This window comes from Mastigoproctus giganteus, chromosome 14 (genome assembly GCF_048544385.1).
Source record: "Mastigoproctus giganteus isolate SK-2022 chromosome 14, ASM4854438v1, whole genome shotgun sequence".
In the NCBI taxonomy this organism is placed as follows: domain Eukaryota; kingdom Metazoa; phylum Arthropoda; class Arachnida; order Uropygi; family Thelyphonidae; genus Mastigoproctus; species Mastigoproctus giganteus.
In genome coordinates this window covers 98,042,776-98,313,750 of record NC_143588.1, presented here as the reverse complement: position 1 = coordinate 98,313,750, position 270,975 = coordinate 98,042,776, and the positions used below count along the sequence as shown (strand labels likewise).

The 270,975-nt window shown below is 37.2% G+C and overlaps 1 protein-coding gene across 3 annotated transcripts; it reads right to left on the bottom strand.

The window, feature by feature from the left end:
• Window positions 1-68,749: 68,749 nt before the first annotated feature.
• On the bottom strand, window positions 68,750-263,943 carry LOC150075423 (serine/threonine-protein kinase Doa-like). Of its 3 annotated transcripts, none has more exons than XM_090389233.1 (14): window positions 263,830-263,943; window positions 251,639-251,775; window positions 232,289-232,547; window positions 162,961-163,054; window positions 162,053-162,119; window positions 156,858-156,971; window positions 137,800-137,890; window positions 109,413-109,488; window positions 104,966-105,060; window positions 93,317-93,455; window positions 88,522-88,604; window positions 78,267-78,346; window positions 76,933-77,020; window positions 68,750-69,285 (listed from the first exon to the last, which is right to left on the bottom strand). In XM_090389233.1, the coding sequence occupies exons 2-14, from the start codon at window positions 251,773-251,775 to the stop codon at window positions 69,076-69,078; spliced, it is 1,533 nt and encodes a 510-aa protein (XP_090245359.1). In that variant the 5' UTR covers window positions 263,830-263,943; the 3' UTR covers window positions 68,750-69,075. The 3 variants fall into 3 exon arrangements, with proteins under 3 accessions (XP_090245359.1, XP_090245360.1, XP_090245362.1); XM_090389234.1 differs by having other exon boundaries at window positions 93,317-93,452; XM_090389236.1 differs by lacking the exons at window positions 232,289-232,547; window positions 251,639-251,775; window positions 263,830-263,943 and adding an exon at window positions 173,958-174,220.
• Between the last annotated feature and the right edge of the window lie 7,032 nt (window positions 263,944-270,975).

The window sequence follows — 270,975 nt, the reverse complement described above, 5'->3', positions numbered from 1 at the left end:
GAAAAATAGTACAGAGAAATAGAGTGGGCTAGTAAATAAGAATGTCTTATAATGGGGGATTTTAACTTCCCAGATATTGACTGGAACTTGTGGGAACTCACACACTAGTCAGACTTTTGTGGATTTATTGGATGATTGTTTTCTGCAGCAGCATGTTCGAGAGGCAACCAGAGAGAGTAATACTCTTGATCTGGTTATCAGCAGTGATCATTCATGTATTAAGAATGTGCAGATAAAGGAACCACTAGGTGGCAGTGATCACAGTGTGCTGAAGTGGGATTTACTCAAAGAGGTAACTACCGTCAGGGGTAAAGGAAAGGGTTTTTGCTTCCGTAAAGGGGAGTACAGTGGTCTCAGACAGTTTTTAAATTCTGTACAGTGGGATCACCTGACGATATTACAAACAGTAAATTCTAAGTGGGAAGCATTCAAGGAATTAATCGTGGAAGCTACTAAAAGTTTCATACCTATTAAGAAATATTGTTCAAGGTTTAGGACTAAATGGTTATCAAATGAACTAATGAGACTCCTAACAGATAAGAAAAATGCATGGGATGCATATAAATTATCAAGCGACTCAGAAGCCTATGCAAGATATAAGCTAGTCTGTAATCAGGTCACAAAGGAGGTTCGGCAGGCGAAGGCGGATTACGAGAAATCTTTGGCAAAAGATGCTAAGAAAAATAGCAAGGATTTCTTTACTTATATAAACTCCAAAAGGAAGGGGATGAATCTGATTGGTCCAATTGACATCGACGGTTCGACTGTTGATGATCCTGCTCAGATAGCAAACAAATTGAATGAGTATTTTGCATCTACATTCACACATGAGGATTTATTAAGATTTAAAAATGGCACAAGGTTATCAAATTGTAGCAGGATACTTAATGATTTTGTAATAACTCAAAGCAAAGTGGACGGTAAATTGTTGAAGTTAAACATAAGAAAAGCACCTGGGGTGGATGGGATCTATCCAGTTATATTAAAGGAGGCGGCAAAGCAACTAAGCAAACCCTTAGCCATAATTATGAGAGCATCCTTGGATTCAGGGGAGGTCCCCACGGACTGGAGATGTGCAAATGTATCCCCAGTTCACAAAGGGGGATCGAAGGGTGACACGAGCAATTACAGACAAGTCAGTTTAACTTCTTTTCCGGGTAAAATAATGGAGTCACTGGTTAAAGATGCAATGCAGAATCATCTAGACAAGACTGCAGCAATAATTCAGACACAGCATGGGTTTGTTAAGGGAAAGTCTTGCTGACAAATTTGATAGGATATTATGATGTGGTTACAAAGGAACTGGATGCAAAAAATAATTTTGATATCATATATTTGGATTTCAGGAAAGCTTTTGACACTGTTGCGCATGGAAAACTATAGTACATATTGGAGCAGAATGGTATTAAGGGTAAGTTGTTACGATGGATAAAAGGATGGTTAAGTGGGAGAAGACAGAGGCTGGTTATCAATGGGTGCTGCTCTTCGTGGACTAATGTTATTAGTGGAGTCCCACAGGGTTCGGTGTTAGGTCCACTGTTGTTTTGTATATTTATCAATGATATTGATGAAGGTATATCAGGCTTAATGTCGAAGTTTGCAGATGGTACAAAGGTTGGCAGGGTTGTTAATGACAGTAATGCCAATGTGCTACTGCAGGAGGATCTAGATAATTTGGGCAGATGGGCTAAGAAGTGGCAACTGAAGTTTAACCTTGAAAAATGCAAAGTACTACATATGGGTAGAAGTAACTGCAGAGAAACGTACCAACTGTGTGATACTACTCTTAATTTTAGTATTAAATCAGCTCACACCAACCATAAGACTAAGTATTTACTGTAACTAAAATATTTATTTACATATTAAAATAAAATAAATATTTACAAAAACTGCTATTATATTAAATATACATGTAAAAACATTAAAACTGTGATAAAATCCTTGAGATAAAATACACTAAAATAAACCGGATTAAAAGCGATAAAAACGATAAAAATCTCTCTGGAGCTTTCGGAAGCTTGCGCTCCCTTCCTCAGCAGTAACAAAACTTCCTGCAGAACGTCCATATACAGGGTGTTTCAGTTAAACGTTTCAGAACTTCTAAGAGGGGTAGGGTACATCCTGGCAACTCGAAATCATATAGCAATGTGGGGTCGGAAATGCTTTCCTGAAGCGGTGTTGTACACAGAAGCACCATAAAGAAAAGAGACCGTAAGTGAGAAATCGTTTTAATAATACATGAAAAGAAGCAAAAGGTACATGGATTAAAGTAAGTGTTCGAAGTTTCTTCCACGGGCTACAATGCACGCCTCACATCTCCGACGCATGGACATCCGAACATTCTGGAATACTCCAGGCGAATTTCGAATTTCTTCGGCAGCTACTGCGATTCTTGCAACCAGCTCCTCAGCATTGTCAACAGGGGTGTCATAAACTAGCGATTTCATATGACCCCAGAAATAAAAATCAAGACACGATAGGTCGGGTGACCGAGCAGGCCAACGCACGGGACCACCACGTCCGATCCACTGTTGACCAAATGTGACATCCAGGTAGTTACGAACATCTCCGCTATAATGGGCAGGGGCTCCATCGTGTTGGAACCACATTGTCTGTTGCGTCGATGCAGAAATCTGTTCATCTCTCAAAAGTTGTGGCAATACTTGCTGCAGAAAGATCAAGTAGATAGGTCCGGTTAGACGACACGGTAACAGGTAAGGTCCGATGAGGTGATCTCCCATCGGCCCATACATTGACCGAAAATCGAATCTGTGCTGCACGACGTCGTATTGCATGCGGGTTCTCGACCGCCCAGATATGGTCGTTATGCGTGTTGAAAATTCCTTCCCTTGTGAAGGATGCCTCATCGGAAAACAACACTTCAGCAGGAAAAAGGGGATTTGTAGCACATTTTCCAAGGTACCACTGTGCGAAAGCAATACGAGATGCATAATCCTCCGGTTGCTGTGTCTGGACACGCTGCCTGGAGTATTCCAGAATGTTCGGATATCCATGCGTCGGAGATGTGAGGCGTGCATTGTAGCCCGTGGAAGAAACTTCGAACACTTACTTTAATCCATGTACCTTTTGCTTCTTTTCATGTATTATTAAAACGATTTCTCACTTACGGTCTCTTTTCTTTATGGTGCTTCTGTGTACAACACCACTTCAGGAAAGCATTTCCGACCCCACATTGCTATATGATTTCGAGTTGTCAGGATGTACCCTACCCCTCTTAGAAGTTCTGAAACGTTTAACTGAAACACCCTATATAACAGGCTCAAGGTACCTATACACGTGGTGCAGTCGGCGCATGGTCTGAACTGGAAGCGGAAATAGCTCGGGAACGTGTTACTTAGTCTTATATTTGGTGTTAGCTGATTTAATACTAAAGTATGAATTTTCCCAACCTCAGAGGCCTTTTTCAGGATATTGATACTACTCTTAAGGTGGTAGAAAATGAAAAAGACCTGGGAGCAATTGTGCAGTCAGATATGAAGTTTTCTGAGCAATGCAGACAGGCTGCCAGGGCAGGTCATGGGGTTTTGTCAATGATATATAGGAATTTTGCTAGCAGGGAGAAGAAGGTGATTATCCCTCTGTATAAGGCAATAGTCAGGCCAGGGATTGAGTACTGCGTACAGGTCTGGAGGCTTCATTTTACGAAGGATGTAGATTAACTTGAGCGTGTACAGAGAAGGGCAACAAGATTAGTGAGTGGAATGAAGAGATCCTCTTACCAAGAGAGGCTTAAGTTCTGCAAATTGCAGTGGCTGGAGACTAGGCATCTGCGCGATGATCTGATTGAGGTATATAAGGCCTTGAATGGGTTGAGCACGCTGGATTCTGGGATCCTTCCACTTGTTGGGATCCTTCCACTTGCTGGGATCCTTCCACTTGTTCAGATTACGAACCTAAGGGGGCATAAATTCAAATTAAGAAAGGACAGATGTAGAACAGATGTGCGGAAATTTGCCTTTAGCCAGCGGTTGGTTAATTGCTGGAACAAACTTCCATCTGTCGTTGTGGAAGTTGGCAGGTTAAATAAATTTAAGGAGGAACTGGACAGGCATTTAGAGGGAATGGTGTGATTTTTTTATTTTATTATTTTTTTATTTTATTATTTTTTTTTTTTTGGCTGATGCTGCATAAGCTCATACAGTAGCTTTCTTGCATCACATGGCACTACTACCACTACTACTACTACTACCAGCCACCCGCTGGCTAAAGGAAAATTTCCGCACGTCTCTCCTGCATCTGTCTTTCCTCAATTTGAATTTATGCCCTGTCAGGTGATTATTCTGAGCAAGAGGCAGAATCCCATCAGCATTGAGCATGCTCAAACCATTCAAAGCTTTATACACCTCTATCAGATCACCTCACTAGTGCCTAGTCTCCAGACACTGTAATTTCCCAAACTTAAGCCTTTCTTCGTAAGAGCACCCCTATGTTCCATTCACTAATCTTGTTTCCCTTCTCTGTACTCGTTCCAGCAGCTCTACATCCTTCTTGAAATGAGGCCTCCAGACCTGTATATAGCTCTAAGTGTGGCCTGACCATGGCCTTATACAAGGGAATAATCACCTCCCTATCGCTGCTAGAAATATTCCTATATATCATTGACAATACACCATGAGCTACTCTTGCAGCCCGTCTGCACTGTCAGAGAACTTCATATCTGCCTGCACAACCACCCCCAGGTCCCTTTCTTTCTCTACCACTGTCAGTGTAGTACCACAGAGTTGATACGTTGCTCTGGGGTTGCTGTCATTTGTCAGTATTAAACTTCATTTGCCACCTCTCAGCCCTTCTCCTCAACCTTTCCAGATCCTGTTGCAGCAGCATAGTGTCAGTAGCGTCCTTGGCAACCCTGCCTACCTTCGTATCGTCTGCAAACTTGGACATTAAGCTTGACATACCATCATCAATATCATTTATAAATACAGAAAACAATAATGGACCCAACACTGAATCCTGAGGGACTCCACTGATAGCATTAGTCCACGATGAGCAGTGTCCATTGATTACCACTCTCTGTCTTCTCTCCCTCAACCACCCCTTTATCCATAGCAGCAATTTGCCTCCAATGCAACACTGCTCCAATTTGTGCAGCAGTCTTCCATGTGCAACAGTACCAAAAGCCTATCTAAGATCCAAGTATATAATATCAAAGTTATTCCCTGCATCCAGTTCACTCAAATTGCATCCACTCAAATTGGTCAGGCAAGACTTCCCCTTAACAAAACCATGCTGTGTCCGAGCTATAACTGAAGTCTTGTCTAGGTGATCCTGCAGTGCTTCTTTAACCAGTGCCTCCCAGTAGCGGATTAAAATCGGTTGAGGCCCCGGGCGCAGAAGAAAATATTGGGCCCCTTAAAAAAAAGAGAGAGACAGGGAAATTAAAAATATTTGCTAACCATTTTTTTAAATAAATAAAAAATATTATGTACTATTGTTTTATTTCCATTAAAATTTGAATATAATATATGTATAATATAATTAATAATAGCATAATTATAATCATAAAGTTTTGAACTAATAGTTGAGCATATCAGTTCAACTAATTTGTTGGGGTTTTGCGTATAAAATTGGTGTTTTAGGTGGGCCCTTCAGAAGTCGGGGCACAGGGCGCGCCCGGTGAGCCCTCCGTTAAATCCGCCTCTGGTGCCTCCATTAATTTTCCTGGAACAGACGTTAAACTCACAGGTCTATAATTACTTGTGTCAGCCTTTGATCCTGCTTTGTGAATTGGGGTTAAATTTGCACATCTCCAGTCTGTGGGTATCTCCCCTAAATCCTAGGCAGCTCTCATAATTATGGCTAAGGGTTTGCTTACTTCCTTTGCTGCCTCCTTTAATATAACTGGATAGATCCCATCCATCCCAGGTGCCTTTCTTGTCTTTATCTTCAACAATTTCTTCTCCACTTCGCTCAGTTATTACAAGATTCTCTAGCTTACTGCCAGAGTTGAATTAACCTCTGGCATTCCCCTCGCTGAATAACTCCTCATGTGTGAATGTCGATGCAAAATATTTCATTTAGTTTGTTAGCTACCTGAGCAGAATCATCAACAGTTGACCCATCGATATCAAGTGGACAAATCTGATTCATCTTCTTCTTCTAGAGTTTACAAAAGTAAAGAACTCTATGCTGTTTTTCTTTGCATCCCTTGCCAAAGATTTCTCGTAATCTGCCTACGCCTGCCTAACCTCCTTTGTAACTTGATTACAGATCAACTTGTATCTATCATAGTCTTCTGTGTCACGTGTTAATTTGTATGTATCCCATACATTTTTCTTCTGTGCCATATGCTTCATTAGTTCATCTGACATCCATTTAGGCCTAAACCTTGAACAATATTTCTTAGTTGGTATGTAAAGCCTAGTAGCTTCCGAGATAAGTTCTTTGAATGCTTCCCATTTTGAATTTGCTGTTGGTAACATCGTCAATTGGTCCCACTGTATAGAATTAAAATACTGTCTCAGTCGATCGTAGTCGCCTTTACGAAAGCTATAACCCTTCCCTTAACCCCTAATGGTAGTTTCCTCTTTGAGTAAATCCCACTTCAGCACACTGTGATCACTGCCACCTAGCGATTCATTTATCTGCAGATTCTTAATGCATGAGGAATCACTACTGATAATCAAATCAAGAATATTACTCCCTATAGTTGCCTCCCGAACATGCTGATGTGGAAAACAATCATCCAATAAATCCACAAAAGCCTTGCTAGTGTGTGAGTGACCAGCCCCCAAATTCCAGTCAATATGTGGGAAATTAAAATCCCCCATTATAAGACTTAAACTCATCAGAGTCATTAGGCCTATAGCACACTCCTACTCTCAGTTTTGATCTCCGAATGCTTATGTCACACCAAACTGACTCGACACTGCACTGTCCAGTTAAGTTGAATGGCTTCACTTCCTTGGATTTTATGTGTTTCTTAACTAATCCCTTCCTATCCTGTCTATCCTCTCTGTAGACATTGTACCCCCAAATTCCAGTTCTGCATTCCTTATATCTGTGTGACACCACGTCTCTGATATCTCAACAATATCCGCCTTTGATGTTTTGAGCAATACCTCAAATTCATCACGTTTATTTACTAAACTCCTAGCATTGGTGTACACGCAAGTATACATGCACCTGTTTCTATTCTTAGCTACCCTAACACAACCCATGTGTTTACTTGTACCGCAATGACTTCCAGCAGTCTCTGAAATATCCTGCAACTTGTTTTTAGGCTTCTGTTCATTCCAATAGAAGCAGTGCATGAATCTGTTTCACCTCTGTCAGTGGCTACTGTTAATCTTTTAGTCTTTGTCTCCCCCCCCAAGCTAGCAGTTTTCGGACCCACCTAACACTGCCTCGATAGCATCAGCAAATATTCTTGCACCCTTTCTATTTAAGTGTATCCCATCCCTATAGAAGCCTATATGACAGCTTGAAGGACAGGGTGGATGCCCTCGAAGGAACTAAATTGAGGGGCCCATCAAGCTCTCAGCTGCCCACATCAACGCCAGAGCTTGTACTTGGTCATCACGCAACACAGTGGCAACCACCAAAGCAGAATGCGCTGGTCCCGAAGGAACTAGTAGTTGTTGGTGACTCTATTGTCAGGGAAACGGGGAACATGCTTTGTAAAAAGGATAGGTGGAACATGACCAGACTATGTCTGTCAGGGGCAAAGGTCCATGACGTTGTAGAGCGGATATCATCTTTTAAGGACACAAAAGGTGATATAGTTGTACACGTTGGCACTAAGGATATCAAGAGTAGGAGACCGGCAGAATTACTTAACAAGTACAGGTCACAGTTGAAAAAAAGTCGTTATATGTACTTAGTTAAAAGTACAATTTAATTGACAACGAATTTCAACAAGTTTAATAGATTCTACGGATCAACTGACTATATTATAACCTATACAAACGCTATCTAGTTTGGTATATAACGTATCGTGTGACAAAGGTGGCAATTACGAACGGTAAATCTACGGACACTTAACTTTTCGGATACCCTTCACTTTATTGCTTTTGAGAGGGCATCAAAATGCATAAAATTTTCGATCGGGCGAATTCTGGTTTAGTCCACAAGTAAAATATGTTTTCAAGAAGAAGCAAAAACTCTTCAGAAAATGGAAAAACTGAACGCCCACCTGATTATATTCGATATAAAGAAGCTAGAGCACGGTTCATTCAAGTGAAACGTCAAGCTCACTATGACCGGGTGCGATCACATTTAAAGAAAGGAAGCAGAATATCTAATAAGAAAAGGAGTACGGATATAATGCGCGAGAACTTCTTCTCAGAATGGACCCAAGCCACCTTTGGAACTCCTCTGGCAGAAAATCAAGTTGGCAGTGAAGCCAACACAGAGGAAATCCGTGAAGTAATCAGCAAACTGAAGACAGAGATCTATCCTGAACTGTCTCAAAACAATATCGCTAGAGATGACATTAAAGCCGCTGTGAATAGCCTCAGGAATAAAGCCGGAACTGGGCCTAGCAGGTCCTACCACCTATTTTCCTAAGATTTCAGTGGCTAGGACCTAAAAAAAAAAAAAAAAAAGAATGTATATATATAAAATGAATAAATAAAAAATAATTAAAATAAAAATTCTTTTCTTTTGGGCATAGATGGTACATTATACGCTACTTAGAAGCGCTATAAGGGATAAGTGATATAATAGGTCGGGCATGAATTTTGGTGTTTTAAATTTGTATGTGTGGGGCAGGCGCTGTTGTAAGGAGAAAGAGATGAGAGGGGAGATGGAAGACTGGGGGGTTGTAAATTGGAAGTAAGGAGTCTATAGGGAAGATGACCCCTGTTGAAATAGTGGGTCATGCCCATGACCCACTATTTCAACAGGGGTCATCTTCCCTATAGACTCCTATTTCAACAGGGGTCATCTTCCCTGCTGCCACCCCTCTTTCTCCTCTTGTGGGTCATGGGCATGACCCACTAGAGGAGAAAGAGGGGTGGCAGGAGGGGGAGAAGACAGCAGGCCAACCCCTCCCCCCCTGCTAGGGAAAGAGGATTAAAAAGCAGGCTAGACAGAGCAGGGCCCTATATGGCTGTATGGCATCATAAGATGCAATCTTCAAGGTCCGAGTCCAAGTTGCAATCTTCGTCTTTGCATTGGTCCGGTGGAGGTCCAAGTCCAGAAGTCAGGTCCAGTTTGTTACGTTCATGTGTTGTTATCTGCTTCAGGTGGTCACTAGTTCAGAGTTTCGCAGTCATCTCATGTAGTTACGTTTTCATAGGTTAGTGATGATGTGGCAGGGATCTTTGCCTTTCAAAGAGTTCGCGGGCAAAGACGGTGAAAGCCCGGTATTTATCTTCTTCTTGCAATATTATTTCTTCTGGGTCTTTTAGCAAGGAGTTGATGCGTGAATATAGCTGACATCTGAGGTCCTCATAGTTGTTACAGTCATGGATAAGATGTTCCCAGGTTTCCTCCTGACCGCAGTTACAGCTCGGGTTGTCGGAAATTCCCAGCTCGTGGAGTTTCCCTCTGAAGAAGCCGTGTCCCGTAAGAAGGAAGGTGGTGTGCAAGCCAGGGGAAAACCAGGACGGGGAAAGAGGATACTGTATACCCTGCTGACATCGGGTATAAATTTTTTCGTGACTTGCCCTTATGTGATAAGATTCCATCTATTTTACCAGATAGATAGCAGGTGTTCCGTTAACCTCTTATTTTCTGAGGATTTGCTTTTCTGTGGATCTGTTCTGTAACCTAGAGAAGTTGTGGTTCTTCCTTTCGAATGTTGGTGTAGCAGCCCACAGCGCACAGAATTTAGAGTATTGGATGCTGAGATGGTTAAACAGGATCACTACGCATCGATTTACAATATCAAGAGCCATTTTATATGCCGACTTGGATGTCACGCCTTGGTCTCATATAATTGTCACCAAGACCATTCTCACGCTTGCAAAACTGCTGACCGGGAGACTCGACTCGCCGAAAACTGACTACCTGCTGATTCGGCCCCATATGACGCAAAGGTGAGCGAATAGGACACCATCCGCTCCACTCAGTAGCGTGCTCACACAGCTGGGAAGCCTTCAGCGATTTTTTCCTTTTAACACCATTAAGATCTACAACGATCTTCAAGCAGACCCAGAAAAGCTTTGCACAGAGAAGAAGTATAGGACTGAAATGTTTCAAAATGCATTACTCCACTTTTAAATGTTGAGTGAAGCCCACAGATGAAAACAAAACAGAATGCAGGAAATGAAGACTGAAATGGTCGGGACTGTTTATGCTCCTCTTATGTTTATATTGGACGTCTTATCTTTTTGCGAATTCGCTGTAAATAGTGGTGTAGATGTGAACATTCTCTAATTCCTTTTAAATTACAAATTATGCTCGTGCTCTCTTTCTATCTGCCTGTCATGTAAAAATAAGGCAATGATGTGTATAATATAATTAATTCGACAATGTATATTTTGTATAATTTATGAAGACAAAGATATATATAAATTATAAATGGATAATTATGTATATAACTTATATTTGTATATATGAATGTGCACTCACTGGTTAATAGCCGTAAGCCGGTGTCTCTTCGGAGAAAATAAAGATAATAATAATAATAATCACTTTGTTCTTGAGAGAGCCACGACAGCTGTTTCAGGCCAACATTTGCCTCACATCCTCATTTAGCATTAGCATTAGTAGAGACATTTGATGCAAGAAAACAAGCTTATGCAGCATCAGCCAAAAAAAAACTTCCACTTCACCCCTCTGTTCGTTCGAAATACCTGTCCAGCTGAGCCATAGACTTATTTAGGCTATCACTTTCCACAACAAGGTATGGAAGTCTGTTCCACCAACCAACCACCCGCTACCTAAAGGCAAATTTCCGCACGTCTATCCTACATCTGTCTTTCCTCAATTCGAATTTATGCCCTCTCAGGTGATTATTCTGAGCAAGAGGAAGAATCCCATCAGCATTGAGCATGCACAAACCATTCAAGGCTTTATACACCTCTATCAGATCACCTCGCTGATGCCTAGTGTCCAGACACTGTAATTTGCAAAACATAAGCCTTTCTCCGTAAGAGCAACCCTTTGTTCCATTCACTACTCTTGTTGCCCTTCTCTGTACTCGTTCCAGCAGCTCTACATCCTTCTTGAAATGAGGCCTCCAGACCTGTATACAGTACTCTAGGTGTGGCCTAACCATTACCTTATACAACGGAATAATCACCTCCTTATCCCTGCTAGAAAAATTCCTGTATATCATTGACAAGACACCATGAGCTACTCTTGCAGCTCATCTGCACTGCTCAGAGAACTTCATATCTGCCTGCACAATTACCCCCAGGTCCTTTTCATTCTCTACCACTGTCAGTGTAGTACCACAGCTATAACTGAAGTCTTGTCTAGATGATCCTGCAGTGCTTCTTTAACCAGTGCCTCCATTAATTTTCCTGGAACAGAAGTTAAAATCACAGGTCTATAATTACTTGTGTCAGCCTTTGATCCTCCTTTGAGAATTGGGGTCGCATTTGCACATGTCCAATAGAAGTAGTGCAAGAATCACTTTCACCTCTGTCAGTGGCTACTGTTATTCTATTAGTCCTTGTATCCCCCGAAGCTATCAGTTTTCCGACCCACCTAACACTGCTTCGATAGCATCAGCAAATATTCTTGCACCCTTTCTATTTAAGTGTATCCCATCCCTGTAGAAGCAGTCTCTCCTGTTAACAAGTACAGTCCTGGCTGAAAAAAATTCTACCCCTTGAGCCTTGCACAATCTTTCCAGGGGCGAATTGATCGGCAAGGCTCTCATCATATACTCCCTCCTATCGTGTCTTGGCAGAATTGCAGACACTTTCAAATTCAACCCTAAATCACGGCTTTTTTTCAACTGTGACCTGTACTTGTTAAGTAATTCTGCCGGTTTCCTACTCTTGATATCCTTAGTGCCAACGCGTACAACTATATCACCTTTTGTGCCCTTAAAAGATGATATCTGCTCTACAACGTCATCAACCTTTGCCCCTGGCAGACAAATCCCGTTTCTGTTCCACCAATCCTTTTTACAAAGCATGTTCCCCGTTTCCCTGACAATAGAGTCACCAAATGCTGTTTGAAGAAGAGCTTGATGTCGAGCTGCTACAATATCCACATCATTCTTCATCCAAAGCTGATCACACACGGAACAGAAATCATTATTCAGAAATGTACGTTTAAAGGTGGATACTTCTGTGTTTATTAAAACCCTGTTGCTGCTCTTCCTGTGTATTACGTGTTCAACGATTTGAGGGAGCACTTCTGGCACTGCGGTTTTCGCTTCTGCCGTTTTCGTTTACGACTGCGCTTCGAAGACTCTTCATCATTTTCATTTGCAGTAAATCTCCCATGACTCCTTCCAAATTCAATTCTAACTTTTTGGGGAGTTGATCTTCTCCGGTTTATTTTTTAACTCCATCGCAGGCTGTAAATTCTTCCGCTGTCGAAATATCTTATCTCTCTCCTTTGTACTCAATGGAGGTGGATTCAGTGGTCGCATTGCACGTAAACGTGCTCTTTACGCCGTACAACACTCACAGCTGTGGACACGTGCTTTACGATTGGTCACTATACAATCAAATAACTTTACGATGGACACGACAAAACACCGTTCTCTATTCGATACGTATTAAGCGCCAGTCATCGTGATCACGTTTGCGAATTGAATTTTAATTCTATTAACGGCGATTCTAAAAAGCGAGACTAGGAGGAATGTTATCCTCAGGCTATAAAAGTAAAGATATAAAGCACAGATTTACACTTTATTTACTAATTAACAAAATTAAATGGAAAGTGAAAATTGGAAGAATATTGTCCACAGATTTTCAAAAGAAACGAAAGCAAACAAAAGACAATTACAGAGAATATCCCCAGATAGTCACCTTCGAATTACAAAAATCAGTTTAACCTTGTTTAATTTCGGTGATTCCACAGGAACTGGGGCATTTAGCCTTGTACAATAGTTGGTTGTTCAGAGTACAAGGGGGATGTCTTTGTGTGTGCACGATGTAAGGAGTGCAAGGAAATCAGGCGACAACTCAGCGTTGTTATGGGCCTTTATGAGACCTTGAAGGACAGGGTGGATGCCCTCGAAGGAAATAAATTGAGGGGCCCATCAAGCTCTCAGCTGCCCACATCAACGCCAGAGCTTGCACTTGGTCATCAGGCAACACAGGGGCAGCCCCCTAGGCAGAATGCGCTGGTCCCACAGGAACTAGTAGTTATTGGTGACTCTATTGTCAGGGAAACGGGGAACATACTTTGTAAAAAGGATAGGTGGAATAGGACCAGGGTATGTCTGCCAGGGGCAAAGGTTGATGACGTTGTAGAGCGGATATCATCTTTTAAGGGCACAAAGGGTGATATAGTTGTACACGTTGGCACTAATGATATTAAGAGTAGGAGACCGGCGGAATTACTTAGCAAGTACAGGTCACTGTTGAAAAAAAGCTGTGAATTAGGGTTGAACTTGAAAGTGTCTGCAATTCTGCCCAGACACGATAGGAGGGAGTATATGATGAGAGCCTTGTCGATCAATTCGGCCCTGGAGGGATTGTGCAAGGCTCAAGGGGTAGAATTTTTTTCAGCCTGGACTGTACTTGTTAACAGGAGAGATTGCTTCTACAGGGATGGGATACACTTAAATAGAAAGGGTGCAAGAATTTTTGCTGATGCTGTCGAGGCAGTGTTAGGTGGGTCGGAAAACTGCTAGTTGGGGGGGATACAAGGACTAATAGATTAACAGTAGCCACTGGCAGAGGTGGAAGTGATTCTTGCACTGCTTCTATTCAAATGAGCAGAAGTCTGAAAAACAAGATGCAGGATATTTCAGAGACTGCTGGTAGTCATTGCGTTACAAGTAAACACATGGGTTGTGTTAGGGTAGCTAAGAATAGAAACAGGTGCATGTATACCTGCGTGTACACCAATGCTAGGAGTTTGGTAAATAAATTTGATGAATTTGAGGTATTGCTCAAAACATCAAAGGCAGATATTGTTGGGATATCAGAGACGTGGTCACACAGATATAAGTAATGCGGAACTGGAATTTGGGGAATACAATGTATATAGAAAGGATAGACAGGACAGGAGGGGAGGAGGGGTTATGATATTAATTAAGAAACACATAAAGTCAAAGGAAGTGAAGCCAGTTGACATCGATGGACAGGGCAGTGTCGAGTCAGTTTGGTGTGACATAAGCATAGGGAAATCAAAATTGAGAGTAGGAGTGTGCTATAGGCCTAATGACTCTGATGAGTATAATAATATATTGTACAGGGAAATAGAGTGGGCCAGTAAATCAGAGAGTCTTATAATGGGGGATTTTAATTTCCCAGATATTGACTGGAATTTGTGGGTTGGTCACTCGCACACTAGCAAGGCTTTTGTGGATTTATTGGATGATTGTTTTCTACATCAGCATGTTCGTGAGGCAACAAGAGGGAGCAATACTCTTGATCTGATTATCAGTAGTGATTCTTCATGCATTAAGAACCTGCAGATAAATGAACCACTAGGTGGCAGTGATCACAGTGTGTTGAAGTGGGATTTACTCAAGGAGGTAACTACCATCAGAGGTAAAGGGAAGGGCTGTTGCTTTCGTAAAGGCGACTATGATGGTCTGAGACAGTATTTAAATTCTATACAGTGGGACCAACTGATGATGTTACCAACAGCAAACTCAAAATGGGAAGCATTCAAGGAACTAATCTTGGTGGCTACCAGGCTTTACATACCAACTAAGAAATATTGTTCAAGGTTTAAGCCTAAATGGTTGTCAGATGGACTAATGAGACATGTGGCAGAGAAGAAAAATGCATGGGATACATACAAATTAATGGGTGACATGGAAGCCTATGATAGATATAAGTTGGTCTGTAACCAAGTCACAAAGGAGATTAGGCAGGCAAAGGCAGACTACGAAAAATCCTTGGCAAAGGATGCAAAGAAAAACAGAAAGGAGTTCTTTACATACTTGAACTCGAGAAGGAAAGGGATGAATCAGATTGGTCCACTGGATATTGATGGTTCAACAGTTGAGGATCCTGCTCAGGTGGCTAACAATCTAAACGAGTATTTTGCATCTACATTCACGCATGAGGAGTTATTCAGGAAGGAGAATGATGTAGGTAAAGTAAACATTGGCAGTGAGCTGGATGATTTTGTAATAACCGAGAGGAAAGTGGAGGAGAGATTGTTGAGGATAAACATAAAAAAGGCACCTGGGGTGGATGGGATCTATCCAGTTATATTAAAGGAGGCAGCAAAGGAAGTATGCAAACCCCTAGCCATAATTATGAGAACTTCTTTGGACTCAGGGGAGGTACCCATAGACTGGAGATGTGCAAATGTAACCCCAATTCACAAAGGAGGATCAAAGGCTGACACAAGTAATTATAGACCTGTTAGTTTAACTTCTGTTCCAGGTAAATTAATGGAGGCACTGGTTAAAGAAGCACTGCAGGATCATCTAGACAAGAATTCAGTTATAGCTCAGATGCAGCATGGTTTTGTTAAGGGCAGGTCTTGCCTGACCAATTTGATTGGATACTATGATGTAGTCACAAAAGAACTGGATGCAGGGAATAACTTTGATATTATATATTTGGATCTCAGAAAGGCTTTTGATACTGTTGCACATGGAAGACTGCTGCACAAATTGGAGCAGTGTGGCATTGGAGGCAAATTGCTGCTATGGATAAGGGGATGGTTGAGTGGCAGAAGACAGAGAGTGGTAATCAATGGACACTGCTCAACGTGGACTAATGTTATTAGTGGAGTTCCTCAAGGTTCAGTGTTGGGTCCATTGTTGTTTTCGGTGTTTATGAATGATATTGATGATGGGATATCAAGTTTAATGTCTAAGTTTGCAGATGATACAAAGGTTGGCAGGGTCGTTAAGGACACTACTGACGCTATGCTGCTGCAACAGGATCTGGAAAGGTTGAACAGATGGGCTGAGAGGTGGCAAATGAAGTTTAACATTGACAAATGTAAAGTACTACATATGGGTAACAGTAACCCCAGAGCAATGTATCAACTCTGCGGTACTACACTGACAGTGGTGGAGAATGAAAAGGACCTGGGGGTAATTGTGCAGGCAGATATGAAGTTCTCTGAGCAGTGCAGACGAGCTGCAAGAGTAGCTCATGGTGTCTTGTCAATGATATACAGGAATTTTTCTAGCAGGGATAAGGAGGTGATTATTCCCTTGTATAAGGCAATGGTTAGGCCACATCTTGAGTACTGTATACAGGTCTGGAGGCCTCATTTCAAGAAGGATGTAGAGCTGCTGGAACGGGTACAGAGAAGGGCAACAAGATTAGTTAATGGAACAAAGGGTTGCTCTTACGAAGAAAGGCTTAAGTTTTGCAAATTACAGAGTCTGGAGACTAGGCACCGGCGAGGTGATCTGATAGAGGTGTATAAGGCTTTGAATGGTTTGAGCATGCTCAATGCCAATGGGATTCTTCATCTTTCTCAGAATAATCACCTCAGAGGGCATAAATTCAAATTGAGGAAGGACGGATGTCGGATAGATGTGCGGAAATTTGCCTTTGGCCAGCGGGTGGTTGGTTGGTGGAACCGACTTCCATCACTTGTTGTTGAAGTTGATAGCCTAAACAAATTGAAAGCTCAACTGGACAGGTATTTCGACCGAACGGAGGGGTGAAATGGGAGAGGGTTTTTTTTTTTTTTTTTTTGGCTGATGCTGAATAAGCTTGCTTTCTTGCATCATATGCCTCTACTAATGCTAATGCTAATGCTAATGCTAATACCTATAATGCCTTTACTTATTTCAACGGTCGCAGTTTCCTTGTGTTTTTTTTTTTTTTTTTTTTATTTATTACACGAATGCAAGTTTCAAATCAAAAACAGCATTAACGTTCCTCGACGATTCATCGACGAATTTCGAAATGGATCTTCCACCAGGCGGGGAGAGGACGACCACGATACCACAGTGCTACCCACGAAAAGGAAAGAAAGTGCATTTTTTCATCATAGTAAAGATGTTTTGTTATTTTTGTGATCATGATGCTTTTCAGAACATATCTGCTAAGTATGGTCGCTGGGAATATTTTTTGTTAATTTTATGGAACTGTCCGTTTAACATTGGGAAATTCACTGTGAATTTGCAAACTGTTCTTCCGTGTTGTCTTTCACTCCTGGTTCTGGTTCTTCTTATTTCTTTTGAGTGTGTTTATTTCATCAGAATATTCGTCAAACATTAAACAAATCAAAAACATAAACTAGGATATAATTCAAAGATCATGTTCCCAACAATCTTAAAAAGTACGGAATGTATTCATCTGTCACGTTCATCTTCTTCCCACCCCGGAAAACTAACCACTTCCGATCTGTTTCTCTCAGCATACAGGGGCACTTTTATGTTGTTTGTTTTTCGGACGAAAATGCCAAGTTTTGCACTTACATTATCAACTTGTGCCCTTAACAGTAGCGCTCGCGTTAATTTTTCTGCATAGTTATATTCATTGAACTGTTTATTATTATTATTATTATTATTATTATTATTATTATTATTATTATTATTATTATTATTATTAAATCTGTTTATTCATAGCGAGTGATTGCTCTCACCCCTTTTTACACAGCCAACCGGCTAGAAGGGTGTACAAAAATACAAGAATGGCAATTTTTACAGTACCACATTTACAAAACATGTTTACAACATTTACAAAAAAAAAATGCGAATCATTTACAGTATTTCTCTCTAAAACGACTGACAGATGCGGAAGAGTGAAAAATGTTTATGAAATGGGGCCTTAAATTGTTTGTTTGTTCATTCACTGCGCGTGGTCAGCTTCTATTAATCTTTGGGTTTCGTTGTAAATCTCAAATATAGTTTTCAAACGACACGTTGCACATATTTATGAAAAAAGGAAAAAAGAACTGTGACACAATAATTCATTCCGAAATTTATTTTTACACACGGAAACATTACAGGGTTGGCAACCTGTGGAATATTTACAAAAGAAGGGTGAATTCACCCCCAGGAGTATTTACATACAGCACAAAGTGCACTTCTTCCTTAAATATTTTCTTGTTGTTAAACCACAAAAGTATTACAAACACAACTTTTATCCCTGTCTATATTTAGACATTTCTTAAAATCACAAGTCCTGCCCATAATAAACAAATTAAAGGAAGGGCTCCCTACAGAGGGAGCCCAATTAAAAAGGGCAGGACTAGAAAAGGCACCTTTGTCTTTGGGGTCATTTCCACAGTGGCAGCGACACTTCATTCTCGAAATTTCCTTCACACAAGTCCTGCCCATAATAAATAAATTAAAGGAAGGGCTCCCTACAGAGGGAGCCCAGTTAAAGAACAGTTTACGGAGGGCAGGACTAGAAAAGGTTTTTGTCTTTGGGGGTCATTTCCACACTGGCAGCGACACTTGATTTTCGAAGTTTCCTTTCGTGGAAATTGTCCAACACAGATCAGCATCGCAATGACAAAATCAGAAGATCCTCAAAGTTCCTCAGCCATCTCGGTGAGCGTCCATCTTGGTGAGCGACCATCTTGGTGGTCGTCCACAGCGCCCTGAATGAAAAGACTCCTGCCAGTTGAGGATTCCAGTTTTGAATTCTTACTGAATGTTTTTTCTGCATTCTTTCATTTTCTTTTTTTTTTCTTTTTTATGATTATTAATTTTTTTTTTTTTTACCTCTCTGCCCATCCTTCGGGATCTAATCGCATTCATCTCAATTTCGAATTTCAATTTTTTAAGATAATCGAAATTTTTTTTTTTTTAATTAACTCCTTCAGGTTTTTTTTTTTTTTTTTTTTTTTTTATTTGCTGCGATAGTCGTTTTCTCCCTTTGGAACGGACAACCAGACGAACCGAGTACACCTTCTGGGAACACAAAGTGGGTCGGTGTCCGTAATAAGACGGTACATGTTTTAATGGGTTGGGCCCATCTTCCAGTGATGAGAACGAAAACTCAGAATCGTCTCTTCAGAAGACTGCTCCTCCTTGGTAGCCAAGTGACCAAAACACAACAGAATACGCACAGACTCACAGAATCACATTTGTTGCCCTGTTAAGTTGATCCTGTTGTTCACATCGACACGAGGCGGAGTTGAGCAGACGTTCCGGTTGTCGTCCACTACACATACAAATTTAAACACCAATGATCAAGTGGTACAGCTTGAGTGACATCATTTTTCGGACTCATATAATATGATGCCATCATCTCCAGGGTAGCACCCATAGATCCATTCTCCACTCTGCAATCATCAGTGTTCAGCAATACACCAATTAGCAGAAATATTTTGGACAATAGCGACCAATGACGATCACTAACAGACGGAACTGTAGTTTAACAGCTATTCTCTCTTCATCTCCACAATGACAGCAACAGTACACATTCTCTACGATTTCGGGTGTGAAAATTCTCCTTTGCAGGTTGAAATAAACATATCCGTCCTTGATCAGGAAAGGTGGCACAGAGCAGATTCCCAGACACATGTATTTGCAGCAGTAACAATTCAATTCCACATTCTCCCATCATCTGCAGCAAGTAACAGGTTCATTGAGGAGTTCGTTGAGGTAGTAAAGGATGCCATCATTCCCAGAGTAGCAGATTTCCACGCACATGTATTGCAGCAGTAGCAGTTCAACTGTACTTTCTCTCATCACCTTCAGCAGGTAACAAGTTCATTGAGGCGTTCTTTGAGGTAGCAAAGGAAGCCATCATCTCCAGAGTAGCAGATTTCCACGCACATGTATTTGCAGCAGTAGCAGTAGCAGTTCAATTGCACATTCTCTCATCATATGCAACAAGTAAGAGGTTCATTGAGACGTTCGTTGAGGTAGCAAAGGATGCCATCATCTCCAGAGTAGCAGATTCCCACGCACATGTATTTGCAGCAGTAGCAGTAGCAGTTCAAATGTACATTCTCTCATCATAGGCAACAAGTATGAGGTTCATTGAGACGTTCGTTGAGGTAGCAAACGATGCCATAATCTCCAGAAGAGCAGATTCCCACGCACATGTATTTGCAGCAGTAACAGTTCAACTGCACCTTCTCTCATCACCTTCAGCAAGTAACAAGTTCATTGAGGCGTTCTTTGAGGTAGCAAAGGAAGCCATCATCTCCAGAGTAGCAGATTCCCACGCACATGTATTTGCAGCAGTAGCAGTAGCAGTTCATTTGCACATTCTCTCTTCGTATGCAACAAGTAAGGGGTTCATTGAGACGTTCGTTGAGGTAGCAAAGGAAGCCATCATTTCCAGAGTAGCAGATTCCCACGCACATGTATTTGCAGCAGTAGCAGTAGCAGTTCAAATGTACATTCTCTCATCATAGGCAACAAGTAAGAGGTTCATTGAGACGTTCGTTGAGGTAGCAAAGGAAGCCATCATCTCCAGAGTAGCAGATTTCCACGCACATGTATTTGCAGCAGTAGCAGTAGCAGTTCAATTGCACATTCTCTCATCATATGCAACAAGTAAGAGGTTCATTGAGACGTTCGTTGAGGTAGCAAAGGATGCCATCATTTCCAGAGTAGCAGATTCCCACGCACATGTATTTGCAGCAGTAACAGTTCAACTGCACCTTCTCTCATCACCTTCAGCAAGTAACAAGTTCATTGAGGCGTTCTTTGAGGTAGCAAAGGAAGCCATCATCTCCAGAGTAGGAGATTTCCACGCACAAGTATTTGCAGCAGTAGCAGTAGCAGTTCAATTGCACATTCTCTCATCATATGCAACAAGTAAGGGGTTCATTGAGACGTTCGTTGAGGTAGCAAAGGAAGCCATCATTTCCAGAGTAGCAGATTCCCACGCACATGTATTTGCAGCAGTAGCAGTAGCAGTTCAAATGTACATTCTCTCATCATAGGCAACAAGTAAGAGGTTCATTGAGACGTTCGTTGAGGTAGCAAAGAAAGCCATCATTTCCAGAGTAGCAGATTCCCACGCACATGTATTTGCAGCAGTAGCAGTAGCAGTTCAAATGTACAATCTCTCATCATATGCACCAAGTAAGAGGTTCATTGAGACGTTCGTTGAGGTAGCAAAGGATGCCATCATCTCCAGAAGAGCAGATTCCCACGCACATGTATTTTCAGCAGTAGGAGTTCAACTGCACGTTCTCTCATCATCTTCAGCAAGTAAGAAGTTCATTGAGGCGTTCTTTGAGGTAGCAAAGGATGCCATCATCTCCAGAGTAGCAGATTTCCACGCACATGTATTTGCAGCAGTAGCAGTAGCAGTTCAAATGCACATTCTCTCATCATAGGCAACAAGTAAGAGGTTCATTGAGACGTTCGTTGAGGTAGCAAAGGATGCCATCATCTCCAGAGTAGCAGATTTCCACGCACATGTATTTGCAGCAGTAGCAGTAGCAGTTCAATTGCACATTCTCTCATCATCTGCAGCAAGTAACAGATTCATTGAGGCGTTCGTTGAGGTAGCAAGTAATTCATTGAGGTATTCGTGAAGGTAAATATATTCGATTAGATATGATATAAATAAAAATAAGAACAATAGTCCATTGAATGATTGTTTATCTTGAGAATTTTGAAACAGATATATAGCTCTGCATAAAGAGTATAAAGTTCAGAGCACGCAGGAAAGATGCTCCATTGTATAAACACAATTTTGAGTAGCGTGCTCAAGCCGAAATCCCGAATCTGAAACTACACTATTTGAATATCTTCAGAATTCTCTGAGACATAAATCTTAGCCAGAATTTGGCACCACACTTTATTCTAAGCTGTTGAGCGAAACGTTCTGCAGCTTTGTACAGAGTTCGTACAACCCGATGATTCTCAGCTATTTCTTCAAGAAATGTGATCTTTATATCCTCGTATCTGTAATGGAAATTAGCACGATTAAGTTCGTTTGAATTTCATAAACAAAAACAAGAAAATACATTAGGGACAGGCGGTTAATAATTTATAGTGAAATGCCTCGTCACATGGTTCGAACAGCTACCATGTAAGATATAAAAATCTTTTGTATAAAATATTTTACTTGTAAGATTTTATATCTTACAATGCCCTATCCAGTCGTAGGCTACAGCCCCTTGAGAAACGAAAAGCCCCAAGATGAATGCCCTTGGCAAAAGATGATGACAGTCCCAAACAAGGAGCGGAAGGCCCCAAGACAGAGAAGTTCGGTTCTTAAAAATTAAGTAAGTGACTAGTTATATAATATTCTCCCCCCCACAAGTAAAGGACTGTAGGAAACCTAGCATCCAATTAACTAGAACGTTTAGAAAGATACTGTGAGATATATATATATATGTACAAGATATATACAGTACTTACCGTAGAGATAAGTTAGATAATAGTTGTAGTTTGACAGAGGTATAACTACATTAACATGTCCTGTACTTATTAGCAATAAAGAATTTATTTAAATTGAGAAAGGAACTAAAGGAGAGGAAACGGGTGCTTAATGATATTAGTATGTGCTTGAGTTTTGATCACTTTATCATGTTGTATATATATATATATATATATATATATATATATATATATATATATATGTAAATAAACTATGTTATTTATTAATTAGTGAGTTTGTTATTCTTGAACACTCAGCCTTTCCGAAGAGAATTTATACATAATTGAGAAGTTGCCTTGAATCTGGAATTCTTTTTCCATCTAAAAGTAGAATAATGGATGGTTCTTCGATAATTTCCTGATACATAAGGCTTTATGACGTTATCCAACTTATTAATGCAGACTGTTTCTTCAGTACCATCTACGTACTACGCTAATAAAGAGAACCCCCAGTTAAAAGTTCTCTTCTGACGGTCCACCGGGTCTGAATCACGCAGTGCATTTTTTGAGGATTCATTCCTGTACGTGAGTGCAGTTGTGAGGGCAGGGAACAAAATTTATTCTGAGCAAGATTCTTTAAGCAAGATCCTTAGCAATGCAAATCGCAGATGGTAAACCGCCAGATTTTAGTTGGAAATAAACGAAACGTACACGAAGTTGTTGTTATTTGATTCTGCAATTCGTACAGCAGTTGCTTTCAGTGAAATACTGCAGATGTTAGAGCAGCAGCCTGATTACTACTGTAGCTCAACAACTTTTGCTCTTATCCCCCCCTCTAAAAACCGCACTACACATTACATTCCATTTCCATACCTGTATCAAGGGTGGCTCCTAGGCCTTAGCCCATCTCCACCTTGCACGTCCGTGTTGGTGCAGAAACTCTGCAAAGCTTTTTAGAGCTTGTGTCCGTCCACCTTGCCACCAGGGTGCAGCCAACAACTAGGCAGCCGCTGCCCGCCCCTAGGCACAAGCAGCGAAGCCTGGGTCTACTATCACCTTTAGTGCCTTGTGCACAAATCCCGCACCCACAGGAGATAGTGTAATACCGGTGGGTGCCACCGTACTACACAGGTAGTCAGGTGTCATGAGTGCTGTTACCATCATCCGTTGCTGCTTGCAAATTTGACACTAGAGAAGACAAAGGTCGTTACCTCAACCGGGTGGAGTAATCTAGAAAGTTTTTCGAAGATTTAGAGAGCTATGGATATTTAGAAGATGTGTAATACACACTCCTTGTTATTTTTAATCTCTATGAAGTGATAACTAAAACAGATTTGAAAGAGGTGTTCGTTTTTTAGTTTTATTCTCTTTGGATTACGATTAAAATGTAACTTCTTTAAAGTCTCCTTGCAATTATTTCCTGAATTTCATTTTAAAAGCTCAAAGTAAACGAATTTAGTCAATACTTACCCATTGAGATGCGACAGATCGATGTCATCTCTATTCAGCCTTATAAGTCTGAAGTCTGAATCGACAGAAAGAACTTCATCTTGTTCTGTCCCAAAGTCCCCGTTGTTAAAATAAATTTGTTCTATAATGCTTGAACTTTCTGTGATTGCAGACTGAGTTTCATAGTCATCTCGGTTGTAACCAGAGGTTCCTGGGATTTCTTCCCGAGCTACATCCCCAAAAACAGCTTTATCAGATAACTGAGTCGGATCCTTTTGAATAGCGGAAACTTCCGTTTCAGACGCGTTCTTGTCCAGTGTTTTTAATAGGATTTGTTTCTCCACAGAAGGAGACTTTTCCAGTACTTCAATATCGGATCCGACGCTGTTGCTCAGGTCCTCATCTGACAGAGTGTATGACCCTCCGATACGATGGAAATCGGCATTAACGACGAAAGTAGTTTCAGGTTTAACTGGAACCGTAAGGGAGTACTCCACTTTGTCCAACCTACATGCACAGTCTTTCCCTTCGCTGTCTCCGTGTTCGTCGAACTCAAACTCTGGTTTTTGTAAATCTGCATCTAAGCAGCCACAAGCCCCTGTAAAAAACAATGAAGAAATATGTTTGGTAAAGAACAGTTTTAAGTGGGGCAGTTAAACAACAAACATCGATTGTTAAGAAGGGTTAATCAGTAAAACTCCTCGCAATTTAACTGCTGAAAAGAATTCTTGTTAATGAAAGGAAATTCGAGTAAATAAATGAAAGAATTATTATTATTTAAACCGGAAGGAACAATTCCGTTTATTTTTATTTTTTTAAAAAAGTACTTTTTGTTTCTTTATTAGAATGAGCCAATCATCTTTGCGTCATAAGAAATTATTGAAGAGAAATATAAGTAAAACGAAAACCATTCAAGGAGTTTCCGCGTAACCCACCTTTTGGGGTTATTCCTTTATTGTGGGGACAGAGTGGAGGACAGTATCGAGAACCTTCATCAACGTGTATCATCATAAGAAGGATTTTGATATGCTCGCGCTAGTCAGAGTTGCTGTAATCTCGGTCCTGCTCCTCCCACCTAAAGTTTGAACCACTTAAATGACGCTAGGAATTCGATTGAGTCTTTTTAGGATTGTAGTTGAGTTCGTTTCTCTCAGGCGATGGTAACAGTGGTTTCGTTCTCTAGAAATATCGGGTCCTTCGTTCAGAAACATACAGTCCACCACAGAACACACGCCATGTGCAGACATATTATATTCGGCGCAATATGGCTCTAAATTGCTTATGCGCGTAGACCCTTCGAAAAATAACCGACAGTAAATTAAATTAATTTTTAAATAAATTAATTATTAAATTCATCCTGAGATTCACCCTTCGCTGTCTCCGTGTTTTATGGGTGAATTAAATGCTGAATGGGTGAATTAAATTCACCCATTCAGCCTGAGATACAGGGAACATATATCCATTCCCAAGTGCTTTCGCTGCTGCAGATATGGCCACACCACTCATACTTGCACACAAAGAGAGCCGACCTGCGGCCACTGCTATGGCAAAGGGCATGAGTACAATACCTGCCCCAACAAAACCGACGCACCAACCTGCGCAAACTGCAAGAGTCTGAAACTGGAGCACTCACACTCCATCCGCGATACTGGGTGTCCGACATACCAAAAAATCAAGAGTTCCTACCAACAGAGAATAGATTATGGCCACACACCATAAACAATTCAACTCCAGCGTTCTCACATTCCACCAGCTCAATGCACAGCGTGCCAGAGCGGTGACGGAGCAAGTCCGACTAAAAGCTGACGAGGAAAATGCTGACATCCTCATAATATTGGAACCGTACACGCACCAAAAGCAAATACGGGGGTATCCTATTAAATACAAAATTGTGCAGTACACAGATGAAACCCCATGGGCAACTGTGATAATCAGGAACCCCCATATCACGGTCACAAAAATCCCACAATTCTGCACACCATGGGCAGCATGTGCCCACCTTGTCACCTCTCTGGGAAGTCTTTATGTGGTTGCTCTATACTGCAGGCCAGGGGCAGAAATCGACTATGCGATAACATACCTGGAGAATCTTCAAACTGCACTAAGCGGAAACAAGATAATAGTGGGGGCAGACGTCAACTGCAGATCCCCCCTCTGGCACAGTACCACGCCTGAAAGAAGAGGCTCAACAAATGGGCAAAGGCTCGAGGAGCACCTGGCCAACTCCATATTTGTTGTTAAAAACCAACCCTTCTGCCTCCCGACCTTCTGCAACACCTTATGGGAAGCAGAGATTGACATAACATTAGCCACAAGAAACATAGACACCCACATCACAAATTGGACGGTTAGAAATGCCTGGACGACCTCGGACCATCGTACAATAACTTTCACATTAGAAAGGAACTTGACAAGAACAGCTGCTGACAGGCATATGCTAAATAGATTTGCCCTCAGCAAAGCAAACTGGGACACCTTCCGAGAGACTCTACGGACAGCAGGCCAGCAATACCTGCACACACTGAGGGAGCAGGAATGCGGGAGCGAAAACCCGGAACGACTCCAGAAGGATTTAACAAAAATAATAACAGAAGCAGCAGAGAAAGCCATGAAGAGAAGAATCCCCATTGCAGGGGCCACGCCCTGGTGGACTCCAGAGCTCACACGAATGAGGAAAATAGTACAACACAGAAGGAAACAATTTCAGAGAGCTAGGAGGAATTGGCCGCAACAAGAAGTCACTGAACTCAGGAACCAATATAGAATCGCTAGAAATTGTTATACTGAACAGATAAAGAAAAATAAAAGAGAATCATGGGAGAGGTTGGTACAAGGGTCAGGAAACAGCAACCCCTGGGGGGTGGTATACAAAATTACCACTCACAAACTCCCCAGGGGGGAAGTCGTGACAGCCACCAAAACAGCACAAGGAAATTTAACCATAACCTGGGAGGAGTCGATTGGGAACATCCTGGACAATATCCTTCAAGAGCTCCCAACAACACTAACAGATGAGCAGCAGGCTATCTGCCAAGCAAACAATTCCTATAATAATGACCAAATAGAACCCCCCTTCACCTTAAAAGAAATTCAGGATGCAGCAAGCCGCGCAAAAAATAAGAAATGCCCTGGATTGGACCTAATTGAACCGGAGATGGCAAAAGAAGCAACGGAACATATACCTGAATTACTGCTAAAACTATTCAATTGCTGCCTGGAAGCAGGTAAATTTCCACTACAGTGGAAAAAAGCAAATTTAAAACTGATCCTAAAAAACCCAACAAAGCCACCAGAGACACCTAGTTCCTACAGACCCATAGCCCTGCTACCAACCCTCAGTAAAATATTCGAACGGCTGCTACATACAAGAATCACAAGGCATTATAATGAAGCAAATCCTAACATGACAAAGCAATATGGATTTACTCCTGGCAAATCCACTATCGAAGCAATACAGAACCTCCTCTCTAGAGTCGCCCATTGTAAAAGGAAATACTTCCTCGTCATCGCAGTGGATTTCGCTGGGGCGTTCGACACCCTCTGGTGGCCGAGCGTCTTGGCGAGACTCAGAGCTGCCAACCTTCCATTGAATCTTTATTATTGCATGAAGGATTACCTGGCTGATAGAGCAGTGCAAGTTACCACACCATATAAATGCCTCAGTCGCCCAGTCCGCAGGGGCTGCCCCCAGGGTTCTGTCCTGGGGCCGCTCCTGTGGAACTTTGTCCTGGACGAATTCCTCGCCATGGATCTGGGTGGTGTGGAGGCCCAGGCCTATGCAGATGACTTGATCTTGACCATCGAGGCTGACAGCAGATCCTCCTTAGAAATCCAAGCAAATGATGCCCTGCAAAAGCTGCTAGATTGGACGAAGCTACACTTGCTCAAACTAGCACCCGACAAGACAAATTCGGTGCTGCTAAAAGGTACGCTAGACTTAAGGAGACCACCACAAATTAAGATTGAGAACAAAACAGTTAAGCTGTGCGAACAGATTAAATACCTAGGAATAATCTTGGACAGAAAATTAAATTTCAAGCCACACCTAGAATATATTAAACAAAAGATAAGAAGATACGCGGCCCTCCTCGCTAGAGTCACTCGCAGGGACTGGGGACTCAGACGTACTACCCTGTCTTTGTACTACAAAGCTCTCTTCATCCCTGCCATCACATATGGCTCCCCTGTCTGGTACGCGAGGACGGCACTAGAAGTGAATAAACGGATCCTCGAAACCATTCAGAGGACCATCCTCCTTACCATGTCGAGAGCAACTAGAACGACTAGCACGGCTGCCCTCCAAGTCCTGGTAGGAGTTCTACCCCTGGATCTCGAAGCTACCCGCTGTGGTCTGCTCTATCATCTTGCCAGAAACACTTCGGCTACGATGTATGACCTCACCACTGACATCACTAATGACCGCAACTATGAGAAGAGAAGAATCACCGACCACCTCATCCAGATTTGGCAGAGGAGATGGAGCAACACAGAAAAAGGTGCAGTGACCAGAAGATTCCTCCCCACTGTCACCAAGCTGTACCCTAAGGCGCCAGTGTGGTTTCACCCTGGTCGAAATACCACCTTCCTCCTTACAGGACATGGCCCGTTTAAAGCTAAACTTCACCAACTTGGTATCATAAATAACGCGGACTGTCCCTGTGGCAACCCGGAGTCCTGGAGACACTTAATGTTTGAGTGCGATTTGTATGACGAACTGCGACTACAGCTAATAACGTCAATCCAATATATCCCAGACAACCAAGAACCCAGACTGCTAGACACTCAAGAGGACTACAAGGCACTCAGTCAATATGCCCAGGATCTATTTTCTAGAAGGAAAACAATGATAGAAATATACCAAAGGCAACCCAACTAGAAAGAATGCAGGAGATCAAACAAGTAAAAACACAAGCAAAAAACTCACCATACCACAGAAAGACAAGACTTTAGGATGATTTGAATGGCCTACTATCGACCCAAAACTGCACTCCCTTGTGCGGTTTTTTTTTTTTTTTTTTTTTTTTCGGGGAGGGGGAGGGGGTATTTGCTCTTCTCCCCTCCTCGCCTCCCCATATTTTCACTCTGGTGGGGCATGGGCATGCCCCACTGAAAATGGGGGGTCACCTCTCTATCCGACCCCTCTTCTTCCTATTTCATCCCCCCAGTCTTCACCCTCCCCTCCCAACACTTTCTCTTGTACAGCGACTGCCCCACATGTCCAAATTTAAATCACATCAAATTTTGCCCGACCTTTTAGGCTCTCTAGAAATAGTTCTTTCAGCGTAAAACCCCACGCAGCGCTTTCTAAATGCAATTTTACTTAAACCGATAACTCCAACTTAGCGATAACTCCAACCTTTATTTTAGGTCCTCGTCACCGAAATCCCAGGAAAGTAAGTGGCAGGACCTGCCAGAGTATAATTAGTCTCTTGGTACACCCGGCCGGCGTCCCCGTCGCTAGGTATGGTAACGCCGGGTCCCACTGGGGGCCCGGCGGCCAACAGGCCGGATGAACAATGGGCACAACAAACTACATACCACATGACCCATACATTATTTTTAAACCTCTGGCATAGACAGGGTACTGTCACTCGATACAAAGAACATACGCGGAGATGGGAGAAATCCCCGGAGCCGTCAGACCCTCAACATACCTATACCTATACCTATACCTATTAAATTCATCAATTATATCATTAATAAACTCAGCTTCGCAAAAGTTGGAGGACGATGATTACAAACTTTTGATATACTCAAAGGCGTCAGGATAAAGCGTTGTGTAGTTTGAAATGAGGCGATTCCTCCACAAGAAGCGTATAATTCGACTAACGAAAGATTCAAATGTAAGCTGGGAAAACCGTTTAAGGCACATTTGCAGAAATCCATTCCTAAACTGCAGGTTTAATTGGACAGCGAAACACTAAACGCGGATTATTGGGAAGAGTGAATGTGGGAACCCTCTCGCAATTCAACTGCTAAAAAGTATTATTTTAAACGAAAGAAAGAAGATTAACTAAACCAACAATTCATTTTCGGCCATTGATTGAATATCAATATTTATTCAGAGAAAATACTCACTTTGAAGAAATGCTTTAATTTTACCCATTATCTCCCGTTGTTCTAAAACAGATTTTATTATTTCTGGCACCTTTGACTTCGTAATATTTAATTCTGAAAACTATTCAATCTTCTACCGTTTAAGTGAAAGTAGTGTTAACACGTTCAGTTGAGCTGTGAGAGTGAGAAAGAGCGATTGTTGGCAGAGATGAACAAATGAATGGATTGAGGAATTGTTGTTATGGAACCCTAAGCAACACTTGTATTCATTTGGTCTGTAGTCCTAATAGTAGGTTACGTCATCATTATTGGAATGGGCCAATCACGTTTGTTTCACCAGGAAAAAATAAATAAAATGAAAAAAAAAAGTGAGATTTAATGACATAAAAATACCTGAAAATAAAATAATTGAGTGATATTCTGCTTAAATCCCCCTGTGGCGTTGATTCCGTTTGTGGGGAAACGGTTTCCATTGATAGCCTTGCTCTTAAATCGCCAATTCACACGATGTGCTAACAGAAACAAGAAACGTTTACTGCCCCTTCATCCATCTCGCGGTGTGTGCAGTTTTCTAAGCTTATTTAATTTTGTATCGGGAGATCTAACGCCCTGATGTCAGCTGCATAAGCGATAATTCGGACCAAACACTTTGGGTGAAGTGTACGGCTATTTTTGAATTTCCCTCTCCGATGAATTCTGTTAAAACGACACCCGTCTTCATTTGTGTATACTGAAATCTTCAATCATATGAAAACATAAATAAATTTTCATAATCTTCTCTTCATTAATTTTTGGAAGCTTCGTAAACTTGTTACTCCGCGCAAATCGTGTTAGTTGCAATTTGTGTGTGCCGTTAAAAATGCTTATTCGTGCAATCGTGAAATTTATAATTAAAAGAGAAGATTATGTTAGAAACAAATGGCCTCTTGAAACATTTCTGAAGAAGACGACTCCTTGTGCAACAAACCAATGAGTGCCGAGCCAATAATAAGTAATCTACGAGTGTGTAATATGCATTTAGTCGATGAGGATGGTGAGGAATAAACATTCTAAGTCGTAAATAATTTCTCTATTATTATAATTTGCTTAATTTTACAGGCTACGTTTTTATTTCTTCCGATAAATCAATCACTTTTTAAATATAAACTAATTGGCTAACTAATACGTTGTTGAGAACGTAACCCCCAATTTTACCTTATGTCTTTGGGGAAAAAAAATCGCGCTTTACGAGCACGCACTGCTTATTGAGTTGAATTCATTCCTAACATTTTATGTTATGTTTACATTTCTGTGTGTATGTACTTTGCTGAGGATGGGATGCGCAACCCCGAAAGCTTATTTTTACCGAATTAAAATTAATTTAGTTATCAAAACGTTATGGCCACCAGAGTGTTTTCCTGATCAGGGGGTGATTCACGTATTGCGGACACAACTGGTAAATGTGATCCTGCGTGTTGATTGTATTCCGTCCACACGAACTATTTGATCGAATCGACTCTGACAGATTTCGAAAAATGGATGATTGTCGTGGGTAACGGTGGAATGCTGGCAATATTTCATTTATACCATCTTTTGTGCGCTCTCTCTCAGGAACATCAGTTGAACTCCGTTTCGGTACACGGTGATGAATTCAAAACTTTGTCAAATGCAAAGAATGTTATATTTGTCCATGGTTATTTGCCATCAGGAAGACGACCACCGGAGAGATTCCCCGTGCCCGTTACACCACGAGGAAGTGGGCGATAACTAAGCGTGACTCGGTAGGGACCCGAAATATCTTGTACCGAGTATCCAAAGCGACTTTGGGAAAATTCAAAATAAAATAAATTAATGTTTAATAAAACTTAGTGTGTAGTCACCGATCATGCAAAGAAATTTATGAAACTCCACCAAAGACAATGGTTTATTTGAAAGTTTAAACATTGGAGGCTGGGAAGCATCAAGATCCCTTCAGCATCGTCATTGCAGTTTTGGTTCATGCTACAGACAACTTGATGATGGTACACTATTGAGGTAGATCAGTCATAATACCATATGCAACAGATTCAATTGAGGAAAGAGGAAAGAGAATCCTTTTACAAGCAGTGTGAGGTCATCGGCATATACCAGTTTAAAGCTAATATGAACAGTTCTAACGAGCTACTCATCCTGTACAAAGTTCCAGACGAGTGACCCTAACACTAAATGTCAACAAACCAATTTAAAATAAAAAAGTAAGCTGTACTTAACAAATTAATGTTCTTTATGTTATAAATAATAATAATAATAATAATTTATTTAATTATCCCTATTTTTTGTTACACTTTTTTGGGAGATAACAGCAAAACGGGAGGGAGAACACATAAGCCAATGGCTTTTTAGGGGGTGTTCCCTTAAAAAAACGACGAATATACAAAAATACAATTGAGAAATATATAGTTCTGAAATTGTACAGGTAATGTTCAACAGGAAAGACATAAATACATTGGAGTTTTTGGAAATTTTGTACTGGAATGTTTATGCCTTCGTGGTGCCCACTGAATCTCACATAAAATCGGACTCAAGGAAACTCCTTTTGTCATCGCAATTTCTATTATTTTAGTTTATTTCTATAATATATCAGTTTGTATAATTTAATATTTATGCTTCCAGCGAGGTTGTTCATAACAGCGAATAAATCAGCAATGTTGACTGAAAACGAAATGTTATTTCTCTTAAAAGACACTGTCATTATTAGGGAAGATCTCACCAAACACAGGGGGAGTTTTTCCCCTGCTGAAGACTTCGTCGGCAAGGCCTTGATTGGTAGACATGTGTTTTTGTAAAGGGCGGCTCCTAGAACGTGAGTTCATCTCCGCCTCATATCTCTGTGAAGAACAGTATCATTACAATGGTAGGAAAAATCTTTGTCTCCGCGCTTTGCAAGATGCTGCCCCGGTACCATTTTGGCGGTCTGGGTGCACAGTGTTCTCATTGTTTTGATCTAGCGTTTATTATAGTGATCTTAGTGCTTCCACAAGAGACTTCTTGTTTTACTGTGCAGTGACTACTGCTACCTGGTAGGAGGCCTTACTTCCACGCAGTCCGAGGTGGGCGGCCAGGCGAGTCCTGGTCGGCTTAGTAGGCCTTGATTGGCGGACTTGTCGGTCAAAAGTGATCAGTGTAGGGCGGGACTCTTGGGTACGAACATTGTGTTACCATAAACTGTTTATTTTGTGTTGCAAAATATCTAAAGAACTGACAGCAGCTCAGCCACGTGCTAAGCTAAGCCTGACTAAGTTATCTTGTGAGGAGATGAACGTTCCGGTGTGCGACGATCCAGTTTTAGACCGTGCATACTATATGGAAGAAGAATCTTCCAACGACTCGTCAGTTATCGAGCCGATGCAGAGAACTACCGCGAAGCGGCTCAGAGAGGACTCCTCCGATGAGGATGGAGATCCACAGGAAAACTTCAAGCAATTGAAGGAAGTAATACTCTTGATTTGATTATCAGTAGTGATTCTTCATGCATTAAGAATCTGCAGATAAACGAAACACTAGGTGGCAGTAATCACAGTGTGCTGAAGTGGGATTTACTCAAAGAGGTAACTACCATTAGAGGTAAAGGGAAGTTGTATTACTTTCGTAAAGGCGACTACGATGGACTGAGACAGTATTTAAATTCTATACAGTGGGACCAACTGATGATGTTACCACCAACAAATTCAAAATGGGAAGCATTCAAAGAACTTATTTTGGAAGCTACTAGGCTTTACATACCAACTAAGAAATATTGTTCAAGGTTTAGGCCTAAGTGGATGTCAGATGAACTAATGAGACATATGGCAGAGAAGAAAAATGCATGGGATACATACAAATTAACACGTGACACAGAAGTCTATGATAGGTACAAGTTGATCTGTAACCAAGTTACAAAGGAGGTTAGGCAGGCGTAGGCAGATTACGAGAAATCTTTGGCAAGGGATGCAAAGAAAAACAGCAAAGAGTTCTTTACTTATGTAAACTCTAGAAGGAAGGGGATGAATCAGATTGGTCCACTTGATACCGATGAGCCAAATGTTGATGATCCTGCTCAGGTAGCTAACAAACTAAATGAATATTTTGCATCGACATTCACACATGAGGAGTTATTCAGCGAGGGGAATGCCAGAGGTGTATCCAACTCTGCCAGTAAGCAGTAAGCTTGTAATAACTGAGAGTAAAGTGGAGGAGAAATTGTTGAAGATAAACACAAGAAAGGCACTTGGGGTGGATAGGATCTATCCAGTTATATTAAAGGAGGCAGCAAAGGAAGTAAGCACACCCTTAGCCATAATTATGAGAGCTTCCTTGGACTCAGGGGAGGTACCCATGGACTGGAGATTAGCATTAGCATTAGCATTAGTAGAGGCATTTGATGCAAGAAAGCAAGCTTATGCAGCATCAGCCAAAAAAAAAAAAAAAAAACCCCACTTCCACTTCACCCCTCTGTTCTTTCAAAATACCTGTCCAGCTGAGCCTTAAACTTATTTAGGCTATCAACCTCCACCACAAGGGATGGAAGTCTGTTCCACCAACCAACCACCCGTTGGCTAAAGGCAAATTTCCGCACGTCTATCCTACATCTGTCTTTCCTCAATTTGAATTTATGCCCTCTCAGGTGATTTTTCTGAGCTAGAGGAAGAATCCCATCAGCATTGAGCATGCTCAAACCATTCGAGGCTTTGTACACCTCTGTCAGATCACCTCGCTGGTGCCTAGTCTCCAGACACTGTAATTTACAAAACTTAAGCCTTTCTTCGTAAGAGCACCCCTTTGTTCCATTCACTAATCTTGTTGCCCTTCTCTGTACTCGTTCCAGCAGTTCTACATCCTTCTTGAAATGAGGCCTCCAGACCTGTATAGAGTACTCTAGGTGTGGCCTGACCATTGCCTTGTACAATGGAATAATCACCTCCTTATCCCTGCTGGAAACATTCCTGTATATCATTGACAATACTCCATGAGCTACTTTTGCAGCCCGTCTGCACTGCCCAGAGAACTTCATATCTGCCTGCACAACCACCCCCAAGTCCCTTTCATTCTCTATCACTGTCAGTGTAGTACCACAGAGTTGATACGTTGCTCTGAGGTTGCTGGTTCCCATGTGTAGTACTTTACATTTGTCAATGTTAAACTTCATTTGCCACCTCTCAGCCCATCTGCTCAACCTTTCCAGATCCTGTTGCAGCAGCATAGTGTCAATAGTGTCCTTGACAACCCAGCCAACCTTTGTATCGACTGCAAACTTGGACATTAAGCTTGATATACCATCATCAATATCATTTATAAATACAGAAAACAATAAAGGACCCAACACTGAGCCCTGAGGGACTCCACTAATAACATTAGTCCACGATGAGCAGTGTCCATTGATTACCACTCTCTGTCTTCTCCCCCTCAACCACCCCTTTATCCATAGCAGCAATTTGCCTCCAATGTCACACTGCTCCAATTTGTGTAGCAGTCTTCCATGTGCAACAGTATCAAAAGCCTTTCTAAGATCCAAATATATAATATCAAAGTTATTCCCTGCATCCAGTTCTTTTGTGACTGCATCATAGTATCCAATCAAGTTGGTCAGGCAAGACTTCCCCTTAACAAAACCATGCTGTGTCTGAGCTATAACTGAAATCTTGTATAAATGATCCTGCAGTGCTTCTTTAACCAGTGCCTCCATTAATTTTCCTGGAACAGAAGTTAAGCTCACAGGTCTATAATTACTTGTGTCAGCCTTTGATCCTCCTTTGTGAATTGGTTGCATATCAACTTGTATCTATCATAGGCTTCTGTGTCATGTGTTAATTTGTATGTATCCCATGCATTTTTCTTCTCTGCCATATGTCTCATTAGTTCATCTGACATCCATTTAGGCCTATACTTTGAACAATATTTCTTAGTTGGTATGTAAAGCCTAGTAGCTTCCAAGATAAGTTCTTTGAATGCTTCCCATTTTGAATTTGCTGTTGGTAACATCATCAGTTGGTCCCACTGTATAGAATTTAAATACTGTCTCAGTCCATCGTAGTCGCCTTTACGGAAGCAATAACCCTTCCCTTTACCCCTAATGGTAGTTACCTCTTTGAGTAAATCCCACTTCAGCACACTGTGATCACTGCTACCTAGTGGTTCATTTATCTGTAGATTCTTAATGCATGAAGAATCACTACTGATAATCAAATCAAGAGTATTACTCCCTCTAGTTGCCTCCCGAATATGCTGATGTAGAAAACAATCATCCAATAAATCCACAAAAGCCTTGCTAGTGTGTGATTGACCAACCCACAAATTCCAGTCAATATCTGGGAAATTAAAATTCCCCATTACAAGACTCTCTAATTTACTGGCCCACTCTATTTCCCTGTACAGTTTCTTATTATACTCATCAGAGTCATAAGGCCTATAGCACACTCCTACTCTCAAATTTGATCTCCCAATGCTTATGTCACACCAAACTGACTCAACACTGCACTGTCCAGCGATGTCGACTGGCTTCATTTCCTTGGATTTTATGTGTTTCTTAACTAATAGCATAACCCCTCCCCCCTTCCTATCCTGTCTATCCTTTCTGTAGACGTTGTACTCCCCAAATTGCAGTTCTGCATCCCTTATATCTGTGTGACACCACGTCTTTGATATCCCAACAATATCTGCCTTCGATGTTTTGAGCAATACCTCAAATTCATCAAATTTATTTACTAAACTCCTAGCATTGGTGTACACGCAAGTATACCTGCACCTGTTTCTATTCTTAGCTACCCTAACACAACCCATGTGTTTACTTGTACCGCAATGGCTCCCAGCAGTCTCTGAAATACCATGCATCTTGTTTTTCAGGCTTCTGCTCATTCTAATAGAAGCAGTGCAAGAATCTCTTTCACCTCTGCCAGTGGCTACTGTCAATATATTGGTCTTTGTCTCCCCCCAAGCTAGCAGTTTTCCGACCCACCTAACACTGCCTCGATAACATCAGCAAATATCCTTGCACCCTTTCCATTTAAGTGTATCAAAGAGTGCAAATGTGACCCCAATTCACAAAGGAGGATCAAAGGCTGACACAAGTAATTATAGACCTGTTAGTTTAACTTCTGTTCCTGGAAAATTAATGGAGGCACTGGTTAAAGAAGCACTGCAGGATCATTTAGACAAGACTTCAGTTATAGCTCGGACACAGCATGGTTTTGTTAAGGGGAAGGCTTGCCTGACCAATTTGATTGGATACTATGATGCAGTCACAAAAGAACTGGATGCAGGGAATAACTTTGATATTATATACTTGGATCTTAGAAAGGCTTTTGATACTGTTGCACATGGAAGACTGCTGCACAAATTGGAGCAGTGTGGCATTGGAGGCAAATTGCTGCTATGGATAAAGGGTGTGGTTGAGGGGGAGAAGACAGAGAGTGGTAAGCAATGGCCACTGCTCATCGTGGACTAATGTTATTAGTTGAGTCCCTCAGGGTTCAGTATTGGGTCCTTTATTGTTTTCTGTATTTATAAATGATATTGATGATGGTATATCAAACATAATGTCCACGTTTGCAGACGATACGAAGGTTGGCAGGGTTGTCAAGGACACTACTGACACTATGCTGCTGCAACAGGATCTGGAAAGGTTGAGCAGATGGGCTGAGAGGTGGCAAATGAAGTTTAACATTGACAAATGTAAAGTACTACATATGGGAAACAGCAACCCCAGAGCAACGTATCAACTCTGTGGTACTACGCTGACAGTGGTAGAGAATGAAAGGGACCTGGAGGTGGTTGTGCAGGCAGATATGAAGTTCTCTGAGCAGTGCAGACGGGCTGCAAGAGTAGCTCATGGTGTATTGTCAATGATATATAGGAATTTTTCTAGCAGGGATAAGGAGGTGATTATTCCCTTGTATAAGGCAATGGTCAGGCCACACCTAGAGTACTGTATACAGGCCTGGAGGCCTCATTTCAAGAAGGATGTGGAGCTGCTGGAACGAGTACAGAGAAGGGCAACAAGATTAGTGAACGGAACAAAGGGGTGCTCTTACGAAGAAAGGCTTAAGTTTTGCGAATTACAGTGTCTGGAGACTAGGCACCAGCGAGGTGATCTGATAGAGGTGTACAAAGCCTCGAATGGTTTGAGCATGCTCAATGCTGATGGGATTCTTCCTCTTGCTCAGAATAATCACCTGAGAGGGCATAAATTCAAATTGAGGAAAGACAGATGTAGGATAGATGTGCGGAAATTTGCCTTTAGCCAGCGGGTGGTGGTAGGTGGAACAGACTTCCATCCCTTGTCGTGGAAGTTGATAGCCTAAATAAGTTTAAGGCTCGGCTGGACAGGTATTTCGAACGAACAGAGGGGTGAAGTGGAAGTGGTTATTTTTTATTTATTTATTTTATTTATTTTTTTTTTTATTGGCTGATGCTGCATAAGCCTGCTTTCTTGCATCAAATGCCTCTACTAATGCTAATGCTAATTAACAGTTTCAGGATTCTGAAACTGTTAATGGGGACAAACTCTTGGAATGATCTGAATAAGAGAAGGCAATTTTTGTTAAAATACAAAATACTATATCCAATTCAAAAACTGAAGTTAAATTTATTCTTAACACTATTTATGAAGGGTTGAATCTTTAAAGGAATGTTTCACACAACTTCAGAAATCCAATAGCTGTTGTTGCAAAACAACTTCTCCCTAAATAGATTTGGAGATAGGCATGCAATGAACATATGAAATAACTTGTTGGCAAGCTTTGATTTCAGGCTCAGGAGAGGTTATGCAATCTCCAAATTAAATTCCTAGGAAGAAAATTTTTGATACTCAATGATACAGTAGAATATATTTTAAATGCGGATCAATCACTACCTCTGTTTACAGAGTGGAATGTACTATGTGTAATAACTTCATTGTCTTTTCTGTTGGCTAACAATTTTGTATGCAAAAACTGATTTAACTGATGAATTGCAACTTGTTGTCAAGAAATTTACTTTTCTTAACGAGTTCTTGTATTGTAAACAAATTCAAATGATAAATAAATTTGTATTGAATTATTATTATTATAAATCCCTAATGATAATAATAATAATAATTATTATTACTCTTATATTATTTCTACTTCATTGGGAGATTCCACTCCGTGACGGGTACTGCTACCAAGTACACAGGGTCGTTGTAATGTCTGGTGTTACTGTCGGTCAAGGAAATCTGACTATCCTACAGGTGTTCAGGATTGCGACTTTCTGGAGTTCCTTGTAGGTGTTCTCTGTGAGACCTATTGCTACTAGGCTGTTATGTAGAGTCTTTGGTACCATACCGGTGGTTGACACGATGATTAGGATGGTTGGTTCTTCTTCCATATGCCACATCTCCTTGATCTCATGTCTCAGATTCGTGTACTTCCTAATTTTTTCCACATGGGTTTTCTGGACATTGCTAGTGTTGGGCACTGCTATGTCAATCAGTTAGGTAGCCTTTTCCATCTTGTCCATAAGGGTTATGTCCGGTTTGTTGTGCGGGATAGTCTTATCCGTTATTATGGCGCGGTCCCAGTACAGCTTGTGGGTTCGAGTCTCTAGTACTGCTTGGGGTTCGTACTTGTAGTACCGTACACTTTCTTTGGTCAACTGGTATTTTCTCGCAGCTTCTGATGTATTATCCTGGCTACCTGGTCGTATCTATGAGTGCACGAAGTCTGGGTGATCACCTTGCAGCCCGCGGTGATTGTTGGATCGTTTTTGAGGCCAGGTGGCATTGTTGACATGTGTCATCTGACATTCCGTGCTCCTTTGCGATGTATTTTCTATAGTTTCTGGTGTTTATTAGCTGGTCTTGGATGGCCAGCATGAATCCTTCACTCTCGGGGAAGAGTGAGCCGCTTGTGGGCCATGCATTGGAAGCAATGTTATCGATATGATCTTGATGTAGATCATTGTAGTGTCTGCCATGGAGTGTCTTCTTTGCCCATCTTTCTAACTTCGTTTCTTGTGCTGTCTGGGTGTATGGGGGATACTCGCTTAGGTTGAGTGGGGTATACCACTTATCTATCTTCCTTATGCCCTTGTGTAGTGGTGCTGTGTTGTTCTCAAAGTAATCCTTCAGGTTAATTATCGCTGTTTTCTGTTGCTCTATCAGGTCCCTTCCTCCCCCTTTCCGAGCTATTGTTAGTCTCTCCACTACTGATTTCAGGTGGTGTTGGCGACTCTTGGACATCATTGTCCTTGTCTTTTGCATGATATCTTCTAGCTCGGTGTTAGTGCAATCTATGACCCCGAAGGTGTACGTTAGTACTGGAGCTGCATAGGTGTTTATGGCTTAAACAGTGTTCCCTCCGTTCAATTTTGCTTTCAGCAGGCTTCTGAGTCTCTGATGATATTTTTCAGACAGGCACTTCTTGATTTCCTTGTGCGTTAACTACTGAGTCTTCATCATCACTAGTTATTTGAGGTACGGAATCGAAGGCCTTGCGGTAATCAATGTAGGCCGTGTATAAGTTGCGGTGCTTCTTGTAGGCTTGCTACATTACTGCAGCATCTATGGTTAATTGCTCCTTGCATCCTTTAGTCCTCCGCTTCCATCCTTTCTGCTCTTCAGCCATTATGTTCTGACTCTCTAAGTTGTCTGATATCTACTTGGTTATGCAGCTGCTCAAGATCTTGTACATCGTTGGAGGAAGGTGATTGGCCTGTATTTCGCCGGGTTTCTTGTATCTTCGTCTTTAGGCTTCAGATATGTGACTCCTTCGGTGAGAAACTTCGGGATTGTCTCCGGGTGCCTTATCTTTCGAGTGAACTGCTCTGCTAGGTGGTTATGTGTGCAGGTGAGCTTCTTGTACCAGTAGTTGTGAATGTTATCAATTCCTGGGGTTCCCCAGTTGTGGGTGTTCTTCATCGACTGTTTTACTCCTTCTTTTGGAAAATTCCACTCTCTCATCTCTTGTATGTCCTTCGTTTTCTTCCGTTCTACTTCTATCCAGGGTGCTCTGCTGTTATGTCTTTCTGCACTGCTCCAGATATTTCCCCAGAACTCCTCGAACATCTTCTCAGGTGGTCCGTTTCCTGCTTTCCTTCAGCCAGTTTTTTGTAGAAGGCTCTTTGGTCCTCATCGAAGATTCGGTTGTTTATTTTCCTCTGGGAACTCTCTTTGTATCGGTGTAGTCTCTAGCTGAGTGCGAGGAGGTTCTGCTTCAGTGTGTCCAAGTATTCTCCTATTCTCTGATTTCTGGTCTCATGTTGGGTGTGGATGCTGTGTCTCTTGAGGATGCTCTTCACCTTTCCAATCAATTTTTACTTCTAGTACCCTGTTGGTACTGGGTCAACTGACCTAACTTGACTCTTAATTCTTCTATCTTCTGCTGAATTCGTCTTTCCCAAGCTGGCGGTTCCTTCTGTTTTCGGTTCTTCTGCTGCTTGTGTCTCGTTTCTTTTCCATTAATCCTAGTGGCTGCTATGGCAGCACAGTATACGGCTGTGTGGCTACCCTCCAGTGTTGCACCATTGTTGTCAAGGTAATGTGGCATTATGTTCCAATGGAGGTGGCCTGTTATTCTCCACAGGATTTTATTTGGCCTCTGCTTAGGTATCACGTGGGTTCTTGTGGGGGTACATTCCTTCGAATTCTGTTAGGGCCTTCTTCCACTCGTCTTCTATTCTGGATATCATGACTTCGTCTCTTTCCACTTCAGCTACTCTGGGTTGTATTTCCTCTTGCTGTTCCTCGTCTTTTTCCATGGTATGATGTTCCTCCTGTGGTTCCATATTGACCATATTCTTTGTGCTTTGTAGTTGATCGCTGACATCCTGCTTGATTTTTCCCAAGATGGTAGGAACTATTAGGTTAATAGCCTTAATACTCCAGGGGCTCACATCTTGTGTTTATCGGCTTGGCACACTCAGGGTCCTGAGCGGAATATCATCATTCTTCTCTTTCTTGGTGATTCTCTTCTAAATGGATAGATTGACGTATATAGCAGCCAAGGGTCTTGAACTCCGGTCTATTCAAATAGCATTTGCTAGTCCTGCTCCTGACCACTCCAAAATGCGCAGTTGTAAGTTAAATAACTTTTTTTTGTAATGCATTGCTATCTTCTATTGTAAACACTGCATATTTGTGAGGTTTATATAAGAATTTTCATATTTAGATTTCATATTATACCATTTTCATATTCCAATTTCCAAAAAAAAAAAAAAGATAAAGTTGACATAAACACCATAATAAGGGTGGACTCAGCATTGTTTATTATTATTTTTATTTTTTTTTTCTATTAAACACAAAATTGACCTTAGAACACACGTAATTTACAGACAATATACACGGAAGAATATGCCTTAGTCGCTAATGCTCCTAAAACCTACAACAACCGTGGTTAGTGGTACCTCAATTGATGATTTAATATTAGCATTAGCATTAGTAGAGGCATTTGATGCAAGAAAGCAAGCTTATGCAGCATCAGCCAAAAAAAAAAAAAAAACCCACTTCCACTTCACCCCTCTGTTCGTTCAAAATACCTGTCCAGCTGAGCCTTAAACTTATTTAGGCTATCAACCTCCACCACAAGGGATGGCATTATGGTTTTCTCCAGGCTTGTATGCCACGTATTTGCTTACTGGCCATGGTTCAATAAAGGCAAAACTAACAACCTTTGGCCTAGAAGAGGACTCAACATGCGCCTGTGGAGGAATTGAGGACTGGGATCACCTCATGCACGAGTGCCCCCTTTACGATGACCTCCGCTGCCAGCTTATCACAAAGTTGACTTATATACCAAAAGGCAAAGAAAACCACTTACTGGATACTAAGGAAGAGTATCAAGCTCTCACCAACTATGCACAGCAGCTTTTCTTGAGGAGAAGACAACTAATTGCAGCAACATGATAACCCTCTACTAAATGAACCCAGGGACCCTGATGGTACTGGAACCAGGCAGCTAAACTTAACCAGCATTACCATCATTGGTGTGAACTACTATACATTCTCCAAAATGTCACCCATCAAAGATAACTACCAAATAACTACCTTTGAATAGAGACAACCCACAAATTAAGACAATCTAAGAAAGACAAAAGGTTCTTATTCTTCTGGACTTGTCTCTCATGGATGTGACCAATAAGACAATCTCCTAGATAAAGACTGACAATGCCACCGGCATGCCATTGGATGTCAACTTCTTTTCTTGGCCAACTAGCATTCCGAACCATGTACCCTAACTTGGTTCACTTTAATACCCCCTCCCCTGGTAGGGAGAGGGAGGGGACGGGTTTCTGTCTCCTCCCCCTCCCTGCTACACCCTTTTTTTTTTTTCTCCTGGTGGGGCCAGTCTCCACTGACCTTTCTGGGGTTGCCTTCCCTATCATCCCCATATTTCTATCTGTTCCCCCCCTTCCTCAGTCTTCACCCCTATTCTAACTAAATATGCATTTTATTCTATTTTATTTTTATTTTATTATAATTTTTTTTTTATTTATTTATTATTATTATTATTACTTTTTTTTTTATTTATTTATTTATTTTATTTTTTTTATTTATTATTATTATTTTTTTATTTATTGATTTTTTTATTATTATTATTTTTATTTATTTTTTTTATTTATTTATTTATTATTATTATTATTTTTTTTTTTTTATTTTTTTTTTTTTATTTATTTATTTATTTATTTTTTTTTTTTTTTTTATTTATTATTATTTTTTATTTATTTATTTATTTTTTTTTTAGGCCCTTGCCACTGAAATCTTAGGAAATTAGGTGGCAGGGCCTGCCAGAGTAATTACTTCTAATGCAATCCCTCTATGCCTGACCTGCTTCCTCGGGGTTAAGTGTGGGCAACGGGGGGTCCCACTAGGGGCCCAACGGCTAAAAGGTCAGAGGAACAACACAACATGACACTACACAACATAAACATGTACCTTACACTTTTTAAAATCTCTGGCCTTCACAGTGTTCTGTGTTTCACAAACAGAGTACACAACACGGAGATGGGGGAAACCCCTTGGGCCGTTAGACAATGAACACTTTACACTTTTTTGTCAGTGTAGTACCACAGAGTTGATATGTTGCTCTGGGGTTGCTTTTTCCCATGTGTAGTACTTTACATTTGTCAATGTTAAACTTCATTCGCCACCTCTCAGCCCATCTGCTCAACCTTTCCAGATCCTGTTGCAGCAGCATAGTGTCAGTAGTGTCCTTGACAACCCTGCCAACCTTTGTATCATCTGCAAACTTGGACATTAAGCTTGATATACCATCATCAATATCATTTATAAATACAGAAAACAATAATGGACCCAACACTGAGCCCTGAGGGACTCCACTAATAACATTAGTCCACGATGAGCAGTGTCCATTGATTACCACTCTCTGTCTTCTCCCCCTCAACCACCCCTTTATCCATAGCAGCAATTTGCCTACAATGTCACACTGCTCCAATTTGTGTAGCAGTCTTCCATGTGCAACAGTATCAAAAGCCTTTCTAAGATCCAAGTATATAATATCAAAGTTATTCCCTGCATCCAGTTCTTTTGTGACTGCATCATAGTATCCAATCAAGTTGGTCAGGCAAGACTTCCCCTTAACAAAACCATGCTGTGTCTGAGCTATAACTGAAGTCTTGTCTAAATGATCCTGCAGTGCTTCTTTAACCAGTGCCTCCATTAATTTTCCTGGAACAGAAGTTAAGCTCACAGGTCTATAATTACTTGTGTCAGCCTTTGATCCTCCTTTGTGAATTGGGGTCACATTTGCACATTTCCAGTCTATGATTACCTCCCCTGAGTCCAAGGAAGCTCTCATAATTATGGCTAAGGGTTTGCTTACTTCCTTTGCTGCCTCCTTTAATATAACTGGATAGATCCCATCCACCCCGGGTGCCTTTCTTGTGTTTATCTTCAACAGTTTCTCCTCCACTTTACTCCCAGTTATTTCAAGATTCTGTAGCTTACTGCTAGAGTTGAATACACCTCTGGCATTCCCCTTGCTGAATAACTCCTCATGTGTGAATGTCGATGCAAAATATTCATTTAGTTTGTTAGCTACCTGAGCAGGATCATCAACACTTGACCCATCAATATCAAGTGGACCAATCTGATTCATCCCGTTCCTTCTAGAGTTTACATAAGTAAAGAACTCTTTGCTGTTTTTCTTTGCATCCCTTGCCAAGGATTTCTCGTAATCTGCCTTCGCCTGCCTAACCTCCTTTGTAACTTGGTTGCATATCAACTTGTATCTATCATAGGCTTCTGTGTCATGTGTTAATTTGTAAGTATCCCATGCATTTTTCTTCTCTGCCATATGCCTCATTAGTTCATCTGACATCCATTTTGGCCTAAACCTTGAACAATATTTCTTAGTTGGTATGTAAAGCCTAGTAGCTTCCAAGATAAGTTCTTTGAATGCTTCCCATTTTGAATTTGCTGTTGGTAACATCATCAGTTGGTCCCACTGGATAGAATTTAAATACTGTCTCAGTCCATCGTTGTCGCCTTTACGGAAGCAATAACCCTTCCCTTTACCCCTAATGGTAGTTACCTCTTTCAGTAAATCCCACTTCAGCACACTGTGATCACTGCCACCTAGTGGTTCATTTATGTGCAGATTCTTAATGCATGAAGAATCATTGCTGATAATCAAATCAAGAGTATTACTCCCTCTAGTTGCCTCCCGAACATGCTGATGTAGAAAACAATCATCCAATAAATCCACAAAAGCCCTGCTAGTGTGTGAGTAACCAGCCCCCAAATTCCAGTCAATATCTGGGAAATTAAAACCTCCCATTATAAGACTCTCTGATTTACTAGCCCACTCTAATTCCCTGTACAGTTTCTTATTATACTCATCAGAGTCATTAGGCCTATAGCACACTCCTACTCTCAATTTTGATCTCCCAATGCTTATGTCACACCAAAATGACTCAACACTGCACTGTCCAGCGATGTCGACTGGCTTCACTTCCTTGGTTTTTATGTGTTTCTTAACTAATAGCATAACCCCTCCCCCCTTCCTATCCTGTCTATCCTTTCTGTAGACGTTGTACTCCCCAAATTGCAGTTCTGCATCCCTTATATCTGTGTGACACCACGTCTCTGATATCCCAACAATATCTGCCTTTGATGTTTTGAGCAATACCTCAAATTCATCAAATTTATTTACTAAACTCCTAGCATTGGTGTACACGCAAGTATACCTGCACCTGTTTCTATTCTTAGCTACCCTAACACAACCCATGTGTTTACTTGTACCGCAATGGCTCCCAGCAGTCTCTGAAATACCATGCATCTTGTTTTTCAGGGTTCTGCTCATTCTAATAGAAGCAGTGCAAGAATCTCTTTCACCTCTGCCAGTGGCTACTGTCAATCTATTGGTCTTTGTCTCCCCCCAAGCAGTTTTCCGACCCACCTAACACTGCCTCGATAGCATCAGCAATACCAATAGAAATACCAATAATATACCAATAGAAACCCTAATACAAATTATGGTTGTAATTCTTCTTGATTTATAAATGCAGATCAGCTTTATGTTAAACGAGACAACGAAAATCCCACTTGCAACTTTTGATTTATCAATAGACAATTCATTCTATCAATTCCACATTCTGTCACGACTGAATGAATCTCAGTTTGATGATATCAACCAACCAACTATGTCAGTGTGTGGCTATAAATTGTGTATATTCTGGGGTCGATTTGCTGGGAAAAAAACCAGTTTCCAGGAGATAAAATCAGGCTACTCTCACCTGAGACCAACTAACTCAGCCACACTGTGCAAAAAACAAAAATTCCCATCATTAATGGGATCCAAACTCTGATCTTTTTCCACCCAGCTTGGGGAGGACTGTATTTATACCAATTGTGCTATCCACGAGGGCCAACCAGAATTATATATAATACTCAACATCTATACTCTACTGGACTGCTACCGACAAGGGCCCAATCACCAAGAAATTTATACCTGATGTGAATGCCGTATTTCCTAAATCTCCAACTTGGTTTTCTCCTGGTCTTCATACCACCTACCTCATCACTGGACACGGATCAATAAACCATAAATTAACATCCATGGGAATCATTGACAACCCCTACTGTGCATGTGGTGAAATAGAAGACTGGAACCATCTAGTATATACCTGCCAACACTATGAGGACCTCCGCAGCATCCTGTTTACTCGTATACAAGATAACCCTCAAGGAAACGAACACTTATTCATCACAGAAGAAAACTACTACTATGAGTTTACCAAGTTTGCACAAGCCCTCTTCACAAGACGGAGCACCCTATTGCCAACACAAAATAGGAACAACCCAAACATCTGATCCTAACCTAACTGGCCAACCGATCTTAACCTGGATAGGATCAACTGACGTATGGACCATCTGATTCCTCAGTGGCAACTTGCACACGGCTCTCTTGCTGTGTCTTATTTATCGTCCTTCCCGGGTTCCCCTTTCAACTGATGGTGCTTATTGCTCCATTGATAACCTGGAGGATACCTTCGCCTACATCCTCCATATTTCTAGCTATACCCTCCTTTCTTGCGTACACTCTGTACTTCCCCAACTCTACCTTTTTTTTTTTTTTTTTTTTGTCTCCGTCCAGGAAGCTCTGGCGACCCTGGCGGAGACAAGCCAGAGAATAATGGGCAGACTGGCTACCTCCTAGTGGTGTGTGCGGGCAACGTGGAGTCCCACTAGGGGCCCTGCGGCCAAATGCCAGGACACACAACAGAACCTAACGCAATATGTCATATACAACACACAACACTTTTCTGGCATTTACAGTAGTACTGTATTCCTTCACAGCGAACATATGGCGCAGATGTGGGAAACCACAGGTGGCGCCTGACCCTAATACTATGCACTATGCCACAACATCTAGTGTTGTGGCAGGGGATAGTTTGGATAAATTGAGGAAGAGAAGGAATGCTGAAATGAATTTGATAGAATTTAATTATTATTATTTATTTTTTTTTGGCTAAGAGTAGCTTTTATGCATTATTTTGTCAATACCAATAGTGGTTGGTTGAACGCACATTTTCGCATCTATTATACAACCATCCTTTTTCGTAGAAATTAATAAAAATATTTTATTTTTTTTTTGTCCTCGCCTTTTTCCCATTATATATATGAGGTCAGCGTTTTTACTGTTTTGGCATGAAAATTTTACGGCTGGATGCCCTTCCTGACGCCAACCCTCACCCTTTATCCGGGCTGGGGATTTGCGGTGGTCATTCCCTGACCTACCGCATCCTCCGTATTTGGTTGTCACGGGCTTGAACCTCAGTCTAATCAAGAACCGTGTGCTACGCACTGCTGCGCCTTCCCACCTGGCTACGGAGGCGCCTGAAATTAGTAAAAAAATATTACAATGCCAAATCTGTATGCAGAAGTGGCAGCTGGCCTGTACAGTACTATTGCATTATTGCACTTCGCCAGTAACACTGCAAAGGAAGAAAGGGGAGAGAGAAAAGTTGGTGGACTGAATACCTGAAGGATGACAAACAGCACTTCACACTGTTAATTTAATGCAAGTTTATTTCCACAAAGTATGAAATTTAGGCATGTCTGAGGAGGAAAAAAAGCCACGAGAAGCCGAATAAAATGTTATATTAATCAGATGTTTCATAAACACTAGAATATTTGGTTTACTTCCTCAGCCAAAAACTCTAGATACACCTTAGAAAAGATAAAATACAGTCAGTCCTCATATAACACGTGTTTACTTTACACGAATTCGATCATACACGATTTATAAGTAGGAGATCGATATCTTATATAACACGAACCGAAGCCTTTATGTTTTCAAGAAATGGCAGTCGAATGCAGAATTACCCCAACCGAACGCAACACGATAGGAATGAAGAGAAGATTCTGAAAATGTATTTGTTTTTTATATCAGTGAAGGGGGAAACACATTCACCATAATAACGTAAAAACCAACACAATTCCAGCTATCAGTATAATCGCAAATGCAATTAGATCGAGTTTACTACCAGTTTATAACAGATTCCATTAGCAGAAAGGCAACTGGAAATTGTTTTTATTGTTTTATGGTAGTAACCCCTAGAAATGTGCTTTAGTAAAATGTGAGGTGTTAATAGTGTGTCTTTACAGTGTTGTTGCTACACGCACGCGCAGCTTTGTTTATGTGTATCAAGCGTGCCTCTTCGTTTTGTAATTGTGCTTTATTCCCTAAAAATGAGTAAAATACTTAAAAGGTGTGAAAAGGAAGCGTCCTGATGAAGACACTGCAGATTCAGAGAGAAAAAGAAAAGCAATACTGTATTGATAAACAGAGGCGGACTGGGTCAAAAATTCTTACCCGTGAAAATTTATAGTGGCCTCATACTATGGTTTATGGCCAAAATCACACCAGCCTCCAGCCCACCGGGGTTTCCCCGGTAAGGCTTATGGCCAGTCTGCCTCTGTCAATAGAGAAAATATATGAAATGTGAAACGCTTTGAGCGAAATGAAAGCCCATGTGATATTGCACGTGCTACAGACCTAAATGAGGCAACCCCGAGAATTACAAAGAATGCAGAGAAAATAAAAACAACTTTCATAGCAGGAACAACTCAGTGAAATTAAAATCCATTAGATTAAGACACAAAGAATTGGAAGAGATCGAACGGCTGTCTTCTGTTTGGATAGAAAATAAAAAAAAAAAACGAGTTTGCTTAGGATAGAAGCAAAAGCATTAGCAACATTTTATTACGTAATAGTCATAATCAAATACGTATTTTATTCATAAAAAATACTTAAGTATTATTTATTATATTATAATAAAATATAATATAATAATAATAATATAAAAAATTATATTTTTATTACGTATTTTAATCATTATAAAATACGTAAGTAAGTATTTTATTACGATTATTTATTGTGTTTGGTAATGTTTTGGTTACCAATGTGTGTTCAATCTTGGGTGGTCGGCACCTAACCCTATTTTTCCCATAGGGCCTGTTGTTTATATTGCATGAGGGTTGCTAGGAACACAACTATCATGCTATACGAGGATTGACTGTAATCCTTAATAATCTGTTTGTCACCTAGAGCTACGGCAGGGGTAGACAACCTTTTTTGAGTGAAGAGCCATTTTTAATCTAATTAAAAAAAAAAAGACAATCCGAAGAGCCGCAACTTGGTTCAAGCTGAGGGGAAGGGGAAGTTTAAATAATGGAATAGAGTGGGAAGATGTTTTAATAAAAAATATATTTTGAAATATTTATTTATACTGAAAAAACGTAAGAAACACCCAATTAGGTACGAATTAATGACTTTTGCTGCTGAACTTATAATACAGCCAGTCTCCAACATCAGGCGAGTATGCTGTAATTTATCTTTCAACATGCTGAGCGACTCGCATTGTTCAGTTTCTTGATTTATTTTTAATATAGTTCATGTTAGAAAATTTTTGCCCGCAGAAATACGTCGAACCAAAAACTGAAAGAAGTCCAAATGCAAATATTTTCAAATTTACATGCTTGTCCGGTAAGCTACTCCACGCATTCAATACAATTTGGTCTTGCCTTTTCAACTCATTTATTGCTATCCATTTGTGTAGAACTGCAAGGGCAATTCTACACAAATGGAAAGTCTTTTGCCTTTCCAAATCCTCAGTTTCAGTTTTTAAGGCATTTTAGTCTTGCACTCCACATGTCCTTGATCTTTAAGTCCTCTAACCCCATTTCAAATTGTGCTTCATGTGGGATAAAATTTAAAGTCACAGTTGCACGTTCAAAGAGCTGCATGCGGCTTAGGAGCCACAGGTTGCCAATCCCTGGGCTATGGGAATAAAGGGCACATTGAGTATTTAATGATATTCTCAAGAAGTAAACCAATTATGTTACTTTACAAAAAATATTTATGAAACGTCTAATTAATAACTTATTAATTTCAGGAGTTTCCTCATAGTCTCCTGCATATCCTAATGCAAGTAGCACGAAATGCCTTTGATCATTGATTCCACTATGTAATACTGTCCAGTAAAAATGGAAAATGACCACTATGCAGTGGATCACTATTTATTGTCCACTTTAGAGTAGGATACAGAACAGATGGACAAGTCTATTGCAGTATTATTTCCAGAAGGAAGATGAACATAGGAAGGTAATTTATCATTTAGAAGAAAGTTGTCATCTAAACATTGTTCAATTAGTTTTCCACATTGATCAATGTGGTTGTTTTCCCATGGCTAGTGCGCGTGCACAGCTATGAAGACTGTTGTTCCACAGGTTTTCTTCTTCTGTTTTAGCGTGCCTGCCAATTAGCGTTCTCTGTGAATCACTCGGCTTCCGACAAGGCTGCACGCTAATGTGTTTCCAGAAGACCTGGGTTTAATATTACCATCTAGCAGTTACTTCAGGACAAAAAAATCTTGTGTTCTAAATTTACTCTGAGAAGTAAAGAGCAAATTGCAACATCAAGATGCATTGTGATTTTTCACCCAGAGGTACCTCTTAGATAAGGGGGTACCCGGAGTGACCGCGATCAATGGTTCTTTAAATAAGCTTATTCAGTGAATTATGTGCAACTAGGAAGAATGGTCAAGGGACAAAAAGGGTAAACAAACAAAACAGGATTTATTAAAAATACAAAATTATACAGCAGATTATTAAACAAAATATATCATGATTTGTGTGACACTTGTACCAGGCAGATTAGATACAAATAGACAGTAGGTTAAAACATTACTGCTGTTGGTATAGCTGGAAATAGTGTTCTTCGTGTCGGCTTTTTGCTTATCACTCCTACAGGTATCAAAATGATTGTTGTTTGTCATAACATACAACTGTTCTAATACTAGAACAGGAAACTATATTAACTTAATAGTGTAATTAGTATTTTGACAACTAGGTTGATAAGTCACATTACCTGTTAAAACTGAGTACTAAGAAAATGATACAATTGTCTGATAATCTATGAGGAAAGATGTCTTGTAAATGCATTAAAACGAGTGTAAAAGGGTAGATTCGACTTTGGGCAATTTAGTATAGTTTGTTCTTAAGCAACAAGGGTTGACTTACCCGAATAATTCTGCACTGACTCGGGAGTGAGAAGTTCTGGACCAAACGTTCATTGTGGCTCTTTTCACATATTTTCTTAGAGATTATTCTCCTTTGCTCACACACTCTCAAAAATCGGCCAAAAACTCCCACTGCTCACTCCTTTCTGTCAAGTCTCACCCAAAGTTAACTCTCTTCTTTCCCCCTTTCAAATTATATATATATATATATCTGCATTCCCCTAACTGAAATTTCCCATGACCTTTTACTGATCTCATGCATTAACAATGTGGGGAAAAGCATTACACTTGTGGCGGCCAACTCGTGGAATTTGACACTCTAAAAATGATGTATTAATGTGTTTATAGAGTTCTGATTACACAAGACGTGCTGTCTTGTTCTGCTAATTCTTCTCTTATAACAATAGTCGCCTTCTACGTACAACATTCTTGGGACATTACGAGTTCGAGGCTTGCCCGTTACACCGTAGAACGGCATGACGTCATCGACCGACTAAAAGTGGTGGAATATTTCAGCGGTCACGTCCCCTGGAGCGTTCAAAACGAAAGTAAAATGCACAAGCTCTGAAAGTTATGTTATTTCTTTTAGTTGTACGGGCAGTGGCAAAAGTATAGGGCACTATGATGAATGCTTCTAGAAAACAAGCGAAAGGGATAGAAATGAAAATATTTTTCATACTGTCTAATCTTGTGCTCCTCAAGTTTACAGTGATTTCATGTATTTATTTTGCGAGCTACACTAGTTTTTTTGTATAGTGACCTGCCTAGTGGTAATACTGTGCATCCTGTGGAAGATTATTACCCTAACATTTTAGACTATGTATATAAAGTGCTTAGCATCATAATACACAGCCATTTCTGAATAAACAGAAAATTTTTAAGGTGGCATCGTTCGCAGCTTGAGGCTCTAGCCCTAAATGCGCCTTAGTCTAAATACATCATACACCATCAGGCATCTCTCATATTGTGGAGTTATACTTCATAACTGTTTTTGCCATCATTGCATCACTTGGGTACCTACCCACTCACTGACGAAGGGCCAAATAGCCCTGAAACAGTGCTGTCTGGGTGGTGGTACCTATCTGAGAATAAGTAACACTAGTCTTCTCCTTAGGTGAAGCGTTACTTATTCCAAGTAGTGCAATATCATGGCAACTCGTTGTGAAGGTATTCACAATATGAGATATAACCTAAAACGATGCCACCTTAAAAATTTTCTGTTTATTCAGAAATGGCTGTGTATTATGATGCTAAGCACTTTATATACATAGTCTAAATTTGTTCGCAGCTTGAGGCTCTAGCCCTAAATGCGCCTTAGCCTAACATTTTAGGTAATTATGATTTTTGCATGATCTGTTTCTATCCATATATTCACATTTGCCAGTGTTGCTTGTCTACGAGGCCTGAATTGAAACTTTCCTTCTGTAGGCCTACTGTGCTGGCTAACCACTGTCCGCTTCGGGCTATATCACAAGGTGAAGCAGTTCCTCTGCGGTGGGAGTTTTCTGGCAGTTGACCGCTTATAAGGTGCGACTTTTATAACTCTGACCTACTTATGCATCTGTTTAGCTTAAGAGATTGCATGCTGACAGCGAGTTAGAAGGAACTTAGCTAACTAACTGACTATTTTTGTCTACTTCTGTCTAGCAATCAAGTATTCGATAGGATGACCGTTTTTGCTGAACCCCCTCATCAACAGGTCTCAGATGGCCCAGCTGCCCTTTCAAAACTTAATTTGTGCATCTCCGGAATTTAGCCTACACCTCAAACTAGTAAGCTGCCCAATTGCAGTAAGACTTTGTTGCTCCCTGCCTTTTCACCTACCCGATTACTGCCTTTCTCGATGTGCCATCCGCCCCCTTTTCCAGCTGAGATCCTTCGCTTATAATTCAACTGTATACAATGAAGGATAGAACTGGCATTCAGCAAAGGTCCTGTGCCGAATGTGGGTTCAAACCCGGGGCTCTGACATTACTTTGTGTTAGGTGCCGTAGAATCTTCTGTCGTGATTGCCAGCCACCTAAAGCTAAAAGGTTGAACAAACAACGGAGAAGAAAATGGACCTGCCACCTTTGAGCAAGTAACCCAAAAAGCGCGGCCATCTCGATGGAAGAGATATCCACTATCACTCTTGCAGAAGAAACCTCATCTGGCCTTGATGTGTGCAGTTTGATTAAAGGTAGTATTGTGTCGTCTGCGTTGAGAACACCTGGAGATTCAAGTTTATGCTTTGGGAAAGACGTTGCTTCTTCGGATAGGGAGTTTGATACTGCTGCTGCCGCCTCTACAAAGGACTTGCAGGTTAATAGCCCCTTTGATAGTTTGTCAATTAAAAGCGCTCTAAGCAACAACACGTTTATACTTAATGCCCTCCCTGAAAGATTTAAGATCACTTTCGGGGAGATTCTGTCCCCAATAATCGAATCTCTTGCCTGCCTCAATGACGAAAATAGAAAACTCAGAGCCCAAAATCTTTATAAGTGAATGCTGTTTTCCCTCTAGTCAGACATCAGTGATGGACCATCTGGAACCTCAGGAGCATTTGCAGGAAGCAGATGATGCACTACCAGGACCTCCAACTCAAATTGAGCGCGTCCAGTGAGGAAAAAGAGATCTCAAAAATCTGCAGTTCGCCTCTTTTTGCAGACAGAACTGAACAGATCGCAGCCCCAGCCGTGATGTTGAACCATTTGGGTACTCATCCTCCCTCGCACCGCTCTCCATCAGCACGATCTGACCTTCGAGGCTGACAGCTCTTTTATCCAGGACAAGTGTACAATTCCTGGTGAATCTAATCTGCACCAACCTTGCAAAAGACGTCAGGAGAAGCCTGGTGGCCAGGTTCATCACTGTTACAACAGGATGGAGATGAGAGAAACCCCACTCCAAAACAGGGAGGAGCAGATGCCTTCTGTCTCTCTGATCAATTTAACTGTCATGCGCAATTTCCCAGGCATAAACCGCAAATGGCTTGTGCCCCAAGTGTAAAATAATTTTGACTGGGACAACACAAGGTAACAGAATTCCATACGAGGAGCATATGTTGGTTCCTACTGAACCTACCTCGGTCCCTCTGTCGCGGAGACTTGAGGAGATATAATATATCAGCTGTCCAGACCCGAGAGAGATTTTTTGTTTCCAGACTGGGACCAGCAACAAAAGCGGAAAGTATCAGAGGGCTCTCTTTGCCCAAGAACATGGGGTCAACTTAGACACAAAAGCTATCAAAACTAGACACCCGACCTATTCTTCCTTTATCATCTCCTGCCCTACGAATGCAAAGCATATCGTCTTGGATTTTAGCTGCTGGCTGGTAGGCACCCTTATAAAGTCGTTCCAAGAGGGGGGGGGGGGGAAGATCGATTGGTTACAGCGGATCCAGGCGAGATAAACAGCTATAACTACAAAAGGATGACTTGCTACCAGGTTCACATGAAGGAGAGATTCTTTGGTTTATGCAGAATGTACGCAGCCTAAAAACCAAGCTTCATTGTCTCCACTCTCCTATTGCTTAATGAGTTTGATGTCATCTGCCTTACAGAAACATGGTTAATGGCGGATAGACAACTTGATCTTACCCATTTTAACACTCCTTACAAACACATTGGGAACCGAGGCGGAGGTGTTGAAATCCTGTTCAACGACCGATTCCAGCCAATAAGGACGAGTGAGCCAGTCAAACAACTTTGAGGCAGTCTCCCTTACGCTGAGGAGTCTTCTTCAAATCCAATCCTGCCTGGTTTACCTTCCTCCAGACCACAATAAAGACTCTAGAGCTGAGCTGCTCACGTGGTTAGCAATGAACTTAGTGCCTAAAATTCCAACTGTTGAAGCAGGTGATTTTAACTAGCCACTGCCCAAGCATGGGAATGCCCTTGAGGCCACTCTTCAGGCCTTTAACCTTACACAGTGACGCAACCAACTAGAGCGTGTCAAGCGCTGGACCTAATCTTCCACAACTTACAAGATATCAAACTCCTACCTAGCAACTTTCGATTCCAATCTGACCACTCGCCAATTGCATGTAAACTATCCTTACAGAGCGATTCCCTTGGGTTACCAGACAAGTACTCTGCTGAATTGCCTAGGATAGCCTTCTCTACCAAAAAACTGAAGCCAGAGATCATTCTCCAATGCTTGATTGGGTTTGACTGGGGGGCGTCTCTATTCTGAGCCATTGGAGGATGCCGTTATGCTCTTGTCGGAACAACTGAAGTTAATTGCACTACATGGTGCAGCTAGAATCACCAGGATTGGTAACGGGTCGAATCGAAGTTTCAATAAGGAAACTAAGATGGCTTTCATCAAGAAGCAGGCCTACCGGAAATGGCAGAAAACTCAACTTCCCTCAGACTGTTCCATCTTTAAGAAAGAAAGAGCTTGCTTCTTGAAAAAGAAAAGGCAGGTCCCTGACCAAGCTGTTCTCGATAGGTTGAAGAGCGGTAGAAGGATCCTTTTGCATCATCATCTAGCCATTGACAAAAAGCTTGTCCAGGAATGGGCACAGTTGAGCTTACTGCAGGCAGATTTTCCTGACCCTGATTCCTCTCTCGCAGGACTAGTTACCTAGGGCACTTGTCTGAAATAGAAATAACTAGAGACCCAAATTGATGTCATCAATAAACTACCCAACAAAGCTACTGTAGGTCTGGATGGTTTCCCACCCTCTATCAAAATTTGCAGCCCATATATAGTCGACCTTCTCCTTCACCTTTTCAGACAAATCCTGCAATCTGGAAAAGTTCCTTCAATTTGGAAAACCTACCATTTTAAGCCCATTCCAAAGATCAAGAAACCCAAATCTCCTAAAGACCTGCGACCAATATACATCAGTTCTTTACTCAAAATTTTTGAAAAAGTAATTCAGCCAACAATTGCCCAGCATTGCTTTGCACACAGGTCCGAGTACCTGCATACCGTTCTACAAAGATCGACAACTACTAATCTTCTTGATACCCTCCTCAGAATTCAGCACACCCTTAACAACAAATCACAGATTGATATCATATTCCTTGACATAAAATCGGCTTATCACACAATACACCTCCCAGCTCTTTTTACCATTCTGAAACTACTTCGGCCTGGCAGATACCTTACATCAAATTTTGAAGTCTATTTTACTCCCCAGACATCTGTCTGTGACCCACAATGACTTTCAAGTAACTACTGACGTCTCAAGAGGCATTCCACAAGAAAGCGTACTGTCAGCTATCCTGTTTGCAGCAGTTTTGGAGCCTTTCCTTGCTCAGAATTCGAACTTTGTCTCTTATGCCAATCATCTGAAGTTCTACATGAGCTCAGATCATAATCATCAGATTCATGATATCAACCAACAAGCTTCCAGGCAGATATTGAGCTTGGAAAGTTATCTTGCCACAACTGAGCCCTTCCAAATCAGCACAACTGACGATAGGCAAGAAGAAAGTTAAAAATGATATCCAAACCTTTGTTAGTGGGGAACCAGTGCAAAAGGTGACCTCTCATACTGATCTTGGCCTCACCTGGGATGTTGGGCTCATATTTCAGCCTCACTTTGCCAGGATGAAGCAGAAGACATACACCGCTCTTTGGGCAGTGCATCAAGAGCTCGTTGGTGTGCATCAGCCAGCGCTGCTTGTTCGGCACATCCTGAGGTGTATTACGCCGAATCCTCTCTATGCTTCAGAAATTTGGTCATCTGCTCCTGCCTCATACTTTCAGAAGTATCTCAGTTTATAGTACTGGTTGCTTAGATGGATGAACAGGGTGGTAGGCCACCCCCTATCTCCAGATCTATCCTACAAGCAAATCTGGGCACCACTCCCTGGAGTGGTGCCCAGATTTGCTTGTCTCTAGAGCAGAGTTTCCGGCATCTCTCTCTCTGCCCCCATACTTCTCCTTCAACCCATGCACGGTACTAAGTACTATAGGTTTTGATACCTGTCGTGTTTGGGGTTTTCATATTAAAAAAAAAAAAAAAACAGAGCCGTGCCGGGGTGACCCAAGGTTTCTTGGGAAATAAACTGATTTTAATAATAATAATAAAAGCGTGTGACCATTTTGTTGGAGGGTAAAACTGGGTGGAATGTGTACGGAGCAGATTGTAATATGGACATCAGCAGCTACACCATGTGCAGTATTTTGATTGGTTCTTTTCTAAAGATATTGTACTGAGACAGTTTTGGCATGTCTTTGGGTCTTAAACACGTCCCTTGAAGGCAGAGAAACATATTAGTGTGTATTTAGATGTGAGATCATACAGATCAATATTGGCACCGAATTATTTTTTTCTTGTTAGGGTTTCAGAACGTTTTCGTGTTGTTGAGAAAGATAGGCTTTCTTGTGTCAGTCTTCAACAAAAATTTCTAGGACAGCATCAGCAGATTTTTCATTATTATCCAATTCCTGTTGATGTCTGGAAGTTGTTTTTCTTTGCATTCTTGGTCTAGGGCAGTGGTTATAAACCAGGGTGCCTCAACAACATTCCAGGGGTGCGACATCATTTGGGTTTAAGTTACTTAAACTTATTTAATTTATATATTTATTTCACTATAAAAAGATGTAGTGTCTTTTGTGGTGATCTATAATTGATGTTTACAGTACCTCTATATAAAAATAAAATTATTATATATATATATATATATAATTTATATTATGAATTGTAATTTTGTTTAGTTATATTATTGTAATAACCAGCATCTAACTTTTTTTTTTAAATTAGACATATACAGAGAGAGAATCGGATCTAACAGGCAGAAAATTGAGCAGGGGTGCCGCAAAATAAAATAAGTTACTTAGGGGTGCTGTTATTAAAAAAAAAAAAAAAAAAGTTGAATACTGGTCTAGGGAATGGAGTTTTTTGTATATTGGTATATTGACTGCTTGAGTTTGAATTGTACTGTGCAGTTTTGAAGTAATTTGGGACTCTTTCGGGGGTACTGAGGTTTGCATCGTTGTTGGCGAGATAATTCACTTTGCTTCTTGATAGGACATTATGGTTTGCTTTATGGTGGTCTTTTCTACAATTTGGGCATATTGGTTGAAGGTTAGTACAGGCTTCACAGTCATGTTTTTTCGACACTTTGCACAAGTGGGGGTTCCCAACAAGCTGTCTGGGAATGTCCGTACTTCTGACATTGGAAAAAACGGAATGGATTTGGAATAGGGTCTAACATTGCATACAAGATATCCAGCCTTAATGGATATTGGATGACTAGGTGTATTAAATGTAAAGAATGCGTGTACTTGAATAACTCCTTGTTCTTCAAGTTCTAGCATCTCCTCTTCAGATATATCTAGTAAATCCCAGTCTGAGAACTCCTTTAGAGGTGTCACAGTTACATGTTCAAGTAACTCTGAATGTTTAGCATTACAGGTCCCAATGAGGATGTCTCCTGACCTGTCTTTTTACAGACTTGGGAGATCCAGCTTTTTCTAATTCCTTTTGTACTCTAAATGGTGAGATTTTGCCAATTGCATTTTCACCAGAGTGGATAATTAAGAAAGTTGGAATAGGATAGGTCATTGTCTCAGTTCTCTGGAGTTTGACAGTTCCTGCATTGGAACTTTGGCAGTCTAGATAAGTCATTTTGATTTACTCAAGATGTGTTCTTTTTGACCCTGGGAGAATGTCTTTTTCTCCCAGGTTACCAGCCCTGCCATGTAGAGGCACCACCACCACCACCAAGTAATCCAAGCAAAGAAGAGAGGGTTAGTATAAAAAGGGATTAAAGAAAGGTGATTTTCCTTTCTAGATTACCATATTTGGTAATCTAGAAAGGAAAATTACCGCATTTAATTATAACACTCAAAAGTTACCAGACTTAGGAAACCCAGGAGAAATGTATTTACAGTTAATTGTAACAGATAATCACTATGAAAGTTTCCAGACATCAAATTTTAAATAATAAGAGGAACTGATGAAAACAGCATGGGTACCTTATGTGACAAGGTTCTAGATATCATTTTAATAAAACTCCAGTTTACAAACAAAACAAAATTCTATAAACAAACTCAACATAAAATTGAGTTTGTTTATAAAAATTAAATTCAGTGGTAGCAGAATGATGAAAGGAAGCAAGCTTAAACATCATTAAAAAAAAAACTACCAATCCCCTCTAACAATGTCTAGTTTCCTTAAATCTATTCTCTCTAAACTACCCACTTCCACAACACAGATGGTAGTTTGTTTCAACCCATTACTTTTTTTGCCAAAAGCAGACATACCGTATCTATCCTGTAACCATCCTCTTACATGTGTTGTCTTCAAAAGAAGGATCCCCTCAATATTTAGTTTACTCAATCCAATTAAACCCTTAAGCTCTTTAATCAAGTTTAAAAGAAGGTGCCCAGTTTCCAAGTGCTGCAATTTGCACTAGTTTCACATCCTTAAAATGAAGCTTACATACCAATATGCAGTACTTAAAATGCAGCCTAAAATACTGCTTTATACAATGGGATAATCAATTTGTCCTTGCTTGCAAAATTTCTGTACAAGTACTCTCATATGTCATTGATTTTAAACCCATTAGTTGTCCCGGTACATTCTGCACTGCTAAGAAAACTTTGTTTTCTACTCCTAGATCTACCTCAATTCTCCACCACTTTCAGCACGGTACACCTAATTGGTATGTTGTTCTGGGATTATTGCTGCCTATTATAGTACCTTGCATTTCTTAATGTTAAACCTCAACTGCCACTTCTCAGCCTATCTGCTTAATATTTCTAGGTCATGTTGCAGTAGTATGCCTTGATTATTGTCATTAACCACCTTACCAACTTCTGTATCCTGCAAACTTAGACATTAAATGACATGTCTGCACCTATAATATTGAAAACATTAAGAGGCCAGCACTGAACTTTGAGGTACTCCATTAATAACAGCCACTCTGGCTTGTCACTCAATCATCCCTTTATCCACAGAAGTAACTTGCTTTCAATGCCGCACTGCTCCAGTTTGTACAGCAGCCATTCACAAGGAAAAGCAAAGCTTTACAGAAATGTAATGCCAAAATCATTTTGTACTAGTTCCTTTGTTTTGTCATAACAGCTGATCAGATTGGTCAGACAAGATCTCATACTTAAATCTGTGCAAGATTGCTATATAACAGCATTACTTTAATCACTTACTCTGGCATAGAGGTCAAACTTAAAGGTCTGTAATTAATCACTCTGCATTTTCACCCCCCCCCTTTATGACCAGGAGAGACATTCCATATCTCCAATCTGTAAGGACCTCAGCTGAATCCAGTGAAGTTCTCATAATTTTGATTAAAGGTCTGCTTTCATCTCTCCTGGTTCTTTTAATATAATTGGAGTTTCTCATCCCACATTCTTTATTTACTCTTAGTTCTGTTTCTTATTTCTCAGTTATCATAAAATCATTTAGTTCCGTTAGAATTAGGTATGCTTCTGATATTCCCACTCCTAAAAACGCCTTAACCAATACAGATAGAAAATATTTTTCTTCATTTGTCAGTATGATTTTAGATGTTGTAAGCTGATCCAAGACTATTATAGTCTGTTAGTCACACCATCTGTTGTCATCCTCCAATTTTCTTCCAGAATAGCAGTCTGTCCATTTATTGAGCTGTTGTGGTGTAAATTTAGGAACTGGTGCTAGTGCTTCTGCTAAACAATAAGCTAGGTTGGCTGGCCTGAGTGTATAGGGAGTAAGCTGCAAAAGCAATGAAAAATAAAATTGTGAACTATCACATGCATGAGGCTCAGTATCAGGTGTTTTTTATACCATGTGACACAGTTGTTCACAATTTTTTTTTTTTCATTGCTTTTGCAGCTTACTCCCTATACACTCAGGCCAGCCAACCTAGCTTATTGTTTAGCAGAAGCACTAGCACCAGTTCCTAAATTTACACCACAACAGCTCAATAAATTTAGATAATCAAAACCTCTTTTATTTATTCAACTTCATATTATTTTTACATTTAAGGAATATGAAAAACTGGACACAGCCATGTCTTATGCAGTGTTGAACAAATTCCTTCATAGCACATAAATACACCTGATAAAATAGCAAGTTATAGGCTTACCGTCAATGGCACCAAGACATGATTACACGAATGAGCCAAAACATTATGACCAGAGTCATTATGAAAATCGAAGGAACTGCAGGTGAATTACGGCACGTGTACGGGACATGGTATAAAAAACATCTGATACTGAGCTCTGGTAATGTGGTACTCTTGTTGTTCAGAAGAGAAAGGCAGCAGACCATATCCGAAATGGCATGGCTGGTGGGATGCTTACGGTCAACCGTGGTTAGTACCTACCAAAAGTGGTCTGAGGAGGGGAAACCCACAAACTGCCGGCGAGATGTTGGACAACCATGGCTCATCAATACTCGAGGTGAGCAAAGGCTCTCCTGGATGGTATGTGGTGACAGAAGGGCAACTGTGGCACAACTCGCCAGTAATTGGAATGCTGGTGATGGGAGTAATGTGTCACAACACACAGTACATCAAACCCTACTGAAAATGGGGCTGCTCTGAGTGACCATGCTAACCATGGTTCACTGGTGACATTGCTTACAATGGGCATGCGAGCATCGAAACAGGACCTTGAGTGATTGGAAGAAGGTTGTAAGGTCTAATGAATCAGACCCTACCATGTGGACGGCTGGGTACGTGTGCATCGTTTACCTGGGATAGTGATGGCGCCTGGATGCACCATGGGATGAAAACAAGTCAGTGGGAACAGTGTCATGCTTTGGGCAATGTTCTGCTGGGATACCCTGGGTCCAGTCATCTATGTGCCTTGCACTCTGACATCTACCACCAACCTAAACATCATTGCTGATCAGATACACCCTTTCATGGCAACGGTCTTTCCCTCTGGCGGTGCCATCTTTCAGCACCATGCCACACTGCCCGGATTGTTCGAGACTGGTTCACAGAACATGAGGAAGACTTCCAGGTATTGCCCTGGCCTCCAAATTCCACAGACATCAATCCCATCGAGCATCTGTGGTTTGTGTTAGAACAGCAACTCCGATCTATGGTGTCTCAACGAATCCATATCTCAACAAAGAATCTGCTGGTTCGTGTTGGTACTAAATACCACAAGACATTTACAAATCTTGTAGCATCCATGCGTCAGGTATGAACTGTTTTGGCTACACTTGGAGGACCAATATCATATTAGGTAGGTGTCAATGTTTTGGCTCATAGGTGTATATACGAATACAGATAACTATAGCTGCTTCTGAAGAGGGCACAATATTTATCCTGAACACTGAATTTCCAGTTGTTTGATATATAATAATGGAATCTGCATGCCTAGAACTACACATCAAACACAGGAATGAGATATCAAGCAAAATAATGCAATCTCAATAGCAATTCACTTTTTGCTGTAAGCATTAAGTTACTCATTACATAAACTAAGTAATACCATTTGCAATAACTGTACTTACAGAAACACGGCTTCAAAAGGTAACCTGTAGAGTGAAATATCCACAGCAGGCTTTTCCATGATCAGACATCAAATACATGCATCTTTCTTGCAGGGAGTACAATTCTGAGAACAGGAAGTTCAATATTCTTGCATACTTACCCCCTTTGGTACACCATGAAACATTACCATGTTTGAAAATAACATACAAGGTATTCAGCAGAAAAACAGTTAATCTCACAATTGAGAACTCATTTGTGGCAATCAGAAGTAAATCTTGAAAAGGCAAACTTTTGGCTAAAATACCTAGACAGTATTTTAGCCAAAAGTTTATGATCTTCCTTGCTGAAAGCTTATAAGTTAACGGGCTGTGATTATGCCATCAAAACATTTCTTCATTCCTACCTAATCAAAAATGTATGCCACCATTAAAAAACACTGGGAAAGATTCTAACAAGATATAAGCCATAAACACAATTTGATAATTTGTTTTATGTTCAAAATTGGTGGATGATATAGAATTTTAAATTCAAGAGATTCAAATTTATTAGAATCATATTTTCATTTTGGAAGGGGAAGGATAACGTTCAACATTTCACCCAAAATGAATTTCAACTGAAACCTTGACTGAGCAAAATAGCTATTCCTAACAAGAAATGGGTACAAAGAACCAAGATAAATCTTTATGAAATTGCTGCTTATTAAAATATTATTTTAACAAAAAATTAAGTTCTTGTTTACTGATATTTTCAAACTGCATAAATAACTATTGCTTAGCAGCATGGTAGTAAAAATTTCTATTACAAACTTGGTTATAACGAGCATGGAAATAATGAGATCACAGCTGTAATGAGCAAAAAGCCATGATTTTAATTTACTCATATTCCCATCCAATTCCAATTGCTCATTGTTATAACAAGCGTACTACACGGATATACTGAACAAATTTTGGTAACTATGAAACATTCTAATTACTCAGGTAGTCAAAAAAATCCAATTCTTGGAATAGAAGAAAATGAAAAGAGAGACTAAGCTTTATGACCACCTGCATAGGATTAGCAACTGGTTTATAACCTTGTCTTTCCCGGGACTTCTAAGAACTTTGTATGCATTTTGGGCTTCTAAGAACTGTATCCAGATCAATTTATCATTTTAAAGTAAAATCAGTTAGAAATAAACGAAATAAACCCTTCCTTTGGAAACATGTCTACTAACAAAATAAGAAGTCTTTTGATTCGCAGAAAAAAAAAAAAAAAAAAAAAAAAAGAGAGAAAGTCAAATTATTTGACACTGGCTTAAATTCAAGGGGGAGATATCGTGTGTGTGTGGGGGGGGGGGGAAATCAAATGCTCGCTTGACGGTGCTCACATGCGCAAATATGACAGGATCTGATTTAAAAAAAAAAAAAAAAAAACTGTTATTGGAAAATCGTTCAAACCTTGATATTTCAAAAACGTAGGGAAACTTCCTGTAGGTTACACTGCAAACAAGAAAGTTTGGATGACTTTGGATATTTTTCGGGAATACGTAAATGATTGGAATAAGGAGCTATTCAAAAAGAAGAAAAATATTTTGTTGTTAGTTGATAACTGTCCTGCACATTCCCAGATTCAAAATTTGTCCAATATTAAGCTGGTGTTTCTGCCTCCCAATGGACATAGGTGTAATCAAGAGTTTTAAAGGATTTCATAAAATATTTCCAGTTCTACATCTGATCAGTCAAAGATAACAGAAACTTATCAAGTCTATACTGATATTGGATGCTATAAATTTATTGAATGATGAGTGGAACATTACTTCGACAACCATATCAAATTGCTTCAAGAAATCAAAATTAAATTCAAATGAAATTTCAGTGGTGGATGAAGATGGAAATGAAGAAAACAACTTACCATTATCCAAATGGTTGCTACATAGCAACATTGTAGGTTTTAATACATATAACATCAATGAATTTGTATGAATCAATGACAATTTGTTAACTAGTCGTCCTCCTACAGAGAGTAACATTGTAGATGCTGTGCTCAACAAAGACAATGATGATATGACAAGTGAAACAAAATCAGTGCCGACAAACTCAAGGTGCAATGGACACAGTCAATTTTTTTGAAGGAACTGAGGCAAGTAATGACTTTTAACGTGTTTTAAGGGGAACTTAGGAAATATCAAAGTGAAATCTTTAAAACAAACAAATTTTAAGATTCATAAAGACTAATTGAAATAGTGTTTATTATTAAATAGTTCTGTTTTTAATTACAGAGAAATAAATTGCATTTAGTATTAAGTGTATTGTAGTTTATAGAAGCATATTAATACAAATAATATGTAGGTATATACTTAATATTTTTTTTCTCTAATATTTCTTTTGTTTTTTGAATATCTTTTTATCGAGTTAATGAGAATTGAAAAAAAATAGGAGGTAGATTTAACATCACTGGTATAAAGTGTTCATGTTTGAATGGCTAAAGGGGTTCCCCCATCTCCACAATCACTGATATAGCAAGTAATGGTTATAACAAGGAAATTTTCGCAGTCCCTTGATGCTGATACCAAAAATGGCCAGTCTCCTGTATTAAGCTCCTCTGATTTTTAATTTTTCAATAACACCAAGAATAGTAAACACAATTCAAACCATTACAGTCATTGTTAAAGTATTCCAGTATTTTATTTTAAGCTTGTAACATTTTGTGAAAAAAGATGATATATGGTGTGGTTTGATGTTCTATGTTTTTTAAAAACCTTGTCAGGTTTGATGCATTTTACTCAGTATACCCTTAATCCTCCTATTGTGTTCGGGTCAATATGACCCAGTCGCCTTATTTTAATGCCCATAAATCCTATAATTATTTAAATATTTTGTTGCTGCTCTATGACTTTTACTAATTTACCTTAATAACAGTGTACCTAGATTGACAAAAAAAATTTTAGTTAGTTTTTTTTTTTATAAATGTAATTGTTACACTTATTGTGCTCGGGTCAATATGACCTGATAATCAGTTTTGTTAGAATTTAAGGAACGAGAAGAGGATTATTATCATAAATGATCATATATTTTATTGGTTTAGTTTTATTTTCATAGAAATAACTTACATTACCACATTTCTTGAACAAGTTTAACGTGCTTTATGTGTGCGCGGTGAACAAGTTGATGCCTGTTGATGCTGGTGAGGGCTTGTTGGTGCCTTCTCACATATATCTGCCAGTGTGCACTTCTGTATCAGTTTCTTGGTAAACATCAAGCTTGGTGCTACTCTAAGAGACAACAGTAGGAAGAAATTGTTGACAGACAGTGAAATTCAGAATCTTTTGTATGCTTCTGATGGCAACGATAGTACTTCCGAAGTAAAGGACCATTTGTCTGAAGCAGAGGTGCATAGTGAATCAGATGATGAAGTGGAACCTACGATTTCAGACGAAGGTGTTGTGGCTAATTACGTAACCTCGAAAAATGGCAATATAGTGTGGAATTGCAACACACTTAATCAACAAGGTACGTATCTATAATATGATATCAAATCCTCCTACTGCTTATTTTTTATGCCAAAAATTGTAAGCTTAATTTTGAAGATGTCAAATTTAGAAGGAAAAGGAATTTATGGTGACCAGTTGCAAGAAGTAACAGTAGATGAATTAGAAGCATATTTCGGCCTACTGCTTTTAGCTGGAGGCTATAAATTTCATGGGGAGGCAACCTCCAGCCTATGGGATGGAAATGTAGGCCGCCCTATATTCAGGGCAATGATTCCATGTAATTTCGTGAATAATTCGCTTTGACGATAAAGGAACTCTATCACAACGGTGCCAGCTGATAAATTAACTGCCACACGGGACTTGTGGCATGAATGGGTTGCAATTCTACCTACAGTCTACAATGCTAATGAAAATGTAACAGTAGATGAGCAACTGGTACCTTTTAGAGGCCGTTGCCTGTTTAGACAGTATATAGCCAACAAGCCAGCCAAATAGAATCAAAATTTGGACTTTATGCGATTCTGTAAACGCTTACGCATATAACATGCAAGTATACCTCGGAAAAAACAGGTGAAACTCCAGAAAAAAGGCCAAGGTAAAAGTTGTGTTAGACCTTACTTATGGGCAAAACGTAATGTGTGATAATTTTTTTACATCTTACAAACTGGAGCAGATGCTATTGAAAAGAAATATTACCATGCTTGGCACTATTCGAAAAAACAAGCCTGAATTGATAACCGAATTGGTCTGCAACAGGAAGTCCTTTCTTCAAAGTTCTACTTCAGCAATAACACAATGACAGTTTCTTATCTTAAACGGAATAAAAATGTGACACTCATTAGCACCTTCCATCACCATTCCGGTGTGTGTGATAAAGATCATAAAAAGCCATTTATGATTTTAGATTACAATAAAACCAAAGGTGTTGTATATGGCCAATGGCTATCTTTTATATCATGGACGTTTCTGCTTACAACGCCTATGTTCTGTGGTGCGAAGTAAATCAAACCTGGAATGCTGGCAAACTTATAAAATGCCAACTATTTCTTGAAGAACTAGGTAATTCCTTGATCACTTCCTTACTGCAAGAAAGAAAACGCCTTCCTCGAAGTATTCCTGCTGCTGAAATGATTAGAAGGGCACAACCATGAACCAGCACTGCCAAAGCAAGGGAACAGCCGACCACAAATAAGCATAAAAGATGTAATTTTTGTCCCTCTTGAAAGGACAACAAAACCAATATACTATGTTGTAATTGCTCAAAATACATATGTAAAGTTCACGTATATTACTACTGCCAAGACTGTAAAAATCTAAATGTATCATATAACTATTATGTTTTTCAGAAGATGGTCAGAAATGGTCAATAAATGCTACATATATTCATATTTCTTTTATTATTTAGTAAACACATTACTGCCACATTAATTTAACACCAATAAACTGACACCCATAGATGGTCGGGTCATACTGACCCGAACACAATAAGTGTAACCAAAATGTGTACACAATAGGAGGGTTAATTTTGGCATCATTCTCAAAAAATAAATTTAGTGGTTCTCAAACATCCAATTTTTGATTTCTACCCAAAGAGTATCATGTATAGAATTACAATTGCTACATCTGCATTGATTCTTTCTCTTTGAGTGATGGTCATATAAATTTTCTTAGCAGAAGTTTTATAAACCTTGAAAAGAAAATTTTCAAAGCTGTGATGTTGACTACTTATAATCCATTTGTTAGGGAATTTTTGAAATACCACGAACATCTTGAGGCAGCTTACTCTTAGAAATGAATTGGAATTGCACTTTCCCTTTCAATATATATATATATATTTTTTTTTTTCATTGTCTAATATATATATATATATATATATATATATATACACACACATGCATGCAGAAAAGCAGGGCTAACTTGATAATTTAAAATATTAGAATTTTTTTTTCAGTAGCCACATTCTCATTTGTTATTTGGTAGTGCTGGGACCCCTCTCTCTCTCTCTCTCTCTCTCTCTCTCTCTCACTTGTTTTAGGAAAAAAGTTATTATCGCACTGTCAAAAATTAACTGTGTTATATTGTGTTAAATATAACTTCTAAACCAAAAGAACAAAAACATTATTAGAAAATAATTTATTTAATGATGATTATATACACTGAAAATAAAAAGTGTAGTGCTAATTAGGATTACGGGATTAAGGAAAGAATAGTTTAATAAGAATTCGGGGCTATAAAACATGAAAGTATATACATTTTTTGCACATGATATTTGAAAACAAATGAATAATTAACAAAATCATAAGTTACTACAAAGAGTCGCGAACAATACTTGTACCAACTTTTCAAATGTTGTCACAGTCTTCAGAAAATCCACGAGATACATAGAAATTTAATGATTTTATATACCTATATGTACTGTTCTTTAACGGGTAACAACACATATTTCACCTACTCAAGCTATGTGAACGTTCTCTACTGGTAGATTTCAGATCATCTTCAATTTTGTGTAATTTCAGTCCATTGGGAAGAGATGCAAAAAAAGGATGATTCAGGGCTTCGGCTAAAGTAATACGTTGAGAAGGCTCATACTGAAGCATTCGATTGATGAGGTCAAAGAGCTGACGGTGTTCCACAGTATCAGAAAGCATATATTTCTGAGGTAATAGAATAAAATAAATTTAATTGTAGATATCTGCATATAATTAACAGCAAAAATCACACTGCAAGGAATAATAAATAAGGTAGCAAAATTTGATCCCTATTTAAAAATAAATATTACATTTTAATTGGAAAGTTAACACACCTAACCTCCACTTAAAGTTAGTTTTTGCAATGTTTTCATATGGCAATTAACTTCTTAATACCAAAAATTCAGAAAACGGACTGTTTGAATTAATGCAGTTTAAATAAAATTAGAATATGAGTTTCCAGCTTGCAGTGCATGTAAGAAATGTTAGAGAATGGGTTCTTTGCTCATAAGCACATGCCCCTAACAAGAATTTTTTTTTTTGGGGGGGGGGGGACTGGTCAATAGCAAGTGCAAGCTATCCTCTTTGTCTGAGGGACTGAAAGAGTTGGCTAAAAGACCTTATGACATGAACAAGTATATGAACTACTTTTTTACACCAGGACTGAAACAAAAATTTTAAACTACACTCCGCTCTCCCATCTTTGTTCATACAACAAAGAGATTGATACAATAGATTCATATTACAATGTGTTTTTTCAGACTGCAAGGAAGCTTATGCTGCACCAGCCAAAAAAAAAATCTGAATTACCACAAAGAGAGGAGAACCATATTTATAATTACACTGCAGGATTTGCTGGTTAAACACCTTAAAAGTATGCTTGCTTCCTCAGCCACACAATTTCTCACACTGTCTGAAGAACACCTGAAAAGCAGTTTTTGCAATCATTAAAAACTGCTCCACCACATTTTGTGTTAAGGTTTTTGCAGCATCAGTCACATGGAACCATATCAGGTGGATATGGGAGATAATTCCCAGGCACTTCCAGGACATGTCTAGACAAAATACACCATGCAAGCCTTACTGAATTGACATGCATGTTTATACTGGTTAGCCCCAAAAGCTGAACTCTCATTCTCCTGGTTGTTTCTTCCAAATTGCACAATGAAGAAAATGTCTAAATCAGCCATGAACTTTTTTGCTGGTAGAGCATACTGAAATCATCAGGGACTCTCAGGCACATGCGTGTGCACACAAGTAAAAACAATATTTTATAGACAGGCAGACATACCGAAGATTTGAAACTGAAAAGAAAGTTTACTCCAGCAATATGCACTTAAGAGGGTCTAGCACTTATATTTTTAATTAAAATATAATTTTGAAACAGAGATGACATCTAACCACAACTGAAAAATACTAAGCCTTGAGCTCATTCTGAACATGTATTTTAAATATATACATATACAAGTAGAATGTGATTAAAAAGTTCCTGAACAGTATTTAAATAATATATATTTAAGTATTCTATGCTGTCATACTTCTTGTAATCTCCCTTAAAACTTTATAGGTCAAATCCAGTCACTCTGCTGTTGTTTTGGAGTATTTTGAGGGACCATTTAGTGGTTGTCATAAAATACACCAGTGATTTTTTCTGGAGCTCTGAAGCATCACAAAATCTTGCCCTTTCATAAAAAACTCATAGGGAACTAAACCTGGAGAATATATAGGGACAAGCACGGCTATGCAACTCTCACACAGAAATTGTCACATATTAACAAGCTTTAAAAATAAGAATGAAGAGAACATTCTGAAAATAATTTTTTTTATATGATTGATGATTCTATGGAAGGGTAAACACATTTCACCATAATGACCCACAGAATTCTAGCTATCAGCATTATTGCAAATTCAATAAGATCGAGTTTACTATCCGTTTATGATACGGATTGAACTAACAGAAAAGCCCACTAGACAGGTGACTGCTAATTGTTTTTGTTTTTTGGTTGTGGCCTCCAGAAATCTGACCGAACCACATGGTACGGTCGGAGACAATCATAGGGTAATCTCCAGTGCTGTGGCCTCCTGCCTGATTAAACAGCACGTTGTCCCAATTAAGCGAAGTAAACCCCGGTTATTTTCTTGATTGGGTTCTGTTTTTTAAGATTTGCCCCAAATAAACAGCTGACCCGATTAACCGGTGGCCCAAGTAACTGGAATCCACTGTAATTACATTTTATTTGACCCTGTGAGATCGATTTTGCAACTACTGGGTAAAGAGTTGCAAACTAACATTTTTTAAAGACAAAACAGGAAACTAAAAGAGCATTACCTGTTACAAAAATAATAAAATTCATTTGATTGTAAATTAATTTTTAATAGAAGGGGAACCAAATCATATACAACATGTGCAAAACTTGGCTCAGAAGTGTACTGAAAGGTGCAGAGCATCAGTTCTCATTCCACACATTACATGTCCATTTTGGTTAATTCTAAAAATAAACTAACATTGCTTTTGAAACTATGGCATGTTTCTTATTATCTGTTATTTGTTACAACACTATACCTCTTCCTTCTATGTTACAACCAATCATCAGTTCAGTAAAAGGTTAAATAATGTATACCAAACAACTTTTCTTCATTAGTTTGTTTCTCTATGGTTTTACATTTCAGATTAATAGTCAAATATTGTGGGCTATCAGTCACCCAACTACCAATTTTCTGACCAACCAATGTTCATTTTTTTTTTTTTTGGTCTATGTTTCTAATCAATCAATTAAATTATTTCCAAAGGCTGTATATTGCAATATATTAGAAACCTAGTCAATAATAAATTGATTATTCACAGATCTATCAGGAGTATACAGAGATATATATTCTTTTTGTTGCTTTAAACATGCATCCATTAATGTACAAACTATATTAATTTTATCAGGTAAGAGATGTATTGCCATCTATTATCTGTCTCCAACTAATTGGGAAGATAGCTCATAATAGAGAGGGCAAAAAAAAAAAAAAAAAAAAAAAAAATAGGATCATACCTGCAAAAGAAGAATATGGTAGAACCAGTGAATACGGTAACCAAATTAATTTTAATAAGGTAAAGAAGCTTTCGGGGAAACGAACCGCTTCCTCAGCAAGTAAACATAACATAAAACGTTAGGAATGGAACAAACTAAAATGAGCTGTGCATGCTCAGATTGTTGGGAGAGCACGCACATGAACGTGAGAATCTTCAATGACTTGCTCTGTCGGATTAGGTGATTGTTGCTGGTACCTGGCACGTATATGGGATGACTGCCCTGCCAGCATTTGTCATGCTTTAACACTACAGACTCAAAAATTGGGTGTAGTCTTGTACCTCTGCTGCTATTTAACACTTTGTGACAAAGTTTTACAAGACTACACCCAATTTTGGAGTCTGTAGTGTTAAAGCATGACAAACGCTGGCAGTCATCCCACATACGCACCGGGTACCAGCAACAAGTGATTGAACATGCTCACATTCATGTGTGCACTCTCCCAGCAAGCACTGCTTAGTTAGTTTATTCCATTCCTAATGTTTTATGTTATGTTTACTCATTGAGGAAGGGATTCTCTGCCCCGAAATCTTCTTTTGCATACTATGAAAAATAGTGACATAGCCCCATTCTCTTTTAAAATCATACTTATTAACCTCACTAATTTAGGAGTACAAAAGCATAAATCTACGAAACTCTAGAATTTAAATCACGATGTTGAATTGAATCATGTAATACACATCATAAATAGATGTAGATATGAGATATGACAATCAAATCAGGAAAGCTTTTGATACTGTTGCACACAGAAGACTACTGTACAAATTGGAGCTGTATGACATTAAGGGCAAGTTGCTACAACAGATAAAAGGATGGTTGAGTGGGAGAACATTGAGTGGTAATCAATGGACACTGCTCTTCATGGCCTAATATTATTAGTGGAGTCCCCCAGAGTTCGGTGTTGGGCCCATTGTTGTTTTGTATCTTTATCAATGATATTGATGAAGGTATATATGAGGTTTAATGTCCAAGTTTGCAGGGGTGTTAATAACAGTATGCGACTGCAACAGGATCTAGAAAAGTTGGGCAGAATGGGCTGAGAAGTTGCAACTGAAGGTTAACATTGACAAATGCAAAGTACTGCATATGGGTACCAGTAACCCCAGAGAAATGTACCGACTGTGGTTATTGCACTAAGGGTAGTGGTAAATGAAAAAGACCTGGGAGTAATTATGCAGTCAGATATGAAGTTTTCTGAGCAGTGCAGACAGGCTGCCGGAACAAGTCATGGGTTTTTTCAATGAACAGGAAATTTTGCTAGCAAGGAAAAGGAAGTGATTATCTCCTTGTATAAGGCAATGGTGAGGCCACACCATGATGGGTACTGCGTACAGGTCTGGAGGCCTCATTTTAGGAAGGTGCTAGTACAGAGAAGGGCAACAAGACTAGTGAGGGGAACAAATGGGTGCTCTTACCAAGAAATGATTAATTTCTGAAAATTGCAGTGTCTGGAGACTGCAAGGAGATCTGATTGAGGTGTATAAGGCCTTGAATGGTTTGAGCAGGCTCAATGCTGATGAAATTCTTTTTCTTGCTCAGTTACAAACCCGAGGGGAGCATAAGTTCAAATTGAGGAAAGACAGTTACAGAATACAGTGGCAAAGGATAACCATTATGTTAACTTGTCATTTCAGTTTGAATTTTTCAAATAATGTGTTTTGCACTGCATTGTGGGTTGCAGAAATGTTCAAAATGCATTTGTTAGATGAGATATATATCTCTGTGAATGAAATCCAATAAAAAGATTCCACCTGATATACCTCATTGCCATAAATATATTCCCAAAGGGCAAAATGAGTAATTAATGGAAATAGAAATGATGCAAATGGCAATCATGACAACCAAACAATTTTATTTCATTTACGTGTACAAACTGAAATGACAAGTTAACATAATAGTATTATGTACTGTAAATCAGCAAAGTAAGTCCTCAATATTTTGTTGTTCCTCCTCAGGCTACAATTACAGCCTTGCAATGATCTGGCATAGAGTTAATCAACTTCTGGATACACGGTTGCCCAATTTCATGGTAGCATACCCCTTACAATGCTCTCCTGCAACTGAATCTTACTTGTTGGCTTCTTCTGAGCAATTTTAGACAACATTATGTACCAGCAATTTTCAACAGGGTTCAAATCTGGACCAACACTGTAATGCCACCAAAGTCCAACACTTTCATGCCAGCATTTCTGAGGTATGACTGCACCTTAAGGGAGAAAAACGAAGGAAAACATTGGTGTATGTTTTAAGGCTTGTGACACAAGAAGACAAACTCATCATTAAATCTAAATAGCATAAATCTTACCAATTTTGCTGTGTGGCAAGGTGCTGAGTCCTGTTGAAAAATGCAGTTTTGGACGTCTGTGTGGTGATCCCTAATAATGGGTTTCAGGCACTCCTCCAAAATAGCAGTGTAGGTTTCTGCAGTCACTGTTCCGTTAAACTTAATTTGCCCTGCCCCTCTGCGTGTTATGCACCCCATACCATCTGACTAGCGGGGAACTTTATAGTCTGTGTTATGCAGCCAGGATGGTATGCCTCCGATTTTCATCTTCCGACATATCGCTTCTCATCTGAGCAGGTTGAATTTCGATTCATCAGAAAAGATGGTGTCCCATTGCTGTTTTGTCCATGAAACGTGTTTTAGCAAGTCGCTTCTTCCTCGTTTGTTGGGTCAACGAAGGCTTTTTCTTGGGCTGAGAGGCATGCAGACCACATTCCAAAAGCCACTTTGGATAGTTCGTGCGTGCACTTGTTTCAACACTAGAGGCCATCTCAAAGTCTAGTTTTAGATCAGGAGCACTAGCATGGCAATTAAAAAGGCATAGCCATTTCAAATATCAACCTTGGGAAGAGTTACTCTCTTATAGCCTGATCCAGGTCTTCTCTTCACATCACCAGTTTCAACTTTAATTTCAGCACCCAGGATACTGTTGACCGGTGGCAGCCTATTTTATCAGCGATAGCACACGTAGAAAGCTCTTGCTGGGATGGAGCAACAGCTACACTTTTTTTTTCTTGTTGTCAACTGAACATATGGAGCCATGCTTGCACCTCCACAAAACAGGATACTAATGAGCAAGTATACCATTCCAATGCCATATTTATAGAAACGGTTGATGCAATACCTTGCAATTACTGTCTGATGCAAGAGAAGTGTCATCTGATACAACACCTTTGCTTTACGACAAACAAAATGGCTGTAATCAAATAATATCTTATACATTTCACTACAAATGTCAATTTTTTTAAGGCAATGCAGTTTTTTGTCTACCACTGTTAATGTGCAGAAATTTGCCTTTAACTAGTGGTTGGTTGATTGCTGGAACAAACTTCCATTTGTCATTATGGAAGCTGATAGCTTAAATAAATTCAAGGAAGAAGTGGACAAAATTTGAGCAAATGGATAGGTGAAACGGGGAAGGTTTTTTTTTGCATCATATGCCTCTGCTAATCCTAAAATGCTAAATAGATTTTTTATATAGTTTATTTTAAATTTGTGATTTCATTTTGGAAAAAAATTGCACCCCATGTTGCACGATCAGTCAAATTAACAAATTAATATTTATAAGCATATACTAATCAAAATCCTATGGAAAAAAACTTTCCTCAGAGCCTAATGCTATCGGAAACTCAGTGCATTCAGTTCTGCTATAACGCAGTACATGTTATGTGTTCCTAAAAATTGCAGCATTATGGTATTTTGCACATTAAAAACAACAGGGCTTATGGGAAAATAGGGATGGGGCAGAGCACTTAAAAAAAGTTAGAAACCCAATAAAGTTGCTAACACAGGTTTAAACATCATTTCTAATAAATAAATAAATATTAGAGTAAATATAACACTTTACCTTGACAATATATGAAGTTAGTTTGATTAATATTTCTGTTTACTGACTTTTTTTTTAATTGTAAAATTTAAAACTGTAAAAAAGATAAGCAATCAATAATGACAAACACTGGACACAAATTGCACAAGTGAGATACAGAGTAACCAAGCTTAAAAAATAGGAATGAAGAGAAGATTCTCTTCACACTTCACCCTTCACACTTAAACATTTCACCACAATAACGTAAAAATCCACAGAATTCCAGCTATTCGTATTATTGCAAATGCAGTAAGATTGAGTTTACTACCCATTTATAATTAGATTGCACTAACTGAAAAGCCCAATAAACTGGGAACTGCAAATTGTTTTTTTTTTTTTTTGTTTTTTGGTAGTGACCTAAAAACGTGAGTAGGCCTACAATATCAAGTGTTACCTTGTAAATACAGCGAATGACAAGTGTCTCCAACCAATACAACTACAGTAAATGGGAAATATAGCTCTCACACATTTGGCATTTGATATTTTTTAAGCTTCGTAAACTTGTATGTATTGTTGCGCAGGTTCCTATGTTCAGCTTGGTGCCAGGTTTTGCATTCATCTTGTGCTACTTGCAGATGAAATAGTGTATGAACTGACGCAAAAATCGTATACATCAGTTCCCTAATATATCACTTCGCGTTGGAGCAAATTTGCATTGCGAAAATGCACGTTATAGCAGAATTGACTGGAACCCACATGCACAAACGTTCAAAAAGCACATTTGTGAAAGGGATAAGGCTGAAATTGTTACTCAACTTTCTAACTTCACTATTATAGATTAGAAATTTATATTTAGAGATTGACATTATTGGACTGCAACAGTAAAAACATTCTTAAATACAAAAAATATTAAATTAAATGAAATATAGTTAGTGGTTATTACCCACCTTTAACGGTTTGCAATTCTCTTTTACATAACGTCCAGACGATGACTTTTCATCCCAATTCAGACGTCCATGATAAAAGTACTTGGTTCTGAAAATTATTTGTTTTAGCTATGAATTGTATATAATCCTACGAATTAACTTTTATATCAGTTGAAGTAAAATATCTTTATCAATATTCACCATTTGATATATAATCCTACAAATCAACTTATTTCAATTGAAGTAAAATTTGTCTTTATCAACAATTATCTATTGATATTGAGCTCCCAGTATCTGGCAACTCCCATAATTTAGTATTTTTCTATTTCATTCTGACTGTGCAATACATTAGTATAGTTTATATTTTAAAAGTATTCATAGATATTGTCAAACTCAATACTTTAAGCCTCAGAAAGAAAATTCATAAAAACAATCATCAGAAAATTCATATGAATTTTCTGATGTTATGTGCACCAAAAATGTACTGAACTGTTTAAAATTTGAACCAAGGCAGCCAATGTCATGCAATGCCACATGGCCTTATTTGTTATGTGCACCAAAAATGTACTGAACTGTTTAAAATTTGAACCAAGGCAGCCAATGTCATGCAATGCCACATGGCCTTATTTGCCTTGGATCAACATATATCATGTTTGGAAATAGCACATTCTGCTGTTGGTTTATCTGTTTTGTGAGATGAAAAACCTTTCCACCTAGAGTTTCTGAATGGAAAGAACCATTAGTTTTCAATAAACTAACCTGCATGTTGTGTGTGCACGTGTACGCATGTACAAACAAACAGCGATGCATGCAGGAAAGTTTTTTCTTGCCCTTATAGAAAGCATTACTCAATTGCAGTTGGCAAAGAACAGCAATATGAAGAGCAAACCATTACACTAACTTTAGAAGACTAAAAAACTTCTGTGGTATTAAGGCTGTAGTAATACTGTATGTGATTTCATGCACAGTTCTGATCATACAAGCCTGTCAATGTCACTCAAATTTATTTAAAGTGGCGGCATTGTAAGTGATAGTTTGCTGTTTTTGGTGATTCAAAGATTCACTAAGTTGCAAATCAGTTTGAAAGATTAGCAATGCTTAGTTATGTCCAAGAAACTCTTTTGCCATAACTGGTTACATGTTATAAATGGTTTTACTGTTCATGCAAAGTGTGACAACATTGCATGATGAGAACTTAGCTTGAAATTGGGCACAGTAAAACTGCAGTCTAAGACAGATTACCATTATGCCAGAATTGTGCACCAATAATCAAAATGAGTGTTCAACTTCTGACAGGGGAATTTTCGTAAAATTGAATGTTAGTAGACAAAAATTTTAATCCTACAAACACTTACTTGCTTTTACGACTCATTCGGTGAGGAATAGGACCAATGATTTTTTCCATCATTGCTAAATGTTCCCTATTATCATGAGTCTGAAATAAAACATTTAATTCAAAATTTAGCACCAATTAAATAACTTCATCCTGATTAATTGCATAAAATTGTATCTGTCAGTGTAAACATTTATATGAAAGTATTCTATTTTCATTTTACTCTAAATTTTTCCACCAATTTCTGAATTTTATATACTGTGCTACAACATTTGTGATTTGTAGTTCAGTAAATTTTCCATTTAAATTACTGCTTATATGATTCATATAAGTAACAAATATATAGCTCTTGAGATTAAGGCATACAAACTGCAGAAACAGCAAAGCACTTAGGAAATCAATAATTAAAATGAATAACGGTGTGTCTGTTTGGGAGGCAGAGGAATAAGTATACACAGGTTTTACAAGTCTGTAGCCACAAGAAAATTTATTTACAGAGTAATACTTACATTTAAATTAGATGCCCAAACTGCATTCCTTATAATCTTAAACACAGTTCCAAGCTCTGATTCTTCCTAAAGTGCTGCTTACTAATTTACCTACACCATTTTGTGATGTTATCTTTCAAATTGATCAACCAGCCAAGGTCTGTTTTGGTATATAATAAACTGTATCATGGTAGAAAGAAAGAGTGTAAATTGGAGGTTCAAAGTGACCAATGAACTGCACTACGATTTTCTATCCATCTGCTGATATTCTTATGTAACCACTGTCTGACTGCATGACAAAGGAGACTTGTTAAAACTAAAATCACTCAAAATATTCAAAAGCAGTGATGTAATTTTCCAACATGCCTTGAGGTCTGATCAACCATTAGTGGATTAACAAAAAAATATGAAGCAATATGTCCACACTGTAATCCATGGAAATGTTTTAAGAATTCCATTTAAATGGAAGCACAGTCATTGCTGAAGATTCTGGAAAGAATAGTCTGGTTCTGAAACTGCACTGATGACATCCACTCACAATATTCAAAATTATACTTAATTTATTAGGATGAAATTATGTTTTCAGCACTTTATAAATAGTGCCCCTCACTTTTGAATGGCTTACTGAAAAGATTCACCAAGGTTACATACTAAATTTAGTTAAAATAACCAGTGAATAACATCTCACTAGGTTGTACAAGCTAGGTTTGTCCGCAATACTTCCAGTATCCTGAAAAAGTATTCCCAACAGAAATGTAGCTTGGCTTTGACTTTCGGGAACAGAGCTATGGAGTAGAATCACAGGAATCCTGTTAACAGCAAAACTACATAAAAATTGTCAAAAATAATTTCAACACTGTTTATCTGTATTTTTAGTAAAGAATCTGACTCAGTCCTGCACAAGAGGTTACGATATAAGCTGGAACATGTTGGGATCACAAGATACTTTGATCCCAGCCACCCCTATAACCCAAGGGAATACACTGAATGTATGGAATTAATGGTACTCTTCAGGTTGGATTACATTTAAAAGCAAGACCATTACTGTTTCTTATTTTTTCAAATGATACTGATGAGCAGATGCAGGATGTGATGTCAAAATCAGAAGAATAATTAATGACTAGTGGAAAGGTTTCAAAGGATGGGCAAAAAAAGTGCCATCTGTGTTTAATGCAGAAAAATGCATAGCCACACACTTGGAAAATAGCACCCCCATATAGGAACTGAATAAAAAATAATAAAGAAAAAAGGTATTTGGTAGTTACATATAGACAGTCATGAAATTCATGCAGCGTAGACAGATGTATGGTCCATAGTAATTATCGATGATTTACTGAACATTTGCTTAGAGAGAGAATTCCATTGTATCATAATGGTAATTAATTATAACACTACACCTTAAAAAAAAAAAAAAAAAGTACTCCCTGAAAAGGTTCAAAGGCAAGCAATGTACCTGGTAAGACCAACAAAAGGGAGACAACCATATAAAGACTTTGAATATTAGGCTGTTGTTGTTATTTGGTTTTTAGGAGCATTAGCAACTAAGGCCATATTGCTCCTCCAGGGATATGTAGTCATTCCCCCAACCTTTCCGCATCCTCCATATTTGGTGGTCACAGGCTCGAACCCCAGTCTAATCAAGAAGCATATGCTACGCACTGCAGCTCCTGCCCATCTGGCTACGGGGTGCCATTGAATATGTAGGCACTATGGAAGTTTGGTAAGTAACGTACCATGGGGGAGAAGAGGCATATCAGATTGAGTTCTAAAAGGTTCTGAGAGGGGATACTAAAATGAAGGTGAAATTTTCAGCTTTCGATGATGCTAGAACTAGGGGCTATCAATTCAAATTATGTGGGAGTGGGGGGGGGAGGCAGGTTACAGGCTGGATTGTAGGAAGTTTTCTTTTAGTTAGCACAGTGGCTCCCAAACTCCCTGTCCTGGCACATTGCTGTGCCACGACACTTTAAGTATGCCACAAGATTAGGATAAACACCATTCAGTTCAGTGGCAATTACTATTTAGGTGTGCTGTGAATATGCATCTTAACTTTAAGTGACTTGAGTGACAAAAGATAGAGAACCACTGAGTTAAGCAAGTTGTTAATTACTGGAATAAATTGTCTGCACAGCCAGTGGAGAATGGCAGCATGGGGAAATTCAAGTTTGTTGGATTGGTATTTACATTATCTTATGTGTTACATTCCTATACAAGGAGCAGAACACAATACATAAGTAGTTTTATTATTACAGTCAAAGCTCTTGATAGAATCCCCCCCCCCCAGAGGAATAATAAAAATAGTTATATCAACAGTTCATAAAATCAGCCAAAGAAAAAGGAAAGTTTGAACATTTAATGTTCTACTAATACAATATTAGACAAGAAAATGAAGACTGTACATTTCGCATGTGTACACATTTAAATACATATTTATATCAAGGCCTAACCATAGACAGGGGAATTTGCTTTCAGACTTCACAATAATCTGTCAAAATGTGCTGTCTCAGTGGCAGAGATAGTTTCTTTTGAAACTTAATTCTTTAGTGCAGGATAGCAGTAAATTCACTTTTGCAGTCAGATTGCACTTGAAAAAATAAAATAAATAAATAGAAACAAGAGAACTAGTTCTAATCCTCGATGAGTGCCTTTCAATGAAAAGGTCTTGCTTCCTCCTCTTCATGACTAAAAATTTCATGTTCCATTACAACTGCAAGGAGTCCATTTCTGCGTATCCTGAAACACACAATGTCTGCATCCACTTCAGCATAGCCTTCAAAATGTGTCCCTCTCAGATTAGGCAATGATGAACATGCTCAAAAATTTCTTCACTAATGCTGTTGACTGTTGATTGTGATTAATAGCTGAAGGATCTAATGCATCATTCAAGGTAACAAAATCCAGCATGTTTGAAGCAGTTGATCACTTTCTCATCAACTTCATCCAATGCTGAAATGTAAATACACTACGCCACATTGATTTTGTATTGTGTTTTTCTTTTGAGACACAGCATAATTTTGTTTAATAGCATTCTTTGATAGTTTTTCTTAAGGCACTGGATTATATCTTGATCAAGCAGCTGAAGAACTGATGTCATATTAGGTGGCAGTTATTCATTAGGGGGTGCAGCTATCCAGAAACAAGGGGTGCACCAGAAACAGCAAACTTTCTCTATTATCTCCACTCATCCTGTGGTTCAAGTGTATGATCTTTTTTTTTTTTTTTTTTTGATAACACACATGTCTTTTGTTTTACCCGTTTCAGCAGTCTTCAAACCTTTAGAGCACTGGGACTTCTGAGCTTCCCCAGAGATTCAAGAGAAAATTTTTGTTCCAGATATGTTTGCTGCTAGGAGAATGGCAAGTACAGTCAGTCCTCGTATAACACGTGTTTACACTACACGAATTCAATCATAAACGATTTATAAATAGGGGAACGATATCTTATATAACATGAACCGAATTCGCTTATGCATGATTCGCCTTTGTGTTTACAAGAAATGGCATTCGAATGCAGAATCACCCCAACCGAACGCAACACGATAGGAACAAAGAGAAGATTCTGAAAATGTATTTATGTTTTTTTATATTAGTGAAGGGGAAACACAATTCACCATAATAATGTAAAAACCAACACAATTCCAGCTATCGGTATAATCGCAAATGCAATTAGATCGAGTTTACTACCAGTTTATAACAGGTTCCACTAGCAGGAACGCAACTGGAAATTGTTTTTATTGTTTTATGGTAGCAACCCCTAGAAATGTGCTTTAGTAAAATGTGAGGTGTTAATAGTGTATCTCTGTCTTTACGGTGTTGTTTATTCAGTTGCTACGCGCGCGTGCAGCTTTGTTTATGTGTATCAAGCGTGCCTCCTCGTTTTGTAATTGTGCTTTATTCCCTAAAAATGAGTAAAATACTTAAAAGGTGTGAAAAGGAAGCATCCTGATGAAGACACTGCAGATTCAGAGAGAAAAAGAAAAGCAATATCAATAAACAGAGGACTGGGTCAAAAATTCTTACCCGGGAAAATTTATAGTGGCCTCATACTATGGTTTATGGCCAAAATCACACTGGCCTCCGGCCCACCGGGGTTTCCCCAGTAAGGCTTATGGCCAGTCCACCTCTGTCAATAGAGAAAAAATATGAAATGTGAAACACTTTGAGCGAAATGAAAGCCCATGTGATATTGCACGTGCTACAGACCTAAATGAGGCAACCCAGAGAATTACAAAGAATGCCGAGAAAATAAAAACAACTTTCATAGCAGGAAGAACTCAGTGTAATTAAAATCCATTAGATTAAGACACAAAGAATCGGAAGAGATGGAACGGCTGTCATCTGTTTGGATAGAAAATCAATCAAACAAAAGTTTGCTTACGATAGAAGCAAAAGCATTAGCAACATTTTATTACGTAATAGTTGTAATAAAATATATAAGTATTTTATTCATAAAAAATACTTACGTATTATTTATTATATTATAATAAAATAATATAATAATAATAAAAATATAAAAAATTATATTTTTTATTACGTATTTTAATCATTATAAAATACGTAAGTATTTTATTACGATTATTTATTGTGTTTGGTAATGTTTTGGTTACCAATGTGTGTTCAATCTTGGGTGGTCGGCACCTAACCCTATTTTTCCCATAGGGCTTGTTGTTTATATTGCACGATTTTGCATTGCACGAAGGTTTCTAGGAACACAACTATTGTGCTATACGAGGACTGACTGTAATTTGTTGTTTTGCCTTTTTTTCCTACCAACACATTTCTCACCTTTAAATCTAAGAGTTTTATCCAATTTTTTTTATTATTTTTTTGAGGGGGGAATAAAATAAAGTCATTCCACAAGCATTAAAGATGTCATTCTGGTATGACCAGAATAAAATATTTTTAAATAATGTGGCTGCACTTTGAGTGTAAGTTTTGAAAAGCAGTCCATGATAAAGTTTTATATTTGGAACCATCTATCAGACAACTTGACATCTTTACTCATCTGACACACAAATGATCCAGCCTTAGTTTTTCCATGATTTTCCAAGGGAAAATTAGCCATTAGAAGAATAACGTTTTAAGATATGGATACTTCACGTTTCATGCTCTGATCCTACCAGGAGCAGAAGATTTCTCTAAGTGGTGTACTCTTTGGGAATACCAAACAGTTTAATGATGCCAGTGTAAATTGCATGCCCTTATCTACAGCTTGTAAAATTTTAATTTTGTCTGCAACTGGCAAAGCTACTCACTTTGTAGGGACCATATTAATAAACAGTCTAGACACACAGTATAATGAAACAAACTTCTAATTGTAGTTTATTTCATTATGCCAACAAGTGCAGGTAATTGCCAATGGGTTTCAATTTAAAAAAAAAAAAATTATTAATTTATTTTATTTTTTGGTTAGTGCAGCAGCAAAGGCCACCCTGCACCATATGGATAATACTATTTATCTTTTCACTAAATTTAGCATTGCAGTTGGTAACAAACTAAGGTGATAAAACAGACTGGCTCAAACAGTCACTTTATAGAGTTTTGCACTTCTGAAATTTCTTCTATTTATCCTTCAGTACTTATTTCATTCACAAGTAGACTTTACTTCTTATCTCTTTAGAGTTGTTATTGCTCATTTTAATAATATCTGAGCTGTAAGACTGACTGTCTTGGTAGGCATTTCAGTTTTTCCCTACTGAAAAGCCTAAATTTTTTAAAGAACACTGATACCCAACCATGGGACCTCTATAACTTCATCTCAGTAGACATAATTGTCATTTCCAACCCTGTTATGTAAATCTCCAACAAGCTATTCTTTCATTGTCATTATTGATGCTTTGCACTATACTTATACATAGGCTATTCTTTCATTGTCATTAATTTCTACTTCTCTTTCTAGACTAATTAAAGAACTCTACCATTTCACCCACTGGAATGTATGCACAGAACTTTCAATCTCAAATTTTATCCACATAACTCTAGCGGATAATGCTTTCCAGCCAATTAAATTTTCTTCTAGAATACAGAATTACCAAAAATTTTCAGACTACCCTCTCTCTACAAATATTGCATACTGTGCAGAGTCCTAACATGAATAAACTCAGATGTCAGTAATTACATGGATCTAAGTGCAGCAGCAGTAGTATGTTAGAAGCTAGGTGGGTTATGGATCAAAACTTAGAATTGCAATGTGAGATGGTGGGTGGATGCCACAGCAATAACCTTTCTGTGTGAACAACTGTGCAACTTCCAAACCACCCAAAATCCATTTTGGCAGGTGTCAAAGAGGGATTGTGAGACCCAAATGAAAGAGGATCTGAGTGGTTTTAAATCTGCAGAACATGCTTGATGAATCATAAAGAGAATAGTTTAGTCCTGCCTGATGAAGCCACAGGAACATCTATAAGTACGTTGGCCACACGCAAAGAGCAGCTGCCCTCAAGCCAATAACCACAGTCACCAGTGCTAAATGGCACTGGAATAGTGTTGTTTCCCATTGTTTATAGACTATAAAAGCAGGGGTGCTATGAAGCACAAAATATCACTACACAATGTCTCTTTTTGATGGATGTGTTTAGTAGAGGCAGTCTAATGGGACTATTTCAGCTGATTTAGACTTGGCATGGCAGTGCATGAAACCAGAATCCACAACCCAATTAGAACTTTCTGGACAATTATGTGCTACTTACACTGGGGCAATATTATGGAAATGAGTGCTGTTGATATCACTGACATTGCTCCATCACACAGGACTAGTTTGTAGACTGTAATTCTGAAAAGTTGGAATGGTTGGCTCACAGTCCAGACTACAGCCCTCAGTTTCAAGTGTCACATTTTCATTTATTTTGTGTCCATTAAGTTCCTCTTCTCAAGATGTGTCCATGAACATCAATTTCGTGAAGATCGGCCAAGGTAATCGAAAGTTATGGTAATTTTTATTAGCGTTGATCTCGCCGGGTCACAACGTGCTTTTGCATTGTATATTGTTATATTGCCAATTTTGTTAAAGTGAATAGTACCACAAATAACTCCTAAATATTGATCATAGTAATTATCAGGAACAGTAATTGAACAGTTCTACAACCACATGTAACTTTCATGATGAATTTTGGATATTTTGCTAGTTTTCCTTGTTTGACTTTAGTATGCTGGTTAATAAACAAAGGCCTTTGTTCTCAGTGTACACCACGCGGTCAAGCCCTGTTTGAGTTGACTGTTAGCGTGAGTTGGTAGCTACGTACCTCAAGACATCTATATCCAGAATATTTATTGGTACTAAATTTATTCGGTTTATATGAATGCAAATAAAATGGAAATAAAAATTAAAATGAAATAGCTGTCATCAGATATGGGGGAACATATTTAGAAAATGGCCGAATATAGGTAATGCATATATGCATGATCTGATGTTAGCAGAAATAATTATTGATACATGATCAGGTATTTCATCAGTATTTCCCAATAAGTGATCGCCGAACTTGAGTGATTGGCTATATTGTAGATTGGAGTTTGTGTTTGCTGTTCGCAATAGTTTAGTGGCAAAGAAAGGGTTAAATTTACTGTGAAACACAGTTGCAACACGTATGGAAAGAGAACCAGTTGCAGTGGTAGGAATGAAGCATGGTTTATTTTCTCGTAAAATAGCTCAAATAGAAAATAGGTCATGTACTGTTTGGAAAATTTTGACCAGCTCTACCCAGAGAAATGTTAAAATCTAGGTACCCTCTTTATGTTATCGGTAAAAAGTTGATATCACTTCGTTGTTACCAAGATGGGCTGTGGGGGGGAAGCAAACTGAAAAACAGCCATAACACATCCAGAAGGAAAACTGGTTCTGAGCAGGAAGTTGCACAACAGACTAATGGTATGTTGTTATTGAGTTTTTGGTGCATCAGCAACTGTGGCTATAATGCAGTGTTCCTGACTAATATATCGTACTTGTTTGACAATGGTATGGTACCACAGGTTAAATGAATGAAACAGCAATAGATGTGCAGCACAAGGAGAACGAGCTCCAAGGGCAGATAAAATTCAAATCTTGCTGTAGTTTACTGAAGGCAGTAATTTCTTCAGCAAATAAAAATAAATATCACTTAATAAGCATACCAACCTATAAAATTACACAAAAAAAAAAAAATGGCAAATTTTCATTTTAGCTCTATTCAAAGCAATTTTTGGCCAAAAAGGAAAAAACTTCTAAGTAAAATTAATATTTAAAATGCAGACAGTATGTTCAAGAGACCTGCATCTCAAATAATCTGATACTGAATTAACAAGGATATAATTGTACAATATTCTAAATGTGGCCTTATAATTGTCTCACATGATGGAATGACACCCATTTCCATACTTGTAAATGTCTGATGTATCAACAGGATGACATATCTCCTCAGCAGACAGTTTATACTGAATGATAAACTCCTTATGACTTTTTTGAACTACTTTCAATTTTTTCCTCCTAGTCTAAGTTACTCTTAGTTTCTGTTCTCCAAGTGGAAAACCTTACATTTAGTAGAATTAAACCTCCTTAGCTGACATTTCTACCCAAATGAACCATATCTGTAATCAATCCAAATCACTTTGAAGCTATAAAAAGTTTGATTTTGGTCATTAAGCACCTTCCTAACCTTAAAATCATTGGCAAACTTTTACAGCCTCCCTCATCAATACTAATCCCAGGACACCACCTGCAATGTTAGTCCACTCAGAAGAATACCCACTTATAACCATCCCAAGCCTCTTTTTGCCTTTCACCAACTCCAAATCCACCTAAGGATATTTCATATAATCCCAGCTTATTCCAGCTGGGATATAAAATCATTAGTCTTCAAAGCATGAGAATGCATTTTTTATTTGAATTTAGAAAGTCTGAATTTATAAATTGGTTCACATTTTCTTAGCTTTCTCATTGAACTATGAATTTAGTACTGTTAAGATTTTATTTAAACTTGTCATGCTATGTAGCTATAATGCACAAACATTAGAATTAGTGACACTGCTCGCTGTAGTGTATGAAGAAGAAGATAGTGTTTCAGACATGCAATTTGTTTTCGAAGCTAGAGAGGATACATCATTCTGCATTTATAATTTTATAACTGGCATGTGAAAATAGAGGAGTGACAGTATAATAAATAAATAAATTTTTTGTTTATACTCCAGGACGACCAAATGGTCAGAGGAGTTTACAAGATACACAGAATACAAGAAACAGCACCGTATTCAGCAGTCACGGGCTTGAACACCGGTCACTCAAGGTATGTGTACTTATGCACCCACGCACCTGACCACTAGACTACAGCGGCCTTTTATGGTGCATTTGGATTGGAAATGTATGTGATTTGAGGTAGAAATCTGGGAGAGAAAAATAAAAACCTGAGAAGCTGAATAGTTAAGATAAAAGTGAAAAAAAGCTTGGTGTAAAGAGGGTATATAGACTGTAGAACTGAGATAAAAAATTTTAAAAATAAATAATAATAATGAAGTGAAATAAAGGCTTCACTAATTTCAATGAAATGAAAATAATTACAATTTAGTAGACAATCAATAATACCCATATAACTTACATTACCAATAACATTTTGCAATTAATTCATATGCCACTGGCCATAAAGAAGGGAATCAAAGTTAGAACAATAAAGCAGCTATTGGTATTTAAGTGATAAGTGATTTATGTGATAAAGATACTCAAGTGTGATAAGATATTTAAGTGGTATTTAAATTGAACTTTCTATCTGCATTTACAACACGTTTTTCCATTGAAATGTTTTAGGGACACAAAGCCAATACTCACTTGAAACAGTGTGATTCCAAGGTACAACTCAAAAAGAATACAACCAACGCTCCAAACATCACATGTTTGAGACCAACCAAGCTCTGCAAAATAAATATTAAATAGAATACACTGTTGGGCTTCACATAGTAATCACAATAAATATATTTGTTATTTTATGTTTTTATATTTGTCATGCAATTAAAACTAAATCTAAATCTATAAATGGGGGGGGGAGAAGAATATACAGTCGATTCCGGTTATTTGGAACTAGTGCATTTTGGCCCGATTAAGCGGCTGCCCCAATTATCCGAAGTTTCACGTAAATAGTTAAAAACACAATGGACCCCCGCTTTACAACTGGTTCATGTACAATCAAATCGCATTACGATGGACTCACCATAGTAAAGTACCGTTCACTATACGATGTGTAGTAAGCACCGGTCATTGTGATCACGTTTGTGAATTGAATTTTAATTCTATTAAACTAATTCTAATTAGCGAAAATAGGAGGAATATTATCCACAGGCTATAAAAGTAAAGATATATTAAGCACAAATTTACCCTTGTTACCTTACCAATTAAAAAATTAAATGATACGTGAAAATCGGAAGAATATACGTGATAATTGGAATAATTAATACGTACTGTAATATGCACATACTAACTAGTTGACATTTCTGTTCACTGACATTTGTGGGTGGGGGTTAAAATTTAAAACAGTAAAAAGATAAGCAATCAATAACAAAGAACACGGCACACAAACTGGAAGTAACACGATACGCGCAAGTGAGAATGGAGTAACAAGTTACAAAGCTTTAAAAATAGGAATGAAGAGAGAAGATTATGTATGAGGATAACAGATTTTTATCCCATACTATATTTCAAACGGTACCGTATGGGTGATGATATCCGCTGAGAATAAATTAACACATTTCACCATAATAGCCCACAGAATTCCAGCTGTCGGTATTATCACAAATTCAATAAGATTGAGTTTACCATCTGTTTATGATAGATTGCACTAACAGAAAAGCCCACTAGACAGGTGACTGCTAATTGTTTTTTGGTTGTGACCTCCAGAAATCTGACTGAACCACGTGGTTCGGTCTGAGACAATCGTAGGGTAATCTCCAATGCTGCGGTCTCCTGCCCAGATTAAACGGTATGTTGTCCCTGGCTATTTTCTTGATTGGGTTCTGTTTTTTTTAAGATTTTCCCCAAATAAACGGCTGCCCCGATTAACTGGTATTTTTAATTATAGAAGAAACTACACAAAAACAGTATTTGATGAAAAAGGAGGTATATTATTATTTAAAAGCTTGTTATAAAAAAACCTTGTTTTCTGAAAAGGATATGGTTACTGCATATGTTGGCTAATGCTCCCTTTTTTCATCAAATACTGTTTTTGTATAGTTTCTTCTATAATTAAAAATAAATTCAATTTTGATTTACTTGGCACCTGTCAGCGTTAAAGGTATTGTACAGTTGTATATTATTTGGTAGGATTTCCACTACTTAGTTAGTGGAAATCACTGTTCATGACTTCCGTTTAAGGTTCCTTTACTCTTTTAAGTTTTTTCACATATTTAGTTTGAATTCGTCCTCTCTTCTTTTTTGGAATCCTGTACATATGGCTTTTTTTCCCTGGACTTATTAAGTGTCTCTCTTCCTTGATTACAACCGCTAGGTTTGGCACTTTGCTTCCCTGACACCGGTCTCCAATCTACCGTCTGCATATAGCCCTGCATCATTTAACCAGGCCTTTTATTTGGTGAATAAATTTTATCATTGGATACGAAAATTCTTCAAGGTTTTTAATACCGTCAAATATGCAAGGAACTTATAGGCTTTTTTCACTCCATGGCCAAGTTAGTGGGTCTCACTCAGGCATAGATAGCAAGGTTTTTCCCCAGCAAAATAGGCAAATCGAACAGAGAACACACTATTTACAGACACAATACACATGGGTATATGAATCAACATTCCAGGTGCCCAATGTAATAGCTTGGATTATATCAAGTTTGTCACTGAGCTTTAACGCTGTTGTTCTTTTCTTCTCTGTATGAGGTTAATTAACTTTAGGAGCCATAGTGAGATCAAGGTATTATATCCACCTATAAAACTCATTACATCAGAAAATTGTTACAATACATTTTGAAAAAACATTTATTCTGAATCTATTGAAGTGATGGAGACAAACAATTTTCAATTGTGGACTGTATCAAAATCATACCTTTATCGATCAAAGAAGTGAAACCACCAACATTAAATGCACACTGTTCAGGAAACAAATCAGTGTGATAGTAGAACTTGCTAAGTTGGTAGGAGGAGGAGAAGGTTTTGATGATATGACTACTGAAGACATTCGAGATTTACTGGTAGAAAAAAGAGGCTGGAAAAGCAGATTTGGTGGAAATGGTATCGGAGGTAAACCAAATCAATTCAGAGGATGATAGTGCAGATGAAAATTCTGAAGTTATAAATTTTAATCTAAAAAGCATATGGGAAAGCATCAACTTAGCCGAGCAATTAGAATCTTATTTCTTAAATGCAAATCCTTCAACTGAAAGAGGCATGAAGTTCACAAAAGATATTCAAATATTTTTCCCAGATTATCGATTTTTCAAAGAGAGTAGTAGTAGTAGTAGTAGTAATAGTGGCACGTGATGCAAGAAAGCAAGCTTATGCAGCATCAGCCAAAAAAAAAAAAAAAAAAAACACATTCTGTTTGTGCTTAGCAGTTAACTTTAGAAGAGGAAGAAAATCAAGTGAATGTACATTATCTAACATAGATATCACAGTTTGCAAGACATTTGTTCAGTTATTACTATTTTTAATAAAAATTAAGTTTCCGACTTTAGAACAAATTTTATCGATAAAAAGGTAACTGGACACGGACTGGAAATGTGCAAATGTATTCCCATTTACACGAGTAATTACAGACCAGTTAGTTCTGTTCCACGTAAAATAATGGAGTCACTGGTTAAAGATGCATTGCAGGATCATCTAGACAAGACTGCAGCAATAATTCAGACACAGCATGGGTTTGTTAAGGGAAAGTCTTGTCTGATAAATTTGATAGGATATTATGATGTGGTTACAAAGGAACTGGATGCAAAAAATAATTTTGATATCATATACGTGGATTTCAGAAAAGCTTTTGACACTGTGGCACATGGAAGACTATTGTACAAATTGGAGCAGAATGGTATTAAGGGTAAGTTGCTACAATGGATAAAAGGATGGTTGAGTGGGAGAAGACAGAGGGTGGTAATCAATGAGAGCTGCTCTTCGTGGACTAATGTTATTAGCGGAGTCCCACGGGGTTCGGTGTTGGGTCCACTGTTGTTTTGTATATTTATCAATGATATTAATGAAGATATATCATGCTTAGTGTCGAAGTTTGCAGATGATACAAAGGTTGGCAGGGTAGTTAATGACAGTAATGGCAGCGTGATACTGCAACAGGATCTAGAAAATTTGGGAAGATGGGCTGAGAAGTGGCAACTAAAGTTTAACATTGACAAGTGCAAAGTACTGCATATGGGTAGAAGTAACCCCAGAGGAACGTACCAACTGTGTGGTACTACACTTAGGGTGGTAGAAAATGAAAAAGACCTGGGAGTAATTGTGCAGTCAGATATGAAGTTTTCTGAACAATGCAGACAGGTTGCAAAAGCAGTTCATGGGGTTTTGTCAATGACATACAGGAATTTGGCTGGCAAGGAATAGGAGGTGATTATCCCTTTGTATAAGGCGATGGTCAGGTCACGCCTTGAGCACTGCATACAGGTCTGGAGACCTCATTTTAGGACAGATGTAGATTTGCTTGAACGTGTACAGAGAAGGGCAACAAGATTGGTGAGGGGAATGAAGGAATCCTCTTACCAAGAGTGGCTTAAGTTCTGCAAATTGCAGGGGCTGGAGACCTGCACCTGCACGGTGATCTGATTGAGGTTTGTTTGTTATTTGGTTTTTAGGAGCATTAGCAACTAAGGCCATATTGCTCCGGGATATGCGGTGGTCATTCCCTGACCTTTCCGCATCTTCCGTATTTGGTGGTGACGGGCTCGAACCCCGGTCTAATCAAGAAGACTGTGCTATGCACTGCTGCTCCTTCCTGCCTGGCTACGGAGGCGCCTGATCTGATTGAGGTCTATAAGGCCTTGAATGGGTTGAGCATACTGAATTCTGATGGGATTCTTCCACTTGTTGAGATTACGAACTTAAGTGGGCATAAATTCAAATTGGGGAAAGAGTGCTGTAGAATAGATGTGAGGAAATTTGCCATTAGCCAGCAGGTGGTTAATTGCTGGAACGAACTTCCATTTGTCGTGGAAGTTGATAGGTTAAATAAATTTAAGGAGGAACTGGACAAACATTTAGAGGGAACTGGTTGTGTAAATTTTCTTTTTCTTTTTTTTTTTTTTCTTTTTTGGCTAATGCTACATAAGCTCATACGCCACGCTTATTATTACTATAAAGCTTTTGGAACATAAGCCACCTTTTTGTGCTGGTTCTTAGTTCCTTATAACATGGTTTTGCACGATGGTTACCTGTATTAAAAAAAAGAATCTCCGTGTAACTAAAACTAAAAAAATAACAATAATATCCAAAGAAAATTATGACTCTGTATATATAAAAATGTTTGAAGAGCTTGGGACCTGCCCTTCTCCATTTCCAACTTAGTTATTCGGGAACATCACTGAGAATATAACTCTTGGGGATGAACAAGTCCTAGTGCAGTCACATAAAAACAACTTAAAACTAACCAAATAAAAATTCGAAATGTCTAAGGAAAACATTTACTTACCAAGTATAACTTCAGGTGCTCTGTAATGTCGAGTAGACACAATTGTACTGTGATGCTCATGATCAAAGGTTGCAGATCCAAAATCAATTAACTTAATTTGTGTATTCCGTACATGTCGAACATGTAAATCTCTCTTCTGCTTTAAAAATATCAAAACATTAATTATAAGAACGTTGAGAATACAAAGCATAGCATATACATGATTATATCAAGGATGTTCTTTATATAGGAAAGTGATTACATTACAATATGCTAATAATGCAATAAACAAGTTTCCACAACACAATAAAAGTCAAGTGCCACATAAGTGTAATTGTTCTCTGAAAACCCTTAAGTGCCAAATAGTTTGAAAATACACAATATGTATTGGTTGAAATACATGACACATACATCAAAAATATTATCATGTTTGAACTTAACAGTTTTGGTAGAGTGGAAAGGAAGTAATAAGAAAATATTGATTTCTGGACTATGAAGTATACAAAACATTCTGTAAACACGTTTGGAAATGTTCCGTTACTCCAGCCAGAAAGTGTGCAAGAACAGAAGAAGTATTTTCTTGGAGAGGGAGGGACAAAAATTGCCATCCTGCCTTAATTGCTGCTCCCAAGTAGTTGCTACCTAACTATGAACAATCAACTTAACATGACAATTCTCCTTATTCACATTAATAAGTCCTTATTATACGACAATTCACTTTCTATTAAGATTGTGATATATGTTGGCTATATAGAATCTTTCTAAGATTCTATATAGTCAACATTTCAAAATTATTAAATGGACTTCCATAAAAGATGCCAGATCCAGCTATCTGAAACTTTAAATAGTACAATGACAGTTTTTTCAGCATTACATCACTCTAATAAACTACTGCATGGCATAGCAAACCTCTGATTAAACTGGAATTATGTAGCCATAAAAACTAGGTTTACATGGGCAGCATTTAATGTATAGTACTGTCAAGGTGAACTAGAAAATTGGAGAGTTTAAGAGCACACATCATTGGTCAGGAGCGAGAGTGCATAGCACGCGTTCCTTGAGTGGACCGGGGTTCAAGCCCGTGACTACTAAATGCGATAAATATTTGTATTGACGATTTATTGTAAACTCTACTGACTTGGTTGTCGTGCCGGAGTATAAACAGAAAATTTATTTATTTAAATGCTTATGTAAGTGATAAGAGATTAAGTACATTTTTAAAATGTTTTATAATTACCACTTTAATCTAGTAATAATATTCGTCATATAGTGCAAGGAAGCCATGCTTTCACTGCACTAACAAAAAAAAAAAAAAAGTAGACAAGAAAATGCAAATTATGCATATGCTTCCCTCCTCACACAGGTAACTATCCAGTAGATCTTTGAATTTATTCAAACTGTCAGTCATGACTACCTGCGAGGGCGACTTGTTCCAGCAGTCAGCAACTCGCTGGCTAAAAGAACACTTCCTATAATCTAAACTAAACCTCGACCCCTGTAATTTGAATTTACGACCCTTAGTTCTGGAATTCATTCATTTTACTAATCCCTCTCAGAGCCTTATAAACCTCATTGAAGTCACCTCTGAGGTGCCTGATTACCAAGCCCTGTAGCCCACATAATCGGAGTTTTTCCTCATAATCATCTTTCTGTTGATCTCACCCTTTCAAGCTCAGTATCTTTTTTCAGATGAGGTCTCCATACCTGAACACAGTATTCCAAATGTGGCCTTGCAATTGCCTTAAACAGTGGGATTATGACCTCCCTATCCCTACAGATAACATTCTATAAATTGATAGGACACCAAGAGCTTTCCTGGCTACCCATTTACACTGTTCAGAAAACTTCATGTCTGCACATATTGTAACTCCCAGATCAATTCCTCCTCCACTGTTTTTAATTCAACCCCTCCAAGTGTATAATTTATTTGTGGGTCGCTATTCCCCAAGTGTAAGACCTTGCATTTAGCAGCATTAAACCATAGCTGCCACTTCTCTGAAGTCTGTTCAAGTCATCCTGAAGAAGCACTGCTTGGCACTGATCATTAATGACTCAGCCAATCTGCAAATTTTAACGTCATGCCTTCTATCCATTTGTAGATGTCATTTAAGAGAAACAACTGTGGTCCAAGAGCCAATCTTTAAGATATCCACTCCTGACACTCTCTGAAGAATATACATTAATCACAACTTCTGCCCTGTATCCACCTAGCAATCCAGCTTAGAATCTTAACAGTAATCCCAACCTGTTCAAGCCTATACAGTAACCTCTCATGGGGGACCAAGTCAAGTGTTTTCCTAAAATCCAACTCATGAGTACCTGTCAAAATAACCTACTTTGTTAAGGTTAAATCATGCCTAATTGGCTTAGGGGGTAAATCATGCATGATTTACCCCCAACAAAACCATATTGTGTTTCAGAATGCAATATCTATCTAAATCTCCCTGGATTGTACTCTTAATAATTGCATCTAAGATTTTTCCTACCACTGAAGCCAGACTAACCAGTCTATAGTTACCAACTTCATACTTAGAACTGCTTTTATGTATTGGCAATACATCGGCATTTCTCCAATCAAGAGTAATCTTCTGAGTCCAAAGATGCCATCATAATTAACCTTTCAATGGTTCAATACACTCCCTTGTAGTCCCTTACAGCCAACTCTGGGATCCTTACTTGCCTTTATGCTCAAAAGTTTTTCTAATAAACAATCATCTACAATTACAACATCACTAATTTCATATGGCTCAGTCTCACTCACACAGCCTCTTCTCAGCACAAAGGGTCTTTTGTCAGTAAAGACCAATGCAAAGTACCTATTCAATTCATCTGCAACATCAGCTGGTTTATCTAACTTTCCCACACTTGGTGCACAAAGGTCCGATATGATTAGCTTTCTTCTTTGTATTCACATACATGAAAAATTCCTTGTCCTCATTCTTTGCTCCCTTAGCCAATGCTTTCTCATATGCAGTCTTGACCACTCTGACCTTATTTGTGACAATTACATATGTACTTGTTATAGACTTCAGTACTTTTCATTGCTCTCTAACTGTCACATGCCATCTTTTTCTGCTCTGTTTGACCAGCCAGCTCCGCAATCGCCCATTTTGGCTCCACCTCCTGCAATGTTTTCTTAATGCTATGCATGCATTTGTGGCTTCTGTGATTTTTGCTTTAAAAGTATTGCATAATTCAAATGTATGCACCATCCCTCAGCAATCTGCCCAATTCACAGATGCCATATAGCACCTTAAACTATTAAAGTCCCCTCTTCTGAAGTTAAAACCTATGGCTTTACCTTTAACTATTGCATCCTCTTTGTTCATCTTCCAACTGACGACTGCATGATCACTTCCTGATAATGGTTCCTGTACTTTAAACATTGAGATGTCATCCGATTCATTAGTAATAATGAGGTCAAGAATATTCTCACCAGAGTACTTTCTCCAACATGCTGGTACAAATAATAATCTAGTTTATTGAAAAATGTTTTTCCCCAGGGTGAGTTTCCCTTCCCACTTATTCCAATCAATCTGGGGCAAATTAAAGCCACCCGTAATAAGATATTCATGCTTGCTTGCCCATTTCATCTGCATGTAAAGACTCTCGTCATATTCTTCACAATCTTCTTGTCTGTAGATTACTCCCACTCTCATTGTTCTTTCTTCCAACTAACTCCAACCACACAGATTCCATGTTAGGAGATGTAACTTCAGACTTAGAAAACACTCTATTCACACTCAGACTGCTTTTGATAAGAAGCATAATCCCTCCATCCCCTTCTATCCTCCCCAAATACGTTATACATACCATAATGGAACTCACCATCACCAATTTCTGGGTGGCACCACATTTCTGTTAGCCCTATTATATCAGCATTAGTTGTCCTAATCAGGAGTTCAAATTCAGCCATTTTTTGACAACATTCATGACATTACTGTAGACACAGCTGAGTAAGTAATCTTTTATAGTTTACTACTCTAACACACCCCTTAAAGTTATTTTCATGTGTATCCCAAGCTTTATCTTTCCCCTCATTTGAAACGTTGCTACCCTTAGAACGTCTTATCAGCATCAACTGTTGTGTCAACAAACAAGAATTAATGAAGTGAGTGCAAGCATTACTTTGACCTATATTATCAGATAAAAACGCATCTAGATTACCCTTTTCCCACCCTAACTAGCAGTTTCCCTGAACCCTTAGGGTATCCTCAAATGATATACTGGCAAAAATCTTTGCACCACCTCTGTTCAAACAAATACCATTTCTAAAAACAGATTCCTTCCACCTTTAATCCATTAATATCATAGATATTAATGGATGCTGCCATTTTGTAATGCTAAAATGATTTTCCCTTGGAACAATAATGTACATTGTTCACATTAGCATGTGCCTGATGTAGCCGAATACATTGTAATCACCCTCACATGCTAAACAGTGATAAGTGGTAAAAAGTGTAACAAACTTAATTGTACAGCCATCTCTTGGTTGTGTTTCCCTAGCTCTGAAAATTGAAGATCATTACACTGCTGGCCACTGTCCAATTTTGTCTCCCAAGAAGCCAAAATTTTTGGAATCTGCATATCTGTGTAGAAAATTTATTGCTAATTTAACTACTGCTGCTATTTTTTTTTTTTTTTTTTTTTTAAGTTAAACAGTCGGGCACATGTATGTTCACCATTTTTGGTGTTCCCAAGACAACAGTCTGTCTTCACCAAAAATTCTGTGTGATATACAGAAATCTGTAAAATGGGCCTGACATGTGAATAAGTGTGTGTGTTTGTGTTATACATGGTCTGTGGTGTGTTGGTTATGTCAGGCCTCTACCACCAGGGAGCAGCTGAGGCCCATCCATCCACAGCACAAGGAGTCAGGCCTGTGTCCAGCACTGTCTTAACATCCACTGGTAGATTACCCAAACCAGTGAATGTTCTACCCCATACACTCAAGGTTGCCCACCAAGCCTGGGTAAAAAAAAACACACCTAGCACACTGCACTAAATACCATGTATAAGAAGTGCAATACTTATAGATTGCGGGAAGTGATCTTACAAGCTATTTAATAAGATGATTTGCCTTCTTTTATTAAAAACTTCATAGCAAAACTGTTGAAAAGCTGTAAAATATGTATTATTAGACACTAAAATACCTAAAGGAGTGTCATTATTTACAAGGACAGTATCAAACATCTTCATTCTTATATATGATAATTGACATTCCAAAAGTACATGATGCCATGTCTCCTCAGAACCACAAAAACATCTATTATCCCCAACTAAACCAACTTAGCATTTAAGGACCTTAAATGGGGTAAACATGGCCAGAAAAAACCAGCAACCTCTATTTTCCATTATAGTAAGTCTGACATCCAGTATAAAGTTTTTAATTACCTTTCCAGTATCACTGATATCCCAACAAGTTTGCCATATGTCATACACTTCATTTAGAATTCATGCATTTTTTAAACTTTATGATTTTGTAATTGGGTACAGTCAGGTATGGCTTAATTTAACTCCATACATGATAGTTCACTGTAGCAACTGATTCTCAATTATTTAAATTGTGCCATTTAAGCTATGGTAAATGCTGATCATTTTTGCTTATGAGGAAGACTAAAACACAGCAAAAGAGATTAAAAAATTTGCTCAATATACTGAAAGTTTTTTTCTTTTAAATATTATTTACTTCACTCACACAGGCAAAGAAAGATGTAATTTCGATATTGTTAGAAGACAAAAGGTATATGTTACATTGTTATTTCTGCTTGAAAAACTGCTAAAACATTTTAGGCCATTGTTGATTAATAAATAAAATTTGTTTATTCTTTAGACACCCAAGAACAAAAGAGTTTGCAAATTCATCATGACTGAGCGTGTGCACACACTGAATTAAGACAGCCAGATTTGCAGCATCAAGGCACAATGGGCTGCACTTTTTTTTTTTTTTTTTTGCAATGTACGGGCTTGAACCTGTGACCTCCTTATATGTAGCTGTGCATGCTAACCACCGGACCATGGTTAGCCCAATGAACTAAATTTCAATACTGCAAATTTAAGACTGCATTCTGGTGTGAATGCGCTGCCATGATAATTCAAAACCATATGCAAACTTTCATAATAAGGTTAAAATTCTCAAAACTGAGGGGAATAAAGTTATGAGACCACTAATGAAATGCTCAAATAATGCTTATATTAATATAAGCTTTTTAAATAGAAAAATCGGAAACCTTGGCAAGATGCACTTGATGAGAAAATGAACATTTTTAATATTTAAAAAAAGAAAATGTTTAATACTGATTATAAACTCTAATCTTCAATAACATCTCTGGAAGACACTTTCTACAAGATTTTCGTATGCAGAGACTAGAACCTTGCTCCACTCATGCTATAAGGTTATCGTTAATTCTTTGTTTGGGGGTCATTCCATGTCAGGTGGCCTAGGGGTCCCTGCTCAACCACCTTCAATTTTGTTGAAACTTGGTGGAGATGTTTAAAGAGGTTTCAAATGAAGCTATGCAAAATTTCAGTTCAAAATATAGTATACTTGAGGCACCAGCACCTTTTTTGTGGAGGTCACTTGTGTTATGTGGAATAAATCACAAAAAATTTTCATTCAAAGTTTCAAGTGTTACTGTTGCACAACGGTGAGAGGTATTGCACTGAAACTTGGTATACCTAGTTAACTTTTGGCAGAGAATGCAAAAAGAACTATATTCTCCTCTGCCATTATTGGACACCTTGCATGCAGGAGGCAGTATTTAATTTCAGAGGTTGCACAACAGGTAGGTGGCAGTTCCAGTTAAAAGTGTGGAATATAAAAGGCATATATATATATATATATATATATATATATATATATATATATATATGCCTTTTATATTCCACACTTTTAACTGGAAAAAGTTTTAACTATATTAAAACTTGGTGATAGGTATATGGAATAGAATGGGTTGAGAGAAGAGTTTGATCCTTTCAAACAGTTGGAATAGTAGGTTGCCACAGTTGGCATGCCCAGTTTACTTTTCAATTTATTCTCATCACAAGTCAGTCAAAAATAAAAAACTTTTAGCATTGAGACCCACTTGTCATGTTGTACACTGTCAGTTTGATCTTTGTGACGTGGATTATGATTCTCTCAAACAAGGTATCACACATAAAACGTTTGAAATAGGTGACCTGGACTGAATTAAGAATTGAGATATGATTTCATTCTGCATTTAGGTAAATGCATGTAACAAAAAATTTTTGTTTATTAAACAGCACTTTATTTTTTGCTTTATTATTATTATTTTATTTTTCACTTTATTACATGAGATTATTGCTAATAATTTTTATGGGTATTATGTAAAAAAATTGACTCTGTTCATACTTTGAACTAGAGGACTGCATTATTGCAGTCCTCTAGTTCATATTTGTACATCCTTATAGTGTTTTTTTTTTTTTTTTTAATGAGAACCCCAAACACGAGAGGTATTATAACCTATAGTACTTAGTACCGTGCTTGGGTTGTTTATGTAGTATACTTGTGATACCATTTGCTTTTCAAAATTATGTAAAGTAGGAGGACTCTCTTCCTCTTGTATTTTGTGAAAGCTCGGATATAAACAGTACATGCTCTTCTATATTCCACTAATCAAACAACTATAGCTACTAAATTATGAAAAGCAGAAATTTTTCACCCTCTCTTGTGTTTGTGGTAAGTAGAATTTAAACTGATTATTTAAACTTCATAAAATACAAGAGGAAGAGATTCCTCCTACTTTACATAATTTTGAAAAGCAAATGGTATCACAGATATACTACATAAACACTAAGGAAGTACAAATATAAGAAATACAGTAATGCAGTCCTCTAGTTCAAAGTATCAACAGAGTGAAATTTTTTTTTACATAATACCCATCAAAATTATTAGCAATAATCTCATGTAATAAAGTAAAAAAAACAAAAAAAAAACTTGAAAGTGGAAAGGTTGTGCATGATTATAATACTAGTACTAGTGGCCCCATATATCAAGGTTAGTTTGTTCCTTAACAATGTGTCAAGAACCCATGGTTGGCAAGATGTGACAGAGCTCATATAAATATAGTAGACTCTCGATTTACTGGGATTGGATTAACTGGGACACTTCAAGACAAAAAAAAAAAAAAAAAAAAAAAAATCATAAAATTAAAGTAATAACTAGAATAGGTATAAACAGATATTCGCAAGTCGTAAATAAGCGACAAGAAGGGGCGTTATAAATCTTCATTAGGAGATTAGTGTACCTATTATCTTGCAATCCCCGCTGTCTTAACACCAGCCGCTCAAAAAAAAAAAAAAAAACCAAATGTTTAGTTTCATTTAGTGCCTCGTGTCGATTATTGTGTTTGGTCAGACTGCAAAAGGACAAATTTTGTTTTGTTATTTATGTCAGAGATGTCAGAATTTTTTTTATATAGTAACTTTTTTTTTCCTTTTTTTTTTTTTGTTTAGAAATTGCAAAAATGATGGGCAAACGCAAGAGTTGTGCTTTCAATTAACAAAAACTTGAAATTATTCAAAATTCTGAAAACGGTGCATCCGTTAAATCTCTAAAGAACCCATATAATGTTGGTGACCAAACCATACACAACATTGTAAAAAATAAAGGGAAGCTATTAGATTTAAAATTTACATCGTAAAACATAAATGCATGTCCAATACGCAAGTAGTGCGTGGTAAGTTTTTTCATCTATCGCCTACATTTTATGTAGGTTAGCAAATGCAATAAGATCGAGTTTACTATCCGTTTATAATTGGTTACACTACAGACAAGCCCAATAATCCAGAAAGTGCAAGTTGTTTTTGTTTTTTGGAAGTGACCTCCAGAAATGTGCTTTAGTAAAATGTGAGCTAGCGTGGGGTGATAATAGTGAGTTTTCGCCCCCTGTAAAGTTCTTTTCAGAAAATTTAATTTTGACCGTTATTGTGGTGCCGACTAAGAGAATAAGTGACAGCGGTACTAGTAAATCTATCAAGAAAAGGAAAGCGATCAAGTCGGATTAGAAAATTAAAATAATGGTGTATGAAAATGGCAAACATTAACAAGTATCACGCGGAATTCCGATTTGCCAGTGGCAACAGTGAACACAATAAAGGAGAAAGAGAGAATACGAGAAGCGATCAGCACCAATGAAGGTCAACTATAATAACCAAGGCCACGAAATACATATCAGTTTTTACAGTACAATAACATGCATTTTTTCTTCCTTTTATGTTTTCTTTTCTTATGTGCTACTCTGGCTACTTCACCGCTGTCTCCAGATAAAGTTTTTAATTGAACTAATTAAAAATATACAACTATTTTTCTTCATTCTTCTGAGGACATTATGTGGTTTTTGTAATTTTGGCATATTAGGGATATAGCAGCAATATTTTATTAGTCATCCCAGAGTTACGTAAAACTCGACTTACGTAAGAAGTCCTGAAACTTATCTCTTACGTATGTCAGAGACTTACTGTATTTTTGGATTGACCGGGAAATCGATTATCCGGGAATTTCTTTTTACCATCGTTCCCGGAAAATCGAGAGTCTACTGTACGTCTTTATATTCTCTTCTGTGATCCACAATATATATGTGAGCTTTTCACATTTCGCCATCAAAAGAGTCAATAGGTCTTTTGACAGCAAATGTGAAAGCTTGGATATAAACGCTACATGCTCTTCTATATTCCACTAATCAAACAACTATAGCTACTAAATTATGAACAGCAGAAATTTTTCATCCTCTCTTGTGTTTGTGGTAAGCAGAATTTAAACTGATTATTTAAACTTCATAAAATACAAGAGGAAGAGAACCCTCCTACTTTACATAATTTTGAAAAGCAAATGGTATCACAGGTATTTATGATTTAAGTTCTACCCCACTAAATAACTATTTCATTTTTCTCAAAATAGCACCTACCAGTGGTGAGCTGTGAATATTTTAACAATGGGCTCGAACTTTTGCCGACCTTTTGATGTGAAACATCCCCTTGGGGGCGGGGAGATACCAGCCGAGTAAATCTGATCGGTCAAGGAAGTGACGTCACTTCCATGACCGATCAGATTTACTCGGCTGGTATCTCCCCCCATGACCGATCAGATCAGAGGAGTTCACAAGGGTAGAGAGAATACAAGAAACTGCACCATATTCAGCAGTCACGGTGCTTGAACCCGGGCCACTCAAGGCACGTATATTTATGCACTCTCTGCCTGACCACTGGGCTATGGCGGCCTCTGATTCAAAATGTTTGCACGATGCATGATAATTCCCTCAACTCACAAGCTACTCCTCGTAGCCTGAACGCACGACCGATCTTCGTAGTTTCCACATCAAGTTCTTTAGCAATCATCCTTAATTCACGGTAGTTTTTTGGAGATTGGTAATAGTTTTTTTTAAAAATTATTGCCTGTATGCCATTATATTTTAGAACATTTTCTACACAGCGAAAGGCTCGACAAAGTTTCAAAATCTGTCAACATTTCATCTTTGTAAAGTTTATATATCTTGGTTTCCTCAATCCCCCCCCCCATATGTTGCTGCTGTTACTAGTTCTTTGAATACTGCAAAATATGAAAAATCATTCAGATATTCAGCTACTGTGACCATGTAAACATAGACAGGAGAAATTTATTGGAAGGCATGGATCACTCACTTCTCCGAAAGACATACGCCCGTTTGTCGGAGTAAAGGGGAACCACAACACAGGTTGACCAGAGGCTATTATCCATGTCGGGTATCTTCTTAATCCTCTGACTGGCTATGGAAAGCATATTGACTAGCGCGACTTCTCAGAATGTGACTGCATAAGTTTTACGGATGCCACTAAAGTTGTGGAACAGTAATCCCTTTCACCCTTAATTCGCTCTTTCTAATTACCTCAAGGCCAGAGGTGAGAACAATGCATACAAAGTTGTCTCTCCTAATCTGTTCATTACATGGAAATAATTTTCGTTCTATGGAAACTACTGTATTTAAATGTAATTATCAAGGGGAATTTAAAAAATTCGGTATAAAGAAGTTGGTTAAACAGAGGTCAGACAGTAATTAAATCAAAAATTAAGCAATTTTAAAATACATAACCGATCGATTGCGCCATTAAAATGCTGGGAATGGGGCCCCATTCGGCCCACTGTAGTTTCGGCTCTGGATACTCAATATGTATCCAGAGCCGATTTAGTCAGAATAATTGCTCATTTAAGATTTCATTTGTAAAATAAATGATCGTCTGAACAATGGGCTCTCGCGAGCCCACTATAGCTCACCGCTGCCTCCTACCAAAACCATAACTTTACTACTCCATTGCACTCTCTATCTGTATGTTTTTTGACATTTTCTGCAAATGAATAAAGTGCCTATTATCTTCATCACATCCATCTGCTTGCACATATCAACTTAACTTCCAATGGATTTCATAAAATTTTATATTTGGGTTCTTTAGAAAGGTTTGTTGAGCCATCCCCAATTTCAATATCAGACCAACACAAATTTTGCAACCCTTCCTACTTTCTTAAAACTTAAAAAAAATGTGAGAAAGGAAAAATAGAGTATTTCTCCCCCTGCTAAAAATGTGTAATCGTAGAGGCAATATTTCAAGAGATAATCTGGATTAAAACAATACAATAGTTGGCTGCATTCAATTATACAATAAATTATAAATACTTACTTTCTTTGTGTTGTATGTTAAATCATAATCTGAATTCACAAAAAGAATATTTTCTGGCTTTAGGTCAGTGTGGGAGAGGTGATTGTCATGAAGAACTGTAAGAGAAATATCAGTTCAGAAAGATACATTTCACTAACTTAAAAAAATTTAAGTCAGCACAAGAATAAACTTTTCCATATCTCACTATGTATAGTGACTAGATTTTTTGAATTGATTATAATACAATATTCAGTGTATGCAATTGACTGTTTAAAGGTTGATTTACACAAAAGACAAACTCTCCATTAAGGGTTCAATAAAATTATTTTATTATGGCTATTTTTATTTATTTATTATTTTCCATGTTGTTAATGACAAGTCAGTGGCTTATATTCTATTACACTGTTATCGGTACAGATATGTAAAAAGGCTTCACTCAATGAATGGCAGTCAACCCTCAGACCTTTCAGTGCATTGAAAGGTCTGAGAGTAGACTGTCCATTAACTTTAATTTTGTGCATTACATTTACGAAAGCCACTGTGTGCTAATGTAATGTATCTACTGAATACCACTACCGAATAATGGCTGTTCTGTATATATTGCAGCTGGAATCACATAGCACTCACAGCAGCAGCTGCCTCTTTGTCAGAAACCTGTAGCACACAAAAAAGAAATAAGACAACTAATGCCATCTCTACTAAAAAGTGTATGAATAGGCAAACTGTTACAATTAAGGAAGTAAAACAGCAGTCGTGATGGCTGAAAAAATTCGCAACTTTCAAAACAATGGTTATACACTATCAAGGGTGCTTGCCATTGTGCAGGTTCATGTGTAGAGGTTAACAACTAAAGTCAGTCTGTAGCATGACGTCAAAAACAAAAACATGGCAAAAAAATGGCTCAACATGCTATACAAACCACCCAGGGATTGATTGCACAGGACATGTCTAAAGATCCTCCATACAATCTAAACTTTAACTTGTGCTTTTCATGTTTTTAGAAGATAAAAATATTCTGGAAAGATGTTCATTCCACATGGATTATGAAGTGAAGAAAGCCATCAAACAATGATGGCAACAACAACCAAAACTTGATGAACTGAGAATGAAAAATATGGTGTGCACATGAGGTAAGTAAATAAGGACCATAGTAAAGATTTTTTGAAAGCAAGTACCAGTTAGTAGTTATATATATGTATGACATTGTCTTATTTTGACTCACTTTAATACAAGAAATGAGCTTGCATCATTGAACACAGCTGTTACTTTATTTTAAGCTCAAAAGATTGTTTTAGGGCTTACAGTCGCTCAGCAGATACCAGGCAATACCATTTGTCTGAAAGCAGCAACTTGATGTGAAGGGAAAATTTGTCTACTATAAAATATGTCCACAATTTAAATCCTGCTGGCTGCAAAAACTCCCATAGCCCTTCCAACTTCACACAGTGAATAAAAATTCTTGCAACGTTGATAATAAGCATGGCAACCTACTGTGCAAGCTGTAAAAATTGTTTCGTGTTCAGGGAATGGGCAATGCTAGGAACCAGTACTGAGAAACAAAAGTTCTTTCATTGTTAATTATCAATATTGCTAATCTTCAAAAATCTCAAATATCAAGATATCAACATTTTCAACAGTATAATTATACACTGTAAATTGTGGGTTATGTATATTCACTTTCAAGCAGTCTCAGTATTGTAAGAATCTTTACAGTCTTGAGTGTTCAAAGGGAACACTCAAGGCTTCACACACTTTGTTCAAAGGGAAGGGACGGAACTAGAGAATCCGGCACTGCTGCAGCACCACGGATGTATAAATCCTATGGTACTGTAAATAAAATCAACATATTTTATACTCATTCACTTTATGCTCCAAAATTCAGAAAAAAATTAAAAGCATAAAACGAATGACCCCACAAAGGATGAGAATGCTCTCGCAATCAATTTATTAGAGGCTACAAAGGTGGCAATCTATATGTTGCTAATAAAAACAGCAACTGCAATTTGTTTTGGGTGATGGCTGAAATGCTGTTATTTTTGCCTTGGGCATAACTGAAACAGCTTCATTTTATGATTTCAAAAATGCTGACAGCAACAAATGATGCACAGATAGTTTCCTGGGTAATGTGCCTACTTCTAAGGAATAATTCATAAGCTGAATTTCTACTAACTCAGGTTTTCACCTCCCTTCAGCTTTGAGATGTCAAGTTTATTGTAATTGGGTATTTATTTCTTTGTAACCAAAAATTAAACTTTCTTTAACTTGGAAATTCTTTACTGTACACAAGTTCTATTAATTGATCCTTTCGTTTTTGGAGTACTAATTTTTGTATATCCTATTTGCATACCAGCTTGAGAATCCCCTGTTCTATAGCCACCATGTCTATTTGTAAGATAAAAAACATCACTACATGAGATTAATTACTCAACGAGTGCACAGGAGTGATTTCCATAAACACCAGAAATTCCTAACTGTTTGGTTGTTGAGAAAAGCATGCCATTGTAACTGGTAATAATAAATAACAAAAAGGACTGAGGCCATTTCATCACAATGAATTGTAGTATCATATATATAACTACTTATGAATAAAACAATGCATAATCTATTATAATTTCTGAATAACTATCAAATATGCTTTTTATGTAACTTGGTAGAAATTTTACATTTCACCGTTTTTATCTTAAAACTGAAATCAACTCAATTATAATACAATTCAAAAGGTTTTTACTAAGTTAGAAAGGTAATATATATAAATAGTAAAGATTAAAGGGAGAAGAAAGAGTATGAAAAAGGAATTCATTATGGACAATCAGAAAGGACCTAACAACCATAATAGCATAATAAGTAAATAAAAGTTGTAGAGCATTAGCAGAAGCTTATACAGCATCATCCAAAAAAAAAAAAAAAAAACCTTCCATTTCATCCATCCATTTGCTCCAAAAGTTTGTCCACTTCTTCCTTGAATTTATTTTTAAACTATCAACTTCCACAATGACAGATGAAAGTTTGTTTCAGCAATCAACTACTCACTGGCTAAAGGCAAATTTCCACACATCTATTCTACAACTGTTTTTCCTCATTTTCAGTTTATGACTGCTCAGGTTTGTAATCTGAGAAAGAATCCCATCAGCACTGAGTCTGCTAAAACCACTCAAGGCCTTATACACCTCAATCAGATGACCTCGCAGGTGCCCAGTCTCCAGATGCTGCAGTTTGCAGAACTTAAGCCTTTCTTCGTAAGAGCACCCCTTTGTTCCCCTCACCAGTCTTGTTGTCCTTTTCTGTATTCTTTCTAGCAACTCTATATCCTTCCTAAGATGAGGCCTCCAGACCTGTATGCAGTACTAAAGGTGTGGCCAAGAGAAGTAGTAAACAAAAATTATGGATATAAGAAGTAGGCAAAATGTGAGAAAGAAATTAAGAAAAGAAAGGTAAAAATACTTATATACAGATATTTGTCAATATTATATTGACATATCTGTGTGTGTGTGTGTGTGTGTGTGTGTGTGTGTGTGTGTGTGTGTGTGTGTGTGTGTGTGTGTGAAAGAGAGAGATTAAATTGTCATATATCGCACAATCCTGGTATCGTTTTCAAGTGGCAACCAACAGAATTGCCCAAACAAGGCAACAATATAGTGTCCTCTGTGTCTAACATAAAGTACATGTCATGGCAAAATATAATTACATCAAAATATAGTTGTGTGTGGGGGGGGGGGGGGGAAGGATATATGAAATAAAGTAAAATTAAACACATAAGGGAGGATGTATAGACAGCCAGCAAGTAATTTAAGGTTGGCACAACAGAGAACATGAAAATAATTATAAATATAAATGAACACTGAAACTAAAACAAAGCCCATTATTGAGAGTAGACAAAGGCTAATGACAAAAAAATTCATAGAAATATATATATAAAACTATTTTTATTGTGTTTATAAGCAATTGTATAGCATTTAGCTAACTGGAGGCAAAATTAGGTAGAGGTAGATAATTAGGATAGCCATAGACACTCCTGCCCTCATATTACACTAATAGCCCAGAGTGTGGAAATTTTGTTTTACTTTTAGGAAAGTGAACAGTATACAACTAAAGAATATAAAGTTGGAGCTCTGGTTATCCGAGAGCATGATTTATTGTCCGTGCTAATATGTCCAGGGCCGTTTGCTGTTGTTAAGTAAAATAACACTTAACAACAGCAAATTAGCTTATTGATATCTAAACAATGGTGTGTTAAAAGTTCCTATGTCTATTTTAGAATACTGTTATCAAATCAAACTGAATCAGTTCACTTTGCTCTTGTCTTGATAACATATCTTAGAAAGAATATAGGAAAACATATTTCCAACATTTAGATATCAATAAACTAATCTACTTATATGGATTTGAGTATTATTATCCTACCGTCTTTATTGTTAGTAAATTGCTACAATGCCTTTCACACAATTTATTCATAAAAGGTAATACTTACACTTTACTGAATAACAAAGCTGATAACCAATATGTTGTACTTGTTCAATGGGATATGGTAAATAATTATTGTCTTTCTGCAAATAAAAGAATTATATGAGAATCCAGTCATTTCACTAATACCTTCATAAGAGTACAATTATGACTTACATTAAATCAAAATATTAAACTCATATTAAATCAGCAAAATTAAATCATAGATAAAGCTGACCTGCTAACATTCTACTTTTCTTCTAACTCACCTAATGATTTTAATGCACCACCTCCCCATTCCATTCAATGCCTCTTGTAGTCTTCCATCAAAAGGATATCATTTTGAACAATTTTGATGTGAAGTTTTGATGAAGAAAGTGCCTATGTCCTGGTGATATTTCTTCACTTATTCTCAAAATGTGTGCTCTTGAGCTCATTCCTGTTTTTTTTTTTTTACACTTTCTCATTCAACCAGTGTTTTCCCCTTCTGCTTGGAAATTTGCTCACATCCAGCCAGTTCCTAAAAAGGGTGACAAATCCCTTCCATCCAATTATTGTCATACTGCCATTACTTCTACCCTTTCTAAAGTAATGAAATCTAACTGCCAACTCCTAAACTACCTAGAAACCTTCCACCTACTCAATGATTGCCAGTATAGATTCCATCAGTATCAATCCACTAGTGATATACTGGCTTATATTACCCATCTATGGAACAATTCATTTGAAAAGTATGGCAAAACTCAAGCACTTGCTCTTGACATTTCAAAGGCTTTTTATCATGTTGCTATACAGGTCTTCTAAAAAAGCTTCCATCTTATGGTATATGCCAACTATTTTTTGTAATTGGGTATCCAGTTTTCTCTTTGACCGCTCGCTGCAAGTAATGGTTGATGGCTCTCTTCTAGCATCTCCACTAATGCAGGTGTTCACCAAGGTTAAGTTATTCCTCCTACTTTTTTCCTCAGGTATATTAATGACCTTCTGTTGACTGGAAATCCTATCCACGGTTATGCTGATGATAGCACATTGCATTCCACCTTCCAGTTTGAGAAACCTTGCCCTGCACAAACAACTTCAACTTCTTGAATATCCATTACCAGTTACCTAAATGCTGATCTCCAGTGGTGAAAATATAAAAAAACTTAGTGACTTGTCATTCTAAAATTCGGTCCTATCTTACATCTCACAAAAAAGATTCTTCTGCTCCTATTCTTATCATCCCTGACACTCAGATTTCTAGACAAGATCACATACAGGAACTTCGTGACTTAGGTAATATGCTCTTTACATAAGTTTTTGCATCCCATAGGAATATTGTAAAAATATCACAATGTGAACCCAATAACACTGTTTTTTTGTTTTTTTTTTTTTTTGTAATTTGTTCTAAGACCTTGGAAGTTGAAATTTTCACTATATAACTAAGCTATTTATCTCTCTAAAAGGTTATTTTTATAATGGATATTTCACTACCCTTTCATCATTATCATGTTCCGTCATAAGAATCAATTTTTAATGCCTTTGTGATATTTTTCTGGAGGTCACCACCATAAAACAATAAAAACAATTTGCACTTTCCAATTTAATGGGCTTTTTCGTTAGCGCAATCTATTACAAATGGGTAGTAAAGTCGATCATATTGCATTTGCGATAATACCGATAACTGGAATTCTGTGGGTTCTACTATGGCATTATGGTGAAATGAGTTCCCCTTCACTGAAACCTTCAATCATATAAAACACACATGAATTTTCAGAATGTTCTGTTCATTCCTATTTACTTATTACAATGGTGAAGGGAAAGGGACCAACAGAAAGTGCAAGTGATGGCAGTCTTGGGAAACAAAACAAAACAAAACAAAACTGATTTAGAAACGAAGATGATTAATTAAGAAGTATCAAAAAGGACAAAGTTTGTCATCTACTACATGGAATCAGGTCTTGCTGCTTCAACAGTGAATACTATTTTAAGGGACAGTGCACGTATAAAAGAAACATGTTACAGGAACAATGCATTTAAGATTAACAGTGATCACAAAACAGCGTTCAGGTGCTATATCGAAGATGGAAAAACTATCAATATGGCTGGAAAATCAGATTCAGAAGCAAGTGCCCCCTAGTCCAATGGCCATTCAAGGAAAAGTAAGAAGTATTTAAGAAGATATTAAGGATAAGTATGCCGAACCACAAGCCAAGTTCATGGCAAGCAGCGGGTGGTTTAATAGGTTCAAGCATCGTGTTGGTTTCTAAAGCATTGTAATATACGGTGAAGTCAACAGTGCCGATTCAAAACCCCTCCTAAATCTCCACAGCCCTCAATTTCTGCAGCTGCTGGCTTATCAGTTGGAGAGTTAATTCTGGCAACAATGCTCGAAAGGTAAAACTTGCTGACGTTATATGCCTGTCTTCTCTCTCTTTTTGTAATTTTATAATTTTGAAATTTTGTAATTTTTCTGCTCACAAGATAAAAAAAATTGAATTCTATTTACATGTTCATCGAACATTTCTTTTTTGCTTCAATCAAATTCAGCACACAGTTGTGAGTGCTGCATAAGCATTTAGGGAAATTCCGACTTACGTAAAATTCGACTTGCATAGAGTTCCACGGAACACAAGTCGGGGAGTATCTCTATTAGTGATTACCCTGACTTCTAATCTGTCTTGGCATAATGAACAACTTGAGTACAATGAACAATTGTACAGAGAAATAGAGTGGGCTAGTAAATCAGAATGTCTTATAATTAGGGGAATTTTTTTAACTTCCCAGATATTGACTGGAACTTTTGGTTTGGTCACTCACACACTAGCAAGGCTTTTGTGGATTTATTGGATGATTGTTTTCTACAGCATGTTTGGGAGGCAACCAGAGAGGGTAATGCTCGATCTGAATTTGCAGATAAAGGAAACACTAGGTGGCAGTGATCAGTGTACTGATGTGGATTTAATTAAAGATATAATTACCATCAGGGTAAAGGAAAGGGTTTCTGCTTCTGTAAAGGTGACTACAGCGGTCTCAGACAGTTTTTAAATTCTGCACAGTGGGACAACTGAGGATATTACCAACAGCAAATTCTAAGTGGGAAGCATTCAAGGAATTAATCGTGGAAGCTACTAGACTTTTCATACCTATTAAGATATACTGTTCAAGGTTTAGGCCTAAATGGTTGTCAAATGAACTAACAAGACTCATGGTAGAGAAGAAAAAATGCATGGGATGTATATAAATTATCAATCGACACAGAAGCCTATGGCAGATATAAGCTAGTCTGTAATCAAGTCACAAAGGCGATTAGGCAAAGGCGGATGAGAAATCTTTGGCAAAGGATGCTAAGAAAAACAGCAAGGATTTCTTTACTTATATATAAACTCTAAAAGGAAGGGGATGAATCAGATTGGTCCGCTTGATATCAATGGTTCAAGTGTTGATGATTCTGCTCAGATAGAAAATAAACTGAATGAGTATTTTGCATCTACATTCACACTTGAGGAGTTAAGGAAGGAAAATGCCAGAAGTTTATCAAATTGTAACAGAGTGCTTAATGATTTTTTTAACTGAGAGCAAAGTGGAGAAGAAATTGTTGAAGTTAAACATAAGAAAGACACCTGGGGATGGATGGGATCTATCCAGCTATATTAAAGGAGGAGGCAAAGGAATTAAGCAAACCCTTAGCCATAATTATGAGAGCGTCCTCGGACTCAGGGGAAGTTTGCACGTACTGGAGATGTGCAAATGTATCTCCAATTCACAAAGGGGGGGAACAAAGGATGACAAAAATATTTACAGACAAGTTAGTTTAATTTCTGTTCCGGGTAAAATAATGGAGTCACTGGTTAAAGATGCATTGCAGGATCATCTAGACAAGGCTGCAGCAATAATTCAGACACAGCATGGGTTTGTTAAGGGAAAGTCTTGCCTGACAAATTTGATTGCATATTATGATGCAAAAAATAATTTTGATATCATAGACTTGGATTTCAGGAAAGCTTTTGACACCGTTGCACATGGAAGACTACTGTATAAATTGGAGCAGAATGGTATTAAGGGTAGTTGAGTGGAAGAAGACAGAGGGTGATAATCAATGGATGCTGCCCTTTGTGGATTAATGTTATTAGTGGAGTCCCCCAGTGTTCTGTGCTGGGCCCACTAATGTTTTGTGTATTTATCAATGATATCGATGAAGGTATATTAGGTTTAATGTCCAAGTTTGCAGATGATACAAAGTTTGGCAAGGTTGTTAATGCAGTATGCTACTGCAACAGGATCTAGAAAAGTTAGGCAGATGGGCTGAGAAGTGGCAACTGAAGTTTGACATTGACAAATGCAAAGTACTCCATATGGGTAGCAGTAACCCAAGAGAAATGTACCAACTGTGTGGTACTACACTCAGGGAGGTAGAGAATGAAAAAGACCTGGGGGTAATTGTGCAGTCAGGTATGTAGTTTTCTGAGCAATGCAGACAGGTTGCAAGAGCAGGTCACTGGGTTTTGTCAATGATATACAGGAATTTTGTTGGCAGGGAAAAGGAGGTGATTATCCCTTTGTATAAGGCAATGGCCTGTATGCAGTACTCAGAAGCCTTGAGTACTGCATACAGGTCTGGAGGCCTCATTTTAGGAAAGGATGTAGATTTGCTTGAGCATGTACGGAGAACGGCAACAAGATTGGTGAGGGGAATGAAGGGATCACCTTACTAAGAGAGGCTTAAGTTCTGCAAATTAGTGTCTGGAGACTAGGCACCTGCAAATTGATCTGACTGAGGTAAATAAGGCCTTGCATGGGTTGAGCACGCTGAATTCTGATGGGATTCTTCCACTTCCCCCACTCCCTTTGGTAGTTATTGGTGCATCGGCTTCTGTGGCCATAATGCACCTCCCAAGGTTTTTTGCAGTACTTTGATCCAAGCCTGAGGCGGGATTCGAACCCGCGACCTTTGGGTTGTCATGTCAGGCAGGCGCTTTACCCACCCGGCTAGCCCGGTTAGCATTCTTCCACTTGCTCAGATTACAAACCTAAGGGAGAATAAATTCAAATTGAGGAAAGACTGTTGTAGAATAGATGTGCAGAAATTTGTCTTTAGCCAGTGGGTGGTTAACTGCTGGAACAAACTTCCATCTGTCATTGTGGAAGTTGATATTTTAAATAAATTCAAAGAGGAACAGGACAAACTTTTAGAGGGAATGGCTGTGTAAATTTATTTTTTGGCTGAGGTTACATAAGCTCATACACTTGCTTTCTTGCATCACATGCTTCTATTACTATTAGCACATCACAAACATTGCTTCCTCTGCATCTAAAAATCTGAGTTTTTTTTTTTTTTTATTTTGCTCAGTATTACTTTTCTTCCAAACAGCTGTTGACTCTGTCCAAATCACAAATCCAACCAACCATGGAATATTGTTCCCACATTGGGAGTGTGCCCCCAAAACCTCTCTCAGGCATCTTAGAATCCATTCAAAAGATGGCAGTTAAATGAATGACCCATCTTAAACAAAATCTCTGTACTCTCCGTCTCTGCTTCATGCCTTTTCTACAGATACCTGGATGGGCACTGTCCTTCTGAGCTGGCTTTTATAATTCCCACTCTGTCTTCCAAACCAGTCCAAACATGTGCCCCGACAAATCAGAATCCTTTTACTGTCCAACTTCAAATGCACAGAACCAACTTTTCTTCTAACTCATTTATTCCTTCAACTTCTGTTTTCTAGAATAGCCTCCCTTCATACATATTTCCTGAAAATTACAATCTACAGAACTTCAAGTCTAATGTCAACAAGAATTTTCTTTCATCTTTTCAACCTTCAACCCACACATGGTACTAAGTACTACAGATTCTAATAACTCTTGTGCTTAAGATGTTCAAAAAAAAAAATAAATAAATAAAAAAAAAAATCTAAATCAGTATTTTTACTAAAAAAAAAAAATTGTCAATATATGTTTTCAGTGTATATATATACATTAACATCAAGTAGTCTGGACTTGCTCATAGCCAGGCTGGACAGACTTGTTGATACATTGCTCTGGGGTTGCTGTTTCCCACATGTAGTACTTTACATTTGTCAATGTTAAACTTCATTTGCCACCTCTCAGCCCATCTGCTCAACTTTTCTAGATCCTGTTGCAGCAGCGTACTGTCATTAGTGTCCTTAACAACCCTGCCAACCTTTGCATCATCTGCAAACTTGGACATTAAGCTTGATATACCATCATCAATATCATTTATAAATACAGAAAACAACAATGGACCCAACACTGAACCCTGAGGGACTCCATTAATAATATTAGTCAACGATGAGCAGTGTCCATTCATTACCACTCTCTGTCTTCTCCCACTCAACCATTCCTTTATTGATAGCAGCAATTTCCCTCCAATGCCACACTGCTCCAATTTGTTAAGCAGTCTTCCATGTGCAACAGTATCAAAAGCCTTTTTAAGATCCAAATATATGATATCTTAATATACAGTAATACCCCGACTTACGCGAACTCGGAGTTACGCGGTTCTTGATTTTTTCGTTTGGCAACGCTGCCGCCCACTATCTTCAAGGTCGTTTTTCATATGTTATCGATATACGGTGCGACGGCGGAGATTGAGAGCGAAAGATGAACAAAATTCAATTTTGCTGCTTTTATGTTTTTTATATCAGTGAAGGGGAAACACATTTCACCATAATAACGTAAAAACCAACACAATTCCAGCTATCGGTATAATCGCAAATGCAATTAGATGGAGTTTACTACCCGTTTATAACAGATTTCACTTGCAGAAACGCAACTGGATTTTTATTGTTTTATGGTAGTAACCCCTAGAAATGTGAGGTGTTAATGGTGTATCTCTGCCTTTATGGTGTTGTTTATTCAGTTGCTGCATGCGCGCAGCTTTGTTTATGCGTATCAAGGGTGCTCCTCGTTTTGTAATTGTGCTTTATTCCCTAAAAATTAGTAAAATTAAAAGGTGTGAAAAGGAAGCGTCCTGGTGAAGACACTGCAGATTCAGAGAGAAAAAGAAAAGCAATTATGGATAAACAGAGGCGGACTGGATCAAAAATTCTTACCCGGGAAAATTTGTAGTGGCCTCATACTATGGTTTATGGCCAAAATCACACTGGCCCACCGGGGTTTCCCCGGTAAGGCTTATGGCCAGTCCGCCTCTGTCGATAGAGAAAAAATATGAAATTGTGAAACGCTTTGAGCGAAATGAAAGACCATGTGATATTGCACGTGCTACAGGCCTAAATGAAGCAACGGTGAAAAGCACATGACAATTGCAAACTTGACAGGTTGAAAATTGAAAAGATCTCAATTGTTAAAGGGCTTAAAAATTTTAGAAAACATAGACTCCAACGAAGAACGCGTTATAGCTACAAAGCAAGGAATAAAAAAATTATTAGCTTGCTACGAAGAAATTCTGCGTGAAAAAAAGGAACGCGCTGTGTCGTCAGACGAATTTGTTAGATTTTATGAAGCCATCGACATCGAAATAACTTTTTAACGTAAGTCATTTGTTTTTTTAATACATATTTTGTATTAATATGTATAAAGAACTGCAATTTTATTAATATTTTTCTTCTAAACTAGTGTTTTTGTTAGTCCTTGGTCCCAATTAAGCAAAATTTATATGTATTTATATGCAAAGTTGTATCCCGACTTACGCGAATTCGACTTACGCGATTTTCGTCGGACCCACCTATCGCGTAACTTCGGGGTATTACTGTATATCCAAATATATATTAAGAGTAGGAGACCGGCAGAATTACTTAACAAGTACAGGTCACTGTTGAACAAAAGCCGAGAATTACGGTTGAATTTGAAAGTGTCTGCAATTCTGCCCAGACACGATAGGAGGGAGTATATGATGAGAGCCTTGTCGATCAATTCGGCCCTGGAAAGATTGTGCAAGGCTCAAGGGGTAGAATTTTTTTCAGCCTGGACTGTACTTGTTAACAGGAGAGATTGCTTCTACAGGGATGGGATACACTTAAATAGAAAGGGTGCAAGAATATTTGCTGATGCTATCGAGGCAGTGTTAGGTGGGTCGGAAAACTGCTAGCTTGGGGGGAGACAAAGACCAACAGATTGACAGTAGCCACTGGCAGAGGTGAAAGAGATTCTTGCACTGCTTCTATTAGAATGAGCAGAAGCCTGAAAAACAAGATGCATGGTATTTCAGAGACTGCTGGGAGCCATCGGTACAAGTAAACACATAGGTTGTGTTAGGGTAGCTAAGAATAGAAACAGGTGCAGGTATACTTGCGTGTACACCAATGCTAGGAGTTTAGTAAATAAAATTGATGAATTTGAGGTATTGCTCAAAACATCAAAGGCAGATATTGTTGGGATATCAGAGACGTGGTGTCACACAGATATAAGGGATGCAGAACTGCAATTTGGGGAGTACAACGTCTACAGAAAGGATAGACAGGATAGGAAGGGGGGAGGGGTTATGCTATTAGTTAAGACACACATAAAAACCAAGGAAGTGAAGCCAGTCGACATCGCTGGACAGTGCAGTGTTGAGTCAGTTTGGTGTGACATAAGCATTGGGAGATCAAAATTGAGAGTAGGAGTGTGCTATAGGCCTAATGACTCTGATGAGTATAATAAGGAACTGTACAGGGAAATAGAGTGGGCCAGTAAATCAGAGAGTCTTATAATGGGAGATTTTAATTTCCCAGATATTGACTGGAATTTGGGGGCTGGTTACTCACACACTAGCAGGGCTTTTGTGGATTTATTGGATGATTGTTTTCTACATCAGCATGTTCGGGAGGCAACTAAAGGGAGTAATACTCTTGATTTGATTATCAGCAGTGATTCTTCATGCATTAAGAATCTGCAGAATAATGAACCACTAGGTGGCAGTGATCACAGTGTGCTGAAGTGGGATTTACTGAAAGAGGTAACTACCATTAGGGGTAAAGGGAAGGGTTATTGCTTCCGTAAAGGCGACTACGATGGACTGAGACAGTATTTAAATTCTATACAGTGGGACCAACTGATGATGTTACCAACAGCAAATTCAAAATGGGAAGCATTCAAAGAACTTATCTTGGAAGCTACTAGGCTTTACATACCAACTAAGAAATATTGTTCAAGGTTTAGGCCAAAATGGATGTCAGATGAACTAATGAGGCATATGGCAGAGAAGAAAAATGCATGGGATACTTACAAATTAACACATGACACAGAAGCCTATGATAGATACAAGTTGATATGCAACCAAGTTACAAAGGAGGTTAGGCAGGCGAAGGCAGATTACGAGAAATCCTTGGCAAGGGATGCAAAGAAAAACAGCAAAGAGTTCTTTACTTATGTAAACTCTAGAAGGAAAGGGATGAATCAGATTGGTCCACTTTATATTGATGGGTCAACTGTTGATGATCCTGCTCAGGTAGCTAACAAACTAAATGAATATTTTGCATCGACATTCACACATGAGGAGTTATTCAGCGAGGGGAATGCCAGAGGTGTATTCAACTCTAGCAGTAACTACAGAATCTTGAAATAACTGGGAGTTTCTCCTCCACTTGAAATAAGTGGAGGAGAAACTGTTGAAGATAAACACAAGAAAGGCACCCGGGGTGGATGGGATCTATCCAGTTATATTAAAGGAGGCAGCAAAGGAAGTAAGCAAACCCTTAGCCATAATTATGAGAGCTTCCTTGGACTCAGGGGAGGTACCCATATACTGGAAATGTGCAAATGTGACACCAATTCACAAAGGAGGATCAAAGGCTGACACAAGTAATTATAGACCTGTGAGCTTAACTTCTGTTCCAGGAAAATTAATGGAGGCACTGGTTAAAGAAGCACTGCAGGATCATTTAGACAAGACTTCAGTTATAGCTCAGACACAGCATGGTTTTGTTAAGGGGAAGTCTTGCCTGACCAACTTGATTGGATACTATGATGCAGTCACAAAAGAACTGGATGCAGGGAATAACTTTGATATTATATACTTGGATCTTAGAAAGGCTTTTGATACTGTTGCACATGGAAGACTGCTACACAAATTGGAGCAGTGTGACATTGGAGGCAAATTGCTGCAATAGATAAAGGGGTGGTTGAGGGGGAGAAGACAGAGAGTGGTAATCAATGGACACTGCTCATCGTGGACTAATGTTATTAGTGGAGTCCCTCAGGGCTCAGTGTTGGGTCCATTATTCTTTTTTCTGTATTTATAAATGATATTGATGATGGTATATCAAGCTTAATGTCCAAGTTTGCAGATGATACAAAGGTTGGCAGGGTTGTCAAGGACACTACTGACACTATGCTGCTGCAACAGGATCTGGAAAGGTTGAGCAGATGGGCTGAGAGGTGGCAAATGAAGTTTAACATTGACAAATGTAAAGTACTACACATGGGAAACAGCAACCCCAGAGCAACGTATCAACTCTGTGGTACTACACTGACAGTGGTAGAGAATGAAAGGGACTTGGGGGTGATTGTGCAGGCAGATATGAAGTATTGTCAATGATATACAGGAATTTTTCCAGCAGGGATAAGGAGGTGATTATTCCATTGTATAAGGCAATGGTCAGGCCACACCCTCATTTCAAGAAGGATGTAGAGCTGCTGGAACGAGTACAGAGAAGGGCAACAAGATTAGTGAATGGAACAAAGGGGTGCTCTTACGAAGAAAGGCTTAAGTTTTGCAAATTACAGTGTCTGGAGACTAGGCACCAGCGAGGTGATCTGATAGAGGTGTATAAAGCCTTGAATGGTTTAAGCATGCTCAATGCTGATGGGATTCTTCCTCTTGCTCAGAAAAATCACCTGAGAGGGCATAAATTCAAATTGAGGAAAGACAGATGTAGGATAGATGTGCGGAAATTTGCCTTTAGCCAGCGGGTGGTTGGTTGGTGGAACAGACTGCCATCCCTTGTGGTGGAGGTTGATAGCCTAAATAAGTTTAAGGCTCAGCTGGACAGGTATTTTGAACGAACAGAGGGGTGAAGTGGAAGTGGTTTTTTTTTTTTTTTTTTTTGGCTGATGCTGCATAAGCTTGCTTTCTTGCATCAAATGCCTCTACTAATGCTAATGCTAATATCAAAGTTATTACTTGCATTCAGTTCCTTTGTGACCACATCATAGTATCCAATCAAATTGGTCAGGCAAGACTCCCTTAACAAAACCATGCTGTATCTGAGCTATAACTGACGTCTTGTCTAAATGATCTTGCAGTGCTTCTTTAACCAGTGCCTCCATTAATTTTCCTGGAACAGAAGTTAAACTAACAGGTCTATAATTACTTGTGTCGCCCTTTGATCCTCCTTTGTGAATAGGGGTCACATTTGCACATCTCCAGTCTGTAAGTCCTCCCTTGAGTCCAAGGAAGATCTCATAATTATGGCTGCCTCCTTTAATATAACTGGATAGATCCCAACCATCCTGGGTGCCTTTATGTTTATCTTCAACAATTTCTCCTCCGCTTTCCCTCTCAGTTATTACAAAATCATCTCGCTCACTGCCAGAGTTTACTTCACCTCTGGCATTCTTCTCCCTGAATAACTCCTCATGGGTGAATGAAGATGCAAAATACTCATTTAGTTTGTTAGCCTTAGCTAACAAACTAAATGAGTATTTTGCATCCTTTGCCAAGGATTTCTCATAATCTGCCTTTGCCTGCCTAATCTTCTTTGTGACTTGGTTACAGACCAGCTTATATCTATCATAAGCTTCCATGTCACCTATTAATTTATATGTATCCCATGCATTTTTCTTCTCTGCCATATGTCTCATTAGTTTATCTGACATCCATTTAGGCCTAAACCTTGAACAATATTTCTTAGTTGGTTTTTAAAGCCTAGTAGCTTCCAAGATTAATTCTTTGAATGCTTCCCATTTTGAATTTGCTGTTGGTATTGTTATGTTTGTTATTTGGATTTTAGGAGCATTAGCAACTAAGGCCATTTTGTTCCGGGATATGCGGTGGTCATTCCCTGACCTTTCCGCATCCTCCGTATTTGGTGGTGACATGCTCGAACCACGGTCTAATCAAGAAGCGTGTGCTACGCACTGCTGCTTCTTCCCACCTGGCTATGGAGGCACTTGCTGTTGGTAACATCATCAGTTGGTCCCACTGTATAGAATTTAAATACTGTCTCAGACCATCGCAGTCGCCTTTACGAAAGCAAAAACCCTTCCCTTTACCCCTAATGGTAGTTACCTCTTTGAGTAAATCCCACTTCAGCACACTGTGATCACTGCCACCTAGTGGTTCCATTATCTGCAGATTCTTAACGCATGAAGAATCACTACTGATAATCAGATCAAGAGTATTACTCCCTCTAGTTGCCTCCCGAACATGCTGATGTAGAAAACAATCATCCAATAAATCCACAAAAGCCTTGCTAGTGTGGGAGTGACCACCCACAAATTCCAGTAAATATCTGGGAAATTAAAATCTCCCATTATAAGACTCTGATTTACAGCCCACTATTTCTCTGTACAGTTTCTTATTAAACTCATCAGAGTCATTAGGCCTATAACACACTCCTACTCTCAATTTTGATCTCCCAATGCTTATGTCACACCAAACTGACTTGACACTGCACTGTCCAGCGATGTCGACTGGCTTCACTTCCTTCACATTGTACTCCCCAAATTCCAGTTCTGCATTCCTTATATCTGTGTGACACCACGTCTCTGAAATCCCAACAATATCTGCCTTTGATGTTTTGACCAACACCTCAAATTCATCAAATTTATTTACCAAGCTCCTATCATTGGTGTATATGCAAGTATACATGCACCTGTTCCTATTCTTAGCTACCTTAACACAACCCATGTGTTTACTTATACCGCAATGACTCCCAGCAGTCTCTGAAATCCCTGCATCTTGTTTTCCAGGCTGCTGCTCATTCCAATAGAAGCAGTGCAAGAATCACTTTCACCTCTGCCAGTGGCTACTATTAATCTATTAGTCCTTGTATCCCCCCAAGATAGCATCAGAAGCAGTCTCTCCTCTTAACAAGTACAAACCAGGCTGAAAAAAGTTCTACCCCTTGAGTCTTGCACAACCTTTCCATGGCCGAATTGATCGGCAAGGCTCTCATCATATACTCCCTCCTATCGTGCCTGGGCAGAATTGCAGACACTTTCAAATTCAACCCTAATTCACGGCTTTTTTTTCAACAGTGTACTTGTTAAGTAATATATTAATTACTTTATAATATATTATACTTTGTAATATATTATTATATAAATTAAGTAATTTATCATAAGATAGAGGTTGCACAAGTACTCATATGGAGAGAAGAACGACAAACAGACATGAAACTACTAGCAGTCACAATTATCAAAAATTGTTTAACCAGTTAAAAGGAGTAAAAGGCAATAAAATACAAAATTAAATTTGTCTATATACTAATATTAAGGATTTTGTAAATAAACTAACAGCTTCTGATTAGGTCAATACACTATGGGACTAAAAGACAGCATCCAGAGAGAGGATTAATAATTTCATTATGGTGAATACAATACATCCAAGAGAATAGGGAAACTATGCTTTTTATCAAAAACTCTCCAAAAGCAATCAGACTGTTCCCAGAATCAGATTAAGTTCTGAAAGACATTCAGTATGTGGTATAGAATGACCTGCAGTAATGAAAAAATGATGGGGTGTGTTGCAGGCCAAACAATAGACTAAGACAAAAATTTCTTTAAGAAACCTGAATGGGCAAGCAAGTGCAATTGCTTCATTATAGGTGCCTTCAACCTATATAATAAACTTCAAATACATCATGTGGAAATAGTTTTTTTGAGCCATCTGAACATTATTTATTCCAATATGTCAGAAAAAACATGCCATGGTAGAAAGTCCTTAATGTGGTTCAAAATTAACTTTCAAACCTGCAAGTTTGACTTCTATACCATGAGAGATAATGGAGTTAACCCAATGCAGGATGAGGATCAGAATAACACATGCAAAAATGAAATTAAAAGAATCACAGCATGGCTTGAAAAGGAATCCATGTTTGACTAATCTAATTAGCTGACACGAAGTCTTAAAAGAATCAAATGCAAAGAATAGTTTTACATTGTTTACTTAAATTTCAGTAAACCTTTTGATCTAGTACCACATGTACAATTGTTATAAAAACTGAAGCAATATGGAGTTAATTTCAACTGACTGATGAGGACAAAGGGATGGATAAGTGGTAGGAGATAGTGGCCACTGCTCTTCATTAACTAATGTTAGTAATGGTCTACAAGTTTCAGTGCTAGGCCACTTACCATTTATATTATTTATTAATTATACTGATATAGGTATTTCACATTTAATGTCCAAGTCTACTAATGATAAAAGGGTAATTAATAGCAGTAATCAGGGTATGCTATTTCAACATTCTATAAAATTATTCTGGAAGGCTGAGAAATGGCAGTTGGCATTTAACAGTGGAAAATGCACCTGAATAGTAGTAATCCTAGAATAACATTTCACATAGGTAGCACCAAACTCAAAATGGATGATAATCAAAAAGGACTTGGAACTATGAAATCTGATATGAATTTATGTGTAACAGGGTAGATAGGCTGATAGGACAGCTCATGAAGTTATGTAACTAATATGCTGAAACTTTGACAGGAAAGACAGAGGCGATTATTCCATTACAGAAAGAGTAAGCATAATGAGAGCCTCTATATGTAGATTGAATGGGCAAGCAAGTATGAATGCCTTCTCACTGACAGTTTCAATTTGAGTCTTTGTGAGTGGTAGAGGAAGTACGAGAGGAACTCAACGTAGAAAAGTTTTAAATCAACTAGTTCAGCATTCCCCAACCCCTGGTTTTTGGGGACTTGAAATATTTATTTTATCATCATTTTTTTTGGCAGGCAACAATCTCATTACTATTAATGAGAAACACAGCCCTGCCTATAAAAACCTAACATATTACATACGTTAAGTACGAGAAACATATAATTGTATTTTAAAAAATTATCTGCATATATAGTTTAATATTTTTTGTAGTTTGTGGCTTCTATATCAATATAAAGTGGTGTATCTCTAAAAAAGGTTGGGAAACACTGAACAAGACTGTTATTTACATAAGCATGTGAGGTAAAGTACCAGAGCACAAGAATATCCCAGACCTAATCAGCACTTGCAAACTATATAGTATCACAAGGCTGAACCAGTACAGAACCCTAGTTGATAACAGAGTTATAAGCTGGATGATTGGGGTGTGGGGGTCATAATTGTAAAGGCAAAGTCATAGGTTTTAATATCAGGAAAGAAGACTACAACAGTTTAACACGTTCACTGTCCCCATATATTACATTTGCGTGACCTGAGAAGTCCAGATATGAAACTATCAGATTAATCAAAGTGTACGTAAATATGTACATATAGCTATTTTGTATATTGTATGTAATGTTTTTTATGTGTTTTTTTTTTTACTATGCATCATATGTGATGCCTGGACTTGTGAATACAAATTTACTCCTCCACGTCCATGAATCACGTATGATTCACTTACAACTACCCGCCAATTTTATTACTTTTGAGGTTATATTGTTGACCTTGAAGTGTTTCGCCACGGTCACAAGTTATTAGTTACTTTCTAGTGTGAAAATGGGTAGTCGTGGACTTAGTGACGAGGAGTTGCAAAGAATATTGGAGGAAAGTGACTATGAGCCAATTTCTAGTGATAGCGACGACGATTACATACCAGAGACAGTTTCAGAGCCTGATATTGACAGTGGAAATGAAATGAAACAAATATTGACACAATTTACGGATATGGCAGGTACATCAAGGCAACATGAAGGTTCTGCTAGTGTTAGTAAAAGTCCTTGGACTTACATTTCTCCACCTCAGAAGGAAACTTTCATAGGTTCATCCGGTATCCAAAATATTGACAGTATAATGGAAAATGGTAAAGCTTCTATAACCAGCATTTATTATAAATTTATAAATGAAGACGTCATGAATCTTATGGTGAATCAGACAAATTTATATGCTCATCAGGTTATGAATAGTCAAGTAACAGCGAAAGGAAGAATGCAACGATGGAAAGATACTAATGAAAGTGAAATGAAAAAGTTTTTGGGATTCATCTTATTCTCAGGTATTGTTTCATATCCGAGATGGGAGTATTATTGGAAAACAGACCCTATGTACTATCATCCATTGTTACATAATTTTGGAATGACTTACAATCGTTTTACTAACCTACTAAGATGCTGGCATTTTGCAGATAACACAGCAGAACATTCTAATAGATTGTATAAAATTCAACCCCTTATTGATCTAGTAATTACAAATTTACGTAATTTATACTTTCCCGGGGATGTTGTTGTTATCGACGAATCTATGATACCGTTCAGAGGTCGGCTTCTATTCAGGCAATATAACCCTTCAAAAAGTAACAAATATGGATTGAAAGTATACAAGTTGTGTACAAAAGATGGTTACGTTTGGTCTTTCGATGTCTACAACGGTCAAACCCCGCAAACCCTGCCAGGAATCGATAAACCTGGATGTGTGGTTATAAAGCTATTAGACAGACTAATAAACCAAGGGCGACTTCTAGTTGCAGATAATTATTATATTAGCATACCTCTTGCAAATTACCTGAAATCAAATAAAACAGATTTGTGTGGTACACTTCGTAGTAATAGATTGGGAGTTCCTAAGGAAATAATCCAGAAGAAATTACACAGGGGTGAAAAAATAACAATGCAAAAAGATAATATTGTGATCACTAAGTGGCATGATAAGAGAGATGTTTTGATGTTGTCAACATGTTTTGGTGATGAAATGAAGAAGTGTGGAAGAAGAAATGAACAAGTAAAACCAGAAATGATAACTGAATACAATAAGGCAAAAAAGGGGATCGATGTATCAGACCAACTTTCAAGTTACCAGTCACCAATGAGAAAATCATTGATATGGTATAAAAAAAATTGCAACAGAATTAGTTTTTGGGACAGCAATTGTGAACACATTTATAATTTTCAATGAATTGCAGCAAGAGAAGAAAGACAAAATGTCTCTTTTAGAAGTGAGAGAGGCAATCACTAAAGAATTGATGGGAATCAAAAAGGAACCAACCTCTAGTACAACCATTTGTCAATCTTCATCTCAGCATTTTCTGTCGGAAATTCAGAGGCTTTCCCACGGTAAAATTCACAGGAAAAGGTGTCACGGATGCTCCGAAGAAGCAAAAATTGCTGGAAAAAATCCCAAATTGGCTGCCAAACAAGTTCATACTGAATGTAAATCATGTGAGAAGCCATATTGTATGAAATGTTTTGAAAATAAACATAAAAATTAGTCTTTTTTCAGTTTTTTGTACTTCTGAAATAAAATACACATTGATCATTTTTAAATCTGTTTTATTTACTCCTAACATTGCATGTAATTTGAAATATTTGATGTAGCTATGTGTAAAAACTAGGAAACTTTTATGCAGGTTCATTAACTTTTCTAAAAAAATATTTTCTTGTTAATAAGTCCACAAAAGATTAAAAACATAGGTCAGAAGTCCAATTTTTTAAAAATGTTTAAGCTGGCAAGACACTTGGGAATCACATATGATGCCTGAACTTATTACAAAAAACGATTGTGCATCACATGTGATTCCCTGGACAGTGAACTTATTACAAAAAACGATTGTGCATCACATGTGATTCCCTGGACAGTGAACGTGTTAAGATGCAACGTGGCCTTCATAAACTGGATAAATGTCATGGGAAGGGTGAATACAGGGGAATTATGGAATGACTTTAAAGCACTATTCAGATGTCACAAATGCATATTATACAAGAAAATATAGCAGCGGAAAATGCCAAGTTCATTGAATATGGAGACAATCAGTTTAATAGAACTGGGGAGAAAAAATATAAAATAAAAGCAACATGGGAATGTTGTGTTGCAATGGAAAGTAATTAATGAAGCCTACAACAACATTAAGTTGTTCAGTAATAGTATCATTGGTGAAGGTTGGTTATGATAAATCACTGGAGAGCAAAGAATAGGAACAAGGAGTTTTTCATATATGTGAACACAAAGAAAAAATAACAAATCAGAACTGTCTATTAGGTAATAGGTAAGAAAGTCTGATATGGCTGATGAAATGAATGGGTACTCCACATTGATCTTTACTAAAGAAGGATCTATTCTCACAAACAAAAACTGTGCAAGTGCAGCTGAATTAGCAATACTGTAATTATAGAAGACAGTTTATTAAAACAACTTTTGAGCTTAAAGGCAAATAAGATGTCTGGAACAGGTGGCATATATCCAGTAATTGTGAGGGAATGTACCAAACCATAAAGATTAATTAGGTGGGCATGTTCTAAACAGGAAGATTCCTTTGGATTGGAGATGCACCCGCACAAGTGGTATGGAAAATTATAGACAATGATTAAGAGTCCGATACAGGGGCATCTAGATAGAAATGGTATGCTGAATGAAACAGCACGGTTTTGTAGAGGGAAAATCTTGCTTAAGTAAAATGGCTAGCGATTTTCAAAGGTAGCTCACATGTTAGACACTTTATCAGCAATGCCATGCAAGAAAATTTACTGTATAAGTTGGAAATCAAGGGACAGCTGCAAGGTAGGTGGCAGAGGTTTGTGTTAATCTGCAGATTGGGCTAATGTCAGAAGTGGAGACCCCTTCCCCCAGAACCAGCATTGAGACTGCTGCTGTTTCCAATTTTCATAACCACTGACAAAGAGATAAGGGCATGATATCAAAATTTCCATATGACATTATGATTAATTTCAAACAGTGCTACTTCAGAAAATTTTGGACAGGCTTCAAATGTGCCAGCCAGAAAAGTGGCAGCTATATTTTAATGCAGCAAAATAAAAGGTTTTATACTTGGGAAAATAACCTCAAAGTAACTAGGAAGGTAATTAAAAATAGTAGAAGAGAAATCTGCATAATTCGAGCAGACATGAAGTTCTCCATTGCACAAAGAGGGGAAAGGAGAGCACATGGTGAAGTTTCAAACTTTTTTTGTAGAGTTGGAAGGAGGGTTGTAATCACACTGTATAAGGCAATAGTGAAATTTCATTTTGAATTAAAAAAATCAAACCCTTGACAATAGCAAATGGAAAGATTGATAAAAGATGGTTATATCAGCACTTACATGAAAAATAAAATACAAAAGGTGTTTTTTTTTTTTTTTTTTAATTATACGTGTAATGCCAATACTAAACCATTTAAAATATACTTAAATATATTTACACTTTTCAAGGTTGTTTCAAACAATGTCCATTTATGTTATGAACTGGCTCGAACTTCCAGTATGTTTCCCAGCGTGACTTGTGCTTGTTAAGAGGCGAGAATTGCTTCTACAAGGATGGGATACACTTAAATAGAAAGGGAATGTTAGGTGGGTTGGAAAACAGCTAGCTTGGGGGGGGGGTGATTCACAGACTAATAGATTAACAATACCCACAAGCACAGGTGGAAGTGATTCTTGCACTGCTTCTATTGGAATAAGCAGCAGCCTGGAAAGAAAGTTTCTGGGAATTTCAGGAACTGCTGAAAGACATCATGAAACAAGTACATGGGTGTGTTAGGGTAAATAAGAGTTAAGAACAGGTGCATCTACACTTGCATGTACACCAATTCTAGGAGTATAGTAAATAAATTTGATGAATCTGAAGTGCCTGTCAAGACATTAAAGGCAGATATTATTGAGATATCAGTTACTGTATAAGTTGGACATCAGAGGCATGATGTCCCACAGACATAAAAAGAATGCAGAATTGGAATTTGAGAAGTACAATGTGTAAAGAAAGGGGAGGAGGGGTTATGCTGTTAGTTAAGAAACAAAATCTAACAGCAAATCCAGTTGACATTGGTGGACAATCCATTGTTGAGTCAGTCAGTTTGGTAGTAAATAAGCACTGGGAAAGCAAAAATGAGGGTAGGAGTGTGTTACAGGACAATTGACTATGACGAGTACAATGAACAACTATACAGAGAAAGTGGGCCAGTAAATCAGAATGCCTTATAATGGGGGATTTAACTTCCCAGATATTGACAGGAACTTGTGGGTTGTCACTCGCACACTAACAAGACTTTTGTGGATTTCCTGGATGATTACTATCTACAGCAGCATGTTCGAGAGTCAACCAGAGGGAGTAATAATCTTGATCTAATTATCAGTAGTGATTATTCATGCATTAAGAATTTACAGATAAAGGAACCACTAGGTGGCAGTGATCACAGCGTACTGATGTGTGATTCACTTAAAGATGTAACTACCATCAGTGGTAAAGGGAAGGGTTTTTGCTTTCATAAAGGTGACTACAATGGTCTCAGAGATTTTTTTTAAAAATTCTATACAGTGGGACCAACTGATGATGTTACCAAGAGCAAATTCTAAATGGGAAGTATTCAAAGAATTAATCTTTAAAACTACTAGGCTATTCATACCAACTGAGAAATACTGTTCAAGGTTTATGCCTAAATGGAAGTCAGATGAACTAATGAGGCTTGTGGCAGAGAAGAAAAATGCATGGGATGCATATAAATTAGCAGGCGAGACAGAAGCCTATGGCAGATATAAGCTAGTCTGTAATCAAATCACAAAGGTTAGGAAAGCGAAGGCTGATTATGAGAAATCCTTAGCAAAGGATGCAAAGAAAAACAGACTTCTTTACTTATGTAAACTCTAGAAGGAAGGGGATGAATCAGATTGACCCACATGATATTGATGGTTTAACTGTTGATAATTCCACTCAGATAGCTGGCAGACAATGAATATTTTGTATCTACATTCACGAGGAATTTTGTAAGGAAGGGGAGCATACAAGTTTTTTTTTTTTTTTTATGTGAACCCCAAACATAAGAGGTATTAGAACCTATAGTACTTAGTACCGTGCTTGGGTTTGAGGTTAAGAAGACGAAAGAAGATATTTGTTGATACTGGACTTAAACTTCTGTAGATTGTAATTTTCAGGAAATACGTATGAAGGAAGGTTGTTCCAGAAAACGGCAGTTGAATGAATAAATGAGGAAGTTGAAAAGTTGGTTCTGTGGGTTTGAAGTTGGACAGTAAATGGATGTTGGCTAATGGCGGCGCGTGTTCGGACTGTTTTGAAAGAGAGAGCAGGAATTATAGAAGCCAATTCAGAAGAACAGTGGCCATGGAAGTATCTGTAGAAGAGGCATGCAGCAGAAACAGTGCGTCTATGAGAAAGCGAGTGGAGAGACTCTGTTAGAGATGAATCATTAATTAACCTAACTGCCCTCTTCTGAATGGAATCAAGAAGCCTGAGAGAGGTTTTGGGGGCACCACCCCAAATGTGGGAACAATATTCCATGGCAGGGCGGATTTGCGATTTATACAGAGTGAGCAGCTGTTTGGAAGAAAAGTAACGCCGAGAGCGAAAGAGAAAACCAAGTTTTTTAGATGCAGAGGAAGGAATATTTGTAATGTGCTTGTGCCAAGAGAGATTAGAAGTCAGGGTAATCCCCAAAAGAGATATATCATTTTGCCTAGAAATCGGAGTGTCATTAAAGATAAGCATAGGAGCAGAAGAATCCTTTTTGCGAGATATAAGACAAGACTGAGTTTTAGAAGGGTTGAAATCAACTAAGTTGTCTTTGCCCCACTGGAGAATTACCTGAAGATCGGCATTTAAGGAATTGATAGCAGATTTTCGAGAAGTTGAAGCTGATTGAGCAGGACAAGGTTTCTCAAAATGGAAAGTTGAATGCAATGTGCTATCATCGGCAAAACTATGGATAGGATTTCCAGTCAATGGAAGAAGGTCATTGATATACAAGAGGAAAAGAGTGGGGGAAAGAACTGAACCTTGGGGGACACCGGCATTAGTGAAGGAAGTTAGAAGACAGAGAGCCATCTACCATCACCCTCAGTGAGCGATCAGAAAGAAAACTGGATAATCAATTACTAAAAACAGTTGGCAAACCATAAGATGGAAGCTTGTTTAGAAGACCTTTATGCCAAACACGATCAAAAGCCTTTGAGATGTCAAGAGCAACTACTTGGGTTTCACCGAACCTTTCCATTGAATTAGTCCATAAATGGGTAACATAAGTCAGAATATCTCCAGTGGATCGACACTGACGGAATCCATACTGGTGATTGTTGATCAGACGGAAGATTTCTAGGTAGTTTAAGAGTTGGCGGTTAATTGATTTCTCCATTACTTTAGAAAGAGTAGAAGTAATTGCAATGGGACGATAATTGGATGGGAGGGATTTGTCACCCTTTTTAGGAACTGGCTGGATATGAGCAAATTTCCAAGCAGAAGGAAAAACACCTTTGGAATAAGAAAGTGAAAAAAGGCGGCAAAGAATAGGAGTAAGTTTAGGAGCACAGGTTTTGAGAACAAGTGGAGAAATACCATCAGGACCTGGAGCTTTCTTAGCATCAAGATTCATCAAAATCCTTCTGATATCCTTTTGACGGAAGACCGCAGGAGGCATTGAATGGAGCGTGTTGGGAATAGTGGGAGGTGTTTTACCAAGATCATTAATACATGAGCTGGAAGAAAAATGGGATGCTAGCAGGTCAGCTTTATCCTTGGCTGAAGTGGCAACAGAACCATCTGGTTTGGACAGAGGTGGGAGCAAAGATGGGCAAAAGTTGTGGCCAATAGCTTTGGCAAGAGACCAGAATTCTCGGCTACCATTAGGGCAAGAAGCAAGTTTTCTACTCTTAGCCTGTTCAAACTCTAGTTTGGACTGATTAATAACTGCTTTACAATTGTTGCGAGCTTTGGTGTAGGCAGAAAATGAAACTGAAGAATTAGAAACAAGCCAATTACGATATGCAACATTCTTCTCTTGGACAGCCTTAGCACATTTATTGGAAAACCAAGGTTTAGATAAAGGATGAGATTTTAAAGTGGAGTGTGGGATAAAGGATTCCATTCCTGCAAGAATAATTTCACTGACACTATCTGAGCAAACGTTGATATCAGAAGTTTTGAAACAGTAATCTGACCAAGGAAAAGAAGAAAAGAAGTCTCGCAGGTCATCCCATTTTGCATTCTTGTAATGCCAAACAACACGAGGTTGGGAATAGCCATGAGATAAAGGTTCCATTGGAGAAGAGACAATCACCAAGTTGTGATCTGAAGTGCCTAAAGGACCTCACACTTCACCCGTGTACTCAGAAGGGTTGTTTGTGAGAAAAACCAAGGCCAAGCGTATTGGCTGTATGATTAGGATTGTCCGGTATTCTTGTAGGTAAATGAACAATCTGTGCTAGGTCATTAGTAATTGCAAAAGCCTCAGCATCTCGACCTGCTGGGTCGGTGTGACTAGAAAACGGAAGCCAGCTGGAGTTGTGAACATTAAAATCACCAAGGAAAATTACTTCACTGTTAGGAAAGTTGGACTTGAGAAAGTCAAGTTGCAAAGAGAGGAAGTCAAAGAGCTCCAAGTGATTAGTGGAGTTGGGAGAACGGTAGAGACAACAGATGAATTTGATACAATGAGGTAGAGAGATTTTAACCCAGAGAAGATCAAAGAGAGGAGATTCCAAATTGCCAAGTCTCTGACCAGGAATATCAGAACGGACATATGCACAAGTACCACCTTTGAGGCGAAAGGAATCATACAGAGAATAATTTGGCAATCTGAGATGAGCAGTAGATGAATCAACCGATAACTGAGATTCTGTCAGAAAAAGTACATGAGGTTTGGCAGACTGCAAGTGGAAATGGACATCGTTGAGATTAGAATTGAGACCACGTATATTTGTGAAATGAATTAGGAAGTCCTTGGGAGGTTTAGATCTTTTTGCAGATAAGCTTGCTCTATTAGTTTGACAATTCATGGTGTATTCATAGTAAGAAAAAGTAGGTGGGACATGCTGTATGAAGTAATACCCAGATCCTTGACATAACGTGGCCTCGACAATGCTCCCCGCGTACACACTACTCGGACTCCCTCCAGTCACTATCTGGCAGAGTAGAGGTAGCAAGATTATACACTAGCTGATCCGGAAGCCTCCTAGAGAGTACCAATAGGTCCGCTCCGGTGTACTAACTAGCGGCCGGCCTGCGAACACCGTTTTAGAGCTGTACCCTCGAAATGTAAGGAATATTGGATCTCGCCACAACGTTCATCATAACCTCAAAAGTCATCAATCATACTGCATGATGGAAGAGATAGGGAAGGGTTGTTTACTAAACTCTAACAGGGAACTAAATAATTTTGTAATAATTGAGAGCAAAGTAGAGGAGAAATTGTTGAAGTGATTGATTGATTGATTTATTTAGATTTTATTGGCGCATTAGCAGCTTTGACTATAATGCGCCAAGACCAGAAATTGTTGAAGTTAAATATAAGAAAGACACATGGGGTGGATGGGATCTATCCAGTTATATTAATGGAGGCGGCAAAGGAAGTGTAAGCAAACTCTTAGCCATAATTAAGAGAGCATCGTTGGACTTCTGGGGAAAACAATGGAATCACTGGTTAAAGCAGCATTGCAGGATCATCTAGACATGACTGCAGTAATAATTTAGACATCATTGGTTTAAGGGGAGGTCTTTTCTGACCAATTTGATTGGATACTATGATGTGGTCACAAAGGAACTGGATGCAAAAAATAATTTTGTTATCATATACTTGGATTTCAGGAAAGGTTTTGATACTGTTGCACATGGAAGACTACTGTACAAATGGGAGCAGTATAGCATTAAGGGCAAGTTGCTACAATGGATAAAAGGATGGTTAAGTGGAAGAAGACAGAGTGGTAATCAGTGGACACTGCTCTTCACAGACTAATGTTATTAGTGGAGCTCCCCGGGGTTCAATTTTGGGCCCATTGTTGTTTTGTATATTTATCAATGATATTGACGAAGGTATATCAGGTTTAATGACCAAGTTTGCAGATGATACAAAGGTTGGCAGGGTAGTTAATAACTATGCTAATGCAACAGGAACTTTTCTATTTCTGCCAATTGTTATTGTGCTTGTTTTAATATACCACTAATCAAAAACTAAAGGGGTAAAAATACAAACATGAATACACTCATGGATACACAAAAGTAATGATCAAAATTATGCCATTTTCAAATATAATTTCTGAAATCCACTTATTTTAGAACTTCGTGCAATTTTAATTATACGTCTTGAACCGACTTCCAGGAGCTGCTGTGAATTAGTTTGTAACTAAACTTACTAATTAGCTTATTATTAAAATTTACCGTTAGTCAGCATCTTGGCTGAAAAAAAAAATAATGCTTATTTTTGGAATTAAACAACTTGCTAAATAAGTGTTATTCAGCTTATAATAAACTGCTTTATATAAAGCAGTTTATTATAAGTGCTTATAATAAACTGCTTATATAAAGCAGTTTATTATAAAATTCAGCTTATATAAACGAGAGAGGATAGATACTGTTTGCTTATTCATTAATGATAGAAAAATTACACATTTGTCACTTTCTTGCTTTACAAGTGCTAAGGAAGTAATTTTATTCTCACATTTCTTAACATAATAACAATAAAAACAGTAACACTAAAAATATTGATGATGAATTTGGGAAACACTGATAATTTTCAATTGTATCAACACATGCAAAAAACATTTCATAAAATTATTTTTAAAACAGAAGGCAATGTAATATATAGTTGGATAAATGATTATGTTAAAAATCATCATTTCCCGTTTAAAAAATAAATTTAAATTAAATATAAATCTCCCATTTGTACAGAGAACCGGAACTTAAAAAAGCTTAATAAAAAAAAAAAAAAAAATTGACTCTCTAAATTATTATATGAAGAAAAAGTGCAATGAAGTGCTTTTGAATGCAACAGAATGCATCCTTTCTACACTTTTAATTACTTTCCTATGTTATTATGCTTTGTAATACCTTACATATTATTGTTTATTTTATGAATACATTTATAGGAAACGTGAAATTGCACAGACATTTTTCTCAACCTTAAAAATAATTATTCACTTATATATTCCTAACAGACTAATTATATGAGAATGATGAATAAACAAACTCTGCTGCCATACTGTATTTGCTGCTTATACTTGAATAACTCTTCAAATGAATAATCTCTATTCTGGCCATGACCTGTAATCTAAAGGGTTTAAATATGAGCTTCCAAATAGGTTTGGTATTTAGTTTTTAGGAGCATTAGCAACTAAGGCCATATTGCTCTGGGATATGCGGTGGTCATTCCCTGACCTTTCCGCATCCTCCGTATTTGGTGGTCAAGGGCTCGAACCCCGGTCTAATCAAGAAGCGTGTGCTATGCACTGCTGCTCCTGCCCACCCGGCTACGGAGGCACCTCCCTTCCAAATAGGTACACAAAAATGTTAGCAGTACAAAAATGTTGATGGTAAACAGAAGCAAAATACTTATATATCCAGCACTATCCACTGAACTTCACAGGCTTTATAACTAACCTTGATGGTATAACTTTTCACAAAAATGTGGCACAATAAAGCTTGTCATAGATCCCCACCCAACACAAATGAGTCAGCATAGAGTTTGTAAACAACCTCAGCAGCTTCCTGAGAGTTGAGTACACATCTGATCATTTTATTTTAAATCATTCTTTATTATGGTGCCTGCTCTATTTATACCAGTAAAGCAGCTACTCTGCTCAGAAGCTTGAAATATTTAAGATTTCGTGCACAGTGATTTAACAAACTGTGACATGCTCCTGGTTACAATATCCATTTATTTAGCTGATATCTTCTACTTTCAAAGAGGACTTCACAGAATTCCAACAGCCCACAAAATCCAGATATTATGCAGATGACCATCACTTGAACAGTCTTGTATTCCTTGGATAGTTAGTTACAAGTTCCAATAAACAGGGTTACAACATTTTAAAATCATATTCTGCAGGTGTCATACTAATTTTATGGAGAACAATGACTTTGTACCTTGATATTAGCTTACAGTGAGTTGCAACTTGTCATTACATATTTGGTGGTACATCTAAACACAATAACACAAACAAATATTTGCAGTGTCTGAATTAGTGAATATTGAGCAGTAAATTTGTATCAAATTCCGCTTCAAATTAGGGAATAATGCAACAGACACCAAGAAATGTTAAAAACAGCATTCAGAGAAGATGCTATGCATCCAATACTTTTAAGTGATTCTAGAAATGTGAGGCTGCTTGTCAGTAAATCCTATGCTGGCTAACCTTCAACTTCAAAAACCAATGAGTCAATTGAGTGATTGACGTTTAACTACCCGTGATGCTAGCAAAATTAGTGCCTGTATTTCTTATGGGACATGTCAATCAACACAAGATTTGAGAATGCAGAACACTTTTCAGCCAAGTTCGTGCTGAACATCTTCGCTGATAATCATCACACAAGTTCTTGCAGGTCTTCTCTGATATGCTGCTGCTTATCTCATGCTCGGTTTTGTTCATCATTACTAGTAGCAAATCAAGGGAGTGTATGGCTGTGATCCAGAAACAAATGCCCCCTACTCTCAATGGAACATACCATCTTCGCTAGGGAGATGGGGGGAGGCAAGACAATCTTGATCAAATCTAAATATCATGCTTATTGCTTTTTGTTTTGCATGGTCAAACAGTAAACTTGGAATACTAGACAGTTCTACACAATTGTGCAATGCTGTTTGGAGAAAACAGCTGGAAAAGTAGTTATTGGCATCAGAACAATGCCCCTGAACACAACACTTTCTATTCAGTAATTTCTTGCAACACACTCCAATGTGGTTTCCATCTGCTATACTCACCAAATATGGCTCACTGTAACTTCCCCCCAAGCATAGAGCCCCCTTGAAAGATCACAGATTTGCAACAATGAGAAATTATTCAGAATGCAACATAGCAACTATCAGGAATACTTCCAAAAGTTGCAAATACATTGAAATTGTAGTATATAGTGACAAAAAGACTATTTTAAAGAAGATCCATCAGAACAGACAGCAAGACTCATTATTACCTAAATATATTTTTGATCACATCACCTACTATGTTTCCCTACATTCAACATACAAAGCTCAACTGGCTGTGTGTGCACATGCACACATGCAATGCCTACAAATCACTTGAATACTGAAATTATCATAACTGGTTTGTATTTGAACACCAGGCACATTATGTGACTATTAATTAAATACAAATCAGTTATTCATGTTGCTACTACATTTGCCTGCATTATAGCAACATAATCATGGCATTACTAGATAGAATACTTAAAAAAAATGTTCTTGTTTATACTCCGGCGTGACCACCAGGTCAATGGAGTTTACAATAAATCAATCAATCAATACAAATGTTAATTATATTTAGCAGTCATGGGCTTGAACCCTGATACACTCAAGAGTGTGTGCTACTGCACTTGTGCTCCTAACCACTTGGCTACGTCAGGCCTAAAGTTAAAATATGCAAGGAAACTCTGAATACAAATAAAAGTAATAATCAATCAAATATATAACTTATACTTACCAAGAAGTCAAATACACTGAGCCCCAACATTTCAAATGCAATGCACATGTGTCCATGGTAATCAAACCAATCTAACATTTTAACACAGAGGCTAAAACAAAAAAAAAAAAAAAAAAAAACTTCAGATACTGAGAATGTGAAGACATAATATTCAAAATGTTAAAATACCATAAAATGAATTTAATTTAACCTATATATATTTAACAGAACAGCAACAATGCAGGACTCTGAAGGCCTCACCTGAAAAATCTGTTGAAGGTGCTTGCCAGTTTGAGATTAGCAGTTTTACCTCTGCATAACTTCCCAAATACATAATGAGTTTCTACTTGAGTAGTTTGGAAGGGAAAAGTGCTGTTTACATGGATTTAAATGAAACTGGCAAAACACTGTAATATGTATGCATGCATGCACTAGTTTGAATTTTTGCATTTAAAAATTTAATGTATATTTAGTGCTTTCTCTTCCCCCCCCCCTCCAAAAGAATATTTATATTTTTTGAAATAGTTTCATTATTTAAATTCATCTAAAAAAAAAAAGTTAAGCACTGGTATAAAAATAACTTTTCAGAAATAAAATATAAACAAGTGGGACTGTAAGGCCCATACAATCATGTGTGTTACAACTGGTGGTACCATTGCTGCCAGGTTAAGAATATAAAGTTCCTTTACCAGTATTATAGTTCTAATACTGGTGCATGTCAGTTAATCTTACGATGCCACAATAAATGTTAAAAGGTTCCGTTTCAGTTTTTATATATTGTGAAATTCAGTATGTACACTTTAATGTAGGCTGGTATATAACTAGGCAGGTAGCGATGCTGAAAGAGAATGTGCTACGTTACGATATTTCACTTTCATATTATGGGAGTGTCCACACCTGTTTGGATTGAATTTTTCAAAAGCATAATTGGTGATAATAAAAAATAAGTATATGCATAAAATACAATATGGCCCAATATTTAGAATCCTAAAATCCATAAGATAAAATCAGAAAACGATACTGCTATAGTCACTTTCACTGTAATACATCCACCTGGCCATCACTTTTACATGTTGGAGTTTTGTCTTCACTGTTCATGAAATTTTAGCAGCAAAGAAATTATTTAAAGTTTGTTTTGGGCAACTTTTATTGAAAAATACAGTTCTGAATAAACAAAGGCTGAATTTATTAATCTGTGTATGCTCTTGGGCAATTGGTGATCGTGACATTCACCATACCAAACACCGACAAATTCGGCTGACTTTTGGATAAAAAGAGGCTTCTATTACAATTAATTTCACTTACAGCATAGAAATTTTTGTCCAACAGCACAAGAGTACACCCTCAAACAAAAAAAAAAAGTTAAAAGCTACATATCCTCTTATGCCACTGATAAGCAGAAATTGCCATGTGACAGCAATAACTTGGTTATATTGTCCAGTGGCAAGCATGCCCAACTATCATACATAAAATAGCTCTGAATGAAGTTTCACATAGCACTTGGAAATTTTATAACAATAGCCGAAAGGAATACTCTGCACTAGAGTGAAAAGTATTCCATCATACTAATGGTAAGCATCTGGCAGTGTTCAGTGCCTATCTATTGATTTGCCATTGTGAACAGGAACAGTGGCTGAAAAAAAGTTTTACAAGACACAAGTAGTAAGGTGGAGCATCTCAAATGGCAGACATGAAGCACTCGTAACTTTTGCACATGAAGCAGTTCCAATTTAAAGTAAAAAGTCACATATATGCTTTGAAATTTTTTTATAACAGTTCACAGGGATACTCTGTATAGATGACAACCAAAGTTAAAAACTAGGTATCTTTTTGTGCTGGTGGTAAAAGTTCAACAAGTGTTCACTGCATTACTCTGTAATAGTGTAATAGTTGTTCCACTAGCTGTGACAGTGTAACAACCAGTTGTTACACTGTCACAAAACACAGCAAAAGTGCCAATTTGGTGATCTGGTAGTTTCTGAAGCATATGGTCTTTAGGCTATTTTCTAAATTTCATAATTGTAGGTGAAGTGCTTTAACTTCGTGTACTCAAGATTATCTACATGATTTCTATTCCTCTTCTTTTCCATTGTTGGATTACTGTTTTAAATCTTTTGAACCTAGTATTTGCTCAACTTGTGTTGGAGAAATTATCCTTCCAGGCACAAACTTTTATTCCTAATTCCACCAAAACTCTCATTCCTTACCTAAAGCTTGGTTCCCTAAAAAATAGTAGAAAGCTTTTCAAAGATACAAACATGGCATATTGAATGGCATATATCTACATCTCCAGGACTTCATTGCTAAACTAAAGCAAAAAACAGTTGTAAATTAAGCTAAGCTATACATATGATCTAGTAATAACAGTTGTAGACAAGTCAATAATAAATCCAAACTTGATTTTCAAAAGGCAAAGAGTAGAAAACTCTCTTCTTGTCCAGATGGTAAATAAGCCTTCTGGGTCTCTGGCCAAAGCTACGCCACAATCTCTGTCAATTCATACTTCCACCTCTGTTACATCCAAAGATAGCTGACCTACTAATATCATACTTTTCCACTTAGACTTACATTAATGATTTTGATAATCTTCTTCCTACTATACCAAACAATACATTCCATGTCTCCCATGGTCATCTGATAGGACACTAGAAGTATCCTGAAAAATCTTGATGCCAGGTTCTGATAACCTTTCTCCACCCTTTTAACACTTATTTCACTGCCTTTTCCTTGCTGACTGAAAATTTCCAAGTCAGCTTATTACATAAATTTCCTAATTTCTCAAATAATGCTAATATTCATCAAGGTTCTGTTCTTTCTTTCACCCATTACCTCATTTCAGAAGATGGTAGCTTATGGCATCTTCTGAAAGACTCAATTTTTACGTGGTTGTTTGGACCAGATTAGGTCTTCTGAGGTTGGTTGCCCTCGGAGGTCTGCTCTCTGGAATTGGGTACTCGACAAGTACCTGATCCAGCGTGATATTGAGGGTACTGACATCATGGCTTATTCAGATGATTTGGCGTTCCCTGTTGGAGGTAACTCCCACAGGGAACTTGAGGCATGAGCGTCTGCATGCTCTCCTACTTAATATCATGGATATTAAGTACGAGAGAACGCAGCTTGCCGTGGCTCCCACTTTGTAGCTCATGCCAAAAATCTTAGAGCTAGAGTGAAGTGGATATACACAAGCTCCAGCATTTCACCTGTGTGGATTGAATTATAAGGGGGGGTGCCCTCCTCACCACCTCCTTTGTGACTTGTTTAGTCCCAGTCCTGACATACGTAGCTGAGGCTTGAGGAGGGCACGCTGAACACACTCGTGTCCACAGAGCTCTTCTGTCAGCTCAGCGTTTTCCTCTTCTAGGTAATTCTGTGTCCTAGCTGGTAAGTGTCCAGCAGACTTGCTGGTGGCCAGAGTTCGTTCGTTCGTTCTCTACAATAACGAAGCAGCAGCTGTTGCTCCCGATTTCCTATCTGAGCAGAGGAGAATTGATGAGAGTTGGATTCTATGCATCAGGTTTAAAGGACCAATTCTGAGAAGGGTTAGCATCTCTACACCTTTATGTCCTCCATTCATACTGGTGGCCAATGACAAAGACTGGCTGCAGTTTGGGGTTGCTTCTGCGGATGTCCTGACAGGACATGGCCTGAGGTCAAGGCTGTTTCAGCTGGCATTAGTGTCCTCAGATCTGTGCTCCTGTGGGGAGCCGAAAACTGGCCTTCATATCAGGCTTTCATATCCTTGTTATGGGGATTTGAAAGCTGGGTTGGAGTGAGGGATTCTCATTCTCTCTCTCTCTCTCTCTCTCTCTCTCTCTCTCTCTCTCTCTCTCTCTCTCTCTCTCTCTCTCTCTCTCCCCCAAGAATCCACGTTGGTGGAGTTGACAGATAGGAACACGTACGGCAAACAAGCTCTTCTTGCTAGAGTAGTGACCTACCTACTTGTGGTGGGACAGTAGTTTCTGCTGAGGGCAATGGCCTGCTCCCATTGCGAGGCCAAACGTTATGAGCTCAAATTACCAGTCATTGAGTTGGGGTATAGTTATCTATGTTACTGTTTGTTAAATATATATGATGTTTTAGTTGACAGGTCCTATAACACAGATCAGAACTATAGTGGAACTTCTCTATTACGAACTTCTATTTAACGAATTTCTCTATATTACAAATTTTTTTGAAAAACACTGCACCTTGAAACGAAATTACATGTAAAATTAACCCCATAGTCTCTCTATAACGAATTTTTAAAAAAAAATTTGCAAAAGCATTTTTGAAGAGTTTCAAGCATTTACTGCTAAACAGCCGCTCAAATATACTGCCTCCTTCCTTCCTTCCAAAATTGCACATTAGCATCTGGAATTAAATAATCATCCTTTTAGTGAACACTTGTGGCCATTGACACCCGTAGGAGGGTCTTTGTTTCATTTTTGTTACAGTTATTAAACCAAATGAGTTTTCTTAAAAGTGGTCGTAAACTTTACAATAAATAGGGTAGATTTGTAAATTGATGTTGGTTCAGGGGAAAACGAAATTCGCTGCAGTGGCTTGGATTTGGATTTATTGGCGCATTAGCTTCTATGGCTATAATGTGCCAAGAACAACTGCAGTGGCAATAAATAGAATGCTACCATAGTCTGTTTTTAGTAATGCCTACTGAGTGACATTCACTTCTCACCTCAACTGTACCACGTGACATTCCTGTCAATCATTATATGATATGTCCGTTCTCATCTAACTGGACTCCCAGTAGATGGTTTTCATGACTTTTTTTTTTTTTTTTTTTTAATTTCATTCATCATCAATCACATACGCTATATGCTCTTATATTTTTTTTCTCTGAAAAGCAACATACAGCATACATTAATCATAAATTTTCTTTCGGGTATATATGAATGAAAGCAGAATAAAAGAAATTCACAAAGTCGTATATTTCTTTAAAGTGATTGATGGGAAAGGTCACGTGATATTGTTGAATTGGCAAGCGAACGTCATTGAGTAGGCAGTACTAACAATTCACTATATGGCCAGCGCAGCGAAGTTTGCGATGTATGTATCAGCAAGAGCTGCAGTAGAGTAATTTTTACATTTGTGGAAACAATGTCGAAGAGAAAGTGTTTAAGTATTAATGATAAAGGAAAGATTTTTATGATATTGACCAGGGTTTTAAGAAAAAAGATGTTGTGGAGAAATGTGGCAAACCTGCAAGCAGTTTATCTATGATTTTAAAAAATTTAGAATCAATTTTAAATGCAATTGAAGGAGGAGCAGACAAGAAGCGAATTAAGTTGTGTATATACGAAGGTGTTGATAAAGCTGTTCTAAAATGTGCAAATAATACGTGAAAAGAATATACCAATATCAGGCCTAATAATTAAGCAACAAGCTCTGAAATCTGAAATCTGTCCTTTCGAATGAAATTCCAAGGGACTATGCAAATACAGAATTTAATGCGAGCACTGGGTGGCTAGATAAATTTAAGTAGCACCACAGAATTGTGGTAAAGGTTATTTGTGGAGAAAGTGTTAATGTACGCAAAGAAGATTGCAACAGTTAAAGGAACAATACCTTAAAGAAGATTTTGGAAGAATATGAGCGTAAGGATGTTTTTAATGCTGACGAAATGGGTTTATTCACGGAGTTCTATGGTGGATGATGATGAGAGAGATAGCAGCAGTAAAAGGCAAAGGAATAGGTTTTAATTTTAGAAAAGGAAATTACAATGCCTTAAGGTACTATATGGCCTCTATTAACTGGGTAGATATCGCAGAGAGAATGAATACATTTGAACTGTGATATGCTTTTAAAACATTAATCACAGATGCCTTGAATGCGTATTTACCTTAAAAAAAAAAAAAAAAAAAAAAAAAAAAAATACTCCACGAGGAGTGTTCCAAGTTGGATGAATAGTGAAGTTGCCACATTACTTGAGCAGAAAAAGATGGCATGGAAAGATTAGAGCAATAAAAAGTACTAAAGCCTATAACAGCTACAAGATGATCTGTAATACAGCCACAGAAAAGGTTCGACAGGCAAAGGCAGTTTATGAGAAATCACTAGCAAAGAGGGGGGGGGGGGGGGATAAGGAATTCTTCACATATATAAATGCCAAGAAGAGCAGCACAAACCAGATCGGACCTTTACGTAAGGGAAAGGGGATAGTATTAAATACACCAGCTGCCGTTGCAGATGAACTCAACAGTTATTTTGCATCGATATTTGTAAATATCGATGCAAAATAAACTTTTTGTGGCAATGAGAAATTGTGGGAGCGAAGTTAAAACACATGTAATTAATGATATTGAAATTTCGCAAGATTATTTAATGAAAAAACTTTCGGGCCTACAGACCAGTGAGGCTCCTGGAGTTGATGGAATATACCCTATAATCTTAAGGGAGGCGGCAAGCGAGTGCATTGAACCATTGAGAATAATAATGCGAGAAACACTAGACTCTGGGGAGATTCCCTTGGATTGGAAAAGTGCCAATGTATCTCCCATACAAAAGGGTGGCTCTAAAAGTGAAGTTGGAAATTATCGACCTGTCAGTCTGACTTCAGTAGTAGGGAAAATCATGGAGGCAATGATCAAGGGTGGAATTCAGGATCATTTGGATCGAATTGAAATTCTCAAGGATTCTCAGCTTGGTTTTGTAAAGGGAAAATCATGTTTAACAAATCTCATTCGCTATTTCGAAAGGGTCACTCACGAGCTGGATTTAGGGAATAATTTCGACATTGTTTATTTAGATTTCAGCAAAGCTTTTGACTCAGTCCCACATGAGCGGTTGCTTTATAAGCCGGAACAGGTTGGAATCACTGGGAAAATCCTTAGATGGATAGACGGATGGCTTCAGGGCAGGAGACAGAGGGTTGTGATAAATGGGTATTTCTCAGATTGGGTTGATGTAAGAAGTGGGGTTCCCCAAGGATCAGTATTAGGACCACTGTTGTTTTTTATTTTCATAAACGACATCGACGAAGGGATAGAGGGCATGATGTCTAAATTTGCAGATGATGTTAAAATTGGTAGAGTAGTTAATGATCAGCTTCTTCAGAGAGACCCAGATAGACTTCAGGAATGGTCAGAAAAATGGCAGCTATGCTTTAATCTAACAAAGTGTAAGGTATTACACCTGGGAAACAGTAATCCCAAAATAACTTATTCACTTGGTGGAGTTCAACTAAACCCAGTACTGGAGGAAAGGGACTTGGGTGTTACGATATGGTCAGACATGAAATTCTCTGAGCATTGTAAACAGGTTGCAAGGAAGGCCCATGGTGTCCTATCAATGATCTATCGAACTTTTGCAAGTAGAGATAGGGACGTGATAATCCCATTATATAAGGCTTTTGTTAGACCACACTTGGAATACTGTGTTCAAATATGGAGACCGCACCTAAAGAAAGACATCAAGCTTCTTGATAGGGTGCAAAGAAGTGGAAGTAACTTGCCTGGTGAGATCGGCAAAAGGGTGTCCTTATGAAGAAAGACTTCGAATATGTGGGTTGCAGAGTTTGGAAACTAGACACCTTAGAGGAGATTTGATCGAGGTGTTTAAGGCTCTGAGAGGCATCAGTAAAATGAATGAGGACGAAATTTTTAAGATTATAAATGATGCTAGAACTAGGGGACATAAATTCAAGTTACGGGGGGGGGGGGGGGGGGTAATGTTTAGATTGGACTGCAGAAAGTTTTATTTTAGCCAGTGAGTTATAAATTACTGGAATAAGTTGCCTACATGGGTGGTAGAGGCTGACAGTTTAGGGAAATTCAAAGGTCATCCAGATAGTGCCTTCGGGTCAGGGAAGCACATAGGATGATAGGTTTAATTTCCTTTTCTTTTATTAATTGTTATTATTTATTTTTTTTTTTTCTTTTTTTTCTTTTTTTTTTTTTTTTTTTTGGCTGGTGCAGCATAAGCCATAGGCTTTCTTGCACCATGCGGCCATTACCAATACTATTCTTTAAATGTTTACTGAATAGAACACTTGCTTTTAAGGATGATAAATGTTTTGGCGGAAAACAAAGCAAAGAAAGAATTACTGTGCTAGTTGGAACAAATATGACAGGAAGTGAAAAAATTAAGACTTTTAGTCATCAGAATATCAAAAAACCCAAGATGTTTTAGAGGCACAAAATCTTTGGAAGTTGACTAAACCTTTAATAAAAAAGCATGGATGACAAGTGATATTTTTGAAGAATGGATATTAAAACTAGACAAGCATATGCAAAAAAAAAGAAGGAAAATTGTGTTAGTAACTGACAACTGTCCATCACATCCTGCAAAACTTAAAAGTGCGAATTTGTTTTTACCACCAAACGTAATGTCAAAACTCCAGCCAATGGACCAAGGCATTATTAAAAATTTTAAATTTCGATATCGAAAGAGAATAATAATGAAGATTGTCAATGCGTTATCAGAAAATAGAAACTTGGAGGTTACAATTAACCTTAGAGATTGCATCTCTGAACTGGCAAAAGTTTGGACAAACAATGTCACTGAATACACTATTCAAAATTGTTTTTCGAAAGCGGGATTTGTATTGAATACTGAAGTTGAACGACTGGACGAAAAAGATGAACTGCCCCTTTCACAACTGAAAAATTTTGAACATTATTAGAATCGTCCGGAAACATTGAAAATGAAATAAAACTGGATAGTTATGTTTGTGTAGATCACAGCAGAACATCCAAATGAAGATGAAATACTGCTGAACAATGTTAGACGCGACCATGATCACGAAGAAATTAACAATGACGCTGAAGACACATCAGAACAACCCGTAGAAAAGCCAACTCGTGAAGAACTGATTAACGCTTTTTAAACGGTTCGTATAGGTCTACAGTTTTGTGAAAATGTCCCTGATAATGTTTTTAATGCTCTGAACAAATGTGAGGTTTTCTTTAAGAATCAGACAATTTTTTAATTGCACTGTGCAAACGAAAATTACAGATTTTTAAATTTGTGATACTTACAGGCAAAAATTGTGTAAACGTGATTTAAATAAGTATGTCTTTGAAATAAAATACATTAAAAATAAATGTAGATTTGTTTTAATTTTCTAATTAGATAATTTCTAATAAAAAAGATTTTATGTATAACGAAATTTCTCTATAACGAATTTTTTCACTGGATTTATCGAATTCATTATAGGGAAGTTCGACTGTATATGCATATGGGCAAAAGCCCAGGTAGGTGGATAGGTTGGCTATTCATTCAAATGACTCTTTACTTCATACATTAATGGTCTTCTTCAACTGACTGCAAATCCTGTCCAAAGTATTTCTGAAGACAGTACTATATTCCACTTTGCAATTTCATAAATCCCACTCTTCGCAAATTACATGCAAGATTTATGAAATTTTAAGCAGGTATAACAGAACAGATCTCTAGAATCCTGATATCACGTCTGCTGTGTGCAACTACCAGAGGAAGATTTCCATGGTGGTTTCACAGGTTAAATCTCTGGTTTCTGGAATAGTCAAGGAGTGGAGCTGTGCACAAGAAGTTGTGCAGCTACATCTGGAATATCCACCACGAACTCCTTAAATGCTGCTTCTAAGTAATTCTCTGACAGAACAAAGGAAACTAAGTCTGATGCTCATGTGCTAAAACATATCACATATATTTATTCTTCTACATAAAAAAAAAAAAGAAAGAAAAAAACAACACTCAAGCTTCCTCCCCTCCAAGTGTTACTTTTCTTCTACACAGCTACTGGCTGCACAAATCTGAAATCTGCTCTACTGTGGAACTGTTCCTAAATAATCTTCCTTATTTATATTTAAAAACAATATTGACAATAGAGCTGCAGCTCCACAGGTACTGCTATGAAAAGATTAAGTGAGTCTTTATATAAACTTTATATCCTTCCTAAATATAAACACACTTTTACTTGGTTGGTTTTGAAGCAATTTATAGTTTTTGCAGAGTAACTGTGTGAGGTGTAGTGTCACTTTTGGGTATAGTGCCACTTTTCAATAAATATATATAAAAAACATAAGTAGAATATGTAAATTAAGTTAATAAAATAAATGGCAAGCCATATAAGAAGCAAATACAAATAAATTATGTAAGGGAGGGTCCCCGGTATCTGAGTATTCATTATCCAAGTCCCCGCAGGATTTGAAATTAAAGAATTAAAGAAAATTCTCTTAATTAAAAGAATCAATTGACCAAGCACTTAAATATTTTTGTGAGAATTTGCTGCATGATATGAAAATCTGCTACACAATCATCTTCATGATCATGCAGCAAAAGTTAAGCGCGACATTAAAGACATTTTATGATAAACAAAAAGCATCATCAGCTTCTAAATCTATTCCTTTTAAATTAAATGATAATTTTGACAGATTTTCCTTATTTAAAAATTTTTATAGTTCCTCAGCCTTCAATGCCACCAATACTGAACTGCATAAAATATTTCTCTAAACTAAATCAATAGATAAGAAAAATTAATCACATTAATTGTGGTTGATTTTTCATTTTTATCTATGGTTACACTGCCTTTTTCTATCTTTTATTTTAATATCTGTAGTTTTGCCTATGTTTTGTGGCCAGTGCTAATGATGCCTGATTTGTTCAGATTTTCTGCTATAATCTTTGCTGTATCATTTCCCCCCCACCACAGATTAGTTCCAATTATTACAGTCTGGTTTACCATTGAACCCTGTAATATTTTACTTTTCAGTAATTATAGAAAATCTTTTCAGCAGCTTCTAAATCTATTCCTTTTAAATTAAATGATAATTTTGACAGATTTTCCTTATTTAAAAATTTTTATAGTTCCTCAGTTTACTACACTATTCCATTTTTATGTTATTTCCACCTTCTCTGCTATTATTATTGTTTATGGCACATTTAAATATATTTCCACTTCAATATTTATAAATATCCTGCAACCATCCTTTTACAATTTATGTCCTCTTATGTGCATCATCCAATAAAGAATAAAGATGCCATCAGCATTTAGTTTACTAAATTCATTTAAAGCCTTTAATGCTCTAATCGGGTCTTCTCAGAGTGCCTAGTTCTATGCAAATTGCAGTGTCCGGTAACAAGGTTTAGTTTTTCTGTAAATTGCAGTGCCAAGTAAAAGTACTCTTTTAAATCTTGCTGCTCTTTGCACTCATTCCAACAGAGCCACACTCTTCCTAAAATGATGCTTCCAGACTTTTATGTAATACTCATGATGCAGCCTATCACACAATGAACTAATCACCTCATTGTCTGTGCTGGCAAAAGTCCTGTGCATTGACAGGACCCAATGAGCTGACCTAGAAACCAATCTCCACTGCTCAGAGAACATCCTGTTGGACTGTTCAATTACTCCAAAATCTATTTTGTTCTCCAATACTTTGAGTGTGGTGCCATACAACTGGTATGCCATTCTGGGATTACTACTACTCACAGACAGTACCTTGAATTTATCAATGTTAAACCTCAATCGCAATGCACCTACTTAATTTCTCTAGGTATTGTTGTAGTAGCATACCCTACTTCCTGTAACTACCCTGCAACCTTTTTATCTTAGACAGATATTAAACTTGATATGCCTTTATTAATATCGTTAATAAATACTGAAAACAACAATAGGGGCCAGTGATGAACCCTGAGGGACTCCATTAATAACATAACTCCATGATGAGTGGCAGTCATTAATAGCCACCAACTTCTGCCACACAAACATTCCTATATCCACAGCAGTAACCTACCGTTAATGCCAAACTACTCCAATTTATACAGCAACCTTTCATGCAGTATGATTGATGACTTTTGAGGTTATGATGAACATCGTGGCGAGATCCAATATTCCTTACATTTCGAGGGTACAGCTCTAAAACGATGTTCACAGGCCGGCCACTAGTTAGTACACTGGATCGAACCTATTGGTAACTGTCTAGGAGGCTTCCGGATCAGCTGGTGTATAATCTTGCTACCTCTACTCTGCCAGATGGTGACTGGAGGGAGTCCGAGTAGTGTGTATGCAGTGAGCATTATCGAGGCCACGTTATGTCAAGGATCTGGGTATATTCTTACCGTGTGTACGCCATATCCAAAAATTTCATTACTTCATACAGCATGTCCCACCCACTTTTTCAGGCATCTCCGTAGCCAGGTGGGAAGGAGCAGCAGTGCGTAGCACACGCTTCTTGATTAGACCGGGGTTCGAGCCCGTCGCCACCAAATACGGAGGATGCGGAAAGGTCAGGGAATGACCACCGCATATCCCCGAGCAATATGGCCTTAGTTGCTAATGCTCCTAAAAAAAACCAAACCCACTTTTTCTTACTATTCAATACACCATGAATTGTCAAACTAATAGAGCAAGCTTATCTGCGAAAAGATCTAAACCTCCCAAGCACTTCCTAATTCATTTCACAAATATACGTGGCCTCAATTCTAATCTCAACGATGTCCATTTCCACTTGCAGTCTGCCAAACCCCATGTACTTTTTCTGACAGAATCTCAGTTATCAGTTGATTCAAATACTGCTCATCTCAGTTGCCCAAATTATTCGCTGTATGATTCCTTTCGCCTCAAAGGTGGTACTTGTGCATATGTCCGTTCTGATATTCCTGGTCAGAGACTTGGCAATTTGGAATCTCCTCTCTTTGATCTTCTCTGGCTTAAAATCTCTTTACCTCATTGTGTCAAATTCATCTGTTGTTTCTACCGTTCTACCAACTCCCCTAATCACTTGGAGCTCTTTGACTTCCTCTCTTTGCAACTTGACTTTCTCCAGTCAAACTTTCCTAACAGTGAGGTAATTTTCCTTGGTGATTTTAATGTTCACAACTCCAGCTGGCTTCCGTTTTCTAGTCATACCGACCCAGCTGGTCGAAATGCTGAGGATTTTGCAATTACTAATGACCTTGCACAGATTGTTCATTTACCTACAAAAATACCGGACAGTCCTAATCATACAGCCAATACGCTTGATCTTTTTCTCACAAACAACCCTTCTAAGTACACGGTCGATGTGAGAGGTCGTTTAGGCACTTCAGATCACAACTTGGTGATTGTCTCTTCCCCAATGGAACCTTTATCTCGTGGCTATTCCCAACCTCGTGTTGTTTGGCATTACAAGAATGCAAAATGGGATGACCTGCGGGACTTCTTTTCCTTGGTCGGATTACTGTTTCAAAACTTCTGATGTCAACGTTTGCTCAGATAGTGTCAGTGAAAATATCCTTGCAGGAATGGAATCCCTTATCCCACACTCCACTTTAAAATCTCACAAGCACATTACAAATATTGCTTCCTCTGCATCTAAAAAACTTGGTTTTCTCTTTCACTCTCGGCGTTACATTTCTTCCAAACAGCTGCTCACTCTGTATAAATCACAAATCAGCCCAGCCATGGAATATTGTTCCCACATCTGGGGTGGTGCCCCCAAAACCTCTCTCAGGCTTCTTGATTCCATTCAGAAGAGGGCAGTTAGGTTAATTAATGATTCATCTCTAACAGAGTCTCTCCACTCGCTGTCTCATAGACGCACTGTTTCTGCTGCATGCCTCTTCTACAGATACTGCCATGGGCACTGTTCTTCTGAATTAGCTTCTATAATTCCCGCTCTCTCTTTCAAAACAGTCCGAACACGTGCCGCCAACATCCATTTACTGTCCAACTTCAAACCCACAGAACCAACTTTTCATCTTCTTCGTTTATTCATTCAACTGCCGTTTTCTGGAACAACTTTCTTTCATACGTATTTCCTGAAAATTACAGTCTGCAGAAGTTCAAGTCCAATGTCAACAAATATCTTCTTTCATCTTCTCAAACTCCAACCCAAGCACGGTACTAAGTACTATAGGTTCTAATACCTCTCGTGTTTGGAGTTTACATTAAAAAAAAAAAAGAACGGTATCAAAAGCTTTACTGAAGTCTATGTATAAAATGTCAAAGTTATTTTTTGCATTCAGTTCAATGCAATGCAACTAACATCATAGTAGCTGGCTGAATTGGTCAGGCGTGATCTCCCTTTAACAAATTGAAGATGTGATTTCCATATAAATCCATTCCTGTCAAGATAATCCTGCAAGACTTCTTTAACCACTGATTATTTTCCATGGAACAGAAGTCAAACTTACAGCTCTATAATTACTCACGTCACTCACTGTTCCCCTTTGATCAGGAGACAAAATGCCCATCTCCAATCCAAAAGGACCTCCCCAGAATCCAAGGATGCTCTCATATTTATGGCTGAAGGTTTTGCTTACTTCTTTTGTTTTTCTTTTGTCATTATTCTTGCATAAATTCCATCAGCTCCAAATGCATTATTTACTTTTTGCTTCAATAATTTTCCTTCCACTTTCCTCTCAGTTATCACAAAATAAGTTAGCTCCTTTAGAATTAGGTATAATTCTGGTATCCCCTAAATACTACTTCACTCACAAATGTAAATGCAAAATATTTATTTCATTTGTCGGCAATGTGAACAAGATCAGTAATAGTATTATGCCATTCATATCTAAGCCCAAAGTGGTTTATTACTTTCCTACTAGCATTAATATAAACAAAGAATTATTTTCTGCTTTTCTTTACATTCTTAACCAGAAACTTCTCAATCTGCCTCAGCCTGCCTAACCCTTTTAGTGACTTGATTACAGACTAGTTGGTAGTTGAGGTTTCTGTTCCCCCTGATGATTTATACCCATCCCATACATTTTTCTTCTCTGCCACTAGTCCATCAGTTCATCTAACATCCATTTAGGTCTAAACCTTGAACAATATCTCTTGACTCGTATAGAAAGCTTAGTAACATCTATGACTACTTCCCTGAATGCTTGCCCATTTATAATTTGCAGTTGTTATCATCATTTGGTCCTGCTTGAAAAGAATTTAAAAACCATTGTATTTGCTTTTGTGAAAGCAAAATCTCCTTTCCTTTACACCTGACAGTGGTTATATCTTTAAAAAAACTGCACATATTTATGGCTGAAGGTTTTGCTTACTTCTTTTGTTTCCAACACTATAACCAATGCCACCTAGTAGTTCCTTCACCTGAAGATGCTTAATGCATGAAGAGTAACTGCTGATAATCAGATCTAGTATCATCCCTCTACTGTTGCCTCTCTTATTCACAGTGCAGAAAACAGTCATCCAATAAATTCAGAAATTATCTGCTACTGTTTGAGTGACCAACCCACAATTTGCAGTAAATATCAGAAATTTAAAATCTCCCATCGTAAGGCATTCTGATTGACTGGCCTACTCTATATTTCTCCAGCACAACTAACAGTGATTCGGCCCTGCATGCCTAACAGGGATTTGTGCTTCATCTACTCCATCCACACAGCTGAAACTTCAACTCCTAATACAAGGTGTGGCTATTAAATAATGAGACTGTGAACACGGCCACTACACACTAAATGCCACTTGTGAAACAAAGGCACAGCAGTTGACCTTGAATCTTTCCCTAGTTGTCTGCCAAGTCAAAGTTCAACAAGTTCATTCACTTTGCAGTGAGACAGGTTTTCATTACCCTGTATTTTTGCAGTTTTCCAGAAAAATGACAGCAAAAGAATCAAACAATGAATCAAGGTCAAATTTTTAACAAAACTAAAGAAAACACCAACTGAAAGTTGAGTTATGTCAAGTTTACACAGAAGATGCTTATGTCAAGTGCCCTGGGGTTTGAATTACAAAAGATTTTCTAGAAGGAAGAAAGAATGTGGAAGACTATGAACAATGAGGGTGCAAGTATCTAAGAAAACTGATGAAAATGTGGACTGGATAAAGACAGTAATTAGAAGTGATTGTCATTTAATCTTTAGAATGGTTTCATCAGAACTCAATATGGACAAAGAAACAGACAAATTTTAATTGAAAATTTAGGCATGAAAAAAAGTGTACGGAAAGATGGTGACAACAATTTTGAATGAAAATCAAAGAATGAGAAGACTCCAAGTTTGTCAAGATGTTTTTTAAAAACTTGATATGCTTTTATTTTCAAAAAGCAAAAAATATTAATTCTGCTGATCCTTGCAAAAAAAAAAAAAAAAAACACCACACCAGTCACCAGTACAATCCAGAAACTAAACGACAATCAATGTCATGGAAGACAAAACAATCTGCCAGGCTTAAAAGAATGTCAAAATCACAAATGAAAACCATGCTCCTTGTTTTCTTTGCTTTTAAAAGAATTTTTATGACCAAATAGATCCCACCAAATCAGACTGTCAATCAAACATAGCTTACTGAAGTTTGGACAAGGCTGCATGGAAAAATTCAAAAGGAGATTGGTTATTTATTGGTTATTTGTTTTTTTTTAGGAGCATTAGCAACTAAGGCCATATTGCTCCGGGATATGCGGTGGTCATTCCCTGACCTTTCCGCATCCTCCGTATTTGGTGGTGACGGGCTCGAACCCCGGTCTAATCAAGAAGCGTGTGCTACGCACTGCTGCTCCTTCCCACCTGGCTACGGAGGCGCCTCCAAAAGGAGAGACCTGAATTGTGGAAGAATGGTTGAATGCTCCTTCAAGACAACATTTCTTGGGATTTACTCGCCAGACCTAGCCCCTTGACTTTTATCTCTCTTCCCTAAACTGAAAAGTGTATTAAGGGAACCTATTTTCAGTCCATTGAAGACATTCGGGGGGGGGGGGGGGGAATGACCTACAGAAACATTTCTGTGCCTTATTTTTATTCTTCTTATATATTTATTCTTAAATTACTTTGAGGGGGATAAACTTGTAAGGCATGAAATAATTCATTACATTTATTTTATTGCATCAGTCAAATACAATAAAATAAATAATGAAACGCTAACCAATTCATTATTTAATAGCCACACCTTATATATGCTCTTTATTAAGCCAGACGTTGCGTTCCCCAAAATATAGCAAAAATCGTGGCAGGTCACCTGACAGGTACCGAACTTTAATTTCTTGGAAACATTTTCAGATTTTTGTGTTCTGTTTAAACAATATCATATTTCATCATTTCTTAATGAATTATATTATAGTACTTTACTTATTGTAGGTACTTTCTAAGCTTTAATAAAAAATAAAATTTCAGAACAGCATTTTATACCTTTTATTTTCAAAAAGCAAAAAATATTAATTCTGCTGATCCTTGCAAAAAAAAAAAAAAAAACACCACACCAGTCACCATTCTCTTCCATTTTTCAGTTTTAAAGACCATTAAGTGTGTGAAATTTCAAACATGTGCATATAATTACTGCTTATTAGATGTATAAATATTAATAAAAAGCATATCTGATATTATTAGTTACTTCTGTTTTCAGATTTAATTCAAAATTTATTTCAAATTTTGCATAGTTTAAAATCTCACATGCAAATTTTGCATGTGAGATTTCAAGAAAATCATTGTGTCTGGTATCACATTATTCTTCAAGCAAAAAACCAAATACAGTCGATTTCGGTTAATTGGGATGCATCGGGACTAGTGCATTTTGGCCTGATTAAGCGGCTGCCCCAATTATCCGAAGTTCCACGTAAAAAAAGTTAAAAATACAATGAACCCCCCGCTTTACAACTGGTTCACTGTACAATCAAATCATGTTACAATAAAGTACCGTTCACTGTACAATGTGTAGTAAGCGCCGGACAATTGTGATCACGTTTGTGAATTGAATTTTAATTCAATTAAACAGCGATTCTAATTAGCGAAAATAGGAGGAATATTATCCACAGGCTATAAAAGTAAAGATATATTAAGCACAAATTTACCCTTGTTACCTTACCAATTAAAAAATTAAATGATACGTGAAAATCGGAAGAATACAAGTGAAAATCTGAATAATTAATACGTACTGTAATATGTACATACTAACTAGTTGACATTTCTGTTCACTGACATTTGTGGGTGGGGGTTAACATTTAAAACAGTAAAATGATAAGCAATCAATGACAAAGAACACGGTACACACAAATTGCAAGTAACACGATATGCACAAGTGAGAACGGAGTAACAATTTTACGAAGCTTTAAAAATAGGAATGAAGAGAAGATTCTGAAAATTAATTTTTTATATGATTGAAGATTCCATGGAAGTGTAAACATATTTCACCACAATAACCCACAGAATTCCAGCTGTTGGTATTATCGCAAATTCAATAAGATCGAGTTTACTATTCATTTATGATAGATTGCACTAACAGAAAAGCCCAATAAACAGGTGACTGCTAATTGTTTTTATTGTTTTATGACCTTTTTATTGTTGTGACCTCCACAATCAGACCGAACCATGTGGTTCGGTCAGAGAAAATCGTAGGGTAATCTCCAGTGCAGCAATCTCCTGCCCCGATTAAACGGCATGTTGTCCCAATCAAGAGAAGTAATATACCCTGGCAATTTTCTCAATTGGGTTCTGTTTTTTAAGATTTGCCCCAAATAAACGGCTGCCCCGATTAACCGGTGGCCCAAATAACCGGAATCCACTGTAGTTGCAAAGACTGTGGTGGTTAAACTGACAAGTTTTTGCATGCAATTTCCACATGAAAACCATTCAAAAAAAAAAAAAAAACCCAAAAAAAATCACTTCAAACTACTACAATAAAAGTTTCACTATACTTAGGAATGCAGAAAACATTTCAAATTTTTAAATCACTGATTAATGGTTAATGCTGGAATGTTATTTCCTAGGGTCACCTGCCACTATTACAGTTGTTTGTTATTTGGTTTTTAGAAGCATTAGCAACTAAGGCCATATTGCTCCAGGGATATGCGGTGGTCATTCCCTGACCTTTCCGCATCCTCCGTATTTGGTGGTCATTGGCTCGAACCCCGGTCTAATCAAGAAGCGTGTGCTATGCACTGCTGCTCCTGCCCACCTGGCTACAGAGGTGCCTATTACAGAGTTAAGAACTCATTACTAGCTGGGCAGAACTAACATCAATCTTGCCCAGCTTATTCCTCAGTTGCCATGAACTGGAAAATATTCGGGAATTTAAAAAGATTGTCAAAAGTAAGATTCTTTAAACACTAAAATAAGAAAATTGACAAATAAGAAAACTTTAATGCAAATCACTATTGTATGCTCCCTAAATTACTCCAGTTTATAATAACCACTCCAACTAATGCAACGAAGATACTAATGTAGTCACTTACTGTTGTCCAGCAGGATCAGAATCATAAAGCCTTTTCAGAACATTTATTTCTAGTTTGGCTGCTTCTCGATATTTGTCAACATTTTTTATTATCTTCAGTGCAGCAACCTGTTGGCTAGTAGAATGAAAAGAAAGAAGTTTTTCTTTATTATGAATGCTACTGTTTAGATTTTATACACAAAATAGTCAAGTTAGTTAGATTCTGTAGTAAGAAATTCTAAAATCTACTATTTTAACAAGTTATGAAGTTAAATTCAGAAAAAAATAATGAAACAGACTTGTCAGAAATTAAAAACCCATATAGCATAATAAAAAGTTTATTTTTAACTCAAGCCATTGCTCTTGACTTTTCAAAGGCTTTTGATCGTGTCTGGCATAAAGGCCTTCTAAATAAGCTTCCATCCTTTGGTTTGTTACTGTGCTTTGTAATTGGGTATCCAGTTTTCTCTCTGACTGCTCATTGCAGGTGATGGCAGACGGCTCTGTCTTCTAACTTCTCCATTAACTGGTGTTCCCCAACATTCAGTTCTTTCTCCCACTCTTTTCCTCTTGTATATATTAATGACCTCCTTCCATTGACCAGAAATCCTATCCATAGTTTTGCTGACTATAGCATATTGCACCTTCCTGTTTGAGAAACCTTGCCCTGCTGAAACAGCTTCTCGAGTATCCAATGCAAAATCCTTAAATGCTAATCTCCAGTTAATTTTCCAGTGGGGCAAAGATAACTTAATTTCAATCCTTCTAAAACTCAGTCCTGTCTTATATCTCGCAAAAAGGATTCTTCTGCTCCTATGCTTATCTCCAATGACGCTCCAATTTCCAGGCAAGATCTTGGATTATCCTGACTAATAATCTCTCTTGGCATAAAGCACATTACAAATATTGTGTTCTCTGCATCTAAAAAACTAGGTTTTCTCTTCCGTTCTCAGCGTTACTTTTCTTCCAAACAGTTGTTCACTCTGTACAAATTGCAAATCCATCCTATAATGGAATATTGTTCGCACATCTGGGGCGGTACCCCCAAAACCTCTCTCAGACTTTCCATTCAAAAGAGAGCAGTTAGATTGATTAATGTCTTATCTGTAAAAGAGTCTCCACTCTCTCTGTCTCATAGACACAAATTTCTGTTTCTGCTGCATGCCTATCTATAGAAAAGACATGTAGCAGAAACAGAAATTTGCATGGGCACTGTTCTTCTGAACTGGTTTCTATAATTCCTGCTCTCTCTCTTTCAAAGAAGTCCGAACACACATGCTGCAACCAGTCAACTTCCTTCTACTGTCCAAGTTCAAACTCACAGAACCAACTTTTCTTCTTACTCATTTATTCATTCAAATTCTGTTTTCTGAAACAACCTTCCTTCATATGTATTTCCTGAAAATTACAATCTACAAAAGTTCAATTCTAATGTCAAAAGTTATCTTCTTTCATCTTTTCAACCACGAACCCATGCAATGGTACTAAGTACTATATGTTCTTTAAAAAAAGAAAAGTACCTATACATAACAATGGTCCTTGAGGATGAAAAAAAATTTGGTATGGAAAACATATTTATTTAACATGATATACTATAAGATAATAAACTAATTATAAGGAATTGTGGGATGTAGTTTCTTTCTTTGGCAATTCTTTACTTTTTATTTAATTTTAATTCACTTTATTTTGTATTATTAGTTATATTTTGTAGTTTACAATAATATACCTACACTGGTGTGCAACTTAAGGACCAACACTTTTTCTAAGGGTTACAACCACAAAATCAAACAAAATAGCCTGTGGTGATTTGCATAACTGTGGCCGTTCAGTAGAAATCTGGTGCACATGCAAAAATCTGAATCATGATAAGAGGGGTAACATAAACAGATAAAAGCAGCAGTTCAGCAGTTATCGAATTATGCAAATTACCGAATGGTGAGCACGATTGTTACAGACATTCTATTGATTTCATACAGTGCTACAGACAATGAAATGGCCAGTAGACAACACTGGATGACTTTACCCGGGGTCGAATAATTGGGAAACTCGAAGTTGTTGTTGTTATTTGGTTTTTAGGAGCATTAGCAACTAAGGCCATATTGCTCCGGGGATATGCGGTGGTCATCCCCTGACCTTTCCACATCCTCCGTATTTGGTGGTCACAGGCACGAACCCCGGTCTAATCAAGAAGCGTGTACTACACATTGCTGCTCCTGCCCACCTGGCTACGGAGGTGCCAAGGGAAACTCTAAGTGTGAGGAGTGTGGCTGCAGAGTTTGGTATCACCCATAGCATCATCTCACGTGCGTGGTCGGCCTGCAGAACGACAGGTACAGCTGTTCAAACGACCAGTGGTGGTCATCCATGAAAAACAATGCCCAATGATGACCGCTATATATACTGCTACAGGCCAAGAGGGACTGACACCAGACAACGGGATCCATTGCAAACCAGCTACACAGGATGCAGGATATCACGTTTTACTGTGGCCAGGCAACTCCATAAAGGTGGACTGTTTGCCCGATGGCCAGTATGCTGTGTCCCTTTAACACCTGCCCATCGGAGACACAGTTTACAGTGGTGCATCGAACACAAGGACTAGACAGCAGCACAATGGGGTAAGATACTCTTTACTGATGTGAGTAGATTCAGTCTCAGTAGTGATTCTGGACGTCAGCTAATCTGTTGAGAGGTTGGCACACAGTATCACCCTGCAAACATCACTGAAAGGGATTGATATGGTGGTAGAGGTGTTTTTGTCTGGGGAGATGTTATCTTGGATGGACATACACAACTCCAGATAATGGAAGGTGGTACTGTAACCAGTGCACACTACTGTACTGAGGTAATCCTTCCCCGGGTGAGTCTGTTCCGAGGTGCCATTAGCCCCAAGTTCATGTTTATGGATGATAACGACACACCCCATCGCACTGCAGCTGTTGATATGCTTTTGGAAAGTGAGGACATTGTTCGTATGGATTGGCCTGCCCGTTCCACTATCTAAATCCCATCAAACACATATGGGACACTCTGGGGAGATGGCTAGCGGCATGTCTGCACCCACCAGAAAATGTTCACCAGATGAAGATGGCACTGACAGAGGAATGGACGATGTCACAGCAAGAACTTATCAACAACATTGTTCTAAGTATGGACATGCGGTGCAAAGCCTGCATCGATATTAGGGGTGGCCATATCTCCTACTGAGTACCACCTCTTCCCTTTGTTCCATCTTTGGCAGTGATGCATCTGTATCATGACAGCCAGTGCTATGTTGCCATTTTTGAATAAAGTCCCTCTGTACCGTTTTGTTTCCATTGTTGTGTCGGTGTTGTTTCCTTCATTTCTGTACCTCACGAGGTTCCTTTGGTATGCTTTTCCCATATCCAGGCCAATCCTATGAGAAGCTACAGGTGAAAACCTGACTGGTCCTTAAGTTTTGCACACCAGTGTATGTAAATTTAAGCAGACGCCATTACTAAATTTTTAGTGCGAACCCCCTGAAACACTTTCATGAACCCCTAGTGGTTCGCAAACCACCGGTTGGAACCACTGTCCTAGAGGATATGCAAGTACCAGTGTGAGTTAGGTTTCATTTAAGAAGAGTACAATTAAACCACACTACCCACATGGTCATTATCCCTTCATGGTTGCTTTTCTCACGAGCTGGCAGGGAAATTTTTTTTTGCCCAAATGAAAATAAGTTTCATGTGAAAACAAGGTGTTGTGTAACATTACATTTCTCCACTTACCATTTCTGGAAAACTTATACAACACTGTAATCTTGTATGGAAACAGTGTCAAACTCAATTGAGCCATTTAATAAACAGAACACTAAGATATTCAAAGTTCACATGCTGCTTTTTCTTGTTGACTTTCCTGAACTACACTGCACTACAACTCTGAGGACTGTTTTCTGGAGAACACTGGTTACACAAGGTTGTTTTCGTCCCCTTACACAACCTTCCACTTCAAACTTCTGGGATAAATGAGATATTGTTTCTTCAATGAGTTCTGAAAAAAACCTAAAATCTTCTCTGCACAGCAGTTTCTCTTTGTTTTGAGCAGAAGCCTAAACAAGTTTAGGCTTCTGCCCAATTGTGAAAACTTCTCTGCCATTCATGAGCATGTAAAGTACTATGACTTACTTCTGCTCTCCAGAAAAGTTTCTAGGAGTTACTGCAAATTACTGCCTTCTTTGAATGAAATTCAACTAGTAGTTCAGTTTTAACTGAAAACACAAATGTGTCAATTTCTTCCACCAATATGTAGCAGCACATCTTAGAGTGCATGGGTTTGAGATAAGTCAAGTCATTTTTCAATCAGAATGGTGTATGATGATAATGAGTTTCAAAAAAAACCTCCATCAAAACAAAGTACATATCCTTGTGGCTAATAAACCTAAACTAGTAGAATGTTACCAGCAAACAGACCACTGCGAAAGAAGTGTTACTGAATGTCTGTGAGAGCGATCTATGAACAAATTCTGCAAAAAAAAAAAAAAACACCCAACAACACTATGTTCTGAAAGAATTTTGTACTCTTAAGAATGGTGCATATGCTAGGTGTTTTTTTTTTTTTTTTTTCATATCAGGTCATGACAAAAGCCAGTGAGACCTATACTACTCACAACCTTCACTCCACCACAGCAAAGCAATATGAAAATGTGAATTTTCTTAAACACATCTAGTTATCAGCTAAACAGGGCATTCAGTTAAACGAACTTGCTGTAAAGTACTTGCACAGCAACTGCATGACAATATGGTGTGCAATTTCAGTCAAAGGACCATTCGTCTCACTTTGAGAATGAGAAGTCATTATTACTGTCAAAATGCAGTGCAGTGATTTCAATGAATGGCACAAGGCACATCCTGTATGGTGAGGATGACTCTTGACCTAAAGTGACACCTCAAAAGAATCTGCTTATCCCACAAGGAAATAACTACCCATATCCAACTCTCACCAACAGATGCATACTTGTAGGAATTATCAAAAAAAAAAGTTTTTTTATGATCCTGTACCAAATCTGCATAGTATACCAACAAGGCCATTTGAAAGGTGTTTCAATCCATGGAAAAAAAGACTAGAGGCATGCCTTGCACTTATTTTAAAAGTGTACTGTATATTACTTTGAAAAAAGTAATAATAAAAATAAGGAGGCAAGTTAAATATCTAATAAAAATAAAAGGTTATATTTGGTATAATTTATATACTTACTTGTGCACATCTACTACTTTTACTACTTTGCCAAATGTACCTTCACCGAGAGTAGTAAGAATCTTGTCTAAAAAGGAACATAAGAACATTTATATGCACTATATCTAACAACACTTTAAAATTATCTAAATAGTTTAACAAAAATTAAGCTATATTTAAGGTTTTATTCTATATAGTAATCATATGTTAAAAAAAAAAAAAAAAAAACTGATATTTTTAATAGCATGCAATCTAAGAATTGAATTCTAAAAGTTGCATCTAATTTCAGCAGCAAATTATACTAGTCTAATTTATAGGAAATCAAATTACTATAACATTTTTCTGTATAAATCAATGATATTCTAAATTATAATTAAAAAAAAAAAAAATTAAAGTTAACTAGAGTAAGCATTAACTTTTTTTTTTTTTAGTAAAGCATAAAATTACTCAGATTCTCCTATGTTAATATTTAAATTTTACAATATAAATACTTATTACACTAGACTACTTTAATTCTTAAAATGCCATGTTATAAAAAATTAACATTGTAGGTTTATTTCAGTGACTAAAGGAACACAAATGTATGATTAAACTGAATCAGATTAAATCAAGTTAAGAAAGTGAATGAATTTAAAAGCCAAAGAGCACAATACATGATTACTCATGTAACAGTGCATTTCTATGAATTCAACACACCTTGAGTCACTTCTGCAGTATTGTGTGTCTTTTGAAGAGGAATAACATGACTTTCGTCAAATCTTATTCCTTTAAAAATTCTCAACTGACTCAGTCTTTTTTAAATTTCTAATGAAACTGTCAGTATTAAACCTTCAGCAATTACAATAAGCAATAATAAATTTAATCGGCTGTTTCATAATTCTCAAAATCTGTACAGTATTAAACTAAATATTTTACGAAATGATGAGTACATCTGTCTTGAAGGATGTCCCCATGCCTATAGATCAGGTGACCATCTTCATCATCCTCTATGCTTGGTGGACGGGAATTCTTTTCATTTGGAGCCTGCAGTCAATGACAATCCACACCAGATCAATCACAGGACATCAACCATTCCATCAGACCAGGTTCAGGTACGGGACATCAGTCACAAGAGCAAGCCATGTAGAACAGCACATTTTCAAAACCGTGTTCATGAAGATTACCGCCAATTTTCAGGTTCACAGCATCGATCGATGGCAAGAACATGGCAAATGACACAAACAAGGAGGCATGGTCGTGTGAACATGAGTATAAAGGTACAAAAATAAACAAAAATACAACGAAACCTGAATAACCTATTCACTTACATAAGTGTTATCAAACATATATATATATATATATAAATATAATATCCAAATGCACACATCAGCAAATACTCTGAACTGTATTAAAAGAAATTAAAATATTTTCTGAAATATTTAAATATCGAATTCCACCCATGTATTGACCACCAGAGGGGGGAACAACTTTTTGCACTAATTTTCACTATTTCATTGTTTCTAATTAATATATTATGGATAGATGAAATTTTGAACTTAATATCCTACGCACAATGAATTTATAATTGCAATGTACAATGTTTATGGGAAACAATGCAAGAATGCCACTATTAAATTTAAGTGGTAGGGTATACCAGATAAGTAGATAACAAAAATGAAGTTTCAATCAATTAAACTGACTAAGCAAAATGAGGGAGCTACTGAAGTGCAACCGTTCAATAATCCCACCCTGCCACCAGAAAATATGGTTATCTTTGCCTTTAAAGTAACTAAAATTTTCCAGTGAATTCAGTTTTATGACTAAGTTATTTGGCCAGTTATGGGGAAATGTAAGTTTTTTTTTAGCATTCAAATGATTTTTTAACCTTCCAAAAAAAAAAAAAAAGAAATCTTTTTTATAAAACAATCAGATGCTTCTTAAATTTTCATATAACCTTTTATATTATGCTAACTAAAATATAAATGATAAAAAAAATTAAGTTAGAGATATGACAAGATATTAAGGTATTTAAAAATGTTAAGCATCATGCAAGGGAAAAAAAATACCACTGCTTTATGATACACAGAATTGTGATACTAACTCGCTTCTATTGCTTGCTAATTGGGTGAAAACTATTATATAAGTTTAATTCAATTTCTTGAATACAGCAACTTCTCATTTGTATTTTTGTGCAATGTGTTTTCACCATTACAGTTTTTCAATTAGAGAAGTATTATTATACACAATATTGAATGCATCCGTTTATTACGTAGTTTCTGCATGGTCAACAACCAACTAGTTTACTGGGTTTTGACACACACACACACACACACACACACACACACACACACACACACACACACACACACACAGATGGAGATAGAGAGAGAGAGATGCACTGCAATTTCTGCATATTCAGTCAAAACTATAAATGAAATCTATTCTGATTACATTCTATATGCTAAAGTTTTTTAAAATTAGCTAATCTAATTCAAAGGACTAAAAGACAGCACACCATATGCTCTTAAGGAACTCCAATCTGTACAATATCAAAGTCTAATTATTACAGACATTTAGAAATTCCCAGATCAAAATATTTTGACATACTGAATCTTGCACAAGAATACTTTGTTACTATTTGTTTTTGGACCAAGGAAATTAAGGCTTTGTAAGAAATTGTATTATTTATCACATCCATAAATTTTATTCTTTGGTTGTTTGCATGTTTTTCTGAATAATTTATATATATATAAAAAAAAAGCACAAATTTATGGTGTGTCACTCTCAACTAGAATAACTTAGGCACCACATTGTGAAGAAAGATAAGGTCATAAAAATTCCTTTTGCAAGGATTTGAATCCAACCCTTTTCCGCAATGTGGTTGGATAGAAATCAGAACCAGTAGGTTATAACATTAGGATACACAAGAAGCCAGCATCTAAATAGCAAGATTTAGAGGTTTGTATAATTTATGAATTTCCATTAAAATTTTATTAAATATAAACTCTAGAACCACAGTCAACATTTTTTCCACAATTTAGTCCCAAAAAATGGTCCATTTCTAGAATGTCATCAAATATCAATATGCTATTTTTGAAAATAGCATCCTTATGGTTTAATCTAATCACCTCTCCATATTAACCTTCCTGAAGTAGTGTGAATATATATCCAATTTACTGTGAGCTTTGTTGCACATTTTTACCCCATTCAATGGATTTTGCTTATTTTTAACAGCTATATCAAAAAAATTATCTTGAAAATCACTGAGTTACTGCAGAATGAAGGGAACAGGCTGAATGAAGCAAAGAGGAGCAAAATGGCCTTCACCAAACTAATAAAAGGTTAAGGATAATGATTTGAAAAGCAGTTCTGAAAATTATCAAAAGCAGAAGTTGTCAATTCATAAAATAAGCAATTTTACTGGATACACATTGGTGTGTGTGTGGGGGGGGGGGGTTGTACAGTCCACCAGACTACAGCAACACTGCCATGTGTAGGTACAGGAGATATTGTACCCAGCAAAGCTGATCGGTGCAGTGATGAACACCTGCATGATGTGGTGTTGGATTGTGTTGTTTGATCAGCCTCTTAGTCCAGTGGGTTGCAGAATACACACCTCATTTACTTCCATCCCTGCTCCGTGGGGAGTGTACTTACTGGGCCAGAAGTGTGTGTGTCTCTCACACACGTCATGGACCTGCCTGTTCAGCAGTAGTACATCAGAAACAAACATGAGTCTTGGCTTGGAATTCAGATGGTGGCCTGATGTCACATCTGGTAACTTCTCTGCACACATAATTGTGACTTGTTTTCAACATATCAAAATCTACCTGAGCAAATGTTATCCACTGATGAAAAACCATAGATAATTTCTCAATGAAAAAACATTCAATAAACCAATTAATAAAGAGGGTAGTTTGTGCCCAATTTACATAAAACACAATGTAGCAGTTCCAAGAGGGCACAGCAATACCTGTCAGAATATCAATCGTCCGTAGAGGACTGCACAGTCTTAGGTTGAATGTTAGGGCAGTAGACACAATCACCCTCAAGGCAGAAGGATTAATATCATGACCTCAAAAATGCAAACATCAGATGCAGTGCTGTACATTCATTACTAAAATAACTTGGGGGGGGGGGGTTAAAACACTTAATATAGGGTGATGAATTTCTATGATATGGATGAAAATTAGAGATGAGGATGGCCCCATTAAGAACAGAAAACAAAGGAAGAAAAAACCATAATCAACACTACTTGCAAAGTACAAACTTAGCACTTCACAGATAAAATTCAACTCAACTTTTTGAGACTATCTGTTATCTAACTATTAATTAAAAGAAAAATGAACTTCAATTTTAGCAAAGTGGTCAAGTCCATGTGTTGTGAACTATGATCTTATGCAGTCATCCTGTTCTATAAACAGAAATTTATTTATCTAAAAGAAGGACAGTATATACTGAATAATGGAATTTTGTTGCAATTAAAATGCTGGGCCATGCGACTCTCAGAAACTACTGATATTATAAATCTTATATTTGGAATGTTAGTACACGAAATCACAAAACATCACCTCCCCAATAGCCTGATCAGACTCCTTCAATTTAGACATCAGCATGCAAAAAGAATTGATTTCATGATGATAATCAAATGGAAAGAACTAACTTGGATAACTGCACAGAGTAAAGGGTTCATCACACAAAAATAAAACTTCTACAACACTAATTTTAAAAAAACAGGAACATATACCAAATGTATTGTTTATAATAAAATTGCTGTTACTTTCTGAATTACCATAGTAATTAAATTTATATGAGGGGCAATCATTTAATTCAAGGACTGGTGCAAGGTTTTGTTTACTGAATGAACTTTCCATAACTGCCACTAGAGGCACTCTCCCTGATCGGTGTGTGTGTGTGTGTGTGTGTGTGTGTGTGCGCGCATGCCAGTACTTGCCGAGCTAGCGCGTGAAGGGACTTTTAGGCGGGTATCACTGATGATCGTTTTGAAGCAAGTATCATGTTGTTGTTATTTTGTTTTTAGGAGCATTAGCAACTAAGGCCATATTGCTCCGGGAATATGCGGTGGTCATTCGCTGACCTTTCCGCGTCCTCCGTATTTGGTGGTGACGGGCTCGAACCCCGGTCTAATCAAGAAGCGTGTGCTATGCACTGCTGCTCCTTCCCACCTGGCTACGGAGGCGCCTCGCAAGTATCATGTCAAGCATACTGATTGAACAGTGATATATGATTTGTTAATGTGTCAGACTGGGCTTAAATGCATCAGAAACAATTAAAGAGATAAATGAAGCATATGGTAATGAGTGTTTTGGTAGGACAGCCATATTCTGCTGTGACCAAACTTTCCGGTGTGAAGTGGTTTCTCCATCAAGAAAAATGCCCTGTACAGCTAATATTGTACAGGCAGTGATCACTGCCGTAGGTGGCAAACTTTCTGCCACATCCCCCTTATTCACCGAACTTGGCCCTGTGTGATTTATTCCTGTTTCCACATCTGAAGAAGCTCTGAAAGGCAAGCATTTCACATATGACACAACAATGCTCGCTGAGCTACAATGAAAGCTACACAGTCTTTCAAAAAATAGCTTGAAAGAAGCATTTAATGTATGGGTACAATGGTGCCGAAAGTATGTAAAGTTCAAGGGAGGATATTTCGAGAAGGAGAAATCCATAGAAGATTCAGATGATAACAATTAAGAAAAGATCTTGCACCAGTCTGCAAATTAAATGATCACCCCTTGTGTGAATAAATAAATAAACAATATATCACATTAAAATCATTCAATTGAACAGGGCAGCCCAATAACCCAAGGACTGCAGAGAGGTCCATTTAGTAATAATAAAAATAATCAAGAAACACAATTATAATATTTTGTAAAATTTAAACTACATAGCATGCAAACCCAAAACCAGTCATGAGGATGTATGCTGTAGCATGCAGAATTCACAGCTGTTTTGGAGACTGCATAGTGAACTTTGCACTACTGCACATTACCTCTGCCAGGCCATACATTGTATGGTTGTTCACTTAAATCAGTATATCTCTCCATGTTGTGTTTAGTTAATTTTATATTTTTCTTAACATGTTGCAATCGTGTAATAGATATTAATTTTTATTAATAAATTTTTGTACATATTTATGTCTACAGCAGGGGTGGGCAACTTTTTTCGTCAGCGGGCCGAATGAAATTTTCACATCATGATGCGGGCCGGAATAGATTGAACGATTTAATAAAAAAAAAATCAGAACCTAAAAAATGTTATATTACTTGAATTACCAAATTATTAATGTATTTTTAAAAAAAATATCTGAATGTCTAATTATCATTGAAAATGCGGCATTCGGCATCAATTTTTCTTTTTTTTTTAATTGGCTCATTTTATGGGCTATAAATTATATTAAATTAAAAATTGTAATAATTAGAAAAGGCATAAAACAAACTATCTCGCACCAATATTATTTTTTTCAATAAGAAGTCAAACCCAAAGGAACTTCGTTCGATCGATGCTACAATAATAATTAGGAAATAACTCTTTGACGCTGCGTAGAATCACTTGGTTACTGTTGTACTGGCCACGATTCCCAATTGAACCGAATTAAGCCGAACGTTTACGGCGAGTGTAGTCAGGTATGGATTTTCTATATTTATGCATTTACCGAGGGGGCCGGATTCAACATTGTCGCGGGTCGGCTGTTGCCCACCCCTCGTCTACAGAAAAGTGTTGGCCAGGATCCCCAAATTTCTAGACATGGTACTGATAAATATAGAGTGATATATAAATATGCAGAGAATTTCAAAAGTATGTGGAAAAACATTCTGGAACGCATTCTAGGGGTAGAAGGCCAAACATATATGAAAATGCTTTATTTCAGAATTATTATTATACACAGATGATTACGACAATAACTTTAAAAGTTGTCCATAATGCACAATAAAGGGTAAAGAAGTGAAAGTGTGCAAAACCATAAGCAAAACACATATGATACTCTTACTTTGAAAGAATGTAATCTCAAAATAAAGGAGAGATCTTTTTGTACCTAAGAGCAAACATATTCTGGTGTGTCTGCTCTGTATGTGATACTAGTTTCTTGATACTAGTTCATTGACAATGTTCAGTCTCAATAGCTTCATATGGCTGTGCTAGAGAAAATCCTGCAAATTCTAAATGAGAAGAAATCATTAAGGGAAGTAATCATAGAAGCTACTAAGCTTTTTATACCAATTAGAAAGATACTGTTCAAGGCATAGACCTAAATGGATATCAGATGAACTGATGAGACATGGCAAAGAAGAAAAATAGAAGTGATGCACAAAAATTGGCAGTTAATACAGAAGCCTACAGTGGATATAAACTAGTCTACAATCAAGTCACAAAAGGGGTTACAAGAAGTCAATGGCAAACACTGCAAAGAAAAGGAATAAAGCCCTCCATACTTAAACACTAGAAAGGAAGGGAATGAATCACACTGGTCCAATAAGCATGAATGGTTTAACTGTTGATGAATGAAGGCATGAAGGTACAATTACTATCTCTTCATAACATTTCAATCAACATGTGCATATAATTAGGCTTAACTAATCATGAATTTTTATTAATTGTGCAACAGACATTTCTGGAATTTTCCGTGACCAATTCAAAGAAACCATTTTCAACAACAGGTATTTGGAATTTCGGCTTTATGGATGGAATAGATTAAGCACAAATCACTGTTAGTTTTGCAGAGCTTATTCAACAAATACAAGGTTTATAAAAGGCCCAAATATAAAATTTGATGAAAGTCTGTCATTTGGAGTTCAGTTTTTGTCGAGCTGACATGCAAATGGCAAAGCCAATAGGTGTATTATGCACCTAAAAAAATAAATAAATAAAATAATTTTTTTAGCACAGAACAAGAACCTTTCGTTACCGCACATCCAGCACTTCAGCCACAATTACAGTACAGTATATGGATGGCCTGTATTTTACAGAAATAATTGCCAGATTTCTATAGGTCCGACTTTAATGAAATTTGGAATGACTTAACAAATCTTTTTATAAAACCCAAATAAAAAATTTCATAAAAATCCATCCAGTGAGAGCCAAGTTATTAAATGCAGTGGGGGGGAAAACATGGTAAAGCCAATATGCGCATTACACAATGCTAACACACAAAAATAAAAAAAATATATAAAAAACTGCGCGATTTAACCATTGTATTCCAACCAATCAATAATATAATACAAAAATCCCAGAGGATATAACAACTGAAGCCGCTATGCACTTCAACTATTGGTCAACAGTGCCATACGCTTCATTATCAATAAGCCAGAGTAACTACTGGAGGCGCTGCTACCTATCTATCATAAAGCCGGCGAGCTTCAAGAACTGTACGCGAGACATGCCACTGAACACATGCATATAATTAGTTTTAAACAAACGGGAATTTTTCTTGTTTCCATGATAACTAATAGAGATTTCTTGAATTTAATGGAGAAATCAAAGAAAACACTTTTGGTTACAGCTGGGCGTCTCAATTGTGTAGACCGAGTAAACTAAGAGCACATTCAGCATCGCTGAAATCGTGCACCTGTAACTCCACACGTCTAGCTCGGATCTAACAGACGAGCGAGATATCTAGCTTTAGTTAAAAGCTAATGCTTTTAATAAGAAATGTAAATAGTTGTTGAAAATGTATCTACTGTTCACGTTTTAATAAAAAAATAAATAATAAATAAATAAAATACTGCTTTTAATAGGTCGTCATTACCCCTCATCTACAAAGCTGCTATAATTATGAAACCATGATTATAAAAAAGCCAGGGTTTAATTATTATTAAAAACTGTTACAATTAAAAATTTTCAAAGTTTCACCAGGCATGATATTCTGATATTGGTGCACAGGATTGATTTAAAAAAAAAAAAAAAAAAATGGCGATTTTTTTTAAAATCAATCACATTTGCGTATCGATACTTCCTCACCCCACTAGAAGAATTGCATTTTTCCTTCATTTACTTTAATCGAAGTGTGACTCCAATTTCAGATCAACAGTAATTACTATACGTAAAAATAAAAATAAGAGAGAGAGAGAGAGAGAGAGAGAGAGAGAGAGAGAGAGAGAGAGAGAGAGAATCCGGCACAGAGTTTAATATTTAATCAGTTTTCTAGTCGATTTATTATTATTTTTTTCGCACCCCAGACTGATCATGTAAACCAAAACCCAGAGTTTACAGTTTTGGTGAATTTAGAACCATTAAAATGCTCTGGGCTACATACTTCTGTTTTAAGCGGCATTTAACCTGAAACAATTGAATGAAAGTTGTTTTGTCGACGCTATTTACAAATACGCATTCACTAAAAGTTTAGGGAATGAACTGAGTAAGCCTAACGCTTTAATTTAAGAAACGCGAACCAAGTTATTTTTTGAATAGTCCATCGATAATATTTTATGGTTTTGTGGTAGAATTCTATGCGGCATGATCAGCTCAGAATAGATTTATGGATTTTCTCAAGTAGTTTACTGGATTCCCCCATTTCCTAAAAACAGCTGTAACATCGGTTTGGGTGTCGGATAATGAAATGCCAAAATTTGAAGGTTCAACTGCATTAATAACTTGATAATGAAATTCTTTTAATTCTCCAAGTATAACAGAATTAAGGCAACAGGTAAGCAATTTAAAGTAGAAAACGATATTAATGGTGTAATTACCATTATAGTGGTTGTCCAGACCACTCCACAATTCCGATAACTATATAGCATTTATTTAGGGAGAGGCATTTAATGCTACTAACCCTCTGTGGCAACCTAGTTAAGCACGATACATTGTAGCCTTTCGCTCATTTGGAGAGGTTTGACGTCGATTGGTTGGAAATTTTTCTAAAGCCCTCTTCACTTGAGTTTGTAGTTAGCCGATCTTAGGATCGGAAGGTGCGCCCCCCCCTGTTATTTGGGGTTTACAGCCCACACAACATACAATACATTTACGGTTAATAAGCAAAATCATGGCGATTGTTAATACCAATAATTATATATAATGCATACACAGTATTCTAACTTAACGCCATTTTATCCTCGAGCTATCGACAAGAAACGCAAAACAAAGGTGCACGATTTGAGCGACTTTGGAATGGGCCGAGAGAATACGTGATTGCGATACAATTATAGCTGGGTTCAGGTCAACTTTTTTTTTTTTTTTTTTTAATACAGTTACGAATAACAAAGTTACGGAGGAAGACTGCACAACGTCCTACTAAAACTAGAATCAATTACAACCATCAGAATAGACTAACAGTGAACAGAAGTAGCATCCGCGTGTCATCTTTAAGTATGTATCCTCCCATCACCCAACAACTTTTCATATGTCCCAATAAGATTCGAAAATAGTGTCCATCTGCAGACACGTATCCTTTACTTATTAGTAAAACCGCCTCTGCAGATGCATAACACAAATCGGAATCCGCTTCAAATGTTTTGTTTTATCAAAAGAAGGCATGGCACATTCACGAGTATTAAATAACATTATATATGAATTATTAGAATGATGACCATTAAATCAAAATATCTTCTCCAAAAAAATTCAGTTACAAGTTTTGGGCAGTTGTAAAATCTAAAGTGTGATTCCACTTCATAACAAAAAAAAAAAAAAAAAATTCCGCCAGTTTAACGATGCAATAATTGTGCCTTAAAGAAAAATCGCAAATGGGCAACACGGCTATGATTAATTATTTAAACTTCTGCTATGCATGCAATCGCACCTTTTCTTGTACCTCTTCACGTAAATGTCGTCATCTAAGTATAAGCAGAAAATCTATGTAAAATAAGCAGAAAGAGGCCACCGTAGCCTAGTGGTCAGGCACGCGGGTGCATAAGTACACATGCCTTGAGTGACTGGGGTTCAAGCCCGTGACTGCTGAATACGGTGCTGTTTCTTGTATTCTGTCTATATTGTGAACTCCTCTGACTGTTTGGGTCTTCCCGGCGTATAAACAGAAAAATTTATTTATGTACTGTATATTTTTTATTTTAATTTTTACTCTAATAATCAGATACTTCCAGCTCTTCTCTCCATAAATAATTCTGACAAGATTCCCCTAAGCGCATGTTTTTTGATTAAAGAACTTTCCTCCGAAATCAAGAGTGTTTGGTTCTACCTGAAAAATAACCGACTACATAATACTCAAAAACAATACTCAGATGCTTAATTAACAACACTGTCACACAAACTAAGAAAAGTTGCACATTTCTTAGGAAGGGTAGGAGGAAACTGAAATGCTTAAGGTGGGAGAGGGGAACATTTAAGAAATAAAAATAATGGCCGAAACTTTCCAAAAAATTAAGTGCAATTGGGTTAAGACTCGCGAATAAAAACACCGATTCTATGAGTTAACTATCACTGGTGTCACCTGGGCAGTTCGCACAGGTTTGGTACAACTGGATGTTAAAAAGTTTAAAAATACATTATTGCTGTCTCTAAAAGCATAATCGGGTTAAACCAACTGGGATGACACCAATATGACGACGCGAACCCGAGTTCACGTCAAAGGAAAGATAATATTCTGATTTGTAACCCACTTCAAAAATAAAAAGTATGGAACAGTATATATAAACGAGCATACGTTCCGATTTTTAAATAATTGAATATCATGTCTGTCATTTAAAAAAAAAAAATTATATTTTTCCCTTATACATTTTTTTATAATTGATTATCATGATTTTTAAATAATTGAATATCATGTCTGTCGTCAAAAAAAAAAAAAATTATATTTTTCCCTTATACAGGATAGAATTGGTAAAAGTTGTTCGTTTTTAATTGGCTGAATTCTAAAATCAGTGTTTTGGATATAGTTTATTAAATTAGACCTAAAAGAGAACTTCTCGGTTAAAAAACAGCATGCATTGTTTACATACAATATTTCCCTCTTTCAGCGTGATAGCAAACTAACACGTACTGTGCAGCAAAATACATGAAAGAAAGGCGCACAAGTCTGAAGGGGATGATTACTATGGATCGGGATTTCATCACTGCCTTGTATTTTCAATCGAGCAGAGAGACGCTGGAGTAGTGGGCAGGCACGTAACATATCAGTCGAAGATAGCGAAAATATCACACACATTGCACTATCACATATCTATAAATAGCATTGGTTAAACGATTTCATTAACTCTAACGAAGATTGAAAGAGAGCAGCGATTATTAAAATCTTAACATGAATTTTCTTTAATTATAGAAACGGCAAAGAAGAACTCAAACTACTTGACATTTACGCAAAACTAAGTTAAGAACTAATAACGTCATCATGTCGCGAGAAGTGCTGGCAATCTGCCCTGACCAACTGAAGAGCAGAAAAGAATCCAGTACTACTACTAAAAATAGTTTATTTTTGTGTGTGGGCCCCCATATATATATATATATAAAGAAAATACGAAAAAAAAAAAAAAAAAAACAATGCATGTAATCGCATAACTTATTCCACATCAAATAGATAAGATCTCGTTTAGACACTTCACGCATAATGAACTCGCCGAAAATAAACTTTCGATTAATCGGAGGTGTAAAAGAATCGTTCTATAACTGCTGAATATCCGGGCCCCGTGGCGCGCAAACTTATTTCGCTCGCGACCCCCTTTATTAAATATAAAATTGACGCGACTCCCCCAATGTAAATACCGAGGTCCGATGGGCAGATATTTAGAAAACAAAAATAGCATTTTATAAATTATATAGTAGAAAATATTATTCGAGTGCTGAGAAAGGAATAAAACATCTTTCTTTTTAATTTACACATTAAAATAATTGTTTAATATTTTAACTGAATACAGTAAAAGCAACAAATCAATTCTTCAATTATGCTAATTTCAATGCTTATTCAATTAAAATTACAAAACAATTAATGAGCCAGAATAACCAATATTATTTGAAACTGCTAATCTCATGTCACCTTCTGTAACGCTGTTTTGTTTTTATAACTGTTAAATTTGAGAAACCAACCTCACATAAATATGTAGATCCTTTCCCGAAAGGGTCTACATATTTATGTGAGGCAATGTTTGTATCGCCATTTTTGATAATTCTGGATACTCGTCTCGAAGAGAAAGCCAAAAATTTTTCACAAGTTGTAGTGTTCAAACGAGCACGTAATGCTTCGCCACACGACAGGTCGATAAGATCTTCCTTTTGCTCAATGGTAGTTTCGGGACATGAAGAAATATCAAAAGCAGGGAGGGATCACGAATCCAGTACAACTTTTTTTTCTGGAGAAACATGAAATCGTTTGGAAATTTTCTTAATTAGCATTGTCAAGTGGGTGTCAATGATATCTCTAAATTGTAAGATGTCAATATTGCTGCTATTAATAAAATCAGAAAAACATGGGAACGTTTCAATGTTATTACGCTCAAATTCAGTTTTCCAAAGATTAAGCTTCTATTTTATCATTGAGTATTAATATATTTGTTCCCTTTCCTTGAAGACTTTAAATTTAAATCATTAAGTTTTTCAAATATATCAAGGTAACTAAGCTTTCCAAGCCATTTTTGATTTGTATCTGATAAAAACAATAAAACTTCATTTTTGAGTTCAAAAAGACGTCGCAACACTTTACCAGTGGAAAACCACCTCACTTTCGTATATAAAAGAAGCGTGTCATAAGCGGATTCCATTTCATTATTAAAAAGTATAGTGAAGTCTGCTATTTAAGCTTCTACTTTTAATAAAGTTGATCACACTTACTGCATTTTTTAAAACTTCGTGCAAATCAGTTTGCATTTCCTTCACTACTAATGTTCCCTATGTATAATGCAATGATTAAAAACTATATTTGAAGCAACTTCCTTTACTTTGCCTTTTAAACCTTTATTTTCTACTGTTAATGCAGCCGCACCATCAGTACAAATCGCAACACAGTTCTTCCACAACAGATTATTTGTTTGAAAGAAAATACAGTATTTATAACATCAAAAATATTCTCGCCCGTCGTTCTTCCTTCCAAAGCTTTGAAAAATAGAAAATCCTCCAAAATACCTCCCTCATAGCAGTATCTGACATATACAATTAGTTTAGCAAGGTTTGAAATATCTGTGGATTCATCTAACTGGCATTGCAAAAATTACTTTCTCTCAATCGATTTAATAAATTGAATTTTATGTTGTCCGCGATAACTGCAATACGCCGCGAGACTGTCTCTGGACAGAGACAGTTTTTAAATCGTTGCTGTACTTTTCTCCATACATAATTGAATCATTTTTATTGCAGCAGGGAGAACAAGGGATTCAGCAATAGCATGTGATTTCAAATTTTTTCCTATCAAATACGAAACTTCTAACGATGCTCTTAAAGCTTTATAAGGAACTGCTGTATGTTTCTTCATGAAAGATTTCTGACCTTGTATGGCGTCAGCGTGGCTTTTGAAAAACGGTTTTTTTTTTTTTTTTTTTTTCATTAGCTCTCGATGTTTAGAATGCAAGTGTCTTTTTAATTTAACAGGTTTCATGATTTCGTTATCCAGTTTTTCGTGGCGTATTACGCACACGGGACGTTGCTCATCATCAACAACACTGTAGGTGCCGTACTTCGTAAATTCCTCTTGATATTTTCTATTCTTTTTCGTTCCTTTTGATTTGGAATATGATGGCTCTACTAGAAATTGGTGGTTCCACTACACTTAAAATAACGTTAGTGCCCAAGTTTTCACATATAATATTTCTTACCTTATTAGTTTCTGAAGTACCTGTAGCAATATTATTGTCGTCACTCCTCGGCCTTTTTGTTCTGATTACCCAGTTGTCCATTGTAAAATGTATTTTTTTTTTCTTCTTAAAAACAACGATAATAATAATGAAACGTGCAATAGAAAAAGTAGCAGAAGAATGAAAATTTGTGCTGTAGGATAGCAAACACGAATAAAAGCTAAAGGGATTACAGTAAAAGGATTAATTGAATAGAACTTCTCGGTATTACGCAGTTGCTGTGTTGTACTGAGAAGTTGCACTGGTCAGCCGCTTTTTTGTGTCCATGGTCATTGAAAAAATTAAGGCGAATTCCAGAAGCAATAGGGTTCATTCGTATCTCAGACTTAGTTCCAGTAGTAAGATTTCTACACGTACAGTATTGAAAAAGTAATTTTAACAGCAAGTTTTTAAGCTTCTATGTGCACAAAAAAAAAAAAAAAATAAACAAATAAATAAAAAAAAAAAAAAATATATATATATATATATATATATATATATATATATATATATATATATATTTGATAATTGAGAGCTATTAAGTGCTCGATAATTCCTATATTCTATTATGTTATAAATCAACAGGGATTACCTTTATTTTGGATATAAGAAGCTTCTTTTCCAACTCGCTAATAATTCTTGAGGATGGCAATATCTATTTTGTAAACCCGGTGGGAAATCTTATTTCTTTTGGTCCTATAGCTGGACTTTAGAGTTAAATTTAGGGGTCTAATAAAATTGGATATGGGGGGGGGGGATTATTCTCTACATCCCCAAGGAATGTAGAGAATAATCTCTCCCCCCCATATCCAATTTTATTATCCCCAAGGAATGTAGAGAATCTCTCCCCCCCCATATCCAATTTTATTAGACCCCTAAATTTAACTCTAAAGTCCAGCTATAGGACCAAAAGAAATAAGATGTCGCCATCCTCAAGAATTATTAGCGAGTTGGACTAGGAGAGTTGGAAAAGAAGCTTCCTATATCCAAAATAAAGGTAATCACTGTTGATGTATATATATATATATATATATATATATATATTTAAAAATTTCGGGGATCCCTTTAATTTACCCTGCGAGGCCGCGCCCCACTGAATTAGGGCACTATATGGGGGTCGGGGTTTAAAACTGAAACGACCTAAAATTATAAACTACAGAAGACGGGTAACAATATAGTAACCAATAATAAGATTCTTAGGTTTTATTTTATAATCATATGCTTATGTTTAAAAGAGTGCTGCAATGATGTTTTTTAAAGTTTTATTAAAACAGAACCAAAGAATTATAAGCATAACTATAATTTAGTCCGTTTACAATATCGGTGAACAAATTACTCATCACTGGGAAAATGACAGCGACGATTTTGTTACCCAAAAATTACTTATTCTACGTTTCAGTAAGTATTCTGCCATCCTGCTTCGGGATGTTTTACTTGAACATTAACACTAAATAAAAACAGCATAATTACAAATATGCCACTGCCAATAACTGTAAATAAACAAACGAAAATGACAATTTGTCAGACTGCATTTGTTACTTCGAAAATTCCGAGAGAAGTTGGAAGCGATATTGTTATGGGATATAAATAACCATCAGGCTGAGTAAGTGAGAGTCTAGGGATAGGGAAGCTATTTGGCGATGTACGTACAGCAATACCTCGCTTAGCACGGTCTAAAACAGCACGGGTTTCACTATAACACGGTTTTCAGTTAAGTTTAAATCAAAAATTTACTGTACATATTAAAACTCGTTCAACAGCCTAGACACATATGCTGCATTGTTGTAGCCTAGGAACGCGTACAATAGATGCTGCAATGCCAACTCTATTGTCTCACATGCACATGTGCCAATAGCTCCCCCAGCAGTCACCGGCAACGTGCAGCAGTGTTCAGTATTCTTAATTCCATACTGACAGGACGACATGATAGCTTTTCATTTCACCCATTTAAATCCGATCAAAAATATATTTGCATCTTGGCTAGAAATCACTGCCAACAACATGTGTTCCATTTGGCAGCATGTTTTGCCCCATTAGGCAAATTATTTCACTGGTTTTGAATCACGAATTCAGACAATTGCCAAAGACATTGTGAAGATCGGAAAAGACTTGGGATTTTAAACTTTTTGACACTGCCAACGTATGTGATTGTATCGACTCACAAGCAAATGACTTAGATGATGCAACTCTCCTTGAAATTGACGAGCAAACTGCAGATGAAGAGGAAAACAATTCTGAAGCGGATAACACTGAAGTGGCACCAAAAAAATTGTCAACAGAAGAACTGGAGAAAGTTTTTCGGGGGTGGGGGTGACATAACCTGTGAGGCGATAATGAATGGAGATCCGGATGTTGAACATAGCATCAAGATACGGCAAATTTTACAAGATGGGTTTTGATGCTAACGAAGACTTGTACGCCGAGAAAAAGAAGAAACGACTTCATGCAATTTATTATTGAAACACCTAAATAAACAATAAAGCTTTTTTCTCATCTCTAATAATGTTACCTTTCATTAATAAAATTTTTGCAATATTTTTAATTTCAAATCCTTTTAATTGGCTATCAACCGCAAATTATTTATATATTATTATCATCATTTGGTTATAGACTGTTTCTCTGGTACGCATTCAATTAAAACCCGTTATAATTATGCTTCAATCAGCACGGTTTCACATAACACGGAACAGTTTCAGTACCAATTATCAGTGCTATGCGGGGTATTGCTGTACAGGCTGGCCTCGATTAACGCGATTAATTCGTCCCGCGAGCGCAAAACGTAAACGCGTTAATCATATATAATAACCAATAGGAAAAATTATAATTGGTCCTTGACCTTCTGTGATGTCCATAAAGAATTTTAAAAATACCTTTTAAATAACTTTTTAACTGTATACAATGTAAAAGATAATGAAAATAATTATGGGATTAAATGTTTATTGCATAAAACAGCTGTTCCCAAACTGTGCGCCACAGAATACTTTAAATTTTCGAGGGAAACACAGCGATACTCGACATCTGTCGGACACCGCGCGAACTACTGGCTCGAGGTAGTTCACAGTTCCAGCATTTCTTATTAAGTTGTTTGGACCTAACTACTAAACGGAACTGTTAGGTATTTCTTTTAGTCTGGGTGCGCCTTGAAAAAAATTACTGAGACACTAAGAGCGCCGTGAACCGAGAAAGTTTGGGAACCTCTGACATAAAAATACACAATGAAGAAATGACTGTTGCGGAAATATTTGAACAGTGTTGACTTTCTTTTCATCAATCAATTTCCGATAGCCGACAATCTTCTCTGGGCCCTGAGGAAATAAATATCACAGAGAATTTCAAACCTTTTGTTTGAGATTCTATGCGATACAAAAGATTTCATCTAACTCTTTTACCGTTATCTCCTTCGCGGTAACATTTTCATCTGGCTCATTTAAAAATTTGAATTTTTATGCAAGTGTGCATTGACTTTATTAGCAGGAGACAAACAAGTAACACGTCTTCTTCCGATGGTTGATGAAACACACCGAGGCGGACAGCAAGCAAACGTTTGTTTATTGCCCGTACGACTCGCGGTAAGCGTAACGCGCGATTCAAATATTTTTCAACTCTCGCATAAAAAAAAAAAAAAAATCGCGTTAACTGGAAATTTGTATCATGTAAAGTGATATAATTTTTCGAATAGCGTTAACTGAAAATCGTGTTAATCGAACTGGCGTTATGCGAGGCAGGGCTGTATATGTTTTTGAATGCTATTTCAAGCAATGTGTTCATTTAGCTTTCATTAAGTGCTATCATGCTTGCATTTCCAAGTACAGTAGACCAGCGTTTCCAAAACTGTTCCGCGAAAAATGGTAATTAATAATTAAAAAAATAAAATAAATTTTGCATGTTTGTAGCATACACCACTTTGTATCATAATTTTTAACTTTTTTTTTTTCCGGTTATTAATATACTGGCAAAGACTAATAATCAAATAGACCGCGGAGCACTTCATTTTGGCAGGCTTTTTGCGTAGAGGTAACGAAAAAGTAGCAATGTAGTGATTTAATATGCCATTCATATTACGATTTAGCCTGGAGTACATGGGTTTGAAGGCGCGGGGAAAGCGAACCGATATCATAACTAAACCCACTTCCTTGCATAATTTTTTTTTGATAATTATCAGTATTTCGAAATATCTTTCTATAAATTAAAATAATTTTCCTCCTAGTGATAACACGTAACAGATACTAAAATATGTAACATAAGCTTGTTTTACTGAGCGTGGTCGTGCTATATAAACCTCGTGCACCCGCTTTGTTTATTAGCATGACCACGCGATACCATTCTTGATTTCCATATGTAACGTATTTGGGTATACATGTAGCTAGGGAAAATACAGTGTCGAAAGCTTTTGTATTTTATTTTATCAAAAGCAGCGAGGATCCCCTAGTTATTATTAAAACAAATGCCTATGGATTTGTGGTTGAAAAAAGGAACTTTAAAACGAGAAGCAAGTACGTGTACTTCTAGTAATGCAAATGTGGTCGATGAAAACAAACAATACTGTCACACTTCAAAGTGAGGAAGAACAATCGCAGACTTTTGTTCCCCAAAAATCTGAAACCAACTAATAAAAGACCAAAACGATAGTATGGCGACAGTTATTTGAATTTCGTCTTTACATGTGTTGGAAATAAAGATGCTCTTGATGCACAGTGCATCGTATGTAATAAAATATTAGCAAACAGTTCTTTGGCTCCCGCTAAACTTGTGTTTCGTAAATATATTGTGAGATTACAAGCGTTCCGTGACTAAAAAAGTTTGGGAAACGCTGCAGCAGACTGTCGAAATAACGACTGGGGAGGTGACTAGATTGTTTATTCCAACAGTTAAATTTACTTATGATAGTAACAACAAATGTTTTTTTCCTTCTATGGTAACATCGTTTATTTTAACTGGCCATTGCTCATTAAATTTTAAACTACATTACTTTGGTCTAGTCAGCTCTCCTTTACTTGCGGTCAACCTGAGACTTGGAGTCATTTATTATATGACTGTAGTTTGTATGTTCAACTTAGAGAAAGGCTAAAAGTGAAGATTGGTAATTTAGTTAGAAGCTGTGAAAGTGTTAATCAGGATAAATTTCAATAATCTAATGATTGCCTAATCTAATGAAAAATTAATCTAATGATTACTAATTAAGATTTGGTTATATACATTTTGATTATTTGGTTTTTTTTTTAGTTTGTTTATATTATGTGTGTGTATATATGTATTTTATTTTATTTATTATTTTTATTATTATTATTATTTTTTTTTGCTGTCTCTCAGGTGTGGGCTGCCTGGGAGCGGGATTGCTGGCACAAACCGGTATAGCACTACTTCCGGTGGGTGCGGGATTTTTGTGCATAAGACACTTAAAATAGAAGACCAGGCCCAGCACCAAGTGAATATGGGCGGCCATTAGGGTCTCTTCGCCACCGGGGAGCGGCTGTGCAGGTGACAGCTTCTCCCTGATTTCTCCTTCAGCTTCAGCTTTCAGCTTCTCCTTCTCCTTCCATACAGGTCTTAGAGGTTCTGCACAAAGTCAACTTTATCAGGTGGAGATAGACGGAAATCTAGGTGCCACCTTAGACATAATAATAATGTCGAAATAACGGCACCACGAATAACGGAACAATCGAGCTAACGGCACATTGGATGTTTACATACAGCGCAAATGTCTTGCAGTGCCGAAAAAAGAAAACGGCAAGTGATGTGATTACTGTATTCGTTTAACTTCGCCATTTCGAAAGTGAATCCTGTACTGATATTACGAATTTACTAAATTAAAATTATTAAATTAAAATCCCCTCCTAAAGCTAATAATTCCCATACAGAGAAGAACAACATTAAAGCTTAGTGACAAACTTGATATAACAAGAGAAAATAGAACGGGCGTAACAGTAGGTAGGAACATTGGATTGTCAACTGTGTGTGTTTTTTTAATCTGTTTGTTTCTTATTTAGCCTCATTATTTCTGCATTAAATATATTAAAAATAAAACGTTCTAGATAAGGGAAAAATCGAAATAACGACATCTTGAAACCCCGAAGGTGCCGTTATTCTGAAAGTATACTGTAATTGAATACACTTTTTGTAGTGCAGCACAAAAGTTCTGAAATTGGAGGTGGGCGAGATCGTTGTTGTCAGCCCTTTTCGCCGTCTCGATTTATGGTTTCAACTAAAAAAGGTTGAAGTGTAGCCATTATCAACCCCCTGCAGGATGGAAGCCTCCTCAACAATTCATGCTGAGGGAAAATGGACCATAATCTGCCACGCAGGTCCGGTGCGGGTTGGCAGATCGACCGTATTCAGCAGTCAGGGGCTTGAACCCCTGTCTACTCAAAGAGCGTGTGCTACTGCATCCCGCTCCTGACCACTCGTCTACGGAGCCATGATTGGTTTCAACTAACGAGATGCCAACTGCCTAAACGTTCAAACGCAGATTAATACGCAGGGGCAGAACCACTTCAGTTTGTCCAGAATGTGTTCTGTGGTTTCTTATATTAATACAAGTAAAAAGGTGTATTAATACAATACAAATTATTAATACAAAAAATATATTAATACAAAAAGTGTATTCAATTACAGTATACTTTCAGAATAACGGCACCTTCGGGGATTCAAGATGCCGTTATTTCGATTTTTCCGTTATCTAGAAAGTTTTATTTTTAACAGGAGAGACTGCTTCTACAGGGATGGGATACACTTAAATAGAAAGGGTGCAAGAATGTTTGCTGATGCTATCGAGGCAGTGTTAGGTGGGTCGGAAAACTCCTAGCTTCGGGGGATACAAGGACTAATAGATTAATAGCAGCGACTGGCAGAGGTGAAAGTGATTCTTGCACTGCTTCTACTGGAATGAGCAGCAGCAGCCTGGAAAACAAGATGCAGGGATTTCAGAGACTGCTGGGAGTCATTGCGGCATAAGTAAACACATGGGTTGTGTTAGGGTAGCTAAGAAAAAGAACAGGTGCATGTATACTTGCGTATACACCAATGCTAGGAGTTTAGTAAATAAATTTGATGAATTTGAGGTATTGCTCAAAACATCAAAGGCAGATATTGTGGGGATTTCAGAGAAGTGGTGTCACACAGATATAAGGAATGCAGAACTGGAATTTGGGGAGTACAATGTCTACAGAAAGAATAGACAGGATAGGAAGGGAGGAGGGGTTATGCTATTAGTTAAGAAATAGATAAAATACAAAGAAGTGAGGCCAGTCGACATTGCTGGACAGTGCAGTGTCGAGTCAGTTTGGTGTGACATAAGCATTGGAAGATCAAAACTGAGAGTAGGAGTGTGCTATAGGCCTAATGACTCTGATGAGTATAATAAGAAACTGTACACGGAAATAGAGTAGGCCAGTGAATCAGAGAGTCTTATAATGGGAGATTTTAATTTCACAGATATTGACTGGAATTTGGGGGCTGGTCACTCACACACTAGCAAGGCTTTTGTGGATTTATTGGATGATTGTTTTCTACATCAGCATATTCGGGAGGCAACTAGAGGGAGTAATACTCTTGATTTGATTATCAGTAGTGATTCTTCATGCATTAAGAATCTGCAGGGAAATGAACCACTAAGTGGCAGTGATAGTGTGCTGAAGTGGGATTCACTCAAAGAGGTAACTACTATTAGGGGTAAAGGGAAGGGTTATTGCTTTCGTAAAGGCGACTACGATGGACTGAGACAGTATTTAAATTCTATACAGTGGGACCAACTGATGATGTTACCAACAGCAAATGCAAAATGGGAAGCATTCAAAGAACTTATCTTGGAAGCTACTAGGCTTTACATACCAACTAAGAAATATTGTTCAAGGTTTAGGCCTAAGTGGATGTCAGATGAACTAATGAGACATACGGCAGAGAAGAAAAATGCATGGGATACATACAAATTAACACGTGACACAGAAACCTATGATAGATACAAGTTGATCTGTAACCAAGTTACAAAGGAGGTTAGGCAGCTGAAGGCAGATTACAAGAAATCTTTGGCAAGGGATGCAAAGAAAAACAGCAAAGAGTTCTTTACTTATGTAAACTCTAGAAGGAAGGGGATGAATCAGATTGGTCCACTTGATATTGATGGGTCAACTGTTGATGATCCTGCTCAGGTAGCTAACAAACTGAATGAATATTTTGCATCGACATTCACACATGAGGAGTTATTCAGCGAGGGGAACGCCAGAGGTGTATTCAACTCTGGCAGTAAGCTAGAGAATCTTGTAATAACTGAGAGTAAAGTGGAGGAGAAATTGTTGAAGATAAATACAAGAAAGGCACCTGGGATGGATGGGATCTATCCAGTTATATTAAAGGAGGCAGCAAAGGAAGTAAGCAAACCCTTAGCCATAATTATGAGAGCTTCCTTGGACTCAGGGGAAGTACCCATGAACTGGAGATGTGCAAATGTGACCCCAATTCACAAAGGAGGATCAAAGGGCGACAAGTAATTATAGACCTGTTAGTTTAACTTCTGTTCCTGGAAAATTAATGGACGCACTGGTTAAAGAAGCACTGCAGGATCATCTAGACAAGACTTCAGTTATAGCTCAGACACAGCATGGTTTTGTTAAGGGGAAGTCTTGCCTGACCAATTTGATTGGATACTATGATGCAGTCACAAAAAAACTGGATGCAGGGAATAACTTTGATATTATATACTTGGATCTTAGAAAGGCTTTTGATACTGTTGCACATGGAAGACGGCTGCACAAATTGGAGCAGTGTGGCATTGGAGGCAAATTGCTGCTATGGATAAAGGGTGGTTGAGGGGGAGAAGACAGAGTGGTAATCAATGGACACTGCTCATCGTGGACTAATGTTATTAGTGGAGTCCCTCAGGGTTCAGTATTGGGTCCATTATTGTTTTCTGTATTTATAAATGATATTGATGATGGTATTTCAAGCTTAATGTCCAGGTTTGCAGACGATACGAAGGTTGGCAGGGTTGTCAAGGACACTACTGACACTATGCTGCTGCAACAGGATCTGGAAAGTTTGAGCAGATGGGCTGAGAGGTGGCAAATGAAGTTTAACATTGACAAATGTAAAGTACTACATATGGGAAACAGCAACCCCAGAGCAACGTATCAACTCTGTGGTACTACACTGACAGTGGTAGAGAATGAAAGGGACCTGGGGGTGGTTGTGCAGGCAGATATGAAGTTTTCTGAGCAGTGAAGACGGGCTGCAAGAGTAGCTCATGGTGTTTTGTCGATGATATATAGGAATTTTTCTAGCAGGGATAAGGAGGTGATTATTCCCTTGTATAAGGCAATGGTCAGGGCACACCTAGAGTACTGTATACAGGTCTGGAGGCCTCATTTCAAGAAGGATGTAGAGATGCTGGAACGAGTAGAGAAAGGCAACAAGATTAGTGAATGGAACAAAGGGGTGCTCTTACGAAGAAAGGCTTAAGTTTTGCAAATTACAGTGTCTGGGGACTAGGCACCAGCGAAGTGATCTGATAGAGGTGTATAAAGCCTTGAATGGTTTGAGCATGCTCAATGCTGATGGGATTCTTCCCTTCGCTCAGAATAATCACCTGAGAGGGTATAAATTCAAATTGAGAAAAGACAGGTGTAGGATAGACGTGAGGAAATTTGCCTTTAGCCAGCGGGTGGTTGGTTGGTGGAATAGACTTCCATTCCTTGTCGTGGAAGTTGATAGCCTAAATAAGTTTAAGGCTCAGCTGGACAGGTATTTCGAACGAACAGAGGGGTGAAGTGGAAGGTTATTTTTTATTTATTTATTTATTTATTTATTTGGCTGATGCTGCATAAGCTTGCTTTCTTGCATCAAACGCCTCTACTAATGCTAAGTAGTTTCAACACATTCAGTGTTTTTGAAAATAACTTTTATAAACATGGGGCCTGTGAAGAAAAGTGATCGAAACAGTGATAAAAGGAAGTTAATGGCATCCAGAAAAGTGTTAAATTTAAGAAGTAAATAAAAAATTATTCAAAGCAGTGAAAATAATAAGAAGCGTTGTACAGCTGATATCACTAAACGTTTAGGTTTAGCATGAATCACGGTTCATACTATTATTAAATAGAGAAAAACTAAGAGTTGGCCAAAGTTCTGGAGAGACCAAAATAATTAATAAACATGCTGATATTGTAAATAAAATGGAGTCAGAATTGCCTTAGTGGATTTGAAGGCAACACGAGAGAGGCTACTAAAACAACTAAAATCAAGTCAAGAGTTAATTAGTGAGAAAGCCTGAGCCATTTTCTCGTGACTTGAACAGGTATCAGCCCGTAAATAATGTGGAGTTAATGCTAGCAGAAGGTGGTTTCACAGCAGATACACATGAAGCTTTTTTTAAAACAGAAAGCTGATGAGTTTTTGGCAGGTTTTTACGATTTGGAGGAGGAAAACGTACTCACACTAGGTATTTTTCTTTGATGAAACTGGATTGTTTTGGCAAAAAAAAATCCTAAAAGAACCTATATTATGGAAAATTAGAAAAATTACCAGGCCATAAAGCCTCAAAAGACATGTACTTTGATGCTTGACTCAATTGCTTCTGGGTATTTTAAATGAAACTACTTTTAGTTAATCATTCTGTAAACCTCAGAGAATTAAAGAACTTCAATAAGGCACATCTCCCTGTATTTTTAAGAGCAGTCTCCAGTTATTTTTTATGACTGGTTTAAAAATTATTTTGCACCAGCTGTGAAAATCTTAAGAGCGAAGCACAAAAAGCTATTCTTAGTTCTGGACAATTCTCCTACTCATTAGGAACATCTCATTCTCCCTGGTTTTATCAAAATTAAGTTCCTTCCAGCAAATACTGCCTCTCTGATCCTGCTTATGGACCAAAATGCCATTGCCAGCTTCAAGCAAAAAAACCACAAGCTAACTCTCAAGCAATGCTTTCATGCTACTGATGGTGTCGACAAACCCACCCTGTATATCGTATAACATTTAAGATGCCATAAACAATGTTGGAAAAGCTTGGGAGGATATGAGTACTAGATGTCTAGCATCAGGATGGAAAATTTGTTGCCTGACATTTTGGAAGATTGAGGGATTTCAGCCATAGGAAGAGAAGAAACAGGAACAAGAAGAAATTCTGCAGAATTTGTGAAAATCTTGATCTGCAGATAACAGCTGAAGATGTGGATGAGCTTGTAGGATCTCATTCTTCCAACCTTTCTGAGGAAGAAACAGAAGCCACCGATGATGCTGTTGTGTCTGAATCAGAGAAAGTTCCCCAACCTGAGTCAAAGTTAACAGCAGAAAATATTAGAAATGTCATTACAATAGCAGAGCAGTTAAAGATAATTCTTGGAGAAAGATTTATTCCAGGATAGGGTTTTCAAGTCAATCAATTTTGTGAACACTGCAATGGAACCTTATAGGGTTATTTTGCATGAGCTTGTAAAACTCAAGCAGACCATTACTTGAGCTGCAGAAGAGCACTATCCTTGAGTCTTCAACATCAAAATGATCTAATTTGTTATTTTAAACATAAATAAATTTCATTGCTTTTCACTACAAAATCACACTTCTTTCAATTTCTGAGCTTCCGTGAACCTCAAGTGAGTACTAAAGACCCCCAATTTCTCACCTTAAGAATTAATAAAAAAGAGATGTTTTTCTGGAACCAATTAATTTTGTAAGTTGAGATATTGCTGTATTTGGGCTTACTAAGCCAAAATACTTTGGCATTCAGATCCAGAAGTAAATGGAATTAAATCAACTGATACATAATAGATGTATATTATACTTTAATGCATAAAGAATCACTTTCTTCTTTACAAATTGATTTTTACTTAAATTCTGATTTGAATTTGGATAATTTCATTCAAATATTAGGGCAAATTAGTATTTAAGAGCAGTACAAAGGTTTACTTTTGACAAATTTTCAAAATTCCATGATAAAAATACTCTGCATAGTGCCTCAATAAATAGTTAAAATCAAATATCCTTTTCCCCCCTCCCCATTAACTGTAATTTTCAGTATTTTGTTAAGTTTTACTAATGATTTACACAATTTATCTCATTCCTAATCATATGACATCTCCAATAATGTGATGATTTTTTTTTTTTAATTTCTTAATCATACTCTCACCTGCCACTTGCCAGTTTATCATTCCTGAAACTCACTGTGTGAAGGTTTACAGGGTGAAAAAATTGCATAAATATACATTTACAGTGAGTCATCATTTACATGCTCACCATGCAATGTCCTTCCCTTGCTCATTCATCAGGGTAGATTCACTTATTAACAGTTAATAAGAACTACCAAAAAAATAAAAAGGAGCAGTAGCAGCGAATTTCTTAGACTAGCAGTTCCAATCTTTTTTTAGAATGCAATCCATTTTGACAATTCAGTAGGATTTCATGACCCAGGTCAATTCAAACCAAGGAAAGGGAGTCCCTACCCACAAAATTATGTCAAATATACCAAATTAAAGCCATTTTCACAATAGATCAAAGAAATAAAATGCACATCACTGTTCTTAAACTGTGGTAATGTTCAGCATTTAAATGATGTTAAAATCTGGTTTTGGAGATCATTTGGAAAAAACTACTATGCACATGATGCACAGTGGTCTTTCCATGTCTGGTATAAATATATTATTGAAAAATTCTGTACTTTATGTATTTCTCGACATCCCTTTTTTGCTAGTCATTTTTCATACAAAGGGTGAAATTTAGAGTGCACTGCTATAATAATAACAGTCACATGGATAAGACAGCACAAAATAAATAGCAGATTGCTGCTTTACTAGTGAAAAATGTGTACCCATTACAGCTGCTTGATTCCAACTGGTTATAATTTAGCTTAGAAAAAGCAAAGCAAAATGTATCCAATTCTTACACTATTTGAGACTATGCATTTGATTAATAACCACCAGTAAATGGTTTCAGTCAGTATCAATACACAGAAGATGTTGCTCAGGAGCACTGTTCTAGACCAGTGGTGTCCAACCTACGGCCCGCAAGCAATTTTTATACAGCCCACACAGAAAATGAACTAAAACAGCATTTTAGGGAGTCACATCACTGAGTGCACAGGCATGCAAGCATCCAGCTCAACTGTATCAAACGTGTACATGTAGTTCAGTGCAGTCATATGTATGCATCAATCTTTTCATATTGTGAAATTCTACCAGTTTGATATAACTTGTTCATTGCATTGAATTAAAAAATCATCCTTAAAAACATTCCGAAAGAGGAAAGTAGATTTGGAGTGTCATGTTTTTAATCAAAGGTGGTTTGTTTGTTTGGTTTTTAGGAGCATTAGCAAATAAGGCCATATTGCTCTGGGGATATGCAGTGGTCATTCCCTGACCTTTCCGCATCCTCCATATTTGGTGATCACTGGCTCGAACCCTGGTCTAATCAAGAAGCGTGTGCTACACACTGCTGCTCCTGCCCACCTGGCTACGGAGGCGCCTATCAAAGGTGGACTGAAGACTATTTTTTCACTGAGTACAAGAGAGCAGTGTGTAAGGAGACTATTAGTTTTTAAAGAATATAATTTAAAATGACACCATGATTTCAAGCATAAATCTTATGATGAATATAAAGGATTGTTGCGAAAAGAAGTGTTCAAAGTTACAAAACGAATTAAGAAAACAACAAAACCCACTGAAAACATATCAGTAAAGAAATTTATCTGTTGTAACTGCCAGTTATTAAGTTGTGCATTTGATCGCTTTTGAAAGTAAGCTTTTCAGTGATGGCAAATTTATTAAATGTTGTTCGTTAAAAGTTGTGGAAGAAATCTGTCTGGAGAAATGAACAATCGTTCAAGACATTACAGTACTTTATCTTGACAAACAAGAGTAGAAGATATTAGAAAGAATTGGTTTGAAAACATAAAATGAATAGTGGTACTGTATTACAGTGCTGATGTAAATGAAACTTAGTTGTGGCAAAGCGTTATATCGTTTCATTAAACTGCATCATTAAATTGATATTTTTATGACAAAAAAAGGGAAATAAATAAAACAACTATCAAATATGTAATGGCTGTTTGATCTTACAATTTCTAGTCATTTAAATGCTCTTTAAATGGGAAAAGAAAATTTGTTTCTGATTTGTGACATTAAATTATTTCAGAATAAGTTTTATTTAAATCCCAAATCGAGTGGGATAATTTAGTTCACTTTGAATGTTGTTCCGAGCTAAAATACAAACATATTTCCAAAGAATCATCTCTTCGTTATTACGATTACTTTTTGACGAGTTTGTAAGTCGATTTTCTGATATAAGATCCCATGAAAAAGACAAGCTGTTCGAGAATCCATTTACTTCTATGGCTGGAACAGCAATCCCAGTTCAAAAATAAACTACTTAAATTCTACAAGGCTCTCTCCCATCTGAAGATTTTCCTTTAATAAAAGAAAAGGCCATGAAAATAAATATGTACAGGTTAGTGCAAATGCATCATTTTAGTATGCAACAAACTACAAAAGTAGCTAAAAATTGGCATCATTTAAGTATATCTCATACTGTGAATACCTTCACAATGAACTGCCATGATATTCCACTACCTCGAATAAGTAAAGCTTCACCAACAGAGACAACTAATGTTACTTATTCTCAGCAGATACTACCACCCAGACGGCACCATTTGCAAAAAGATATGGGATAAAAACTGTTATCCTCATCTCTTCCCTATTAGACTTGGGAAAGCAAAAAGGTAAAGGAAAGTGATAGTAGGAGAGGAAATGCCATCAAAAGAGGAAAGGGGCAGTTACTCCTCACTCATAAATCCCTCGAATAGGAAACACTTTCCCATTAGGGCAGACTGTTGTTACCTATTCTCGGTAACTCGGGCAGCATCAAGTCCCTGCAGACGTTTCAAGGCTTACTGGCCTACCATCGGTGTGGTTGAACAGGTACCCTGGTGTTAACAATGATGACAGTCCAGTTATGAAGTATAACTCCACGATATGCGAGATGCCCAATGATGTGCAAGTAGATTAAACTTAAAAGCATTTTAGGGCTAAAGCTTCAGGTTGTGTACAGGTTAGTACAAATGCATCATTCAACTTCTACGCAACCTGAGGCTTTAGCCCTAAAACGCTTTTAAGTTTTATCTACTTGCACACCATCAGCCATCTCTCATATTGTAGAGTTATACTTCATAGCTGAATTGTCATCATTGCAACACCACGGTACCTACCCACTCACCGATGATAGGCCAATAAGCCTTGAAACAGTACCATCTGGGGGGTCATGGGGCCCTCGATAACACAAACAGATAAGAACAGGCTTCCCTAATGGGGAAGCGCTGCCTACTTGGGGGATTTATGAGTGGTTTAGTTAAGTGAGTGACTGAGGAGTAACCATCTCTTTTCTCTTTCGGCAGCATTTCCTCTCCTACTATTACTTTCATACACCTTGCTTTCCTAAGTCTAATAGGGATAGCATGTGGATAACACAGTGTTTTATCCCATACCATTTTTCAAACTGCACCGTCTAGGTGGTGTATCCGCCAAGAATAAGTAACAATAGTCTTCTCTGTTTGAGGCATTACTTATTCAAGGTAGTGCAATATCATGGCAACTCATTAAGGTATTCACAATATGAGATATACAAGTAGCTGTCTGGGTCAGGTTCGTGGGGGGAGAGGCGCAAATGGAACCCTTTATATAATGGAGTAAATCGAAAATCACAGGGTTAGGTTCTGGCCACCAAAAATTTTACCTAACGTTTTGCATCGATTGTTTTATTTTATTAACATTCTTCATAGTTGTAGTAATAGTCGATGGAGACATATTCATAGCCCTACATACATTAGGGTGGCTTTCATCAGATTCTATCCACCGAATATTGAACTAGGATTCAATTAACTACTTTTCCCATACATGGCATGTCTTTTTTCTGTTAAATTAAAAACTTTATAACAGATTTATTAATAGAACAATTAATAATAATAAAAAAAACGTTAGCATAATAAATTTCCAACACGTGTAAATAGCGTAAACAACAACAAACTGAATGCTTCACTGCAGGACCTTTATTACCCGCATCCACGAGTGGTTACTTTGAGGGCGGGAATCTTTCTTGTCCCTGATACAAATGCGCTAATTGCATATTGGCTCAGATTGTTCTAAATCATGTGAACAGTGCACGATACATAGCACAAGTATGATGCTGAAAAATTACCTGGCGATTTAAAACTTTCAATTTATAAAAAAATTGAAAAAATAAATAAATAAAAATAGCACCATGGTTAGTGATCAGCACTATTGCAAATCAGCACAAAACGAGGGGCTGCCTGTACTTAAATTCTTAGCTACTTAGTAGTTTGTTGCATACTAAAATAATGCATTTGCACTAACCTGTACATTTAACTTCTGCACAACCTGAGACTTTAGCCCTAAAATCCTTTTAAATCAAATAAATATTTAAAAAGAAACAGAAGAGTGTCTTCATTCCATATTGAGAATTGGTGTCACAAATATTCAACCAAATTTTGAAAAATTATCTAAAAATATTCAACCTCAATCATCTCATTAAATGATAACTTTGTTCAGTAAATGTTGTGTATTACACTTAACAAATCTGACTTCAAATATGGTCCCTATACGGGAAAAGGTTGGACTCCACTGCTCCAGACCATTGGTAGGCAAATTTTGCAGCTGATAGATAAGTCCAAGGGGATCTCTGCACAAAGGTGCACTCAACTCCTGTGTACTATGAATGAGTTATATAGCACTAATTCTGAGAGGTATACTGTTGTCTTTTTTTCCCCTTCACTCACTAGCAATGAAGCCAAAATTTAAATGATTGTGAATCAAGCACAAATTATGTGCTTGAGGTTGTCACAGACATTCTCTCAGATATGCCAGACAAGCTGTACTTGCTACCTGGGAGTCTAAAACGCTGATGGAACTGATATTCGGGTGACACTCAAGTCAAGTGGACCCAATTTCGGCGAAGTCCGGACGGTCTGTGACAGCCAAATCCTCTCCTCTGCTTGCACCTTCACGATGGTAGGACTGTTAGTAATCCTGGGTATAACCCCCATGCACAAGTACATGGTGGGTGACCACCCAGGTGTGAACCAACATAAGCAGGGGTCGAGGTGTGGCGCCCACACCACATGGAGGAACGCCGCCCCTCTATGTTACCAGGCAGTACTAGGCGGAAGATGACTCATCAACCAGTGAAATACCACCACTTTGCTTATTGGAGGCTTGAAGTGGTGGAACCCATGTTTAGTCTCTAGAGCTAATTTCCGGTCAACACTTCCCTATCTCTTCCATCATGCAGTATGATTGATGACTTTTGAGGTTATGATGAACGTCGTGGCGAGATCCAATATTCCTTACATTTCGAGGGTACAGTTCTAAAACGGTTTTCGCAGGCCGGCCGCTAGTTAGTACACCGGACCGGACCTATTGGTACTCTCTAGGAGGCTTCCGGATCAGCTAGTGTATAATCTTGCTACCTCTACTCTGCCAGATAGTGACTGGAGGGAGTCCGAGTAGTGGGTACGCGGGGAGCATTGTCGAGGCCATGTTATGTCAAGGATCTGGGTATATTCTTACCACATGCATGCCATATCCAAAAATTTCATTACTTCATACAGTATGTCCCACCTACTTTTCTTACTATTGAATACACCATGAATTGTCAAACTAATAGAGCAAGCTTATCTGCGAAAAGATCTAAACCTCCCAAGGACTTCCTAATTCATTTCACAAATATACGTGGTCTCAATTCTAATCTCAACGATGTCCATTTCCACTTGCAGTCTGCCAAACCTCATGTACTTTTTCTGACAGAATCTCAGTTATCGGTTGATTCAACTACTGCTCATCTCAGATGCCCAAATTATTCGCTGTATGATTCCTTTCGTCTCAAAGGTGGTACTTGTGCATATGCCCGTTCTGATATTCCCTGTCAGAGACTTGGCAATTTGGAATCTCCTCACTTTGATCTTCTCTGGCTTAAAATCTCTCTACCTCATTGTGTCAAATTCATCTGTTGTCTCTACCATTCTCCCAACTCGACTAATCACTTGTAGCTCTTTGACTTCCTCTCGTTGCAACTTGACTTTCTCCAGTCCAACTTTCCTAACAGTGAGGTAATTTTCCTTGGTGATTTTAATGTTCACAACTCCAGCTGGCTTCCGTTTTCTAGTCACACCGACCCAGCAGGTCGAGATGCTGAGGCTTTTGCAATTACTAATGACCTAGCACAGATTGTTCATTTACCTACAAGAATACCGGACAATCCTAATCATACAGCCAATACGCTTTATCTTTTTCTCACAAACAACTCTTCTAAGTACACGGTCGAAGTGAGAGGTCCTTTAGGCACTTCAGATCACAACTTGGTGATTGTCTCTTCTCCAATGGAACCTTTATCTCATGGCTATTCCCAACCTCGTGTTGTTTGGCATTACAAGAATGCAAAATGGGATGACCTGTGAGACTTCTTTTCTTCTTTTCCTTGGTCGGATTACTGTTTCAAAACTTCTGATGTCAACGTTTGCTCAGATCGTGTCAGTGAAATTATTCTTGCAGGAATAGAATCCTTTATCCCACACTCCACTTTAAAATCTCGTCCTTGATCTAAACCTTGGTTTTCCAATAAATGTGCTAAGGCTGTCCAAGAGACGAATGTTGCATATCGTAATTGGCTTGTTTCTAATTCTTCAGTTTCATTTTCTGCCTACACCAAAGCTCGCAACAGTTGTAAAGCAGTTATTAATCAGTCCAAACTAGAGTTTGAACAGGCTAAGAGTAGAAAACTTGCTTCTTGCCCTAATGGTAGCCGAGCATTCTGGTCTCTTGCCAAAGCTATTGGCCGCAACTTTTGCCCATCTCTGCTCCCACCTCTGTCCAAACCAGATGGTTCTGTTGTCACTTCAGCCAAGGATAAAGCTGACTTCATAGCATCCCATTTTTCTTCCAACTCATGTATTAATGATCTTGGTAAAACACCTCCCACCATTCCCAACACACTCCATTCAATGCCTCCTGTGGTCTTCCGTCAAAAGGATATCAGAAGGATTTTGATGAATCTCGATGCTAAGAAAGCTACAGGTCCTGATGGTATTTCTCCACTTGTTCTCAAAACCTGTGCTCCTGAACTTACTCCTATTCTTTGCCGCCTTTTTTCACTTTCTTATTCTAACGGTGTTTTTCCTTCTGCTTGGAAATTTGCTCATATCCAGCCAGTTCCTAAAAAGGGTGACAAATCCCTCCCATCCAATTATTGTCCCATTGCAATTACTTCTACTCTTTCTAAAGTAATGGAGAAATCGATTAACCGCCAACTCTTAACCTACCTAGAAACCTTCTGTCTGATCAACGATCACCAGTATGGATTCCATCAGTGTCGATCCACTGGTGATATTCTGGCTTATGTTACCCATTTATGGACTAATTCAATGGAAAGGTTCGGTGAAACACAAGTAGTTGCTCTTGACATCTCAAAGGCTTTTGATCGTGTTTGGCATAAAGGTCTTCTAAACAAGCTTCCATATGGTTTGCCAACTGTTTTTAGTAATTGGTTATCCAGTTTTCTCTCTGATCGCTCACTGAGCGTGATGGTTGATGGCTCTCTGTCTTCTAACTTCTCCACCAATGCCGGTGTCCCCCAAGGTTCAGTTCTTTCCCCCACTCTTTTCCTCTTGTATATCAATGACCTTCTTCCATTGACTGGAAATCCTATGCATAGTTTTGCCAATGATAGCACATTGCATTCAACTTTCCATTTTGAGAAACCTTGTCCTGCTCAATCAGCTTCAACTTCTAGAAAATCTGCTATCAATTCCTTAAATGCCGATCTTCAGGTAATTCTCCAGTGGGGCAAAGACAACTTAGTTGATTTCAACCCTTCTAAAACTCAGTCTTGTCTTATATCTCGCAAAAAGGATTCTTCTGCTCCTATGCTTATCTTTAGTGACACTCCAATTTCTAGGCAAAAGGATATATCTCTTTTGGGGATTACCCTGACTTCTAATCTCTCTTGGCACAAGCACATTACAAATATTGCTTCCTCTGCATCTAAAAAACCTGGTTTTCTCTTTCGCTCTCGGCGTTACTTTTCTTCCAAACAGCTGCTCACTCTGTATAAATCGCAAATCCGCCCTGCCATGAAATATTGTTCCCACATCTGGGGGTGGTGCCCCCAAAACCTCTCTCAGGCTTCTTGATTCCATTCAGAAGAGGGCAGTTAGGTTAATTAATGATTCATCTCTAACAGAGTCTCTCCACTCGCTGTCTCATAGACGCACTGTTTCTGCTGCATGCCTCTTCTACAGATACTTCCATGGGCACTGTTCTTCTGAATTAGCTTCTATAATTCCTGCTCTCTCTTTCAAAACAGTCCGAACACGTGCCGCCAACATCCATTTACTGTCCAACTTCAAACCCACAGAACCAACTTTTCATCTTCCTCATTTATTCATTCAACTGCCGTTTTCTGGAACAACCTTCCTTCATACGTATTTCCTGAAAATTACAGTCTACAGAAGTTCAAGTCCAATGTCAACAAATATCTTCTTTCGTCTTCTCAATCTCCAACCCAAGCACGGTACTAAGTACTATAGGTTCTAATACCTCTCATGTTTGGGGTTCACATAAAAAAAAAAAAAAAATTATGTACAGACAAGCGAGCGGATTAATTATTTTTTTAAATTTGGATATTTTTAACATTTATATTCTTAAAAATTTGAAAATAGGTTAAAAATATTTTTCTTCATCAATCGCAATGTTTTAACATTGAGAACATTTACCAAACGGGGTCTGTTTGGTAAAAGTAGGAATCCAAAGGGAACCATTGTCCAAGAGTTTGTGACACTGCTCTAGACCAGCAGTTCAACTAATGCATTGCTAAAAATCTGCAATAAGTTCACAGTTAATGGTGCCTTTTCAAGGGAGGGGGAATTCAATGCTTACATTTTATGGGCTGAAAAATAAAATGAATGCAAACTAGTTCTAAAACAAGTAAGTTGCATCTAAATAAGAATTTAAAAAAAAAAAAAGATAAATGCCTTACACAAGTTTCTTACCTCAAATTATATTCCCATAAATACAATTTCATGTTCATATTTTCTATTAAGCACTGTATTATTAATAATGAGATCTTATTTAAAAAAAACTTTACTCAAGGTTAAGTTATTTTTATTCCATTAAAGAAAAATATATTCCCCTTTCCACCGATTCAAACAATCACAAAAGTTTGCAATATCACTAAAAGTTATTTTCATCTCCTTTAAGAAAAGACTACACTCCCCTTCCACTTTAAGTGAACTGCCACAGAAGTTTGAATGGTTAAATATTCCATAAGAGTGGATCAAAAAAAAATTAAACATCCCAATATTTTTTCTTAATTATAATGAAGAATATTAAGATTATATAACACTTATTTTCTAATAAAATTTTTTTAGATATGCAGTAAAACAGTGAAAACCAATTATAAAGTAGAGCTCTATGGATTGTCTGAAATATAATACAGCACAAAACACATTAGAATATAACTGAAATATCATATAGTCACACTTTACAAGTTATATAGCAACGGCAAGTGTGTTTTAGACATTTAACTTATCATACAAACTCAATTTTAATGAAGAATTTTTAGGCCAAGAATTTTTTTTTTAAGAATGGAAACATTTCTTTGGTATTAACTGAATCATGCTATAATGGGTTTCCACTGATCACAAGAAATGTAATCTATATTAACATAATACTGATATTCTGTAATCATGAAGAAACAATGAACATAGCACGGTAGTTATATGAAATCAATTTTAATTATGGTGAAATAACTAAGATAATTATCGGTCAGTACATGGGCAGATTTAAATACGCAATCCTAAAAAAAAAAAGTATATTTCAGTTAATTTTTCATTGATTGATTACTAATAAATCAAGTAAGTTTGGATCAAAGATGATTTTTCTAATCCAAACCTTATCTTACTTGTCAGTAATATATCTATGTTTGTAATATTTTAAAATATATAGAAAGCATTCGTGATTTAGGTAAATAAAAGATGTTTAAAACAATCATAAGGAAAATTTATGATTTAGATTTATCAAAATTAACAGTCAGGTTAGTGTTTTAATAAATTACTAAATGGGATTTTGTACTATTCAAAGGACTAAACTGCCAGGTCAAGCATGAAGGCTCAAGTTTGACCATCCTTGATTTGAACATGTTGGCCAGTAACACTAACACAAATTTTAAATATGCAGAAAACCTTCCCTACATATTACTTGAGTCTACAAGCCAGTCAATGACAGAAAGGATAAATACATAAGTAGCATATGATGTACAAACTTTAAAAACTAATAGAGGAAACCATTCACACTCATGTGCATCTCCTAATGCTCAGAGGGCCCAATCCACATAATAGGAGCAGAAAGAGTAAGAATGGATGGGGAGTATGCAGACAAGTGCGCACATATTTGTTGTACTTTATGCAAAGATGAATAATTTTGGTTTACTAGATATAAAATCAGTATGCAATAACATTCTCTCAGTTGAAGTGTAATTTATAATACCTACTATAGCAAATCAGAAAATGCTCTAAGTTGTGAAATATCAAAATTTTATTCTCATTTTTGGAATCTTAAGATTTACTAAAATATTAACTAAAAACACTGATTGTTATTTTGACCATAAATGTATTGAATACTATTATTAACAGCCTATTTGCTCTTTGGTAAGTACAATTTCAAGATTTAGTTAAAAACCCAATTTCTAATGAAACGAACAGCTAAAAGTTAGATTAAATATGATTAAGAATATGATGAAAAAAAATTAAAGAATGCTCAAAGTCACCAATCACAAATATAGAAACCACCGCTGTTCCCAGGATTATCAGATAGGAAAACATTAAAACTTGAGAAGGAAAATAAAAATGTGTAATGATAACACAAGTATAACTCTAAGAACAACCATAGTTTTTTTGTGAGAGATTTTTTAACATAATTTTGTGCGAGTGACAAAACTGGAATGTAGCACGCGTGGGATAATCAGAAATATTAAACAAAATTCCCCCCCCCCAAATTCCATCAATTTAAACTAATAAAAGCAACCCCATAGTGAACTTTAATGGTGCACTAGCAATGAAGGCTGTAATGCAAGGTTGGTTTTAAAACATTAAAAACAAGACAAGAATTTCATGACTAATTTCAATTAGTGTATCAGAGGACAGTATGAAGGATTAAATCAAACAGACCTTAAATATAAAAGATGTTAAATGAAGCAGTAGAGATTCAAAAAAATGCAAATGCCCCAAACATTGTCATCAGTTAATTTAAAACAGATGTTCAAAAGTGGTTAAAGAGGCACTTGTTTATTCATAAAATATGGGCGACAAACCAGTGTAAACTGAATTGATAAAATTCCTTCACAATATTCACACAGTGGAGGATCAGCAGCCCTCGACAAAGGTGAGATAGCTGTCACTAATGAAGCCAAGCCAGGATAAATTCTCTAAATATCTTATGTAGAGTAATGTAATCATATGGTTACTGGCTTATTTAATCTAGTACAGTTTATCTCAGTCTATGCCATATTTGCCAGTGCAATACACTTGTGATGGATTATTAGTATTTAGTCAGCACACAAACAAAAAAAAAAGTCCTAATCACTAAGGAAATCTACTGATATAATTGCCTTACTGCCAAACTCATTTGCTCTAATTCCACTACGACTTGGAATACAGCAAATATGAACACAATCTATATTCAAAGAAAGAATACGGCATTTGGGTATTCTACACAAAACAAGGGTAGGGTCACAACAAGTGCTCTGCAGAGAATGGGGTACAGTTCTGTCCTCTGACTCCTGTTTTGGCCTATACAGATTCTAGACATTATTTCAACTGGAGATAATGAGGAAGTTGGTACCATCGCTGTAAAGCACTCAAACTGCATGCAAAATACATTTTTATATTGATTGGTTTGTATGTAACCCAGAGTAAGTTCTACAGTCATATAGAACTTACTATGAGTTAAGTTCTATAAGTCTATATTCAAGAGAAATGAATGACATACAATTCCCAGAAAAATCACCGCAGATCCCATAGAAAATTCATATTTAGAATCATTTGTGTAGATCAGTAAGATACCCAAAAATCGAGTTCAATGTGCTGCATGGAATTTTGTAAATGGAAGAAAATTTAGTATCCTTTCCCAAATAGAAAAATCAGACGCAGGAAAAAAGACATCCCAGGGTGAAAAGGGATTCATAGGGAAAAAGTGAAATGTTGATTGTCAAGTGAAAGTTACTAATAAAATCTCTGGATGCTAAATGGTCAGTTGGCCATGGGACAAGCATCATATAGGCCTTCCAGTACAACAAACACAGATAGACATGTAGAATGTCTGGCAAGGGCTTCAAATTTAAATACATTTTAATGAAAACAGTGTGTGTGATAGGGATAGTCCACTAACCTCAACATAAATATCAGATCAGAGAGGTACAGATGGTTTGATGGACTAGGTCTAGCCACTGAAGAGCACTTCTAACAGATGCATATACTTGAACACCGCAGTCCAGTTCAGACTGAAAAAAATGACCAATGTAAGAGCAGACTTGTCTGCACCTCAAGATATGGAAAAAAGGGTATGTTTATGCCTTTCGTGCAATATCTACAGATGATAGATAAGTTAAAGAAAAATCCTTTTTGTCAAATATGATACCAGGAATTTTGCTCCTGAAACAGCAATCCCATTTAACATCAATTCAGGATCATGATGACTAACATCTACAACAGAAATTAACAAAATTCTGAGATCTCACTTTAGGACTGATACAGATCTGCTGGAACAGAAGGATACTCTGAAAGACTGCAAGGAGACCCAACAAGACCCAACAATGTTTAAAGGCTTTAAATGGACTGCAAAATCTAAATGATGATGGCATCTTTATTCTACTTTGGACAACACATAGGAGACATTTAAAATGGAGTAAGAGTTTCTGGATTGATATGAGAAAATTTGCTTTCAGCCAGAAAGCAACTAACTACTGAAACAAACTTCAGTCTGGTATATTGTAGAAATAGGTACTGTGAAAAAATTTAAATAATGGTTGGACAAATCATTAAACAGAATGGGCAAATAAATTATGTAGGTGTTTTTTTGGCTGATGCTGTATAAGCCTGCATCATTTTGCCATCACTAAAATTAAAGTTCACTGTCTAATACCCATTTAGTGGGGTAACCGATGGAGTGTTATAGCCATTTTTCTATATAAGATCAAAAAAAGTTAAGAATTAATTTTTATTTAAACAAATATAATATTTACATGTTATTACACATTGAACTTTTCCATAACCTCTCGCAGGCTTTTCCATAACCTCGCGCACGCATGCGCACGCACACACACACAAAGTGCTTATTCCAAGTCATTTTCTGGAAGTCCCTTTAATGAATCCCTAGACTAGTTTTGAAACAAAAGAGAAATTATAAAAGCCAATTCAAAAGAACACTGTCCATTAAAGCATCTATAAAAAAAAAGGCATGCAGCATAAACATAATGTCCGTGAAACGGAGACTGGAGAGACTATGTAAAAGATGGGTCATCAATTAACCTAACTCCCATTTCTTGAATATAGGCTAGAAGCCTGCGAGAGGTTATGGGCCACTGCTCCAGATGTGGGAACAACAGTAGTAGTTTGTTTGTTGTTTGGTTTTTAGGAGCATTAGCAACTAAGGCCATATTGCTCCGAGTAGTAGTAGTGGCATGTGATGCAAGAAAGCAAGTGTATGAGCTTATGCAGCATCAGCCAAAAAAAAATAAATAAATAAAAAAAAAAAAAAAAAAAAAAATCACACCATTCCCTCCAAATGCCTGTCCAGTTCCTCCTTAAATTTATTCAACCTATCAACTTCCACAACGACAGATGGAAGTTTGTTCCAGCAATTAACCACCCGCCGGCTAAAGGCAAATTTCCGCACATCTAATCTACATCTGTCTTTTCTTAATTTGAATTTATGCCCCCTTAGGTTCATAATCTGAACAAGTGGAAGGATCCCATCAGAATTCATGATCTAATGCTCCTGATCTAAAACTCGACTTTGAAATGGCTTCTGGTGTTGAAACAAGTGCATGAACTATCTAAAGACAGCTTTCAGAATGTGATCTGCGTGCTATCGGCCCAAGAAGTCTTTGTTGATCCAACAAATGAGGAAGAAGCGACTTGCTAAAACTCATGTTTCATGGACAAAACAGCAATGGGACACCACCATCTTATCTGACAAATCGAAATTCAACCTGCTCGGAAAAGAAGCGATATATCAGAATACCAAAATCGGAGGCATACCATCCTGACTGCATAACATCGACTATAGTAGTAGTAGTAGTAGTGGCATTTGATGCAAGAAAGCAAGTGTATGAGCTTATGCAGCATCAGCCAAAAAAAAAAAAAAAAAAAAAAAAAAATAATCACACTATTCCCTCCAAATGCCTGTCCAGTTCCTCCTTAAATTTATTCAACCTATCAACTTCCACAACAACAGATGGAAGTTTGTTCCAGCAATTAACCACCCGCTGGCTAAAGGCAAATTTCCGCACATCTAATCTACATCTGTCTTTTCTTAATTTGAATTTATGCTCCCTTAGGTTCGTAATCTGAACAAAAGTGGAAGGATCCCGTCAGAATTCAGCGTGCTCAACCCATTCAAGGCCTTATATACCTCAATCAGATCACCGCACAGGTGCCTAGTCTCCAGCCACTGCAATTTACAGAACTTAAGCCTCTCTTGGTAAGAGGATCCCTTCATTTCCCCTCACCAATCTTGTTGCCCTTCTCTGTACACGCTGAAGCAAATCGACATCCTTCCTAAAATGAGCCCTCCAGACATGTACGCAGTACTCAAGGCGTGGCCTGACCACTGCCTTATACAGAGGGACAATCACCTCCTTTTCCCTGCTAGCAAAATTCCTATATATCATTGACAAAACCCCATGACCTGCCCTGGCAGCCTGTCTGCATTGCTCAGAGAACTTCATATCTGACTGCACAATTACTCCCAGGTCTTTTTCATTTTCTACCACCTTAAGTGTAGTACCACACAGTTGGTATGTTTCTCTGGGGTTACTTCTACCCATATGCAGTACTTTGCATTTGTCAAGGTTAAACTTCAGTTGCCACTTCTTAGCCCATCTGCCCAAATTATCTAGATCCTGTTGCAGTAGCACACTGCCATTACTGTCATTAACAACCCTGCCAACCTTTGTATCATCTGCAAACTTCAACACTAAGCCTGATATACCTTCATCAATATCATTGATAAATATACAAAACAACGGTGGACCCAACACCGAACCCTGTGGGACTCCACTAATAACATTAGTCCATGAAGAGCAGCACCCACTGATTACCACCCTCTGTCTTCTCCCACTTAACCATCCTTTTATCCATTGTAGCAACTTACTCTTAATACCATTCTGCTACAATTTGTACAATAGTCTTCCATGCGCAACAGTGTCAAAAGCTTTCCTGAAATCCAAATATATGATATCAAAATTTTTTGAATCCAGTTCCTTTGTAACCACATCATAATAACCAATAAAATTTATCAGACAAGATTTTCCCTTAACAAACCCATGCTGTGTCTGAATTATTGCTGCAGTCTTGTCTAGATGATCCTGCAATGCATCTTTAACCAGTGATTCCATTATTTTACCCAGAACAGAAGTTAAACTAACTGGTCTGTAATTACTCGTGTCACATTTCGATCCCCCTTGTGAATTGGGGATACATTTGTACATCTCCGTTCCGTGGGAACCTCCCCTGAGTCCAAGGATGCTCTCATAATTATGGCCAAGGGTTTGCTTATTTGCTTTGCCGCCTCCTTTAATATAACTGGATAGATCCCATCCACCCCAGGTGCTTTTCTTATGTTTAACTTAAACAATTTCTCCTCCACTTTGCTCTCAGTTATTACAAAATCATTAAGTACCCTGCTACAATTTGATAACCTTCTGCCATTTTCAATATTCCACGTTAGGGCAGATTTGCTATTTACGGAGTGAATAGCTGTTTAGAAGAAAAGTAATGCAAAGAGAGAAAGAACTGAGTTTTTTAGACGCAAAAGAAGCAGCAATATTTGTGATCCCCAATAGAGATATGCAATGTCTAGAAATCTGAGTGTCATCAGAAATAAGCACAGGAGCAGAAGAAATACTTTTTGCAAGATAAGACAAGACTGAGTTTTAGAACGACTGAAATTAACTAAGTTATCTTTGCCCCACTGGTGAATTACATGGAGATCAGCATTTAAGGAATTGGAAGTGAATATTTTAGAAGTTAGATGTTTGTGCAGGGCAAGGTTTGTTAAACTGGAACATGGAATGCAATATTATAGCAAAACTATGGATAGGATTTCTAGTCAATGGAACAAGGTCATTAATATACAAGAGGGGAAGAGCAGAAGAAAGAACTGAACCTTGGGGAACACCATCATTAGTGGGGAAGTGAGAAGAGAGAGAACCATCTACCATAACTCACAGTAAGTGAGCAGACAGAAAGCTGGATACACAATTACAAAAAAAAAAAAAAAGGTTGGAAAGCCATAATAAGATGGAAGCTTATTTAGAAAACCTTTATGCCAAACACAATCAAGCCTTTGAAATGCCAAGAACAACTGCTCAAGTTTCAAAAACTTTTCCAGTGAATCTGTCAACAGATGGGTAACATAAAGCTAGCACTGACAGAATTTGTATTGGCAATCACTGATCAGATGGGGGACTTCAAGTTAGTTCAGGAGGTGGTGCTACTAGATTTCTATATTACTTTGTAAACAGTTGAGGTAAGTACAATGGCATGATAATTGGAGATATTTGCCATACTTTTAGGAACATTGGTTTTAAATAAACAAATTTCCAAGCAGAAGGAAGGAAAAACAATAATGGATTCCACTAGTATTAATATTAGAGAAGTGAAAAAAATTAGAGTATAGAAAGAATACTGAGAGAGAGGGGGGGGAGGGGGTCTACAAGAACATTTAATGCAAGAAAGCAAGCTTATACAGCATCAGCCAAAAAAAAAAAAAAAAAAATACCATTTCACCCATCCATTTGCTCCAAATGTTTGTCTAGTTCTGCCTTAAATTTATTTAAGCTGTCAACTTCTACGACAGATGGAAGTTTGTTCCAGCAATCAACCACTCGCTGGAAGAATGCCATCAGCATTGAGCATGCTCAAACCATTTAAGGTAAACACCTTATGCACTTCAATCAGATCACCTTGCAGGTCCCTAGTTTCCAGACACTAATTTACAAAACTTAAGTCTTCCTTTCCAAGAGTAACCCTTTATTCATTCACTAATCTTGTTGCCCTTCTCTGCATTCATTCCAGCAGCCCTACATCCTTCCTAAAATGTGGCCTCCAGACCTGTATACAGTACTCAAGGTGTGGCCTGACCACTGCCTTGTACAAGGAGATAATCACATCCTTTTCCCTGCTAGAAAAATTTCTGTATATCATTGCCAAGACACCATGAGCTACCCTTGCAGACCATCTGCATTGCTCAGAAAATTTAATATCTGACTGCACAATTACCTGCTGGTCCTTTCATTCTCTACCACCCTCAATATAGTTCCACACAGTTGATACATTACTCTGGGGTTACTGCTACCCATATGCAGTACTTTAATGTTAAACTTCAGTTGCCACCTCTCAGCCCATCTGCTCAACTTTTCTAGATCCTGCTGGAGTAGCATATTGTCATTAACAACCTTGCCAACCTTCGTGTCATCTGCAAACTTAGACATTAAGCCTGATATTCCATCATCAATATCGTTAATGATGATGATGATCATTATCATCATCAATATCGTTAATAAATATAGAAATATCACTATAAAGTGTGAGAACTGCTGGCTCTAGACCATATCATATACTTTTTTGATCTTTGATCACTAATAATAGATTTCTATATTACTTTGTAAACAGTAGAGGTAAGTACAATGGCATGATAATTGAATGTAGATATTTGCCATACTTTTTAGGAACATTGGTTGGAAATAAACAGATCCAATAGCTCAACAAAACAGTCATTTCCAAATATCAAATCAGCAGAACATTTGCCATTTGTTCTGAGTGGAAGTCAGCAATGGCAAATGATGCAAAAAAGCAAGCTCATACAGAATCAACAAAAAACTTTCCATTTCACCTATTCATTCTCTCCAATAGTTTGTCTAATTCTTCCTTGAATTTATTTAAGCTATCAACTTCCAGAACAACAGACAGAAGTTTGTTTCAGCAACTGGCTAAAGGCAAACTTGGGCACATCTATTCTGTAACCATCCTTCCTCAATTTGAATGTGCTCCCTGATGTGTATAGTCTAAGCAAGAATCTCATTAGCACTGAGCTTCCTCAATCCATTCAAAGCCTTAAACACCTCAATCAGATTACCTTGCAGGTGACTAGTATCCAGACACTGCAATTTGAAGAACTGAAGCCTTTCTTGGTAAGAGCACCCCTTTGTTCCCCTAGCCAATCTTGTTGCCCTTCCCTGTATTTCTTCCAGCAGCTCTACATCCTTCCTAAAATGAGCCCTACAGACCTATATACAGTACTCAAGTTGTGGTCTTACCATTGCCTTATACAGAGTGTTCCACGTAAAATCGGCCAGCCTTATACTGGTGTGATATTTATTTTTGAACAACTCTGGTGAAAAATTGTTCAAAGAATGAATTTTAGTCATTTAGTTGAGCAACACAAACTGAAACGACTTGGCTAAAATTCATTCTTTGAACAACTTCCCACAGGAGTTGTTCAAAAATGAATATCACACCAGTATGAGGTGGGCCTGCTTTACGTGGAACACCCTGTACAATGGGATAATTGCCTCCTCAATTCTTACTAGCAAAATTCCTGTATATCATTGACAAAACCCCATGAGTTGTCATGGCAGCCAACCTGAATTATTCAGAAAACTTCATATCCAACTGCACAATTAACCCAAAGTCTCATTTTCCACTACCCTGAATGTAGTACCAGACGGTATGTTACTCTGGGGTTATTGCTACCCATATGCATTACTCAGCATTTGTCAATATTAAACTTCAATTACTATTTCTCAGTCCGTCTGCCAACGTTTCTAGATCCTGTTGCAGAAAACACCATTATGCCTGGAATTTGTGGATTATGAAAAAGCATTTGACTCCATACAACATAAGGCAATGTTTCAGGCACTGGAAAGACAAGGCACAGATACCCCATATATTATGATTTTGAAGAAAATATGAGAACACTACCTCCTTTATTAGACTAGACAAAGACAGTAGCAAATTTAAAATTGAGAAAACAGTTCAACAAGGACACACAATATCTCCAAAGTTGTTTATTGCTGCCCTTGAACCTTTCAGAAGATTAGACTGGTCGCAGAAAAGAGTCAATGTGAATGGAGAGTACCTAAACCATTTACAATTTGCAGATGATATTGTGGTCATAAGCCACAATCCCAAAGAATTAGAGGAAAATCTTAATCAGTTATGCAGTGTTAGTAAGGATTTTGGACTAAAGATAAAAATGGCTAAAACAAAAGTAATGATGAACAAGTATGCCATAGAAAGGGATATAATGATTGAAGGAGCAGTAATTGAAAAGGTGGAGTCGTATACTTATCTGGTTCAAATACTTAGCTGTAATAATGATAAATGGCTGGAAGTCAAGAGAAGAATAAATTTTGGATGGACAGCACTCAGGAAATATAGTCACATACTGAGGGGCAATATCCCAATTTGTCTGAAACGTAAAATAATAAACCAATGTATACTCCCCACCATAACTTATGGAAGTGAAACTTGGACACTCACCAAAAGAATGGAAGAGAAGAGAAGATGAGAACTACACAGCGAAGAATGGAAAGAATTATATTGGGAATCAGACTGTTAGATAAGAAGAGAAACACATGGATTAGGCAGGAAACTCAAGTAAAGGACATTCTTATCAAAACTAAAGAACTAAAATGGTCTTGGGCAGGACACATGGCTCGAAGACATGACAGATGGACTAAGAGAATAACAGAATGATACCCAAGAGGAGCTAGAAGAAAACCTGGAAGACAACGAGAGAGATGGACAGATAAAATTCATGAGTTTGTGGGTAGTAAATGGATGGCCATTGTTGTGCAATGGCCATCCATTGCCAACAGAAGGAACTGAAAAGTTGCTGGAGAGGCCTTCATCCTGCAGTGGATTGAAAATGGCTGATGATGATCACCATCATTCCTGTCATTAACCACCTTTCCAACCTCTTTTTATCACCTGTAAACTTGGACACATTAATCTGATATACCTTCATCAATATCATTGATAAATATATAAAACAATGGGCCCAAAACAGAACTCTGGGGGATTCCACTAATAACATTAATCCACAAAGAGCAATGTCCATTGATTACAGCAGTCTTTTATGCGCAACAGTATAAGAAGCTTTCCTCGAATCCAAGTATAAAATACCAAAATTATTTTTTGCATCCAGTTCCTTTGTGACAACATTGTAGTATCCAATCAAATTTGGTCAGACAAGGTTTCCCCCTAACAAACCTATGCTATATAATTGCAGCCTTGTCTAGATGATTCTGCATTACTTCTTTTACCAGTGACTGCATTATTTTCCTGGAACAGATGTTGAACTAACATGTCTATAAATATTCATATCACCCTTTGTGAACTGGAAATAAGTAAAAAGTAAAGTAAAGTGCAGCCATTATCAACCCACTGCAGGATGGAAGCCTCCTCAACAATTCATGCTGAGGGAAATAGACCATAATCTGCCACGCTGGTCCAGTGCGGGTTAGCAGATCGACCATATTCAGCAATCAGGGGCTTGAACCCCGATCTACTCAAAGAGCGTGTGCTACTGCACTCCCAACCACTCGGCTACGGAGGCCTTCGGAGAACTGGAAATACACTGCAGTATCCCTGAATCCAAGGATACTGTCATAAGTTGTGGCAGATAGAGACTGATCTTTTCCTGAGTTGGAATGACTAAAACAAGCCCCTTACACAAGAAATCTAAATATTTCCCTTCAAGAAAGTCAAATTAAAAAAAAAAAAAAAATGTAATACATGGTCCATGGCTGTTTTCAAGAGATATTTTAGCATATTGTAGTGGATGGTGTCTGGCTCTAATCAGACATGAGGAAAGTACAATCTGTAATTTAAAAGGCTTGACGTTTATTAGGGTCAAGTCCCTTGATCCCCAGTTTTTCTTCTGTTTCAACAGTAAAAAATTCTATGGAATAAGAAATTCGTGAAACAATTTCTCCTAGTGCCTTAGCAATTACAGCAGAGCCAATATACTTCAGGAATAGTGAAGGATATGGTATTTTCCTCTCATTTTTGGGATTTTATTGCAGATTACCTTAGCATCAGAAAACTGGGTAAAGAATGAAGCAAAGCATATCCACTAAGCCCTTTGATATCCACCAACATATCTTGCTTAAACACATCTGAAAGCCAAGATTTTAAACATGCAGTATATGAGTACAAGCAATCCAGTGCCTCAGATTGTGCTTTTCTAGCAATGTTCAGTTAAATGTCTACCATAGCTTAGGTGAGGTACTGCATATTTTGTGGCTAAGATTATACTCTATCACATGAATTATTATACCATTGTTTAGGTATAATCTTGGGTGATTATGGATGTTTCAAAGTGTATCATCTATTGATAAGCAATCTAACTGCTATGATCAAGTTTCTACTCTGGCATCCTAATAATATGGAAAAGGACTCAAAATTACCAGAGTTGGTACTGTTAGTTGTCTGACAGCACCAGGGGGTTTCCCCCATCTCCGCAAAAGTGTAAAGTGTGTTAGGTGTCAACCAGAGTGGGTACTGTGGGAAAGTGAGCATCCCCACAAAGGTCGGCATCTCCAACCACCCCTCACCCATATAAATAACAGGAATGAGAGAGAAAAATATAAACAGATAATTCAATGACTGAAAAGATGGATAAAGATAATGATTCATAAGGTAGATTCCATAGTCAAGTATGTGCTCTATGACTCTGCCATATCCACTTAGTGCTATCAGCAGAAAGCTGTGCCCATTAAAATCAACCAGAACAAGAAAAGCGGGCAGTAACTATTTGATCTACAATTTCTTCCACTTTAAAGGTGGTATTTGTGACATATATCTATTCTGATATTCCTTGTTGGAGACTTCATAATCTATAATCTCCTCTCCTTGATCTGCTTTGGATCAAAATTTCATTACTGCATTCTTGTTCTTCCCACTCTATAAAATTATTCACAGCTTTGACTTTCTCTGAAACTCAATCTAATCTTCCTAACTGTGAAGTAATTCTCCATGCCAAGTTTAATGTTCACACTTCATCAGTTGGGTTAGTTTTTTTTTTTGTTTTGTTTTTTTTAAATTTCTGACTAACATTTCCTGAGATTGTCACTGAAATTATTCTTGTAGAAAAGAAATCTGTTATCATTCTACCCTAAACTTCTATCCTTTTATCTAAATCAGGGTTTCAAATAAATGTACTAAAGCTATTCAAGAAAAGAATATGGCATATTGTAGATGGCTTTATATAAAGCTGTTACATTAATTCTCTGCCTACATTACAGCTTGCAGAATTCATTCATTACTAGCTGCAAAAAAGTAATCCAAACTTGATTTTGAAAAGGCTAGGTTTGACTATCATGTCCAAATGATAGTCAAACTTCCTGGTTTAGTCTATCCACCATATTGAAAGAGCCACTACTCCAATTAGAAGCACTAAATACTTTTACCACAACTACAGTTTGATATGAACTAAATTTTATAGTATCGTATGAAGGTTTCCTAGAGTAACTCCAGATGGGAACAGTTTCACGTCTATCTGCCATCTTGAAACAAGATAGCCACCACTAGTGATTTGTATTTTTTCTGACCTCATTATTTCCTTGGAAAAATATAAAAGGCTGCATCCACCTTCCTCTGCAAAAAAAAATTCCAGAATTCATTCATTACTAACCTCCATCCATGTCCATATATTCTCAAAGTGTCTACAGATTTCAATTAGTTTTCATCCTGCCCTGACTGCAAAGTACTGATATAGCAGTGATCTTTTTTCCTGATGGCCCAAGTTTTCTCTACCTATTTATAGCACAACCAAAAGAAATCATACTTGGGCATAAATGACTAGAGGTTATATATGCTTGTGCTTCAGCAACACACAAACCAGTAATCTTATGAACATATGAAGGCATCTGAATATTAACCTGTTGTACAAGCTTCTCCTCCTTTTGCTACAGAATATTTAATTTTACATATTTCCTCTTTTTTCTGTATTCTGTTCCCCATGGCAGATACACACATACAGCATATACATTTGGAATGACCAGCATTCCAAATGCATAAGATGTTTCTTTCGACATTTTAAGAAATCTACTTTGATAAATACAGAAAGTTGTGGCATTTTAAATGTAAGAATGACAATCTGGGTGAGTACCAACATTTCCATTACACTAACCTAATATGCAACTTCACAGATGTTAAGCTCTGATTTCTTAGTACAAATCTTTTGAAAAATATGGAAATTCCATTCATGTGGTGTGTTAAGCATTTTATGAGGAGCTAAAATTATAGGCAGTCTCCTGACATTTGAGGAATTTACCAGTTGCCCAAATTAATGAATAAAAAATTTATACTAGATTGCTAAGCAACTTGGTGCTTAGCAATATAGTATAGCAGTGGAGTATAAATTTGTATTCCTTACTATTAATGCTAAGTTAGTACCTATATAACATCCTGGAATAGTCACATCAGTTATTCAAAATGCTTATGCTTCCCCAAGGATATGCCCTGAACATAACTATTTGACTAAACTGGTGATCCAGCTTTCTCTGGATAAAGAAAAACATTTCCTCCCAATCATCTGTTTACCAGCAGAATGCAAGAAACAGTGTCATCAGAACAGAATTATCTGTTTTTGGGCCATTTTACCAAAGTGTTTTCTGTTGTGTCTTCAACTCAATCAAGATTAGGGCCTTGTGGAAGATCCAGAATGATTCAAGAAAAATTCAAATTACTCATGAGTAAAATGAAAATTTCTGTGCCTTTTAAGGCTTTCCACCACTGTGGATCCATATGAGAGGGTATACACAAACTAACAGGCTGGCTATTGTACAGTTTTTAGGCACATCAGCAACCATATTGTGCCTTATATAATATGCCTGTAAATTGCATGTTCTATGGTCAGTTTGCTGTTCTGGATGAAAAACCAGAGTTTCTGGGAGAAAAAACCATGTTATCCTTACCTGAAACCAACTAACTCAGCCACATTGTGAAAAAGACCCATAAAAATTCATCACATCATGGACAGAATTCAAAATCAGGTCTTTTCCACCCGGTACCACAATGGGGTATAAAGCTGAGGTGCAAGTGTTACCCAAGCACTATATTCATATAGTTAAAGTCTTAACTATCCCAGGATCATGGGAAAGAGCTGTTGAAGTACTTATTTTTAATTTATTTAATTAGGTGGTCCCAGCCAACATTTGGCAACCCCACCAAACTATAGTACAGTTTAGTTTCATACACAGATATTAAGATACAATTTAGAATGTCATACAAAACACAAAGTGAAGTACAATATACACGTAACCCTCGTATAACACAGTAGTTAGGTTCTATAAAATCTCATGTAGTACAAAATCATGTTATACGGAACTACCCAGTACAAAAAGGGGAGTTACATTTCAAAAGCTAACATTTTTTATAACTATTGGAAAATTAATTTTCTGTAAATTAAAAGTAATACATGCACAGAAAAATTTATAAACGATCAAATAAAAACCAAAATAACCTCACAAAAACCTTAAGTCACGAACTACACACTTCGAAGTCAATTTTTTATGGTCTCGAACAAGCACAAATTCAATAGTACAGAACCTAATACGAGGATTTCCCAATTTTTTTTTTTTTTTTTTTTTTTTTTTTGCATAAAGACTAGCAAGTCAACAGCAGAGATTCACAAAAAAGAATAGCAATGCTGAAAAATTACTTCAAACACAATAGCAGGATTTTCCCCCACACAAAAGTTCAAAAATACCGTATTATATGAGGTTTGCCGCAGTTCTCTGACCATGTTATATAAGTACTGTGTTGTATGAGGATTGCTGCAATTTATAAATCTTGTTAGAGCAAAACTGTGTTGTAGAAGTAAATTACCCAAGCACTGGGTAATATGGGGGTTGCCTGTATTACCAAATGAACATCCTGGATTGATACAACTTACAATTTCGAATATCATACAAATTTTGAATATCCTGTTGAAGTATAGCTAACTCTAGCAAGGAGGCTTGACAGTCGATTTATACTGATTGAATAAATTGACTTATTGGAGATCTGATTTTTTTCAAGAAAGTTATGTTGAGAGACTGTCTCTGAACAGAGGAATGGTTTTTAAATCGTTGCTGCTCTTTTTAGCATTAGCATAGGCACATGATGCAGGAAAGCAAGCTTATATACCATCAGACAAAAAAAAAAAAAAAAGCTCCCTTCTCATTTCACCCATCCACTTACTCCAAATATCTGTCTAGTTCTGCCTTGAATCTATTTAAGCTATCAACTTCTACAATGACAGATGGAAGTTTGTTCCAGCAATCAACCACCCGCAGGCTAAAGGCAAACTTCCGCACATCTATCATACAACTGTCTTTCCTCAATTTGAATTTATGCCCTCTCAGGTGATTATTCTGAGCAAGAGGAAGAATCCCATCAGCACTGGGCATGCTCAAACCATTCAAGGCTTTATACACCTCAATCAGGTCACCTCACAGGTGCCTGATCTCCAGACACTGTAATTTCCAAAACTTAAGTCTTTCTTCGTAAGAGCAACCCTTTGTTCCATTCACCAAGTTTGTTGCCCTTCTCTGTACGCGTTCCAACAGCTCTACATCCTTCTTAAAATGAAGCCTCCAGACCTGTATACAGTACTCAAGGTGTGGCCTGACCATTGCCCTTATACAAGGGGATAATCACCTCCTTATCCCTGTTAGAAAAATTCCTATACATGACATTGACAATATACCATGAGCTACTCTTACAGACCATCTACAATGCTCAGAAAACTTCATATCTACCTGCATAATTACCCCCAGGTCCTTTTCATTCTCTACCATTGTCAGTGTAGTACCACACAGCTGATACGTTACTCTGGGGTTACTGCTTCCCATATGCAGTATTTTACATTTGTCAAGCCCACCTGCTCAACTTTTCTAGATCCTGTTGCAGCAGTGTACTCTCATTAGTGTCATTAACAAGCCTGCCGACCTTCGTATCATCTACAAACTTGGGCATTAAGCCTGATATATCATCATCAGTATCATTATTAAATACAAAAAACAACAATGGACCCAACACCGAACCCTGGGGGCTCAGCTAATAACATTAATCCACAAAGAGCAGTGTCCACTGATTACCACTCTGTCTTCTCCCACTCAACAATCCCTTTATCCATAGCAGCAATATGCCTCCAATGCCACACTGCTCCAATTTGTTGCAGCAGTCTTCCATGTGCAACAGTATCAAAACCCTTTCTAAGATCCAAATATATGATATCAAAATTATTCTTTGCATCCAGTTCCTTTGTGACCACATCATAGTATCCAATGAAATTGGTCACACAAGACTTCCCCTTAACAAACCCATGCTGTGTCCAAGCTATGACTAAGGTCTTGTCTAGATGATCCTGCAAATTATTATTATTATCATCAGTTTATTCAACAAACACCCATGTACAGAAATTATCTATTAAATGCTTCTTTAACTAGTGCCTCCATTAATTTCCCTGGAACAGAAGTTAAACTAACAGGTCTGTAATTACTTGTGTTGCCCTTTGATACTCCTTTGTGGATTGGGGTCACATTTGCACATCTCCAGTCCATGGGTACCTCCCCTGAGTCCAAGGAAGCTCTGAATAATTATGGCTAAGAGTTTGCTTACTTCCTTTGCTGCCTCCTTTAATATAACTGGATAGATTCCATCCACCCCAGGTGCCTTTATGTTTATCTTCAACAATTTCTCCTCCACTTTACTCTCAGGTATTACAAGATCATGTAGCTTACTGCCAAAGTTTAATACACCTCTGGCATTCCCCTCCCTGAATAACTCCTCATATGTGGATGTCGATGCAGAATACTGATTTGGTTTGTCAGCTACCTGAGCAGGATCATCAACAGTTGAACCATCAATATCAAGGTGACCAATCTGATTCACCCCCTTCCTTCTAGAGTTTAGATAAGTAAAGAACTCTTTGCTGTTTTTCTTTGCACTCTTTGCCAAAGATTTCTAGTAATCTGCTTAACCTCCTTTGTGACTTGGTTACAGACCAGCTTATATCTATCATAGGCTTCCACGTCACCTGTTAATTTATATGTATCCCATGCATTTTTCTTCTCTGCCACAATTCTCATTAGTTCATTTGACAATCATTTAGGCCTAAACCTTGAACAATAATTATTAGTTGGTATGAAAAGCCTAGTAGCTTCCAAAATTAATTCTTTGAATGCTTCCCATTTTGAATTTGCTGTTGCTAACATCATCATCAGTTAGTCCCACCATATAGAATTTAAATACCGTCTCAAACCTCCATAGTCACCTTTACAAAAGCAAAAACCCTTCCCTTAAACCTGATGGTAGTTACCTCTGAGTAAATCCCATTTCAGCACACTGATCACTGCCACCTAGTGGTTCCTTTATCTGCAGATTCTTAATGTACTAAGAATCACTATTGATAATCAGATAAATATTACTCCCTCTAGTTGCCTCCCGAACATGTTGATGTAGAAAACAATCGTCCAATAAATCCACAAAAGCCTTGCTAGTGTGCGAGTGACCAACCACAAATTCCAGTCTATATCTGGGAAATTAAAATTTTCCCATTATAAGACTGATTTACTGGTCCACTATCTCTCTATAGTTGTTTATTATACTCATCAGAAACATTAGGCTTATAACACACTCCTACTCGCAATTTTGCTTTCCCAGTGCTTATGTCACACCGAACTGACTCGAAACTGCACTGTCCAGCCATGTCGACTGGCTGTAATTCCCTGGATTTTGTTTCTTAATCAATAGCATAACCCCTCCTCCCTCCCTCCCTCCCTCCCTCCCTCCCTATCTTTCCTGTTGTAGACATTGTACTCCCCAAATTCCAGTTCTGTATTCCTTATATCTGTGTGAGACCACGTCTCTGTTATTCCAACAATATCTGCCTTTGATGTTTTGACCAACACCTCAAATTCATCAAGTGTCTTTTTCTCCATGCATAATTAAAATCATTTTTATTGCAATAGGCAGAACAAGAGATTCAAGCAATAGTATGCAATTTCAAATTTATTCCTATTAAATACGAAACTTCTAACGATGCTCTTAAAGCTTTACGAAAAACTGCCGCATGTTTCTTCATTAAAGATTTCTGACCTTGTATGCCGTCAGCGTGGCTTTTGAAAAAGGATTGTTCTTTCATTAGCTCTGGATGTTTTGATAAATTAAAAAGACACTTGCATATTATTATATGCAAGTGTCTTTAATTTAACAGGTTTCATGCTTTCGTTAGCCAGTTTTTCATAGCATATTACGCACACAGGATGTTGCTCATCATCAACAACACTGTAGTTTAATCCGTACTTCATAAATTCTTCTTGATATTTTCTATTGTTTTTCGTTCCTTTTGATTTGGAACAAGATGGCTCTCTACAAGAAATTAATGATTCCACTTGAAACTTCTAAAGATGCTCTTAAAGCTTTACGAAAGACTGCCGCATGTTTCTTCATTAAAGATTTCTGACCTTGTATGCCGTCAGCGTGGCTTTTGAAAAAGGATTGTTCTTTTATTAGCTCTGGATTCTTCTTGATTAGTGTCCAAATTTTCACATGATATAATATTTCTTACCTTATTAGCTTCTGAAGTACCTGTAGCAATATTATTGTTGTCACTCCTGCCTTTTTGTTCTGATTACCCAGTTGTCCATGGTAAAATATGTATTTTTTTCCTTCTTAAAAACAACAATAATAATAATAATAATGAAGTGTGCAATAGAAAGTACCAGAAGAATGAAAAACACATCCAAGTTGATAAGAAAGTGGCAAATTACGAAGCAGAATAAAGCGTGCGCACAACACACTTGCTATATATATTTACTGCTACGCATATTTACACCTCTGCCCTTTAGGCAATTTGAGAATTTGTGCCGTAGGACAGCAAGCACAAATTAAGAGCTAAAGGGATTAATTGAATAGTACTTCTCGGTACTGCTCAGTTGTTGAGTGGTACTGAGAAGTATTAATATATACCGAGAAGTTGCACTAGTCAGCCACTTTGTGTCCATGGTCAGTGAGCAAATTAAGGCATATTTCAGAAGCAGTAGGGTTCATTCATATCTCGGGCTTAGTTCGAGTAGTAAGATCTCTACACGTACAGTATTGAAAAAGTAATTTTAACAACAGGTTTTTAGCTTCTAGGTGCACAAAAAAATTTATTTAAAAATTTCCAGGACCCTTTAATTTATCCAGCGACCCCTCTAGGGATTGCACCCCACTGGCCACCACCAACAGAAACAAACATCTTCAGTGTGATTGTAACATCCAGTTCTGTTAGGCAGTGGTTGTTTCCATATGTGCCCCCCCCCATCTTCCTGGAGAAACAACAAGATTCCCATGTGGAACCGAATGAGAAACAGTGCAATCTCCTAACCCTTTGTCATTACACTTAACTTGTAATGGTTTAATCTGTCTGCAAGTGATCACATTTAATGTTTTTTCAGTTTTAAGATATGTGAATATTTAAATAAACCAGCATTATTTGTGAATTTCATAAACTCAAATAATATTAACTGAGCTGTTACTTTTAATTTAGTTATTTCTGGCATTTGTTTTTTTCACACATACAATGGATATGCTTAAATTTCAGTGTAATTTGTCAGCAACCAGTAATACTAACACGCACAGATAGCACTTTGTAGAGTGATAAACTGCACTTACAAAATTATAATCCTGTTAAAGTGGTAATTTAACTCGCTGTTCTCACTAAATCAGAGTTGACCTATTTATCCATTTTCAACATTTACTAAATGTATTCTATAAAAATAGCCACTCCCTCCAATAAATTGTCTAATAATCATTCCTATGCCACATATCTTATTTCAGTTAAATGTAAAAGACATAAGGAAATTTTTTTTTTACTAAATGGCACTGCATACACAAATGCTCAACATCATATGCATAAATAAATCTTGTCAGTACAAAACATGTATTCTAAATAGCTCCTCTAAAAGAAACGCAAGGGAAAACCTAAAAGGCCAGAATAAATTTATAATACTTAACAAAAACTTTTTTTTTCTAGCTTATATAAAGCTCAGTACTATTGCATATCAAAACATTAATTAACATTACCCAATCTTATAGATTCCAAATGAGTTGCTAAAGATGCTTTACATACAGTTAAAAATGTCACAAGAACAGAGAAAATCTATTTCACTCTTTTTTTTTTTTATGCCCACTTATCAACCTGTCAGGTACAAAAAAAAAAAAAAAAAACTTATTAGGCTGAACAGTGAGACATGGAAAATATGGTAGTGGTCTTATTGCTGGTACTGGTGTGTAACAGTTACTTACCAATCTTGAAATATGGATACCTGAAAGCTTTCCATTTTCTTCTAACAGATCTTTTCAGTGAGGTGTGAAGCATCCTCTAGTGAACTTTATGCAAAACCATATTTTCTGTAGTAGGGGATAAGTTTGTCACTACACTCATTTCTCTGTTGATGTTCAGAAGTCTGCTATAGTTTTCAACTTAACGGTACCAGTTCCTACTAGGATTTTCAGCCCCTTTTATAAAATCAAGAACTGATCTCAATATTATTAGTTCATATAAATACATCTATCAGGGGGGAAAAAATGGAGGAAGCAAAATGCACTGTTTTTCCTCTATCCAAAGTGATTCAAAAACCAGACTCCTTGTAAAATGGATAGAGACATTGTGGACCTGTTATCTGTTATAGTAATATCACAACCATGAATTTCACACTAACTTAATATTTTCCACATTTTCTGGAACTGACATTTTGTATAACTATATCAAGATTGCTGCTATGCTTATTTTTACAGAAAAGATTTTTTTCTGAAAACTTGAAAAAAATCTGAAGTTCTCCAATAAGACTTAGTATCGAACATAAAACAAAATTGCTATATTGTTCCAAGAATAAACTAAGTTAAGAGTACCACTAAAAATCCACATTCATTTGTACTCAGGTTCTTCATACAAATTTGGGAGCACTGCCCTAATGACAGTTAAACCTAGTTAAATTTTCATGCTTTCCCTCTTCTGAACATCTTGGTACTACATTTATAATCAGTACACATTCTCATCAAACACTGAACCTCAAAGTCTATCAGGAAAAAAGTTAATGTTCTGTTAAACCCTAAATTGTAATACTGTATTTCCCTTCAAGATATTATTGTTATTGTACGGGTAGTCTTCAATTTACATTGTAAATGCATTCCTATAAATGGCAAAGTATACTGAAATTATGCAAAAAAAAAAAAAAAAGTTTTTCATATGTAACCATTTATGTTATAAAACACATATGCATTCACATGGTCAAAATGACTCACCAACTAAATTCAAGCTTCACTTAATAAATTTTTAATGAACTAAGTGAAGAATGACCACTAGTTCATTCATCAATTAATTAAAACTAAATTATACAAATTGACAACAGGAAAGTCAAAAATTCACACAGTACCACATACAAGGGAGTTCAACAAATTATCTAACTAAAGTACTTACAACAGTTATATTTCAATGATTCATTATTTATCATGTTCCTACATATCTCAACCTGAATCATACTAATTTTGATCCCACTATGTTTTTGGGTTGTGCTGCTGTAACAGAAAGAAGGAAGACACCTGTATCAAATTATGGAGCTGCTGAATTGGAGCATCGTTCAGTCAAGTTTCTCACCAAAGAAGGAAATGGGCCAAAGGCCATTCATGAAAGGATGATGGCTGTGTATGGCAACAGTACACCTTCAGAGTACCAAGTGAAATGCTGGTCAAAACAATTCATGTGAGGTAGAGAGTCCATTGAAGATGATCATTGTCCAGTTAGGCCTGTGATGGCAACCACTCTAGAAATGTGCCAAGCTGTGGAAACCCTTGTGCTGAATGACAGACATTTAAAGTTGTCCCAAATCTCTGGGGAATATGACATATCTGAGAGAGCTGTTATAACAAGCCCTCATGAACATTTGGGGATGACTAAGGTCAGTGCAAGGTGTGTCCCCAGATTTCTGACCCCTGTGCAGAAGCAATTCAGAGTATGGTGTCGTGAGAAAAATTTAGAGCTTTATGGAAGAGGTCCTGAAACTTTCATCTCCAGAATTGTTATGGGTGATGAAACATAGGTTCATCACTGGAATCCTGAGACCAAGCAAGAATCAATGCAATCTAAGTACAAGGGTTCTTCCCACCCAAAAAAAATTCCAGGCAGTCTTCAGCCGATAAAATTATGGCCACTATTTTCTGGGATGCTGAGGGAATTTTGTACGTTCACTATTTGGCACAGAAGCAGACTTTTTTTTTTTTTTTTTTTTTAGGAGCATTAGCAACTAAGGCCATATTGCTCCTGGGATGTGGTGGTCATTCCCTGACCTTTCTGCATCCCCCATATTTGGTGGTCACGGGCTCGAACCCCGGTGTAATCAAGAAGCGCACACAAGCAGACAGTCACTGGGGTCACGTGCATCCCTATTGTACAACCTAAGAGATGTTATAAAGGAAGAATGCCATGTAAAACTCTCCAGAGGTGTGCTGTTTCTTCAGGACAATGGATAGGTCACGTGCTGTTGCTGCTACTTGGAGAGACTGACTTTACAGAACTTATCCATCCACCTCCCAGTGACTATTTCCTGTTTCAACACCTCAAGAAAAATTTATATTGACATCACTTTGCTGATGATAATGATCTGAAGTCTGCTGTTTCTGCATTCTTTGATGGACAGAACAGAGAATTTAATTTGTCTGGTATTTCCTCATTGCTAACAAAATGGAACAAGTGTATTGAAGTTCAGGGGAGTTGCACTGAAAAATAAAAAAAGATTTTTGCCTCCATCTCATTTCCTTCATAGGTAGGTAGATAATTTATTCAATACCCCTTGTATGTAAACATTATTTATATACTTATTAATCATAATTATTCATGCTTTAAAAATCCAAGGATAGAAGTTTGAACAGAATTGCTTCTTCTCTTGGTACAGTTTATTACAATTAAAATTATAATTCAATCTGGGACTGAACTTGCTCCATTCCAGGTTTGATTCATCTTCAAAAAGAAGAGCCCACCTTTTTCTGAAACTAAATGCTGCAATTCCTCTTCCTACTGCACTTTTTCCCTTTGTTCCTATCAGATCCCAGTTGCCAGCTCAGCATCATGCAATTACAGTCTACACGACACAACTTATACATTGACTTCAAAGCCAATCTTATTTGCCAATTCCACAACCAAAAACTCAATTTGGGGATATTGGTAAGTTCCCGAACACTAAGAGCCCACCCATGCCATATATTCCACCGTGCACTGTTCATCTTAGCCTGAGTGACTTCCTACCACAATGCCAGTGATGTCTATGTGCTTTTTAATATTGTATATACCACAACTCCCAAACTGGGTGGATGATCCTTTCCACTTTCAACTTTAAATATCACAATCATTCCTTGATTCATTGGTCACAATTAAGAGGTTGCATCTGGCATCATGAAAATGACATTTTGTCATGTAGGTCTTCAATATTATTAACAGAATTTTCAAAACACAAGCAAGGACCTACTGAGATTTTGTTCCTTAACAATACTTTTTTTGACAGAGAGGGAGAGAGAAGTGGAAGTTTTTAAATTTAGAATTTTAAATTAAAAACTTTGTTAGGTTAATCATTAGAATGACACCTGAGAAATCGTTAGGGGGCGTGCCGTAATGCACAGGCTTAGTTCCTCGCACACGTTACTTTAATAGGCTGCTAATTACCAGACTTTAATCCAGCAACAAGAGGAATGATGTTTCTTCCCCCACCAGCAAAAACAAGTTCCCTATTTTAAAACAGCAAAAAAAGCATTTTTTGCTGTTTTAAAATAGGGAACTTGTTTTGCTGATTTAAAAACAGTGGTGGGGGGGAAATAAATATATTAACAAACACACCAACTCAAACAGGTACCATACACTGAAGAGGTCAGAACTTTCGATCACTGTGAAAAAATAACAAGTAGGAGGGGCTAAGGGCCTGTCAATCATTGCTCCTCTCAATGATCCATGGGATAGCATATTTTCTAAAGATTAACTCTTTGTTATATTGAAACAAAGAATTAGAGACTACCTACATACATACTAACTGAAGTTATGTATGCATGGGAACAGGAGGAACGTTACTTTAAGTCAGAATTAGCATGAAAAGTAAGTTGATATCTAATAATTGTAACATGATCAGAGCAGAAGCAGAGGATGCTAAAAATCTCTGGGTACAACCAGGCTGCCATGCACGGAAACTGAACTTGGCCTGTTACAACGTAAGATCACTCATCGGTGAAGACAGGATATTAGAGCTCGTAAAGGAATTAGAAAATGGAATTGGAATATCATCGGTTTGGCTGAAACAAGAAGAAGAAATGAATCACTTGTATGTTTATCAAGTGGAAATCTGCTGTACACCAATGGAAACAGTGAAAGGAGTGAAGGTGGAGTTGGGTTTCTGGTCCATAAAGATTTAAAAAACGTTTTGGAATTCAAAAGTACATCACCAAGGGTGTCAAGACTAATACTCAAGATTTCTAAAAGGTACAAGCTAAAAGTTATGATTTATGCACCAACATCGAGCCATGACAATGAAGAGGTTGAAGAAATGTACACCGAAATTGAGTCTTCTAGATGAGCAGAAAACCCACTACACTATTATTATGGGGGACTTCAATGCTAAGGTTGGAAAAAGACAAAACAGTGCAGAAAGGGGAACTATAGGAAATTTTGGAATTGGTGAAAGAAATGAAAGAGGCAAAAGACTTGGGGAATTTGCAGAATCTCAAGGATTGTCAGTAATGAACACTTTTTTCAAGAAAAGGGTGAACAGAAAGTGGACATGGAAGAGTCCAAATGGATTAACAACTAATGAAATAGACTTCATCCTCACTAACAGAAGATATATTGTGAATGATGTTACCGTCCTGAATAAGGTAAATGTTGGAAGTGATCACAGAATGGTAAGATGTACACTTGATATAGATGTAGGAAAGGAAAGGAAACGAAAAAACTGACTCGAGTAAATAATACAAAGGTCTTTGAGATAACAAAAGAGGAGAAAAAGCAGTATGTACTGGAACTTAAGAACAAGTTTGAGCTTCTGCAGACTGCTCAGGACCAAGATATCGACGAGGAACATTACAACTTTTTGAAAGTGATAAAGCCCAAGAAACCAATAGGGAAAAAGAAATCCAAAGAAGAAAAAATTAGTCAAGAAACACTTGTTATGATGAACCGAAGGCAAAAAACGAAGAGCAAGATAAACACTGACAAGGACAAAATTGAGTATACTGAGTTATGCAAAGCCATCAGAAAGAGACTCAGAGAGGACATAAGATTTAACACAAGAAAAGTAGAACAAGCATTAAGGGAAAACAAAGGATTTAAATCAGCAGCCATGAGCAGTAATACAGAAAGACAAATGATACTGAAACTGAAGAATAGCAATGGTGTACTTATAAACAGCAGAAAAGGCATAATTCAAATAGCAGAAGACTACTATAGAGAATTATACAAGGAGCAAGGGAATGATGGATTGCAGCGAGGAAGATGGATTGAAATTAGCAATGCATACGACATACCCGATATTCTACCTCATGAGGTAGAACATGCGTTGAAGAAAATGAAGAATCAGAAAGCCCCGGGGGAAGATGAAGTTACTGTAGAGTTGTTAAAATTGGGAGGAAGAGACATAACACAAAAACTGGCAAGGCTCTTCACAAAGTGCATTAGAAAAGGTGTGATGCCTAAGAGGTGGAATAATGTGATCATAGTTTTGCTGCATAAGAAAGGAGATAAATCAGAAATTGGAGATTATAGACCAATTAGCTTGTTATCCTACATCTACAAGTTGTTCACAAGGGTCATTACTAACATAGTAGAAAGAATACTTGATGAGAATCAACCGAAAGAGCAAGCTGGCTTTAGGACAGGATTCTCAACTATGGATCACCTTCACATAATATCACAGCTAATGGAGAAAGCAAATGAATATAAAACACCATTATGCCTGGCATTTGTGGATTATCAAAAGGCATTTGACTCCATATAGCACTTTCTTTAGCATTAGCATTAGTAGAGGCATTTGATGCAAGAGAGCAAGTTTATGCAGCATCAGCCAAAAAAAAAAAAAAAAAAACTCACTTCCACTTCACCCCTCTGTTCGTTCAAAATACCTGTCCAGCTGAGCCTTAAACTTATTTAGGCTATCAACCTCCACCACAAGGGATGGAAGTCTGTTCCACCAACCAACCACCCGCTGGATAAAGACAAATTTCCGCACGTCTATCCTACATCTGTCTTTCCTCAATTTGAATTTATGCCCTCTCAGGTGATTTTTCTGAGCTAGAGGAAGAATCCCATCAGCGTTGAGCATGCTTAAACCATTCAAGGCTTTATACACCTCTATCAGATCACCTCGCTGGTGCCTAGTCTCCAGACACTGTAATTTGCAAAACTTAAGCCTTTCTTCGTAAGAGCACCCCTTTGTTCCATTCACTAATCTTGTTGCCCTTCTCTGTACTCGTTCCAGCAGCTCTACATCCTTCTTGAAATGAGGCCTCCAGACCTGTATACAGTACTCTAGGTGTGGCCTGACCATTGCCTTATACAATGGAATAATCACCTCCTTATCCCTGCTGGAAAAATTCCTGTATATCATTGACAATACTCCATGAGCTACTCTTGCAGCCCGTCTGCACTGCTCAGAGAACTTCATATCTGCCTGCACAACCACCCCCAAGTCCCTTTCATTCTCTACCACTGTCAGTGTAGTACCACAGAGTTGATACGTTGCTCTGGGGTTGCTGTTTCCCATGTGTAGTACTTTACATTTGTCATGTTAAACTTCATTTGCCACCTCTCAGCCCATCTGCTCAACCTTTCCAGATCCTGTTGCAGCAGCATAGTGTCAGTAGTGTCCTTGACAACCCTGCCAACCTTTGTATCATCTGCAAACTTGGACATTGGGGTAAGCTTGATATACCATCATCAATATCATTTATAAATACAGAAAACAATAATGGACCCAACACTGAGCCCTGAGGGACTCCACTAACAACATTAGTCCACGATGAGCAGTGTCCATTGATTACCACTCTGTCTTCTCCCCCTCAACCACCCCTTTATCCATAGCAGCAATTTGCCTCCAATGTCACACTGCTTCAATTTGTGTAGCAGTCTTCCATGTGCAACAGTATCAAAAGCCTTTCTAAGATCCAAGTATATAATATCAAAGTTATTCCCTGCATCCAGTTCTTTTGTGACTGCATCATAGTATCCAATCAAATTGGTCAGGCAAGACTTCCCCTTAACAAAACCATGCTGTGTCTGAGCTATAACTGAAGTCTTTTCTTAATGATCCTGCAGTGCTTCTTTAACCAATGCCTCCATTAATTTTCCTGGAACAGAAGTTAAGCTCACAGGTCTATAATTACTTGTGTCAGCCTTTGATCCTCCTTTGTGAATTGGGGTCACATTTGCACATTTCCAGTCTATGGGTACCTCCCCTGAGTCCAAGGAAGCTCTCATAATTATGGCTAAGGGTTTGCTTACTTCCTTTGCTGCCTCCTTTAATATAACTGGATAGATCCCATCCACCCCGGGTGCCTTTCTTGTGTTTATCTTCAACAGTTTCTCCTCCACTTTACTCCCAGTTATTTCAAGTTTCTGTAGCTTACTGCTAGAGTTGAATACACCTCTGGCATTCCCCTTGCTGAATAACTCCTCATGTGTGAATGTCGATGCAAAATATTCATTTAGTTTGTTAGCTACCTGAGCAGGATCATCAAAGTTGACCCATCAATATCAAGTGGACCAATCTGATTCATCCCCTTCCTTCTAGAGTTTCCATAAGTAAAGAACTCTTTGCTGTTTTTCTTTGCATCCCTTGCCAAGGATTTCTCGTAATCTGCCTTCGCCTGCCTAACCTCCTTTGTAACTTGGTTGCATATCAACTTGTATCTATCATAGGCTTCTGTGTCGTGTTAATTTGTAAGTATCCCATGCATTTTTCTTCTCTGCCATATGCCTCATTAGTTCATCTGACATCCATTTTGGCCTAAACCTTGAACAATATTTCTTAGTTGGTATGTAAAGCCTAGTAGCTTCCAAGATAAGTTCTTTGAATGCTTCCCATTTTGAATTTGCTGTTGGTAACATCATCAGTTGGTCCCACTGTATAGAATTTAAATACTGTCTCAGTCCATCGAGTCGCCTTTACGGAAGCAATAACCCTTCCCTTTACCCCTAATGGTAGTTACCTCTTTCAGTAAATCCCACTTCAGCACACTGTGAATAGTGTGCACTGTGAACAGCATAAGGCAATGTTTCAGGAACTGGAAAGACAAGGCATAGATACCTCACATATTATGATTTTGAAGAAAATATGAGAATGCTACCTTCTTTATTAGACTAGACAAAGACAGTAGCAAATTTAAAATCAAGAAAGGAGTTCGACAAGGAGACACAATATCTCCAAAGCTGTTTACTGCTGCCCTTGAGGAAGCTTTCAAAAGATTAGACTGGTCGCAGAAAAGAGTCAATGTGAACGGAGAGTATCTAAACCATTTACGATTTGATATTTAATAATTTGTTATTAAATATATATTATATAATTATATTTAATAATTTGTACCTCCTCTTACCCCTATTATTGTGAATTACTGAGGTTTTACTATGCATTTATTTTTCAGTTAAAGTGATGGGCAAAAGAAAAACCCTATTATTAATGGAACTAATTGGAGAAAGCAATGTCTGAGACATTAAAAGTAACACTGCCACCATTTGGTTTCTTTTTATATGATCATCAAAAGCAATGTATATGCACTTAGAAACATGAAACTTACCTCATCCAACAATTTAAGATTTTTCAAACTTAGCTCATGAATTTTATTTTTAGATTGGAATTTGTATATAAATGTAACATTCATACATTTTGCACAATTTATTCTAATAAATGTATCCACATATGACTTAAGTCAGCATCCTTTTAGTATATTATTATTATTATTAATAGCTACATGGTGCAAGGAAGCCTGAGGCTTATGCTGCACCAGCCAAAAAAAAAAAATTCCCGTGTTACCCTGAGAGAGAGAGAGAGAGACAGACAGACAGACAGAGAGAAAGAGAGAGAGAGAGAGAGAGAGAGAGAGAGTCACCAAGGAAGAGAAGAATGATGATATCCAGCTCAGGACCCTGGGTGTGCCAAGCCCATACTCACCAGATGTGAGCCTGAAGATCAAAATACCATAATCCCATTATAAATAGGTGAGCTGTTAAGATGAATTTAAAACAGCCTAATGGTTCTAAGTTTTTCATTTTAGGAAAATGCTTAGCAACTTTTCCTGTATTAAGTATTTTATAGTTCAGATTTAATTTGGTTTCAAGTACTATTTATAACAAAAGACTATTTAAGATGTGATTAAATACAACTTTCAATCTTCAGCACACACTAAGAGAATGCTAGATTTTTCAATTTTACTAGGTTACCACTTCACACTTATGTGCCAGACCCTGGTGCACATATTTTTAAGAGATCCTAAAATAAAGTTGCATGCCCCCCATTTCTAAGGTAGATAGATTTCAGACATTCTACCTGTATCAAGATGTATATCAATGACAGTATCTCAATTAGGACTGCTTATAAACATTTTAGTGAACCAAAGGGAAAAAAAATTTAAGGATTCTTAACTTAGACAATTCATGTGCGCATACACACACAAATTGAAAAAGGAAGATTGCAGAACTAATGTGTTGAAATTTGCATGCATCCAGAGTAATTGATTACCAAAATAAAATTAAACTTCCATCTGGTGCTGTTAAAGTGACTAGTTTGAATAAATGGCAAATGAAATGAGTAAATTATTTTATTTTTTTTAGGGTAAGTTCTGTTTCCTAACATTTTGCCAATGCTAACTTTTCAAGATGCTGTATCTCTAAATTTATTGAAATAGGAAGATGTAATTTCATATTTGACAATAAAAATTCAACAAACCTATTGATTTAACATGTAATGACTAGTTAAAACTTAACTAGTAATATTCTAACTGAAACACATGCAATAAATTTCAATAATAGTCGAGTTAATTTTTAATCGCCCTTTAATTGGTAATTCTAAACACTAGTTAATTAGATGTGGAAGTTACTTATTTTTGGAACAATATGTTAATCTAATTTTTACGTTGAAATAATCAATGCTACCAACTGGAGAACTAATATTTAACTCAAGCAGAAATATTGAAAAATAATTTCTGAACTGTTAATATTAACATGAACTGTGGTTCTGAATATTATACGGTTTGCTGGTAAAGAACGCAGAAATACACAACATGAAAAGATGTCCACAAGAAAATGTCAGTTCCAAAAAATGATAACAACATATTAAGATTTAACTGAATTTCTGTTCAAATTTGCAAAACAAGATACATGCATTCAAATAGTAAAATGTGTTATTGCTCATATCAACTGGGTATAGTCATCCACATACCAACTGAATGTAATTACCAAATTCAATTTCTAGTGAGAAACTGGATAATTTTGGGGTATACAATGTATTAGAAACTGAACATCGTAAACTTATTTTCAGTTATTTACAACTGAATACTAATGAATGTTAAAACAAACATTTATTTTTAACTGTGTCTCAAAGAAAAATAGAATAAAATTAAATGGAATCTAGAGGAATTAACTCCACCAGCATAAGTGGCAGAGAATTGCTACCATATTCAACCTTTAACATAATACTATTCCAGTATCAGAAGAGCCTTAGAAATAGAATAGTCTTTAGAAGGTTTTTAGTACACATGAAAACAGATAACTACAAACAATCTTCTTTAATATGAATATTAAATAACAAAGCTATACTAGAATGCCTCTAATTTGAGATATGAATAAGCAGAAATTGTGTACTACTGCTGTGCATATTAATCTGGAATGGTTATTCTTCAATGAAAGAGCACTTTTCAAATGCAAAAGTTCACTACAATAGCTTTTTTTTTTCAAATGAAGTTGCAGAAGATAACCATCAAGATATTCCTCATATCAACATCTGACATACTACAAAGAATTAAATCAGTAAAATTATACTGAAACTATTTCACTCAAAATATTTCCAAATATTTTAAAAAACTGCTCACATCATTTGCTTCTCTTTCTTGATAAAATACAAACCTCACCATTAAAAAAAAAAAGTGACACCTCATTGTTAAGAAAAAAAAAAAAAAAATCACTGCATTTTAAAACCATATATTATGAATTTATAATTTAAGTTAAATTGTGATAAATTATGCCATTCCTGAACTTCAGATCACTAAAACCAGTAGTCTGCATGAAAGGCAAATTGGCAAAAACTTATCCACATCAAGTGTGCAATTTCATATCCACCAACTTTCACAAATTAGAATCCAGAAAACTTTTAATACAGCTCAGTCTTTCAGTCAGAATCCTTCTTTCTGTTGTATTGTGCTATATTAATGCATGTCACATGATACATGATTGCAGTCACTGTGAAAGGTAATAAACCATATTCTAAAGCTATTTGCTTCATATATATTTTTTCTAAAATTATTTTCCCCTCACAGTATTAACTACTCAACATTTTTTGTATTCCATGATTTTTTTTCAGTGAGGAAGAAGCCCTGCAACTATATACAACATTAACACATACAAAAAGGCCAAAATAACAAAACCTTAGTTCTTCAATTGGAACAGTGGTAGAGCATCATTTAAAGATGAACTGATCTCAGGATGCATTACAATATGACAAACCAAATTCCATATTAGTCACCAAACAATAAATATAACAAATACTGAATAAAAGCTGTGGCCTTAATTTTTGTAGATAAAAGTCCAGCCAATATTTAGTTTACATGTAATGTAAATGCAAACATTACAATTTTAAGTGGAGAAAATCAATTTAGGGTGTATTTTTCTCTAAATCAACATCTACAATGCAAATTCAACTTTCTTTTTTTTTTTTTTTTTTTCCCACATAATGGAAAACAGCCTCCCAGCAGACATTCCATTTATTGCTGACACAGGATATTAAAGCTTAAAGGTTTGCTTACCTCTTTGGCTTCTTCCTTCAATACAATTAGACATTCTATCAGCTTCTGGTGTCATGTTCACTTTTAATTGCAGTAACTCATCGACCGGTACAATACCACCACTTTGCTTATTGGAGGCTTGAAGTGGTGAAACCCATGTTTAGTCTCTAGAGCAAAGTTTCCGGCATCCCCCCCCCATACTTTACTTTCACCCCATGCACGGTACTAAGTACTATAGGTTTTGATACCTTTCGTGTTTGGGGTTTCCATAAAAAAAAAAAAAAAACTTTTACTTCTAGTCCCTTTTCTGGTATCAAAATGATTTAACTCCCAATTAATATTACAGTAGTTAGATCATTCATGTTTAAAAAGTCCCTCCCACATGAATGTAGACAGATGCAAGATATTTATTTGGCTTATCAGCAACCAGTACAGGCGTATCAACACTGTTACATAGATACCAAATGAACCAATATGGGTGATTCCTTACATTTTCACTGCTAACATTACTGTTCTTTACACTCTTAACCCCCCAACCCAATAATTCATAATCATCCCATATATCTTTCTTTTCTTCTAGTAATTCAAATTTTTTAATTCAGTAAATTTTTGGAAGTCAAAGCTGACTTTTTTAAATCAATTAAAGGAATATGTTCATCAGCATTAGTAAATAACAGAACTACTGAAATATATTTTCCCATTCCCTCAATTTTACTAAAAATGTTTCACTTCAGGTTTATAACAATGAGATTTCACTGTGTTAAAAAAAAACATACAATGACACACGCCACTCTTTTCACTAAATAATCTCTACAGTCAAAATATTTTCCATAAACGACTCAAAACAGAATGAACAAAATGAATAAAACCTCAGGTAGAAATCTCCTGTTTTTACTTGGTGTCCTTAAGGAACAATACCTGATCTACACAAAATAAAAAATAACAGGACCAAAAAAAAAAAAAAAAAGCCAAAGTAATTATATCTACAATTAATTGGAAATTCAAAATTGCTCTAAGCTCCTTTTTCTTGAAAAATTACAGTGTGATTGATTTTCAATACTACAAAACAGGTCAGAACAATAAAAACCATTCAAAATAAAGACTTTCATTGAATCCATCTGAAGTTTAATAAACATTAATAACATTTGGCTAAAATTAGAGCTTTATATGATACAAACAAATCTAATGATTTCAGTAAAAAAAACCAAAAACATAAACAAGAATGAGAATAATCACCTCTGAGCTATGACTTCTGGAATGGTGCTTGTGATGTCGATGATGCCGACTGCGATTTTTCTGATGTCTTCGCAGATTACTTGAATTATGACTGTCAATACTATCAGAAAGATCTGACGACTGTGTATCACGTATATGTCTCTTACTTTTCTCATGTTGTCTATGATGTCTGTCTCGGCGACGAGAGCTGTGGATTTCTGACTCTGGAGTGTAATCCCGACGAGCATGATCACTTTCAGGATCCTTGTAGTAACGAGCACTATTAAAATATAAAATGATATTTTTTTTATTATTACAATTTGGTAATAATAATTGGAAAATCATGGGTGCTACACGATGTTCCACTGAAGTATTTAACCAGTGCAAACAATATAAAGCATACTCTCCCCTTTCTCCATACAAGCTTTGGTCATTCTGGACTCTTCTATATAAATAGAAAAGTTCATTACCACTCTTCTATATAAATAGAAAAGTTCATTACCAAATTTGTACACTGCAACTTAGGCAGTGCATACATTGCATTGTAAAATATCTATACTTCAATTAACTCAAGATAAATGGTGTGGGGTGATATAAACATGAATATTATGCCAATGTTTCCCTTCTACCAGCCAGGTTCAAGATTGTGACAAGTTGTCACCCTGTTTATTGTCCAAAATGAAGGACACACACGTGAGTGGATGCTGCTATTGTATTTATTGAAGTGATAATAACAACTGAAGGATCAAAAATGCATTAACAGTTCCTTCTGTTGTGGAAGACCACTGATCCTGCCAATGAACCATTAATAAATCCCAAATTTGAGCTTTTTCAGATTTTGGAAAAGGTAAGGTTGAATGTAATATCAATGAAGGTAACAGTTAAACCATGGTGCGGGGGGGGGGGGGAACCCTAAAGATTAAATAAAGGTCAAAAAGGTCAACTGGCAGAAATCCAGTCTGTAATGATAGAGTTAGTAGAAAAAGTGCAATGGGCTTGGCATTATAGAAAGAAGCATAGAATGCCAAATGGATTGCAAGCAATTTTGAAAGAGAACCTTTTTTGCATGACTAAATGCAGCTCTAGCACAATAAGAGCATGTGGGATGAAAAATCACTTTATATAATAAGCACAGAGTTTTGGAACTAAGGCCCAAGGACCACCATGAGATCCAAATCAACAACAGTGAAGTTTTTAATTTTTGCATGAAGATAGTCCAAATGTTTGTTAAAGTAAAGGAAGGATAGGCAGGACAGGAAGGAGTAATGCTCTCGATAGGAAGCACACTGAATCTAAGGCAGTGCACACCCAGATGATGATGAGGTTGTCCAGTGCAATGTTAAGTCAGTTTGGTGTGATATAAGCAACGGGAAACTAAAATAAGAATAATATTCCAAATGTCACAAACAACTACACAGGCAGGTAGAGTGGGCCAGTAGATCAGAATGTCTTATAAATGGGAGAGGTTCACTTTCAAGATATTGACTGTAACCTGTAGGCTAGTCACACACACGCACACAGTAGCAAGTTAGAGAGACAACTCTTGGTCTCATTAGCAGTGACTTCTCATGCATAAAGTATATCCAGATACAGGAACCACTGTGTGAAAGTGAACATAATATACTGATATGGGATATACTTATAAGTGCTAACAAGTATAAGGGGAAGGATTCTGCTTTCATAAAGGTGACTACGGTGGTCTTAGACAGGTTTTAAATTCCTTTAAGTGGGATTAGCTGAAGCTGTTACCAACTGCAAATTTTATATGGGAAGCATACAGGGAATAATTAAATTAAAAACCCCTCAATAAGACCAAATAGGCGTGACGTAGCCGAGTGGTCAGGAGCCAGAGTGCATAGCACGCGTTCCTTGAGTGGACCAGAGTTCAAGCCCGTGACTACTAAATACGATAAATATTTGTATTGATTTATTGTAAACTCTACTGACTTGGTTGTCGTGCCGAAGTATAAATCAGGGGAGGTACCCATTGACTGGAGATGTGCAAATGTGACCCCAATTCACAAAGGGGGATCAAAGGCTGACACAAGTAATTATAGACCTGTGAGTTTAACTTCTGTTCCCGGAAAATTAATGGAGGCACTGGTGAAAGAAGCACTGCAGGATCATCTAGACAAGACTTCAGTTATAGCTAGGACACAGCATGGTTTTGTTAAGGGGAAGTCTTGCCTGACCAATTTGATTGGATACTATGATGCAGTCACAAAAGAACTGGATGCAGGGAATAACTTTGATATTATATACTTGGATCTTAGAAAGGCTTTTGATACTGTTGCACATGGAAGACTGCTGCACAAATTGGAGCAGTGTGGCATTGGAGGCAAGTTGCTGCTATGGATAAAGGGGTGGTTGAGGGGGAGAAGACAGAGAGTGGTAATCAATTGACACTGCTCATCGTGGACTAATGTTATTAGTGGAGTCCCTCAGGGTTCAGTATTGGGGCCTTTATTGTTTTCTGTATTTATAAATGATATTGATGATGGTATATCAGGCTTAATGTCCAAGTTTGCAGACGATACGAAGGTTGGCAGGGTTGTCAAGGACACTACTGACACTATGCTGCTGCAACAGGATTTGGAAAGGTTGAGCAGATGGGCTTCGAGGTGGCAAATGAAGTTTAACATTGACAAATGTAAAGTACTACATATGGGAAACAGCAACCCCAAAGCAACGTATCAACTCTGGGGTACTACACTGACAGTGGTAGAGAATGAAAGGGACCTGGGGGTGGTGGTGCAGGCAGATATGAAGTTCTCTGAGCAGTGCAGACGAGCTGCAAGAGTAGCTCATGGTGTATTGTCAATGATATATAGGAATTTTTCTAGCAGGGATAAGGAGGTGATTATTCCCTTGTATAAGGCAATGGTCAGGCCACACCTAGAGTACTGTATACAGGCCTGGAGGCCTCATTTCAGGAAGGATGTAGAGCTGCTGGAACGAGTACAGAGAAGGGCAACTAGATTGGTGAATGGGACAAAGGGGTTCTCTTACGAAGAAAGGCTTAAGTTTTGCAAATTACAGTGTCTGGAAACTAGGCACCAGCGGGGTGATCTGATAGAGGTGTACAAAGCCTTGAATGGTTTGAGCATGCTCAATGCTGATGGGATTCTTCCTCTAGCTCAGAAAAATCACCTGAGAGGGCATAAATTCAAATTGAGGAAAGACAGATGTAGGATAGATGTGCGGAAATTTGCCTTTAGCCAGCGGGTGGTTGGTGGGTGGAACAGACTTCCATCCCTTGTCGTGGAAGTTGATAGCCTAAATAAGTTTAAGGCTCAGCTGGACAGGTATTTCGAACGAACAGAGGGGTGAAGTGGAAGTGGTTATTTTTATTTATTTATGTTACTTTTTTTTTTTTTTTTTTTTTTTTTTGGCTGATGCTGCATAAGCTTGCTTTCTTGCATCAAATGCCTCTACTAATGCTAATGCTAATGCTAAAATGCAATTAAGTCTGTTTTCTAATAAAAAGCTGCCAAATAAAATTTTATAACATTAAAAATAAACAAATGTTACCTATACAAAAAAGAAACATTTCTTCTTCTTCACCCACATTTCCTTCTGATAACAGAACATTGGAGCTAACAGCACATTGAGATCGGATGTTTACATACAGTGCAGATTACATGATTTTACATTTATTTTAAATTAAAAACCCCTCATTATGGCTCCTAAAGTTAATAAACATCATACAAAGAAGAACAACATTAAAGCTTAATGACAAACTTGATATAATCAAAACTAACATTAGGGTCACCCGGAAACTTAATTCATATACCTAAGTATATTGTGTCTATAAATTGCATGCATTCTCTGGCTGATTTGCCTGCTTTGCTGTATGAAAAACCCCAGTTTCTGGGGAAAAACCTTGCTGGCTACACCTGAGACCGACTAATTCAGCCACGGATTGGAAAAAAAAAAAAAAAAAAAGCCCACACACGTTCCTGGCATCATCAATGAGATTTTAACCCAGGCCTTTTCTACCCGGTGTGGAGAGAATGGTGACGATACCACTGTGCTACCTACGCAGACTAAACTTGATATAATAAAGAAAATAGAATGGGGCATAAGCAGGAGTGTGTTAATGGATTGTCAACACATTTGTTTTTTTATGTGCAGTTAATAAAATTGCATTCTTAATCTCTATTTTTTACTTAGCCTCTATTTCTGCATTAAATTAACAAAAGAATAAAAACAGTTTTTCTAAGTTGTTTACATACACTCCCTCGCTCTCTATGGGATTAAGGTCAGTTGCAATTGTTATACCAGTTCAAAGAATCTTTTGCTACAGCATACAGTAATCTATTTTTTGTGACATTTTATATTAAAAATAAAACTTACTAGATAGAGGAAAAATCGAAATAAAGGCACCTTGAATCCCCAAAGATGCCATTATTCTGAAAGTCTACTGTACTAAGCTTTTTATACCAGCAAGAGATGCTGTTTATGGTTAAGTTCTAAATGGATGTCAGATGAACTGATCTGACTACTGAGAGAGAAGAAAAATGCATGGAATGATTATAAATTGGCAAAGGGCATATGGAAACCTATAGTAAGTACAAGCTAGTCTACCTCGTCACTAAGAGGGATTAGGCAAACTACAGCAGACTGCAAGTCCTTGGTTAAGAATGCAGAGAAATGTACTAAAGAATTCTTTGCTTATAATAACACTATAAAGAAAAGGATAAATTGGCCCACGAGGTATGAGCAGCATACCTACTGAATGTAGGTGCAAAATATTTATTTAGATTGTCAGCAACCTGTTCAGGTTGCTGACAATCTAAATAAATATTCTGCACCTACATTCATGCATGAAGATGTTTTTTTCGAATAGGAACACCAAGTTATAACTGGAAGATCAATAATTTTGTTATAACTGAGAAGGGGAAAAGAAATCGCTAAAGCTAAAAATGAATAAGGCACCTAGAGCTGATGGGATCTATCCAGTTATATTAAAAAAGCAGCAAGAGTTAAGCAACCCTTGGCCATAATTATGAGAGCATCCTTGGATTCTGGGGAGTTTCCTACAGATTGAAGGTGTGCGTACTCACATGGGGGGATCAAAGGGTGATGTTAGCAATTATAGACCTGTAAAGCTTCACTTTTGTTCCAAGGAAAATAATAGTCTATGATTAACCCTTTGCCTGTCCACATATATTTTGCATGTACTAAGCCATACATTCGTTTGAAATAGTTACTTTTATCATGTTGCATGGCTCTCTAGAGTAATTTTTTTACGTATCTAGTAGGTCAGGGTACATGTAACGGACCAAGGATGTGTGCATCTCATATGATGCACAGAGCGTACCCAGAAACATTTATTATCCACCCGCTTTGTGCATCCCATATAATGCACATTAGAATTAACGCCGCCTCCCACTTCTTTGTATTATATTCGCACCAAACAGTTAGAACACGTGCACAAGTGGTCCAGTGTTTGTTATTACCTTGCTGTAATAAGTTCTAAATATGAACCCTGCAATGTTTTACGGTTGTTGTTTTGGTTTTTTTTTTTTTTAGGAGCATTAGCAACTAAGGCCATATTTCTCCGGGATATGCGGTGGTCATTCCCTGATCTTTCCGTATCCTCCATATTTGGTGGTGACGGGCTCGAAACCCGGTCTAATCAAGAAGCGTGTGCTATGCACTGCTGCTCCTTCCCACCTGGCTACGGAGGCGCCAATGTTTTACGGGAAAAGAAAACAACCGACTAGCGATAAAGAAAGTAGTTCTGAGGATGAGATTTTTTATGATGGCCAATATTCCGACAATGGCAGTGAAGATGAATATGTACAGTCTAATGAAGAAAGCGACTCAAACAATTCTCTCTTCTTTGGAGTCATCTGTAGATGAAAATGTACAGCCTAACCGCAATAATCCACAAAATATGGCTACATGGGGAAGCAATTTAAGAATCACCAAGAATTAATTTCACGGGAAATTCTGGTGTGAAAATACGTATTTCTCCAACCAATGGTATCGTGCAACCAACTGATGTTTTTGAGCAGTTTATTGACGAGGAAATTATAAAACTAATGGTGATCGAAACAAATAAGTATGCACAGCAGCATTTAGAAGATATTCTCTTAGACGTACATCACGTATGCAAAGATGGTCCGATGTAACAGAGATCATCTCTTGGCGTGATTTTTGCCACAGGCCTTATTAGGTATCCAAATCTAGAAGATTACTGGAAGAAAGATGAGTTATATTATCATCCTTGTTTGCACAAAATTGGTATGAGCTATAACAGATTTACCCTGATTTTGAAAAACTGGCATGTCGCAGACAATCAAGCAGCAGTACCGTACCTGGCAACAGGTTATATAAAATTTCTAATTTCACAAAACTCTTTATAAAAAAAAATTCAAGAAGTTTATATCCCCGATGAAGAAATTTCCGTCGATGAAACTATGATTTCCCACAGAGGCAGACTTTAAAAACTCCACCATATTTCAGATAATTCACATTCTTGCGCTTTGTGAATCAGATGTGATGCACACTGAGTTGGAAGATAAACTATAACACATTTAGATCGAAAAACTGAGTAAGTTACAGACGTTTATCGAAAATTTAACGTATTTAAAACTCCAGCAAGTGTGTATCACATGTGATGCACAAGCATATAGAAAATACGTCGTATGTATCACATGTGATGCACGGGACAGGCAAAGGGTTAAAGAAAGGATATTGCAGGATCATCTTAACAGGAATGGAATTATACAGAAATTACAGTACAAGTATGTTGTGGGAGAAATCCTGTCTGACATCAAACTGATTAACTACTATGACACAGTAACAACGGAACTGGACAAAAATAATTTTGACATATATTTAGATTTCGGAAGAGCTTTTGACACTATTCCACACGAAAAACTGCTGTACAAATGGAGCAGTATGGCATTAGGGTCAAGTTACTGCTATGAATAAAGAAATGGTTGAATGGAAGAAGACAGGATAGTTATAAATGGGTACTGAACCCCTTACTGTTAAATGGTATTTATTAATGATATTGATGAAGGAAAATCTAGGCGGATGGGCCGAGAAGTGGCAATTGAGGTTTAAGGTTGGCAAATGCAAAGTATTGCATATGGACAGGAGTAATTCCTTAATAACACACCAATTAGGTGGCTGCACACTCAGGGTGGTGAACAAGAGACCTAGCGGTAATTGTAATTCCGACAAAGTTCTCTGAGCCATGCAGCTAGGGGACTGCCTGAACAGCTCATAGGGTTCTGTTAATGAAATACAGAAAGTTTGCCACCACGGAAAGGTGGCCATCCCATTTATGGCATTCTGACTTCCTCAGACAACACACACACACACACATACACACAAGTGGATAAACTCAAGTTGAAAAAAGGATGGCTGAAGGACAGATGTGCAAAAATTTGCTTTTAGTCAGAGAGCAACTGATTGTTGGATCAAAATAACAGCTGGTGTCGTGGAAAGCTTGAATAAATTTAAGAAAGAATTAGCGATATTATTAGAGAGGATGGACAGATGGGGTGGGTAGCGTTGTTTATATTTTTTGCTGATGCTGTACAAGCTTGCTTCCTTGCATCATTTGCCACCATCACCAACATTAATATACAAGGACCGTTCAATAAAGAATGAACATAATTTTTCGTGAACAACAGTACCACTTGCGATTTCTAGCTGAGGTGTGGAATTTGACCAAAACGAGCTGCATCACATAGCAACTGCACAGTTGACTCATGCACATGGTGTAACCTTGGCAGCTGGTCAAGTTTATGCCTCTTCATTTTTGCCTACATAACAAATGGGCATGACATGCAAGGAACAGTATGCTGCTCTCAAATTTTGTTTCTGTTTCAAGAAAACATTAGTTGAAGCGTATGAAATGTTAAGAGGCTTATGGTGAATCTAAGCTTCCATATAACAGCTCACAGGTAGTTTAGAGTGTTTAAAGATGGATGTGATTCAATCTCAAAAATCAGCAGTCCTAGAGCTTCAAACACTGCTATAACCACAGAAACCACAAACACTTGCTTCTGTAATCGTGAGAGAAGATCATGTATAACAGTAAGGTAACTGGCAGGGATGTTGAGAATATCAGTAGGAAACATCCATTACCATTTGCATATGACAAGTTTGTGCATGCTGAGTTCCAAGACTACTCACACCTGAACAAGAGCAAGTTTGCAAGGAGGTTTGTCAGGAGCTGCAACAGATGGTTATCGAAGATGGTGAGGTTCTGCACAAGGTGATAATGACAGATGACATCTCAAGAGGAAGCAACACAGCTCTGTTTGGAAGTTTAAAGTTAAAGGAGCTACAAGAAAAAAAAGTTTCCAGTCATCAGAATACATTGGAAAGACATCAATCACAGTCCATCCTCAAATGCATGTCAAAAAATGGCTTCCACCACATTTTTGAAGAATGGCAGAAACACTGGAGTAAATGCATTTCATTAAAGAGGGAATAATTTACTCCAGTGTTTCTGCCATTCTTCAAAAATGTGGTGGAAGCCATTTTTTGACATGCATTTGAGGATGGACTGTGATTGATGTCTTTCCAATGTATTCTGATGACTGAATTATGATAAAAAAAATTATGATAATTCTTTATTGAATAGCCCTTGTACTACTATGATAAAGACAAACGTGGTTATGTATCCAGGACTATTTAGAAAACAGAACACAAATTACCACAAAACAAATATGGCAAATTTAATTCTTCAATTATGGTGACACTTGTTAAAGTGCAATTCTGCTACTGAGTATCAAATATTCTCAAACATTTTTCAAAATAAAATTATAAAATTAGGAAAAAAATAATATACTCTGGAGAATGCAAGGGTGCATCTCCTTTGAGGAGTCATAGACTTGCAATACTATGGGATGAACATTGCTTAGTTTTTTTTTTTTCACTTTTATGATTTCATTTTACACTAAACTCTGTAAAGTCTGACATACAAAGCCAGGATTCGTTAAAAATTCAACACATTTTACAAAAAATCAACATTTTATAATTGGAAAATATTAAAACAGAAATCTAGCCCTCGTATCAACAAATGCATTTTTCTTTAGAAACCAACGTAAAAAAAAAAAAAAACTGTTTTTGCAGGCAGAAATATTTAAACTGCATAGGCAATGTAATAGTCTTAATTCTCGCAGCAGAAAAAAACTTGCTTTTGCAATAAGTTGCCCTAGTAATGCACTACTTTCAAATAGATGATACTACAAAAAGTTAACTGGTCTTTTCATTTGTTAAAAATGATGAGACTGCTATGACAGCCTGTTTCTGGACTGACTGATCCCTCCATTTGATTTTATCAAAATTCATTTTTTAAGGGTGTGCATTCTTTTGTATATTTGAGAAAATAATTAAAAACTCAAAACCTATTTGTAAATATTGTTCATATGCCCAATTGCAACGTTCCTGAACTTAAGGTCGGACAACACAAGTGATGCAAAAATTAGTATTACCAACTCTCACCACTAATAAGTCACCAAATGCAATTAAGTCTGTTTTCTAATAAAAAGCTGCCAAATAAAATTTTATAACATTAAAAATAAACAAATGTTACCTATACAAAAAATAAACATTTCTTCACCCACATTTCCTTCTGATGCAACATGGATCAGAAAACAGATTGAACTGCTGCAGGTACAACAGTAGTGGGTTATGAACACATCACGATTGGTCTAATCTTGTGCAAATCAGTTCTTGGTATTTAATATGAACAGCTTAATGACACTTAATCTTAACTCATTTTTCAAATACAGCAGGCCCCCGTTATAACGTGGTTCGCTTTATGCTAATTCGCTATAACACTGTTCTTATATTATAACCCGTATCTGACTGTAATGCTGTCACAGATCACTATAACGTTCTTTTACAGATTGCACTTTTGGCATATTTAACGAAATCATTTCATTTGATGGAGTCGATAGCTTGAAAATGAATAGCAAAACAGCATTAAAATGTTTCCCACGCAGACTTGAGAAATTTTCCCACGCTCAGTGAAATTTTCTTGCACGCTAATTTAATTGCAGTACAGTGACTTTTTACGTAGTTCCAAGATCAACATTTTAATAAATTATCAAGTATATTGCTTGTAATATTTGCGTTATATACATTTATCCGAAGTCTAGTCATCACTCAGTATTAGATATTACAGTATTACAGTGACTTTTTACGTAGTTCCAAGATCAACATTTTAATAAATTATCAAGTATATTGCTTGTAATATTTGCGTTATATACATTTATCCGAAGTCTAGTCATCACTCAGTATTAGATACAGTATTAGATATCGTGCTTAACAGACAGTTTACTTGAACATTGTATCATAATTAATGCAACCAATGCAGTTACATTTTCGAAGAGTTAATAATGGCCGATAAGAATGAAAAAACAACAACGTCTGGGCGCAGTACAAAGACTATAAATGTAAGAAAAAGACTGAATTTGAAAATTAAATTAGACGTTTTGAAGCGAATCGATTCCGGTCAACAACAAGCAGATGTGTGCCATAATTTAGGACTTGCAAGTTTAACTGTAAGAACAATTATAAAAAAATAAAGAATTAATTTTAGCAGCGGGAAAGATAGCTGTTCCACTGCAAGCAACTAGGGCTAGCCAACTATTAGGATTGAAATGGAAAGACTAACTAATTTTATTGAAGATAATATCCAATGCAGAATTCAGTTAAGTTAAATATTATAAAGAGAGAGATTAGCCAATATGATGATCTGAAGAAAACTCACCTAAAAAAAAAAAAAATGTGGAACCATTAAAAACTGGTAAGGGCTGGTTGAATATATTTAAAATCCAGGGAGAAGCCGCAAGTGCAGGAGCCGAAACTTTCAAAACAGAACTTGTTAAAATTATTGAAGAGGGGTTGTGTGTTATACTTCTCAACAAGTTTTTAACATAGATGAAGCAGAATGCCTAAAAGAAGTTTCATGTTGAAAGGAAAAAAAAAAAAAAACATGCCAGGTTTCAAAGCGGCGAAGGATCGGTTGACTTTATTGTTGGGTGGTAACGCTGCGGGGGATTTAAAATTAATACCACTTTTATTTTATTTGGAAGAGGGCCAAAGTTCAACCGAAAATCGACACATTTTTCATGATTAAATTCATCAATTAAAATCAATTAAATTCATGATTTTAAGTTTAATTTTGATACGTAAGTAGTTACCACATAATTATATACGTATGTAATGCAGAATATTTTATATGTAAAAATATTTGAATATTAAATATTTTGACCGACCGCAACTCACAAATATGCATGTTACCTTATGGGAAAGCGGCGCTCGCTTAGCGCGGATTCACTTAACGCTCTGTTTTTCCGGAACAAATTATCAGCGTTAAGCGGGGGTCACCCGTACCTTACAATTTGTGACTTGTTGCCATAGTTGGAAACACTGCCAACAATCATATATTCATCCCTCCCTGCCTGTACATATGAGAGCTCTCATATGTACAGGCAGGGAGAAGGGAAACTAAGGGAAAAGGAAGTCTATATTACCACACTAATTGGTTTCTGTTATGATACTATCATTTCACATCCAAGGCAGTTCAACTTGATTGCATTTCACTATGAAAACAATTCCCCATCCGTCCACGTTTCAACATGTGTTTTATTATAAGTATGTTAGTGAATAGTTTTTTATAATAAAATGGGTCTTCCCTTTTCTCTAGTACCAATTAGTATTCCTAGTCCACAAGTTGACCTCGACTGCAAACAACCAATGTCAGATAACTTTCTGTTCTATGTTTTCTCTATCAAAAGTTACTTTCTAATACACAACTTTTTCTTTAGAATAAAAATGACTCAAGCAGCCTGAAATACTTGTAACATTTCATAAAATTTTAACCCAAATGTTTCCCGGCCACACCCAAACTCAAATGTTAATTGTGCTACTCGGTCCAAACCAAGCTTGATTACTATTTGTGCTACCATGCCTGAACAGCCCGCGGGCCAAGCCAGGGCCCATGCAGACCTCTAGGTTGGGGACCAGAAGGGTAATTTAGAGTAACCTAGATAAAATCCATAGATTACTTGTCTCCCCTACACACTTCATATTTATTTCCCTCCACCACTAACCCCCTCCCATCACAGTTCTAGATCCATTGAAACTTTCTTATTTGACCAAAGGTTTGCATAACACTTAATTCCAAGAATTAATCAATAAGATGCTTGAAGTCCCCAGTTTCAATTTTCCCCAATTGCTGCAGGCAATTCAGAATAAATTCCAATATCCCTTATCCCAGAGGCTCACTGATCTTTCTTCCCACTGGATCCCACAAACCTGTCACTAGGATTTATAAGCCCCTTTGTCTCCACATACTCTTCAGTTCATGTACTTCCTTGCAAATTCAGTCCAGGAGCTATCCCTAATTAATGATCATGTTTAGCATAAAGGTCTTTTAAACAAGCTTCCATTTTATGGATTGTCAACTGCTTTTTGGCAAATGGGTATCTAGTTTTCCCTCTGCTTGCTGCAGGTGATGGTAGATGGCTTTCTGTCTAACTTCTCTATTAATACTGGTGTTTATTAAACATTGTTCTTTCTCCTACTTATTTCCTCTCATATTAATGACCTTCCACTGACCAGAAATCCTATCCATAGTTTTGCTGATGATAGTATGTTCCAATTTACCTTCTAGTATCAGAAACCTTGCCCTACATAAACAGCTTCAACTTCAAAAACATCCACTAACACTTCCATAAATGCTGATCTCCAGGAAATTCTCCAATGGGGCAAAGATAACTTCAATACTTCTAAAACTCTGTCCTGTCTTATATCTCACAAAAGGGAATCTAATGCTCCTATGCTTATCTTCAATGACACTCAGATTTCTAGACAAAATCATATATTTCTATAAGCGATTACCCTAACTTCTAATCTCTCTCTTGGCATAAACACATCAAATATTGCTTCCTCTGCATCTAAAATAACTAGGGTTTCTTTTGTTCTCTGCATTACTTTTATTCTAAACAACTACTTTATACAATCTCAAATCTTCCCTGCCATGGAATATTGTTCCCACATCTGGCATAGTGCCACTAAAACCTGTCTCAGGCATCTAAGACTTCAAAAGAGGACAGATGGGCTAATTAATGATCCATCTCTCACAAAGTTTCATATATATTCTGTTTCTGCTACATGCTTTTTCTACATATACTTCCATGAGCTAAAACTATTCGCTGAATTGCTTCTAATTCCTCCTCTCTTCCATAAGCCAACATCCTTTTACTGTACACAACTTCAAACTCACAGAACCAACTTTTCTCCTTCCTCATTTATCCCTTCTACTTCTGTTCTCTGGAGCAATCTATCTTCTATCCTCTCAACCTTCAATCATAGTGCCAAGTACTAGAGTTTGGGTTTTTAATTAAAAAAAAAAGCTATGCCCTTTCCATAGTTCTCTCTCTCTGTTTCTTTAACTGCATTTTCTTCCCAAACTTTCTCATTTTAAATATGTAGCAGCATTTACTGCCATTCCTGTTCTACAATCACAAACTAACCAAAACTTACACTATTTCTAACCTTATGCCTTCCCCACTTCAATCTATCTCTCCAGAAACCACTGTTCCCAACAGTCATGTTAATAATATCACTGCAAATTGAGTAATCCAAATAACTGATACTGAAGAATAACACTGCATGTTATATAAGTTGTTATTGGAGGTTTTACAGCACAATGGCAGCTAAAGGCTATTATGGGGCAAATGATGGTAGGGTTATATAATCCATGTAACTGATACTGTTTGTAATTAATCTCTTAATGGCAGCTATTATTACTCACTGCACTTTAGTTGTTGCATTATTGTACCTAACTTGTAACTTCAGCCATTACTCATTGTAATTCAGCTATTATTTATGTAGACAACTTCAACTATTATTCTAACTTCCCTACGGAGGTACAATGACAGGAAAGAGTGCATTCCCAAAATGATAACAAATTTGTTTACGTGTTGGTATAGAGTCATTTTCAATTTAACTGCAACATTTCAATAAAAACAACTTAACGTTTTTTTGTAAGATGCACTAAAAGTATATTTCATCAAAAAAAATTCCTTCCACATAATGTTAGAATTTATGTAAGTTTTTTATAAGATATAAAAAAACTGTTTATCTTACCAATCTTTATTTATTATCCAGTATAGTATATACCAGTGTTTCTCAAAGGGTGTGCCGCAAAATTTTCCAAGTGTGCCGCGAAATTTAGAAATTTCTTCTTCTATGACTACGTAGATGTGCTGCGAAATTTTTCTTCTTTGGAAAATGTGCCACGAGAGTAAAAAGATTGAGAAACACTGGTATATACGATACTCTACATACATTACTACATTTTTATTTAATGAGGCCAAAATACTTAATGTCTAATGTAATTATACGAGACTATAAACTGCAGAAACCGTCAATATTAAATTACACGAGAATTCTATTAACATTCGTCGTCCATATCTAATCTTCAATTTGTGGTCTTTTGCGCGCATGCACAAAGACAAATAATCACGGCGTTTCATGTGCATGCACGTGAAATGCTGCGATTATTTGCTATAAGTTATTTCTACTGACAGGAGCAATTTTTTAATCTTGCATCTGTGAACATCTTTATCATTCTTTTTACATCTTTTTCTTTTCCGGTTCAGATTGTCATTGTCAGTCATTCCTAATTCATTTCATTTTCTATTCTTTAAAACATTACATTAAAGAGGCTGTGAAACATTGAGTTTTAATGCAGCTTCTCTCTGACTACACTTAGGTAAGGCATCATGGTACTTAGAACTTCGTTCTTTCCACTCAAATCTTTATATTTCTGTGACATTTCTATTCTAATAAAAATAAATCAATTGCAAACTAAACAAGTCAACTCACAGAAAGCAGAAGCAGATACAGTACAAGTAACCCTCGTATAACACGGTAGTTAGGTTTCTATAAAATATTGTTGTGCGAACCATGTTATATGGGACTAAGAAAAAGTACAAAAAGGGGGATTACGTTCCAAAAACAAAAATACACTATTTCTCTAACAAAATGTTAACAAAAATACACATTCTAAATTTTGTGTATATTCTGCTCTCTTTAAAAAATCAGTAATCTGGGTTCGTTTGCTTGATAAACTTTGAATTTCAGAGTATGGAACTAGACATTTTTGAAGCTCCCTTTTGAACTTTGGGCTCCTTTCATTCAAGAATCAGCATTCAAAAAATAAGATACTAATTGCTCAGCTAACTTTATGCCTTCCCCTATGCTTTTTAGTGTAAAATTTAGAAGTTTAGAATTTATCTGCACTATCATCATCTGAATTGATTTGGTTTTACCTCCAATGCCATTTCCACCAAATCCACTTCGCCGGCCTCTTTTTCTACCAGTATTTCTTCAACATCTTCAGTAATCATATCTTTTTTTTTAAGAGCATCGGCAACTAAGACCATGTTACTCTGTGTATATTGTCTATAATTGTATGTCCTGAGGTCAATTTTCTGTTTTTCTGGATGAAAAACCCGCATTTCCAGGGGAAAAAATTATGCTACCCTCACCCGACTAACTCAACCACATTGTGAAAAAAGACCCATAAATATTTCTCCTTTCATCGACACCCACCCAGTGTGGGGAAGAGGGCGATTCTGTCAACTGTACTACCCACGAGGGCTTCAGTAGTCATATCATCCAACCTTCCCCTCCTACAAGTTCTACTATCGCACCGATTCCATTTTCTGCCGGTTTGAACATATTTCCTGAATGAGCTGACTCTGGCCATACATTTTTCCAAAATGCACCTGTTGACAGTTTTACTTCTTTCAGTGATAAAGCTATGATGCTGATACAGTCCACAATTGAGAAATGTTTACATGCCTCTGTTACTTCAATAGAGTTGGAATAAATTTTTTTCCAAAATCACTGTAACGATTTTCTGATGTAATGAGTTTTAAAGGTGGATATAATGCCTTGATCTAATGGTTGAATGAAAGAAGTTGTATTAACCTAGTACAACTGCAGTGGTAGTAGGAACATAACTTCAATGTGTGGATGACTTAAATCTTTTGGATGGCCTGGTACACTATCCAATAGTAATAAAACTTTGAAATCTAGATTTTTCCACAAGTTCAGGGATTTCTCAGTAATTTTTTTTTGACTAGCGAGTCAATAGCGGGAATTCAAAAAAGAGTGGAAATGTTGAAAAATTGCATCCAACATAATAGCAGGGTTTTTCCCGCACAAAAATACCGTTATGCGAGGTTTACCAAAATTCTCTAACCGTGTTAGAGCGAAAGTATTATTTAAATGCAGTGTCGTGCGAGGATTTCTGCAATTTATCAATTGTGTTAGAGCGAAACCATATTGTAGAAGTACCGTGTATACGGGGGTTGCCTGTACTGCACACTGTGAGATCACAATCACTTATGTGAAAACTATGAAGTTTTCACATAAGTGATGAAGTTTTCACATAAGTGTTTGGGCAGTGTAATTAAACACCAATAACCTGTCATACATCTGTAGTGGTAAAACTTTTTATAATAGTAAGATAGATTGCTCCTTTCCCCAACCATATAGCCCAATAGCAAAAGCATTATTTTTTTGATTATTCACTTGCTTTTGTTTACAGGCACTCCCAATTTTCCTGAAAGCTACAGACATGTGGCAGAGATTAGAAATTTAAAAAAATATCACTTTCATGCAATAAGGGACAAGGTCATAAACATTATTTGGTGTGGTCAGAGTTATAAATAATCAACAAATTTTTGACTTATATAAAATTTTAGGTGTTCTGGAAGACATTTATCCTAACTGAAATGAAAAATGATAACAATAAACTAGATAGTATGAATCAGAACTGTAATGCTCAATACATTCTACGTTGATATTAATATTTATAAAATAATAAAATTAAATTGATTTTAATTGTTAAATTGGTTTTTAATTATTTGTTACTCTAATGTAAGTTTTTCGATTTTTTCGTTTTAATTTCTGGAGAGTATCATACGGAAGTGTTCTACATACTATACTGAGGTAAACTCCTCTTATTATTTTACAAAAAAATATAACAATAAACACACAGTATGATCAAATAAAATAGCAGAATTTACATACATTTAATATAAATGGTTTTGGATTTTCATTTTTGATTATAAGCAGCTGATAACAATAACTAGCATTCACTGTATATATTTAAGAACATAGACAGAGAAATAACACTAATCTTAAGCTGGCAATTACTGCACAATAGTTATCTTTCAGACAGGCCCGTTAAATCCGATTGCACTGCTGCTGCCGGATTAATAAATATATTAATTCAGCTACTATATCTAAGGAGCAAATCAATAACAACTTCGCTAATATGACTTACTCAAAAGGAAATAATTTATTTTGAAATTTTGTTCTTGTATATTTTCAGAAATTTCTTCAAATACAGACAAATAATTACCAAAGATAGACAAAAAAAGATATTTATCAAAAATAGCTGAAAATTTGCACTTAATTATTTTACATGCAACATGAAAAAAAGTTTACTTTAACAAATAAACCTTTTTTTTTGGGCAAGCCATTTGTTAATAACAGAATTTGCTTAATTTTTTATTATAAAATTCTTTTACTTTAAAAAAAGATATTTTCTATACATCCTTTATGTTTTAAGTACTCCTTCAATTTTACATACTGTCAGTGGACAAAAGCAGTCAATACATACATTTCAATTATTCTTCACCTACTACTCCACCTCACCCTATGGTTAATCCAAATTTACAAGCACTAATTTCCACAATTGTAAAAATAACAGATATGAAAACATTTTAAATTACAGTGCAATTGCAAAATACTATTAAATAATTCACACAGAAAATGACTGCCTCTTTGACTTGGTGTGTCATTTATAAATCATAAACTATGTATCACATTAAGTGTACATTTAAATAGCAGAATTTCTCAGAATATCTCCATCATTCACCCAAGTAATTGTGTAAGGACCACAGCATAAATTTACTGGAAGCTTCAAGAATATAAGTACACGAGGAGTATTAAACAATGCTCAGCAGTTATCAAAAACCACTGGTCCACGACAGTATTTTAGAATTAAATATGCTGTGAAGGTGTACTGAAAGTAATGCCTCCTACTGCATAATGTTTGAAGGAACATAGATAAATCAAAAAGGGGGAAAAAACTTAAAAGATAAAAAAAGATGTCTTTAATCTGAGATATCACTTCTTTCCTACATGTGCCCACATAACTTTATACATTTTGTCAAATGCTTAAGTTTTTGTATAATGTTGAAGTAAAATTCTTACAGTTGAGAGAACAAACTCTTCACAGCTATGCTTTAAATTCTTTAAAATCATTGCTGCTGCCTAACATTCTTACAGCTTTGAGAACAAAAAGTTGCTTGAGCCAAAATCCAAATTATAGGGAAATTAGGAACAACTTCAAATCACAGCAACAAAATTCTTGCAATTTTACACAGCTGCATTAAGATCACACAGTGTTGAAGCAAATTACTCTGTTGTCTGGCATTACCTTTTTTTTTTTTTTTTTGAGCTTGCCTAATGTCTTAATATAACATACTGAATTGATTGTGGTCCCTTTTACCAAAAATTTAGTGTAATAACACCCAGAGTGCCAAAAAAAAAAAAAAAAATACCACTTTGCCAGTTAAAGATGTTTTATAGTAAAATTTCTTGGATCCCAGATCATAATGGATACTCACAATACTGTTTAAAAATGCATCCTTTTTACATCTGAAACAATACAAAAGTTGTTGTTAAACTTCATCTTTTCATTTTTTCTATAAGCTTCCTGAGGACCCATCTGACAAATTGTGTTAAACATGTTCTTCAGAAATCTCTAAATTGCAGCAATCCAATTATTTGATAATATCCAATAACAAGTTGATCTGGTTTGTTTATATGTCATCAGTTAATGTTATCATCCTGCCACTTCAACTCTGACCATTAACAACAGCTTTACCAACTTCGGTACCTTACTCGTAAAACCTGTTAACCAAGAATGCTCCATCAGTTTCATTTTTATACATTGATGATAATGGTGGATGAATTTCTAGACCTAACATTTTTAGTAGTCAGACTCAATAAGTGCATGTTGTTTTAAGCACATGTCAAAGATGTTTCTAATTAACACACTGCAACTTGTAAGATGCATTCCTTTCTAGCCTACCCTCGTACTATGAGATAAGTTTGCTGAAATTACTTTCAATACTATTAAAAAAAAAAATTTGAATGTACAACTACAAAGGGAAGGGAAATTTTGAGAAATACTGGCTTATGACAAACATTTACTTTGTATTTCTAAGAACAAATGTTTATAACCACAGCACGAATCAATTAATTCTACTAAAAAATTCTAAATAATAAACTTACCCTCTAGAATGTTTGGAGTGACGTAGATTGTAATCATGAGTGTCTGTAGATACCTTCCGCTTCTTATATCTGCGACTGCTACTGCGGGAATCACAGCTAACAGATCGAGAATGTTGTCTTTTTCTTGACCTTGGCATCTAATTAAAAAATAATCCATTCTCTATTTAGTGATAATGTCTCAAAGTTTAAAAAATTCTAACCATTCTAATTTTAAATTAATAATATTTGAAATTCTTTAACAAGACACTATCCCCCAAGAATTTGCAAACAATAATACTGAAATCATGTCAGAAAAAACAGCAATACCAAATTTCAAAAGGTAAAGGAGAAACTCCATATACGTTTATAAATTAAATGATTTATTGATTATTAACCAGAAGTGGAAAAGAGGAAATTTCCTACATAAAGGCATGTTCAGTTAACTAAATACAATTCCAACTGATATCAACATTTGAAATCTGCTCTGGAATTCCACTCCCAAGATAAGCTGTTAATACTGTACAGCAGTGTTTCTCAACCTGTGCCACAAAAACCGCAAAAAAATAAATAATAAATAAATAAATTAATTAATTAATAAATCCAAGTTTTACAATAAAAATTAATTCAAACAAAAAATGTTTATTTATGCTGCACCAATCTGAGTGCCTTCCAGCTGTCAATGTAACACCACATTTTGATTCCTAGTACTAGATCTGTTCATCTTTATTCGGCCATTCTTATCACTTGCAAGTCTCTCCAAGCACCCTGCAGTGCATTTTGCAGTTGTATAAGTGCAACTTATACAAAGCAGCATAGTAAGAAATTTCTGTTGTATGTTAAAAGTACTTTTAACATACAACATACGAAAGAGATATAAAGTGTTTTTATATCTCTAAAATGTTATATTCTGTTAATTCATGTAAATAAATAAATTTTCTGTTTATACTCCGGGACAACCACACGGTCAGGAGTTCACAAGGTAGAGAGAATACAAGAAACAGCACTGTATTCAGCAGTCGCAGGCTTGAACCCGGGTCACTCAAGGCACGTGTACTTATGCAACCGTGCGACTGACCACTCGGCTACGGCAATCATGAAGAACAGATACTTTGAATGATGTATATATTCATACATTCCCCATAAATCCTTGCATTAAAAAAAACTGCCTCCCATCAATTCCACCACCGTCTCACTGATTAAAATGTTAATTGTATTTTCGTTTGATTTTATATAATTATGTTAATTTTTTACATATATATTTTTAAATTTCATGTAATTCATGTATACAGTAAGTCCCCAACTTACGTATTTTTTTCTTTTTTTCGGATTGTAAAATTTAAAACAGTAAAAAAAAAAAAATAAAAAAAATAAAACAATCAATAACATGCACAAATTGCACAAGTGAGATACGGAGTAACAAGTTCACAAAGTTAAAAAAATAAGAATAAAGAGAAGATTCTGAAAATTTATTTTTTTTTATATGACTGAAGATTTCAGTGAAGGGGACAGATTTTACAATAATAATGTAAAAAAACAGAATTCCAGCTATCGGTATTATCGCAAATGCAATAAGATCGTGTTTACTACCTGTTTATAATAGATTGCACTAACAGAAAAGCCCAATAAACCAGACACTGCAAATTGTTTTATAGTAGCGACCTCCAGAAATATGCTTTAGTAAAATGTGAACTCGTGTGAGGTGATAATAGTATGTTTCCGCCTTAACCAGCACCTCCGTAGCCAGGTTGGCAGAAGCAGCAATGTGTAGCACACGCTTCTTGATTAGACCGGGGTTCGAACACGTGATCACCAAATACGGAGGATGCAGAAAGGTCAGGGAATGACCACTGCATATCCCGGAGCAATATGGCCTTAGTTGCTAATGCTCCTAAAAACTAAATAACAAACAAACAAACGAAATACATATCAGTTTTTACAGTACAATAACATGCATTTTTTTGATTCCTTTTATGTTTTCTTTTCTTATGTGCCAATTCCAGCTACTTCACTGCTGTCCCCAGATAAAATTTTTATATATAACTATTTTTCTATATATATATATATATATATATATATATAACTAAAATACATAACTAATTAATTGAAAAATATAACTATTTTTCTTCATTCTTCTGATATGTAGTTTTTGTAATTTTGGCATATCAGGGATATAGTAGCAATATTTTATTAGTCATTCCAGAGTTACGTAAAACTCAACTTGCATAAGAAGTCCTGGAACATATCTCTTTATGTATGTCAGGGACTTACTGTATTCAAGAGATATTAAAAGCATTTAAAACAAATAATAAGTGTATTAAATATACCAAAAAGAAATACCTTCCTGAGAATATATGAGCTTGTGACTATGAGTATAGCAGTGATTGTAGTGTGCCACAACTCCAAAAAGGTAGAGAAACACTGCTGTAGAGACAACTCAACTAGGGCTAACAATACCGGTCAAAATCTTAATAGCGGTATTTCGGTATTTTTAATGTGCGAAACCAGGATACCGATATTCCAAAAAAAAAAAAAAAAAACATTTTTCGCAATAAATTTTGATGACAATTAGGTGCAATAAACTAAGGAAAAAACAAGTAATTACTTGAATTCACAATTTAAATCAAGCTTTTATTACAATAATAAAGATTCTAGCAAAAATTATTAAACAGTTATTCTAAAAACAAAAAATAAGCATCCACACTACCTGTCTGAATAAAGTGAGCTCTTCTCTTTTAAGAAACTCAATAGTGTTATTGTTTAAACTGGATCTAATTTTGGTACATTTAATTAGCAGCAGAAAGCGTCCTTTTGGATTCTGTGCTGGCTGGTGCTTTGTACTGAGATAGTTGTAGACAAGTTGCAGTTTAACCGCCCCCCCCCCCTTTTTTATTCCCTCATCTTCAAAAAAATCTTATTTCCTTTTTATCAAAAATAAAAAAAATATTTCCTTTTTACTTTTTATGGCACTATGTCCATATTAACGAAACAAAGGGACTTACGGTTAAGCTTGGTGAGGAAACCAAATCTAAATTGTGGAAGGGGGGGGATTATTTATTTATTTATTAATTTTTATTTCCCTGTACCTTAGTATCGTCGTCTGTGGCCAGCCGATTTTATGATTTTCATACAGCAGCTCCCCTCAAGCACTAAGCCCCACAAGCTACCTGACTGCATTAAAATATGAGAATTTTCAGGAGCTGAGGGATATCCCCCTCCTCACAGGAGTATATATATTATATATACAGGGTGCAGAGAAACTCTACCGACAAACTTGAACACAAACGAAACATTTTTTATCGAGTAAACACAGGTCGTAAATGAGTTGTATAGCAGAAGCTATTAAAGGGTTGTAAAAATCAGAGCACATTCAGTAATTTAATGTCATTTAATGCATACAAATCATTTGCTGTTGTACACAAAATAGAAAAAACAATCCAAAAAACAAAAACAAAAAACAACTAACATAGTGCTCGAACGTAAGACTACCATCATCATTAACGTATGCATGCATTGAGAGATCCTCTGAGTGGTGCGTATCTGCCACCAATAGCATAAAAGTATGTCATATTATGATCAGTACAGGTACAGATATGGAGCGTTTCACTGTTGCAGAAATGGCAGATATCCATTTAATGTACGGTGCAGCAAATGGAAACGGAAGAGAGGCTCGCAGGATTTATCAAGAACGTTTCCCAGACAGAAAGTTGCCTCACCACACATTGGCTGTAATACACCAAAGATTGCAGGACAATGGCTCTTTCAGTGTGAATATGCATGATACTAGATGTAGACACATCTAGTGTCTACATCAGTAATACTCCTACCAGCACAAGAGCCATTGCACACAGATTGGATGTGCAGCATCGTTTGGTGTGGGACGTGGTGCACGAAGCTGGACTACATCTTTTCCGATGTAGTCCAGCTTCCGATGCCAGAAAGAGCATGCACTAAAACCTGCTGACTTTGCCCACAGTGTCAAGTTCTCCCACTGGTTTTTACAGGAAACCAACTTGCAGCCTGATTTTGCCAATAATGTGCTTTACACTGATGAGGCATGTTTCACCCAAGAGGGATTGTTCAACAGCCACAACAGTCATGTGTGGGCAGAGAATAATCCCCGTGCAATGGTTGAACATGGCTACCAACACAGATTTAGTGTCAATGTATGGGTTGGCTGGCATTGTGGGAAACGTGTTAGTTGGACCATACGTGTTGCCTGCACATTTAGATGGACGACTATTTGCGTTTTCTAGAGCACACACTTCCAGAGTTGTTGGAGGAGGATGTTCCTCTAATTGTCCAAGCACAAATGTGGTTCCAACATGATGGCGCACCACTACATTTTGACAGACATATATGCGCACACTTACATACAAACTTTCCAGGCAGATAGATTGGTCGAGGTGGACCTGTAGCCTGGCCAGCAAGGTCACCTGATCTGACTTGTTTGGACTTTTTCTTTTGGGGAAACATGAAGACGTGTATGAAACGCCAGTTGACACAGTGGAGGAACTTATAGCACAGATTGTTGCAGCAAGTGCAGAGATACAAGACAATTCTAGGAACTTCCAACACCTACAACATTCGATGATGCATCAGTGTGAGTTATGCAGTGAACATCATGGTCACCAGTTAGAGCACTTCTGAATTGTTTTTCTATTTTGTGTGCAACAGCAAATGGTTTGTATACATTAAATGACATTAAATTACTGAATGTGTTGTTCTAATTTTTACAACCCGTTAATAGCTTCTGCTGCTATAATGACTCATTTACGAACTATGTTTACTTCACAAAAAATGTTTCTTTTAGTAAATCTATCACCTGTTCAAGTTTGTCGGTAGAGTTTCTCTGCACCCTGTATATCATATGCGAGCTATCAGTTTCTCAAGAACAATGACACAAATATAAAACAGTCATTTATCAAACAAATCTACTTACAATACATAACTGGTATTCATTTACATCTAATCTATTCATTTTTCTCATGTTAATACATGTCATCACGTCCATAAAATTTCTCTCAATTAACAATCTCGACAGCTTCAAACACTAAACTAATTCAATCTTAATCATTTTCTCATATTTCTCTTAATCACCAATATCAATTCTCTTCACAACAGCAAGCCATAAGTCGCTAACTTAATGCTAACCATTCCATGTAATTTCTCTTAATTTAGCAATATCAATTTTTTTTTTATAACTTCAACCAATAAACCAACTCAATACTAAACATTTCCTTATTTCTCATGTTTCCTCGACCTCACTCAAATAATCTCCCACTTTATCTAAGTACCATTTCTCTCTCAATATCATTATCCTAAGTGTGATACCACCTAAATGGTATGCTATTCTGGGATTACTGCTACCTAAATGCAAGGTACTGCATGGCCTGAACTCACTTCTCAGCCCATCTGCCTAATTTTTCGGTATTGCTGCAGTAGTATGACTTGATTCCTGTCATAGATTAATAATTGTTTCAAATTAAAAAAATAATAAATTTCTTTAATTTTAAAATATATTTATGCACAGAAAATGGAACCTGCTAGAAGACAAGAAATAAAAAAAGAAAGCTTGCATATTGCATTAAACCAAATAAAGTTTAATTCAATTTACTGCTCTTAAATCATGAGAAACTGTGCTGAAACTCGATTAATGAACCCTTCCCCATCTCTTCCATCATGCAGTTTGACTGATGTCTTTTGAGGTTATGATAAACACCAAGGCAAGATCCAAACTTCCTTACATTTCAAGAGTACAACTCTAAAACAGTGTTCACAGGTCGGCCGTTAGTTAGTACACCAGATCGAACCTATTGGTAACTCTCTAGGAGGCTTCTGGATAGGCTAGTGTATAATCTTGCTACCTCTACTCTGCCAGATACTGACTGGAAGGAGTCTGAGTAGTGTGTATGCGGGGGACATTGTCAAGGCCATGTTATGTCAAAGATTTGGATATATTCTTACCATGTGAATGCCATATCCAAAAATTTCATTACTTCATACAGCATGTCCCCCCCTCACTTTTTCTTATTATCGATACACCATGAATTGTCAAACTAACAGAGCAAACTTATCTGCAAAAAGATCTAAACCTCCCAAACACTTTCTAGTTCATTTCACAAATATACGTGGTCTCAGTTCTAATCTTAATGATGTCCATTTCCACTTACAGTCTTCCAAACCCCATGTACTTTTTCTGCCCAAATTATTCGTTGTATGATTTCTTTCGCCTCAAAGGTGGTACTTGTGCACATGTTCATTCTGATATTCCCTGTCAGAGACTTGGTAATTTCGAATCTCCTCTTTTCGATCTTCTCTGGATTAAAATCTCTCTACCTCATTCTGTCAAATTCATCTGTTGTCTCTACCATTCTCCCAACTCCACTAATCACTTGGAACTCTGACTTCCTCTCTTTGCAACTTGACTTTCTTCAGTCCAACTTTCCTAACAGTGAGGTAATTTTCCTTGGTGATTTTAATGTTCACAATTCCAGCTGGCTTCCATTTTCTAATCACACAGACCTGAGCTGGTCGAGATGCTGAGATTTTTGCAATTACTAATGACCTCTCACAGATTGTCCATTTACCTACCAGAATACCGGACAATCCTAACCATACAGCCAACACACTTGATCTCTTTCTCACAAACAAACCTTCTAAGTACACAGTCGGTGAGTGGTCCTTTAGGCACCTCAGATCACAACTTCGTGATTGTCTCTTCTCCAATGGAGCCTTTATCTCATTACTATTCCCAACCTCGTGTTGTTTGGCATTACAAGAATGCAAAATGGGATGACCTAAGAGATTTCTTTTCCTTGATTGGATTATTGTTTCAAAACTTCTGATATCAACGGCTCAGATTGTGTCAGGGAAATTATTCTTGTAGGAATGGAATCCTTTATTCCACACTCCTATTTAAAATCTCGTCCTTTATCTAAACCTTGGTTTTCTAATAAATGTGCTAAAGCTGTTCAAGAGACTAATGCTGCATATCATAACAGGCTTGTTTCCAATTTGTCTGTTTCATTTTCTGCCTACACCAAAGCTAGCAAAAATTGTAAAGCAATTATTAATCAGTCCAAACTAGATTTTAAACAGGCTAAGAGAAGAAAACTTTCTTCCTGCCCTAATGGTACCCAAGCATTCTGGTCTCTTGCCAAAGCTATTGGCCACAACTTTTGCCCATCTCTGCTCCCACCTCTGTCCTGCAAAACCAGATGATTCTCTTGTCACTTCAGCCAAGGATAAAGCTGACCTGCTAGCATCCCATTTTTCTTCCAACTCGTGTATTAATGATCATTGGTAAAATGCCTCTCACCATTCCCAACACGCTCTATTCAATGCCTCCTGTGGTTGTCTGTGAAAAGGATGTCAGAATGATTTTGACAAATCCTTGATGCTAAGAAAGCTCCAGGTCCTGATAGTATTTTTCCAATTGTTCTCAAAACCTGTGCTCCAATGGAAAAGTACAGTAACACAAGCAGTTGCTCTAAAAATCTCAAATGCTTTCGATCATATTTGGCATAAAGGTCTTCTAAACAAGTTTCCATCTTATGGTTTGCCAACTGTTTTTTGTAATTGGTTATCCAGTTTTCTCTCTGACCACTCACTGAGGGTCTTCTAACTTCACTAATTTTAGTGTCCCCCAAGTTCAGTTCTTTTCCCCACTCTTTTCTTCTTGTATATTAATAACCTTCTTCCACTGACCAGAAATCCGTTCCATACTTTTGCCAATGATAGCACATTGCATTCCACTTTCCAGTTTGAGAAACCTCGCCCTGCTCAATCAGCTTCAACTTCTGAAATATCTGCTACCAATTCCTTAAATGTCAATCTCCAGGCAATTCTCCAGTGGGGCAAAGACAACTTAGTTGATTTCAATCCTTCTAAAGCTAAGTCCTGTGTTATATCTTGCAAAAAAGGATTCTTCTGCTCCTATGCTTATCTTCAGTGACACACTGATTTCTAGGCAAGATGATATATCTCTTTTGGGGATTACCCTGACTTCTAATTCCTTACACATGGTTTAAAAGGGAATAATTCAATTAATCTATTTATTTGAACTTTTATAAGTTTTTCTATAACTGCATGGTGTTGTATTTCTACAACATATCATTTTTCAATAGTATAAAAATGGCAATGCATTTTGTAAATTATCTTTGCATAAACAAGTATTTTAAATGAAAATAATATTTGGTTAATCTTTAAAATTATCTTTAATGATGGCAACTAGAACATATAAAGCACTGTGGATTTTTGCCAAGGTGTGGCCTGATACTGTAGTTGTAGCTCCTTCCATGATTTGTGTCAGAGTGAGCCTGTCGGACTATAGGAGTAGGTCTTTATGCATCGTAATTGACTAATTTTGAAGATGTGTAAATTAACAATGCTAATTTATGCAAATCTTTACAAAATGTAATCACTCTGTGGTTACGATGTTGTAAATATTAGCCTATTTTAATAAAAACTTAACTCGCATATTTAATCTATTAGCACATGCATGAGATAAAAATTAGCCCAGGTATAAATATATATGAAAAATTCTTTATTTTTCACCGTTCAATGCATATTAGCATTAGCATAGGCATATGATGCTAGAAAGAAAGCAAATTCATGTAGCATCAGCCAAAAAAAAAAAAAAAACCTGTTTCACTCCTCCATTCGTTCCAAATGCCTGTCCAGCTCAGGCTTAAATTTATTTAGGCTATCAACTTCCACTCAACTAACCGCTGGCTAAAGACAAATTTCCGCACATCTATTCTACAACTGTCTTTCCTCAATTTAAAACTGTGCCCCTCAGGTTCTTAATCTGAGCAAGAGGAAGAATCCCATCAGCATTCAGCTTGCTCAGCCCATTCAAGGCCTTATACACTTCAATTAGATCACCTATCAGGTGCCTACTCTCCAGGCGCTGCAATTTGCAGAACTTAAGCCTTTCTTGGTAAGAGCACCCCTTTGTTCCCCTTCTTTGTACTCATTCTAGCAACTCTATATCCTTCCTAAAATGAGGCCTCCAGACCTGCACACAGTACTCTAGGTGTGGCCTGACCACTGCCTTGTATAACAGGATAATAACCTGCCTGTCCCTGCTAGCAAAATTTCTATATATCAATGACAAGACTCCATGACATGCCCTGGCAGCCCATCTGCACTGCTTGGCGAACTTCATATTTGACTGCACAATTGCCCCCAGGTCTTTTTCACTTTCCACTTCCCTGAGTGTAATACCACACAGTTGGTACATTTCTCTTGGGTTATTGCTACCGAAATGCAGTACTTTGCATTTGTCAATGTTAAACTTCAGTTGCCACTTCTCAGCCCATTTTCCCAACTTATCTATTATTATTAGCCATAGGAAGGAAATGCAAGGAAGCCTGAGGCTTATGCTGCACCAGCAAAAAAAAAATAAATTTACCCTAGGACAGAGAGAGAGAGAGAGAGAGAGAGAGAGAGAGAGAGAAGTAGAAGGAAATCACCAAGAAAGAGAAGAATGATGTGATGATATCCAGCTCAGGACCCTGGGTGTGCCAAGCCCATACTCACCAGATGTGAGCATCTAGATCCAGTTGGAGTAGCATACTGTTGTTAACAACCCTGCCAACCTTTGTATCATCTACAAACTTGGACATTAAACCTGATATTCCTTCATCAATATCACTGATAAATATACAAAACAACAATGGCCCAACACCGAACCCTGGGGAACTCCACTAATAACATTTGTCCATGAAGAGCAGTGTCCATTAATTACCATTCTCTGTCGTCTCCCACTCAACAATCCCTTTATCCATTATAGCAACTTACCATTAATGCCATTCTGCTCCAATTTGTACAGCAGTCCTCCATGTGCAACAGTATCAAAAGCTTTCCTGAAATCCAAGTAAACGATATGAAACTTATTTTTGGCATTCAGTTCTTTGTGACCACATCATAGTATCCAATCAAATTGGTCAGACAAGACCTCCCCTTTAACAAACCCATGCTGTGTCTTAACTATTACTGCAGTCTTGTCTAGATGATCCTGCAATGCTTCTTTAACCAGTGATTCATTATTTTCGCTGGAACACAAGTTAAACTAACAGGTCTATAGTTACTTGTGTCACCTTTTTAATCCCTTTGTGAATTGGTGAAACATTTTCACACCTCTAGTCCATGGGGACCTCTCCTGAGTCCAAAGAAGCTCTCATAATTATGGATAAGGGTTTGCTTACTTCCTTTGCTGCCTCCTCTAATATAACTGGATTAATCCCATCCACCCCCAGCTGCCTTTTTTTATGTTTAACTTCAACAATTTCTCCTCCACTTTGCTCTCAGTTATTACAAAATCACTTAGCTCCCTGATAGAGCTTCATAAACTTCTGGCACTCCCCTAATTGAATAACTCCTCATGTGTGAATGTAGATGCAAAATACTCATTCAGTTTATCAGCTACCTGAGCATGATCATCAATAGTCAACCCATCTATGTTAAGTGGTCCAATCTGATTCATCCCTTTCCTTATAGAGTATTAATCTACAGTTTAATCTTTAAATTAAAAAAAAAAATGTCAGTTTAGGCATCAAACCAGGCTTCTACATCTGCTTTTAGCTCTTCATCATCTTTAAAATGAGTTCCACAAAAACTTCAAGTGACTATTTGACACAAATAGTCACTTCGGGCAAGATCTGGGGGGGGGGGGGGTAGATACTTTAATTGTGTAAATCAACAAACAAAAATTTTAGCCTGTGCAACCCAAGCTTCGCGCACAGGTGCATTGTCACGGAGAAGGAAAATAACAATGATCCAACTTTTGTCCTTTTTCCCAAATTGCAGCTTTTAACTTGGACATAAGATTGGCATAACAGTCCCATAACAACATTCCTTTCTTTTCTCCAAAAAATGAGGCCAACACTTTTCTAGCTGATTGTTCGGTTTGTAACTTTTTCAAACACACATTTGGTGGAAACCCTCATGCTTCCACTGCATGCTTTTTAATTTGGATTCAGGATCACAAAAATGTAGCTAAATTTCATCATCAGTCAGTCACCAAACAGGATGAAAAATCTATCTGGATTAGCAAGAATTAATTTTAAATTCTCTTTTGACAACTGCCTCTGATGTCCAGATTGAATAGAAAGGTTTCTAGGAACTTGCTTTGCACAATCTTTGGACATTCCCAATGCACATGTATTATTGTTAAAATGCTTTCATGGGATACATTACGTACATTTTCAAGCCCAGACACTTTGATTCTTCTAATTTCTAAAATTTTCTCTTCAATGATGACAACTGTTTCAAATAATCAATTAGACCTTGGATCAACTTGAACTGAACTGGTATTGTCCTTTGAACTATGTCACCATCTTGCAATAGTAGCATAAATGGGTGACACTTTCCCAAATAATCTAGTCATTCATTGATTTCTCTGACATTTCTGCCCCTTTGAAAAAAAAAAAAAATCTGATTACTGAACAATTTTAGAAATGCATAAAACAATGACATGCAATTTTTTGTTATTTTGTCAAATTAAGCAATGGAAATAGCCTATTCTATAATTCATTAACAGATTTGTACTGTTCTGAGACCTTTTTTTTAACCACCCTTCGTATCCTGATACACAATGTAGTAGCCAAAATTCCAAACTCAAAATTTCCTTATTAGAAAAGTTTTTTCGAACACCTTTATATTTAAAAAATGAATTTCATTAAAAGTAAAAAGAAACATATAAAGCTCCAATTATTTATTTATTCTTTAACTTGCTAATAACTAATTCTGAAAAATTGCATATTTTAGGGCGCGTGCAAACATGAAGAGCACACATTAAGAGGCGAGAAAATAAAGGAAATGAATTTAAAAAAAAAGGCAAATTACAGACAAAATATCATCAAACAAGCATATGGAGACAACAGGAAATTTTGAAGCCATAACGGAATTTCGCATTCAAAATCGTTATTTCCTCAATTACAACAGCTATCAATACTAACATTTTTAAATCAGAACAAAATAATTAAAAAAAAAACACAAAATTGACAATAAATGCTTACAAACATACTTATAAAATATATAGTAATAATAACAATGAACGTATCTAGCCCAAGTCCGTTCACTTGCCTAGTTCTCAGTGAGTGGACGAACATGAAACAGATATGGCTGCCATTTGCAGAAACCTAATCAAGTTTTGAAAACAAATATTAACCAAAATCAAAAGTAAAAACGTAGAAGACATGGCTTACATTTTTGCTCCTAATGTGATTTACTTTTTCCCACAAAAATTCCGTTTTGAATTTTGAAGCCGAACGAAATTTAAATATAGATGCTGGTTACACTAACTAACCACCCGAAAAGAATGATTTCACTGACTTACTGCGTCATCAATGACGAAACCTTAAATAACAACCATTTATCAAAAATGCCTATGGGCGGCGAAAAGTATCATTAATAATAATAAAAGAATAATCATATGACATATGGCATTATAATACTTTAATTTAAACTCCACATACAGTAGAAGAAAAAAAAAACTGAATCATATTTAAAAAAGTAACATTTGCAGTGAAACGTATAAGATACTGGGTTGGTTACAGTCATTTTGTTTGTCGCAAAGCAAAGGTATTGCGTCAGAAAACGCTTCTATTGCATCAGACAGTAATTGCAAGATATTGCATTAGCCGTTTCTATAAATGCGGCGTTGTAAGGATATACATGCACATTAGTATCTTGTTTTGCAGAGATGTAAGCATGGCTCCATATGTTCAGTTGTCACCAAGAAAAAAAAGTGTAGCTGTTGCACTGCCCCAGGAAGGGATATCTATGTGTACTATCGCTGATAAAATAGGGTGCCACAACAAGTTAACAGTATCCCGGGCGCAGAAATTAAAGCGTGAAACCGGTGAGGGGAAGAGAAAACCTGGGGTGACTAAGCCTTCCCAGGATCGATATTTGAAATGATTATGCCTTCGTAATCGCCATGCTAATTCTCCTGATCTAAAACTCAACTTTGAAATGGCTTCTGGTGTTGAAACAAGTGCATGAACTATCTAAAGACAGCTTTCGGAATGTGATCTGCGTGCTATCGGCCCAAGAAGAAGTCTTTGTTGATCCAAAAATGAGGAAGAAGCGACTTGCTAAAACTCATGTTCCATGGACAAAACAGCAATGGCACACCACCATCTTATCTGACGAATCGAAATTCAATTTGCTCGGAAAAGAAGCAATATATCAGAATACGAAAATCGGAGGCATACCATCCTGACTGCATAACATCGACTGTAGTAGTAGTAGTAGTAGTAGTAGTAGTAGCAGTGGCATTTGATGCAAGAAAGCAAGTGTATGAGCTTATGCAGCATCAGCCAAAAAAAAATCACACCATTCCCTCCAAATGCCTGTCCACTTCCTCCTTAAATTTATTCAACCTATCAACTTCCACAACGACAGATCGAAGTTTGTTCCAGCAATTAACCACCAGCCGGCTAAAGGCAAATTTCCGGACATCTAATCTACATCTGTCTTTTCTTAATTTGAATTTATGCCCCCTTAGGTTCGTAATCTGAACAAGTGGAAGGATCCCATCAGAATTCAGCGTGCTCAACCCATTCAAGGCCTTATATACCTCAATCAGATCACCGCGCAGGTGCCTAGTCTCCAGCCACTGCAATTTGCAGGACTTAAGCCTCTCTTGGTAAGAGGATCCCTTCATTCCCCTCACCAATCGTGTTGCCCTTCTCTGTACACGCTCAAGCAAATCTACATCCTTCCTAAAATGAGGCCTCCAGACCTGTACGCAGTACTCAAGGCGTGGCCTGATCATTGCCTTATAAAGAGGGACAATCACCTCCTTCTCCCTGCTAGCAAAATTCCTATATATCATTGACAAAACCCCATGACCTGCCCTGGCAGCCTGTCTGCATTGCTCAGAGAACTTCATATCTGACTGCACAATTACTCCCAGGTCTTTTTCATTTTCTACCACCTTAAGTGTAGTACCACACAGTTGGTACGTTTCTCTGGGGTTACTTCTACCCATATGCAGTACTTTGCATTTGTCAAGGTTAAATTTCAGTTGCCACTTCTTAGCCCATCTGCCCAAATTATCTAGATCCTGTTGCAGTAGCACACTGCCATTACTGTCATTAACAACCCTGCCACCCTTTGTATCATCTGCAAACTTCAACACTAAGCCTGATATACCTTCATCAATATCATTGATAAATATACAAAACAACGGTGGACCTAACACCGAACCCTGTGGGACTCCACTAATAACATTAGTCCACGAAGAGCAGCACCCATTGATTACCACCCTCTGTCTTCTCCTACTTCACCATCCTTTTATCCATTGTAGCAACTTACCCTTAATACCATTCTGCTCCAATTTGTACAGTAATCTTCCGTGCGCAACAGTGTCAAAAGCTTTCCTGAAATCCAAATATATGATATCAAAATTATTTTTCGCATTCAGTTCCTTTGTAACCACATCATAATATCCTATCAAATTTGTCAGACAAGACTTTCCCTTAACAAACCCATGCTGTGTCTGAATTATTGCTACAGTCTTGTCTAGATGATCCTGCAATGCATCTTTAACCAGTGACTCCATTATTTTACCCGGAACAGAAGTTAAACTAACTGGTCTGTAATTACTCGTGTCACCCTTCGAGCCCCCTTTGTGAATTGGGGATGCATTTGCACATCTCCAGTCCGTGGGGACCTCCCCTGAATCCAAGGATGCTCTCATAATTATGGCTAAGGGTTTGCTTAGTTGCTTTGCCGCCTCCTTTAATATAACTGGATAGATCCCATCCACCCCAGGTCCTTTTCTTATGTTTAACTTAAACAATTTCTCCTCCACTTTGCTTTCAGTTATTAAAAAATCATTAAGTATCCTGCTACAATTTGATAACCTTCTATCATTTTCAAACCTTAATAATTCCTCATGTGTGAACGTAGAAGCAAAATACTCATTCAGTTGGTTTGCTATCTGAGCAGGATCATCAAAAGTCGAACCATCGATGTCAAGTGGACCAATCAGATTCATCCTCTTCCTTTTTCAGTTTATATAAGTAAAGATATCCTTGCTGTTTTTCTTAGCATCTTTTGCCAAGGATTTCTCGTAATCTGCCTTCGCCTGCCTAACCTCCTTTGTCACCTGATTACAGACTAGCTTATATCTTCCATAGGCTTCTGCGTCTGTTGATAATTTATATGCATCCCATGCATTTTTCTTCTCTATTACGAGTCTCATTAGTTCATTAGATAACCATTTAGGCCTAAACCTTGAACAATATTTCTTAATAGGTATGAAACTTTTAGTAGCTTCCACGATTAATTCCTTGAATGCTTCCCACTTAGAATTTACTGTTAGTAGCTTCCACGATTAATTCCTTGAATGCTTACCACTTAGAATTTACTGTTGGTAACATCGTCAGTTTATCCCACTGTACAGAATTTAAAAACTGTAAAGTTCCCCGCCGGTCAGATGGTCTGGGGATGCATAACAAGCAAAGTGATGGGCCGAATTCAGTTTATTCACGGAATGGTGAATGCAGAAACCTATACTGCTATCTTGGAAGAATGCCTGACACTCGTTATTAGGCATCACCACACTGACGTACAAAACTACATTTTATAACATGAGTCAGCACCTTGCCACACTGCAAAATTTATAAGTTTTATGCTATTTAGATTTAATGACGAGCTTGTCTTCTTGTCTCACAAGGCTTAAAACATACTTAAACCAATGTTTTCCCACGTTTTTCTCCCTTAAGGTGCAGTCATACCTCAGAAATGCTGTCATTTCAGAGTTGTACTGGCCCGGCAATAGTGCAGATTTGAACCCTGTTGAAAATTGCTGGTACATAATGTCGTCTAAAATTGCTCAGAAGAAGTCAACAAGTAAGATTCATCTGCAGTAGAGCATTGTAAGTGTGTAGTACCACGAAATTGGGCAACCGTATATCCAGAGGTTGATTAACTCTATGCCAGATCGTTGCAAAGGCTGTAATTGCAGCTCGAGGAGGAACAACAAAATATTGAGGACTTATTTTGCTGATTTGCAGTTCATAATACTATAACGTTAACTTGTTATTTCAGTTTGTACATGTTAATGCAATAAAATGTATTGCATTTTATATATATTGGTTATAATGAATGCCATTTGCATGATTTCTCATATTTCCATTAATTTCGCATTTTACTCTTTGGGAAAATATTTATGGCAATTAGGTATATCAGGTGGAGTCTTTTTATTGGATTTCATTCACAGAGATATATATATATCCCATCTAACAAATGCATTTCGAACATTTCTGAAACCCACAATGCAGGGCAAAACATATTATTTGAAAAATTCACAAGTGGTGCAGTTTTTTGTTGGGCACTGTAAATATACCTGTAAAAGGATTAAAGGGTTTTAAAGGTATATTAATGTAGATTTTAAATTAAAACTGCTTAATTTTATTTAAGAAGACATCAAAATGGTTTATTTTATTCATGTAATTAAAAACAAATTGTCATATATATCTTGTTGGTTTGGTTGTTTGGTTTTTTTTTAGGAGCATTAGCAACTAAGGCCATATTGCTCATATATATCTTGTACCCAATAAAGAATTCATTTAATATAATTATCATACACGACAAACAGAAAGGAAGGGTCAGGACAATGAAAGCAAAATATTTCTCTTTTTTTTTACCCCAACCACGAGAGGTATTAGAACCTACAGTACTTAGCTCCGTACACGGGTTCAATTCGAATTTGTACAAAGAGAACAGCTGTATGGAAGAAAATTAACGCCGAGGAAGAAAGAGAAAACTCCGTTTCATTGACGCAGGCGAAACAATACTTGTGATTTTTGATATTGTAATTAGGTTTTAGGATCGTGAGCGACTAAGGTTATATTGCTCCATGTATATTGTCTGTAAATTGCGTGTGTTCTGTGGTCGATGTACTATTTGAGCAACGAAAAATCCTAGTTTCCGGGAGGGAAAACCATGCTACCCTCTCCTGAGATTAAACTTGTGAGGTGCTTATGCCAAGAGAGATTAGAAATCAGGAGAATCCCTAATAAAGATATGTGATCTAAAAATTTCATTACATAAGACAGGATTGAGTTTTAGAAAGATCGAAAGCAACTAAGTTATCTTTGCCGCACTAGAGAATTCCTTGGAAATCAGCATTTGAGGAATTGGTAGCGCATATTCGAGAAGTTGAAACTACTTTTGCAGACACGGTTTCCTAAACTAGAAAGTGGAATGCAATGTGCTATCAGAAAAACTATACATAGGATTTCCGATCAATGGAAGAAGGTTATTAATATAGATGTTGGAAAGAGCGGGAGAAAGAACTAAACTTCCATTAGTGGAAAATTAAAAGACGGTTTGTTTTTCCCTTGTACAGAATAATATCATATTATTGGTATCCTATTCGAACATTACAGAAAGTTTATAGCAACTGTTTTCACATTATTTACCTTGACTTCAGTAAATATTTCGGCGCTGTTTCCAGAGAAACCATTTTATAAACTGGGGAAAATCTGGGATTAATGGAGCAGTTCCTCTTGGATCATGGACTAATTAAGAGATAGGGGACAAAGAGTAAACATAATCAGCATCAATCACTACCTAGAAAGCGACCTCACGACTCCTCATTCAGAAAGACCCACATCCAAACCTAAAGAACTAGTACTATTAAATAAAATTCCAATAAAGAGGATCACAAAGAAACAAAGCGTCGACAAGCGCCATCTTTTCAATGGAAACAAGCACTTGTGAACTCCGCAAAAGAGTTGCATTTCAGTCAGTGATTGCCATTCTAGGAAATATTTTGGAAATAAGAGCAAGATTCTAAGATGGAATGGTTGCAGACGGTTGTGATGAATGAATATTCACCAGATTGTTGTAATGTCAGAAGTAGGTCCTACAAGATCGCATTTTTAACCACTATTCTTTCAAATTTTTTCAAACAATTTGACAATGGTACAGAGCACGAAATTAAAATTGGAAATGATATAAAGATTGGGAAATTCGTTAGTTGTCACTGCCAAGCAGCGCTTCTCCAGATTAACTTGGAAAGACTTCAAGGAAGGTCAGAAAAGTGGCAGAAATGTTTTTATGTAGCAACATTAAAGGTCTAAAACTTGTTGAATAGCAATCTCAAAATAATTTATAAACTTGCTGGGGTTAATGTAAAAACATTAGAGAAAGATTGGGATATGGGAGTGACAACAAACAGATATATGAGCAGGGCCAGATTTACAGCTAAGTTGAACAAACTACAACGCAGGGCCTAACATTAAAATGGGCATCGCTCCATCTTAAAAAAAATCATTTCTTTAATATTGTCACAAGTGAACTGTAAAAGAGAGAGAGAGAGAGAGAGATGGGCCTCATACATCTTACAGCTTAAGGCCAAAACAAGTTTAAATCCGGCCTTGTATATGAATAGTGTAAACAAATGGTCAGGAAAACCAAGAATCCTATCGACGATTTATCGAACAATAGCCAATTCAGATAGGTAGATGATAATCCTACAGTATAAGGCAATTGTAAGACCGTACTTAGAATATTACTGACATCTCGGGAGACTTCGTCTGGCGTTCTCTTTGCAGCAATCATGGTGCCGTTTGTGGCCAACAAATGCAATTGGATCACATATGCTTACGATGTCAAGCTCCTTACTAGGATATCTTCATCCGACTCGGCAGCCGAAACCACTTAGCAAATCAATAGCAAACTACAGGACATGGATGACTACCTTAATGTTTTCAACCTCCAAATTAACCCCCTAAAATCGGCACACGTAATTTTTTCCCTAAAGGCCAACAACGTTATAGAGCCTATACTTAATGGATCCTCAGTTCCAAGTGTTCAAACGCACAATTATCTAGGGGGTCGTTTTGGACTACAAGTTATCCCTTATATGATCACATAAACCACATTCAGTCGAGGATGACTTCACTACGATGGGTCGCAAAACAACAGCTGCTCCACACCACCGACCCAAGCCTGGTAAAAACATACATCGTATGAAACCTATGCCCGAAAATACTGTATGCATCAGAGATATGGGCCTCGGCTACCGAATCCAACATTAAAAGAATATTCTCTACCTTATTCCAGCTTCTAAAATGGGCTAACACCAAACTCCACCTTCCCCCAGCTCTCAGATCAACAAAGTTAGCAGATGCCCTTCAACTGCGCAGGCTCCGATCCTACCTCAGAGAAAGAAGGCTGTTGTTCACCATCAAGATGGTAACCGGTAAAATAACAGAGCCGAACGTCTGGGATCACTGCTCTTGGCACATTCCTCCCCATTATCTCCGGTCATCAGCACAGCTGCTAGCAAAGCATAACCAGCAGATTCTTGCCAAAGCAAATGCTGCCCT

Coding starts and splice junctions, on each gene's coding strand:
- LOC150075423 (XM_090389233.1), bottom strand. CDS start 251,775: ATGCCAAGGTCAAGAAAAAGACAACATTCTCGATCTGTTAGCTGTGAT. Junction 137,891..156,857: donor TCTGATCCTGCTGGACAACA/GTAAGTGACTAC, acceptor TTTTTGTTTTAG/CCTCTGTGTTAAAATGTTAG. Junction 78,347..88,521: donor TTGGAATCACACTGTTTCAA/GTGAGTATTGGC, acceptor GTTTTATTTCAG/ACTCATGATAATAGGGAACA.